This window comes from Chiloscyllium plagiosum, unplaced genomic scaffold (assembly GCF_037043375.1).
Source record: "Chiloscyllium plagiosum isolate Xiang-an unplaced genomic scaffold, Cpla_swu_hap1 HiC_scaffold_1, whole genome shotgun sequence".
Lineage (NCBI taxonomy): Eukaryota > Metazoa > Chordata > Chondrichthyes > Orectolobiformes > Hemiscylliidae > Chiloscyllium > Chiloscyllium plagiosum.
In genome coordinates, this window is record NW_028270139.1 from 46,391,393 (window position 1) to 46,657,387 (window position 265,995).

The following is a 265,995-nucleotide window of genomic DNA, read 5'->3' on the forward strand; positions in this document are numbered from 1 at the left end:
TTTCATTTGTTTTTATTTGTCTGTATTTTCACTCCAGTGTAAAAATAAAGTGTGTGTTGCTTAAAGTCGAGTAGTTTGACCAATCAAATTGCAACTGGAATACAACGCCTTACATTTGCCTTTAAAATAAGAAAAAGTTAGGGTCTAGTCTATCTATATTTTGAAGGGGTTTGGTCTGGTCCAAGACATCAGCAATAAGGTCAATACAAATAATATTGGTCAGACAATGAAAATAAAATTAAAGGCTCTTTACCAGGATACACAAACCATCCTGAATAAAGTAGAAACAATGGCACGAATAGAGAGATAAATGGTTTGGACCTAATCACCATTACAGAAACATAGGGCTAGATTTTATGGCCAGGAGTGGAGTTGGCAGTCACCCATACAATTGTGAAACATGACATGACAATTTTGTGTTGGCATAATAACACCAATCATGCTAGTCTAAGAACACGGACGGCGAGCAGGCATTAAAATTGAAAACTTGCTGTCATTTAGAACTTGACAAGCTATTGAGCAAACCTGTTGATGAGTTCCATACAGTTTTTCATTGATCACTGAATTTATGCTTTGGATGGGGAAGACCAAACTTTGGGAGTGTTTTATAACAAGTGTGAGGAGGCGGCATAATGGCAGACAGAAAATCCTGTCACCAGGACCATGGAGCCTTGCAGCAGCATTTTGCTGGTCAAGGTGATGGCATCTGAACAATTTTTGACTTAATTTGTTGTTTTCCTTTGAGCCTGTCAAAACAGATTTAAAAAAAAAATCAGAAATGATGGGTCCTTTTAATTTGTGGCTTGGGAGATTAGTTTGTAGAATGCTTTTGTAATTGTATCCAGGAACAATACTTTGAAAAACCAGTTGTGGATAAAGCTATTTTGTAAATCTTTATGCAATGCGGCAGGGATTAATTAGTAATTTTATCGCAATAAATCCACTGGGACATAGTGGGTACAATAAAATGTGTTGCCTGGAAAATGGAATGCACTGTCTCGAAATGCAATGGAGGCAGATTCAGTTGGGACAGTTAAGATGACACTGGAGGATTATTTAGATAGAAATGTGTGGGGGAATATCAGGAAAAAGCAGAGGATTGACATTAAGTACTGGAACTGATGCAAGCACATTGGACTGAATAACTTCCTTCTGCACCATAACAATTCTGGAAGTGTTCAGTACATTTCTTCCATATTAAATTTGAAAACAATATACTTCACTCAGAAAATCATACTATATAGGTACTAGAGGAGAGCCGGCAAAGATAAATAGAGCCAAAGGGATGGCAGTCATTATACAATGGAAAATGTTTAGAAAAAACAATTCAAAAAGTTCAACAAAAATTAAAAAAACAAAACATAAATAGCAAAGATCCATCTGTGGCTTACAAAGGAAGTTGAAGAGGATATTAATTTGACAGTAGAGGTTTGTAATAATGCAAAGAATAGTTGAAAGAGTGGGGATTGGAAGTGCTTAGGAAATTACAATGGGACACCAAAAGGTTGATTTAAAAGGGGAAAAAAATACAATGACTGAATTAGCCAGGAATATAAAATAGAATTTTAAAACATTCACAAGTATATAAAAAGCATGCCAGTTAAAATAAGGCTGTAATTTTCTATTTTAAAGTTAAAGTATGGAAACAAGTGAAGTAAAATGCTGTTATTTCTATCTAGCCCAGGATAAGTTATTGTGCATGATGCCATGCTCTGACCTTATTATCTATACAAACAAGATGCAGCAGTGAAGTGCAAGCGATTGGAGATGTGTCCTGAGGGTGCACTGAGGCTGGTACATGTCTGATGCTAATGGATTGGGGTTGTGTGTGGTTGCTGCCTATGAAGTTTTCTCTGAGTTGCTGGTTGATGTCCAAGCTGGAGGTATGGAGAAGCAAGAGGTGGGCTGGAATTGTGAGGTAACCACTTGACTTTCATGTCAGAAACTGTTACTATCTAGTTTCTATCTGCAGTATGGGAATCTGCATATCAGTGAGGAAAGAGTAACGGATAAGGAGATAATAATGCATGCAAATGGTTGCAAATAGGCCTGTTGCTAGTGAGACTCTCATCTCCCTGTTCAACTCTTGGAAAATGTGATTTTTTTTTGCTGCTGACACCAAGGATATCCTGATCTGTGGGAGATTTATTAGATCCAAAGCAGCCATTTTGTCACATATTAAAAGCCTAGAAATCATCTTGAATCTTATGTTAGTGTCTGCTTGCTGAGCTCATACATTCCCAGGCTCAGTGAGGTGGTTGACCTTGCAGCTGTACTGATACCTGATAGTGAACTCTTTCCCAACGTGGGAATGTTCTTCTTTTACAAGAACCTATTGTATTGTGGGCGGCATGGTGGCACAGTGGTTAGCACTGCTGCCTCACAGCGCCAGAGACCCGGGTTCAATTCCCGCCTCAGGCGACTGACTGTGTGGAGTTTACACGTTCTCCCCGTATCTGCATGGGTTTCCTCCCAGGTGCTCCGGTTTCCTCCCACAGTCCAAAGATGTGCAGGTCAGGTGAATTGGCCATGCTAAATTGCCCGGAGTGTTAGATAAGGGGTAAATGTAGGGGTATGGGTGGGTTGCGCTTCGGCGGGTCGGTGTGGACTTGTTGGGCCGAAGGGCCTGTTTCCACACTGTAAGTAATCTAATCTAATCTAATCTATTCTAACACATGCTTATCAACTACTAACTAGTACTGTCCAGATACTATGTCACTGAGACTAGTGACTGGGCAAAGTGCCTAAACTTGCCTTATCTGCAATTAAAAGTTTGCTAATTGTTAAATGATTGTAACCTATATAATCACGCAACCCTCTGTATTTCGTCTGAGTGACTTGTGCCCATTTGGTCGACTTGTAAGGGGAGGTCATGCCTGACCAACCTGTTGGAGTTCTTTGAAGAGGTGACAAGTAGGTTAGACCGGGGAAACCCAGTGGATGTGGTCTACCTAGACTTCCAAAAGGCCTTTGATAAGGTGCCACAAGGGAGGCTGCTGAGCAAAGTGAGGGCCCATGGTGTTCGAGGTGAGCTACTGGTATGGATTGAGGATTGGCTGTCTGACAGAAGGCAGAGAGTTAGGATAAAAGGTTCATTTTCGGAATGGCAGCCGGTGACAAGTGGTGTCCCGCAGGGTTCAGTGTTGGGGCCGCAGCTGTTCACATTATATATTAATGATCTGGATGAAGTGACTGGGGGCATTCTAGCGAAGTTTGCCGATGATACAAAGTTAGGTGGACAGGCAGGTAGTACTGAGGAAGTGGGGATGCTGCAGAAGGATCTAGACAGTTTGGAGGAGTGGTCCAGGAAATGGTTGATGGAATTCAATGTGGGCAAATGCGAGGTCTTGCACTTTGGGAAAAAGAATAGAAGCATGGATTACTTCCTAAATGGTGAGAAAATTCGTAAAGCCAAAGTACAGAGGGATCTGGGAGTGCTAGTTGAGGATTCTCTAAAGGTAAACATGCAGGTTGAGTCCGTGATTAAGAAAGCGAATGCAATGTTGTCAATTATCTCAAGAGGGTTGGAATATAAAAGCACTGTTGTGCTACTGAGACTTTATAAAGCTCTGGTTAGGCCCCATTTGGAGTACTGTGTCCAGTTTTGGTCCCCACACCTCAGGAAGGACATACTGGCACTGGAGCGTGTCCAGCGGAGATTCACAAGGATGATCCCTGGAATGGTAGGTCTAACATATGAGGAACGGCTGAGGATCCTGGGATTGTATTCATTGGAGTTTAGAAGATTAAGGGGAGATCTAATAGAAACTTACAAGATAATACATGGCTTGGAGAGGGACGCTAGGAAATTGTTTCCGTTAGGCGAGGAGACTAGGACCCATGGACACAGCCTTAGAATTAGAGGGGGTAAATTCAGAACAGAAATGCGGAGACTTTTCTTCAGCCAGAGAGTGGTGGGCCTGTGGAATTCATTGCCGTGGAGTGCAGTGGAGGCTGAGACGCTAAATGTCTTCAAGGCAGAAATTGATAAATTCTTGATGTCACAAGGAATTAAGGGCTACGGGGAGAATGCGGGTAAGTGGAGTTGAAATGCCCATCAGCCATGATTGAATGGTGGAGTGGACTCGATGGGCCGAATGGCCTTACTTCCGCTCCTATGTCTTATGGTCTTATGGTCTTGTCTCTCCCTGTGAGCTCATGAATAAACAGTCAATAACCCAGGGTTTATTTTGTGCGATTCATTGTTCCTTTAAATTGGACCGCTACAGGCCAGTCACCCTCTGCATAAACTGTCCATCCCCAACATGATCTCAACCTATTGTCCCAACTTTCTTGCCAATGCTCACAAAGTTCATTGGCTTGGAAGATTCTGCCCAGCATTAAATAATCATCCAACTCCCTCTCGAATACCTCAATTCAACCTACCTCCATCACACCTCCAGCCGGTGCATTCCAGACCCTAACTATGCAATGTGTGAATAAGGTTTTTTCTCATCTTACATTTATTTTATTAGCAAAACATTTTAATGTTCTTAATCCCCTTTTGAGTATGAACCCTTTCCCTGTAGAGTCGGTGTAATGCCCTCATGATTTTGAAAACTACTATCACACTACATCAATGACCTTTTCCTCATTAACCTTCACTTTTACCTCTTCAAGAAACTCGAGCAAGTTCGTTAAACATGATTTCCTTTTAAATAATCTACACATAGCCAAATTAATCCAGATGCAGCATTTCCCCTAAATGGGACAGTTGAGAGTGAGTGCGGCCACTTCAAGATTCCACATGTGGTGACCAGCGTTGGCACGCCAACTGAGCCATCCACTTACGGTTCCAGAAGTCACTGCCAAGCACAGAGGAATGGAAGGGAGGAGTCAGAGACGGTGAAAGTGAGAGTGAGCTGGAAATTGGAAACAAAATTTATAAATATTTCCAAATCCGGACAAGAAAGGGAAGCAGCACCGATGATGCCATTGATATCTGGAGAAAGTGTTGTGGGGGAGAAGGGCCAGAGTAGGATTGGAATGAGGAATGTTCCAAGTACCCCACAAAAGAGACAGGCACAATTGGGACCCATGAAGGAATCAGGGCTATACCTTTGACCTGAAAGAAGTGAGAGGACTTTAAGGAGAAGTTGTTCAAAGTGAGGATGGGCTTAGGTGGGTGGAGGAGGGTGATTTTGGATTGAGACAGTTCAGGCCTTTATTCCAGGAAACATTGGAGAGCCATGAGACCATCTTGATGGGCAATAGATGTGTAAAAGGGATTGGACATCCACGGTGAAGAGGAGTTCGCAAACTAGAAATTCTGAAACTGACGTCAAGCATCAGAAGAATCATGGATGTAAGTGGGAAGGGACTGGAGAAAGGGAGAACAAAATAGACTTAAGGTTGGAAGAAGAAAGTTCCATTGGGCAGGAACAGACAGAACCAATGGATCTTCAGTTCCATTTATGGATTTTGGGGAGAAGGTAGATGAGATGAGATTGGTGACAGTCCTGGACACAATGGCCTGGCATTTGACGGTGTGGTCTCGGTCTAAGAGGAGAAAGGAGAAGGTATCTGAGTGCTGGTGCTCAGCTTCCACAATGTAGAAGTCAGTATGTCAGACAACACAGCACCAGCCTTGTCAGCAGGCTTGACTACAGAGTCAGGATTGGATCTGAGAGCATAGAGATAGGTTCAAATGGGTGAGGGACTGGGGCAGAGAAATTAATGTGACCGATGTCATGTTGACAGTTTTCATTGAACAGGTTGGGAACAGGTAAAAGATTAGAGAGAGGGGTCCAGGTGGAGGAAGAGTATAAGAGATGGGCGAAGGGGTGTGTGTGATGAGGAGAGGACTCTATCCAAAGAAATGGACACAGATGCGGAGGTGACAGAAGAAGAGTTCAACTTCATGTCTTGCCCAAAATTCATTAAGGTGGGGCATTGAGGAATAAAACTCAGACCTTTGTTGAGTACAATCAGCATCAGAACTGAAGGCTTGTATTTCAGAACTAGGTGCAACTCAGCCAAGCTGTTTCAGTAGAACTATAACACTGACATCTATATGACTGTGTGAAATACTGTCCAATTTGTCCTGTTCAAGAATTGACTAGATTGGATTTGTTCTTTTCTTGTGTAAAATGCATACTTGTACCATTTTTCACATTGTTAGATAGACACAGTGATACTGCAATATTGGAACAGCTTCCTTTTAAGTGTGATTTCTCACTGAACATGAGGGATTGGGAAATATGCTCAGAAGTACTATCTTAGAACATTGATTACCATGTGTCTGTAATTTTTCTTTCGGTGAAACTTGAGAGCATGCTGATTTTCACAATATGAAACATGATAAAAATTGCATAGTATACAATGTTGAAGCTTTAATCTAAGGGAATATACCCTATGTACATGTGTTGGTACAAGTGCCTTAGTATAAATTGTGGGTAATGACGTGCAGGAAACTTATTCATGAGCAACCACAGTGTAATCAGGAATCTGTATTGCCACCATTAATATTTCATAGGAAACTGCTAATAGAGATTAACCTCTAGTGAAATACTGATACTGTATAGGTTCTAGAACATAGAACATAGAACAGTACAGCACAGAACACGCCCTTCAGCCCACGATGTTGTGCCGACCACTGATCCTCATGTATGCACCCTCAAATTTCTGTGACCATATGCACGTCCAGTAGTCTCTTAGATGTCCCCAATGACCTTGCTTCCACAACTGCTGCTGGCAACACATTCCATGCTCTCACAACTCTCTGTGTAAAGAACCCGCCTCTGACATCCCCTCTATACTTTCCTCCAACCAGCTTAAAACGATGACCCCTCATGTTAGTCATTACTGCCCTGAGAAATAGTCTCTGGCTATTGACTCTATCTATGCCTCTCATTATCTTGTATACCTCAATTAGGTCCCCTCTCCTCCTCCCTTTCTCCAATGAGAAAAGCCCAAGCTCAGTCAACCTCTCTTCATAAGATAAGCCCTCCAGTCCAGGCAGCATCCTGGTAAATCTCCTCTGAACCCTCTCCAAAGCATCCACATCTTTCCTATAATAGGGCGACCAGAACTGGACGCAGTATTCCAAGTGCGGTCTAACCAAAGTTTTATAGAGCTGCAACAAGATCTTACGACTCTTAAACTCAATTCCCCCTGTTAATGAAAGCCAAAACACCATATGCTTTCTTAACAACCCTGTCTACTTGGGTGGCCATTTTAAGGGATCTATGTACCTGCACACCAAGATCCCTCTGTTCCTCCACACTGCCAAGAATTCTATCCTTAATCCTGTACTTAGCTTTCAAATTCGACCTTCCAAAATGCATCACCTCGCATTTATCCAGTTTGAACTCCATCTGCCACCTCTCAGCCCATCTCTTCATCCTGTCAATGTCCCGCTGCAGCCTACAACAGCCCTCTATACTGTCAACGACACCTCCAACCTTTGTGTCATCCGCAAACTTGCTGACCCATCCTTCAATCTCCTCACCCAAGTCATTAATAAAAATTACAAACAGTAGAGGCCCAAGGACAGAGCCCTGTGGAACACCACTCATCACAGACTTCCAGGCAGAATATTTTCCTTCTACTACCACTCACTGTTTTCTGTTGGCCAGCCAATTCTGTATCCAGAGAGCTAAGTTCCCCTGTATCCCATTCCTCCTGACCTTCTGAATGAGTCTACCATGGGGAACCTTATCAAATGCCTTGCTGAAGTCTATATACACCACATCCACAGCTCGACCCTCATCAACTTTTCTAGTCACATCCTCAAAGAACTCGATAAGGTTTGTGAGGCATGACTTGCCCCTCACAAAGCCGTGTTGACTGCATTTAATCAAGCCATGCTCTTCCAGATGGTCATAAATCCTATCCCTCAGAATCCTTTCTAACACCTTGCAGACGACAGACGTGAGACTTACTGGTCTGTAATTGCCAGGGATTTCCCTATTTCCTTTCTTGAAGAGAGGAATTACATTTGCCGCTCTCAATTCCTCAGGTTCGACTCCAGTGGAGAGTGAGGATGCAAAGATCTTCGCAAATGGCGAAGCAATTGCATTTCTCGTTTCCCAAAGCAGCCGAGGACAAATCTGGTCCGGGCCTGGCGACTTGTCAATCTTAATGTTTGACAAAATTTTCAGCACATCAGCTTCCTCTATCTCTATCCATTCCAGCATGCACACCTGCTCTTCAAAGGTTTCATTCACTATAAAGTTCGTTTCTTTCGTAACGACAGAAGCAAAAAACTCATTTAGGGCTTCCCCTACCTCCTCAGACTCCACACACAAGTTCCCTATGCTATCCCTGATCGACCCTACTCTTTCTTTGACCATTCTCTTATTCCAGTGTAAAATGCCTTTGTGTTCTCCCTAATCCATCCTGCCAAGCCTTTCTTGTGCCCCCTCCTGGCTCTCCTAAGACCATTTTTGAGCTCTTTCCTCACCTGCCTGTAATCCTCTAAAGCTGAGCTTGATCCTAGCTTCCTCCACCTTATGTAAGCTACCTTTTTCCTTTTGACGAGAAGCTCCACCACTCTCGTCATCCAAGGTTTTTTTATCTTACCCCTTCTCGCCTGTCTCAGAGGGACATATTTATTCATCACTTGCAACAACTGTTCCTTAAACAGTCTCCACATGTCTATAGTGCCTTTACCATGGAACAATTGCTCCCAATCCATGCTTCCTAACTCATGTCTAATCGCATCATAGTTTCCTCTTCCCCAATTAAATATCCCCCCATTTTGCCTAATCCTCTCCTTCTCCATAGCTATGTAGAATGTGAGGCAGTTGTGGTCACTATCACCAAAATGCTCTCCCACCACAAGATCTGATACCTGCCCCGGCTCGTTTCCGAGCACCAAGTCTAGAATGGCCTCTCCCCTCATGGCCTGTCAACGTACTGAGTTAGGAAACCCTCCTGAACACACCTTACAAAAACAGCTCCATTCAAATCATCTGCTCGAAGGAGGTTCCAAGCAATATTGGGAAAGTTAAAGTCACCCATTACAACAACGTCCACACTTTTCCAAAATTTGCCGACCTATGCTTTCTTCCATCTCCCTGCTGCTATTGGGGGGCCTGTATTAAACCCATATCGAGGTGACTGCTCCCTTGCTGTTCCTAATTTACATCCATACTGACTCGGTAGGCAGATCTTCCTTGACAATGGAAGCTTCTGTAGCTGTGATACCCTCTCTGATTAGTAGTGCTACACCCTCCTCTTTTTCCCCCCTCTCTATTCTTTTTAAATGCTCTAAACCCTGGAACATCCAGCAACCATTCCTGCCCCTGAGAAACCCATCTCTCTGTTATGGCCACAACATCATAGCATTCTGTACAATGCTATTCTTTAGATAGATTAGATTCCATACAGTTTGGAAACAGGTCCTTCGGCCCAACAAGTCCACACTGACCCGCTGAAGACCAACCCATCCAGAACCATTCCCCTACATTTACCCCTGACTAATACACCTAACACTACGGGCAATTTAGCTATGCTAAATCTTTGGACTGTGGAAGGAAACTGGAGCCACGCAGACTTGGGGAGAATGTGCAAACTCCACACAGACAGTTGCCAAGGCGGGAATTGAACCCAGGTCCCTGGCGTTGTGAGGCAGCAGTGCTAACCACTGTGCCACCATGCTGCCCCTGTGGCTCAGTGATCAGCAAAGGCAAAGTTAAAAATCACCCAACACCAGGTTATAGCCCAACAGGTTTCTTTGGAAGTACTAGCTTTCTGAGCACTGCTATTTCATCAGGTAGCTGTGGAGCAGGATCATAAGACCCAGAATTTATAGCAAAAGATCACAGTGTCATGTAATTAAAACGAAATATTGAACAAACCTAGAATGCTGTTAAATCTTTCGTATTTTAGAATGGGTTGCAGGTTTTGGTTCATTAATATGTAAATCCCAGAACTTCTTTTAAATCACATTCTCAAAATATCTTAAGGTTTTACACAAAAAAGTGACATGTCAGCTCAGACAATGTATTAAGGATGTGAGTTTAGACCCATGTTTGAGTCAGATTGTTTTTATGTTCAAAGTAGAAATTTACAAAATGTTATGTGGATTGACTGCCTGCAGGTTTTGGGTTTTTGAGCAAAGATAGAATGTATCTGCAAATACAATTCTGAAAATACAAATTCACTGCATAGATGTGTGTGTGTGTTGGTAGAGTGTGTGTGTGAGTGTGACAGAGTATAAGCTGGTGAAAGGGTATTTGCGTGGGTCTGAGTGTGGGTCTGAGAGAGATTGTGTGTATGAGAGATGGCCTGCATGATTGTGTGAGTAAGTAAGAGTGTGTGTGTATATGTGCCTGTGTGTGAAGTGTAGTGGGGTCACCTCTGGTGTGACATGAACCCAAGGTTTCAGTTGAGGCCATCCTCATAGATGCTGAACTTGGCTATCAGCATTGGCTCTGGGCAGCAGGTCAGGCAGCATCAAAGGAGCAGGAGAATCGACGTTTCGGGCATAAGCCCTTTTTCAGGATTCCTGAAGAAGGGCTTATGCCCGAAACGTCGATTCTTCTGCTCCTTTGATGCTGCCTGACTTGTTGCGCTTTTCAAGCAACACATTTTTCAGCTCTGATCTCCGGCATCTGCAGTCCCCACTTTCTCCTATCAACATTGGCTCGGCCACTCTGTGATAGTCCGCCTTAGAGGATGGTCGCCTGAAGATCCGAGGCTGAAGTGGTCAGGGACATTCAGTCTCGGATCTCTGGATGAACGTCCTCATGGCCTCAACCAGGACCTTGGGTTCATGTCACATTAAAGGTGACCCCACTACACTCTACACTCTCACACACATGTACACAAGCACACACACACACACATTCTTACTTGCTCACGCACTCACGCAGAACATCTCTCATACACATGCTCTCTCTCAGACACACACACATACACCCCCCACACTCACACCCACACACACAGCTTCTCACAGGCTTATACTCTGTCACACTCACCCACACACTCGACCAACCACACACACACACGACCAACCACACACACACAAATACATACTCTCACACTCACACTCAAATGCACACTCTCACTCTCCCTCACATGCACACACACACACACACATAAGTCTATGAGGTGAATTTGCATTTTCGGAATTGCATTTGCAGATACATTCTATTTTTGCTCAAAAAGGCCACAACCTGCAGGCAGTCAACAATCCACATAAGATTCACTTAAAAGGCCTTGAGCTGTAATATCAGATAGTATGGGTCACTAAAGATGAGATTAGATTACTTACATGTGGAAACATGCCCTCCGGCCCAACAAGTCCACACCGACCCTCCGAAGAGCAACCCACCCAGACCCATCCCCCTACACCTAACACTATGGACAATTTAGCATGGCCAATTCACCTAACCTGCACATTTTTGGACTTGCGGGAAGAAACCGGAGCACCCGGAGGAAACCCACGCAGACAGGGGGAGAATGTGCAAACTCCACACAGACAGTTGCCTGAGGCAGGAATTGAATCCAGGTCTCTGGTGCTGTGAGGCAGCAGTGCTAACCACTGTGCCACCGTCCCTCTATACGATAGGTCCTAATATAGTGTCAAAGATTGCACTCTTCATCTTCTAATATATATTGTCCCTCCAAAGTTATTATTCTCATAATTTACTTTATTATAATAAACCATTCCAACAGATTTTTGTCTAAACCAACTGTTGAATCAAACATTCTCAACGAAGGCCTAAAGACCTCGAGAAATTGATCTTGGAGTCTTATTTATGGGATTCCCAAGTAGCCCACCCAACATTTAGCACAATTCCAGGATGTCAAAATCAAAGGATGTCTGCCCCACTGGCAGAGGTCCTCAGGCGAGGTCTAAGAGAGTGGTTGGAGTATACAATGGGAGGGCAGAGGATGAGGGCATGATGATGGGTGTGAATATGGGAACTGGATGAGGAGACATCACTGTCCCTTCTAGTTCCACAGAAAACTATTTTTCCTTAAGACACTGCACAAAACAAAATATTCTGATGAATTTTGTAGTGTGCTCTATGCTTGTACAGCTTGGGTGCAGAATATTTCACTATTTTGTCTGTTTTAAACTCTGTAATAATCCAAACTATGAAATTGTACTCCTGGGCATGAATCCCACTGTACTCTGCCAGATCATTCACATTGAGAGATCTGTCCTATTACATCCTAAATGGCAATCCAAATCTGTTTCCAAAGCTTAGATCCTTCAGGGATTTTAAAGCAAACAAGGAATTAAATCATCTACAAAACGAGTATCCAGTTCAAAACTTTCACACACTAAAACTAAAGTTTGCTTTCTGTAATCATTCAGAAAATGATTAGAAGACCAGGATGGTGAGTGAAACACGAACAAATTCCATTTTATCTCTTTCTATCTCTGTGATGAAATGGAAGGCATTAGAAAAGTTAAGATACTACAAGGCAATTTAATACATTACTGAAGAATTATTGTGGAATCACACTGAGTAACAATAGTGTAATTTATCAGAGAATTGAACAAAAGCAAAATTAGACTAAAATAATGATATTTCAGTCATCCATTAATTGGATCTCTTTTTTAAAAGCTTTTTAAAGTAATAAATTCCAAACACATCTTACCATTTGATCTGTTATACTTTGAACATTTCTTTCTTTATGCCAACATTTTGCCAACTTGGCTCAGACATGAGTAATGAACGCCCCTTTGTTACTAATATATTGATGCAATGATTGGTCAATATCAGCATATTGTGCAAGATGCTGTTTTAAGTGGACTACCTTTAAAATCATTAAACGTAAAATGTCATGTTCTTATTAGCTGGGATCAATTATCATTTGTTCACTATTTAAACGTAAAGAGAGAATGCGAATAGTACATGTTACACGCAAAATAAATATGGCTTTCCCTTCAAAACAGATATACTACTGCTTTCATTTCTGATGAAATGCTTGCTTTACAATCAGAATATATCCCACTGGAATATGTAATTGAAAACATCAGTGTGTTACAAAATTTTGAAGCACCGGATGCATAACTGTTCAAATAAATTTAAAACAACAAGAATGGTCAGTTAAATATTTAAACATCTGTTTGAACAAGTAACTTAAGAGCAATGTTATTTCTTTTTTGAACTTGCAACTATAATTATAGAGCATGCTGGAGCATGGAGGACTGCAGATACTGGAGATCAGAGTCAAGATTAGAGTGGTGCTGGAGATCACCAGATAAATCATGGCAGCCTCCTAGCTAATACGTGGCAAATGCCCTTTCTCAATTATTGATGACCCATGGAGGTAACATTGGTGGTTATGGCTATTCCCAAGGCTCCAAAGACTCCTAGTGGAGGTTTCAACTATCTGTTCCCTTAAGCTTACCTGCCTGACCCAAGCACAGTGAAAAACAGCATACCTGACCTTTGGGAGAGTCTCAATATGCAAACACCCTGGTCACTGCTAAGCTGCTGCCACCACTGATTGAGCTGACACCTCTGATAAAGACCTCCAAATGAATTGGATGGCAGTCTAAATGGAAGCCTCTCAAGCAGCCACTTCTAATAAAATCCCATCCAGAATCATGGTGTCCATCACCATGGACGCAGGAGCCACCTTTGGTTGCAATGGCAGGATATCCCAGCTTTTGATAAAAATTCCAGTTACTAACTCAATTTCTTCATCTGCATATATTTCCAGAGTATTTCTAGCATGTTTAAAAAAAAATTCAAGATTTCAAGCAACCACTGTATCTTCTTTTTGTCCTCGTTTTTCTTCCCCTTGACTAAGGCTTTGAAGGCAATAGTGATTTCCGTAGGAAGTAAGGGTTCAAAACATTCCAATCTGTGCAGCTCAAATAGATGCCCCTTTCACAAATGAAACTTCTATGAAGCAGAATTTGAGAAAAAAATTGAACTAAGAGACTTCTCACGCTGTGATATTTTTGGAAACAGTTGGACACGAGGGTAAGTCTTCTATGTCAATCACAACTCTCACCCACCGACAGCAGTTTTGGAGAATCAGTTACATGTTAGATATGATCAGAAAAGTATGTAACATAACTGTCTGAACTGCTACATGTCATTGCCAGGAGGCAAAACTCCCTGCTGGTAGCAGAAAATTCTAGCATTTTATCTGTTTTTTGTTACTATAGAATTGGGGAATTCTAAGTTAATATAACAACTTACATTTTATAACACTTTTAATATAATAAACATCCTAAGGCCGTATACAAGAGTGTTATAAAGCAAAATTTGACACCAATACACATTAAAGAGATGTTAAGACTACAGGCCTGCAAGCTTGACAAAGAGATACATTTTAAGGAAGAAGTGAAGTTGAGGGAGAGGATTCCAGAACTTATGGTGTTGGCAGTTGAAAGCATGACTACTAATGGTATATAAGAATGTGAGAAATAGAAGTAAGTGGCACGGTGGCTCAGTGGTTAGCACTGCTGCCTCACAGCACTAGGGTCCCAGGTTCAATCCCAGCCTTGGGCAACTGCCATTGTGGAGTTTGCATATTCTCTTTGTGTCTGCATGGGGTCCCTCTGGGTGCTCCAGTTTCCTCCCACAGTCCAAAGATGTGCAGGTCAGGTGAATACGCCATTCTATGGGTGGCACAGTGGCACAGTGGTTAGCACTGCTGCCTCACAGCGCCAGAGACCCGGGTTTAATTCCCGCCTCGGGTGACTGACTGTGTGGAGTTTGCATGTTCTCCCCGTGTCTGCATGGGTTTCCTCCGGGTGCTCCGGTTTCCTCCCACAGTCCAAAGATGTGCAGGTCAGGTGAATTGGCCATGCTAAATTGCCCCTAGTGTTAGGTAAGGGGTAAATGTAGGGGTATGGGTGGGTTGCGCTTTGGCGGGGCGGTGTGGACTTGTTGGGCCGAAGGGCCTGTTTCCACGCTGTAAGTAATCTAATCTAAATTGTCCATAGTGTTAGGTGCATTAGGCAGAGGGGTGGGTTACTCTTCAGAGGTTGGGTGTGGACTTGCTGGGCTGAGGGGCCTGTTTCTACACTGTAGGGAATCTAATCTAATCTATCGAGAACACAACTTGATCGCTCGAGCCTGCACCACTATTCAACAAGATCGTACCTCATCCAACCTTTCATGTTCTGTTACGACAAAGGGTTTTAATGCCCGCACATTAACTTACAATGATTCATGTACAAAGACCCCACATGAAGTATCAAGGTCAGTGAAGGTTTTTTAAATTCTTTGTCCCATCATCTCCAAGACAAGCCTCAAAGAATTACACATTCACCATCTGCTCCTCCTCCCCCTTTGTCAATAGAATAAAAACCATAATTTTCTAGCCCTCTTCAGTTCTGCACTTGTCATTATTGGAATTCAAATGCTAACTCTGTTTCTCACCACAGATACAGCCAGACCTACTGCGCTTCCCTAGAATTTTTGATTTTATTTCACATCTCCAGCATCTGCAGAACTTTCCTTTTTGCCAGTAGAGGGGGATTTTATTTTGAGGCAGAGATTACATTATGAAACATAACCTGGTTACAGGGATAGGAGCCTTCAGTCATTAGAAATAGATTGAAGAAGTTGGGGCTGTTGTCTTTGGAGAGAGGTCTGAGAGGAAATTTGATATAATTTTTCAAAATTATGAGTTGGCTTGTTAGGCAGAAGCTGTCTCCAGTCAAAAAAGTAAAAGAACGAGAGGGCATAGATTTAAAGTAATGTGTGAAAGAAGCTCCAGGGATGTGAGGAAAGACATAGAGTCATAGAGTCATAGAGATTAACAGCATGGAATCAGACCCTTTGGTCCAACCCGTCCATGCTGACCAGATATCCCAACCCTATCTAGTTTCATCTGCCACCACCCGGCCCATATCCCTCCAAACCCTTCCTATTCATATACCCATCCAAATGCCTCTTAAATGTTGCAATTGTACCAGCCTCCACCACTTCCTCTGACAGTTCATTCCATACATGTGCCACCCTCTGTGTGAAAACGTTGCCACTTAGGTCTCTTTTATATCTTTCCCCTCTCACGCTAAACCTATGTCCTCTAGTTCTGGGCCTCCCCCCACACCAGGGAAACGACTTTGTCTATATATCCTATCCATGCCCCTCATGATTTTGTAAACCTCTATAAGGTCACCCCTCAGCCTCCGACACTCCAGGGAAAACAGCCCCAGCCTGTTCAAACTCTCTCTATAGCTCAAATCCTCCAACCCTGGTTACATCCTTGTAAATCTTTTCTGAACTCTTTCCGATAGAAAGGAGACCAGAATTGCACGCAATATTCCAAAAGTGGCCTAACCGATGTTCTGTCCAGCCGCAACATGACCTCCAAACACCTGTACTCAATACTCTGACTAAGAAAGGAAAGCATGCAAAATGCCTTCTTCACTATCCTATCTACCTGCGACTCCACTTTCAAGGAGCTATGAACCTGCACTCCAAGGTCTCTTTGTTCAGCAACACTTCCTAGGACCTTACCATTAAATGTATAAGTCCTGCTAAGAGTTGCTTTCCCAAAATGCAGCACCTCGCATTTATCTGAATTAAACCCCATCTGCCACTTCTCGGCCCATTGGCCCATCTGATCAAGATCCCGTTGTAATCTGAGGTAACCTTCTTAGCTGTCAATTAAACCTCCATATTTAGTGTCATCTGTAAACGTTTCTCACAGTAAGTAGTTAGGATGTGGAGTGCACTGCCAGAAAACATAATGAAAGCAGGTTCATCTGAGACATTCAAGAGGGCATTAAATAATTAGTTTGATAGAAGTGTGAGTGTGGGGAAAAGGCAGGGGAAAGGATATTGGGAAAATAAGATTGACAGTCGGTAATAGCACCGGCGCATGCAGGAATGGCCTCCTTCTGGGCCGTAACAAATCTGGGATGCTGTGACACATTCCGGAACATGCAGTACCAGAGTCAGAATGCCTAATTTACTACCACATGTGGATGTGAGAAATATACAGGAAAAGGGATGCTTAACATAAAACTTTACAGTTTCCTTCATGGTAACCAGAAAATGGAATTATTGTTGCAAAATTCTTTACATTGAAACAATGTAAAGGAATAATATTTAGATGTTTTCTGAGATATTACTCGACAGAATAAAGAATGTGGACAGCTGAAAGACATTGTTTATTTACAACCTTAACCATAGGATTTGGTAAGGGGTCAGGATTGGGACATTTTGGTGGGCAGAAGTCTTGTCTACCATATTTTTGGCAATGTAGTGATGGAGCAGGAATTTTGGCCCATGAAAACTGCACTGTGGTTTCAAATAATTGAGTCAAAATGTGTGTGCACAGTCTTACTTGGCTTTAAATACACAGGACTTTTCAAACTTGGCAGGAGGAGTCAAAAACAAAGGAATTATGAGGATTATCATAATTTAAAATTTTGATGATGAGACATACCAAAGTCCTTTGGAAATGAGATGTTAGAGACACTTAGCATTCCAGAAAAGAGGAACTTTTCCTGTTTTGAGATACTTAGTAACTACAGGGGGATGCTATTTCTATTTTGTCTGAAGCAGGGGCACAACCAAAAACATTTAAAAACTTAACTTTAATTGAGTCCAATGACTGTGAGTGGATTGCTCTGACTCATGCCATAGCCTTTGAGTAGCATAAAATAGTTTTTAAAAAATCATAAACAAGGAGAATCAGGTAGGCATCAGTGCAAAAATTGATACATATTTGGTTTCTTGTGTTTGCACTCAAATGTTTAACAGCCAATCCTATTCTTAATGCAAACTGATTTTGAAGTTGATAATGAGAAAAAATAGGATAGAAGGAAAGGTTGAATTTGAAATATATGAATAGGCCAAAGGGTGGGGATGAAAATTAATACTGACTAGATCAAAGTTTTAGATAAAAACGGAAAATGCTGGTGAAAACTGAGCAGCTGCAGAGAGAGAGAAAAACAGAGCAAACCTATTTTGCCCTGTGGCTTCTTTGGCATCTTTGGAAAATGTGTCATGGGACTTGAAAGGTGATCTATATCTCTGTCCAGGGATGCTGTCAGACCTGTGGACTTTCTCCAGTGCTCTCTGTTTTTATTTTGGATCTCCAGCGTCCACAATACTTTGCTTTTCATCCCTACAGTGTGGAAGCAGGCTATTTGGCCCATAGAGCCCACACGGACCCTACAAATAGCTCCCAGGTGCATTCCCTTGCTCTATCTCAATAACCCTGTATTTGCCATTGCTAATCCACTTAGACTGCACATCCCTGGACACTACGGGCAATTTAGCTTGGCCAATCTATCTGATCTGCACATCTTTGGACTGTGGAAGGAAACGGAAGTTTCCAGAGGAAACCCACGGAAACACCGGGTGGATGTGCAAACTCCTCCCAAGGGTGAAATCGAACCTGGGTGTCTGGTGCTGTGAAGCAGCAATTACGACAAAACCTGAAAGAGACTCCAGAATGTAAGCCAATTTTATGCTCAACATGTTCATCATGAGCATAAATCAAAGTCCGTATGATCAGAACTGCACAGTGTACATGATTGAATATATGTCTAAAGAAGTTGAAATGTACAATAGTCTGATCTGCTGTACGTTTCTGTTGCTAAGCAACAAATGTTGATGTTAAGCATAGAATCAGTTTTCTGAAAGATAATTTAATGTAGATCACAAAAGTAGTGTGGAACCCTTAAAATAAAATTGTTTAAAGTAAACTGTTGGGAGACAAGGGACACTCATTAGTAAAAAAGATAACTTTAGATTCCATACATGAAATCCTTCTTTGGGCAGCATAATTAATACTTGGAATGGACTTTTGACCAGTTTATTGGAGATGTAAACTCTGGAACCAATGAGGAACCAACAACATACAAAATGGAACAATACAAAGAACTGCAGATGTTGGAAATTTGATGCAAAAACTGAATTTGCTGGAGAAACTCAGCAGTTTATGTCGAGAGAAAGCACAGTTAACATTTTGATCCAGTGACCCTTCTTCTGAACTAATTGATGCTGATCGACTTGCTGAATTTCTTATAAGGCATCTGGATGGGTATATGAAAGAAAGAACTGCAATTCTAGTAATCTGAAACAGAAGAATAAATTGCTGGAGAAACTCAGCACTATCTGTGGAGAGAAAGCACAAGTAACATTTCAATCCAGTGACCCTTCTTCTGAACTAATTGATGCTGATCGACTTGCTGAATTTCTCCAGCAATTTATTCTTCTGTTTCAGATTACCAGAATTGCAGTTCTTTCTTTCATAGAGTAAGAGTCATAGAGATGTACAGCACAGAAACTGACCCTTTGGTCCATCTCGTCTATGCCAAACAGATATCCCAACCCAATCCAGTCCCACCTGCCAGCACCCGGCCCATATCCTTCCAAACCCTTCCCATTCATATACCCATCCAGATGCCTTTTAAATGTTGTAATTGTACTAGCCTCCACCATTTCCTCTGGCAGCTCATTCCATGTACGTACCACCCTCTGCATGAAAAAGTTGCCCCTTAAGTTTCTTTTAACCTTTCCCCTCTCACCCTAAACCTATGCCCGCCAGTTCTGGACTCCCCCACCCTAGGGAAAAGATTTTGTCTATTTACCCTTTCCATGCCCCTCATGATTTTATAAACCTCTATAAGGTCACCCCAGGGAAAACAGCCCCATGCTATTCAACCACTCCCTATAGCTCAAATCCTCCAACCCTGGCAACATCCTTGTAAATCTTTTCTGAACCCTTTCAAGTTTCACAACATCCTTCCAATAGGAAGAAGACCAGAATTGCACACAATATTCCAACAGTGGCCTAAACAATGTCCTGTACAGCCGCAACATGACGTCCCAACTCCTGTACTCAATACTCTGACCAATAAAGAAAAACATACCAAACGCCGCCTTCACTATCCTATCTACCTGTGACTCTACTTTAAAGGAGCCATGAATCTGCACTCCAAGGTCTCTTTGTTCAGCAACACTCCCTAGGACCTTACCATTAAGTGTATAAGTCCTGTTAACATTTGCTTTCCCAAAATGCAGCACCTTTCATTTACCTATATTAAACCCCATCTGCCACTCCTCAGCCCATTGGTCCATCTGATCAAGATCTGTTGTAATCTGAGGTAACCTTCTTCGCTGTCCACTACACCTCCAATTTTAGTGTCATCTGCAAATTTACAGCTATACCTCCTATGCACACATCCAAATCATTTATATCATGTCAAAAAGTAGTGGACCCAGCACCGATCCTTGTGACACTCCACTGGTCACAGGCCTCCAGTCTGAAACAGAACCCTCCACCAAGCCCTTAGTCTTGAGCCGGTTTTATTCATGAAAAGATGCCTGAAATTTTAGAACCATTGGCACTCCATTAAATCCCTTTGATAGGAACAATTTCTTGCATTTACTATATGATAACCTAGAGAATCTACAGCAATAATTGAGAACCATTTTTGCTGAGGTATTGGCTGAGTTTAGTGCTTCCTGCATTTTGTAATGCATGTTTTTTGGCATGCTATGATTTTGGAGATCTACCAAAGATACTTTTTTTTCTGGAGAAAACAACAGAACCGTCCGTCTCTGGAACCTTTTTCCCTGGAGTATTGGAGGCTGAATGGTGACCTTATAAAGGTTTATAAAATCATGATAGGCATAGATAAAGTGAGTAACAAAGGTCTTTTCCCTAAAACGGGGGAAATTCAAAACTAAGGGGCATTTTTTTAAAATGAAGGAGAAAGATTTAAAGGGTCCTAGGGCCAATTTCTTTCACACAGAGGGTGGTTTGTATGTGGAATGCACTGCCACAGGAAGAGGTAAATACAGGTACAGTTACAACATTTAAAAGACATTTGGACATGTTACATGAATAGGAATAAGAGGGATATGGGCCAAACACAGCAAGTGGGAATAGTATAGTTTGGCATGGACGAGTTAGACCCAAAGATCTGTTTCAGTGTTGTACGACATATAATTCTTTACAAAATGCACGTATCCACGTTTATGAATGGTATAGTGGAACTGGAATTTGGAATAGGCAACCGGAAATGACATTGAGATTTCCTTTTTCCCCTTCCAGGCCACCATAGCCGAAAGTTAATCTAACATTGCTGCATGATTGACAGGGAAGCACTCCAGCAGATTCGTGTTCTCCCAGGTACCAGCTCCGCAGTGGAGATCGCGGGCTCCTTTCTTGTGCACGAGCCTGAGACGTCAGCTCCGCGCTGACGCTCCCGGTCTCCAGCTCCGCACTGGTGCTCCCGGACCCGTTGTTTTGCCCGCTCCCGAGGCGCCCTCTCTACGCTGGGACTCCCAGGCTGCAGCTCCGCGCTGGGGCTCTCGAGGCCGGTTAATGAGTGGTTACTAAGCGAGTGGTTTCCTAGACGCAATCGGCGTCATTGCAGAGTCAGCGTCACGTTATTGGAGGAGAAGGTAAATCAGAAAGATAGACAATGTAAGTGTGTTAACTGAAGTGTCACCACGGCTTATTTTCAGTGCTTTTCCTTCAGCTGTTTAAAATTATGCCAACTGCTGCAGGAGCTTTGATTTCCTGGAATCTGTTCTTATTTTGATTATTTCGTGGTTGCAGGAATATGTTTTCTGTCCATTCTCCAGCTTTGATAAATAATTCTCCTTATTCCTGTACCCATTGTCCTAAATTACATTATATATTTGCTGTTAGGTTACCTGTGCTAATACCTCACTTAAAATAGCTCATGCTCCTGTGAAGCATTTTGTAACTTTTCTCTAAGCTAAATCTTTATGCAAATGCACGTAGTTGTTTTGTTCTGTATCAAGTTTGTTTTATTTTCTTCAAGTCTTTGTTAACACAAGTGCACATGTTCATTCCTAATTCATCCTGATCATTTTAAATGTTAATATGACCCAGGTTTAAAATCGTAATGCTTCAAGGTGGTTCAGTACCCTGCACCATCTCGTTGAGCTTCCTTGTAAGATTAATTTTTAACCAATACTACATATACTGCCTTATTGAACTTGCGAATACTTTGGTATATTTGCAATGATGTTTTTCAACTACTTGCATAAAATCAGCTTGTCCCCAAATAAATGCCTTTTACTTTCCCTGAGTCAACTTGTTTATAATACCTGTTCTGTTAATCTTGCTATTATCATTTGGTAATAGAGAACTTCAGTACTGATGAAAGAAGAGACATGCTGTTGAAACTTTTAATTTTGCACTCATCAAGAATACCAAATTTGAAAGGGAACAATAGTTTTTACTGCATTGGAAACAGGGTACCAGTTTGCTAGCAAGTGGATTCAGATCAGTCCAGATCTTGACATCAAGAATATAACAACGAAGTAGTTACCTTAAAGCTTTCATATAAATTCAAAAAAGGCAAAATTGATTTTCACTATGATGTACCATCAGGAGTGCACTAGGGAATAGTGATACCCAAAGTTTTGTTTAATGGAAAAGGCTCAATGCCTTGACAAATTCCTTCTGCCTCCATCGAGTATGTCCCTATGCATGAAAATACCAGTCCTTTAAGCACCTTGTTTCTCATGCAGTGTAAATTTTTGTTCCATTTGAAGTTTGTTTTAGTTTGCTTGTCCTGAAGCGAATACTTCAAAAAGCTTTGACAAGATTTCTCATTTCTTTCAGCAAACTTGGCAATTTCTGCTGTGGTAATCTGCTTTGATTCCTCGTGATTTATAGAATTTGCTGATAGAAATAATTTCTTAAGATCACAAGTTTGCATGGTATTGCAGTTGAACAAAGAACAAAGTAAAGAAAATTTACAGCCCAGGAACAGGCCCTTCGGCCCTCCAAGCCTGAGCTGACCTTTGAAGAATTTAGAATAATCCGATAATACTTGTATGATAATTCAATTTTTAAACTCTGATAGTTTCATTCCTCAAAGTTTTTAACACAAAACATAGGTAAAAACAACGGCTGCAGATGCTGGAAACCAGATTCTAGATTAGAGTGGTGCTGGAAAAGCACATCAGTTCAGGCCGCATCCGAGGAGCAGGAAAATCAATGTTTCAGGCAAAAGCCCTTCATCAGAAATAGAGCAATAGTTTACTATTCCTTTGTTATTGTTTAGATATTAAGAATACTATGTTTGGGACAGCAAAATATTTATTTTTAAGCCAAATAGAGTTTCAAGAACAGAGTACAGCATAATTAATGCAAAATTCTAGCAGTAGTTTTTGCATTATTATTGTGCTTTATGAATTTGTATTTTTGTTTATATTGTTCACTTGTAATTCTCCACTAAGATACTTAATTGATTATATTAATACTGAATTAGTGATTTAATTTGCACTATCTTTTAACAGGCATTAAAAGTTACATAATGGAATCCATTATCTTCACAGCAATATGCATATAAAACACCATCAATGGATTTAGGCTATACCTAGTTTGTGTGCCGTAAGCGAAGACTGTATGAAAATCAAAGGCATTTCATAACTGAATTAATTAAAATGGCTTCCACAGAGTAAGTGAAATAGTTTTTTTAAACTTTTCTGTCTTTTCCCCAATGAGAATTGATTGTAGTATAATGCAAGAGTTTCAAATTTTCCATCTAATAGTACCTGTAATAGTGTTGTCTAGATGGATTTGACTTTTAGAGGATGTGATTGATGGTTTCTTGGCCAGCATTAATGTTTGTCTCTTGAAAAGGTAGTAGTGAATTGTCTTCTTGAACCACTGTAGTTTATGTAGTGCAGACAAACTCATGGTGCAGTTTGTTAGGGATTTCTAGGATGTTCAGCTACAACAATGACTTCCCATGGATATATATATTGTAGATTTTCATTTGTCTGATTTGGATGTGTGATTTATTCCTGCTGTACTCTTGTTGCTGTAGCCATGAAAAAGAAAAACTGACAAAACATCCTTCCCATTTAAAACTAGACAAGACAAATGATACAAGCATGGTTCAGAGAAGACAAATGAATCACCTTTGCTTCTTATCACAGTGTCATAGAGCCATAGAGATGTACAGCACGGAAACAGACCCTTCGGTCCAACTCATCCATGCTGGCCAGATACTCCAGCCCAATCTAGTACCACCTGCCACCATCTGGCCCATATCCCTCCAAACCCTTCCTATTCATATACCCATCCAGATGTCTTTTAAATGTTGCAATTGTACTAGCCTCCACCACTTCCTCTGGCAGCTCATTCCATACACATACCACCTTCTGTGTGAAAAAGTTGCCTCGTAGGTCTCTTTTATATCTTTCCCCTCTCGCCCTAAACCTATGTCCTCTAGTTCAGGGCTCCCCCACCCCAGGGAAAAGACTTTGTCTATTTATCCTACCTATGCCTCTCATGATTTTGTAAACCTCTGTAAGGTCACCCCTCAGCCTCCGACGCTCCAGGGAAAACAGTCCTAGCCCGTTCAACCTCTCCCTATAGCTCAAATCCTCCAAGACCTCTTTGTTCAGCAACACTTCGTAGGACCTTACCATTAAGTGCATAAGCTGAAAATGTGTTGCTGGAAAAGCGCAGCAGGTCAGGCAGCATCCAGGGATCAGGAGAATCGACGTTTCGGGCATAAGCCCTTCTTTAGGAATGAGGAAGGTTTGTCCAGCAGGCTAAGATAAAAGGTAGGGAGGAGGGACTTGGGGGAGGGGAGTCGGAAATGCGATAGGTGGAAAGAAGTCAAGGTGAGGGTGATAGGTCAGACTGGGGTGGGGTCAGAGAGGTCAGGAAGAAGATTGCAGATGAGGAAGGCGGTGCTGAGTTCGATGGATTTGACTGAGACAAGGTGGGGGGGAGGGGAAATGAGGAAACTGGTGAAATCCGAGTTCATCCCTTGTGGTTGGAGGGTTCCTAGGCGGAAGATGAGGCGCTCTTCCTCCAACCGTCGTGTTGTTGTGGTCTGGCGATGGAGGAGTCCAAAGACCTGCATATCCTTGGTGGAGTGGGAGGGGGAGTTGAAATGTTGAGCCACAGGGTGGTTGGGTTGGTTGGTCCGGGTGTCCCAGAGGTGTTTTCTGAAACGCTCTGCAAGTAGGCGACCTGTCTCCCCAATATAGAGGAGGCCACATCGGGTGCAGCGGATGCAATAGATGATGTGTGTGGAGGTGCAGGTGAATCTGTGGTGGATATGGAAGTTTCCTTTGGGGCCTTGGAGGGAGGTGAGGGGGGAGGTGTGGGCGCAAGTCTTGCACCTCCTGCGATTGCCGGGGAAGGTGCAGGGAGTGGAGGTTGGGTTGGTGGGGGGTGTGGATCTGACGAGGGAGTCACGGAGGGAGTGGTCTTTACGGAATGCTGATAGGGGAGGGGAGGGAAATATATCCTTGGTGGTCGGGTCCGTTTGGAGGTGGCGTAAATGACGGCGGGTGATGCGCTGTACATGGAGATTGGTGGGGTGGTAGGTGAGGACCACTGGGTTTCTGTCCTGGTGGCGGTTGGAGGGTGGGGCTCAAGGGCGGAGGAGCGGGAAGTGGAAGAGATGCGGTGGAGGGCATCGTCGACCACATCGGGGGGGAAATTGCGGTCCTTGAAGAAGGAGGCCATCTGGGTTGTACGTTTTTAGAACTGGTCCTCCTGGGAGCAGATGCGGTGGAGACAAAGGAATTGGGAGAATGGGATAGCGTTTTTACAGGGGGGAGGGTGGGAGGAGGTGTAGTCCAGGTAGCTGTGGGAGTCGGTCGGTTTGTAGTAGATGTCCGTGTTGATTCGGTCGCCTGAGATAGAAATAGAAAGGTCGAGGAAGGGAAGGGAGGAATCTGAGACTGTCCAGGTGAATTTGAGGTCGGGGTGGAAGGTGTTGGTGAAGTGGATGAACTGTTCAACCTCCTCGTGGGAGCACGAGGCGGCGCCGATACAGTCATCGATGTAGCGGAGGAAAAGGTGGGGGTTGGGGCCAGTGTAGTTGCGGAAGATGGACTGTTCCACATATCCTACGAAGAGGCAGGCATAGCTGGGGCCCATGCGGGTGCCCATGGCTACTCCTTTCGTTTGGAGGAAGTGGGAGGATTGGAAAGAGAAGTTGTTCAGGGTGAGGACTAGTTCAGTCAGTCGAAGGAGGGTGTCAGTGGAAGGGTACTGGTTGGTACGGCGGGAAAGGAAGAAGCAGAGGGCTTTGAGTCCTTCGTGATGGGGGAATGGAAGTGTACAGGGACTGGATGTCCATGGTTAAGATAAGGCGTTGGGGACCAGGGAAGCAAAAATCATGGAGGAGGTGGAAGGCATGGGTGGTGTCCCGAACGTAGGTGGGGAGTTCTTGGACTAAGGGGGACAGGACCGTGTCAAGGTATGCGGAGATGAGTTCGGTGGGGCAGGAGCAGGCGGAGACAATGGGTCGGCCGGGGCAGTCAGGTTTGTGGATTTTGGGCAGGAGGTAGAAGCGGGCGGTGCGATGATTGTTTCATCTTAGTCCTATTTGTCATTCTCTTTAAAACAGTAGGAGGTATTTTCTTTAAACCATCACCTTCATTGGAAAGAAACAAAGCCAATTTTATTATTAGGTTTGAGGGCAAATCAGTGACTAGGAGAATGGTCAGCATTATAGCATGCCCTGTCTGGAAATGCAGAGGGAATGGTGAAAGGGCACCTCAGTCAAATTTTGTATTAAGATATGGTTCCTTGTCTGGATATGAAGCTAAAACATTGATGATCAACTTTTTACAGTCAGAATTTGGCTGAAAACATAGTTAAGGTCAAGAACAGATAATGCCCATAAAAGACACAGGGCATGTGGCTGATTGTTTATTATTTTTATGTTTCTTCAAATGAGATTAATACAAGTAAGTAGAATTTGTTTTAATTGTTACTTGAAAATAGCTTAAAAATTCATTTGGGTCTTATTTCAACAAGAGTTTCAATCTATCTTCTGAAAATCAGAAGTATTATGGCTCCACCCAGTTATTTTTTGTGTTAGCCGCCATGGGTTTGGAAGTTAATTCCCAGGAATTTCAATCTTCCCTCGTTAGCCTCCAGGTTCTGGTGGTTCCATGCTCACTCTTTAAAGTAATAAGTTAGCATTACCTGGTAAGTAGCATGAGCTCATAAGAGCGTGCAAAGTAGGAGTAGAGGCAGGTCAACCGCCTGATGAGTCTGCTTCATTATTCCATAGGATCACGGCTGAATCATGTGTCTATTTTCCTACCCTATTCCCAAAGCAATTGATTCATTTGATGCCTTAGTCTATTGATCTCAATCTTAAATGTACTTAATGGTGAGCATTCACAAGCATCTGTACAGTGTTCAATGTCATAATCCTCTGATGCATTTAATCTCGGTTCTAAATGGCCACCCGCCATTTTTTAAACTATGGTCAATACTTTTAGATACTCCACCCATGGGAAACCACCCCATTACATCCTGTCAAATCTTCTCAGAACTGTATATGTTTCAGTGAGATCACTTTTCATTCTTTCTAAACACTGGAGAAGATAAACTCATTGTATTCAATTTCTTCTCAGGACAGCCTTCCTATCCCTGGAATCAAGGAAGTATGGCCAGTTATACAGTGATGTTGATTTTAAATAGTTTGACTTGCTACTTTTATCTAATCATTATGAGTGAAACACAAGAGCAAATGATTGCTTATTTGCTATATAAATCAAAGTTAGTATTTTGAATGTTGTTTGGAACTCAGTTCAATTGCTTTAATCAATTATAAGGGTCAAACACAAAATGATAAGTGTGATATGTACTTCACAATTTTTGGATGTTAACAGTCTATCAATCATTTCAGTAATCTTCGTGAGAAGATTAAAAGTAAACGAAAGGCACTACAAGCATCTCTTGGTGGAAGCAGACAAGTTGATGATAACCGGGTGAGTATGTAAGCATCTATCGGAATATTTTCTTGAAGATGCATGGTTAGTATGGTAGAAGTGTGGAACATTGAAATGCGAGAAATAGGTCAAAATTAAAAATCACACAACACCAGATTATAGTCCAACAGGTTTATTTGGAAGCTCTAGCTTTCAGAGAGCTACCTGATGAAGGAGCAGCGCTCTGAAAGCTAGTGCTTCCAAATAAACCTATTGGACTATAACCTGGTGTTGTGTGATTTTTAACTTTGCCCACCCCAATCCAACACCGGCTCCTCCAAATCAAGAAATAGGTCAGAGTTCAACATAAGAGCCACTGAGAGAAAAGAGTAGTTTATAGCCAGTTTTTGATCTTTACTGAAAAGTGATGCACACCACTTGCGAGACTTAGTTTACATCTTAATCGACAGGCACAACCTTTATTTTATCCTTCTCTGATTTTCTTCAAACACAGTGAGGTTAAGAATCTTGTAGCATGTAACTCATCTTCTGAATCCCCAAAGTGTATTCACCACCTACAAGTCAGGAGTGTGATGGAATATTTCCCACTTGCCTGGATGAGTGCAGGTCCAACTACACTCAAGAAGCTTGACACCATCCAGGACAAAGCATCACATAAACAAATATCCACTCCGACCAAGATCACTACACAGTAGCAGCAGTGTATACAATTTCCAAGATGCACTGCAGAAATTCAGCAGGATTCCTTAGAGAGCACTGTGAATACAACCATCTGGAAGGACAAGTGTAGCAGGTGCGTGGGAAGGTCACCACTTGCAAGTTCCCATCTAGGTCATTCATGGTCAGACTTGGAAGTACACTACTATTCCTTCGGTGTTGCTGAATCAAATTCCTGGATCATTTTCCTTTACGGTATTGTAGGTCAACCTGGAAAAAATTGATAAGGCGGCTTACTCGCACCTTGTCAAGGGCAGTTAGAGATGGGCAATGAGTGCTGGCCCAGCTAGTGATACCGACATCTGCATGAAGGAAGAAAAAAATAAGTAATGTTGATTGATAAGAGTCATAGACTTGTGAGTTGGGTGAAAATTCTAGGAGAAAGTGAGAACTGCAGATGCTGGAGATCAGAGCTGTAAATGTGTTGCTGGAAAAGCGCAGCAGGTCAGGCAGCATCCAAGGAGCAGGAGAATCGACGTTTCGGGCATGAGCCCTTCTTCAGGAATGAGGAAAGTGTGCCAAGCAGGCTAAGATAAAAGGTAGGGAGGAGGGACTTGGGGGAGGGGCGTTGGAAATGCGATAGGTGGAAGGAGGTTAAGGTGAGGGTGATAACGTGAGGGTGATAGGCCGGAGTGAGGGTGGGGGCGGAAAGGTCAGGAAGAAGATTGCAGGTTAGGAAGGTAGTGCTGAGTTCGAGGGTTGGAACTGAGACAAGGTGGGGGGAGGGGAAATGAGGAAACTGGAGAAATCTGCATTCATCCCTTGTAGTTGGAGGGTTCCTAGGCAGAAGATGAGGCGCTCTTCCTCCAACCGTCGTGTTGCTATGGTTTGGCGATGGAGGAGTCCAAGGACCTGCATGTCCTTGGTGGAGTGGGAGGGGGAGTTGAAGTGTTGAGTCACGGGGTGGTTGGGTTGGTTGGTCCGGGTGTCCCAGAGGTGTTCTCTGAAATGTTCCGCAAGTAGGCGGCCTGTCTCCCCAATATAGAGGAGGCCACATCGGGTGCAGCGGATGCAGCAAATGATGTGTGTGGAGGTGCAGGTGAATTTGTGGCGGATATGGAAGTATCCCTTGGGGCCTTGGAGGGAAGTAAGGAGGGAGGTGTGGGCGCAAGTTTTGCATTTCTTGCGGTTGCAGGGGAAGGTGCCAGGAGTGGAGGTTGGGTTGGTGGGAGGTGTGGACCTGACGAGGGAGTCACGGAAGGAGTGGTCTTTTCGGAACGCTGATAGGGGAGGGGAGGGAAATATATCCCTGGTGGTGGTCTGTTTGGAGGTGGCGGAAATGACGACGGATGATACGATGTATATGGAGGTTGGTGGGGTGGTAGGGTGAGGACCAGTGGGGTTCTGTCCTGGTGGTGATTGGAGGGGTGGGGCTCAAGGACGGAGGAGCGGGAAGTGGAGGAGATGTAGTGGAGAGCATCGTCGATCACGTCTGGGGGGAAATTGCGGTCTTTGAAGAAAGAGGCCATCTGGGTTGTTCGGTATTGGAACTTGTCCTCCTGGGAGCAGATGCGGCGGAGACGAAGGAATTGGGAATATGGGATGGCGTTTTTACAGGGGGCAGGGTGGGAGGAGGTGTAGTCTAGGTAGCTGTGGGAGTTGGTCCATTTATAGTAAATGTCCGTGTTGATTCGTTCGCCCGAGACAGAAATAGAGAGGTCTAGGAAGGGGAGGTACCTGAGATGGTCCAGGTAAATTTGAGGTCAGGATGGAAGGTGTTAGTAAAGTGGATGAACTGTTCAACCTCCTTGTGAAAATTCTAATTGACCTTTTAATTCCCCTTGTTTCCAAACCTAGCTAAGTAGCTCAATATAGTAACCCAATCTCCACTACAGTACTGAATGTGTGATCTAAACTGAAAGTTTCCTGTCACAGCTTTATACTGGCCAATGGATCTACGGCTGAACCGTTAGAGTGTTCTTACGTGCCATTCCCTCATATTGATTTTAATTTCATGTTTTAAAAAATAGCCACACTTCTGAAAGGTAAATGAACAAATAGATTGGCATTCTGCAAGGTGGAAACTATTCCACTTATTAGAGATTAACAATAGGGCCACCAGCGGTAGGCACTACATGCAACTTCCATAATTATAGTTGTATGGTAAAAGATTATCTGGTGCTTGCCTTGGACAAATCACTTGCAAAAAATCAGGTCTTCTGCTGAAAATGGCCAGGCTTTAGACCTGGCAGTGTTCTATAGGAAGTTTGTGGCCATTTTGGGGACAATGTCTATCCACACCAAGCAAACCTTCAGGTAAAGAATTGTACTTACAGTATGCCATAATTTTTAGGATTTATTGTACTTAGTTACAGATTATGATCAGCTGACGTGGCCTTAGGACCATCTTGAATTAATTCATTGAATGTGAACTGTTTTGAGATGTTTGGCAGATAGAACACAATATAATCACAAGTATTCTTTTTAATTAGAAGATTGTTGCCTTTTTATCTAGAGAGGAAGTCATGGCACTGTCATCCCATTTCTCATTGCACCAGTCATTTTCTTTAGAAGGTGATTCCTATCCATCAAGAATATCCAGAAAGCTTGTGTCGTTACAAGAGTGTTCAAAACCTTTCAGGATACAATTCTCTGCAAACCAACCTGAGTCAGTCTAGAAAATTCAACAGGTGGCCAGTTTAAAAAAAGGTGTCAGGTAAGAATTAACTGAGGAAAACCTGAAGACAGTTAGAATGAAAAGCCTGTGATTCTTGCATTTTCAAATGGAGTGATGAAATTTTTTTCAGTAACAAGTTTGTATGATTTGGAATATATTGCCTGAAAAATAAATTCAATAGTACATTCAAATTGGAATTGGATATAGATTTATTGGAAAGTTTACAGAGTTACAGGGAGAGTAGTAAAATGGAACTAATAGGAGGATTGTTTTGAAGAATTAACATAGACATGATGAGCTGAATAATTCCCTCCCAGCCACCCTGCTGTAAAAACCTACAGTTCTTGTCTCATTCAACCTTTTTTTATATAGCAATATTTTTTGTTCATAATAGAATAAGAGCCCTCAATGAAAACTTATAATCATAGCTTAGCAAACCCTTCTCCACCTAGGCCACTATTACACTTGCACACTCAGCAGCTTTCATAATTCCTTTGGGTTGGAAGACTCCTATAAAAAGGCAGAAACATGGCTGATCAATAGATACCTTAAAGATTGGTTTGTTTTTGCATTCTAAGTATCATCATGATCACAGCCCATAGTACTACTGGACAAGTCAGATTCCAGAATGAAATCTGTGAAATAATTCACTGAAATGTAGTGTAGAGCTTCTTTAATAACAGAACGGAAGTTTATTATACAAAAGGCGAAAATAAAAAAGCAGATCAAACTATCTCTGGATAGAAGGCAATTTTAAAATATCTTAAAACACATAGCAAAACAAAGTTTTCAATCTATTTCCCAATTACATCAATTTACAAAGATCAAGTGAAGAAATGGGTGGCACGGTGGCACAGTGGTTAGCAGTGCTGCCTCACAGTGCCAGAGACCCGGGTTCCCGCCTCGGGCAACCGTCTGTGTGGAGTTTGCACATTTTCCCAGTGTCTGCTTCTGTTTCCTCCCACAGTCCAAAGATGTGCAGGTTAGGTGAATTAGTCATGCTGAATTGCCCGTAGTGAAGGAGTAAATGTAGGGGAATGGGTCTGGGTGGGTTGCTTTTTGGAGGGTTGGTCTTGTTGGGCCGAAGGGCCTGTTTCCACACTATAAGTAATCTAATCTAAAACAAAGAACTTCTACTTCAGTACTACCTAACTGATTCTCACAAGTTCCTTTCCCGAACCATGGAGTTGTGTTGTATGAATACTCACAAAATTGAGAACTTAAAATTTCTCAGCTTTTATTGAATTGTAAAATTCTAATCAAACTCTCTTGGTTTGGAAACTGCATAACCAAAACCTTTTTTCTGAAGTGACTGTTTTTCCTGAACTGTTATGAACTCCTATAAGGAGTGAAACTAAACTCCCTTCTGAGTCCAGCCAGGTCTCCTCATAACTACCTTAAAAAGTGTTTATAAACTGAAATCAATCCTTGATTAGCCTGCACTAAAAACAAGGGATTAACCTTCATTGTTTACCCAGTTGTCATGAACAACTGCAGTACAATTTTCTGTTAATGTACCATAGGATTTACAGACATTTGCTTTCTGAGCAATATGGAAAAAGTTAACTGTTTCAGACAGATTCTGATTGTGTGATTTTATTTTGAAGAAACCTTAATAAAAATAAGCCACATTTATTTGCCTTTAGGGAAAAATTCATGTTCCAAAAATCATATTGATGACAATAAATTGTATATTTTTCGTCACATTATTGTTAAATTTCCTTCAGACAGTGAGAATGATACCAATTGACTGCAACAGGACACATGCTAACAAAATGGTTAGAGAAGTGAGTCACGGAATGTAATGCAGAGAAATTTGGAGTGTTGCATTTTGTAGAAAGAATAAGCAGAAGCAATAGAGACTAAGTACCACCATTCTAAAAAAAAATGTACAGGACAGGATGATTTGGCGATTTGTGCAAATAGATTTTTGAAGTTGTTAGGATATATTGAGAGAGTAATTAGTAAAACAAATGGGATTTTTATAAATAGAGATATTGAAACAAGAATATATTTCTGAAGTTTTATAAATGTCTGGGTAGGTCAAAATTAGAATATTATGTCCAGTCCTGGGAATTGCACTTTGAGAAGAATGTGACAGATTGAGAGGATGCAAAGGAGATTTACCAGAATAGGGATTTTAGCAATGCGGCTAGGTTGGGGAAGCTGGGGTTGTTCTCTGCAGAACGAAGAAAATTGTATGGAGATTTGATAGGACTGTGTAAGGTTATGTTAGAGTTAGAAAGGGTAGAAAAGAAAAGCTTAATTCATGGTACAAATCCGAGAGGGTATAGAATTAAATTTATGGACAAATGATGGGGGGATAGAAGGAAGAACTTTATTTTAAAGGCCTGATTGACAATGATCTGGAACTCAACCTGCCTGAATTCCAGGACCGGAGGTGACAAATTATTTCAAAAGGAAATTGGATCAAAACTTGAGGAAAATAAACTGCAGAGCTTTGGGAATGGTGTAGGGTAATGAGACTGATTAGATTGCTCTGCAGAGAGCTGGCATGGATTTACTGGCTGAATGGTCTCCTCAGCTGTATTAACTGTTGGCTCTAATATGGAGAACATAGTCAAAGGAAACATATGGCCTGGTAAATCTAGCAATTCTTGCAATATGTCTTGGATTTGAATACCTACATTCAATGTGTTTTATAAGCAAATTTCCACCATTGCAATCTGGCATGTCTCATGATAATATTCTCTCTCTAGCTAGAAGAGAAAATGAAATATTCTCCTCATCCAAATGCTTCTAACGTTGGTGCTTTTAGAATGATTTAGTAGAATACAGTTTGGACTCTAGTGCAGAAATATCCAAAAGCAGACAAGCTATAAATTTTTGAATAGAGTCATACAGCATGGAAACAGACCCTTTGGTCCAACTCATCCACACCAAGCAAGTTTCCCAAACTAAATTAGTCCCATTTGCCTGAACTTGGCTCATATCCTTCTAAATATTTCCTATACATAGATGCAGTAATAATAAATAACAGTGCATTGAATCTTTAACAAATTCAATCAGCTTATTGAACTACAATACAAAAGACTGAAAAATGAAACTATCAGCAAGAAAGAATTGGGAGTAGTTAAAGAAAGTTAATTAGGTTTGCAAAGAAGAGCAATCTTAACTTTTTTTTAAACTTACTAGGCATCGGTTGCTGTAGAAATAGAAAATGGTGCAAGAAACGAAAATGCAAGAAAAGTGGAGGTTTGTTGCTCAACAGTTCTTTGATATTTTCTGAAGCCCATGAAAATGACTAAACTACATGCATTATTTTCTTCACAGTTGATTATGTTTGATTGTTTTTGCGATATCAAAATGCATGCCGTATGTTTGCTTTGCAGTTGGTGTCTGTGATAGACTTGGATCCATCATAATCCCTTCATTTTGTACTTCATCTGAATGTATGCTTTCTGAAAGTTTTAAAATGTTACCCGATAATGCAGAACTTGAATATTGCTGGAAAAAGACCATGCCATTGAAGATCTTTGTCTTGGACTCATCAAGACAGAATTTCAAGAACACCAAATTTCAAAAGTAGAAGCAATTTGTATTATATGAGAAAAGTTGCTTATTGTCTGCACGTTAATTCTGATTGGTAGAGGCTATACCACAGAAAATATACTGGGTGCTGTTGCCCTCCAACGGCTTTCACTGAATTAAAACAAAAGGTGCAATGTCTGGCTATTTTCCTTTTTAGATTTAGATTATTGGTTGAACTTTCAATGTAGTGTGTCTCTTTCAAGCAATTCTCAAATTATAAAATGTCTTCTGATTTCTTAGAATAGCTGATTGTCCAATTAATTTGTAAAGCTGTGATATATATAACTATTCATAAAAACTCATTTCGGTAGAGTTGCATGCTCTGTTCAAGAGGATTGATGAAGGCAGAGAGGTGGATGTGACCTACATGGACTTCAATAAGGTGTTTGACGAGGTTCCTCATAGTAGGTTGGTTAGCAAGGTTAGATCACATGGAATACAGGAAGAACTAGCCATTTGGATACAGAACTGGCTTGAAGGTAGGAGAAGGGGTGGTGGTGGAGGGTTGCTTTTCAGACTGGAGGCCTATGACTAGCGGTGTGCCAAGGATCAATGTTGAGTCCACAGATTTTTGTCATTTATATAAATGATTTGGATGTAAACATAGGAGGTATAGTTAATAAGTTTGCAGGTGACACCAAAATTAGAGGTGTAGTGAAGAAGGTTACCTCAGAATACAACGGGACTTTGATCAGATGGGCCAATAGGCTGAGGAGTGGCAGATGAAGTTTAATTTGGATAAATGTGAGGTGCTGCATTTTGGAATGGCAGATCAGGGCAGGACTTATACACTTAATGATAATGTCCTGGGGAATATTGCTGAGCAAAGAAGCCTTGGAGTGCAGGTTCATAGTTTCTTGAAAGTGGAGTCCCAAGTAGATAGGATAGTGAAGAAGGCGTTTGGTTTGTTTGCCTTATTGGTTAGTGCATTGAGTATAGGAGTGGGAGGTCATGCTGCGTCTGTACAGGACATTGGTTAGGCCATTGTTGGAGTGCTGCCATAGGAAGGATATTGTGAAACTTGAAAGGGTTCGGAAAAGATTTACAAAGATGTTGCCAGGCTTGGAAAGATTGAACTACAAGGAGAAGTTGAATAGGCTGGGACTGGAGCGTCAGTGGTTGAGGGGTAACCTTACAGAGGTTTATAAAATCATGAGGGGCATAGATAGGATGAAGAGTCAAGCTCTTTTTCCCAGGGTAGGGGAGTCCAAAACTAGAGGGCATAGGTTTCAGGTGAGAGGGGAAATCTTTTCATGCAGAGGATGGTGAGTGTATGAAATGAGTTGCCAGAGGAAGTGGTGGAGGCTGGTACAATTCCAACATTTTAAAAGGCATCTGGACGGGTACACGAATAGGAAGGGTTTAGAGGGATATGGGCCAAATGCTGGCAAATGGGACTAGATTAGTTTAGGATATCTCATTGGCATGGATGAGTTTGACGGTAGGCTCTGTTTCCACACTGTATATCTCTATGACTGCATGAGATTATAGAAGTACAAAGTCCATTCCCAGTGATTATTGTCTATGCTTTAATCTGTTATTCCATCTGGGATCCAGTGAGCAAGAGCCTAGCTAATTTTTGTAGAGGTACAGATTGCTTCCATATGTGCCACACTATTGTCTGTGACTATCTAACTGGATTGATACATTTTTCAAATTTTCAGAAGTTGCTAACAGTGGCAGAAAGAACAAACTGGAAATTAGGTGCTGGCATAAATGTTTTTATTTCATTCAGGGGTACAAAACTACCAGTAAAGGATAGGAGTTATGGGTAGATGAAATGACTGCAAAATGACAAGACCTTGTAGTGTAAAGACTGTATCATTTTAATTTTTCTGTATTTTTGATTGTGGACCAAAATAGGAAAATAGCTGCTTTAAAAACAAAGATTATGGAAGGAGTGCTGCATTAAAAAAACAACCAAATTACACCATTCTCTGTAAGTGTTATTTACACTGCTTTTTGTTTAACATTGCGGGTAAGTTAATTGCAGATGGGCTAGCACCAGGGTGTGTGTACAAAGTGAGATTCGGCTGGCAATAAGTAGTTGGTTGGTCTGGGGAGTTGTGGATGACGAAACCCATCTATCTGCCAACTATGTGGTTGGTTCCTGGGTAGCTTAACAGCTTATAGGCATGAATGATGCCAGAAGCCTTCAGAATTTCAAAAGGGGAGACGGTGGCAAGGAAGTTTGTGTTTCCTAACATTAGTAATCAACAGATGCAAACTTCAGTGAACCGTCAAAGTTTGGTTATTTTCTTTTATTACCTTTTATTGCACTGGACGATAGTGAAGTCTTTTGAAAAAAAATCTAACTAACCTTGCTGCTTTTATTTAGTTTTATTTCTCTTATTCTTATTACGAGATAAAACTGATTTAGCTTTTTTAGCTTTTACCGTCTTGTGCATCAATGTGATGTTTTCTTTTGGAGAAATCAGAAAAAAGGGGTGAAATTCAGTACTTTTTTTATTTTGGTAGAAAAGCTGTCTTAGGTTACACAAAACTTTGATGTATTGGAACTGATGACCTCTTCTCTAATGTTTTAATAATATTCTAGAAAATGAATTATAATATTGCTTTGCAAAATGCCTTCACTCTCAGGCATCCTCAATATGCTTACCTTACAATGAGTATCCTATATGATGATTCAAGCATAATCTTGCATATTTTCTATATTTGTGTTTTTTTTGTATGTCTCCTCCCAAATTTCATCTTTTTAATATCACCACCATTTCACACAGGATATTTTGCTTCCGACAGATATGGAAATATTTCAGATTTAAGTAATTATAATTTAATTAGTCAATAAAGAAAACTTACTAGAAATAGAAGTGTACTAAAATATTAAAACTTATGTGGAAAGGCACACCTAGTTGGGCGAAGTGAAATGGGAATGAGAATGACAATAGAATATACAGAATCCACCACCTGGGTTATTTCCACTGCATTAATCAAAATAATCCCAAGACTATTATTTCTACATACACTCCACACCTGGACTGAAACAAACACTGTGCGCTTTATGTGCCAAACCACAAAAATATACAGGCAATGGAACAAAACATTTCTTGTACAAGTTGTGTTTTTTTTCACAACCAAACTCAAGTTTATTTGTTTTTCCTATTTCTCAAAGTGCCCAAGCTTGAAACTAATTTATGACTTAGTAAGTTTCAATCTGTTTAATAAGTGTATCCAATTTTCCCTTTGAGGCTGCATATTTATTGATAAATAATTATTGATTAAGTGGGCCATTCTAAAACTGTTGAATGTTTAGCATCATTAAAAATAGTCCTACTTTTCTTTAATGGTAAATTATTTAATGTGTCCTCAATCCCCTGTAGTTCAACAGAGACAAAAAACATTGCCAGAGTGAATTTTTTTGAAGATCTTTGGTTTGGCAGTACTAAGTAAAACTGTTGCACACAGTCAATTCTGTTTTAGTAACTTCTGTCTCCTGGGAATGGCTGCTGGATAAATCAAGCAATATCTTTGTTTTGTTGGAAATTTTCATGAGGTTTATAACTCTATTTTAAAACTGTGGTCTTATATGTACTGTTCATGAACTGACCTGATTTTAATCCATCACATAACTCTAGTCCGTTTATTGCGTGACCTCGTTTCAGTTTTCCAAGTATAAAAACCTTCACAATGAACACCAAACGTTTAAATGTTATTGTATGATACACATTATATATTATTGTAATCACATTTTACTTTAGTTTTTTTGATTAATTTTCGTAAGATTTGTAAACAAAGCACCACGAATAGCCCATTGAGCTATCATGGCTGATCAAACTTTACCCAAACTAACCCGAACTCTCTATACGCCTTTTGTAATCAGAAATTAATTGATCTCTCCTTTAAATATACTCAAAGGCTGAGATTCCAAGGCCCTCTGTGGTAGGGAATTCCAAAGATTTGCAATTCATTGAGCAAACAAAAAAATCTCCTTATCTCTGTACTAAATGGTTTCTCTTCTCATTTTAGATTGTGCCCCCTTCTTCTGGATGCACCAACCAAGAGAAACATCTTACCTGCATCTATCCTGCCTATCCTTCTAAGTAATTTGCAGGTTTCAATGAGATCAACATCATTCTTTGGAACTCGAGACAATACAGACCTTGTTTGCCGTCTTCTGTTTCTCTTCATAGGATAGTCCTGTTATCAGGACTAGTCTGGTGAACCTTTGTTGCACTCTCTCTATGGCAATAACATTCTTTGTCAGATAAGGAGACCAAAACTGCATATAGTATGCCATGTATAGGCTAACCAAACTCTGATACAGTCAAAACAAAACTTCACTATTCCTGCACTCTCATCCTCTTACGAGAAGGCTAACATTCCATTAATCTTCCTAATGACTTGCTGAACCTGCATGTTTGTCTTCATTGATTTATTGACAAGGACACCAAAGTTCCTTTGTGCACCTGCACTTTCCAACATCTTAACTTTTAAAAAAACTCTGCAGATCTGTTCTCACCAAAGTAGATAACCTTACATTTTTCCCACATATTCCATCAGCATATCCCCATCCACTCACTAAACCTGTTTAAAACCTCCTGAAGTCTCTCTACATCTCCGTCACAACACCCATTCCAGCTTAGCTTTGTATCGTTTGAAAATTTGGAAATATCACATATGGTCCTCAAATACAAATCATTGATGTATATTGTGAACAACTGGGGCCCCAAGTAACTGATCCTTTCAGTGACCCACTGCTCACAGTCTTCCAAAGTGAGAATGATGCATTCATTCCTACTGTTCATTAGTTAAGTTAACCAGTACATTAACTCCAACGCCATGTGCTTTAATTTTGTGAACTAACCTGTTGAGGGGGAACTTTATCAAAAGCTTCCTGGAAATCCAGATATAGTACATAATTGACTCCTCTTCACCAGTTTTGTAAGTAATGTCTTCAAAAAGCTCCAAGTTCATAAGACATGATTATTCAAAATTTTTCATTTGCAAATCTATGCAGATTGTACCATATCACGTTATTATTCAACTGTCTGTTTGTCACATCCTTTGTAATAGATTCTAGTATTTCTTCTGTTATGTTATAAGGCTAGCAGGACTGTAGTACCCTGTTTTCTATTTCACTCACTCCTTAAATAATGGGGTGATGTACTTGCTTCCAATCTGAAGGAATCATTCCAGAATCTTTGGCAGAGCAGACTCGAAGGGCCGGACGGCCTACTCCTGCTCCTCGTTCGTATGTTCTTATGTTCTATTGAATTTTTAGAACCCGATCACCAGTATATTAACCAACTCTATAGACATTTCTTTCAATGTTGTGATGTAGAAAGTAAAGGATGTTATCTGCCTTCAGACCCATTAAGTTCTCTAGAAAAACCTTCTTACTGATACTAATTTTCTTTAACTCCTCATTCCTGTTGATTATTCGTAACTCTAATTCTGGGAGATTCTTTGCATCTTCCCCAGTGAGAACAGACATACAGTAATCATTTAGCGCCTCTGCTATTTCTCTATTCTCCATAATAAAGTGTCCTGATCCTCAGGTTGTAAGTTTGCTCGCTTAGCTGGCAGGTTTGTTTTCGGATGTTTCATCACCATGCTAGGCAACATCATCAGTGAGCCTCCGGATGAAGCGCTGGTATTTTGTCCTGCTTTCTATTCACGTGTCTTAATGATTGGTCACTGATGATGTTATCTAACATGAAAACTGAACCTCAACCTGACCTACAAATGTCCAGATCCTGCCTGTAAAGGTCCCACTTTTGTCTTAGCTAAACATTTCCGTTTTGTGTACCAAAAGATGCTTATATAGTTTTATTTTGAAAGCATTTTGCTAGATTGCATCTGTACTTTCTTCTCTCTTTCCTGAACAGTTTCTTGATCTTCCTTTGCTTTATTCTTAAAACCACCCAATCCTCAGATTTACTACTATTTCTGGTAACTTTTGTAAGTCTTCTACAATCGGTTCTGGTACAACGCAGTAGTTCCGTTGTATTATAGAAAATGGCACAATAGAAATAACGGGGTTTATGGGAAAAACAGGGTTAGGGCAGATCACCCATAATATCAGTAAAAACTGAAACAAATATAGTAGTTAAACAAACACGATGGTAGCACAGTCTAAGTAAATTTTTAAATCTTACATTTTAATTAAATAATATAGTAAGTTTGACACTTAAAAGGGTTTCTGAATTTGTTGAGTTATAGTACTGTATTAAGACAGGGGCTGAGAATCATCATCAGCATCATCATTACCTTCAAATGCAGTTCTTGGTGCAGGGTTGCAATGAAAGAAAATATTTAGTCCAGAAGTGGATGGCTGTGTTTCATTGTCCTCAGACTGTTTCTTGGGAGATGGCTTAAAAAAGGCCTCTAGTTTTTGCTGCTTTACTATCTTTCATGAAGAAGCTGTCCATAAGGTGCCTGATAAGACGTTATGCCACGAACTGCTATCCTGCTGCATTCTGCATTGTAGTCATTATCTTCTAAGAGCTGCAACTGCTTCTCAACTTCCCTCAGGATAGAAAACAGAAGAGAAGTGAAAAGTTCTCGTGGTGCTACATCTTGGACTTAATCGTCTTCATCTCAAGCTTCAATTTCCCCCGCAGCAACGAGTTGTTGTAGATTAGCTGTGGAGAGGCTTTCACAATGGCACTCGAGCACCTCTTCAAATCCAACTTGCTTTGTAAGAGCGACACAATGTTCTTTGATCACTGGAAGCTCCTCTGACAGTTCAACACTTTTAAAATCATGATGAAAATCTGGGAGGGAAGCTTCTGCCAAACTGCATGCAAGCAGTCCTTGCTGACATCACCTCAGGCCTCCACAATGATGTCAATAGCATTCTTGATGTTAAAGCTCTTCCAAAATTGAAGAACCCTGTCTTCATTATCCCTCTCAGTAGCTGCAATCAGTTTCCTGAGGGTGCACCTTAAATTATAAGCTTTTAAAAACTGCTGTTGGACCCTGGTCCATGGGTTGAATGAGAGAGGTTGTGTTCGGAGGTAGAAATAGCACTGCGATGTTTTCAGAAAGCTCACCAATGGTCGGAGGATGTCTTGGTGCATTGTCCAGAATGAGGAGAATCTTGAAATCCAAATGTTTTCTCCTGCAATAATTTCTAAAAACATCCTCAAACGTCAACAGTATGGTCAGAAAAAATTCGCCCCGTCATTCAAGCCCTTCTGCTTGACTTGAAGTAAACACCCAGAGTGGACTTAAGGTATTCCTTCACGGCTCTCAGATTGGTATGCCACCACAGGCTTAAGCTTCAAGTCTCTACTGGCATTGGCACCCACAACACAGTCGTATGACCCTTTGCAACCTTAAAACCTAGAGCGTATGTTTCATTCTTTGAAATGTCAGTTCTTGCTGGCATTCGCTTCCAGTATAAACCTGTCTCATCCAAATTGAAGATTTGATCTAATGTGTAGCCTTCTTCCTCAATTAATTTTTTCACCACAGGTGGAAATGACATCGCATGTTCCTCGTCTACACTGGCAGCTTCACCACATAACTTCACGTGATGAAAAGCACAGCAGTTCTTACATCCATCAAACCAGCCACTACTGGCACTGAAGGCAGGTGCATCTGCAGGATTTTCAGCTTTTTTCCTTTGATGCTCATAAATTGATAAGGCTTATTTTATGGTGAGAAAGGTGGTCCCACATTGCTTTTTCATTTGATCTTCTATCCACACTGTCCAGGACAAAGCAGCTCACTTGATTGGCACCACATCCACAAACATCTACTCCCTTCACCACCAACTCTCACTGGCAGCATTGTGTAATATTTACAGGATTCACTGCAGAAATCCACCAAAGATCCTTAGGCAGTACTTTCCAAAACCACGACCACTTCCATCTAAAAGAACATAGGCAGCAAATACATGAGAAGACTACCGCTTACAGGTTTCCCTCCAATCTACTCACCATCCCAACTTGGAAATGTACCACTGTACCTTCATTGTCAGTAGGGTCAGAATCCTGGAACTCCTTCCCTAATGGCATCATGTGTCTACCTATAGCATATGGACTGCAGTAGTTCAATAAAGCAGCTCACCACCACCTTTTCAAAAACAATTGGGTGTGGGCAAAAAATGTTGGCCAGCCAACAATGCCCTCTTCCCACAAGGGAATAAAGAAAACATCTGTCACTCAGAGCTGTTCCGGCTGTGGACACTTTTTATATCTAGGTTTTTGTAATATGAGTTTTCCCAGTGCCTGTGCTTGGGCATCAGTGATGGGCAGTAGAAGCTCATGCATTCATCTATTTCTGTTCTCGTCTCTTGAAAACTGTTACATTTGTCAACTGCAATCTTCCTCTCTGAATTTCATACTGGCTGTCTCTCATTTGCTATTTGTCTAGTTATTTGGTATTTCCATCTTTAATTAAAGACTGGAATTTTTTTTCTCAGAACATGAACTTAAATTCTGATTTACCTTTTGGTGCTGCAGTGACCACTCTAGAAGTGGGAACAGGAGTAGGTCATTCAGCCTCTCGAGCCTGTTCCTCCATTCATTGAGATCATGGTTGTCCTGTGGCCTCTCCCATTTATCTGTCTGTGGCCATTAGTTAAGAAAAACACTTTAACTACCAATCTAGCATCTCCTGCTGTTGTGGAAAAGAATTCCAAACCTCTACCACCTTTTGTGCATAGAGTTCTTCCTAACATCTCTCCTCAATGGTCTGACCCTAATTTTTAAGACTGTGCCCTCTAGTTCCATAATCCCCAATCAGTGGAAATAATTTCTTTATTTATCCTGTGTTTTCCTGTTAATATCTTGAAGACCTTGATTCAGAAAACCCCTTAACCTTCTAAATTCTAGTGAAAACAGGCCTAGTTTGAATAATCTTCCCTTATAATATAACTCAAGTCCAGGCATCATTCTTGTAAACCAATATAGTACTTCCTGCAAGGCCAGTATATCCTTTCTAAGGTGTGGTGTCCAGAAATGCTCTCGCTACTCCAAGTGGGGTCTAACTAAGGTTTTGAATAATTGCAGCTTTACTTCTTTACTACTTATATTCCATTCCTCTGGAAGTAAAGGCCAGCATTCCATTTGCTTCCTTGAATATTGTCTGCACCTGTTTGCAGCTTTTTAAAGGTCTCAAAGAGATCCCAAATCTCTTGGAACATATGGTGCTTTAACTTCATACCATCTGGAAATTATCTTTTTCAGTCCAGACTTGATAACCTCACACTTGCTTACACTGAACTTCATCTGTCACTGTTTTGCCCATTCACCTAGTCTGTCAATATCCCTTTGTAATTTTGTGCTATCATTTACACATCTACAGTGCTGCTTTATTTTGTGACATCAGCAAATTTGGACATATGACTTTCTATACCATTATCCAAGTCATTAATAATTTTTGTGAATAATTGAGGCCCTAACACAGATTCCTGTGGGACACCACTGGTGACATCCCGCCAATTTGTGTCCAATCCATTATCTCTGATTTCTGTTACTTGCTACTCAACCAATTTTGCTGTCATGTCAGTAATTTGTCGTCAATTTCTTGGGCTTCTATAGTAATTGGAATGAGGCCCAGCTGGAGCTCATTGACTATGAGACCCTTGATTGGGGTTGTTAACCTGGGCTAATCAAGCAGCCCTGGGTAGCACATATAGATAGGAGACTCAGAGTGTCTCCTCATTCTAGGGACTGGCACCAAGCTGGCTGCTCAGAACCCGTGTACCGTGCACTTGTAAATAAAGAGTGACTTGTTGACAGGGTACCGCCCTCTCTACAGGAATTTCAGCTCTATCTTAGTTAACAGTGTCTTACATGGAATTTTACAAAATGCCTTCTGGAAGACCATGTAAACAACATCCATAGTAATTCCCTGTCCACTACCTCAGTCACCTCTTCAAAGTTTCAGTGAAGTTTTCCAAGCATGACCTACTGTCATGAATCCATGCTGGTGTTCCCTAAATAACTGAAAATTTTCAAGGTGTTTTTGTTACCTCATCCGTGAACATAGACTCCAACAATTTCCCCACCAGGCATGTTATGTTAACTGGTCTATAATATCCTAGCTTTCCTCTTTTTCTCTTCTTAAAAAATAGTATGACGTGCAATTTTCCAATCCAGAGGGATGATTCCTGTGTCTACAGAACTTTGAAAGATTATAGTGAGGATGTCTACAATGTGCTCCCCTATTTCCTTTGACACCTTTGGATGGAAAACATCAGGTCCTGAGGATTTGTCACTCTTTTATTTCCTTGGACCTCCAGCAAACTGGTCTCCTCTTCACCTGCAAATACTACTTATCCTCCTTTTCTATTGTAAATACTGAGGCGAAGTAATTATTCAATATCTCTGCAATTTTCCCATAGTTATTGACAATGTTCCCACTTTAGTAGGCCAGCATTGCTTTTATGTAACTATAACATTTATTGTTGATTTTGATGTCCTTTGCAAATTTCCTTTCATAATCCCTTTTAGGGGTAGCTCTCATAAGCTGCTTTGTGGCGCTTTGCTAGTCTTTGTCTATTCCCTATGTCTGAGCTGTTCTTTGTGTCTTTGCAAGCCCTTTCTTGTAGTTTTCTGCTGTCCATTATCTCTTTAGTTGTACACGACTGCTTTTTCTTTGAAATGGAGCCTTTCATTCTCGGGTGTAAACTTGTTCTGTATTACTGCATTAGGGTGGCATGGTGGCTTAGTGGTTAGCACTGCTGCCTCACAGTGCCAGGGATCCAGATTCGATTCCTGTCTGTGTGGAGTTTGCACATTCTCCCCATGTCTGCGTAAGATTCCTCCGGGTGTTCCGGTTTCCTCCCACAATCAAAAAGATGTGCAGGTTAGGTGAGTTGGCCATGCTAAATTGCCCATAATGTTCAGGGATGTGTAGGTTAGGTGCATTAGTCAGAGGTAAATGTAGAATACTAGGGAATGGGTTGGGTGGGATACTCTTCGGAGGTTCAATGTGGAGGTTGTTTTTCAGACTGAAGGCCTGTGACCAGTGGAGTGCCACAAGAATCGGTGCTGGGTCCACTAATTTTCATTATTTATCTAAATGATTTGGATGTGAGCATAGGAGGTATAGTTAGTAAGTTTGCAGAGGACACCAAAATTGGAGGTGGAGTGAACAGTGAAGAAAGTTACCTCAGATTAAACGGGATCTTGATCAGATGACAAATAGGCTGAGAAGTGGCAGTTGGAGTTTAATTTAGATAAATACGAGGTGCTGCGTTTTGGGAAAGCAAATCTTAGCAGGATTTGTACACTTAATGGTAAGGTCCTAGGGAGTGTTGCTGAACAAAGAGACCTTGGAGTGCAGGTTCATAGCTCCTGGAAAGTGGAGTCGCAAGTGGATAGGATAGTGAAGAAGGCGTTTGGTATGCTTTCCTTTATTGGTCAGAGTATTGAGTACAGGAGTTGGGAGGTCATGTTGCAGCTGTACAGGACATTGGTTAGACCACTGTTGGAATATTGCATGCAATTCTGGTCTCCATCCTATCGAAAGGATGTTGTGAAACTTGAAAGGGTTCAGAAAAGATTTACAAGGATGTTGCCAGGGTTGGAGGGTTTGAATTACAGGGAGAGGTTGAATAGGCTGGGGCTGTTGTCCCTGGAGCATCAGAGACTGAGGGGGTGACCTCATAGTGGTTTATAAAATCATGAGGGGCATGGATAGGAATTGAATTGAATTTATTTATTGTGTACCGAGGTACAGTGAAAAGCTTTGTCTTGCAAGCAATACAGGAAGATCGCATTGTTAAGTAGCATAGATAAGTAAATAATAGGTAAACAGTGGCAAAAACAAAAACAAATAGACAAAGTCTCTTCCCTGGGGTGGAGGAGTCCAGAACTAGGGGGCATAGGGTTAGGGTGAGAGGGGAAAGATATAAAAGAAGCCTAAGAGGCAACATTTTACATGCAGAGGGTGGTACGTGTATGGAATGAGCTGCCAGGGTAAGTGGCGGAGGCTAGTAGAATTGCAACATTTAAAAAGGCATCTGGATGGGTATATAAATAGGAAGGGTTAGGAGGGATATGGGCCGGGTGCTGGCAGGTGGGACTAGATTGGGTTGGGTTATCTGGTCGGCGTGGATGAGTTGGACCGAAGGGTCTGTTTCCATGCTGTACATCTCTATGACTGTATGGCTGTATGACTTGTTGGGCTGAAGGACCTGTTTCCACACTGTACGGGTTTTAAGATACATTAAATGTTTCTTTTAAATTGAATTCTCTAATATAATCTGTCTGATTTCATATCCTATTTTCTTCAGGATCCTTGGATGTAACCACTGAATTAAATCATGGCTGTTGTTCCAAATTGATGCCATTTCCTGCATTATCCTCATATCCCTTGATGTTTTAACATCTAGAAATCTGTTGACCTCTGTCTTGAACATACACTTATGATTGAGCTTCCATGACATCTGGGATAGAGAATTTGATTATCTACCTCAATGCCATTACAAATATTAAATAATCAAAAGTCCAAAAGTAGAGAGAAATAAATCACTAACTACCGCTACAGAAAAATTGGCAGGAAAACTAGCAGGGCTAAACACCAAAAGTCCTTTGGACCTGATGTGATATGTTCTTAGATTATTAGAGAAAGTAGCAACAGAGATAGTGGGTGCATTTGGGGGGCACAGTGGCTCAGTGGTTAGCACTGCTGCCTCACAGTGCCAGGGACCCGGGTTTGATTCCCATCTTGGGCAACTGTGTGCAGTTTGCACATTCTCCCCATGTCTGCATGGGTTTCCTCTGGGTGCTCCGGTTTCCTCCTGCAATCTAAACATGTGCAGGTCAGGTGAATTGGCCATGCTAAATTGCCCATAGTTAGGTGCATTAGTCATGGATAAATATAGGGTAGGGAAAGGGTCTGGGTGGTTTACTCTTCAGAAGGTCAGTGTGGACTTGTTGGCTGAAGGGCCTGTTTCCATACTGTAGGGAATCTAATCTAATCTAATCTGAGTGAATAAATTCTTGCTCACTTCAGTCCGAAACAGCCTAATCTTTATTCTGAGATTCTGACTGTTGATTCTTGGCCTCCAAGCCAGGGAAAATCCCCTTCCTACATTTTCCCCATTGAGCCCTGTGAGAATTATGTGTGACATTAATAGGGCAGGTTCTGCAACAGATGCATGTTCCCTTTCTGAAAAATTACCATCCGTACAGTGATGACAGACATTTCCCCCTATGTTGGCAAGTTGTTATCCCGATTTAAATTTTTGCCTTTGACCTTTTCCATTTGCGTTGTGATTTATGCAGGAAATTCAGAATGAGGATGAACAGGTAGAGAATCTGAAACGGACCATGAAAGCCCAAAGACAAAGAAGGAAGAAAATGGTATGATATGATATATGTGTATGGGCATGCGTGTTATTTAACCTTTACTTCTGATATTTCTGTTCTGGAGATTTATAGGTAAAATTATGCCTACCTGGGTTTTAAGCAGATATTAAATAAATGGTCTGCAATTTCTGCATTGGTTCTGACAAAAGATTGGGAGAATCCCATAGAAAAATGGAATTTATTTACATACTTAGCAAAATTCTAACCAATTGTGGTGCAACTTCTTCTATTGGTGTGCTTGACATTGACCAGCTCACCATTATCGCCCAATCCTGGCTGCCATCAGAAGTTAATGCTGAGCCTCTTTCTGAGTTGCTGTAACCCTGGTGTTGGGTGGAGATTTCTGGGATATTAACTCAAGTGGCCACGAAGGTTAGCATTGTGATTAGATTAGGAGGTAATAGAATTCCCAAAATACTGTTGCTCCTGCCCGTGGATTTGGAGGTCAGGAAAAAGAGGAAGTTGTCATCAGAAGTTTAGTTGGTTACTGGTGCCCATTCTTTTCTTGGTAGATATGGTAGCTGCAGTGTGATGATGCGAGAGAAGATGAATATGGATTTTTAAACTTCAAACAAAACCATTGTGCCCATTCTAGATGTAGGAAAACACCTTTCCAGACTTTGGTATTGTTCTTAAATATACTTTTTGAACCACTAAACTTTTCAAAGCAATAATTACAAGAGTGTATTAATTTTCTGACCCCAGCTCTTATAATTTAGACAAAAGTTGATCTTCTTTGCTTTCCTCTTCTTCCCAAGTCTTGCAGTATTTGCAGCAGAGTTCAGGAGAGAGACTTGCTCTAAGACCTTCTGCTTGATATGTGCAGTAGGAAGTACCACAAGTAGCTCAGCGATTTAATGTTTTTTTTCTTCCACCTGTTTCAAACTGAGAGATGTCAGTGGTCATTGTTAACACTAACTGTATTCTTCTTTGCAGCTTATTGATGACATTGATGATGTACATTCTGAAGAATCCACACAAGAAGTGAACATAATTACTCATCAACAAAGAAGTAAGCTGTTTCTAACTAAAAAGAGCAATGCTGCATTCTTTCTTATGTTGCAAGTACTCACTGATATGTTTTCATGTATACGAATGCTGTGTATTCCACCAATTTGTTTTGTCTTCTCAACTTCATAAATAACTAGTTTGAATAAAATATAGTAAGATCATAATATTTTAAAGCAAACTATAGTCATAATCTCACTACTTCAGTCTATTTCAGTAGAAAATTGTTAAATATTGTGACTAGCTTTATATGTATATATGGCATAACAAAATATTGTGGGTAGTTTGCTCTTGTTGCTGTTATGTACATTACAGTGAAAGGATTTTAATTTAAGTATCTCAAATTCTGTGCTTTCCATGTGCATCACAGATGGTGTGAGTGGGAGAGAAAGGTGGCTGTGTGCAAGAGAAGGAGAGAGGTGCTAATGCAAGTGAGAGAGAAAGAAAGAGGTGGCTGTGTGATGTTTGCCAGTGTTGAAGCTGTAGTGGAACAGCCTGGTTAGGGCTGTGGCTAGTTCTGGAGCAAAATTCTTCTGTTCTGTTACTGGAATGTTATAATCCATAATCTCTGCAGTATCCAATTTCCTTCAGCCATTTATTGATATCATGTGGTGAGAATCAGAGTGGCTGTGATGCCAGGGACCTTTGGAGGAGTCCGAGATGCACTGTCTACTTTGCACTTCTAACTGAAGATTGTTGCAAATGTATCAGCCTTATCGTTTGCAGTGTTTCGGAGCCTCCGCCCCCAGTGAGTTGTGTTATCCACCACAATTCATGACTGGATGTGGTAGAACTGCAGAGTTTTGATCTGATCCATTTATTGTGGAGTTGTTTAGCTGTATTATTTGCTGCGTATGCTGTTTGGCATGCAAGTAATTCTGTTTAGTAGCTTCATCAGGTCGACAACGGTGTTGGTCCTGGCATGTCCTCCTGCACTCTTCATTGAACTGGCATTGATCCCTCTGACTTACTGGTATTGAATAGTGCACACTGGCTTAATGTGGGGCTTTCCTGGAGCAGGCTGCTACTTTTTTTTTAAAGTTTTCTTATTGCTGGTTGTGAGACTGATATATGGAGTTTCAGCAGCTCATGCACAGTTCTAGGTTGCCTGGAAGTAAAGAAGAATGTCCTTGGAGAACTTTGGTTTTGTCTGGAGTCACCTGAGATTGAGCAGATTTCCTCCTAAGCGACATTTAACTGAAGTCAGGATCACAATCATGAAGAGGAGAAAGTGAGGACTGCAGATGCTGGAGATCAGAACTGAAAATGTGTTGCTAGAAAAACGCAGCAGGTCAGACAGCATCCAAGGAGCAGGAGAATCGACGTTTCGGGCATGATCCTGAAGAAGGGCTCATGCCCGAAACGTCGATTCTCCTGCTCCTTGGAGCTGCCTGACCTGCTGCGCTTTTCCAGCAACACATTTTCAGCTCACAATCATGAAGGCAATCCTTCTCAGTTTCTAAAAAAGGTCCTTCTCCCATTTCTGTCCACAACTGAAAATACAGAAAAATAAAATGAAAAATATATAGTCTACATCATTCAGGGCAAGTACGAGCATGTCATTGTGCAACTATTGAACTATTGTGATATATTTCTGATAAAGTTTGTTTTTTTTTCCATTACTTTCCAAATGCCCTCAGGGCTGACTGTGTCAAAGGTCTTGCCAGGTTAATAAACATGGGTTAGAGGTCCATGTTCTTGACATCTTTCCTGGAGATGTCTGACTGTAAACATCATATTAGTAGTTCCTTGATCAACTTTGGAACTACACTGACTCTCTGGCAGTGAGAAATTGCACAAAGCAGTTCTGGAGGATTCTAGCAAATAGTATTTTGCTGGTGGGAGGAGTGAGATTCTTTTATGCTTTGTCACAAGACTGGCAATGCTCCTGCAGAGGAATTGTTTTACTCATTCGGGCAATATGTAATTCACTGGCTGGGCCAGCATGTATTGCATATCCCTAGATGCCTTTGAGAAGGTGGTGACCAGCTGCCTTCTTGAAACACTACAGATCATTTGTTATAGGTAGGTGTTAGTTCCAGGATTGCAATTCCAGGATTTTGACCCAGAGACAGTGAAGGAACAATGGTGTATTTCCAAGTCAGGATGCTGAGTGTTCCCATGTATCAGCTGCCCTTGTCCTGTCGATGGAAGTGGTCATGGGATTGGAAGCTGCTGTCTAAGGTGCCTTGCTGAAATGCTACAGTATGTATTGTAGATAGTACATAGTGTGAGCAGTGGGACAGTGATGGAGGAAATGTCTGTTGATGTGATGCCAATCAAGAGGATTGTTTTGTCCTGGATGGTGTCAAGCTTTTTGAGTGTTACCAGAGCGACACTCACCCAGTTAAGTGGGCAGTACTCCATCACATTCTTGACTTGTACATTGTAGATGAGTGACAAGTTGTGTGGAGTCAGGAAGTGAGTTACTCGCTGCAAGACCCTTCCCTCTTGTAGCCATAATATTTATATGGCTAATCCAGATGAGCTTCTGTTCAATGGCAATGGTTAGGATATTGCTGGCAGGAGATTCGGCAATTGTAGTGCCATTCAATGTCAAAGGACAATAGTTCGATTCTCTTTTTTTAATTGGTGATGGTCATTATCTGGCACTTGTGTGGTGCAATTGTTGCTTACCAGTGTTACTTATCCTGCCAATATTTATCCTTCATCTAATCTCCTGTGGGATTGTGCTGTTTGCCGCTTTGTTTCAAATTACTTCATTATCTATAAAGTGCTTTGAGATATCCTGAGGAAATGAAAGATCAATACAAGCCATAGTTTTTATCGACTGAATTAATAGAATTAATGAGACATTATAATTCAGATTTATGGCAAAGAAATCGCTAAATTCCTATTTGCTCAAATGACACTTGGAGGAACAATCCAGTGTTATCCAGGAAAATGTTAAAATCGGTTTGGCTGTTCATGAGGAAACATTGCAAGCCAGAAAAACTACAGAATCTGTCGACAACATTTTTAAGAAGTATTCCTGGATAAGATGAGGTAATAGTCATAAATGTGATGCACCCAATGAAAAAAAAACTGGCCAACTGAGGTAACGGTAATTTTTCCCAGACCAGATGGTGTTCCAGTAACCAGTGGTGCACAGAACATGTTTCCATGCTGTATTGGAGTGTGTCCTGATAACTCAAAGATGTACTACAACCAAAACAACTGCTTTTCACAGAAATCTTTTATTTTGCTCAGGGTTTTGTGTTTTACTTTAAAAGCATATATGGAACAATAAGTCATCATTTTACTTTGAGTAATAATTATACACAGAATTCATGTTAGGAGTAAATTTGAATCAGGTGTAACAAATTCCTTTGGCTTCTTTGGGTGGAATTTCCTGCTCCAGCCCAGAACTTCTAGAAGAGTGAGTGGGTGAACCTAATTTGGTGGGAGGCAGAAAATTCCGTGGCTGGTTTTCTGATGGTCAGACATTCATTACTGCATTGTAGGTGGGAGTTGTGCATAGGAACCTTGCAAAATCTCCATTGTAACAGACTCTGAAGGAATTGCTTCGGAAATTGAGCTCTCCGCCGGGCAATTCCAATGTGTCTGAAACCTTCTGAAGTGCCAGAAAATCAGAGATTTTGGGTGGTTCCAATAAAATTAAACAAAATAGTTAACACAGGAAATGTTAGAATATTAAATATTCCTGAGTAACTAAATGTAATTCATTCACAACCCCCAGACCCTTTGCACCCTGGACCCTGACCTATCACCCCCTAGAATCTCACAATCACACTGCACTAAGAACCCTCAACCCATCCCTCACATCCACCCCAGGATCCAACCACCCCCACCCACCCAACCATCCATTCCCCTCTGCCCAGAGCAACTATCCGACCTCTCCCACTGCCAGATCTGAACCCCCACCCCACGGAGTGCTGACACCTACCCTTCTCAATCCTACTGGACGGCGATTTCTCCACCCAGCCTAACCTATCGTCAACACTTAACTGTCACCTTGCACCCTAACTCCTCCCTAGCTGGCATCTTTTCCAGGTGGCACCTAACCTATTCCAAGCTGATGCCCAACTTTCCTGACACCCTAACATGACACTTCCTTCATGTATTTGTGGTTTTACAGTGGCTATGATCTGGACCTTTTACATTTTAGAGTACGATAGCTGACAGCATGGTTTTGCCTTCCTCTGACAGCTCCGCATTGATGGGCATACGGCTTTGGTTTTCTGAGAGAGACCTGATTGCAATCTCCTCTGAGAAATAATCTCCTCTTTCATTAAAAAAAGAAATAGAGGAGTGGCAATCTGCATAGGATTGTCACTCACTGAAAAATCTGGCCCTATTCAGTTTCTCGCTGGATTGAACAAGGGAAAGTTGTAATGCTAAGGGGGCTTGGGGATCCGATGGTAGTATTCCCATGCGTGTCTCTGTTGAGCTGTCCTAGAATGGATGTGTTGTCTTAGTCAAAGTGGTATAGCCCACAAACCTACCAACACACTGAAATAGCTACTGATGAACCTAAAGGGCCCTGTACCAACAACCAACAAAATTAATGAAATTTACAAAATACATTGCAAGGACTGCAGCAAATACTACATCGGACGGGCAGGAAACTAGCCACCAGGATACACAAGCATCAACTCGCCATCAAAAGACATGACCCACTATCACTGGTATCCTTACATACAGACGAAGAAGGACACTACTTTGACTAGGACAACACATCCATCCTAGGACATGCTCAGCAAAGGGACGCATGGGAATTCCTAGAGGCCTGACATTCAAACTGGAACTCCATCAATAAATACCATTGGACCCCATTTACCAACCTCTGAGAAAAAGATACTTTGTTTGTGATAATTATAAGTTAATTTGTTCCTTTTGCACCAATAACCTCCTGTGAAGTATCAATATGGAATTATGCAGGGTTACATAAGGGCTGTACTTGAAGGATATCCTTCAATTGCAGCGCTTATAGAAGGGTTATACCATTCTGCTTAACTGCAAAGAGCATACATTGAGCTAAAGTTCCTTTTTCCCCAAAGGTTATGTTTCTCCCAGGAGGAGGTAAAGGAGAGGCCCAGTGCTTTTGCCACAACTCCACATGCTGTACATGTGAGCCAGCATCCCTTATTATAGTCAACAAGCAAAACATAATTAATGAGAAGCCTGAATAGATAGAAAGAAGCCTGAGGTCTGTTGTACAAAGTGTTGTATTTGTACCAAGTTGTAGAGGAGGTCGATGTCCATGCACATCAAGTATGTTAAATGTTTCATCTTCTCCTATCACTGCGTCTTGGGGCAGTTATTATCTCTGGTTTGTTACACCATGTCATGTGCTAGAGAGGCGAGGCAATAGGGAGAAAGAGAGAGAGGAGTTGAACACATGGCTGCAGGGATGGTGCAAGAGGGAGAGATTCAGATACCTGGATAATTGGGGCTCATTCTGAGGTAGGTGGGGCCTCTAAGAATGGAATGGTCTACATCTGACCCAGAGGAGTACCAATATCCTGCGGCGGGGGGGCAATTTGCGAATGCTGTTCGGGAGGGTTTGAACTGATTTAGGTCTGGTGTACAGGAGGTTGAGAGTAGAGAGGTCATAAATAAGGTTTCAAGGTCGCAAGAGTGTACCAGAGGTAGGAAGGTGGTTTGAAGAGTGTCTACTTCACCGCCAGTAGTATCCGGAATAAGGTGGGTGAACTTGCTGCAGGTTGGTACCTGGGATTTTGATGTCGTGACCATTTCAGAGACATGGATAGAGCAGGGGCAGGAATGGTTGTTGCAGGTTCCAGGATTTAGATGTTTCAGTAAGAACAGTGAAGGTGGTAAAAGAGGGGGAGGTGTGGCATTGTTAGTCAAGGACAGTATTACAGTGGCAGAAAGGCCTTTTGATGAGGACATGTCTACTGAGGTAGTATGGGCTGAGGTTAGATTAGATTAGATTAGATTACTTACAGTGTGGAAACAGGCCTTCGGCCCAACAAGTCCACACCGACCCGCCGAAGCGCAACCCACCCAAACCCATTCCCCTACATTTTACCCCTTCACCTAACACAACGGGCAATTTAGCATGGCCAAATCACCTGACCTGCACATCTTTGGACTGTGGGAGGAAACCGGAGCACCCGGAGGAAACCCATGCAGACACGGGGAGAATGTGCAAACTCCACACAGTCGCCCGAGGCGGGAATTGAATCTTGGTCTCTGGCGTTGTGAGGCAACAGTGCTAACCACTATGCCACCGTGCCGCAGAAACAGGAAAGGAGAAGTTACCCTGTTGGGAGTTTTCTAGGCCTCCGAATAGTTCCAGAGATGTAGAGGAGAGGTTTGTAAATATGATTCTGGATAGGAGCGAGAGTTACAGCGGAGTTATACTGGAGTCTTTATATTTCCAAACATTGACAGGAAATACTATAGTTTGAGTACTTTAGATGGGTTGGTTTTTGTCCAATGTGTGCAGGATGGATGGATTCCTGACACAGTTAGATTTGGAGGTCGGTGAGCACTGTGGTGATAGTGACCACAATTTGGCTATGTTTACTTTAGCGATGGAAATGGATAGATATATACCACAGGGCAAGAGTTATTGCTGGGGGAAAGGCAATTAAGATGCAATTAGACAAGATTTATGATGTATAGGATGAGGATGAAAATTGAAAGGAATGGGCACAATTGAATTGTGGAGCTTTTTCAAGGAACAGCAACTGCGGGTCCTTGATAAGTATGTACTTGTCAGGCAGAGAGGAAGTGGTCGAGCGAGAGAGCTGTGGTTTACTAAATACGTTGAATCTTTTGTCATGAGGAAGAAGGCTTATGTGAAGATGAGATGTAAAGTTCAGCTAGGGTGCTTGAGAGTTACAAGTTAGTCAGGAAAGACCTAAAGAGAGAGCTAAGAAGATCCAGGAGGTGCATGAGAAGTCTTTAGCAGTTAGGGTCAAGGAAAACCATAAAGCTTTTTATTGTTGTGTTAGGAATAAAAGAATGACTAGAATAAGATTAGGGTCAGTCAAGGACAGTACCGGGAAGTTGTGCGTGGAGTCTGATGAGAAAGAAGAGGTGGTAAATGAATATTTTCCGTCAGTATTCACACTGGAAAAAGACAGTGGTGTCAAGGAGAATACTGAGATACACGTAATCAGACTAGATGAGATTGAGGTTCATAAGGAGGAAAGTGTGAAAATTGGTAAATCACCTGAGCCGGATGGGATTTATGCTAGGATTCTCTGGGAAGCTAGGGAGGAGATTGCTGAATCTTTGGCTTTGATCTTTATGTCGTCATTGTCTACAGGAATAGTGCCAGAAGACTGGAGAATAGCAAATGTTGTTCCCTTCTTCAAGAAGGGGAGTAGAGAAAACCCTGGTAATTATAGACCAGTGAGCCTTAACTTCGGTTGTGGGTAAAGTGTTGGAAAGGATTATAAGAGATGAGATTTATAATAATCTGGAAAGGAATAATTTGATGAGGGATAGTCAACACGCTTTTGTAAGGGTAGGTCGTGCCTCACAAACCTTAGAGTTCTTCGAGAAGGTAACCAAACCAAACCCCTTTGAGGGTTAAACAGTTGATGTGGTGTATATGGATTTCAGTGAGGCGTTTGATAAGGCCCCTCATGGTAGGCTTTTGCAGAAAATACAGAGGCATGGGATTGAGGGTGATTTAGCGGTTTGGATCAGAAATTGACAAGCTGAAAGAAGTCAGAGGGTGGTGGTTGATGGGAAACGTTCATCCAGGAGTTCAGTTACTGCAAGGATCTGTTTTGAGTCCACTGCTGTTTGTCATTTTATAAATGACCTGGATGACGGCATAGAAGGATGGGTTAGTAAATTTGTGGATGACACTGAGGTCGGTGGAGTTGTGGACATTGCGGAAGGATGTTGCAGATTACAGAAGGACATATATAAGCTGCAGAAGTGAGCTGAGGGGTGGCAAATGGAGTTTAATGTGGAAAAGTATGAGTTGATTCACTTTGAAAGGAGTAACAGGAATACAGAGTATTGAGGTAATGGGAAGATTCTTGGTAGTGTAGATGAGCAGAGAGATCTCGGTGTCCATGTACATAGATCCTTGAAAGTTGCCACTGAGTTTGACAGGGTTGTTAAGAAGGTAGGAGAAAGTGAGGACTGCAGATGCTGGAGACCAGAGTTGAAAAATGTGGTGCTGGAAAAACACAGCAGGCCAAGCAGCATCCGAGGAGCAGGAGAATCGACGTTTCGGGCATAAGCCCTTCTTCAGGAATGAGGCTGATGTGCCAAGGGGGCTAAGCTAAAGGGTAGGGGGGAGGCAATTTGGGGGAGGGGCGCTGGGAATACGATAGGTGGAAGGAGGTGAGGGTGAGGGTGATAGGCCGGAGAGGGGGTGGGGGCGGAGAGGTTGGGAAGAAGATTGCAGGTCAAGAGGGCAGTGCTGAATCCGGGGGGTTGGGACTGAGATCAGGTGGGGGGAGGGGAAATGAGGAAGCTGGAGAAATCTACATCATCCCATGTGGTTGGAGGGTTCCTAGGCGGAAGATGAGGCGCACTTCCTCCAGGCGTTGTGTGGTCAGGGTCTGGCGATGGAGGAGGTCAAGGACCTGCATGTCCTTTGCGGAGTGGGAGGGGGAGTTAAAGTGTTCTGCCACGGGGCGGTTGGGTTGGTTGGTGCAGGTGTCCCAGAGGTGTTCCCTGGACTGTCTCAGACTCCTCTTTCCCCTTCCTAGACCTCTCCATGTCTATCTCGGGTGACCAACTCAACACAGACATTTACTACAAACCGACTGACTCCCACAGCTACCTAGATTACATCTCCTCCCACCCTGCCCACTGTAAAAACACCATCCCATATTCCCAATTCCTTCGCCTCCGCCGTGTCTGCTCCCAGGAGGATCAGTTCCACTACCGGACAGCCCAAATGGCCTCCTTCTTCAAAGACTGCAATTTCCCTCCGACGTGATCGACGATGCTCTCCACCGCATCTCCTCCACTTCCCGCACCTCTGCCCTTGAACCCCGTCCCTCCAATCGCCACCAGGACAGAACCCCACTAGTCCTCAAGTTCCACCACACCAACCTCCAGATACATCGTATCATCCTCCGTCATTTCCGCCACCTTCAAAACTCCCTCATCAGGTCCACACCCCCCACCAACCCAACCTCCACTCCCGGCACCTTCCCCTGCAACTGCAAGAAATGCAAAACTTGCGCCCACACCTCCCCCCTCACCTCCCTCCAAGGCCCCAATGGATCCTTCCATATCCATCGCAAATTCACCTGCACCTCCACACACATCATTTACTGTATCCGTTGCACCCGATGTGCTCTCCTCTACATTGGGGAGACAGGCCGCCTACTTGCGGAACGTTTCAGGGAACACCTCTGGGACACCCGCACCAACCAACCCAACCGCCCCATGGCTGAACACTTTAACTATCCCTCCCACTCCGCCAAGGACATGCAGGTCCTTGGCCTCCTCCATTGCCAGACCCTGACCACAGAACGCCTGGAGGAAGAGCGCCTCATCTTCCGCCTAGGAACCCTCCAGCCACACGGGATGTATGTAGATTTCTCCAGCTTCCTCATTTCCCCTCCCCCCACCTTATCTCAGTCCCAACCCCCGGATTCAGCACTGCCCTCTTGACCTGCAATCTTCTGCCCAACCTCTCCGCCTCCACCCCCTCTCCGGCCTATCACCCTCACCCTCACCTCCTCCCACCTATCGTATTCCCAGCGCCCCTCCCCAAAATTCCCTCCCCCTGACCCTTTATCTCAGCCCACTTGGCACACCAGCCTCATTCCTGAAGAAGGGCTTATGCCCGAAACGTCGATTCTCCTGCTCCTCGGATGCTGCCTGGCCTGCTGTGTTTTTCCAGCACCACATTGTTAATAAGGTGTATGGTGTGTTAGCTTTTATTAGTAGAGGGATTGAGTTTTGCAGCCATGAGATCACGCTGCACTGTACAAAACTTTGGTGCGGCCACACTTGGAACATTGTGTACAGTTCTGGTCGCCACATTATAAAAAGGATGTGGAAGCATTGCAAAAGGTGCAGAGGAGATTTACCAGGATGTTGCCTGGTATGAAGGGAAGGTCTTATAAGGAAAGGCTGAGGGACTTGATGCTGTTTTTGTTGGAGAGAAGAAGATTGAGAGGTGACTTAATAGAGACGTACAAGATGATTACAGGATTAGTTAGGGTGGACGGTGAGAGCTTTTTTCCTTGGACAGTGATGGCTATCACAAGGGGACATAGCTTTAAATTGAGGCGTGATGATATAGATCAGATGTCAGAGGTAGGGTCTTTTTTCAGAACAGTAAGGATATGGAATGCCCTGCCTGCAACAGTAGTAGACTTGCCAACTTTAAGGGCACTTAAATGGTTATTGGATAAACATATGGGTGATAACGGAATAGTGTAGGTTAGATTGGCTTCAGATTGGTTTCATAGGTCGATGCAACATCGAGAGCCAAAGGGCCTATACTGCGATTTTTCCATCGCAAAATCTGAGGCAGTCTTGCAGCTTGTTGCAGATGATTTTGCAGAGCAGACTGCTGGGCGGGCGATGGGCCTCCTCTACTGGGCAAGTTCACCCTCTTTGGCCTGACCTGATAACAGGCATTTGAATCCCTGGCAGAGAGGGCAGGTGGTGTGGCAAGAGCCTGAGATGATGTCCTTGGGTGCCTGTCTGTCACACCACCTCCTTGCCGGTGTTTAATGGCACTACTTCAGCCCTTGAGGGCTTGGGCGCACCTAAAGGGAGGTCAAGGTTCCTTAGCCCCCTCTCACTGAGCTGGTGAATAAATGTATTGATGGCACAAGTGACGGATTGGCAGTCCCCCTGCAGATACTGATTGCTCTGCTGGACTTGATAGCTCACTGTCTGGACCATGGGGGCAGCTACATGCTCACATACCAGAGCCATGATATTAGATAGAGCCTGCACAGAGTTTTCTGCCCTTTGCTGTCTGTAGATGATCTCTGTCAGTTCTGCTAGACGTTCTCCAGTTGTCCAGGCTTCTCCATCAGCTCATTAATGGTCAAGTCTGGATGTTCCTCGGTCAATCAGATTCCTTCGCCATTTTGTGCTGCTGTAGCTGCAGGTCCCTGTCAATGCTGTGCTCACTGGAGCAGGATGTTAAGATTTAGAGATTTGGTTCCATGGTTGATACAGATGGGCGGGACAGCTGGGCTCTTCTATAAATCATGAAAGTGGGATGCTATTTGGAAAAATACAAAGATTGTTAGCATCATGAACCCCCATCCTCACCCAGAGCTTCATTCGGATGTTGGTGCTTAATGTGCAGCTGGGAGCAGCAGCTGGGAGAGTTTCTCATTTGTTGGATGGACCTATCGAATTCCTCTTTAACACAGCACATTCCCTTAGCTGTCCTGCTGCTCGAAGAGTGTCAGGAGCTTCAGGCCAGCTCCTACAACCCCACCCCACCCATATCAACCACCCACCCCCTCTCTGCCAGCCCCACCCACACCCACACCCCAGGTCTGGTTGGGTTTGTGCTTATTGAGCGTATGGGAAGATAAAACATGAGGAGAAATTAGCATGATTACATGAGATATCAATCCCCAGTGCTGCGATTGTTCCCATGTATTATGAGTAAGAAGGATGCAGCATGGTGGAAGTTAGATGCTGAAAAAGGTCCTGAATTATATCATAGAGCACAGAAATAGACCCTTTGCACCTCCATGTCTACTGAACTAATCCCATTTACCTGCAGTTAGTCTTTAGCTTACTATGCCCTGGAATTTTAAGTGCTCATCTGGCTGATACTTGAATATCAAGCTCCTCACCCAATCACACCCCACCTTCTCTTTACGTGCAGCCTTCCCCACCCTCACCCCCACCCCCATTCCTGATGAAGGGTTATACTCAAAACGTTGACTTCTCCATCCCCTGATGCTGCCTGGCTTGCTGTGTTCTTCCAGCTTCCTGCTTTTCTACTTAGAATATAAATAGAGATAAAAAAAAAACTACAGATGCTGGTATTCAATGTCTCATTCTTGTGGTTCTGAGCTGGGAATTTGTTTTGCAGACGTTTCGTCCCCTGTCTAGGTGACATCCTCAGTGTTTGGGAGCCTCCTGTGAAGCACTTCTGTGATGTTTCCTCCGGCATTTATAATGATTTGTATCTGCCGCTTCCGGTTGTCAGTTCCAGCTGTCCGCTGCAGTGGCCGGTATATTGGGTCCAGGTCGATGTGTTTATTGATTGAATCTGTGGATGAGTGCCATGCCTCTAGGAATTCCCTGGCTGTTCTCTGTTTGGCTTGTCCTATAATAGTAGTGTTGTCCCAGTTGAACTCATGTTACTTGTCATCTGAGTGTGTGGCTACTAAGGATAGCTGGTCATGTCGTTTCCTGGCTAGTTGGTGTTCATGGATGCGGATCGTTAGCTGTCTTCCTGTTTGTCCTGTGTAGTGTTTTGTGCAGTCCTTGCATTGGATTTTGTACACTATATTGGTTTTGCTCATGCTGGGTATTGGGTCCTTCGTCCTGGTGAGTTGTTGTCTGAGAGTGGCTGTTGGTTTGTGTGCTGTTATGGGTCCTAGTGGTCGCAGTAGTCTGGCTGTCAGTTCAGAAATGTCTTTAATGTATGGCAGTGTGGCTAGTCCTTTGGGTTGTGGCATGTCCTCATTCCGTTGTCTTTCCCTTAGGCATCTGTTGATGAAATTGCGGGGCTATCTGTTTTTGGCGAATACATTGTATAGGTGTTCTTCTCCCAGACTTAGAATTCTATGTCTCAGCTAATGACAGCAAGCATTCATAAGCTGTCTTCACCACCCTGTCCATCTGTGCTGATACCTTCAGGGATCTTTGGACTTGAACACTGAGTCCCTTTGTTCCTCAGTATTCTTAGGGATCTACCATTCATTGTTTAAATCCCTCTGTTATTAGACCTTCCAAAACGCATCACCGTGCAGTTGTCGGGATTAAATTCCATTTGCCATTGCTCCACCCAATTTGCCAACTGACCAATATCAGACTGAAGCCTGAGACCATGCTCCTCACTGTCAGCCAAACCACCAATTTTTGTGTCATGTGTAAACTTACTAATTATAACGACTACATTGACATCCTCGCCATCAGTGTGCATAACAAGTAGCAAGAACCCCAGCACGAACATTATTGTCCACTACAGGTCACAGGCTTCCAATTACAAAAAACAACCCTGCACCATCACCCTATGCCTCTTATTTGTAAGCCATTTTTGGATCCAGTTTGTCAACTTGCCTTGTATTTTACTTTTTGGACCAGCCTTCACATTGGACCTTGTTAAAGGCCTTACTGAAGTCCATGTAAATTACATCAACTGCACTACCCTCATCAATACATTTAGTCACCTTTTCAAAAAACTAATCTAAATTAGTCAGACATGATCTCCCCCGGCCAAATCCATACTGACTATCACTGAGCAATGGGAGAAAGTGAGGACTGCAGATGCTGGAGATCAGAGCTGAAAAATGTGTTGCTGGAAAAGCGCAGCGGGTCAGGCAGCATCCAAGGAGCAGAAGAATCGACGTTTCAGGCTTAAGTCCTTCTTCAGCCCTTTATCACAGAGCAATCCCTGACTATCTAAGTGTTGATTAATCCTGTCCTTCAGAATTTTTTTCCCATAATTCCCTACTACTGACATCAGACTAACTCAGTCGATAAGATGTGGAGCTGGGAAGGTACAGCAGGTCAGGCAGCATCGGAGGAGCAGGAAAGTTGACAATTCAGGTCAGGATCCTTCATTAGGATTGGGGAGGGGGAAAGGAGCTGACACGAACTGATCTGTAATGATCAGGCTTATCTCTCCTGCCCTTCTTGAACAAAGGAACCACATTAGCTATTCTCCTGGCATTTTACCTGTGGCCAAGGACATATTTAATATCTGTCAGGGCCCCAGCAATCTCCTCCCTTGCCTCCCACAGCTGATTCATCTCAGTATGGGAATTTATGCACTTTTCTGCCCACGAAAGCATCTAATACGTCCTCCTTATTAATTTCATCATGTTCAAGAACCTTACCAACCCAACTGACATCCCCAGTTACAATGTGAGTACAAATGAGAAGTATTCATTTAGGACCTCACCCCCATCCACTGGCCCCACGCACAGGTTACCCCTTTGGTCATGAATAAATCCCACTCTCTCCCTGGTAATCCTCTTACTCTTAACATAAATATAAAAAGCTATGGAGTTTTCCTTGGCTCCATCTGCCAAAGATATTCTATGGCCCCTCTTTGCCCTCCTAATTTTGTTTTTAAGCGACCTCCTACACTTTTGAAGGACCTTTCCCATTTTTAATGTTCTGTAACTGTCTCTTGGTGACGGCTTTATGGGTCCGAGCCCTAGCAGTGGCGGAGAAGTGGTGGCTTTGTTTGTGGCGAGGTCTTGGGTCCGTATCAGGACTCTGGCGAAGGCAAAGTAGTGTCTGCAGCTGTTGGTGATGTGTGGTCGCTGAGCAGCCCTCTGGCAGCAAGGTTGTGGTTGCGATGGTAGAACGGGGAATCCTGTCAGTGGGTCAACGAGGCAGCAACAGCGGTGGATTTATGGGCCTACAGAGACATTCCTGTAGGCGATGGTGATGGATCAGGGGATGAACAACAAAGTTAGTGTCTCTTCCAGTTATATCTTTTTATTTTTACAATATTCAAAATAGCACCAGAACATGGCGACAGTTAAAGCTTTTCACTGTATTTTCTCTTAAATATAAGTGACAATAATTCAAAAACAAAAAGAAATGCTGCTTTTTCTTTATCAAACTCTCGACATCTTGTCATACAGTGTTGCTTGGACTTTATGCCCTTGCCCTTTAGAGGAACACATTGGCCCTAAAATTTCACGGTACTACTTTTAAATGACTATTTCTTTCCAAATTTAACTGTAAGTAGTTGTTCCCAGTCTATGTTTGCCAGATTCTGTATGATGATGATGTTGAAATCAGCCTTCCCCCAGTTTGGACACAACTTCTGCACTACCCTTATCCCTTTCTGTATTGACTGAAACTTAACTGTTATGGTCACTGCCCCCAGAGGCTCACCTACTGACCAGCTTCCTTCACTTGGGAATGTGTGCTGATACTCGGAGTCCCACTACTCTGCCAGGGTTGTCACACAAGTTAAATATTTAATCAAATTACACAAAATCCCTAATCTTCCTATGTGATAAACTCATTCAGTATGTTACATTTATGTTAAATTTTTATTGATGGCTATTGTTAATTACTCCTCTCAGCTCTGCCTCCACTTCCTGTACCCACTCCAAGAACAAGTTTTGCTGAATACTCCATGCGAGAGAAAATGAGGGAGAAACTTAAAGCTGCCAGGGTATGTATTGTTTCTGAGGTATCATCATGTTTTCAGTTTTCCCCAGTATTGGCTGTTGGACTTGTACTTTCTTTGTTAGACCCATAGAGTCATAGAGATGTACAGCACGGAAACAGACCCTTCGGTCCAACCTGTCCATGCCGACCAGATATCCCAACCCAGTCTAATCCCACCTGCCAGCACCCAGCCCATATCCCTCCATACCTTTCCTATTCATGTACCCATCCAAATGCCTCTTAAATGTTGTAATTGTACCAGCCAACACCACATCATCTGGCAGCTCATTCCATACATGTACCACCCTCTGCATGAAAAAGTTGCCCCTTAGGTCTCTTTTATATCTTTCCCCTCACCCTAAACCTATGCCCTCTAGTTCTGGACTCCCCGACCCCAGGGAAAAGACTTTGTCTATTTATCCTATCCATGCCCCTCATAATTTTGTAAACCTCTATAAGATAACCCCTCAGCCTCCGACGCTCCAGGGAAAACAGCCTGTTCAACCTCTCCCTATAGCTCAAATCCACCAACCCCGGCAACATCCTTGTAAATCTTTTCGGAACCCTTTCAAGTTTCATAACATCTTTCTGATGTTCTGGAAGGAGACCAGAATTGCACGCAATATTCCAACAGTGGCCTAACCAATGTCCTGTACAGCCGCAACATGACCTCCCAACTCCTGTACTCAATTGATAGTTTTGTTATTAAAATCTTAAACCTTTGAAATTTGTATTTGTTGCAATCAACATTGCAATATCATTACTTAATGCATTTGACCATGCTAAATAACTTTGAAAATATTTTTGTATTAGTTCGATCCTTAATTATTGTAAGTCACAGAGTGTACATCATTGAAATGTACTATGAATAGATGGTATCCTGATAATCTACTGCTGTTTCTTTTTAAAAAAATATAAATCATTCTAATGCTGTTTCTTGAAATTGTAAATCACATGCAACTTTTTGAAAGTTCTGCATTCACTCAGGGAATCCACCATGTAAAAGTCAAAGTGAATGCCTCTGGAAGAAAGTGAACTCAACAGTTCAGTATTTGGATTTTGCAGTAATGAAGCACAAGTTCACTGTTGTGCTTGGCTGTCAGAACAACTCAATTGAATTGCACCATGGCACTAAATATCTGCTGTGCTATTTTACATCATTTGTGTGCTTTGATCAGCCACCCTTTCTCCAGCCATCCAAATTACATGACATTCCAGACTCCACCCTTCAAATCATAGTAGCAGCTGTCTTACGCAAAATGCTGTTAGCTGAGGCAGAGGTTGGAAAAGGCACATCTGGTTTTAAGTGGGGAGGTAGTTGTCCTGTCACTGGACTAGCAGTCCAGACGCTTAGGTCAGGAAAGCTGCATTCATATTCCACGATGTCAATAAAATGTGGAATAAGACGCTACCCTTAATAGTGACCACAAATCCATTGTCGATTGTCGTGAAAACTCATCTGGCTCACCACTGTCCTTAGGGAAAAAAATGGACATTCTTACCTGTCTGGTTTACAGACCCAGAGAAATGTGGTTAACTCTTCTTGGCCCTCTGGCAATTAGGGATGGGCAATAAATGCTGACAATACGCATATCACATGTAAGAAAATAAGTATAAAAAAAAGGACTTTCATACCTTTATTTCAGGTTATACTTGGTGCACTCAGTCCCTGAATGTTACAATAAAGTTTTAAAATCTTTAATTCATCAATTGACAGCCTCTAGGTATATAACGATAAGGCTTGATGCACTCCTTAAAATGACCAATCAAATCATTTCACATAGGCTAAATTGTTTTTACTGTTAAATGTTCTGCATTATGATCTGCTTATTAAAGGTTTTACATGGGGAAAAAACATGAGGTGTTCTAAGTGCATTTGCTGAAATGTGCAAAAAGGTAAATGTGAAATTAATTAAAGTAAAGTTCTAGTAATTTTATTTATCTTCAAATGTATATTTATGGCAGGAGAGAAATGGGATGTAACATTCAATATTAAAACAATTGTTATAAAATAATTACCCTACTTTGATAATTTGTTTTGGACTTTTTAGAGCAGACTGCTTAACTTTTCAGTACACATTTTCATAGAATCCCTACAGTGCTGAAAGAGCCATTCAGCCCATCTAGTTTGCATCGGCCCTCTGGAGAGCATCTTCCCCTATCCCTGTAACCCCACACGGTATTTGTTTTACCAGGATTAATCCACCAAACATACAATTCCCTGGACACCACAGGGCAAATTTTAGCCTGGCCGATCCGCCTAACCTGCACATCTTTGGATTGTGGGACGAAAACTAAGCACCCGGAGGAAACCCACACAGACACAGGGAGAATATGCACACTCTGCACAGCCAGTCTCCCAAGGCTGGCATTGAACTCAGGTCCCTAGCACTGTGAAGCAGTAGTGCTAACCACTGTGCTACCTTTGTGGACAATCTTCTACAAATGATCGGCTTAGTGAAACTTTTGCTCTACCTTGGAGTCAGGAAGTATGTTATTTAAGTGGGGATGTGATGTACTTCAATCCTATTGCCTTCCTGCCTCCCCCAGAATTAGTTTCAGGAGGGTCTTTTGAAAATCTTGCAGCAGCCATAACTTATCCAGTAACACTGCTCAGCACAAGAGCTTCCGTCCCTTCGTTGGCTGGCCATTCTTAGTTGGCAAGACCTCCTGTCTTGGGGTCTTGAATCCATGGGAAGGCCCACTGTTGGCTTAGTGGCCCTTCCCAAAATGAAGCCGTGTAGGTCTCTTGCTGACTCGCCAGCTGGTAGGCAAGGGCCCTGATGTACCAGCAAGATACCACTCTCTATTTGTTTGCATCCCACAACTAGACGAGTCAATTTCTTTAGATTTCTTTGTACATGAACTCTTTTGTACATTTCCCAATCAGTTGACCACATGTGCTTAGAGTTTGCAATATTGTATTTCTAGTTCTAACAAAAGGATATCTTGACTAAGGATCAGCTAATGTTTCAAAACGTAGAGTTGAAGTAGATTGATGAGAGCTGGTTCCATTGAATTTGAGGGTATTTTATCTAATTGCATGCACAATGGTGAATTCTTGTGAACATCTGATTAAGCCCTATTGCCTCCTTAACTCAGTAAAACTGCCTTCAGTTTAACCAAGCAATGGAGGATAACTACTTTCCAATGTGGAGTTGATGCATTGTGGGATTGCTGAATGACACAAAAGCCATTGGATTGGTCGTTGAACTTAGAGTTGAAGACAGGTGGCTTGGTTTTATCAGACAGTAATTTTATTGCAGTTGAGTAATACATTCAAAGATACATGTGATACATATGCTGTGGTTCTGTTTGCCGAGCTGAGAATTTGTGTTGCAGACGTTTCGTCCCCTGTCTAGGTGACATCCTCAGTGCTTGGGAGCCTCCTGTAAAGCGTTTCTGTGTTGTTTCCTTCGGCATTTATAGTGGTTTGTCTCTGCCGCTTCCGGTTGTCAGTTCCAGCTGTCCGCTGCAGTGGTCGGTATATTGGGTCCAGGTCAATGTGTTTGTTGATAGGGGACGAAACATCTGCAACACAAATTCCCAGCTCGGCAAACAGAACCACAACAACGAGCACCTGAGTTACAAATCTTCTCACAAATGTGATACATGTATTTTAAGCATTTTGAATTAATATTTATATCATTAAATATATTATTTAGTCTAAAGCACAGAGTGCCATCCAACAAGAGGAAGCAAGTGCACCACCTCAACATCTGACACCTTTCAAAGACCAAACATCAGTCACTCAATTTGACACTGAGGTGAGAAAAGACTGTTAAAAATATTAATAGTTCATATTAATATCCACTTCATATTCATTTTGTTGCTTCATAATTCTGGGATTTCTGTTCACTTCCTATTTGTCAGTTTTTATGTTCCATTTCTTTATGTTGTGCTACTGGATGATATTCTGAACTGAATTTTATGTTTGAATAAAATCTGAATTGGGGTAAAGTTAATAACTTAAGGCAAATCTGAATTGTATATTGATGTTGTGGACTGTTTCTTTAAAACAAAAAGGTTCATTTAAGAGTAAGTTTTCCTTCATAAAGGTAATCTTTTATTCCATCTGTGGTCCACTGCTGGGACTGAGTTTTATACTCCCCCAGGAATGTGTGGCAGGTGACAGGGAGACATTGTGCCAGACGTGCTGTTTTGGTGCCACCCTGCCTCACCCAATGGTACGTGTATTGGGAGAGGTATTGGGAAGCTCAACCAACCTTGGGCTATTTGAGTCCCTTATTAGCCAATTAAAGGCTGCTCTTCACATCGCTCTGCAATTTTGCCACAGCAAGCAGAGTCCGGATTCAGGTTTGAAGCCTACCAGGTCTCACTTCTCAGGTTATTGCTGGGAAATGTGTATGTTCTGCCTTTATATTCCTCCTTTAACACCAGGGAGTTGCTTGGATCATTGAAGTGTATTTCCTGCCGAGATGGGAGCAGGCGTATTGTCTCGAGTTAATTAACACCCCTCAGAAAATTTCAGCAGGTCTGGCAGCATCTGTAAGGAGAGAAAAGAGCTGATGTTTCCAGTCTAACTGACCCTTTGTCAAAGCTCAACTGGCTTAATTGACAGTTTGAGAAGGAGAGGCAAGTGTGCTGGTCTGCACTGTACCTCATTGTTCATCCCTGGGAGAGTGAAAGCAGAGCATCTGGTTGCACACCATTGCCTTGTGTCCCACCTCCAATCTTTTCTCATTAGAACAATGAAGATCTGGCCTTGTGTGAAATATTGGTGATCTCTCCTTGTAGTTATAGTTACAGCTATAGCAAAATTGTTGCAGTGTGCATGACCAGGCTGTGTATGCGAAGTGATGAATCTCATTTGGCAGTCCAGCAGGGCACATATTTATTTGTTTCCCTTTGGAATCGTATAATGGAAATCAGAAGGCCACAGCTGCACTGAAGTAATAAATGATGTTCTGACTGCCAGATCAGAGTTGTTTGCAGAAGATGTGGAAGATATTTCATTAAGATAATTGTCAGCTGGGTATGGAACAAAAAAAATATACAGAGCTATAAAGTGGGACATTGTGCATTCTACTGTAATTGTTATTTACTTTAGAAATCTGGGCCTTATAAACTGATTAACATCTTAACTCTGTAATTTTCTTAGTGCCTCAGCACTTCCCTATTGATGTAAAGCATAAACAGCTTATTTTGAAATTTGTAAATAGAACATTTATACAATGGACAACATGGAATTTTTTATTAGGCAGTACTTTAAACAATCTTCTTAAATGCTTTGAGGTTAGAGTTTACTTTTACTGCCCAATATTTGGTGATCTCATTACAATACTCAGGATTGTAATAATAGAAACTATAGTTTCATGAGTTGGACACTGCAGTGTCTCATAAGCTGTCACGTGCTCCTGAAATGTTGTGATACATGGTATGATGAGCACTCTCGTGAGATATCAAATCATAGACTTCCTACAGTGTGAAAGTAGACCATTCGGCCCATTTGAGCCCATACCAACTTTCCAAAGCACATCCTACCCAGATGTATCCCTCTACCCTGTCCCTGTAACCCCGCATTTCTCATGGCCAATCTACCTAACCTGCATATCTATGGACTGTGGGAGGAAACTGAAGGACCTGGAGGAAACCCACATCGGTACAGGGAGAATGTGGAAACTCCACACAGACAGCTGCTGGAGGCTGGAATGGAACCCGGGTCCCTGGCACTGTGAGGCAGCAGTGTTAATCACTGAGCCACCATGCTGTCCGTCATAGATCATCTGCTTATAAAACACCTGATAGATTTATATTTCCAACTAAAAGGAATAACACTTCAAATGTTAACCAATATTTCATAGCTGTCTTCACACCTTTTTTTTTCTTTTTAGAAAACTATATTTACGTTTTCTTGCCAATAAATTCTCAGAATCTAATCCATTTTGCCTTAAGGAGAGCATGTTTATTCACTATGTCTTCCCTCCAGGTCCTCTCTCCTGCCTTAGACTATGGTTTGAAGTTTTTAGTTAAAATAATAATGAGGCTATCAGTGCTCACCTTTATTAAGAAGTAAATGAGGCAATGTTTGGCATCTACTTATGCACTGTACAGCCTGGAAATGGGGAGATTGCTGTCCGATTCATTTTGATACTCCATAGGCTTGATGACCTCAGTTACTTGTTGAAAGATTCCATGTCATACAATCGTTTTAATGGTTTTTGTAATAGATACTCAGTAAGCACTGTCGAAAATATAGAGTTTGCTTATTCAAAGCAGTTGAATTTTTAACAAGTGATAAGTCTCAGTTGCAGAAAACCTGCACAGCAGTAGAAATTCACTTTTACCAGTGTGGAATCATATTCCTTTTGACAATAACTATTGCAAGAGATTTTAATTTCTTTTTCTTTTGGAATAATTCTTCCTTCTCAATCTCATCTTGTGTTCCTTCCTCTATTCTTTGCATAATGTTACATTAAGGAAAATATTCTAAATTATTGCACCCGGATTCAGTTCGCAGTAATAGGTGATTAGTTGGTGACATACAAAATTGACTGCCCTGTCATAAAGGTTTCTCATCTACAGAGTTGAGAAGTGTGGTGCTGGAAAAACACAGCAGGCCAGGCAGCATCCGAGGAGCAGGAGAATCGACGTTTCGGGCATAAGCCCTTTTTCAGGAGGCCGGAAGAAGGGCTTATGCCCGAAACGTCGATTCTCCTGCTCCTCGGATGCTGTCTGGCCAGCTGTGTTTTTCCAGCACCACACTTCTTAACTCTGGTCTCCAGCATCTGCAGTCCTCACTTTCTTCTTCTCATCTACAGAGTAAGGCCGTGCTGGAATGGTACTTTGTTTTTTGTAAATTGCCATGCAAAAGCCTACATGATGTTTTTAAGCATTATGACTAGTGAGTGGTTTTATTTTTACCATGAACTGTAAAATTCAATTTGAACGCTATTTGTCTTTTATTATTAAGCTAGATTGGAAAAGCTGTGCTTTCTTTGGTGAGGAATCGGCTATTTGAACTGAGAGCGTTCTGCTAATTTGTTAACCTTTGAGTTCATCCTAACAACAATAGGTGTTAGTGACAAGTAGAATGTCCAAAAAAATGTCAATGTGTCACTTGCAGTAAAGAACTTGAGTTCCACTAAAATAAGACCCATTTTGTTGAAGCTATTTGGCTAACACTTATTAGGACAATTTTCAAGAAATCATTTCAGGGGAAAACCAACATTTGAACTGTATGAGGGAAGACTGCTGATTGCTTGGCATGTGGACCTTGATTACCTATGGCAATGCCTCTACCAACGTATCCATTAATGTTGTTTGTTCGCCATTAACAGGAGCTTAACTGTTATTCCAAAATAACATTTTACCCATCAGACAAATGACATAAGCGTATTAAAGAAAGTAGCTACAGAGATTGTGGATGCATTGATAGTAATATTCCAAGAATCCTTGTCTGGAAAAGTCCCATGGGATTGGAAAACTGTCAATGTAAAAGGAAGAGAGACAAAAAACAGGTCAGTTAGCTTAATATCTGTAATTGAGAACAGTTATAAAGGATGTAACAGCAGAGCATTTAGAAATACATCTTTTTAGTTTACTCGGATGTGGGCATTGCTGGCTTGCTTAAGTAGATAAAGGGGAAGCAATGGGTGTAATATATTTGGATTTTCAGAAGGCATTTGATAAGGTACCACACAATGGGCAATTTATTAAGGTATAAGCCATGGTTTTGAAGTTAGTCTATTAGTATGGATAGAGGATCGGCTAACTTAAAAAACAGAATTGGGATAAGGGGAGCATTTTTAAGATGGCAGACTGTAACTAGTGGAATGCCAAAGTGATCAGTGCCGAGACCACAATTATTTACAATATGTATTGATGACTTGGATGAGGAATATCTACGCACTAATGGCCAAGTTTGCAAATGACAAAAATAGGTCGGAAGGCATATGGTGAGGATGACACAAAGACTCTGCGGAGGAACATAGGCAGATTCAGCAAGTGGATAAAATCTTGGCAAATGTAATGCAGGGAAATGTGAGATTGTGTGTTTGAGCAAGAGAATAGAGGAGCTAAATATTACTTAAGTGGAGAAAGACAGCAGGAAAATACAGGAGAGAGAGAGAGCTGGGCGTTCTCATCCATGAATAAAAACGCTAACATTCAAGTTTAGTAGTAATAGGGGAGGCAAATGAAGTGTTGGTATGAAAGTAGTGACGCTTTTTAAAACTACAGAGGGCACTTGTCAGACCACAGATAGAATATTGTGAACTATTTTAGGCCCTTTATTTATGGCAAGATAGACTGGCATTGGAGGCAATCTAGAGAAAGTTCACTAGGTTGATGTTGCGAGATGTTGAGCAGGTTAGGCCTGTCCTCACTGCAATTTGCAAGTATGATCTATTGAAACATAATAGATTCTTGGGTGACTTTGCAAGATAAATGTGGAAAGGTTTCCCTTTGTGGGTGAGTCTAAGACCAGAGGGCATAACCTTGAAATAACAGATTGCACATCTTTAAGAAATTAGAAGGAAATCTTTTCTGAAGGTAGTGAACCTGTGAAATTCTTTATTGCGGATAACTGTTCAGGCTGGGTTGTTAAAATACATTCAAGGCTGTGACAAATGGATTTTTAATCAGTAAGGAAATGGAGGATTTTCGGGAGAAGGCAGAAAAGTGAATTGAGGATTCTCTGATCAGCCATGACCTCATTGAATGGCAGAGCAGTATTGATGGGCTGAATGGTCTACTTCCTGTTGCTACATCTGATGGTCTTATTATGATCTTATGAATCTTGTTGTAGATATGATGTCAAATATGTAAGCTATGTTCTTCAATGACTGGTGGATCATCTCTAATAATACATTTTCACACTTTTGCGTCAAGCAAGTTCCAATGATACCCAAAAATGCACCCTTTCAATGTAATATTCAACATTAGAAGTGATTGTACAATTGGATGAAATTTACTGGATAGTTCTGAGGATGTGTAGAAATACACTGACAACCAATTTAGGAATGTCAGTCAGTCCCTCAGTGTGGTGCATTTGCATGTACTGGATATGTTAACACACAGGACTCCTCTTTGCAGACAGCAAGACCACGTACATGCACTGAGCCTATTTCAACTCAACAAGATCGATGACAGCTATTTGCTGCTTTATTTCTCAGACGGTGCCCTGACCAATCAAAGTCGGCCTGGCATTGATTTAAAATTTAGCAAAGTTTGGTTTATATCATTAAGAAGCACCTTTCCAACATTTCTACCAATCAGTGTCCACTTTCAAACGAATCAACATTCTCTTTTTCTGCAGTATAGATATGGGTTTTCTACTTGAATGGTATTCATGCCAATTCTCAATGAGTGCAAGACAAAAACTTTAACAAAGTGTGTTTTCTTCAAGCAAAACTCAAATGTCTGTGTTGCAAGCAATTTGAATTAATACTTTGTCTGACTTTAACCTGCATTTTCCAGAATCTGTGGATTAGATTCTCCATTTTTTGGTGGGGTGAAGGATGTGGAATGGAAACTGAGTGTTTTCCTCACTGCTGCTTACATCACCTGAGTTCGTCCAATCAGCTACCAGATTGTCAATCGGTGGCAGTCCAGTGGAAAAGAAGCCAGTCAGAGCTCCACAAAGGAGCTCCACCTCCAATTGAGGCACTGGTTTGAGAGGTTATGGGTTAGAACAGTAAGGTTGCAAACAAGGAGGCAGTCGTGACTGCAGGTTTTAAAAGTTTCCTGCTCTATTAATCTCTCTTTACACCAATAAAGTATAAAGAAAGCTAAGAAAAGAGTTTAACAATCATGCAGGTGCAGCTAGCTTCATGTTGCATTTAGGCATGGTCCCAGTGGCAAGTCTTTTCATCGGCTCATGTGCTGCCTTAGTGTAGCTGCTGGCAAATACTCCCAAATGTTTTCAACCTCTAATGCTCAGAAAATGCTGTGGACAGTGTAAAAATCGGACATGATTGGTCCTTTGGCAATAGCTTGCTAATGAATGGTTTCAGCATGGCAGGCAGGTTACTGACTTAAACGCCTGCCTGTCTTCTGTAACTTCAGAGATTGGCATAATGATGTTGTATTGCTAACCTGATTTCATTGCATCTTATTTTACCTTTTGTGGAGGGTTTGGAGGAACGCAGTCTGCATAGTTTGTAGTGTTAAATCCAGTGCAAGGTACATCTAACTCCTTGTTAGCCAAATTTTAGTTGATTTTATTTTACCAGAAGTCATATAAGGATCCTGCTGTGACCCCAAATCACATTGCTAGCAGTTAGGAACTAAATGTTATGTGATAATGGAGTCGATGTAATGTTATTGTTATATGTTCAGGTGGATGAAGAGGACATGAAGACAGCAGGAGTTGATGAATTACCCCATCCGTCTTCAAAAGTGAGGTTTCGTGAAATAGCAAATAAAATAAAGCAGAAATCTAAGGCAAGTTTTCCATATTAAATCATACAAGTTTTCTTTCATGTTTTAAATTATATGCATGCTTTGCAGTTAAATTAACTCAAATTAACATTTGCAGTATTTAATATAATTGGAGCTTGGAAGCCAGCACACATTTTTGAGTTGATCACTGCCTTCTGCATGATTATTCCAAATTTTTTGGAGTTTGGCGAGGATGGAGCAAGAGGTTTTTTTGCCTTTAGGCATACAGTGAGCAGGAAATTGAAATAAAACACAATCTGCCCCACCAAGACTCTTTGCTAAATCAAGTTGAGATCTTCTGCTTTTCCTCCTGTCCCAGCCCCACCAAACCACCCTTTTGTCCCTATATAGCATCAGAAATCTCATGCACAGAGTTAGTATGAGTTGTTAAGGGAATTGCAGAAGATCTTATTTGTTAATTTTATAAACATATCACGGATTTTCAACAATCCTGGGTGTACTAATAGCTACATAAACAATCAATTTAAGATAATCAGTTGAACTTGTAATGTGGATCATTGACATTTGTTAGAAGTGACATACTTTCATAAATAGGGACCTGTTCTCTGTGAACAAAAGAAATTTGTTCAAGTTGCTCCTTTTTGAAATACCACTAAGCTTGAGAAACCTACTGATTCCTGTTTTCTCCATGATAAGCTCTGTTGACTAGTCAATTCTTCAGCATCCTTTTCTCCTCTATTGTAAACTTGAATGATTGTTTGAAATTTGGCATTATTAAATTTGTCCTAAGAGTACAAAATGAAAAAAAAAGGCAACATATTTTTCTTTTCAGCAATATTCAAGATCTATACCACTAAACAACTGCTTTAAATGATTATGGTTAACAATATTGCTTTAAATGGGGTGGCATAGTGGCTCAGTGGTTCGTACTACTGCCTCACAGCACCAGGGTCCCAGGTTCGATTCCAGCCTCGGGCAACTGTCTGTGTGGAGTTTTCACATTCTCCCCGTGTCTGCGTGGATTTCCTCCAGGTGCTCCGGTTTCCTCCCACAGCCCAAGGACCTGCAGGTCAGGTGAATTGGCCATGCTAAATTGCCCATCGTGTGAGGTAGTAGTCAGAGGGAAATGGGTCTGGCTGGGTTATTCTTCAGAGGGTCGGTATGGACTTGTTGGGCCACACTGTAGGGAATCTAATCTAAAGGATGTCAGAATTCTGTGTAATCAGCATTTTGGAACCATGATTCTATCCAGTTTCTAGCAAATATCATTACTTTCCCCCTTTAACCTGATCCCTTATTTTTTTCAAAATTTTAAAATTGTCAGCAATTTTGTGTCAGATTGCTTTAATATTCTTCTCCATGCCTTGTTTCACAGCTCTTTAAACTGATAATGTTAGGCCCAATTTCTTTCCTTACTGTCATTCCTTTTATTTGTTTCCTGTTACTTAATGCTTTGGTCTGTGAACAATTTGTTTGGATCACTTTTATCAGTTTTATCATAACCTGTTTAACTTCCATGATTTGAGTACAAAAAACTCTTGCATTTCAATGCAATACTGAAGGAATGCTGTTTTGGCAGAAGGGCTGATTTTCAGATGAGATGTTAAACAGAGGTTTACTCATCTTTCTCAAGTTGATATGATCCTGGAATACTATTTCAACAAAGAATAAGGGTATTATCCCAGCACTCTGCCCGAGATTTATTCCTCAATCAACATCGCACAGAAAGAGATTATTCGCTCATTATTACATTGTGGGCAGCACGGTGGCACAGTGGTTAGCACTGCTGCCTCGCAGCGCCAGAGACCCGGGTTCAATTCCCGCCTCAGGCGACTGACTGTGTGGAGTTTGCACATTCTCCCCGTGTCTGCGTGGGTTTCCTCCGGGTGCTCCGGTTTCCTCCCACAGTCCAAAGATGTGCAGGTCAGGTGAATTGGCCATGCTAAATTGTCCGTAATGTTAGGTAAGGGGTAAATGTAGGGGTATGGGTGGTTTGCGCTTCGGCGGGTCGGTGTGGACTTGTTGGGCCGAAGGGCCTGTTTCCACACTGTAAAGTAATCTAAAGAGTGGGAGCTTGTATGTGCTGTCACATTTTATATTTTATAATGTGAATATAGTTCAGCTGTTACAAAATATTTTGGAAAATCTGTATGTCATGAATCTCACTCTGCAAGTACAAATCTACCTTTCTTTATCTTCCTTTCAAACTGAATTTCCCAGTAACTGGTTGTCTCTTTGTTGTTTGTACCTTCTTGAGGTATCTTTCCTGTAATCAGATGATCTGTTATCCAAGTGGATTTTGAAATCTGGGTGTATTATTCATTTGTTTTTGCTATAACTTCTGTTGCTTTATCATCATCAGAGTTTAATGTTTGTTTTCTTGTGTGAGCCATTTATCTATCCGAGTTGCATCGAAGGGTCTGTTTCCATGCTGTATATCACTATGACTCTAGTTCTATACTAAAAGCTTGACTTTGAAATTCTTGGGCCACAGTCCTGGCAGGACCAGAGGGCCAAAGTGTAACCCTCTATGCCCAAGCTAAAAGGTGTGGTCTGTGTACTGAACTATCAAGGTAAGTGTTGCCTGCAATCCTGCACTAAGTGTTTTTCTCCAGTAAGGTGCTTCATGTCTAGTTGGAATGGTGCCACCCATTAAAATAACAGAGCAGGCACTGGATGGAGCCAACAAAAATCCTTCCCTTGAATATCTGCTCCCAGTGGGAAAGTCATCGATGTTGGGCAATATAATACAAGTATTCACCATTCTGAGAGGGTGCAGTAGAGTGGCCAGAAGTCATTTGTTTCTCTAGTGTTCAGGAGGTCTAAAAAAAGACATCTTAGAATCAAAGTTAAATGCAATAAGTTTAGAACATAGAGCATCAGAAACATGAATGTCGAATTCAATTTCAAGCTTGGTGGTGAAAACAGAAACTGCACAATTTAAGTTGAATATGGTAGGTGAAGGGTTATAGGTCCAAGGTGAATGAATAGATTGGGACTCTTTTCTCCAATTGAGGATAAATGTCCTAGTTGTCAGGGTTGTAACTGATGTATTTATAAAGTTAACAAATAAGATCTTCTGCAATTCCCTTAACAACTCATACTAACTCTGTGCATGAGATTCCTGATGCATTATCGGGACAAAAAGGTGGTTTGGTGGGGCTGGGGCAGGAGGAAAAGTGGAAGATCTCAACTTGATTTTGCAGAGAGTCTTGGTTGGGGCAGATTGTGTTTTATTTCAATTTCCTGCTCACTGTATGCCTAAAGGCAAAAAAAAACCTCCTGTTCAATCCTCGTCAAGCTTCAGAAAATTTGGAAGCTTCTGCTCATTTGTTTAGAGTTTATTTACACAAATCAGATTAGACCAGGGAAACCCACTCCTTGCAATCAGTCAGGTCCCAGAATTATATCATTTTTAAGAGCCAGGCATGTTCTAGCGATTGGGTACATAAAGAACAGGGGTCTGATTTCTCTTCACAGATGCTCCCAGACCTGCTGAGTTTTTGCAGCAATTTCTGTTTGTCTTTGGTTCTGATTTCCAGCATTCAATTTTTGTTGTCTTAATTGAGGAATGAATGCCTGCTACTGAGAATCTTTAGATAATGCTATTTTGCTGAGATTCTGAAATATCTAAATCATTTGTTTATTATTCCATCCTCACGCCACCCACCATGCATTCCCTTTCTTGCAAGGTTTACTGAGTGGGGTATTCACATAAGAGGCAGACAATTTCCTTGTTTAAAGTTCAATGTTTTGATTTTGTACAGATCCTTATGGATGGAAAACATTACAAAATTGAACAGTGTCATTTCTGATAGCATATATGATTTATAATTGTTGATGCTTTGACAGTTACACAGCAGACCTAGGCATATGAAAAATAATTACTGCACATACTGAAATCTGTAGTGAAAACAACAAATGCTGAGGATCACCATGCGTCAAGCAGCATCCATGGAGAGCGAGCAAGCTAACATTTCGAGTCTGCATGACTCTTCATCAGAGCTGAAGTGATGTGTGGAAGGGACAGCATTTATATGATACGGGTGGTGGTAGTGGGTGCTCACCATACCTCCAGACGTTCCCCTCTCTGAGGCTGAACATACTGTCCTCAGCAAAAGACTCAACTTCATACCCTTATGCCCCCACCTTAATGAATTTCAGGCTGGTCATGCTGTGGAACTGTTTTTCCGCTGCCTCTGTCTCCGCGCTCACCTCTTCTCACAGGACTCCACTTGTCCAGACCTTGCTCACCTACAAGAATTCTCTGATGCCTTCCACCATTTTGACAATTTCCAGTTCTCTGGCCCTACCTGCCTCCTGTTCACCATGCATGTCCAATCCCTCTATCCCTCCACTCCACACCAGGATGGTCTGAGAGCTCTTGGCTTCTTCCTGGACCAGGGGCCTGAACAATCTCCATCACCCACCACTCTCCTCTGCCTGGCTGAACTTGTTCTCTCACTGAACAATTTCTGCTTTAATTCAATTCACGTCTGCCAAGTCAAAGGAGTGGCAATGGGCAGCCGCATGGGTCCCAACCATATTTCAGAGGAGGAGGTGCTAGATGTCTTGAAACACACAAAAGTCGATAAATTCCCAGCACCTGATCAGGTGTACCCTAGAACTCTGTGGGAAGCTAGGGAAGTGATTGCTGGTCCCCTGCTGAGATATTTGTATCGTTGATAGTCACAGGTGAGGTGCCAAAAGACTGGAGGTTGTTTAACATGATTCCACTACTTAAGAAAGCTGGTAAGGAAAAACTAGGAAACTATAGACCGGTGAGCCTGACATCGGTGGTGGGCAAGTTGTTGGAGGGAATCCTGAGAGACAGGATTTACATGCATTTGGAAAGGCAAGGACTGATTAGGGATAGTCAACATGGCTTTGTGTGGGGGAAATCATGTCTCACAAACTTGATTGAGTGTTTTGAAGAAGTAACAAAGAGGATTGATGAATGCAGAGTGGTGGACTTGATCTATATGGACTTCCTTAAGGCGTTCGACAAGTTTCCCCATGGGAGACTGGTTAGCCAGGTTAGATCTGTGGAATACAGGGAGAACTAGCCATTTGGATACAGAACTGACTCGAAGGTAGAAGACAGGGGGTGGTGGTGGAAGGTTCCTTTTCAGACTGGAGGCCTGTGACCAGTGGAGTGCCACAAGGATCGGTGCTGGATCTGTTAGTTTCTTTTTCCTAGGTTTCACACACCAACTTCTGCAAACAGTTAAAGTTTGTTAAAGCCTGATACGCTTCGCAGGCATGCAAAGTCAAGTCAAAAGAGGACCCCGAACAAAGAAAGCACATCCCCTTTACACAGGAGAGTTGGTAATGCTCACAGATCACTGTGGCCACTCCGCCTCTCTCACCCCCAGGTACAATGGTAGGTTATGATCATTCTCAGAGATAATGTAGGACCTTGAAAACTTCGCTCATTTTGCCTCCCGTTTCCATCCCCAGTTACTTTCACATTATCCATTTCTGACATTTCCCTTCCTTTCTTTGACCTCTCTGTCTGCATTTTGGGGAACAAACTGTCCACTGCCATCCACTACAAAGTCACGGACTCCCTTAGCTACCTTCAGTGCGGCTTTTCACACCCCATGTCTGGCAAGAACTCCATCCCATTCTCCCAGTTCCTTTGCCTACGTCACATCTGTTTGGATGATGATGCCTTCCAAAACAGCTCTGTTGACACATCTTCCTTCTGCCATGACTGTGGTTTCCCACCCACAGTGATTGACAGGACCCTCAAATGCCTCCAACCTTTCACCCGTGATTCTGCCCTTCCTATTCCCATCACTCACAACGGCGTGAACAGGCTCCCCTTGTCCCACCATTCTCCACATTTAAAGGATCATTTTCCTCCATGTCAGACAACTCCAGGAAAACGCCAGTACCAAACACATCTTCTCCTTCCTCCCTGTCCGCCTTTTGCAGGGATCATTCCTCCGGGACACCCTAGTCGAATCCATAAGCAACCCCCCCACAAAGAGACACACAGAGCACCTTCCCATATAACAGCAGAAGGTGCAACACTTACACCTCCTCCCTGCTCACCCTCCAAGGACTGAAAGAGTCTTTCCAGATGAACCAGCATTTCACCTGTACCTCCTTTAATCTTATGTATTGTATTCGCTGCACCCAGTTTGGCTAAGTCTACATTGGAGAAACCAAATGCAGATTGGATGAGTGCTTCGCAGAACCCCCCACCCCCACAATCTGTATGCAAGCAGGACACCAGCCTTCCCGCATCCTGTCATTTTAACACAATGTCCTGCTCACGTGCCCACATTGTCTTCGGCATGCTGCAGTGTTCCAGTGAATCACAGCACAAACTGGAGGAATAACATCTCCTCTTCAAACTAGGCACTTTACAACCTCCTGGGCTTAATATTGAGTTTAACACCTTAAAATTGTGAACCATTTCTTTCCTTCCTTTTCGCTTGAATTATGTCCTTCCCCTCCCCTATCCCACTTATTGTCCTTTCAAGTCTGCCAGGAGGTACACCATTGTTCTGAGATTCTCACATTCCTATCACTTAACGTAAACTACAGAGGAACCTCCATTATAGGAGGGACACGGGTGGGGAGTATTTCGTTCGGTTAATCGAATTCTGGATAATTGAATGCCGGACAACATAGTTTAATCAAACCCCTGGACATTGCGATCTTGTCGGATAATCTGAGATTCAGATAGTCGAGTCCTGGATAATTGAGATTCTTCTGTATTAACATCTTTTCTCCATTAGCACCCTACACCCACTAGCCCCATCACCTGCCTGAACTATAGCATACATGCATACCCTCCACGCTTCGCTTCAGCTCTGAGGAAGAGCTATCTAGACTCAAAAAGTTAACTTGCTCTCTCTCCATGGATGCTGTCTGACCCATTATGATCTCCAGCATTTGTTTTCAGAACTAGATGTATGACTGTCAGTAACAATATTTTTTCAGTTCTCAGTACTGTGAACTAGAAATGTTTGTATTATGTCAGTATATTGTCAAAGCAGATATTGTTGTGAGATTGTCAGGGTACCATGTGTAACAGTAATTATATAAATTAAGAGAATATCAGTGACACACAGGGCTCAATTTTCATCTGGTGCAGAGGCTTTCGGTGGTGTATGAATGACCATATTTAGTCTCTTTTTGGAGGAAATTCAGTTTTGCTCTGCATTCCCAACTCTGCACCAATTTCCTCTGGCCACTTTATGGGTAGGTTCCCCATTTAAATGGTGGACAAAAAGTGGATTTTCTCCACTTTTGTTTGGTGGGGTGGGTCCTTGGGAGCCCATTTAAAACATGTCAGGCTTGAGAATTCATGAAGAAAATGGAAATCAGTTCAGGATATCTGAAGCATGCTTAAAGGTATGTGAAATGGGGGTCATGTTGCGGCTGTACAAGACATTGATTGGGCCACTTTTGGAATACTGTGTGCAGTTCTGGTCTCCCTCCTATCGTAAAGGTGTTGTGAAACTTGAAAGGGTTCAGAAACTATTTACAAGGATGTTGCCAGGATTGGGGGGTTTGAGCTATAAGGAGAGGCTGAACAGGCTGGGGCTGTTTTCCCTGGAGCTTCGGAGGCTGAGGGGTGATCTTATCGAGGTTTATAAAATCATGAGGAGCCTGGATAGCATAAATAGACAAAGTATTTTCCCTGGGGTGGGGAGTCCAGAACTAGAAGGCATAGGTTTAGGGTGAGAGGGAAAAGATATAATAGGGACCTAAGGGGCAACTTCTCCACCCAGAGGTACATGTACGGAATGAGCTGCCAGAGGAAGTAGTGGAGGTGGGTACAATTGCAACATTTAAAAGGCATTTGGATGGGTATATGAATAGGAAGGGTTTGGAAGAATCTGGGCAAAATGCTGGCAAAACAGACCAGATTAGGTTAGGACATCTGTTTGGCATGGACGAGTTGGACGAAAGGGCCCGTTTCCAAGCTATTCATCTCTATTTCTCTATGACTCAATGACTTCAAAAACTTTTAAATGTCACTTTTACGTACTGTATTACAATGTAGATATGTTGCTAATGCTAGTGATTCATCATGGGGATTTATCCTTTTAAGATGAGTTTACTCTTACATTGATCAGTGTTATGCATTTGTTCTCATGCATTACAGTGTTCTTCCAATGACAGGGGGAGAGAGAGAGAGAGCAGGCACTGGAATGCCCTATCAACTCGTGCTATCATCTTTTCTGGTGTGGCTGAATTTTTCTGACTGATTCTAAATGCAAATGGTTTAGATACTTTGAAAAAAGATCTACTCTTGTAAAAATCTAACCACATTTGATTGACAGACAATCTGCTTTGATATTGAAATGAGCATGTTCCACCCTTTTCTTTGTAGTGAGCAGCCTATTGTTTTAACAGCAATAGTCATGATCAGTTATTTAGTTGAGTTTGAAGTACTATGAACTTCTGTACAGTCGGTGTTATAGAGTCACGGAGTCATAGAGATGTACAGTACAGAAACAGACTCTTCGATCCAACTTGTCCATGCTGACCAGATGTTCTAATCTAATCTAGTTCCATTTTCCAGCACTTGACCCATATCCCTCCAAACCCTTCCTATTCATATACCCATCCAGATGCCTTCTAAATGTTGCAATTGTACCAGCCTTAACCACTTCCTGTGGCAGCTCATTCCATACACGCACCACCCTCTCCATGAAAAAGTTGCCCCTTAGGTGCCTTTTATATCTTTCCCCTCTCACTCTAAACCTATGCCCTCTAGTTCTGGACCCCCCCACCCCAGGGAAAAGACCTTGTCTATTTATCCTACCCATGCCACTCACAATTTTATAAACTTCTATGAGGTCACCAATCTGCTTTCAGCACTTTAGGGAAAACAGCCCTGGCCTGTTCAGCCTCTCCCTGTAGCTCAAATCCTCTAACCCAAGCAATATCCTTGTAAATCTTTTCTGAACCCTATCAAGTTTCACAACATCTTTCAACAGGAAGGAGACCAGAACTGCATGCAATATTCCAAATGTGGCCTAACTTATCATCCTGTACAGCCGCAACATGACCTCCTAACTCCTACACTCAATACTCTGACCAATAAAGGAAAGTATACCAAACGCCTTCTTCACTATCCTATCCACCTGCGACTCTACTTTCAAGGAGCTATGAACCTGCATTCCAAGGTCTCTTTGTTCAGCAACACTCCCTAGGATCTTATCATTAAATGCACCTTGCATTTATCTAAATTAAACTTTTGCCACTCCTCAGCCCATTGGCCCATCTGATCAAGATTCCATTGTACTCTGAGGTAACCTTCTTCACTGTCCACTGCACCTCCAATTTTGGTGTTATCTGTAAACTTACAACTATACCTCTTATGTTCACGTCCAAATCATTTATATAGGTGACGAAAAGTAGTGGACCCAGCACTGATCCTTGTGGTACTCCACTGGTCACAGGCCTCCAGTCTAAAAAACAACCCTTCAGTTTTCTACCTTCGAGCCGTTCTGTATCCTAATAGCTAGTTTTCCCTAGTTAACCTTGCTAACCAGTGTCCCAGAGAGCGACGATCGTAGCTGAACATGCCCAAACAATGCAGAATTGTATTCAGCAGAATCAATGAAATGATGAACTACAAATCAGGTGCAGTAATGGCCAAAATGTACATTGTTCTTATCAGAATATATCTTCAATGTAGTGTTCATATTCAAGTACTGGAGGCAATGCCATGAACAGCCTAAGGCTAATTCCTAATCCAGAGGTCTGAGTCAAGATGAACTTGGAAAGTAGGCACATGAAATGTGATTTTATGAAGAAACTGTTATAGCTATGGAAAAAATAAATCTGAAAACATACTTTAAACTTGAGAGCAAGACAATGTGCCACAAATTAAAATAAATAAAAGATATATTTGGGATAGTGAGCAGGACATCGTTCACATTAGTAGTGATCTGTGTGTGGATATATCCAGTTGAAATAGTGGAGGGAATTACCCTGGAAACATCCACCACTCGCTTAAATGGCAGGTAGCTGAACGAAAGAGAGCCAAATGACCTTCCCCAGCTGTAAGTGTCTCAAGAAAAGGAGATGGGGAATGTACAGTAGGGAGTATTTAAAAGAGAGGTCAACATTTCTGAAATAAAGATGTAAAATTTGTCAGAGTTGGTCGGCCCTAATAAAGGGCCCCACTTAAAATGTGAACCTATTTTCTGTAAAGGACGTTGAATGATTTTCTGCACATTGACAGAATTTAATTTTATTTCATATTTTCAGCATGTGTTTGAATTTAATAGTGTGCTTCCAAAGAAGGAAAATTGAAAGTCTCTTTTAAGATAATTATAACTGCATAATTTTGTACAATGAAAAATTTGGTATTTTTCAACAGATTTCTCAACTTTGAATTTGCCAGCACAGTCATTGAGATATTCCAGTTTGCCTGTTTAACTGAACTGGCCATTTGCTTAATTTGTTTTCCCTTGGATAGCTTACACTTTGTCCAGAATAAAATAGTGTTGAAGAGAGAGTTTTCCTTTTGTATATACTAGTAAGAGATTCCAGATGCTCAGACATTAATGTTTGTGCTTAGTTGCCAAATACCATGTTTAATAATGAAACAGGATATTTGCTTATAACCAAGTTTAACAGGAATGATGTAATGTAATTATAATTAATACTGTTTATTAGCACCTAATTTGCCCTGAATATCTGTAACTGACTTAAGAAATATTGCTTAATAACCGTTATTTCACATTGCTGGTTAGACAATGAAACATAGGCACAAGGATACTGTTGCAGACACTGTTAAATTCCAGCAATAGTAATGTGCTCCGGAATTAGCTACGTCTTTAGCCAAGCTGTTCCAGTGCAGCTACAATGCTGGCATCCACGTGGCAATGTGAAACATTGCCCAGGTATTTCCAGTCCACAAAAAGCAGGACAAATCCAACCTGACCAACTCTTGCCCACTAGTCTACTCTTGATCATCAGCAAAGTGATACAAGGGGTCATTAACATTGCTATCAAATGTGGTACACACTCAAGAATAATCTGCTTACTGATGCCCGGCTTGGGTTTCCCTAGGCCCACACACTCAGTTCCTAACCTCGTTACATGGTTCAACATGGACAAGGGTGCTGATTTCCAGTGTTATGCCGTGAGTGATTACCATTGACATCAAAGCAACATTGACTGAATGTGGCCTCAAGTAGCCCGAGAAAAACTGGAGTCAACAGGAATTGAGGAAAAGCTGTCCACAGTAATCCAAGATGGAGGATGGGAAAAAATTGTGGCAGTAGGAGCTGCTCCTTTTGTTTTTGAGGTATTTTTGGTATTGGAGGTGGTTTCCTCGAATTCCAGGAGCAGGAATTACTGTTTATATGCTGTTGTGTTGTTTTGGAACTTGGGAGAAAAAAAATCAAAACAGCAGTACTTTTAAAATGGAGAAGGACAGACAAAAGGCAGTGACCACATGGTCACTGAAGGAGAGAGAGAAAGAAATCTACATTGCTAAACTGACGCAACAGTGAATCTGTGCAGTTACTGTCTTTGCTGTTTGAATTTACGTATCTCTAGACATTGAAGTGCATTTAGGAAAACTTAACAAACAGCGAAATTCACAGTTGACCTTGGCGGAACCTGTGTGGGAGACCTCACAGCACAGGAACAGATAAGTGCATAGTTTTGAAGTGTTGCCTTGCTGTAAATCTACAATAGTAAGTAAAATGAGTCCTTTCTTGATTATATGTTTTATTGAGATCTGTCTCTTGATTAAATTTTAAAAATATAAGCTATAAGTAGTAAGTTAGCCTGGAACAGTAATTTTAGAGCAATAAGACAATGCTATTTTCTGGGTCTGCAGATTGTGAAGGAGCAAAGATGGCCTTTAGTAGAGTGATATGCTCTTTTCAGATGTGGGAGTTTAGGGAGTGTTTACATGTTGCTGAGGATTATGTCTGCAGGAAATGTCTTTGGTTGCGAATCCTCTCAGATTGAATAAATCTGTTAGAGTGACAGTTAGAGACAATGAAGAATTTACAAGAGCAAGGGGGTGTGATGGATGGCAGTTATAGGAAGGGAGAAAAGCTGCTGATGTAGTCAGGTAGATGGGCTAACTCCAGCAAAAGGTAGGAGGGGTAGGCAGGTAGTGCAGGGGTCTTCTGTGGCTATCCCCATTTCAAACAAGTATGCTGTTTTGGAAAATGTAGGGGGTGATGGGCTCTCAGGGGAATGTAGCACGAACAGCCAAGTTTCTGCTATCGAGACAGGCCTTAATATAATGAGGGGTGCGTGGGGTTCCAAGCAATCGATTGTGATAGGGGCCTTTCTAGTCAGTGGCACAGACAGACGTTTCTGTGACTATCAGCGAAACATCAGAATGGTATGTCGCCTCCCTGATGCCAGGATCAAGAATATCTCAGAGAGAGTGCAGAACGTTCTCAAAGGGGAGACTGACCAGCAGGATGTCATTGTACGCATTGAAGCCAATGACGTAGGAAGCGAAAAGGATAAGATTCTGAAGGGAGAGTATAGAAAATTAGGCAGGAATTTAAAAAGGAGGTCTTCAAGTTTAGTAATTTTTGGATTATTCCCGGTGCTACAAGGTAGTGAGGGTAGGAATAGGAGGATAGAGCAGATGAATGTGTGGCTGAAGAGCTGGTGCATGGAAGATGGGTTCACATTTTTGGATCATTGGAATCATTGTACAGAAATGACCTGTACAAGAAGGATGAATTGCACCTGAAGGGGTCTAATATACTGGTTGGGAGATTTGCTAGAGCTGGCCGGAAGGATTTAAACTAGTAAGATGGTGGGGTGGGACCCAGGGAAATAGTGAGGAAAGAAATCAATCTGAGACTGGTACAGTTGAGAAAAGGAGCGAGTCAAACAGTCAGGGCAGGTAGGGACAAAGCAGAGAACAAAGTAGGACTGATAAACTGCATATACAGGAAGTCCTCGGTCTACAAACGAGTTCCGTTCTTAAGGCTGTATGTAAGTCGAATTTATATGTAAGTTGGAACAGTTACGTACGGTTCATATCTGACGTCAAATGTCTTAGTATATTTTACCTAAAACAGTAAAGAAACATTCTTAAACTGTTTAGATAGAAAAGAAAAGATAATGATGAAAGGTTAACACTTACCCTTGTTCCGATCGATGTCTTGCATACTGGAATTACAATTAACAATTAAGATGACTTTATGAATTGAATGATGGTCATGGTGTTGGAGAGGATGGGCCAGGTGCTGAAGTCAATTCCTTAAAGCAAACATCAAGGGTGGCTTGAACAGACCTTTCCTTTTTCTCATTATAAATGGTCTTGTAGCAGCTGAGTCCATCGGTAACTATCCAGTAAACTTTGGTGAATCTCTCTGTATTATGATCTTACTGCTCTAACTTTGTCATCCCTGTTTCAATGAGATGAAAGGCTTCAACTAACTCCTTTAAAAACCTCTTGGGTTCTAGGGTTTCTAGGTCCGAGCCTCCTTCCTCAAATGTTATCATCTGCTGCTCCAGCGCCATAAGGTCCTCAGTGGTCAGTTCTTCAGCGTGGGATTCAAGCAAGGCCAAGACATCATCTTCATTGATGTCTAACTGCAATAGATTGTTAGCAATGTCGACCACAGCTTGCCTGGCTTCAGCGATGTCCTCACCTCTAAACTCTGTACAACTGTCTGTGAATTGAGGGCACAATTTATTCCAGACTCCTTTCATGTTGGTATTCTTCACTTCCTCCCATGAATCTGCAAAGTTTTTGATGCCATTGTGGATATTGTAATTCCTCCAGGACTCCTTTAAGGTCATTGCATCATCTTGGGTAGCCCTGACTGCTTGTGAGAAGGTCTGGCGTAAATAGTAAGCCTTAAAGGAAGCTATGATTCCCTGACCCATTGGCTGAAGTAGTGATGTGGTATTGGGCAGTAAAAAGCTGACCTTTATATTTGGGGTGAAGGTTATCTAAAGTGCTTGGATGTCTGGGGGCATTGTCAAGCACAAGGAGAATTTTGAAAGGAATCTGCTTGGCCAAGCAATTACATTCAGCAGCAGGAACAAAAAAAAATCAGGACCCAGTCATCAAAGAGAGCTTTTGTTACCCAAGCCTTTGTGTTTGCCTTCCAAATAACAGGAAGAGATGCCTTGCTGATTCGCCTAAATGTCTTCGGATTTAAGGAGCGATACACAAGCATTGGCTTAAACTTGCAATCCCTGGATGCGTTACCACCAAGCAATAACGCTAGCCTATCCTTGGATGCCTTTTGCCCTGGAGCAGCTTTCTCCTCTTTTGAAATGTATGTTCTTTTTAGGCATTTTTTTCCAAAATAAGCCGGTCTCGTCTACGTTAAGTGTTTGCTCAGGCACATCATAACCTCCCTCCTCAATAATTTTATGAAACATTTCGGGAAACTCTCTTGCAGCACTTACTGCTTCACCTTGTACTTTAATATTGTGTAAATTTACCCTCCCTTTGAAATGGGTGAACCAACCCCTACTCGCAACAAGTTCTTCATCACAATCACCTTCACCTGCTGCAAGTGCAGCTTTTAAATCTCTGAAAAGGCTTTGACCCTTTTCTTGCACTAAACCAAGGATAATAGTTAGAGGATCCTCTAACCAAATTACCAATAGCTTTTCCATTTTGATAATTAAACCACTGCATTGCTTAGTGATAATAGTCTCTTTCATTGGGACAGAAATGCTCCATTCCTCTCCCCTTGTCCTTTATAATTATCCCAATGGTTGACCAACTGTAGCCTAACGCTTTTTCGATGTTTGTTGATGCTTCACCTGTCTCTGATTGCTTATTATTTCCACTTTCCTTTCGATTGTGATCGTTTTCCTTTTCTTCGATGCATCACCGCTTGCATCAGATTTGAGCTTTGAAACCATGGTCACCAGGGAAAACACACAACTTAAACTGGTGAAGACAGAAGGCCAACGACCTGCTAAAAACGTGTAGTCTTTTGCGGACTACTGTACAGACAGGTACTGTACAGTAGTCTGCCCGTTCGTTAGCACGAACCATTGTTTGTAACTCGGATAATAGGTTTCAGTGGGGTCAGTTCGTAAGTATGGGCGTTCATAAGTCAGGCATTCATAACCTGAGGACTTCCTGTACTTCAATACAAGAGGTCTAACAGGTAAGGCAGGTGAACTCAGGGCATGGTTGGGAACGTGACTCGGATGTCATAGCAGTTACAGAAATGTGGCTCAGGGATGGACAAGACTGGCAGCTTAATGTTCCAGGATACAAATGCTATAGGAAGGACACAAAGTGTGGGGGGTGGGGGGGGCGGGGGGTGCAAGAGAGGAGGGGGAGTGGTGTTTTTGATAAGGGATAGCATTACAGCTGTATTTAGGGAGGATATTCCTGGGAATATATCCAGGGAAATTATTTGGATGGAACTGAGAAATAAGAAAGGGTTGATCACTTTATTGAGATTGTGTTACAGACCCCCTAATAATCAGTGGGAAATTGAGAAACCGATTTCTAGGGAGATTTCAGTTATCTGTAAGAATAATAGGGTTGTTATGTTAGGGGATTTTAACTTGCTAAACACAGACTGGAATTGCCATAGTGTTAAGGGTTTAAATGGAGAGGAATTTGTTAAGTGTACACAAGAAATGTTTCTGATTCAGTATGTGGATGTACCAACTAGAGAAGGTGCAAAACATGATCTACTGTTGGAAAATAAGGCAGGGCAAGTGACTGAGATGTCGCTTTGGGGCCAGCAATCATAATTCTATTAATTTTAAAATAGTGATGGAAAAAGATAGAGCGGATCTAATAGTTGAAGTTCTAAATTGGAGGAAGGCTAATTTTGACTGCATTAGGCAAGAACTTTCAAAAACCATTTGGGTTCAGATGTCGAAGGTAAAGGGACAGCTGGAAAATGGGAATCCTTCAGAAATTAGATAACAAGAGTCCAGAGACAGTAAATTCCTGTTAGGATGTAGGGAATGCTGGACGACTTGAGAAACTGAGGTTTTGGTTCAGAAAGAGAAGGAAGCATATGTCAGGTATAGACAGGAGAGATCGAGAGAATCCTTAGAAGAGTGTAACGGCAGTATGAGTATACTTAAGAGTGAAATCAGGAGGGCAAAAAGGGGATGTGTGATAGCTATGGCAAAAAGGCTTAAGGATAATCCAAAAGGTTTTTATAAATACATTAAGGACAAAAGGGTATCTAGGGACAGAACAGGGCACCTGAAAGATCAGCAAGGCCACCTGTTCTTGGAGCTGCAGGAGATGGGAAGATATTAAATGTGTATGTTGCATCAGTGTTTACTGTGGAGGATATAGAAAGGTGACATTTTGAAAAAATGTCCATATTACAGAGGAGGACGTGCTGGATGTCTTGAAGTGCATCAAAATGAATAAATTTCCAGGACCTGATAAGGTGTACCTTAGAACTCTGTGGAAAGCTAGGGAAGTGTTTGTTGGCCCCCTTACTGAGATATTTGCATCATTAATAGTCACAGGATTTACATGTATGTGGAAAGGCAAGGACTTTTCAGGGATAGTCAGCATGGCTTTGTGTATGGAAAATCATATCTCATGAACTTGATTGAGTTTTTTGAAGAAGTAACAAAGAGGATTGATGAGGGAAGAGCAGTGGACGTGATCTATATGGACTTCAGTAAGGCATTTGACAAGGTTCCTTATGGGAGACTGGTTAGCAAAGTTAGATCTCTTGGAATACAAGGAGAACCATGTAGCCATTTGGATACAGAACTGTCTCGTAGGTAGAAGACAGAGAGTGGTGGTGGAGGGTTGTTTTTAAGACTGGAGGCCTCTGACCAGTGGAGTTCCACAAGGATCGATACTGGGTCCACTACCTTTTGTCAATTATATAATGATTTGAATGTGAACATAGGAGGTATAATTAATAAGTTTGCAGATGATACCAAAATTGGAGGTGAAATGGACAGCGAAGAAGGTTACCTAAGATTACAATGGGGAGATCTTGATCAGATGGGCCAGTGGAGTGAGGAGTGGCAGATGGAGTTTAATTTAGATAAATGCGAGGTGCTGCATTTTGGAAAAGCAAATCATAACAGAACTTATACACTTAGTGGTCCTAGGGAGTGTTGCTGAATAAAGAGATCTTGAAAGTAGAGTTGCAGGTAGATAGGATAATGAAGGAGGCGTTTGGTATGCTTTCCTTTATTAGTCAGAGTATTGAGTATAGGAGTACAGAATGTTAGTTAGGCCACTTTTGGAATATTATGTGCAATTCTGGTCTTCTTCGTTTTGGAAGGATGTTGTGAAACTTGAAAGGGTTTAGAAAAGATTTACAAGGATGTTGCCAGTGTTGGAAGATTTGAGCTATAGGGAGAGGCTGAATAGGGTGGGACTGTTTTCCCTACAGCATTGGAGGCTGAGGGGTGACCTTGTGGAGGTTTATAAAATCATGATGGGTATGGATGGGCTAAATAGACAAAGTATTTTCCCTGGGGTGGGGGGGGGGGAGGGGAGAGTCCAAAGCTAGAGGGCATAGGTTTAGAGTGAGAGTGGAAAGACATAAAAGGGACCTAAGGGGCAACCTTTTCACACAGTGTGTGGTGCATGTATGGAATGAGCTGCCAGAGGATGTGATGGAGCGTGGTACAATTGCAGCATCTAAAAGGATCTGGATGGATACATGAATAGAAGGGGTTTAGACGGAAATTGGTCAAATGCTGGCAGGTGGGACTAGATTAGGTTAGGACCCCTGGTTGACATGGACGATTTGGACCGAAGGGTCTATTTCCGTGCTGTACATCTCTATGACTCTATGACACTGGTTGGAGTTATATCTAGCTAACAGGAAGGTGATTGCAGTTGCTGGACGTCAGTCATCTCAGTCCATGGACATTACTGCAGGAGTTTCTCAGTGGTAGCATCTTGGAGCCAACCATCTTCTTGCTGCCGCACTCAAGACCTTCAATCTACAATAAGGTCAGAAGTGGAGAGGTTTGGTGATGATACCACAATATTCAATACAGTCGTAACTTCTCAGTTACTGAAACAGACAATATCTTCATACAGCAGGATCTGAACAATAGTTAGCTTTGAGTGGAAGTAACATGCATGAGACAAATGCAAGACAATGACCATCTTCAGCAAAAGAGAATCTAACCATCTCTGTTTGACATTGAATGACAATGCCATGGCTGAATACCCAGCTGTTACCATCTTGCGATTATTGTTCGCCAGGAACTGAAATGGACCAACCATACAAACACCATTGCTTCAGAGGCCTAGAATTTTGTCACACATAATTCAATGTCTGATTCCCCGAGGCCTGTCCAACATCTACAAGGGCAAAAGACAGGAGTGTGGTGGAATACTTTCCACTTAAATGGATGAGAGCAGCTCTCCAAAAACAATCAAAAGTCTTGCGGCTGTCCAAGACAAAACAATTCACTTGTTTAGTATCTACCCTATGTAGGCTTTCAATAGTGCCAATAATGTATGCCGTCTATGAGATGTGCAACAGTAGCTCACAAAGATGCCATCGATAGGGCCTTCCAAACTAGTGACCTTCACTGCCCAGACCTCAAGAGAAGTAGTTGCTTTGGGTTAAAATTGTGGGTGTGAATAGCACTCCCTTCACTCCCCACCCCATGTGCTGCAGTAGTTCAAGAAAGCAGCTCACCATCAATTAGGGATGAGAATAAATACCTGCCTAGATAGTAGTGCACTCAATTTAAAGTTTTTATCAAAAAATTACTTATGCTCAGGCAAAGTACATCTGATTAAATCAGAGCAATCTAGTTATACTTTGCTTCTGAACATGTATTTGTGATGTAACTTATTTGGGAATGTATTTTAAATATTATCCGGTCTGTATACAAATAGGTAAATTATAATTTCAAGTCAATAACATTTTTGTGCAATGACTAAATCTCCCAAATTCCACAAAGTAGAAAATAGGAATTTTAAATAGCCAGGAGATTAATTGTTTGTTTAATTGTATAATTCCAATTGGCATCTGCATATTAAAGGGATTTTGCAATTGTTCTTTTCCGTGAAATTCAGGAGTCATCATAATGTGCCAGCATGGGTATACACGTAATTAGAAAAGGGAATGGAAATGTGCTATCACATTTTCATCATAACACACAGTGATGTTTCAGTGCAAATATTTAACTATTAAATGTTAGACTGAATTCAGTACATCAGCCTAATGTACATACTTTTATTGTGGTTTTAATAATTGATAGGTTAGTTTTATTGTCAAAAAAGCAAAGAACTACAGATGCTGGAAATCAGAAACAATAACAAACCAATGGAAAAAACACGGCAGGTCTAGCAGCAGATATAGAGAGAAAGCTGAATAACTTTTAGGGAACGCTCCTATTTTCAGATGGCTAACAGAACTACTGTAATGCTGTGTTCAGATCATATTTAGCTGTTGTTAAATGAAGAGGAACTGAATTTATAGAAAGTTTTCACTATCGATGCTGGAAATGATGAAGTAGTGTAGATCATAATGACAAGATTTGTGGTTTTAGGGATTGATGGACATGTACACATGCCAATCATACCTGATTTTTATTATTTCATATTTAGTTTCTCTTTGCAGAAGAAAGACATATTTAGATTTTGCAAAGAAATGAGTTCTAGCATTTATAGCAAATTCACAGCAGCATTACTCCTTGTCTTTTCAGCTGAAAAATATGCACATTTCTCAGTGTAGCATTGTTTACATTGATATATTCATGTAATTTATAGGATGGGTTTCCTGCTGCTGAAGAGGCATATAACTTCTTCACCTTCAATTTTGATCCTGAACCTGAAGAGGCAGAAGAAAAGTCAAAAAAGCAAAAACGACTTGGAGCACCTAAAAAGATCGACCATGAAGAAGAATCGGAGGGTGACTGGGATGAAGAGGAGTCAACTATCAGAACAGAAGCGGAGGAAGAAGAAGAGGGAGAGGTAAACAAAGTACAGTAGCATCTCAAAGGGAGTATTAGTTGTCCATCCTTTCTGCAATCTAAATCTATGATTGTACCAAGACAAGTTTTATGCAGCTTCATGGTAATACTGTATCTTTTATTCTGCTTCCAACATTTACTGTAATTTTTTTTTCCCAAGTACGTTTTCCAATAGCTAAACATGCCAAGAAATGAATAGGCTGCACAAGATGAAGTTTGCTGACAATGATCTTTTTTCTCTTACTTTTACGTGACAACTTAAAAGGGGAGGAAGAGATTGTAAAATAGCAATTAGAACGGTCTCTATTTGTACCTTGTTAACTGTTCTCAATTGGAGCAACTATTGGGTGACAACAAACTGGCCAGGGCTATGATGTATGAGGTAATGATTGTGAAAGGGTTAATGTGGGAGACGGAATTAAGCCCCATGCAATCTGGTGACAAATGGTTTTGGGTGGGGAAGAAAGGAGTTTTGTAGGAGATCCTGATGGATTCAGATGAAAAATCATTATCTGCTGATTGTCTTAGTTTTTTTTTATGTTGAATTAGACAATGTAACATGTCAAAATTGCTATCATGCAATAAACAACATAATGTTAAGACAATTTCCTCTTCTCATTAAGACTCACTCGTGGTTCATCTTCGACCACTGATAAAGCATAGCAGGTCAGGTAGCATCCAAGGAGCAGGCAAATCGATGTTTTAGGCATAAACCCTTCATCAGGAATGAGCCTATGCTCGAAAGGTCGACTCTCCTGCTCCTCGGATGCTGCCTGACCGGCTGTGCTTTTCCAATGCTGCAGTTTTCGACTCTGATCTCCAACATCTGCAGTCCTCACTTTCTTCCACCAATGATAATCAATTTAGCACTTAGACTCACTCTACTGATTTAGAATATTTTGATAAGCTTCTGTTGCAGTTATGCATGTTTCCTTTGACCGTTTAGCTATTCCTCCTTGTTACAGTGCCCCATCACAGGCTGACCAACTTGTTTCCAATTTATTTCACAAGAGTAGAAAGGAGGATTGGGCTTTTGTGGGCCAGGAGGTGTGTGTTCAAGTTGTCTGGAGGTGTGCCAATATATGCCCAAAAAGTCTAGTTGGGTGGATGACACCAGAATGACACCAACAGCGTGGGTTCACTTGCTGCCCTGGCTGAGTTGGCTTAAAGGACTCTCCTTTGCAACCTCTCCTCTTGCCTGAGCCATGGTGAACCTTCAGATTAAATCACCACCAGTCATCTGTCTAATGAGGGAGCAGTCCTACCTTTAACTTCTATCAAAGGTATCATGTAACTGTATTTTAGGACTACAAGTTGCTTTTATCAAGGAAGTCATGCAAGTTGAAAATTTGTTTTCCAGCTGATGCGTACAATGGCAGAACTAGAATCAGCTTATGAATCAGGATAGCACAGGAAGCAAAGGTAGTTGATTCCATGTAAGTCAGTAACATTTTTTTTTAATCACTGCAAAGAATGACTTTATTTTGATCCAGAGATGAGAAACAACTGGGATGCAAAATTATTCAAAAAGAATTTTAGGAAGCAACATAGCGGTTTTAATTATAGATGATAACTATCAAATATGTAGCTTGATTAAAATATTTTGTTGCTGCTGTGTAGCTAAGTTAACTTCAATAATGTAGTTCTGACACTGTGAATTCTATCACGACCAGATACATAGAGCACAGAAAGTACAGCAAATGAACAGACCCTTCAGCCAACCATAACTGCACTAACCAAGATGCTATGTTAAACTAATCACATCTACCTGCACATAGTCTGCATATCTCTACTCCCTGTTTGTGTCTGTCAAAATACCTCCTAAACATTGCTATCTCCTCCTTCAGCAGTGTGTTACGGGCACCTACCTCTGTGTGAAAAAAAAATTGCCTCACACATCTCCTTTAAACTCCCCCTCTCACTTTAAAACTGTGCCCACTAGTATTTGACATTTCCAACCTCGGAAAAAAACTCCAAGTAATCCACCCTGCCATGTCTCGCATAATTTTATGTAGTTATATCAGGTTATTCCTCAGCATCCAAAGCTCTAGCAAAAACAATCCAGGTTTGGCAAACCTCTTCTTGTAGCTACTACACTCCAATCCAGGTAACATCTGGTAAAGCTCTCCAAAGCCACACCCTTTCTATAGTATGGCAACCAGAGCTGCACACAGTACTCCAAATATAGACCAACTAAAATTTATAAGTTAATGTTACGTAAATGATAATGTAATATGGATGAATGAATTAGTTTTATTGTCACGTGCGCTGAGTACAGTGAAAAGTTTGCAGTGTTGCCACTTATGGCGCCATCTTAGGTAGAAGATACCTAGGTACAAATTCTTAAGTGTTTGGTACAAAATTGAAAGAGTAATGAATAAAAGTCCATAAGAGTAGAAGTTTCTTTAAAGAAAGTACTGAAATTACAGTCCTTTTCACCAAGTCTGTGCCAGCAGTGAGTGTCCAGACCATACTGGGCTTCAAAACTCGAGGCCTTGCCTCCCTGCGATGGTCTCTGATCGGGGACTCTCCTCCGTGTGATTGTCTCCGATCGGGAATCCCCTCCCTGCGATGGTCCCCGTTCGGGGACTCTCCTCCCTGCGATAGCCTCCAGTTTGGGACTCGCCTCCCACACTAACCTCCATTTCCCTCTGAGTAAGCTTTATTTAAAAAGTACAAGAAAAAAGAATGTGATAAAATTGTTTTTCTACTTTTTGGTATTTTATTTTTTAATTTTATTCTGATGAAATATGACAAGTGCTGTCATGAACAGGGTAACTGTCAAAAATGTAGATGTACTTTGTGTATGGATTTCCAAATACTTAAATGACTGATCAGAAAGTGGTTTCTGAATTTCTGAAAATGTTCTGTGACTAAACTGAGATCCTTGTCAACAACAGTAAAGGAAAAAATTACCTTGTGATTGTCACCCTTGTGAAGAAAGTACAGGGAACCTCAATTATCTGAACGTGATGGGCGGGCACTATTTCGTTCGGATAATTGATTATTCTGTTAATTAATTAATTGCCTTTCCTCTGGGGCTTGGAGTTTTTAAAGTCTGCTCCCTATTCAGGAGACTGCAGCAGCAAACAGCATGCGAGACCCCACCCCCAACCCCGTGCAACACCATCTCCCCCGCCCCTTGCCCCCAGCCCCATGCAACACTGCCCACAACCCCGTCCAACACCACCCCGCTCCCAACTCTGCTCCCCTGCCCCCAACCCCGTGCAACAGCGCTGCCACCCCTAACCCTGTCCAACACTGTCCCCCCACCCTCCACCCCCACTCCCCAATATCGTCCAGCACTGCCCGCCCCCTGACCCTGTACACACCTGCTTCCTCTCTGGGGCAGCTGGACTGGATACCAGCAACAAGACTGCTGCAGTTTCCTCTATGGGGTCATTCTCCAAATAGCGCGCACACTCTCGCTCTCTGTCTCGCGCTCTCTCTCTCTCTCGCTCTCTCTCGCTCTCTCTCTCACACACACACACACACACACAGACTCTCTCTCTCTCTCTCACACACACACACACACACACACACACACACACACACACACACACACACACACACACACCCCTTTCTACTGCAACGTTTGACAGGTTCCACATTTGCCCTGTACAGGACAATGACACACCTCTGAAGAACTCCAGGGAAAGTATGGTGAGAGAGAGAGAGGGCGGGAGGTCAGTCATTTGGAGATGATGCCCTTTTAATCACTGTAGACAAAAGATGCGATCTCTGTTGGAAACAGGTCTTTAATGTAATGTTTCCATCACGACCTCGAGGTCTCCTTTGGATAATCCAATCTTTGGATAATTGGTATTCGGATAATCGAGGTTCCTCTGTATGTCCCAGTCTTTAGATTTGATTTGCACTTCACTAAATCTCATCTACTGTATCTGCTGCTCACAATGTGGTCTCTTCTACATTGAGGAGACGAAATACAGACTGGGTGACTGTTTTGCAGGACACTTACATTCTGTCTGCAGAAATGAACCCAAACCTCCTGTTGCCTGTCACTTCCATTATGTTCCTTGGCCAACATCTCTGTCTCAGGTTTGCTGCAGTGATCCAGTGAAGCTCAGTGTAAGCTGGAAGAGCTGAATCTTGTTTTCTGCTTGGGAATCCTGCAGCCTTCTGGACTCAACATTGAGTTCAATAATCTTAGGGCCTGGACACCTTCTCACATGTCCTTCCCCTAACCCCCAAACACCAGAACCTGTCATCACACGGGCTGCTACGACAAACTACCCGTTGTCAGCCGCTAATAGTCCCCATTAGCAACTGTTGATTCTCCCAGGCTGATCATTACATGTTCCTTTTTTTTGGACCTGACTGTGTTTCTCCCTCCCTGAGCTCCACCTCCACCTATTGCTTACTCTCATTCGCCGCCTGCCCTCTAACCCATCTTCAGCATGTATACCAACCTTTGCCTTGTTAAAATCAGTTCTGAAGAAGGGTCACTGGACCCAAAGCATTAATTTGGCTTTCCGTCCACAGATGCTGACAGTTTTTTCAGCAATTTCTGTTTTTGCTTCTGATTTCCAGCATCTGCAGTTCTTTTTCTTTTTGTGAAATCACCCATTTTTACACACAGGCCACAATTCGTATTTCACTTGTAAAAAATAGGAATTCTGTATTTTATGGTAAAAGTGAGGGAAACTGTCTAAAGCTGCAGTAAAACCATTGCTATAGTTCAGAACTAAACAAATGGAAACAAATGAGCATATAAGGAAGACATGGCAACAGAACTAATGAAGTTTGGAACATTTAGTTTCAGAGATGGGTCAGGTAGAATGCAAAGTTGGACTTATTGGAGAAAACACTTTTTAAGATACAGATTTGCTTTCAACCCTGAACATTTTTCACTGCTATCAATATTACAGAGACTTCAGGTTGCAAAAATCAGCAAGATTTATGAGACAACCCAAGCAATCAATCAGCAAATTTAATAGTATGCCCAGATAAAAACTCATTGACAACTAATGTAACTCAGGGTACAGCACAGATTGCTGAACAAATAGCCCTGAAACATTTAAGACTGTTATAGATGGCAAAGTAATTCAGAAGATGAAAGTTCAAAAAGCAAACTTTATTTTCTTGTGTTCCCAAGAAGAATTCGTGCCAATGAGAGAGATCATGCCAAACAAGAAATAATCCTCAAATTGCTGATTGGGGAAGCGAGCATAGCTGTTTCACTAGTGATAAAATCACAGAGAGATAATCGTAACAAATTAATCAACAGATTGAAGTTAAAAGTTAAAAATTTACTGATACCGTTTGAATACTTGGTACATACAACTCCAATGAAGCTACCACTGAAAAGGGATAACTAACATAAAAAGATTCAGAACCTAGTCAAAAAGAAATTACTTGATCTGGTGATCCAGGATATTGCCAAAAAAAAGGGTTTGTTTCACAGAGCAGCCATCCTCCACAATGGAAATTCATGGGATTACAGATGCTCCAATTATTGCAATAAAGCAGTTGTCTGTTTTAGTTCAAACTACATCCTCCGTGAAGGAAATCAAAGGGATTAAATAAGCACAGTTATACACCTCACATTTTCAAGAATAGAATCCTAATCAACTGTTTTGAACCTGGAGACGTGCCACTCTTAGTATGTTTACAGGGACCTAATTTTGGGAGAACAGCGAGTCCTTCAACCATCACAGTTTATGAAGTCAGACACTTGGGGCTAGATGGCTAAAATAGAAATGGAAACAAGCTTGGGGAAAACGTATCCAAAGTTTAACGGTCTATGCTAAGGGGTACCTTAAGCATCATGTACTACAATGCTGTCATATGGACTTGGTGGGAAGACCGTTCAGGATCTTGAGGACAAAGAAATTCTGCCTAAGTCTTCATCATAGTCTCTGTAATAATGTTTATATGACCAGCTTAAATTGGACATAAAAACTATCATGCAATACGATATATTTTAATACCTCTTCTCATTAGATGACCTTTCTTTGTGTGTGGGCATTACCAGACCAAGCAGGCCCTGTAGCTCTCTGAGGAAATGCAGCAAATCTACCAGGCAACTTTCATAGCACAATGAGCAGTGGGTGAGGTTTCATTTATCAAAATATTCCAAAGAGTTTACAACATTTATTGATATGTTTCTAGATTGTTCACTGGAGAAAGAGAGAGATACTTTTAGAAGTCAGTTTTTGGAGTTTCTTTGTTTCATTGTTGTTATCTCTCCTATTTCACTTGTTACTTTCTTCCTTACTGAAGGCAGTGGCTCATCACTGAGTACAATTAATCGATAGCCTTTTAATACCACATCTAACTAAACATCCACTTTATATAAGCACTGTGGTTCTTATCAGTCTAAACCTTTCCAATAACAGTCAATAGGTGACAATAAGATAACTGAAGAACTTGTTCTTAGTCTATTACTACTCCTTTGGACTTCTTCAGATTGACTTCCTCAGTGCTGTATTAAGCAGAGTGATTACTTTTGATTAATTATGGGAGTTAGGACATTGATTTGCTCACCTTATCCTGCATTCTTCACAACATGATCTCAATTATTTGAAAATCAATGCTCTTGTAATGAAAGAAAGCATATCCAAGGCACTTCAGGCATTTCTCCAGTTGACCAGTCCAGAATGCACTTGGTAAAACAATGTCACACTGTCTCTTGCCAGCATTCTTTAAATGCATGCGTGGCATCGAAGGACCTAAGGAGAGAGGAAAAACAAAAGATGTTTGGAGATAGATTTTGTTTCAAGTAAAAATAACATTTTCTACTATTTTCAAGGTTATATAGCATTAAGTTTTTTGAGCCAGATTAAGATGTACTTAGAACCCCATTTCAGTGTATTTTCTTTGAAAGAGACAGCTATTTATGCACAGTCTTGATAAAGTATTATTACAAAAAACGTCCTAAAGTTGTTTCAGAGGGAGTGTCTTATATATAACTAAGAAGTGTTTGTTGCGTCCTGTTTTGTGAATAAATTATGAAACTATTAATGTATTTGGCAAGAATAATGCAACATATGTGTAAATGAATATTGAATTCAAAACAGTGAAAAATAACGTACAAATTTGTGGTAACTAAGCAAGATAGAAGTATATTAAACATTCAGTATTTAGGAATTGTTACTTTTTTTGCAAATATTTCTTGGAATGTAAAATAATACTTTGTCTCTTGGTTGTTGTAGGAAGAGGATCAACCACTTGTAAAAGATAACATGGATAATGAGGATGACTATCTCTTCATAATTGACCAGACTGCTCGTGATTTTCTTGTAATAAAGGCTCCTGATTATGAAAGCTACTATAGTCGACAACAGAAGGATAAAAAGGTTCTTTTTACCCCCAGCATTCTTACAGGTAATATATTTTGAAGTATAGCTTCTGGCATGTATTGATGATGTTCTACAGAAAGCATGACTGATTAAATTTTGGAGCTTATTTTGAGGTTAGAAAGACTCATGGTAGAAGTTGCATTTTGTGATATTCGCAATGTCTGAACAGTATTTGAAATTCCTTTTTTTTCTTGTTAATGAATTAACTTAATTATATATTTTTAAAAAGCTGATGTCTTTATTGAAACGCAAGGCAGGTGAAGCTATATTCATTAATAATTTTGAACAGTGATTTAGCCAAAGCAAGTGAATACCTGATCTGTAGATTGAATAGTTACGCATTGGTGTGGAGTTTGCTTGTTCATTTAAACACTTTCTATTAATTGATGTTCGTGGTTTGTATTAATCCTTTACACCACACTGTGTTAATTATCAGATTACATAATCAGTGATGTCAGATGTTAACACATTGCATGGAACCTGAACCTGAATGTGTAGAGAGCTGTCCTGTTGTGATCCCTCTTATGTATATTGTGCATATTTAACAATAAGGTTGATGTTTACTAACAAACAATTAATTAACTTTTATCAACAAACTCAGTGTGTTCTCACTACAAGGTGGCAAGCCATTTACAAATTTCTTTGGTAAGAATCCTGGATGACACCATGAAAGGTGAAGTCATCAGCTATGTAGCATGAATTCTCAGGGAATACTCAAAGCAGTAAGAAGATGATCAATCATCTGGTGCTATGGAGAGAGAGACACTCCAGAATCAATCTGAAGTGCCTTTCTTTTGGGTACACATTCCTTCATCTCAATAGCCTTGGCTTACAAATATTTGAGATCCTGTGGAATATCTAACTCTTATAATCAGTGAAAAGTAACAGCACTGAACATATCAATCTGAAGAATCCAAGGTGTCAGAGATAAAGTATAAAACAGACCTTCAGCATCTTTCAACAGTCTGCTACTAACCTCCTTCTACACTCACATAAAGAGAGTGAAGGCATCAGAAAAGCCTGTAGCAAGAGACACATCGACATCTCACTGTCTAGGCTGCAGAAGGTAGCAAACTAGAGTATCAGTCTCAAAAAGAAACAGAAATTGCTTCTGAAACTCAGCGGGTCTGGCAGTATCTGTGCAGAGAAAACAAAGTTAACGTCTCAGTTTCAATGATCTTTCTTCAGAACGATGCATCAGTGAATTGAAGAGTGAGTACCTGGCAAATCATTACAACACAGAACAGATGAATGCATTGCTAACAGCACTGTAAGACTGACAATTACAGGTATACATATGAAGGGCATACAGAAAATTCATGGGCAGAAAGTTTGGAACAAAAGTGGGGAACATTCACCACCATGACTTAAGGCATACATTGTGGTGGGAAAAGAACATATTGATGAGACCTTTGCTTAACCAGTACGACTGTAGGTCATGAGCACACAGAGCGGCCACTTCAGAATATTAACAGTTGGTAAAAAGCTAAAAACAAGCCCCAACAATGTGCAAGTGTCCAAGTATTTGACGATATTATGGAGCAAGATGTGTGTTCTTCAGGTATATAACAGACCCACTGGATTATTTCTACTACCCTGACTTCACAGATCCTGGTCACATTCGGGTTTGCTGACATCATAATTATGTCTTGGAAACTAATTTTATTTTGAATATAGGAGCTATAGTGCCCATTCTTTTGGATTCCACATCATGACTGTATCAACCATCTGAGGGTCCAGAAGCTTTTCCAATAAGAGTATGCAGGCAGGTGACTGCTACTCTTATCAGATCTGTGATACTTTGTCATTTTTGATCATATCTACTCATTATTCTTAAACTCTTGCATATCTTGAGTACTGTTTAAGATTATTTGATATCACAATAGAGCTGACCCACGCAAACCTCATGAAGTTGTGTAGGATTTATTCCTTATTCAGGGAAGCTGGGATCTTTGGCTCTTATTGTTGTTCCGTGAGCTGGTTGTCTTTATTAAATTATTCTTGATGTTCAGTGGCCACATCAGAGAAGATTCCTGAAGACATGCAGCCACGGTTTCTTGAAGATGAAGGCATTTATGTTGGCGAAAGACCAAAAGTTTCCAAATCTAACCAGAACATCATTGAGCATCGTCTACTTAAAAACAAAGAGGTAGGTTGAACAAATAATAAGTGGTGTGGACCCCACTTTCATAAAATAAGTAATCATTGTATTTTGCGCAAAATGTTTGTTTAAGAACTTCGGCAAAAAATATTCTCATTCATAATCCTAGGGGAAGAAATGGTTTGGAAGTGATGGCAGAATTATAGCGTTACCTAACCCTATTAAACAGACCTACACCAGACCGCCAATTTTCTCACTCCATGAAAAAGTGGATCCTGCAATAGAAACATTCTATAAAAAAGTAAGTAAAACCATTATAATAAAATAATAAATGTCTTTATAGTTCTATAAATGATTTATAACATATTAAATAGTAGAATTGACTGTTTATTATTCTTTATAACTGCAATTTTATTTACATATCACAAGAATAATGTATTGATAAGGAAAAAATTGAATGTCTGTAGATTGCAAGTAAATAAAGTCATATGTGGATTTATCACCTCTTATGAGATTACTGAAGTAAGGGAAAAAGAAACATAGAATATAGCAGCAAGAGCAGGCCATTCAGACTTTCAAGCCTCTACACCATTCAGTATGATCATGACTAATCATCTCAGTACCTTGTTTCTGCTTTTATCCCTTGTCCGATGATTCCCTTGATTAGTAAGAGTTATATCTACGTCTTTCTTGAAAGTCTTTGATCTTTTGGTCTGAACGTTTTCACACGGCAGAGAACTCCACAAGCACATCACTTTGAGTGAAATAATTTCTCCTCAACTCCGTCCTAAAAGACCTGCTGCTTACATTTGGAGTTTCAAGTTGTAGTTTGTTCCGTCAATTCATGGGTATCAAAATGGTATGTCGATTCTAAATCTACACTTCCGGTCTTGACTTGGCTTTCCTCTTCCTGCACTATGATTTATTGGTCTACCAATGTTTCATGGCACGCCAAAGCTGCTCATCTGTAATACTCCAGTACTATTTTCCGATACAATTAATTTGCTAAGTAGATCGATAATCTGTGACTATCATTTAATTCTGTACCATTGGGTACACTTGCAGTCATTTCAAATCTCTCTCAATTTCTGAGCCAAAAGTTTTCCAAAATAACCTGTTGTTGACGTGTCAGTATTAGACAGGGGTGGACAAAGTTAAGAATCACACAACACCAACTGGTGTTGTGTGATTTTTAACTTTGATAATATGTAACAGGGCTATGACTTGGAAGCAGGATTTGGTCTTTCGAGAGGAGTCTTGATCAAATGGGTCAATGGATTGAAAAATGGCAATTGGGATTCAGTCTGGATAATTGCAAAGTATTGCATTTTGCACAACAAAGAAGGGTTTATACAATTCATGATAGGGCCCTGGGTGGTGTTGTAGGAAGAGGGACCAAGGGGTGCAGGTACATAATTCTTTGAAATTTGCCTTGCATATAGACAAGGGGCTTAAAAGGCGTTTGGCACATCTGTCTTCATTGCTCAGTGCTTTGTGTATAGGAGTTAGCAAATCATGTTGAATTTGTACAGGACGTTGGTGAGGCCTGTTCTGGAATATTGTGTCCAGTTCTGGTCGCTCAGTTATAGGAAGGATATTATCAAGCTGGACAGGGTTCAGAAGGCATCTGTCAGGATGTTGCCGGATATGGAAGCTTTGAGTTATGAAGAAAAGCTGGATAGTCTGGGACTTTTTTCATTGGATCGTAAGAGGTTGAGAGGCAGCTTTATAGAAGTTTATATAGATAGAGTTAGTGGTAGTTGACTTTTTTTTCAAGGATGGGGGATTTCAAGCCTAAGGGGCACATTTTTAAGGTGAGAAGAGAGAGATTTTAAAAAAGATGCGATAGGCAAATATTTTACACAGAGGGTGGTTCACGTGTAGAATGATCTTTCTGAGGAAGTGCTGATGCAGGTACAGTTACAACCTTTAAAATACATTTGGATAGAAATATGAATAGGAAAGGTTTGGAGGGATATGGGCCAGAAGCAGGAAGGTGGAACTAATTTAGTTTGGAATTAATTTCAACATCGATTGGACTGAAAAGGGTCTGTTTCCGTGCTGTATGACGCTCACTCTAAGATAATGGCTGATCTGTTTGTGGTCTCAACCTCACTTTCCTATTTGCTCCCCATGGTCCCTGACTCCTTTGTCTGTTGAAAATTTATTTAATTCTGCCTTGATTAAGTTCAGTATTACCTGATATTACTTTCTGGGGAAAAGAATAACACTTCTAAGGGAAAAAAAAACATTTCTGCACATCTCCACCCAAAAGAAAGACCTCTTATTCTTAAACTGTGTCCCCTAGTTCTAGCCTCCTCCGCAAAAGGAAACTTCCTCCCAGCATCCACCTTAGGAAATCTTTTCAGATCTTATATGTTCAATAAGATCACCCCTCCTTTTTCTAAGATACATTGGATACAAGCCCAGCTTGTGAAATGTTCCATCAAAACATAAACCCCTTATCCTAGGAACAAGTCAGAAGAACATTTTCTGAACTGCTTCTAATGTAATTATAGCTTTATGAAATAAGGAGTTCGGCATTGCACACAGTATTCCAAATGTCTTCCCGAGGTTCTGTACGGCTGCAGTAAAACTTCCCTGATTTTATATTCTGTGCTTCTTCCGATAAATGCCAACATTACATTTTCCTCCCTAATCACTTGCTGTACCTGCATACTACCCTTTTGTGATTTACATAACAGCACATCCAGATCCTTCTCTACTTCAGAGTTCTACAATCCCTTTCTGTGTAAACAATACACTGCTTTTTCATTCTTCTTGTCAAAGTTTACAAGTTCAGAATCTCCCAAATTACATTTCCCCTGTCAATTTTTTTTACTCTGTTACTTAACCTATCTACATCCCTTTGCAGATTCTCTACCTCTAGATTGCTAAACTTTCCTATTATAGTGTCGTTGGCAAATATAATTATTCACCTCGCATCCATAACATTGACATAGACTGTAAACAGTTGATGCCCATCACTGATTCCAGTGACCCTCCACTAGTTGCAGAATCACAGAAGAATCATAGAATCCCAAAATGTGGAAGCAGGCCATTGAGTTCATGATCCTCTGAAGAGCATCTCACCCAGATCCACCCCCTACCCTATCCCTGTAATCCTGTATTTAATATAGAAATCCACCTAACCAACACATCTCTGGACACTATGGGCAATTTAGCATGGCCTGTCCATCCAACCTGCATGTCGTTGGACTGTGGGAGGAAACCAGAGCACCTGGAGGAAACTCATGCAGACATGTGAAAAACGTGCAAACTCCATACAGTCAGTCACCTGAATCGAACCCATATCCCTGGTGCTGTGAGACGATAGTGCTAATCACTGAGCCATTGTACCACCCCAGCCACTCCAGTTGCAGCCTGCTAACCTTAAATAAACCTTTATTCCTATGCTCTGCTTCCTGTTAGTTAATCCTTTGTATATGCTAACATGTTACCCTCTACACCTTGTGATCTTATTCTGTGTAAAAACTTTTTATGTGACATCCTATTGATTGCATTTTGGTAATTGATGTATACCACATGTATTGGTTTTCCTATATCTACCTTCCATGATTTCACTTTCACCAATTCATGTTGATTCTGCCTGATTATCTCATATTGAAGTGAACCTTTACTGATATGTTTGAGTATTTCGCATTCAGAGCAGTTCCTTGAATATCTTGATGCAAGTTCCTAATGGAAATATTTGCATTTGGGCTATGATATCACTGGAAAACGATACATCAATAAAGAGAGTAATTTTCTGAAGTAACTGCTGAGGATTTGAATTCCAAGGCTGTATCAATAATGAAGTTTCTGTGTTAAATCTACCCGCCTATATAAAAGAAACTAGATTTGAAAGGCATGTAATTTTATACATCAGCTGCGGTTACAATGAAGGACTCTCCATTCAACCTCTCCCCTCACCTGAGGCATGGTGATTCTCAGGATAAACCCACCACCAGTTATTTCTCGCTAATGAGAGAGCAGCCCTATGCTCTGGTAAGATTATGGCAACTTTACCTTTTTTTTGAAATTTTATACGTACTGAATTAAAGTATGTATCTTAAATCAACAATATATAAGCTCCCAAGGCAATGATTTTACCCCAACTAAACCCTTGCTAAAAGTATAGACTTTGGATTTCAATTAAGATGTAATGTGTGACTTTGTCAAGGTGAAATTATTTTGTGCGTCCTCAGTTATACAGTCTTCAATTTCATGAATCCACAAATTGAGCAAATATCATTGATTATCGACAGGAATTTGATCAATGAGCTTTTTATTATTTACTGAATTTTACAAACTGAAATTGAAAAGTTATTTGAAAAATTGATGCAAATGAAGATATAGGCATGGTTGATTTCAATTAACTGCTGGTTACTATGTTCTGTTCCAATGGCAAATTAATTGGCTGAATGCCAACTCATTTAAACGAATTTAAACAATTTACAAGTATTTTGTCACGCCAGTTTGAGATATCTCCTACATTACTAATCTTACAGCAAATCTTTGTTTTTTCTTTAATCTATCTAATCTTGTAAGCCATTCACCTTTGCACTAGTATTTCTTTTTCCTCAAGTTTGATACTGTGTTTAACATTTTTAGTTAACCATGGAAAATGGTCCTCACTTTTGATATATATACTTACTGACTTTACCGCTTATTTTAAACCATAGGAATTGAATGGATTCTAACCACTCAGCAATAGTTAGTTCTTTCCCCATACAAAGGAAGAACCAATTCCTACAGAGTGAAAAAGTTAGAAAGAACAGAGGAGTACCTGTACTTCCTTCCTCTCCTCATCTAACTCCCAGGCAATCTGCTCAAACTTGCAAAGTCACATTGAGATGTCGCTATTCATGTGCTTGTGTGCTCAGTCCCAGGTACAGTAAAACAGTTTCACTGGTTACCTTAATTAACCATTTGTAATTGATCTCAAGTAGAGAGAGGTTTAAACCTAATGAAATTAGAATTTAGCAGAAAATTGCCATAAAATATTAACTGTGAAATAAAAATGTAATTCAATTTTTGGACTTTGTTCACAAACTGCTAGCACTCGGTTCAAACTTGTGTGCTATTCAGTTCTGGACATTTCAACGGTGATAATTCACTTTGACCATCACCTCAGAACATATTATTCATGACTTCAGCTAAAGTTAGGTTTGGTGATGTTGGAAGGAGGGAAATCTGATCGTAAACATTTAGAAGTGCCACTGATTATGTGCAGACATGAATTTCTGTTCTGCACAAGGTCCCTCACCCCCATACCAATTATGCCATTAGTCGGACATTTATTATCCAACAGATGGCAGTGAATAGCCAACACAGCTGGACAGGAAATTCTGTGAAAATCGCAATAGTACTGCACAACAATCCTCCAGTGATGAATTCCAATGCAACTAAGTTGAATCAAGTTTGTAAATAGTGGGAAATAAAATATTTTTACTTTTGGTGTCCACTGTCAAAACCAATGATTCTGAGGTTAGGCAAAGTACAGTGTAGACACCAATACAATATCCCAACAGATTTGGAATACTTTGGGGTGTGTTTAGGCAGAATACTCTCACATTCAGTTTAATCAACAAGTTTTCTTGTTACAGTTCTTAATGGCTTCTTCATCCCATGTCCCACAATTAAAAATTATTCAAATTAAATCATAGTGCAATGCAGGAACAAACCCTTCAGCTCACCATGTCTGTGCCAACCATGATGCCATTCTAAACTAATCCCATCTGCCTGCACATGGTCCATATCTCTCTGTTCCCTGCCTGTTTATCTGTCTGTCTGAATGCCTCTTCAACACTGCTGTCATATTTGCTTCTATTACCTTCCCCAGTTGCATGTTCCAGGCAACTACTTCTGTTTAAAAAAACCTTGCTTAGCAGATCTCCTTTAAACTTTCCCCTTCTCACCTTAAACCTGTGCCCCCATTTGACATTTCCATCGTGAGACAATAACTTCGACTATCCATCCTATCCATGTCTCTCATAATTTTATATACTTCTATGAGGTCGTCCCTCAGCCTCTGACGTTCTAGTGAAAGCAATCCAAGTTTGTCAGCCTCTCCTTACAGTTAATGCACTCCAACCCAGGCAACATCCTGGTAAGCCTTTTCTGCACTCTCTCCAAAGTCTCCACATCCTAACCAATAATGCAGCGACCACAACCTCACACTCTTGTGGCCTGACCAAACTCGTATGCAGATGCAAAATGACTTGTCAACTTTTATTATCATTGCTCTGACTGATGAAAGCAAGACACTCGCTTTACCACCTTTTCCACTTAAAAATGTGTTGCTGGAAAAGCGCAGCAGGTCAGGCAGCATCCAAGGAGAAGGAGAATCAACGTTTCGGGCATAAGCCTCTTGTGTTGTCACTTTCAGGGAGATCCCTCTGGGTATCTGTGCTCCTCAGGGTCTGGACATTTACAGTATACTTTCCTCTTGCAATTGACTTCCCAAAGTATATCACCTCATACTTGTACAGATTAAACTACATTTGCTATTTCTCCTCCCAGCTTTCCAGCTGATCTGTATCTTACTGCTTCCTTTGATATCCTTACCCACTATCCACAACTCCATGAAGTTTCATATCATCTGCAAATCAGACCACCGACATTTTAATCCAAATCATTTATATATTTTACAAATGACATTGGTCCCAGCACTGATCCTTACAGAACATCACTGGTGGTGATATCGTGATACATATTGGTAACAATGATATAACAAGGAAAGGGATTGAGGATCTGAAAAGTGACTACAGAGAGCTAGGTTGCAAGCTGAAGAGCAGGATGATCTCAGGTTTGCTACCTGTGCCACAAAACAGTGAGGTGAGGAACAGTCAGTGAGTGCAATTTAACATTTGGCTGTGAGGCTGGTGCAGGCAGGAGGGCTTCAGATACCTAGACCATTGGGATACCTTCTGGGGAAGGTGGGACTTAATCAAGAAGGATGGATTGCACCTGAACTGGAAGGGCACAAATGTCCTGGGTGGGAGATTTGCTCGTGTGGTTCGGGAGGGTTTAAACTAGTTTGGCAAGGGGGTGGGAACCAGAGCTACGTGTCTGAGAGGGGGATAGTTGTAGATGGGGCAGTGACAGGATGTAGTGAATCTATCGGGATGGCTTTTCACGTGATAAAACAAAGGGATCAGTTAAAGTGTGTCTGCTTTAATGCAAGGAGTGTCAGAAATAAAAGTGATGGATGAACTTAGAGCAAAGATCAGTACTTGGGACTCTGATGTTGTGGCCATAACAGAGACATGGGTTTCACAAGAGCAGGAATGGTTGCTATATGTTTTAGGGTTTAGAATGTTTAAAAAGAACAGGGAGGCTGGAAAAGAGGAGGGGGTGGAGCATTGCTAATTAGAGAGTGCATCACAACTATAGAAACGAAGGTTGTTGAGGAAGGTTTGTCTACTGAGTCAGTATGGGTGCAAGTTAGGAACAACAAAAGAGCAGACACCTCATTGGGAGTTTCTACAGACCCCCTAATAGCAGTAGGGAGATTGAAGAACTCATATAGGCTGGCAGAGTTTGGAAAAATGCAGATGTAGCAGGGTTGTTGTTATGGGTGACTTAAATTTTCTCAATATTGACTGGAACCTCGTTAGTGCAAATGGTTTGGATGGAGCTATTTTTGTCAGGTGTGTTCAGGAGGGTTTCCTTACTCAGTATGTAGACAGGCTGACGAGGGGAGAGGCTATTTTGGAATTGGTGCTCGGCAATAAGCCTGGACAGGTATCACATCTCACAATGGGTGAACAGTTTGGGGACAGTGACCACAATTGCCTCACATTTACCATTTCCTTGGAGAGGGAAAGGAGCAGTTACCAAGGGAAGATATTTATTTGAGGAAGAAGAAATTATGACGCTATCAAACAGAAGTTGGGAAGTACAGATTGGGAGCAATTGTTCCACAGAAATGTCACAACAGACATGTGGAGACTGTTTAAGGAGCATTTGTTGCAAGTGATGTACAAATTTGTGCCTCTGAGACAGGCAAGAAGGGGTAAGATTAAGGAGCCTTGGATGACAAGAACAGAGGAGGTTCTCTTGAAAAGGAAGAAGACAGCTTACATAAGGTGGAGGAAGCAAGGATCTAGCACAGCTTTAGAGGATTACAGGCTTACTAGAAAGGAGCTCAGAATTGGATTGAGGAGAGCCAGGAGGGGGCATGAAAAAGAGACAGGAAGAATTAGGGAGAACCCAAAGGCATTTTACGCCTATGTGAAGAATAAGAGAATGATCAAGGGGAAGGTAGGGCCTGTCAGGGATCGCGTAGGGAACTTGTGCGTGTAGTCTGAGCGGATAGGAGAAGCCCTAAATAAGTTTTTTTTTTGCTTTGGTTTTCACTAAGGAAAGGGACCTTATTGTGAATGAGAACTTTGAAGAGCTGGGAAACAGGCTTGAACAGATCAAGATTGATGAAGTTGATGTGCTGGAAATTTTGGCAAACGTTAAGATTGATAAGTCTCCAGGACCAGACCAGATGTATCCTAGGTTGCTTTGGGAAGCAAGAAAGGAGGTTGCTAAGCTGCTGATGAAGGTCTTTGCTTCCTTATTCTCCATGGGAGTCGTATGGGAGGATTGGGGGGAGGCGAATGTTGTTCCTCTTTTCAAGAAGGGTAATAGGGAAATCCCTGGCAATTACAGACCAGTCAGTTTTATGCCTGTGGTCAGTAAGGTTTTTGGAAAGAATTCTGAGGGATAGGATCTATGATTATTTGGAAAAGCATAGAGTGATTAAAGGCAGTCAGCATGGTTTTGTGAGGGGCAGGTCGTGCCTCACAAATCTTAATGAGTTCTTTGAGGAGGTGACGAGACAGGTTGACAAAGGTCTAGCAGTGGATGTGGTGTATATGGACTTCAGCAAGGCATTTGATAAGGTTCCCCATAGTAGGCGCATTCATAATGTCAGGAGGTATGGGATAAAGGGAGATTTGGCTGTCTGAATTCAGAATTGGTTGGCTGACAGAAGGCAGAAAGTAACTGGAGTTGGAAAGTATTCTGCCTGGTGGGTGGTGTCCCACAAGACTCTGTTCTTGGGCCTCTGCTCTTTATAGTTTTTATAAATGACTTGGATGAGGAGGTTGAGGGGTGGGTTAGTAAATTTGCCGATGACGCAAAGGTTGGAGGTGCCAGTGATAGTATGGAGGGCTATTGCAGCCTGCAGTGCAACATAGACAGGATGCAGAGCTGGGCTGAGAAATGGCAGATGGAGTTCAACCTGGATAAATGCGAATTGATGCATTTTGGAAGGTCGAACTGGAATGCTGAATATGGGATTAAAGATAGGATTCTTAGCAGTGTGGAGGAACAGAAGGATTTTGGTGTTCAAGTGCATAGATACCCCAAAATTGCCTCCCAAGTGGATAAGGTTGTTAAGAAAGCATATGGTGTTTTGGCCTTCCTTAACAGGGGAATTGAGTTTAAGAGCCGTGAGGTTTTGTTGCAGCTCTACAAGTCCCTGGCGAGACCACACTTGGAATATTGTGTCCAGTTCTGGTCGCCCTATTAGAGGGAAGATATGGATGCTTTGGAGAGGGTGCAATGGAGGTTTACCAGGGTGCTGCCTGGACTGGAGGGCTTATTATTACGACGAGAGGTTGACTAAGATCGGATCTTTCTCGCTGGAGAGAAGGAGGAAGAGAGGTGATTTGATCGAGGTGTACAAGGTAATGAGAGGCTTGGATAGAATCAATTGCCAGAGACTTTTACCCAGCACCGGATTGACTGGTGTGAGGGTGGTCATAGCTTTAGGATATTAGGAGGAAGATATAGATAAGACGGCAGAGGTAGGTTCTTTGCACAGAGTTGTGAACACGTGGAATGCATTGCCAGCTGTGGTGGTGGAAGCAGAGTCATTAGAGACATTCAATCGACTGCTGGACATGCACATGGACAGCACTGAATTGAGGGGGGCGTAGGTTAGGTCAATTTATTTTAGAATAGGAATAATCCTCAGCTCAACATTGTGGGCCAAAGGGCCTGTTCTGTACGTTTCTATGTTCTATGTTCTATCACTGGTCACAGAACTCCAGTCAAATAAACACCCATCACAGCTACCTTCTGTCTTTTATGGTCAAGTCAGTTTTGTATCCAACTTGCCTACTCACCATGGATTCCATACGATTTGGTCTTATGGACAAGCCTATCATGAGGGACCTTGTCAAATACTTCAGTAAATTCCATGTGGACAACACCCACTGTCTTACCCTCATAAATCATTTTCGTCACTTACTCAAAAAAAACTCAATCAAGTTTGTGACACAAGACCCCCTGCATAAGCCATGCTGACTCCCTCTAATAAATCCCATTCTTTTCCAAATGCAAATAAATTCTGTTCATCACATCCAAAATAAAGAATCTAACAGCACTATGCTTGTACGTGGCTCTATATAAAACTATGTTTAAATATTTTGTTAGAGTGAAAATATAAGATTAAGCAAACTTAAGATTTCTCCATACTCATGGTGACACCACTGTCTCATTCTCATCAACATACATGATTATTTTATTACATTATTTCCCTGATTCTTTGTCTGGGGCAGAGCTGCTTGTAGTTATAATTAGAGTGATCTAATAGCATTGTCTAAAATAATCGTGTATGTTAGTGAGAATGAGACAGTATTGAGACCATGTGTATGAAGAAATCTTAAGTCTGCAGTATGAATCTTTCACTCTGACAAAGTGTTTAAACATAGTTTTATATAGGGCCATGTACAAGCACAGTGCTGTTAGCTTCTCCATTTTGGATGAGATGGATATTAGTTAATCATTTGCTATAGTACTAGAGGTATTTATTATTGCGAAGTGTTGGACAATTGAAAGAACATCAGCTTGCCTCTGAAATTTTCCTTTTTCCTGGCTCCTTCAAGCTATTAATGCTGAAGGATATCAGATTTATTTTCAGAAAGCCAAATCCTTCACTCTAAAGTAGGGAAAAGCAGAGATGGCACCAGTTACTCTTGGAAATCTCTGATTGTTTAAGAGGCCCATCTGCATTAGGGTCAAGTTACAGTTATGCATGAAATTTCTTGGCCATGAATTTACACTAAGGTTTGTCAGGTCTCTTGCCATAACTTTGGCCGGAAATTGGCAGAACTCCCAGAGAAGCGACACAAATTGCTCAGAATGAATGCTCACATTGTTTCTCTGGAGGTTTTCTCAGTTTCCCAACAAAGTTATCATATTATTTATAAGTAACTGATATATCTGTTTTGTGATTAAGCAGCAATGCTGAGTGGAGTTGACTAAGACATTGATTTTCAAATGTTTTTGTGAAAAAGCCCCTTTTCCATGCTACTTTGGGCAAGTAGAATTCTCCTTGTAAGCCACCATTACAGCATCCATCCCAAAGAAAATGCTCCCTTTCATATCACTGGTCATATTCTTGCAAGGTTACAGTTCACTGTGCGAATGTGGAAGCTGTGGACTATTGTCTTCCAATGCTAGGTATGCATTGAGTTTCTGGTATGAAACTTCATGTTTATGTATCTTATATATATATATATATATATATATATATACATATATTATATAAATTTGTGTGCACAGCGTAATGCCTGAGTCAATAATTCTTGGACTTGGTCAAAAGTCATAATAAGTCAGCTGTTCCAGGATTAGATAACTTTCAGGTTGAGTGTTATGGTTCTTTGTGCTTCATTGGACAATTGACATCTCTGCCTGAAAGTGGAGTCTGCTTGGTCAGCCAGTTCAAAAATAGCTTAGCTTACCCACAAGCTCAGGAATCATAATAGTGACTTCAATGTTAATATGAATCTTCTCTCCTTGTCCCTCCAATTTTCAGTTCCCAAATTGTTCCTGGCCTCTAGTCTTCTTTATTTATGAATCACAGGTGTGCAGAATTGTTCAAGCAGTGAAGAAGGCCATTCAAGTCATCATGCCTGCATCGGCTGACCTAATGAGCAATTCAGCAGAGACATTCCCTTGGCTACTCCCCATAGCACTGCTCAGTCTTCCTTTTCCGATAATATCCTGACTGAATCTGCCTCACCCACATGTCTGGCAGCATGCCCTAGATCTTAACCACTCGTGCATGAAATGTTTCTCTTTCTGTGACTATCGCTTCTTTTGCTAATTACTATCAATCAGTGCTTCCTCACATTCAGTCAGAAAATGTTTGTTTTGCACTATTAACGTTGTGTTGTTGCAAAGGAAAGTTCCCCTCCTTTCCCACTTTTATATATTCATGTTTGTTGGGGTAGAGTGTACCAACACCAGAAGCCTTCTGTGGTGCCAGCAAAATTATTATTTTTCACGTCTGAGCCTAGGCTTTGAGTGTTATAGCAGTGTGTGGAAATGGAGACATTTGACCTCTTATCCTGTCACCATCTGCTGAAACATATTTTCCAATGGCCCAAAGATCACAATTAAAGCGAAGAATACGGACTGGTATTTCCTCATACCTCCTTCATTCACTAAGGTATGCGGGTGTTGATTGTAGTCTCGCCATTCTGTTCCTCTTGTTGCAGTGAACTCGCTTGTCTGAATTAGCTCACGGCTTAAAGTCACATTAAATAGTGAATTGATCCGTAAAACCATCAAGGAAACTGTTAAATTTGCTTTGACAATTTTGCTAGTGTGCACTTTCTCTCTGAAAAATGGTAATGTGAAAAGGCAGTGATATGATAAGAGAGTTGCTGGCAAGGCTGCCATTTACTGCCCAGATGATTAATAAAAGTCATTAATATTGATTTGGTGAAAAGCTGAGACTTCAGTCTAGATCCCTTTGTGGCATCAATTACCACATTCCAGGAACAAGAGAACATACCCTTTTATCTATTTTGTGTCCCATCCAATTTTCTCTCCCATCCACTTAGTTACTTGTATTGTAAAGTCAGCGCTAATTTGTTGTGCCCTCAGTTTTGTTAATCATACTTTGTTCAGATCTTTACAAGTCCCTGTGAATGGAATTGAATAAATAAACTGTTTTTGGGTCACCTCATTTCCTGTCAACAACAACTGAGCGGTCATTTAATTGCACGAATTAACATTGATGCAGCTAAAACACTTCAGCTTTAAGTGCAATCTGACTGTTATAATTTCTGGGAGTGTGAGTTTGTATATTTGTGGCAGACTCCCTAATTTTTACAAGTTCTGTTTGTGTTGTAATTGCAGGCTGAGAAGTCCATTGATGATAATCGATACATTGCTGGTTCAATGGAACTACAGGGACGTTTTCAACTGGACATCGATATTTCTGGCATAGTATTCACACACCACCCCATGTTTAGCCGTGAGCATGTGTTGGCAGCCAAGTTAGTCCAGCTGTATGATCAGTACCTGTGTCGACAGCAACATAATCTTGCTGGCCTTTACTCTGACAAGGTATGAGACTGAGGTATGATGGAATGACCATTATAACCTCAAATGTCACATCAGCTGTAAGAGCTATAAGTGAAAGTGCCTCGCAGCTGAAGATTTTAAATGTCCTTCCTAACTTGCAGGTAGCACTATAACTTCAATTCAGATGTTCCAACAGGGCAAGTGAAGACCCAATACTATAGCTCAATATCAAATGGTATTGACAAAGCAATTTCTTTTCTAACACTGCATTCATTCATCAAATGCTGAAGTTTCAGTCACTGCTTTTGGTATAATGGACACAAAGTACTGTTATTTGACAGTGGGTTTGCAGGCAAGGCTTGCAAAGTGCCTCAAGTGGCTTTTCTGCAGCATGCAGCATTACCCAGATAGATGAAGCTGAGCCTTTAACTGGCCAACCATTTTATTTTTTTCTCTTTTTTTTTAAGGAGAAATTTCCTTAATCTTCTGTTTTTTTTTTCTTTTCTTTATTTAAATCCCTCAGTGCTGCCAAACACCAGTAGTGCTTCTTTCTGCCCAGCACCCTGTTGTGTGTGTGTGTGGATGTAGGACACAATGAAAAAACAAGTGCATAAAACTTTATTCATATTCCACTACCAGGAAGCAAAAAACACCTGAGTGGCCAGTGACAAGCACTGCCCTTCACTTCAAGGACAATGCCTTTGTGATCGACAAAGTGAAGTGAAGAGGAGAGGAGGGAGTAAATCAAAATACAATTGGAGGGGTAGCCAACACATTTTATTCCTTCATGGCAGATGGCAAGGCCAGCATTTATTGATCATTCCAAATTGCCTTTGAACTGACATTGATAGGCAATTGGAAGGGAAGTTGGATGTTAACCACCTTACTGAGAGTCTGGGGTTACATTGTAAACTATACCATGTAAGGATGGCAAATTTCCTTCCCTACAAGACGCTGTCATACAAATGGGTTTTCCAACAATCAATGTGAGTTTCATCCAAACATACAAATTTGATTACCCAGCCGCTCAAGTAACCTTTACCATTTAATAAGATCATGCTGATGTGATTATTCTATTTCTTCAATAGAAGAAATAACCCTTGCTTATTGAGAATCTGTCTACTGCTGCCTTTAAAATGTTCAAAGCTTCTGCTTCCACCACCATTTCGGGAGGAGAATTCCAAAGGTACACAATCCTCTGTGAAAACAAAGTCTCCTTGTCTCTGTCTTAAATGGATGACATCTTAATTCTAAACAATTGCCTCTATTAATAGATTTGCTCACAAGAGGAAACATCTTTTTTCCACATCTACCATGTAAAGATCTATCAGGGCCTTATATCTTTCAGTCAAGTCACCTCTTACTTTTCTAACCTCAGTTGATAAAAAAACTAGTCTGTCCAACCTTTCCTCACAAGACAGCCTGCCTTTCCATGTATTAGTCTGTTAAACTTCCTCTCAACTGCTTCTAGCTTATTTAATCCATTCCTTAAATAAGAGCATCCATGCAGTACATAGTTCTCCAGATGTGGGATAATCAAGGTACTTTATAACCAGAGCATAACCTTTTTACTTTGCATTCAATTTCTGTCACAACAAATGACATCATTCTATTACATTTCATAATTATTTGCTGCATCTCCATGTGATTCAGGCAGTAGGACATCCAGATCCTTCTCGATCTCCGAGCTCTGGAGTAATTCATTATTTAGATTATATGCTTCTTTATATTCTTGCTGGCAAAATGGATAGTTTCACATTTTCCTACATGATACTCCATTTGGTAGACCTTTCTCCACATGAATAATCTATCAATTTCCCTTTGTAACATAGAACATAGAATGTTACAGCACAGCACAGGGCCTTTGGCCCTCAATGTTGCGCCAACCTGTGAAATTAATCTGATGCCCATCTAACCTATATCATTCCATTATTATCCATACCCAATGCCCATTTAAATGCCCTTAACATCGGCAAGTCTACTACTGTTGCAGTCAGGCTGTTCCACGCCCTTACTACTTTCTGAGTAAAGAAACTACCCTGATATCTGTCCTAAAGTTAGCACCCTTCAATTTAAAGCTGTGTCCCCTCATGCTAGCCTTCACCATCCACTGTCCACCCTATCTAACCCTCTGATTATCTTATATGTCTCGATTAAGTCACCTCTCAACCTTCTTCTCTCCAATGAAAACGGCCTCAGTTCCCTCAGCCTTTCCTCATCAGACCTTCCTTCCTTACCAGGCAACATCCTAGTAAATCTCCTCTGAACCCTTTCCAAATCTTCCATATTCTTTCTATAATACGGTAACGAGAACTGTACACAATACTCCAGGTGCAACCTTACCAGTGTCTTGTATAGCTGAAGCATGACCTCATGGCTCCAAAACTCAGTCCCTTTACCAATAAATTCCGACACACCATATGCCTTTTTAACAACCTTATCAACTTGGGTGGCAACTGTCAAAGATTTATGCACCTGGACACCAAGATCTCTCTGTTCATCTACACTGCCAAGAATTTTACCATTAGCCTAGTACACTGCCTTCCTGTTATTTCTTCTGAGGTGAACTACCTCACACTTTTCCGCATTAAACTCTGTTTGTCACTTCTGTGCTCAGCTCTGCACCTTATCTATGTCCCTCTGTAACCCACAACATTCTTTGGCACTATCCACAACTCTGCCTACCTTCGTGTCATCTGCAAATTTACTAACCCATCCTTCTACGCCCACATTCAGATCAATTATAAAAATGACCAACAGCAGTGGACCCAAAACAGATCCTGTGGCACACCACTGGTAACTGAGCTCCGGGATGAATATTTCCTATCAACCACCATCCTCTGTCTTCTTTCAGCTAGCCAATTTCTGATCTAATTCACTAAATCACTTTCAATCCCGAAACTCCGTATTTTGTGCAATAGCCTACGTGTGGAACCTTATCAAACACCATGCTGAAATCCACATACACCATATCAACCGCTTTACTTTCATCCACCTGTTTTGTCACCTTCCTGAAGAACTCTAAGGTTAGTGAGGCATGCCCTACCCTTCACAAACCGTGTTGACTGTCCCTAATCAAGTTATTCCTTTCCAGATGATTATAGATCCTATCTCTTATAACCTTTTCCAACACCTTACCCACAACCGAAGTAAGGCTCACTGGCCTATAGTTACCAGGGTTGGCCGAACTCCCCTTCTTAAACAAGGGAACAACATTTGCAATTCTCCAGTCTTCTGGCAACACTCCTGTTGACAATGATGACAAAAAGATCAAAGCTAAAGATCTGCAATCTCCTCCCTGGCTTCCCAAAGAATCCGAGCATAAATCCCATCCGGCCCAGGGGTCTGATCTATTTTCAGATTTTCCAAAATTGCTAAAACCTCTTCGTTGTCAACCTCAATCCCATCTAATCTAGTAGCCTGTATCTCTGTATTCTCACTAACATTGCCCTTTGAAGCGCCTCCTCGTGTCCTCAAATTCCGCACACAACTTTCCACTACTGTCTTTGATTGGCCCTAATCTTATTCTAGTCATTCTTTTATTCCTGATATACCTATAGAAGGCCTTAGTGTTTCCTTGATCATATCCACAAACAACTTCTCATGTCCCCTCCTGGCTCTCCATAGCTCTCTCTTTAGATCTTATTACTAACTTATAACTCTCAATTCCCCTAACTGAGCCCTCACACCTCATCCTCACTAAGCCATCTTCTTTGTCTTGACAAGAGCTTCAACGTCTTTAGTAAATCATTGCTTCCTCTCTTGACTACTACCTTGCTGCCTCATTGGTATAGACTTATCAAGGACCCGCAGTAGCTGTTCCTTGAATAAGCTCCACATTTTAAGTGTGTCCATTCCCTGCAGTTTCCTTTCCCATCCCATGCATCCTAAATCGTGCCTAATTGCATAATAATTGCCTTTCCCCCAGTTATACCTTTTTCCTTGCGGTATATGCCTATCCCTGCCCATTGCTATTGTAAACATAACCGAATTGTGGTCACTATCGCCAAAGTGCTCACCTACCTCCAAATCTAACACCTGGCTGGGTTCATTCCCCAGTACCAAATCCAATATGGCATCGCCTCTTGTTGGCCTGTCTACATACTGTGTCAGTAAACCCTGCTGCACACATTTGAGCAAAAACTGACCCATCCATACTATACATGAACTATAGTATTCTCAGTCAATATTGGGGAAGTTAAAGTCCCCCATAACAATGATCCTGTTACTCGCTCCTAACAAGAATCACCTTTGCTATCCTTTCCTCTACATCCCAGGAACAATTCAGAGGCCTACAGAAAACTCCCAACAAGGTGACCTCCTTTCCTGTTTCTGATTTTAGCCAGAACTACCTTAGTGGATGAGTCCTCACATGTTATCTCAGCTACTGCAATACTACCCTTGATTAACAATGCCACACCCACAATGCCCTCATAATTGTCCTATTTAAAATTTGTAATACTAGTCTTGGATTCACTCCTCTCCACTCAAACTGAATGTAATATTTAATCAAATGGTTGCTACTTAAAGGTGCTTTCACTATGAAATCATTTATTAATCCTGCCTAATTGAATAAAACATGTTGTAATATAGTCTTCTCACTGACTTGCTCCAGAACATACCGTTCTCAGACACTCTCCGAAAACTTGCTGTAAACTCTTCTAGGTTACCTTTGTCCATCTGATTTTGTTTTCATTTTCACGAAAATTAAAGTCCCCCATGGTTATTGCTGAAAGGTTTCCATTATTTATTTCTTTATTCTCCATGTTGCCACTTTAGGCGGTCTGGACTTTTTTCCCCGAGTGTCTTCTTGACTTTATAATTTCTCATCTTTACCCAAATCACTTCTGCATCCTGATCGTAGGTCATCTCTCTCTTATACTGAACAAGAATTACTGTTTATTACAAGTAATTAGATGTCCGCTATAGGTAAACCATTCTAAACTATTGGCATATGACATTACTAATTGAAATTCTAATTCCCCTTATGAACGCCCCCTTCCACGCAGACAGACAAACGGACAGGAAAAGTAGGCCATGGGCAGGAGGAACAAACAAGAAAGACAGATCATTAGTCGTTTTTTCCCAGGTTCTGTTGCTGATTTATGACTTCTACTGGCCAGCACATTGCCTCAGTCATCTTTCTCCTGATGCTTTTGCTGGTTGTTAAGAGATACAAGGTGACAGTCAGTTATAGGAAGTCTGTGACTTATCAGTTGCAGGAAAGATAAAAAACAGGTTTCTCATTTCATTTCATTTTTATTAGTTTCTTGTTCTTGGAGTGTGAAACCAATCAACTCTACTTAGTGTCAAACTGGTGTTAAATGTTTCTTCAAGTGACTACTCTGCAATGGTTTCTGTTTTCAGCTGTGTGCTCTAAGGAATGCAGTGAAGAGCATTACTGATTATCATCATGTGCACATCTCAGTGACACAGCGAAGACTTGTGGAATATAAATGTGAGATCAGGTAGGCAAATGTGATGGTGCTCAAAGTTAATCAATTTTAGCTCACTAATAACGCCAGACTCACTGTCTGGCGAAGATCTTTGCTTCCTCACTCTTCACGGGAGTCGTACAGGAGAATTGGAGGGAAGCGAATGTTGTTCCTCTTTTCAAGAAGGGCAAATGAGAAATCCCTGGCAATTACAGACCAATCAGTCTTGCGTCTGTGGTCAGCAAGGTTTTGGAAATAATTCTGAGGGATAGGATTTATGACTATTTAGAAACGCATAGCATGATTAAACGCAGTCAGCATGGCTTTGTGAGGGGCAGGTCATGCCTCACAAATCTTATTGAGTTCTTTGAGGAGGTGACGGGATAGGTCGACGAAGGTTGAGCAGTGGATGTGGTGTATATGGACTTCAGCAAGGCATTTGGTAAGGTTCCCCATAGTAGGCTCATTCGTAAAGTCATGAGGTATGGGATACAGGGAGATTTGGCTATCTGGATTCAGAATTGGTTGGCTGACAGAAGGCAGAGAGTGGTTGTAGTTGGAAAGTATTCTGCCTGGCGGTCAGTGGTGAGTGGTGTCCCGCAGGGCTCTATTCTTGGGCTTCTGCTCTTTGTAGTTTTTATAAATGACTTGGATGAGAAGGTTGAGGGGTGGGTTAGTAAATTTGCCGATGACACAAAGGTTGGAGGTGCCGTTGATAGTATGGAGGGCTATTGCAGCCTGCAGCACAACATAGACAGGATGCAGAGCTGGGCTGAGAAATGGCAGATGGCGTTCAACCTGAATAAATGCGAAGTGATGCATTTTGGAAGGTCGAACTGGAATGCTGAATATAGAATTAAAGACAGGTTTCTTGGCAGTGTGGAGGAACAGAGGGATCTTGGTATTCACATGCATAGATCTTAAAAGTTGCCACCCAAGTGGATAGGGTTGTGAAGAAAACATATGGTGTTTTGGCCTTCATTAACAGGAGGATCGAGTTTAAGAGCCGCGAGGTTTTGCTGCAGCTCTACAAGACCCTGATGAGACCACGTTTGGAATATTGTGTCCAGTTCTGGTCGCCCTATTGTAGGAAAGATACGGAGGCTTTGGTGAGGTTGCAAAGAAGGTTTACCAGGATGCTGCCTGGGCTTGAAGACTTGTCTTACGAAAAGAGATTGACTATGTTTGGACTTTTCTCACTGGACGGCAGGAGGAAGAAAGGTGACCTGATCAAGGTATACAGGGTAATGAGAGGCATGGATAGAGTCAATAGCCAGAGACTTTTCCTCAGAGCAGGATTGACTGGCATGAGGAGTCATAGTTTTAAGATATTAGGAGGAAGGTTTAGAGATGTCAGAGGTAGGTTCTTTACGTAGAGAGTTGTGAATGCATGGAATGCGTTGGCCAGCGGTGGTGGTGGAAACAGAGTCATTAGGGACATTTAAGCGACTGCTGGACATGCACATGGACAGCAGTGAATTGAGGGGTTCGTAGGTTAGATTATTTTATTTTCGATTAGGAATAATCCTCTGCATAACATTGCGAGCCAAAGGGCCTGTTCTGTGTTCTAATAAGTCATCATTCTCATATGGTCTCATTCTTTTAAGTTCTGAAGAAATGTCACTGGACTCCAAATGTTAACTTTGCTCTATCCACAGATGCTGCCAGACCTGCTGAATCTTTCCAGCAATTTCTGATTTTGATTCTCATATTCTGTCGATTTTAATGACATATATAGATCTGAAGAGTATTCTTATTCACTAGTCATAACAATAAAATGTCAATATGATCATAAAGCAGATGTTAGAATTGTGTTAAAAGAAGGAAATTAGACCCTTTGTATCTGATCTGACCTTTATTCTTGACAATGCACATCCTGTATTGATACACAGCCTTCACTTGTTGCAACGTGTATTGTCATTTACCATTATATTTTTGGAGGTCTGACATTTCCAACACTTCAGAGTTTATATCTATGTCAAAGTTACTTTTAACTAAAAGGGCAGGAGCTGGGTGGGGAGATTCCTTTCTCCATAACTTTTCTTTGTGCAAGCTGTTGACTGGTTGCTCATTCTAGTGGAGCATTAAACCAGTAATGCATAGGATTGGAAATGAGCAACATTGCGAAGTTACTGCAGTGAAGTGCAGCACCAGGTCAGCAGAGCTTGTGCTGTGGCACATGTAGAAGTAATGGCTCAATTTTCCAAGCTATGATATGGATCAGGTGAAACAGCTTCATCTAAAATTAATGACCAGATGCAGGGAAAAAAAACATCAGTAACTGGTCATCGGTGCCAGATTTGGAAGTGATTACCATTCATGAATCATTCTCTACAACCAGAACAATGTTCAGTTCAGAAATAACATACAGCTCAGCTGAATGAGGTACAGCATTTCCTGAGACAGATAGATGCCACCAGATATTTGTTCTTGCACAGTGTTATTCCAGCTTCCCATATCAAATGACATGGCTCATTCTGGTTGGTATCATCCACTTGGTGGTGCTATGTACAATAACCGTGTTTAGTTTTGCTCATGAATAGTGCAGATAAATTAGTGGAATCCATCACAACAACAACCACGTTTATTAAGAGCTGAGATTTATGGTAGTAATTGTGAAATTGTCAGGCTTTGCTGTCATTTTCTTCTCAAGTGTGCGCATGAAGTTAAACAGGAAACTGAGGATTGTCAGAGATTCTAGGGGTGCAGTGAAATCAATTATAATAGTAGGTTGAAATTTATGGATCAGAGACCAAAAGTCTGAAGGCACAGTCCTTAAACAAACTGTACAGACAGGATCCTATTTAGATCAAACACCTTTTGGAACATTCATGAGCAATAAAGACATCCTAACGTTATTAAAAGCCAAAATAACACAAGCGCTGGGATGATAACAGAAAGACTGTATCAATCATCTCATTAAATGAGGATTGAGTCAATGAACTGATTAAAGATCATCATCTTTGATAAACAATGAAAAGATCAAGATCGGGGAGAGTTTTAAAGCTAATGCAAAGTTTAACTTTTTAATTTATTATTTTTGGGAGGCAGTGATGAGAATGTAAATAAAAGGTTAAACATGTTAATGAAAAAGTTGAAATTATACTTAAAGGGAGATATAGAGTAATGAGAAAGTGATGTATGTGATAATGTAAAATTTATATCCACAGCCATGGGCAAGAATCTGAAAATAAACATAGAATAATCTGTACACGAGAAATGTAAGTGATGTACTTACTTAGAAGTGTAGAAGGGGCTATAATATATATAAAAAAAAGAGATTTATACAAATCTGTCAGAGTCTGATGTTAGGGTGGCATGATGATTCAGTGGTCAGCACTGCTGGCTCGTATTACCTGGGACCCAGGTTCAATTCCCAGGCCTTGGGTGACTCTCTGTGTGGAGTCAGCACATTCTCCCCATGCCTGTGTGGGTTTCCATGGAGTACTCCAGTTTCCTCCCACAGTCCAAAGACGTGCAGTTTAGGTGGATTGGCCATACTAAATTCCCCATAATGTCCAGGATGTGCAAGTCAGGTGGATTGGCCATGGAGATAAGATGGGGAACTGAGTCAGGGTGGGATGCTGTTTGGTGGGTCAGTGCAGGCTCAATGGGCTTAATGGCCATTTTCTGCATTGTGAAGATTCTATGAATTAACAATGTTTATTATTTTTGTCTCACTGTAGAAACCCTTGAAAAATGTTGCATAGAGTGTAATTGGATATTTAACTGCATACTAAATGTTGCTGAGAAACCTATTCCTGCTGTGGAATATTTATGGCCCTGACAAATTGTTTCTGGAGTGTCATGTTTCCAACTTTTTAAGATATTATTTTATAAGTTAGTTTATAATAAAGACACAAAGGTAGCAAGTGGGAGTAAAACAGTAGTAAAAGCAGACATGTAGCTGAGTAGGTGCTAAAAGTGTGCATGGAAACAGGGGACAGGGCTCAGATATTAAATAAATACTTTGGATCTTATCTAGAAGTGGAGAGAGCATGAGCTGGAAAATGTTGGCTATAACCAGTGATGCCCATAGGTGTCATTGAAGGATTAAGAAGGAATTACCCCAGTGGATTGTATCTTTTTCAGTGGTGACAATCTGACCCACTCCACCCCATTGAGGGTATTGTCAAGTTCCTAACTGTATACTGAAGTTACAGGCGTGTTTGAGATCTGGACCAGCAAAAGGCAAGTCGAGGTAACTCGGAAGGTAAATCAAAATGGAGTGATCCTCCGTCCAGTTGCATTGCTACCAGGTCTTTTATGAGCAGCTCAAAGTCTATCACTCTTGTTGCAGACCTGTCTTTTACAAAAGAATCTCCAGCAGCATGCAGCAAAAAATAAGGAGCAACATGTGCATTGGAATGTAAATGTGACCAGGACTAAGCAGACCTGCAACTATCCACCCACAAAGCCCTCTGCCAAAGCAATTGGATCAAAGGAGGACCCCACAACAGGGAAGCAGTCTAAATCCTGCCCTTGGCAAGAAACCACTGATAACATCCAGGGACTCTTTAGTTCAAATGGGTCAGACCAAAGCAGTTTCTTTAATCTATTACAGGTGAAATAATTTTTAATCACTACAGAGGTGCAGGAACAGCCCTAAGTACTGTAAAAGACAAATGGTGAGGACAATTGGGGGAAAAAAATGGACTTTAAAATGAGTGTAAAGATCACTCCATTAATGTGCATAGTGTTAAATCCACTATACGATGTTTGAACCTTTGATTACCTGGCCAATATTAAAGCAGTTGTGTGTGATACTGCACCTTGCCTCTTAGCTCACAATAGTAGACCAGGGACCATCGATCTGGTGAACTCTGGCCTGGATATTCTCTGTGAGCAGATGACTTCACTACCTCTAACATTCAGGAGTTGATGAATGAGCATTTCATCATAGCAGATGCAATGTACAAAAATGCCCTGCTCTGGTTAATTAACATGTTCTCCTTGTCTCCAAACCACGGGCAACTGGATGTCCTTCAGCAGCACCTGGGGCTGCTGCCATCTAGGCAGTGATTACAACAGCATCGCTGCTGTAGCTAGACAATCTGGCGCTCCTAGAAATGGTAAAAGATGTCAGACTGCACAACATTTTCAGCAATCCTGTAAGAAGCATCACTGTTTAGACTAGACTATATTAGATTAGATTTTACGCTGCTTAGATACACCTGGTCAAGGCCAGACTGGTCTTTCTGTTCCAGGATAGACTTCCTATTTGTGTACGGTGTGCTCACGGTCAGATCTAACAAGGTCCAGTTGGTATTCTCTGACCCTTGCCGTCTGCTCCCTGACTGGTCTTCCTGGAGGAGACAAAGGGCTCCCAGAAGAACAAGGAAACCTACCTCAGGAAATATCAAGGAACTTAAGAGCGTCGAAAGGTTGGATAACGGTGACAAGTCTCTTTGACTCTCCAGGACTCTAGTGGGAGGCAATCAGGGTGAGCATCAAGAGGTTCTTCATCTTCAAAAGTGTTCAGAAAGTGACAGAGGAGCGGAAGGAAACGTGCTGACTCCAGGAAAGTACGCACTATCTTCTCCAGCTGCAGTCAGTGGGGATTGATATCAATGAGGATCTCAGAGACATGAATGAACATGCCTTATTCATGGTCTCAGAACCTCTGAGATCATCTCTGGTCAGAGTTTGTGGAGTGGGATGAGACATGCTTACATTTCTACTTCCAGAAGATACAGAGAGAACTCTGGGACTAACAGCCTGAAGGAAAAGGATGACTTGGTGAAGTCATTGCAGTCTAACATTTTGAGAATCATTAAATCCTTTAATATAGACTATGATATGAAATCCACGGATTACTGACCTCCCAGTAATTCCTGCCCTCTGTCACAAATCTGTACCAAGGTCTAGACAAACCACCAATATTGGGGGAACTATTAAGGCCCTTTGAGAAGAGTAAAATGATAAGTTATATTCATTTTTGTAGGACTTGATCAAGCAGAACCTGTTTGGAGGTGTTCAGAGTATGTTTCTGGCTGACGGCTTATCCGATTCCATAAAGAAAGGCTTTATTACCCACTTCCACAAGTGGGAAGGAGAAGAGGGAAGAATTTAAAAACCCATCTCACTGCTGAATGTGGATTACCAACTTCTGGTCCAAAGCCAGCTGATGGGGTCAGGTGTTCTGTGGAGTTGGTGATTCACCCTGACCAGATTGTGTTGTATTTGGCAGGAAGATCTCTGAGAGACTTGTGCTGCTCAGGGATACGATCTCCTATTGTGGGACGGGGAGGTTGAAAGGTGACCTTGCCTCATCGGTCTGCACCAGGAGGACAGAATATTGGTTGTGCTGCCTAAAATTGGGTTTAGGGAGGGAATCTGTAACTGGATTTGATTATACGCAAACATCAGTTGCACAGTTACCATCAACATGTATGGAAACAGAAAGCTTTTTGATCAAATCTGTAGTCAGACAATGCTGCCCTCTTTCCCCTATTCATATGTTGTATAGAGCTTTTGCCAGTCTGTCAGGAAGGCTGCAAGTGTGAAAGGATGACTATTCCAGGTTTTTGGAGGCTCTCCAATTCCTGTACATAGATGATGGCACCATTTTCTGTTCGGGACAGCTGTCAGTGTGCAGATGCGTAAGCATCTGTGACCAGAACAAACTGATCGCCAAAGCCCACATAAATCAAGGCATGAGCAAGGCCATGCTGTTTGAAAATTGATCCTCTGTCCCCATCACCATGAGCTCAGATTAAATGAAGGTACTGAGGAATATGGATCAGAGAGGCTGCGACATTAAAAACGGAAAGGAATAATTAGCCATGGTCTGACATCTGAACACATGGGAGGGATGCTTTGTCTCCATTCTGGGTAAGAACCTGGTCATTAGTACAAGGCCCTTCCCATGTTGCTATGCATGGTGCAGGTCAGACCCATTTCCCACAATACATTGTGGCAATCACCCAGTCCACCTCCCCTTTATCTGGGGGATGAAAATGGACCCTGTTCACATTGACACAATGTACAGCCCTCTAGATAAAGGGGGAGAAAAAGAACCAACACCACCCTCATCCTGGTAACCACTTCTGGAGCAGCTTCTTCAAGCCTAGTCCTTCAATATGCAAACACCAAGTTTGCTACCTGTCTCCAGTGTTTATAAGGATGGGTTTGACCACGTTATCATGGAAAGCTCCAGACAGTTAAATTATGCCATATCACCTGACCCCCATGAGTAAGGTAATGCAGAAAGTCTCTGTGACTACACCTTTATCAAGCGGTGATCAGCACGTAATGTCTCCTGAGGCCCAGAAGCAGAGGAGACAGTAGATCCTGTCAGTTCCTTCTCCAGTCTACCAGAGTCATTTGGGCTGTGCCTCATCACCTCATCAGATCCTTTCTGCAAACCCAAAATCACACTCCTTCAGCATGCTTCCCTAAAGGTGACACTGGTAGAGAAGAAACTGTTATCTATCTCCTCATGGAATGTCCATTGCAGAGAAAGTCTGAAAATAAATGCAATGGTTTTTATTGAGGTTCATCCTGAGCAGCTTTGGAATGCTCAATGGGCTCTTCCCAGGACACACTCTGAGACAAATATTATCTCCGCATGGTGGACCAGCCACTTCCTGCAAGATAATCCTTAATCTGCCTGAAGCTCGCTGCCAGAGTGAGGATTGTCCTTGACGGAATGTTGCGGACCTACACATTCCAAAATACAGGACTGCACATTGTGGGATGTAGTAAAGTTTGGTGCAGCTTCTGTAAAGGCTTAATGGGAAAAGTTTGTGTCTAAGGCCTTTTAGCCATAGTATACCTTGGAGCTGGAATTTTTTAAAACCTTGGGCTGTGTACATCAGAGAATTCTGTTGTAGATTAAGAGTATTGAAATGGTAATAGCGTATGTCAGAGTGAAATGCTGTGTGGAGAACTGTCCATTGATTGCATGAATTATAATTTGTAATGTCTTGCACTTAGCCTGCATATGTTATATGGGATGTATTCACATTGCTAAGTGTGAAGATTATAAAAATTGTACAAGTTGAATTTTCTTGAAAGTTGTCTAGTGTTTAAGTTGAAATGACTTTGTTGCAAATTTAATGAGTAAAGTTTTTTGGGGGGAAAAAGTGCTTGATATCTGACTACACCAAAGAAGTTGATGACCTCATCATAATGAGAGAGAGGAGATTGTTTTAAAGTTGAGGGTTTATAATTGATGAATAGAAGATGTAGTTGTGCTGTCTTGCTGAAGTGCTGGAATAGACTGGGGAATAGATCAATGGAGAAACAGAGGCAGACATTTAAAGGGCTACTTAATAATGTTCAGAATAAGAACATTACTGCTGTAAAGAAAAATTCTAAAGGGAAGTCCCACAATCTGTGGTCGACTAAAGAAGTTAAGGAAACATCAAACTGAAGTAAAAGTAATTTAACTACTTAAAGACAAGTGGCAGGTCAGATGATTGGACAGAATATGTAGGATGATTAAATGGTTAAGCAGAAGGACAAAATTACAGAATGGAAAGAAGCTAATTAAGAATGTAAAACAGAAAGCGAGAATTTGTACAAGTACTTAAAAATGTAAAGGGTAAGAATTGTGAGCATTGGTCCTCTGGAGAATGGGAATGAAGAGTTGATTGTAGATATGAAGGAAATGGGCAAAAGGAGAAAGGAACTTAATGAAATTACAATCAAGAGGGAAGCAGCATAAATCAAACTGATGGAGCTGCTGTCTGACAAATCTCAGGGTACAGATGGATTTCATCCAAGGATCTTAAAAGAAGTGACTAATGAGCTAGTAAATGCATTGTTGTTAATTCTTCAAGTCTGTAGTTTCAGAAAAGGTTCAATTAAACTGAGAAAACAAATCTAACCCCTCTAATTCAAGCAGAGAGGAAGGTTGAAAACAAGAACCTGTTGGAGAGTTAACTTGATGTCTGTTGTGGAGAAAGTGGTTGAATCAATATTAAGGAAGTTATAGTGGGCACTTGGAAAGACTCGTATAGCATTTTGAAGTTTCTATTTTTATAACCTGCATTTTTCTCATTCTGTTAAGGATTTAGCTTTCTGTTGGTCCAATATCTTCACCTTCATGTCCTGTTCAACTCTTCAAAGGTTTTAGTTTTGTTTCTATTTTCTTTGAAACCTGGACTTCTTCCACATGCTGCTTTCATAGTTGTTTGGCTTCTTGTGTATGTCTTGCTTGGGTTGTTCATTGGAACATCGTTGTTGGCATTTATTCCCGAAAGGTCAGTTTCATGAATGATTTGCAGTTCCTTTATATGTGCTGTGCATCTCCACCTGTCCTTGTAGATATAAAGTCATAGAGATGTACAGCATGGAAACAGACCCTTCGGTCCCATCCGTCCATGCCGACCAGATATCCCAACCCAATCTCGTCCCACCTGCCAGCACCCGGCCCATATCCCTCCAAACCTTTCTTATTCATATACCCATCCAAATGCCTCTTAAATGTTGCAATTGTGCCAGCCTCCACCACTTCCTCTGGCAGCTCATTCCATACACGTACCACTCCCTGTGTGAAAAAGTTGCCCCTTAGGTCTCTTTTATATCTTTCCCCTCTCACCATAAACCTATGCCCTCTAGTTCTGGACTCTTCAGCGTTATTTTGAGCTCAAGTCAGTTTCTCAATAGCTGCCACTGCTCAGCTTGATCTACTTTATGTTTGAGTCGCGTCAGATCTTCCTAGAAACTGGCAGTCATTTAAATCAGATTGATACAAAGTTTGTAGTTCATCGAGCTTCCTGTTCCTTGCAGCTCTTTATTCATCTTTGCAAGCTGAGCAAAGGCATCTCCTCAAGACTTCTTCATCTCAGTCGATACTTTCAAATTTGTATTTATCCCCAACCTGTAGTTCAGGCTTTTCCTCTTGGGATTTCATTTTTCTCTTCACGACAGAAGCTGAGATTTTAGTTTCACTAATTGAGAAGAATGTGAAATGGGAACATTGGAACTTGAGTCAGCTATTCAGCCCATTGAGCCTGCCCTGCCTTTTAATATAATTGTGGTTGATTGAATACTCAATCCTTTTATCCACATCACCCCCTTACCCCTGTGTACCATTGGCAATCAGAAACTTATCTATCTCTGTACATACACAAAGCCTAAGATTCCACAGCCATCTGTGGTTGAGAATTCCAAAGGTTCACAAACCTCTGAATTTAAAAAAAAATCTTCTCCTCTCTGATCAAAGTGGTATTTCTCTTATTTTGAGCCCCGGGTTCTAAACCTGCATCTACTCTGTCTATGTCATTAAGTATATTGTAAGTTTCAGTGAGGTCACCTCATTACTCAAAAATCTAGAGAATACAGACACTGTTTGGCCAACTCTCCTCACAGGAAAGTCCTGCCACCATGGTGAACCTTTGTCCCTCAGTGGCAGTAATATCTTTCCTGGGACAAGAAGACCAAAACTTCATACACTACTCCAAATCTGGCCTAATCAAGCTCCGATACAATTGAAGCAAGGCTTTATTACTCCAGTAGTTTTATTTTTTCCATTCTTCTTTCTTTTCAGTTATGCCAGTGTTTCTTGAATAAGTAACTGTAGTCTATGTTATGTCTCTGCAATTCAACTGATTCGTGAATTGTGACTGGTGTGAGATGGTGGCATTCTTGTGGGGTCTACCTGCACTTGCTGGTCCAGCAGCAATCTACAGAGGACAATCTAAAACATCCAAGTGAATCGATTGCTTTTGCATTTGAAAGTGATAGTTCACCAGTCCCATGTTTAGAAACAATCATATGCTGACAGTTTGCTTTCGTAAGGTTGACTTTGTGCGTGAATGCATGTGGTTTGAAATTTTCAGGAACACTATAGTAGTACTAAACCTTATGTCCATCCTAGCAAAGAATAATGAGTCTCCAGTTTTCAGAAGACAGATATGTTGAAGTTTTGCAAACGTTTTAGATCATGTGATTGTCAGGCAGAGTCTCAACAATGTGTATATGCAACAGATAGAAAGCTTAAAGGTGAACTCTGTTAAGGCCGTTGGCAAGATACTCGTACAACAGAAAATTCTGCCAATACTCAGGAAGTCTGGCAGTATCTATGGAAAGTGAAACTTAACATTTCAGTTCTCTTAGTTCTGATAAAAGGCTACAAATCTGAAATGTTAACTCTATGCATCCCTCCATGGATACTCCCAGACCTGCTGAGTATTAGTATCATTTTCTGTTTTTATTTTATTCCAGTCTTTTACTAGAAAAATTTAGGCATCTAGTGTTGGAAGTTGATTGTATAGTAAATTAATGTGCCTTCAATTTTAAAATATTTACTAGTGTTTGAATTCAATCGTCAGATCAAATAGGTTACATTTAAACTCACAAAGCGACTCTTGGCATAGGTTCTGTCATTTTTCTAGGTCAGATGTTACTGCAGAATTCTTAACAATATGATGGTGTCATTTGGAAACCAGCAATGCAAAGGGATGGAAGGTCTCACTAAAATCTAGACATTAACACTACTACACCAAACTAATGTGCAATCAATGGTTGCAAGAGTGGAAATTTTTTCATTCAGTTCAAGTTAGTTGTGACCATAAGCTAATGATCAGTCCAAATGTCATTTCACAGAACAACCCGACGAATGTGTCACATGGAACAGGAGAAAGATTGGACTCTGCTGAAGAACCTTGTCAAAGTGTGGAAAGACGTCAAGTCACTCAGAGAATTCCAGAAATTTACTAATACACCTGTAAAACTGTGTCTTAGAAGGTAAACGTCTGACAATCTTTACAATTCTTGTATGTTAGTTCTAATTTGCTTCATTGGGCACTTTGGCATAGAGCTTATCTTACAATGTTGTAAAAAGCATGACCATCCCAGACACCCTTCTTTACCTCAGTTCCTGCCTTCCATCAAGAAGAAAAGTCAGACAGTCCCCAGGTTGTGAACGTGGTCCATTCTCTAGTCTGTTTGCAAATCGATTGGTATGCAAGTCAGAGCATAATGCAGGGCAATATAAAATAGTTGTTTGTAAGTACAAGGAAACACTTGTATGTCAGGTCTTTACAATTGCACCACTGACGAGATGGCACTTCTAAATACAAGCATCCTTAAGTCAGATGTTTGTAAATTGGAGACCCCTAGATAGTGAGCAGAAAGTTGAGGAAACTCAACAAAATATTAAATCAGTTAAATTTCTATTTTGATTAAATTGAAGTTACTGAGGAGGAAAAATAGCAAATGGAAAGAAGTTATAACGCAGGGACCAGATGGTGCAAATCGATGATTGACAAAACCCATGATGAATGTGAACATTAGGATTTATAATGGAAGAGCTTAACACAAACGTCTGCCAAAAATTTGATGGAAATAGTACGTAAATGTTAGATATATAGAATGATTCCGATATTGAAATGTGTACATGCATCTGCTGATCCCTGTGATGAAATTACAACATCACAATCATTTCCAGATACTATCTGTAATAAATTATTACAACATTTTGGGTAGTGGGGCAGGGAAAAATTATTGAACCAGGTCATTGGTATTCAGTTTAAGGTTTCCATTATGAATCAAGGTCTGGAAAACAAATCAAACGACTTGTCACATCTGTTTGAATTTGTCTAGCTTGCAACCCATTACTATGTCCAATAGTGTAGCAATTGCTTCCAACACATGGCAGTATTCAGAGGATGTACAGTTTCTCTTCCCAGTTATATCAATAACGTAGGTCTTCTCTGAAGTCTGACCTCTGGCAGCTGGAAAAATTCTGCAAAGCTAGCCAGTGCCACAGACTGAGTATAACCAGACTATGGATGGGCTGGCTGAATACAATACATAATCCTTCAACAGAATTTTCCAGTATCTCTGTAAGATGAGTAGTGTTTATAAAATGTTTTCTGAAGTGGGTGGCACACTGGGATCACAAGCTCAGATAACCGTGTGGTAGATTGTTATATTTACCATGATTCTTGGGTAGGTCTGGATCCAGATTATTTGCAGCCTATAAGACCATGTCGAACATCACATTTGATTTCAACCTCCTTTTCCTAATGTGCTCATATGTTCAGCTACCAGCTGGGATTGCTGAATATAAATCAGGAGTGAATTCCTATCAGATATTCCCTGCCTTGCTGCACGATTACACTTACGCTGAGAATAAATCACCATAGATTCTGAAGATTTTTGGATTTTTAAAAATTTAATTTGGACTTTGTTTTGAAGAGCGTAATAGTAAGTCCATTTCAGTAGTTAGGTCAATTTTCCAGTGGGGGAGAAAAGGACAAAACAAATGACCTTTGAAGCACATATCCTGCATTCACTCTACGCTTGAGTCATGGATTATGCTGTGTGGGTATAGAGGCTTTGCAACTGTCCCAAGCAATCACTTGGAACAGACACTAAGCTACATGTTTTTTCCCTTTCGGGGTATGTTTTGCAATTGAGCTGAGCAGACATGAGACCTTAAATGCTGAGTACAGCGAATGCTGGAAATCTGAAACATACACAGAATGCTGGAGAAACTCAAGGAAGTTCTGAATAAGAATCATACTGGACTTGAAAGGTTAACTGTGTTTCTCTCCCTACAAATTCTGCCAGACCTGCTGAGTTTTTCCACCATTCTCTGTGTTTGTTTCAGACATGACACTTGCCTCAATCAATCTTTTAGTTGTATGGCCTGCTTACCCAGCATTCCTTAAAGGAACCTTACAGGCCATTCCTGAGGGAAATGGCCAGCCTTTGCTTGCCCCACTCCACCCAGCAGTTTTCCAACAGGCACCCTATGGCAGTATGGTAGGTGTCAGAAGTTCACTGCTTTTTAAAGTGAGGACCAAGAATCAATATCAACCAGGTCTTGGGACTTGATTGTTCAAATATGTGGACTACTTTCTGTGTCTGGTTAAGAACGTAGGAGCAGAAAAAGACCATTTGGCCCATCGATTCTGCTGCGCCATTCAGTAAGATCATGGCTAATCATAACCCTTAATTCCTTTACTGTTCAAAAATCTACCTTTGTTGTAGAAAATTCAACAAGGTAGCCTCAACTGCTTCACTGGGCAGGGAATTCCACAGATTCACAACTCTGTGGGTGAAGAAGTTCCTTCTCAACTCAGTCCTAAGTCTGCTCCCCCTTATTTTGAGATTATGCCCCCTAGTTCTACTTTCACTTGCCAGTGGAAACAATTTCTCTGATTCTATCTTACCTATTCCCTTCATAAGTTTATACGTTTCCTTAAGATCATCCTTCCTTCTTCTAAATTCCAATGAATATAGACCTAGTCTACTGAATGATTCTAACAGGGTTTCGCCCCAAAATTTTTTTTTTAAATCGAGTATGTGCCAATATTGCAGGCAAGAGGTTAACCGGAAAGCTGATGAAATAAATTATGAACGTGAAATCCAAACTGAGGTTGCGGAACTTTTGGAAGACTACCAAGAAGAATATGAGAATAAACTAGCAGAATATAAAAAGAAGTATGAAGAATGGAAGGCCTGGAGAAAGGCGAAGGTTTGTGTTTCTGCTTTTGTCTTGCCTGCAAATTATGATTATTATAAATATGGTTAACTACAGTTAGATGCATGTCTGATTAAAAGGCATATTTCATTCCAGGTTACTGGTTCACAAGGCTATTTTGGCTTTCTGTCTATCTGCTACATGTTTAGTTCATTCTCTTTAAACAGAATGCATTTGTTTATGACCAACATGCTTACTGCCTGAGGGAAGAATGAAATGCCTCTGTTTCATTAAGGCATTGATTGCCCCTCCACCACACCCATTATGAAATTGGCCAGGCGACAAGAAGCAATCACCTGCGTTTTATGAACTGATAATCAGCTAATTGAAGTTCAACAAAAATCTAAGAGAATCGCAGCCTGTAAATTCCCCTTTCTCCAATTTACACAAAGCCTAGATTCTTGTTCCCATCTGCAGTTTTAGGAACTTCAGACAGAAATCCAAACATGTATTTAGAAGAATAAGTAGAATCTATCTTTTGTTTTTACTTTTCACTTGTCATGCTTGAGATTATGTTTGATTGATATTGCTGTCTATAGATAGTAATTGAGATGTTACCCAGTGTCACGATATTGATTAGGGGTATGGTTAGCCCAGTTGGCTATGCAGAGTAACAGCAACAGCATGGGTTCAGTTCTCGCACTGGCTGATGTTAGCATGAAGGTCTCTCCCTCTCAACCTCTCCTTTGCCTGAGGAATGGTGACCTTCAGGTTTAACCACACCAATCACCTCTCTCTAATTTAGAGAGCAGCCCTATGGTCTTGTAGGACTAAGATGTCTTAATACTGAGGATGGTGAGTTTTAGTTATGAAGGGAGATTGGACAGACTGGGGTTGTTTTACTGAGCGCAGGAGACTGAGAGGGGGCATGATTGAGATGTATAACATTATGAGGGCAGAGATCAGGTAGGTGGGAAGAAACATTTCCCCTTAATGGAGGTATCAGTGACCGGGGGGTACAGTTTTAAGTGACCGGGGGGGTACAGTTTTAAGGGATAAGGGGCAGAAATTTTGGAGGAGATGTGAGGAATAACTTTTTCATCCCGAATATGGTGTGAATCTGGAACTCACTGTCTGTATGGTAGAGTCAGAAATCCTCATAACATTTGAGGAGTAAACAGATGTTAGCTTGCGATGTCAGCAATACAGACAATGGACCAAGTGCTGGAAATGACAGAAGAATAGTTAGCTGGCTGTTATTGATTGGCAGGGATACAATGAATCAAAGGACCTCTGTTCTGTGCTGTAGATCTCTATGATTCTGATGGGCAGAGTGCACTGGAAATCAAGCTTCACTATTCCACAAGTAATCACAAACTTATATAAATGACCAGTTTAATCACTGAAAAGTTTAATATGTCTAACTGTAACCATTATCACAAATTTAAAAAAACTCACATCAGCTTTAATCAATAAACAAGAAAACATACCATTTATTCAAACAAATATCCTTTAATAAGTGGCAAAACAGATTATTATTTACTAATGCGTAAAATAAATTATATTCCCTTTAAAATACTAACACACTCATATTCATTCACAAATTGGATGGAAAGGCTGTTTTGCAGAAATATTATGGCTAGAAAATGCAGAAGCACCAGACTGGGAGGAGGTGCCCTTCTCACAGTTCCTTTGGTTGCCGGGGATGACACCACGTTGCTGTCGACCACATTGACTGTCAGGTTGCCCCAGATTTTCACTTACATTAGAAATTCTTCCTTTTCAGAGTCATTTAGTGTTGGTTTCCTTCCACATACACAGGGAGATCGAGACTCTTTGTAGAGATTGGAAGATGGGAGTGCAGCTGCTTTCCCCTCAACCCTGTGACAAACTGCAACGTAACCAATCAAAAGCTGCTTTTAGGAAATTTTTAACCCGAAGAAACGTGGTACCAGCATGCCTCTCCAAAGTATCAAATCTAGTTAAGAACTCATCAGTAAACATTACGCTATTTCATTTTTCCTTCAAGTTATTTTTTTGAAATTCTCTATATCACAGCAGTCCAAATGTCCATTGTCCAAATTTATATTTCTTTAAAAAAAATTAATCCTGACACTAGACTCCTGTCATTTGATAGAAGGCAAAGAAGAAAAAGAAGAAAAGTTCTGATGAGCAGGAGACTGATGATACAGAAGAGAGTTCAATGTTTGAGGAATTTCCAAAGCCTGATCCTCCAGAGCAAGTGGATGTTTCACTTGTTGAGCAGCAAGTTCGAACAACAGCAGCTAGAATTCGTCGTAAACCAGGAGAACCGGTTCTGACTCCTGAACTGAGTATGACAGCCACCGTCACACCTACCAACCAGTGTCCAAGGTAATAGCATGTTCCTGGTTTTCTGACATACAGCTAGAAAGAGAGAAGTAAAAGGGCTTATTCCAGAACGTTGCGCCTTTTGAATTATCAAATTTATTGAATGCAGGATAGCTGTGCTGAGATGATTCACTTCAGAGTAATCTCTGCGTATTAAAAAAATTCCCTATGCACACTTTCTACAGAACATTGCTCTTGATTTGTCACGGCTTTTCACACTTTTAGAACTCTTTACCCCATCATAAATTTTTAGATTTGCAGTTGTAAAAGTTTTATTTTCTTCAAACATATCGGAGATTGTATGACCTGACTACTGAGATCCAACAGCTTGTTCAAAACTAATTTTCCTGACGAACTGACATTTTTCACGTTGAAGGAAAAGATTCAGAGCAGGCCTGCATCAACAACTGCCTTTTATCATCAGAGGTTCCTATAAGTTGTTGATGCACTTTGTTCTATTTTTCCTTCATTCAGTTCTAGTCTGAGAAAGTCTGCAGCTCAGCTGAGGTGATTTATAGAACCATAGAATCCCTATAGTGCGGAAACAGGCTCTTCGGCCCAACAAGTCCACACCGACCCTCCAAAGAGTATCCCACCCAAACCCATTCCTCTATCTTATTACTCTACATTTACCCCTGACTAATGCACCTAACCTACATATCCCTGAACATTACAGGCAATTTAGAATGACCAATTCACCTAACATGCACATCTTTGGATTGTTGGAGGAAACCAGAGCACCCGGAGGAAACCCACACAGACACGGGGAGAATGTGCAAACTCCACACAGACAGTCACCCAAGGCTGGAGTCAAACCCAGGTCCCTGGCACTGTGAGGCAGCAGTGCTAACCACTGAACCACCATGCCACCCCACTTAAAAATGATAAGCTCTTTCTGGAGCTGCAGGTGGCTTGCCATCCAGATAAGATTATTAGGAACCGATTTTGTTTGGTAAGTTATGGCCACAAGTTAGTGTCCTTCCATTCAATGTACAATAAATGCTCTGTACATTGTGATTGTACTTGTGAATTTGCCTATCCACTCCAAAGAATAAGTAGCAACAAAATTCAACATCAACTGGCAAACTCTTGATTTTTATACAATATTTTAACGGGCCCCACAGAATCTGAACTCTTGCACATATGAAGAGATAACTTTCCCTACTTTATAGGAATGCTGCAAATGTATTGGGGAGAGCAATTCACAAGGATGGTTCAGTGATGAGAAACTTCAGTAATGAGGATAAATTGAATAGATTGGACTGTTCTCCTTGGAGAGAAGTTGTCTAAGAGGAGATTTGATCGAGGTTTTCGTAATCATGAGCAGCTGGATAGACTGGGTGGGGAGAAGCTGGTACCTGTTGTAAAAGGAATGAGAGGTCACAGATTTACAATGATGTGCAAAAGAGACAAGAATAACGTGAGAAAATAAAATTCATTCATTCAGCATGCTGTGGAGTGAGAAGAGCATTAGATTAGAAATGGAACATCGGATTTAACTTTATGATGAAGTGATGCAGATCGTAATAGATTATAAACTATCTTCAATTTGGTGAAGAGATCAGGATATTACAAAAATGAAAAAACTGACATGGATGTGGTGGGCCGAAAGGCATCAAACTCTATGCTCTCATCCTCAGTCGTTCTTTTGTAATTTGGAGCAAATAATGTGAATGTCTAACTTTTTTTTATTCATTCACAGGATGAGGGTGTCACTGGTTAGACCAGTGTTTATTGCCCATCTAATTGCTGAGATCAGTAGAGTTGAAAATTTCTGAAAATGCATAATGGTTTTTTAATTTTCTGTTATGTTAAAACATTTTCTGTTCTAGACTCTTGTAGAAAATGGAGTAGTATTTGAAAAGATTACTTTGGTTTTACCTTGCTGTTTTTAAATTGAAGATTGTGTAACTTTCCTTCAAGTATAATGGTTTTTTAAAAATGTGCATTTGTTGTACACTTTGCTTACCTCTAGTATATTCCCATCCAGTTTTTGTTTGCTCTACTTTGTAGAGCAAAGTAAGTCAAAATTTAGTAAAAATCTATGAAAATATGTTTTCTTCTCAGAGGAGAACAGCTGCGAAGGCAAGATGTACAGAGGTCCACCCTGTATGCCAAAATTATTTTTAACAACAAAGAGGTCTCCAGAACCAGCAGCCAAACATTATCTGCTGACTTCAGGATTCATTTTGGACAAATATTCAATGTGCAAATAATCAACTGGCCCGAAAGCATAAAGATCCAGGTATTTGTACAGGAGCAGTTCTCTGAGTTGAATGGGTGCCTCTTAATACATTGAGCAGAATCTTTTTATAGGGGTCTGAGTGATGTGGACTATGCGGGGATGTATGGCAAAATCGGGAACAAGTGCACTGAGGCACATCTCAATATCTAGCTCCATATTTTGCAATCGGTGTGATGTGATTCTCGCTAGACAATGGTGAGGTGTCAGTTGATGGTTATTATTGTTTGTGAGACCTGTTTTAATGTTGTATGTTTGCCTCATTAATATTCAGACTCCCATCTCACCAAACTCACCAAGTAAGCTAGACATCAGAAAAACTCAACAAGGAAACCAGAGTTAGCCTCTGGTGGATTCAACTTGCTAATTCTTCCAAACAACCTCCATGTTGGACACAGAGCGTCCAACGTCTGTCCACATACTCCCGCATCCACAGATATTGGTATCCAGCACGTGCCAGCATTTAAGAACCCTTATGGCACACCTCCAATCCACTTGCAAGTCGCTACTGCACTTCAGTGCTGAATTGCAAGCTTCACCAGCAACTATTATTGTAATGCGGCTGCAAGGACACTGTGCTCAGGGACACGTACCCAGCTCATGGACTTGGCCTGTGCATCTCTGGGCTCTTCACAGTGAGTGAGAGAAGATGTTCCAGGCATTAGTGAGAGTGCTATGGCATGAACCTTGCTGGGTGAAGGGTACTGTAGCAGCAATAGCGTGAATATGAGGTTTAAGGACGAAGATGTGGGACTTACCTTGTCAGACATTGACCTTCTTCCTATAATGGTGTGAAATCCTCTTGAGCACCGAGACTGCCATATTCTAGGGAGCACTCGCGGACCAGGCTGACACGATCTGGTGTTGTAGGCTCCACTAGTCTTGGGGGATGAAGAAGGTCCCTCCAGTGCACTACCCTATCCAGCAGGACCTCTAGAGACCCTACCAGCAAAGTTAGGCCTGCTGTGTCTGGAGAAAATATTCAGAACTCTGGACTGACAGAGGGCTCTTAAAGATTCTGCAGGCTTAAGGGATGGGAGTGAATTCTGGACTGTCCACTGAGTAGCGAGTTGTTCCAGGAATAGTGTGTGGTCAGGTGGGGCAAGGATTGGACTTGAGAGATGTAACAGGGTGGGGCAGTAATTAATGAGGAGAGATTGATAAGACACAGTGAGAGAACCTGTTAATCCTTGCAGCACAAATCTCTACAAAATATCCAACACAACTCAAACTTTGCCAAAGCAACTGTAACATTCAGCCATTAGTGTTTTTTTCTTTTGTTTCACTTATGTTAATGCATATTGCTCTTGATTATTTGTCATGTGCCAGCTTTAATCTTGATCCATGGCTCAATCCTGTTCTGTTCTCATCTCACGATCATCAATCTACATTTTCTAAGGAGAGTCTTTGGGAGGTAAACAGCAGCTGATTTTATCTCTGAGTCCTGTGACTAGAGCTTACATCATTATTGCCTCCCAGCAGAGACCAGTGATGAGATTTGGCATCCTGATGGTTAGAATTGCTCAAAGACACAAAAGGATTGTTTCAGAAAGGTAGCAAAAGAAAATGCTCAATGTTTGGAGAAAGTAAATTCTATACCAACGAATAGTGTATTGGCATAAAACTAAATAAATCCAGTTTCCTTGCTTTGAGCAATAATTTCACATAAGCAGTTCGTTCAGCTCCTAAGGGGCATTCTGTTGGGCCATGGCTGATGTTCACAACTCCATCTATCCCTGACAGTTGAGGACCGAATGAGTCATGGAATGAGGGAAACGGACAAGAAATCAGCCACTATTGAATGGATTGTTGGAATGGGCTTGTTTAGTCTACTTCATCTTCAGTTTCCCCACTGGTGGTCTGTAAAACTTCCTTTCCAGACCCTTTGACCAGTTTATTGCTCAAAAATGCATTTACCCAATTTTAATTTATGAGAAAAATGAAGAACTGGGGTTCAAGTTCAATTTTATTAAAACAATTGCAAGTTAAATAAACCCTTGAGCAACAAATTAAGTTAAACCTTGTCCCAAAGCTGACTGCCTACACATATACTGCCCACTCAGGTGAACTTGGTTAGGTTGCGGGATTTAATTCACTGAATTCAATCAATGGGTGCACTCAGAGTTGATTTGGTACGAAGGTGAGTTTGTGATGGAATCTTTGCTGGCGGAGTTTTCACTGAGGGGATAGCTGCCATGTGTCCTTTCTTATTCTCCCCCCTCACCTTTCTAAGCCCTTCTGGAATGTTCACTAACTTCACCCAATGGGGTCACAGCATCCAGTGAGTTTAAACCATGTCAGGCTCGGTGTACTTATCCCTTTCCAAGATACACAAACATAACGCCTCATCCTATTGTTCTGGCTGAGTACATCTCAATGCGTTTCTGGATATAACAACTGTCCTATTGTTCAATATGTCCACCAGGTCTGGGCTGATTCCTTTTGGCTTTTGACCTCTGTGAACCATGACTTTCCATCAGGCCTTGCTTGCAGAAACTGTTCAGCCAATTTTATGATGGGCCTAGTTGCTTCAGCCGTTGGCCACTTTGCCACACCATATTTCATATTTCTTACCCTTACCTAAGAAAATACATTAGGATAGGACTTGCAACCACATTGACTTGTCATTCATATTCTTCTGAGGAAGACCCTTTCAGATTTTATCCCATGTTCTTGATTCTCTCATGAGAGGAAATACCTTCTATCAACTTGATTTGCCATATTTCCCAGTTCACCTCTCAAAGCCAGCATTCAAAAGGAAGCAAAATTTATGCATTTAATCTGACAATGAAACCTGTAAAGGAGAGCATCGTTCTTGTCAAACTATGCCTAAAACCCTCCCTAAACCACTATGGCATAGATTTTGTAGTCAACAGTGAAGCGAGATTGCTCACCACTGATTTCAAATAAAACTTTAGATTAGATTACTTACAGTGTGGAAACAGGCCCTTCAGCCCAACAAGTCCACACCGACCCGCCGAAGCGCAACCCACCCATACCCCTACATTTAACCCTTACATAACACTACGGGCAATTTAGCATGGCCAATTCACCTGACCTGCACATCTTTGGACTGTGGGAGGAAACCGGAGCACCCGGAGGAAACCCACGCAGACACGGGGAGAACGTGCAAACTCCACACAGTCAGTCGCCTGAAGCGGGAATTGAACCCGGGTCTCTGGCGCTGCGAGGCAGCAGTGCTAACCACTGTGCCACCGTGCCGCCCACTTTGTTGATCAAGCATGGTTTGTGCCCAGTATAGTCTGTCAAGGGTAGTAAACTGTGACTTCAGGATTTCTGCTTGAATCTGCTGTTAACCAAAACCCTAATGTGCTCAGATTTAGAAAGGTTAGAGCAGCAAATGCTGCAAAATTGTGCAGAAAACTTGAGAGTTCCAGTCCATTATTATTATTGCTGTGGTGCATGCACAAAGCCGAATGCAATACTGCGATGGGGTCTGACCAAGGCTGTGTACAGTTGAGGGATGCTGTTACTTTCCTAAACTACGTATTGAATTTAAGTGTGCACCATGTCATCACAGCTAAAGAAATTTATCTCTATAATTTGCTAGGTTTTAATGCAATGAAGTTTGCAGAACCTTAATAGATTTCTGTTAAATCAGGTGGTCCTTTGGACTGACCAATGTATTGTAGTTTTGTTATTTTGGTGTGAATAGTGGAGTTCAGTGCTATCTGTCACAGTGTGGTTATCAACATGTACAATGCTACAAATAAATGCAATAATTACAGATTTTCCACACTGTTGATTGAAAACATTGTGCCTAGATAATTTTATGTAATTCTTGTAATCTACCAATCACAATTGCATCCAATTATTTTTCTTAAGAAAAGTAACTATCTATTCATAAATTTAGTAAATAATAGCTTTAAAAGAGCTATCTTCCATTTCGAATGGAAGTATTCATCAAAAAAAGTCCCAAATTTAGCTATTTTTATGGGTTGAGGTCAAGGACTATACAATTCCTAGCATGCACTAGAGTTCCAGCACATGCGCAAAGTGGGACCAACCACACATTTTAAACTTATAATTTCCGATTTTTGTCAGGATCTGCCAAGATCAGGCACAGCTCAGCCGTCCTCAGATGCATGCATTGTGGTGGCAGTGGTGCGAAAATTTGACCCAAAATGAAATCCGGACTGGCCAAAAAAAGGGAGAGTTTCATGACCGATTACTGAGTCAGATGGAGAGGAACAGGGGGATAGATTCCATGCAGGGCAAGTACTGCTGTTCGCTGTGTTGCTGAGAAGGTCTCTGAAAACTAGCTTTGTGCAAATGGAGTTCAGTATGAAGTCCCAGGAACCATGTGGTAACTCCATGCACTTAGGACTCAGGAGAGGTCTGGGAAGTTGAGATAATGGTGGGAAGTAGTTTGTTATATTTTGAAGAGAGTTAGAGCTCATGAATAGCCCTGGAGTACCACTGATGATTCTGTGCATCTGAGAATGAGGAGGGCAAGAAGACTACAAGCAGTATTTGAGACTCTGAGAAACGTAGTAGCAGTGTCAGCTTAGTGAAGCTACCTGTCTGAAAAGGAGCTGTAACTGTACCCATGTACTGCCTCAGGAATCCAGTAGAATGCAGTCTCAAGGAGAGAACAAATGTCAAGATATGAGCAGCATTTGAGGCAGTTCATGACGGTACAATTTCTGAGGGAGGTCCACAGCTAGATCATTGAAAGTGAACAATTGGAAGCCCTCGTAAATAAAGTTTTTATCAGATTTGGTGATAGATCCTGTCATTGACGTCTTGGTGAGCTGCTGAGAAATCTGTGTACTTTATCTTGAACACATCTGCAACTTGATGTGCTCTGTATAGTTTGTCTGTCAATCCATATTTACCTAACGATAATTGTGAATGTTAAAATGTAAATTGCAATATATATGTTCTAACTTCATAAAACTTTGGTATAAGGTTTAGTTTGAACTAACTAGAATAAACTGTTCTGTTCTGAAAGTAACTACTCCCCTAGTCCAGATAGTGACATGAATTTGGCGATCTTGTGGTCTGGAATTGTAGCAGCATTAATTAAAATAATTAGTACTACATATAAAGACCTGGCAAAATGTGTGTTATTCAGTTGGAAAGGATGGCTTGCATAAATTAAAAGTGATCGGTTTGGAGTTATCACCTGGCTAATGCTATCTGATTGGTTTCTACCATAGTCAAATGTTAACTGGTGAGTTTTTGATTCTAAATTATGAATGATAATTAGATTGCTTGAAAAACTACTTTATATACTAATTGTACCACTGTATGTTGCACTTAAATTTCTTCTAAAAGTTCACCCTATGTGTCAGAGAATCCTGGGGCAAAGAAAGCCATCGCCTTTCGCATTTTGGCAAGAATCAACACATTCAGCAATAATCAATTTGTTTGCATGACGTTATTGTGTTTTATTTTCTTTCTTGTTTTTAGATATTTGAAACCATGGGAATGAGCAGCACGAAGACAGAAGTCTTTATTCCCATCCCAGAAACCACTGTCCTCACAGGGAGTGCCCTAATTGATGAAATAGAGTTTAGCAATGCTCACCGTATAACGTTTGACCATGAGGGAGTTGGAAGTGGTAGGTTTCAAGAACAAAGTTTTCAAAGCTTTGGTAATTTTACTCAATGAGAAAGCAACTGATCGTTTGGGTATATTTGTCCTTCAATTTAAAGTGATCAGATTATTAATTTAGGAAAACAAAAGAACATTAGCATTCTGCTTGCATCAGTTGTTGTTTTGCATTAAAATTTGGGAACTAAAACATCCAACACTCCCAACATTTATTAAATTTAATGTTGAAGTATAAAATGTACAAGTTATCATTGACTTTGGGTATTTGATGTTGAAAATGTTTCTGAAAATTCCTTTTTGTTTATTATTTTCTGCATGCTAATGAATATCACAAGAAGAGATCTATGACATGTAGACTACACTTGATATACAGCTTTGCCCATCCTGATGTTGAAACAGAGTAGTGCTCTTTGTCATCTGGTTTATAAAAGATCCACTAAAGCAGCATGAAATATTAGAGATGCTGTACATTGTACATCATGCCACTCAAATTGTCTCACCAGCAACAATGAGACTTCCTCTTTTGAGCAATAGCTGCAAGCTTTAACTAATGGGTGGTATTTCCTGCTTTTCACTGAGGGTCAATTCTCAATTGGACTGAAAATGCTTTGCATCTTTATTATGAAGTTGAGCTTTACAACCAGAAGGAACAGCAGTTCCTGAATTATTTGCTGAATCCTCAGAGATCATGGAGGTTTGACCACCAGGATTTTCCTCTTCTTGACCTATGGTAGCTGTATATTTTTAAAAATATTATTATACAGGCAGTTCTTTCTGCTTCTTCAGCTGATTTACATAGCTTGTTGTTGAGCCAATCCTTCTGTGGTTGCAAGGGTAAGGTTTGTTGTCTAGGAGAAAGTGAGGACTGCAGATGCTGGAGATCAGAGTCGAGAGTGTCACGCTGGAAAAGCACAGCAGGTCAGGCAGCATCCGAGGAGCAGGAGAATCGACGTAAACCCTTAATCAATATTAAGGCTCATTCCTGATAAAAGGCTTATGCCCGAAACATTGATTCTCCTGCTCCTCAGATGCTGCCTGACCTGCTGTGCTTCTCCTGCTTCACACACTCAACTAAGGTTTGTTGCCGCCATTTTTAAAAATCTGTCTGCTATGATGACTTGTTTCTAAGTCTTGTTTGCCCTCCCCAGTATCTGATTGTCCTTTTGTACTGATTTTAGCCGGTACATTACCAATTGTGTTTCTTTTTCTCTATGATTGATAAAATTTAGTTTCAGAGGATAAGTTGGTTATCAGTTCCTACATTTGATCAAGTATCTTCCTTATATTAATCTGAAAGCCCTGTAAAAAGTTCATCATTGTATAGTCACTATTGAGTTAGTACTTCCTCATGTGGTAGACACCAGAAATAATCCTTCTTATATTTTTTATCTTTTAATTTTTCATTATTCTTTCCCATTCATACATCCTAAATTATACTGAAGAAAAGAATAGTAGCTCTGAACATTATTTGCTATATTCCTCTCCCATGTTCATTTTGCATCATTACTGTCTATTTCGAGTTTGTCCTTTCTATCCAATGTTATCGTCTTCCTTATTCTCTCTAAACCTTTGTTAACGTTTAATATATCGATCTCAGCTAAAAGAACAAAGTGATGATTGCACTTATTGATGCTGTGGTAAAATTGCTCAATTATCTTAAGGATAACAGGGAACAAGAGTAGGTGTGTTGGTCCTTTGAGCCTGTTCTGCCATTCAATAAGATCATGGCTGATCCGATTCCTGTATACTCATGATAATCTTTCATCCTCTTAATAATCAAACCCCAAATACTCTGCAATAAAAACATTAAAAAGATTCTACATCCACAGCCTTTTGAAGGGGCTAACTCCAAAGTCACTCAACCCTTTGAGAGAAAAAAAAAAGTTTTGTTAATGTTTTCTTAATCCATCAACTGTTGTAGTATTGTCAGTCGATTTTCAGAAGAGTAATTCTGAGTTGTTTTTGTCGTAGGTGTGCCATTTTCCTTTGAAGCAGATGGAAGTAATCAGATGATCCTGCTGACTTCTGGCAAGTTAGCCTGTAGTGTCTCCTGGGCTGTCAGAGAGGACGGTGTGCCATTGATACCACCAGTGCTTCATGAAAATGTTGGGGTTCAAAGGTAAAATTAGTCACCTTGCTTTGAAACATTGCCAAGATTTTACAAAATAACAATACTGCTACTAACCTCCAAGAGAACTGCCCACAATGATCAGATGATCTAAGTGGCAAGCGTTTTCCCTTTCCCGACAATAGTTTGAATCAGCTACTGAGTCCAGGGAATCTCCAGCCATCCAGATTTGGCGAGGTCATCGAGCAACCAAGCACATTGAAGTATTTTCACTGCAACAAAATGGAAAATAATATTTTCTCATTGTTTTTCACATTTAACCACATGTTACAGAGAGCAAAATAAACAATTGTGACATTCGTATGGATTTAAGATCAAATCTGAAATCCCCAGAACAGGCATTGAAAAGTCAATAACTGTCACTTTCATAACTTGTTCCTCATATCCACAAGTATAGAACTACGTTTTCAAGCCTGGAAGCTTTTTGGCAATGATTATAAAGTTAGTGCATTGTTAAAAACCTAATTACGCCTACATTCAAGACGTTTCATTTCCAAGAATTTACACGGAAGGATTAGTAGTTAAAAGGGCAAGTTCTTATCAGTTTGGTGAGCACCCCCTGGACCTTCATTAGTCCCTGTGCAAAATTGATGCCAACTCTGTTGTCCACTCATCAGTCTTTGCTGTTCCCTCTCTATGCACACATAGGCACCAGGATGTATCCTGACAGAAAATAAAGTTGCCAGTCTATTGATACCACATTGAAAAAGATATGCAGTACACTCATTGGTACAAAAAATCTATCCAATAAGTTGCAGTTGTTTTGGCTAATCCTGTAGGAAATAAACGTTTTGCTTAAATGCACATTTGTTTATGTACCAAGAATTTCCATTTGGAGCTGTCCATCCACCAGCACCCCATTGTTAAAATGATAGTTATGGAAATCATCCATTCAGTACAAATGACATAATTACTGTGTGAACAGGCACTCTAAAATGTAGCACTTTATTTTTAACTCCACAAGTTTTTGAACAGCTTCTTCACAGTTTGGCCAGTCCCAGTGAGCTTATGTATTTTCACATAGAACTGTACAGCAGAGGAACAGGCCCTTTGGCCTGTCTTTTCACAATCCCAACGATTCTCTTACCTCTGCAAAAAGGTACCTTACCTTGCAGAAAGGTGACTTACCTTCATCAACAGTGTCTCAAAATCAGATAAAAACCGGACCGTATCACTTCAAAAGGGGAGAAATACAAGGTGTTCCTCCAACCTTAATCTTCCAAGCCCAACATCTCCACACACTCCACACTCCTCATTCCCGACCCATGCCAATGCATAAAGCACTCTCTACTTATTCCCTATGATCCTTTTACCTAGATGTCAACTTAATGCTACTTTCACCCGCCAAATATGTTTTCTTCATCTACCATGCCAACTCAATGAATATCCATAAGTCCCATGTAACCAGGATAAAATCATAGATCTATTACTTGTATTTTTATAATTCAGATTTCACATTATTGAGAAAAGCACTCTCATTCATAAATACACATTTTGACATTTCTTGACACTGCTTGATAGGTCGACACGTGGTGATAGGCCTCGACAAATTGGACAGTTCCACGGGGTATGTATATCTTTTATGCACAACCTTATCCACAGTCCCAAGGGCACCTCCCCATTACATTGCTAAGCCCCACCTCCAGAATGTGCTGGGCCAGTATCACAGGAGTATCTTAGCTGTCCAAGGCGATATCCTGTCTATCCAAAAGAAATGCACTGAGACCTATTTTACCTGATCAAACCGCCACACTCTTGATTCCAGACACCAGGGACTCTGAATTCATTTTCCAGTGGAAGAAGCTGAAACATTCCTGTGAATGTTCAGGTGCAGGGCTTGGGATTCCCAAAGTGTTCTAGCATTTTCACCTTGGCAAACTCTGGAGCCATTATGACTCTGTATTTTTTTTCTCTTTTAAAGAACTGAATGCTAATATGACATTAGCACTTGTGTATATTTATTTTCATTTTAGATCTTTGAAACACATGGATGCCATATTGTCTATTGGAACATCTGGATTAACAGACATGAAAAAGTTGGTTAGGTGGGCAGCAGAGTCCAGACTTGATCCAAATGACCCCAGTAATGCGTCTCTGATGCAGTTAATAATGGTAAGGGCGTGTAGGGTAAATCAAGAAAAATATATTTTTCTATTGTATTATGAACCAAGATGAGTGCTATAAAGATTTACATGGTCTAGCTGCTGTAAATTACAGTTGTCCACCTTACATTGTTTTAATAATTATATTACAGCAATAATCATTGCTTGTTTAAAGGGCTTCATTTTCCAAACACCATAGTGGTTTGGTTTAACATGAGGTAAAACACGCGCAATGAGTAAGTAATGTTGTGGATTCTTGGTAGTCATGTTTTGGATTTGTTATTACGTTGATTAATACCTGCGATGCTGGTAATGATCAGATGGTACCTCAGAAGATTATTGAATACAGAATTCTGAGATTAATCCATGTATGGTATGCCTAGTCCTTCTCAATGCAGCTCTTCAATACAGTTGAAGCATCTTCTTACAATGTGTCCACCGTGCACTATGCTCTCAGATATCCTGTTAAAAGAGGTGCCTTACCAAAACCTAGCTGTAGTTCTTAATTTGTACTCCACACATTGGCCACTGTTTGGAAATGTTACTTCAGCAGATCCTTTATTGTGGTTCTAGCATCTTTAATTTTGGAGCCTGTAGCATTCCTGGAATATCACTTGCTGGGTGCACCATTATAGCATGGATGTTTGAGCTGACTTCTCATTGTGGGTCAGGTTCAGTGCAGATGTAGGCCTCTGAATAATTTTCTCACTGCTTCGCAGCAGTCGTACTTGATCCATTAGACATTAATTACTTTGCATACTGAAGCAATGACATGCAGATCTGTGAGCATATCTGGGGAACACCGTGTGAATTGATCCTGGTCTCCACAGCGATCACCAGCCTGCCTGTAGAGACAACCAGATTCAAACATGCCAGCATGGTGCTAATAATGTTGATGGAGTCCTCCAACATGTCTGACTGCCTGCCGTTCCTGTGCCTGCCTATGCAGTTTGATGATATCATTAATGGTTGAGGCCATGGGATTGTCTTTTACCTGAGACTGAGCAGGGTGCCTCGTCTGCAACATTCTTTTGAGTGTCAGTGACCTCGGGTATTTCTTCCTTGGTCTCGTGCATAGACCCGTCAGTGACATGCTCACCAGATTGTGCATCTAGATTGTAACTATATAAAATACTCACTCGGGTGAGTATCTCAACATTGATGGGACTTGCAGAAGTGCAGGTAAAAGCTTTGATGTTGCGTTGCTTGAGGGTTCATTGACTACTTCCTCAGAGATGGAGTTGGAGCTGACGCTCTCCAGTGCTGGCTTCTTCTTAACAGAGGTTCGCTGCTTGCCTTTAGTGCCTGCATTGAAGAGAGGGATTAGTTATGTAGAACGGATCAATGAAAAAGCTGCAGGTCGGTTAGCCATTGAGATCTCACCATCCCCACATGAGCGGCAATGTTCTTCTCCAGCTAATTGTAGAATTTTTTCTCCTTTTGTAGGCAGTGAGCAGCCTGATATGACTATTTCCAGGCACCCCGCCCCCCAAAACCAACCCAATCTGATTGTGGTCCATTGATTCTCACAATGAGATGAAGGAAGGGACTAAGTATGTTGGAGGCCGATGGAAGAGCCCTTAGTGATGGTACAGGAGTAGTGGAGGTGTGCCCAGTGAGTGAGTAGGAAACACAGTGGGTAGAAAGGGTTGGTACTTTTACAGGATGAGGTTGGCAGGAAGGGTTAATCCTCTGGGAGGACGAGGTGGGTGAGAACCACTGTGTGGACATGATGCATGCAATAGTAAGGGAGAACTGTGGGCTTTGGATCTTGATGATATGTGGTACACTGGCAGAGTTTAGAGTGCATGGTGGCCTGTGAGGGTGAGATAGTAGAAAGAACATTACCCTTGCAGAATGTAAAAAAGTTGTTGACTTTGTTGCTGTAGTTCTGGGCTTCCGACTTCACTTGGGAAACAACACTGGCTCGTGCTGCTACCTGGGTTCAGTCTGGCTCGGTTTGCTGATGCAGTTTCTTGTGGCAGTTCACAGGGAAAAGGATGGCCCCATTCTCCACAACCACATGCACCAGCACCTCCCTGTCTGCAAGGTGGGGAGGGAGGGTTTTCCCGTCAGTGCCTCAGTGGTGGAGCAACAGGGTGTAAGGGGCATTCCCTGCTTTATAATGTCTGAGGTGGTGTGCGTTGAGCTTGAAATATATTGCCAGATGTGTACCAGCAGAGGGCCACAATACTGATAAGTGTTTTCACCTCTCTTACTGCACGGTTTCCCGAGAAGGCTGCCAGAGAGCTTGGTGGTATAATTAGTGATGAAGAGCATGGGAAAAATCACTGAGAGCCATACAGAGTTAGTTAATTATGGATATTATTGAGCAAAACACTTGAACTACTATATCAGTAAAGGATTGACAGGCTGGGTTTCATTTTGCTCAGAAGGAAAAGGTTAGGTGGCAATCTCATTGTGGCCTTTAAAATGATCAAAGGTTTTGATAATCCGTGTACAGAAGGAATGTTTCCTCTTAACATCAGAGCAAAGCTGAAGCCATTATTAAAGAGCAAGTGATCTATCAGGTGACCTACAGATCACAGAGGGCCGCCCTTACTGAAACATCCCATTGTGCATCCAAAACTAAATATTATTACCTGACAGGATTAAGTCAACAAGGGCAAGTAAACCTCCTGCTGGATAGCACATACCACCCTCTCCTGGCTTTTAAATCGTTACTCCCCTCCATATTGTCAGTAAAGTGACGGAAGGTGTCATCAACAGTGCTGTCAAACAGCACCTACTCAGCAACAACCTGCTCAGTGATGCCCAGTTTGGGTTCCACCAGGTCCTGACATTATTACAGTCTTGGTTCAAACATGGACAAAAGAGTGATTACCAGAGGTAGGGTGAGAATGACAGCCATTGACATCAAGGTCAGGCAGCATCCAAGCAGCAGGAGAATCGATGTTTCGGGCATAAGCCCTTCTTCCTGAAGAAGGGCTTATGCCCGAAACGTCGATTCTCCTGCTGCTTGGATGCTGCCTGACATGCTGCGCTTTTCCAGCAACACATTTTTCAGCTCTGATCTCCAGCATCTACAGTCCTCACTTTCTCCTAGCCCTTGACATCAACGCCACATTCAACAGAGTGTAGCATCAAGGAGCCTTAGCAAAACGTAAAATCAATGGGAATCAGGGGGCAAAATCTCTGCTGGTTGGAGTCATACCTAGCACATAAGAAGATAGTTTGACATGTTTGGTACCACTTGTGATTCTTCAGATACTAAAGCAGTCCGTGTTCACACACAAGATGTGGACAATATCCAGGCTTGGACTGACAAGTGTCAAGTAACATTTGCACTACACATATGCCAGGCAATGTTCATCACAATAAGGTATAACCAAACCACCACCCCTTGACATTAAATGGTGTTACCATTACTGAAACCTACGCTGTCACCTTCCTGGGATTTATCATTGATCAGAAATTCAACTGGACTCACCACATAAATACAGTGGCTATAAAAGGAGATCAAGAGGCTAGGAATACTGCAGTGAGTAACTCCCCAAAGCCTGTTCACCATACACTTGACTTGTGCTTTGTATATGATGGAATGTGTCCCACTTGCATGGATGGGTGCTGCTCCAACAACACTCAAACTTGACAACATCCAGGACAAAGCAGCTCCTGATTAGCACCACATCCACAAGCACCCATTCCCTCTACCACCGACGTGCAATAGCAGCAGTGTGTATGACTACAACATGCATGGCAGAAATTCACTAAAGATCCTTAGATAGCTCCTTCCAAACTCAACAACTTCCATCTAGAAGTACAAGGGCAGTAGATACATTGGAACACCACCAACTGCAAGTTCCCTCCAAGCCACTCACCATCCTGACTTGAAAATATGTTGCTTTTCCTTCTCTGTTGCTGGGTCAAAATCCTGGAATTCGCTCTCTGAGAGCACTGTGGAACAGCCTATAGCCTATGATCTTTAGCAGCTCAAGAAGGCAGCTCACAATCACGTTCTCAAATACAATTTGAGGCAGACAATAAATGCTGGCCATCTAGTGACACCCACATGCCACAAGTGTGAACATAGGTATAGTTAGTAAAAAATAAATAAAAGCAAATTGCTGCGGATGCTGGAGTCTGAAACCAAAAGAGAAAATGCTGGAAAATCTCAGCATCTGTAAGGAGAGAAAAGTGCTGATGTTTCGAGTCTATATGACCCTTTGTCAAAGCTTAAAAAAAAGGGAGAAATAGGGAGGTATTTATACTAGGCTGAGAGAAGGTGAGTCATGGCTGCAGAAGCAAAGGTAGCAGTAAAGAGGTGATAATGACAGTGCATAGAGAGATTATAGGGAGATTAGGAGCTGTGAATGACCAAGGCTGAAGCCGGAGGTGCTGTGTGACAAAATATGTGGGGGATGGGTGAAGCAGAGACAAAATGGAAAACGGGAGAAGGGTAGCAAAGGGGAAGAAGAGAGGAAAAAGGTGATGAGAGAGTGGGGAGTGAGAGAAAGACAATCAATAAATAAGAGGTACTGAACAGTGAAAATAATATATATAAAAAAAGGAAAACAAAATAAAATTACTGAGCAGAATGAAAACAGGGGTTGAGATGGGATTGGAGGAACAGCATCTCATCTTCCGACTAAGCACATTACAGCCTGCTGGTCTCAACATTGAATTTAACAACTTCAGATGATTATCCCATCTCGACCCCTCTGTTTTCATTCTGCTCAGTAATTTTATTTATTTTATTTTCCTTTTTTTAAATTATTTTTCACTATTCTGTACCTCTTATTTATTGATTGTCTCTCTTTCTCTCACTCCTCACTCTCATCACCTTTTTCCTCTCCTCTTCCCCCCTTTGCTACCCTTCCCCCCTGTTTTCCATTTTGTCTCTGCTTCACCCATCCCCCACATATTTTGTCACACAGCACCCCCGATTTCAGCCTTGGTCATTCACAGCTCCTAATCTCCCTATAATCTCTCTATGCACTGTCATTATCACCTCTTTATTGCTACCTTTGCTTCTGCAGCCATGACTCACCTTCTCTCAGCCTAGTATAAATACCTTCCTATTTCTCCCTTTTTTTAGCTTTGACAAAGGGTCAGTCAGACTCGAAATGTCAGCTCTTTTCTCTCCTTACAGATGCTGCCAGACATGCTGAGATTTTCCAGCATTTTCTCTTTTGGTATAGTTAGTAAGTTTGCAGACGACACCAAAATTGGAGGTGTAATGGACAGCGAAGTAAGTTACTTCAGAGTACAATGGGATCTTGATCAGATGGACAAATGGGCTGAGGAGAGGCAGATGGAGTTTAATTTAGATAAATGTGAGGTGCTGCATTTTGGAAAAACAAATCAGAGCAGAACTTATCCACTTAATAGTAAGGTCCTGGGGTGTGTTGCTGAACAAAGAGACCTAGGAGTGCAGGTTCATAGTTCCTTGAAAGTAAAGTTGTAGGTAGATAGGATAGTGAAGAAAGCATTTGGTATGATTTTCTTTATTGGATAGGGCATTGAGTGTAGGAGTTGGGAGGTCACACTGCGGCTGTACAGGACATTGGTTAGACCACTTTTGCAATACTGTGTGCAGTTCTGGTCTCCATCCTATCAGAAGGATGTTGTGAAACTTGAAAGGGTTCCGAAAAGATTTACAAGGCTGTTGCCAGGGTTGGAGGATTTGAGTTATTGGGAGAGGTTGAATAGGCTAAGGATATTTCCCCTGAAGCATCGGAGGCTGAGGGATGACCTTATAAAATCATGAGGGGTATGGATAGGATAAATAGACAAGGTCTTCCCTGTGGTGGAGGAGTCCAGAACTAGTGCTGTACATCTCTATGACCCTAAGTGAATACAATAGCTAACCCGTCCCCACGTCAACCTCCTACAACCTGTTTGACTGGGTTGCACTTGGTTTTCCACCTGGTGGATGGGTTCCATTGATGTGTTCATTCAGTTCAGGCCCATAATTACAATAAAGCAATGACTATTATTTTAATGTTCAAATTGAAGTAGGATTACATGTCATTCATTGCTGAAGTTCATCCAAAGTAGTGCTTTCCTAAATTATGAAATGACCCAGTATCAGTCCTGTGCCCACTGACCCATATTAGCTCCAGGTCTAACAAAATCTCAATTAAGAAAGTCCAAACCTTGTTTCAGATTTGTTCATAACCCCTCCCCTTTCCCTAGTCTCTTGTAACCTTCCAAACTCATTAGAGTCCCTAAATTTTGGCCTCCTGCAAATCCCAAGTAAATATTTTCCAAATGAACCTGTTCAGAGATTTTATGATACACCTCTGGAGCTGGTTAGGGGGAGGGTTGGGTGTGAATGTTTGAACCTGGGACTCCTCACTCAAAGGAAGGTACACTACCACCACACATTTCTTACACTTCCTATGAGTTTTGAAAAGCAACTGTGTTGTGATTTGAAAGAGACAATGTTTTCTGTTGAATAAAGAATATTTTTGAATCAACCTATTCAGTGATGTTATTGGATCAAGCAGATGGGATTTGAACCCAGGTCTCCTGGTTCAGAGGTAGGGACAACACCATACGAAAATAAGAACGTAAGAAGTAGGAGCAGGAGTAGGCCATTTGACCCCTCAAGCCTGCTCCATCATTCAATAAGATCATGACTGATCTTTTATGGCCTCAGCTCCACTTACCTGCCAAATCACCATCTACCACTGTGTGCTCAAGAGCACTTGTTCCTGCACATCCTATTTTTAATGAATCCATCATTGACAGTTGTGGATTCCATTGCCCAGTTACTAACCACCATATGGAATTTCCACCACAAACCCATCTGTCCCTTTCCTTTCTTTCTTAAAATGTGCTTCTTCAAACCTATCTCAGCCAAGATTTTGGTCAACAGCCCTGAGGAATTATGTGGTTTGATGTTAAGTCTGATGATGACCCTGTGACGTCCATTGGGAAGTTTCACTACATTAAAATGCTATGAAAATGCAAGTTAGTTATTCTTGTTCACTTTCCCACAGTCTTTTGCTGCCACCATTATACAGATATAACCCTGTGAAGACCAACATGACTGACCCTGCAAGCCAGTTGTTAGAGATGGGTTAACTACTTTACGTTTTGGGTGTTCATACCAGCAGTGGGTAATGAAGTTTCACAGTTCTGATTTCTGAGGCTTTTCAAGAGATCCATTTGTTCAGGCAACCTTCTCCAAATTTCTCCAATTCCTGCTTTTGGTATAGTTTTCCTTTACGGTGAAACATTATACAGTATCTCATTGTACTAAAGGAGCTACAAAGTCATACTTCAGGGAAGGAGGCTAGGTGAGAAAAGCGAGTCCAAGTTGCTTTTTGTTTTCCCAAACACAATGTTTTTGTTTTGACAGAGCGCAACAAGTGGTGAGGCTCTTGACCATGATTACTTCAGGCTCGAGCAGCTGCAAGAAGAATTTAACTTTGTTTCAGATGAAGTGTTTAATAAATCCAAGAGATTCCGCCTTCTACAGCTTCGAAATGAGGAGGTGGCAGAGTTCCATAATTTTAAACAAGTTCCGATTTTAGATCGTGAGATTTCTGAGAAGATTTTCCAGGTATGACCCATAGTATTTAAAACGTTTGTTCTTGAAGATCAGTCTGTTTACAATCTAGTATGTTACTCTATAGAGTCATAGAGATGTACAACATGGAAACAGACCTTTAGTCTGACTCATCCATGCCGACCATATATCCTAACCTAATCTAGTCCCATTTGCCTCTCCTTATTGCTCAAACCTTCCAACCCTGGGAACATCCTTGTAAATCTTTACTAAACCTTTTCAAGTTTCATAACATCCTTCCGATAGGAGGGAGACCAGAATTGCACACAATATTCCAAAAGTGGCCTTACCAATGTCCTGTACAGCTGCAACATGACCTCCCAACTCGTATACTCGATGCTCTGACCAATAAAAGCAAGCATACGAAATACCTTCTTCGCTATCCTATCAATCTGCGACTCCACTTTCAAAGAACTATGAAACTGCACACCAAATTCTCTTTTATTCAGCAAAACTTCCCCGGAGCATATCATTAGGTGGATAAGTTGTGCTCGTAATTTGCCTTTCCAAAATGTAGCACCTCCCGTTTATCTGAATTAAACTCCATCTGCCACCCCTCAGCCCATTAGCCCATCTGATCAAGATCTCATTGTACTCTGAGATAATCTGCTTGGCTGTCTACTACACCTCCAATTTTGGTGTCATCTGCAAACTTATTAACTATACTTCCTATGTTTATATGCAAATCATTTATATGGTAGTGGTACTGGAATAGTGACCCAGAGTTAACGAGGGAAATCCTTCCAGGTTCCTAAGTATCATCAGACAATTATTTCACCATTTTCCTATCTCCTCCTGTCTTTCCCCAGGCAGCTTCAGAAAAAAAAGTCTGGAATTCTCACAGCTGAGGTGGGATGATCATTGAATTTGTTAAAGGGGCAATAAAGAGAGATTATCTGAGAGAAGTCCCTCATAACCAAAATGGGAGCAGTCTCAGGCTGTCTCCAAACCAGAGGTGAACAGAAGCGATCAATAAACCAGGAACTGTCTCAGTGTAACTGACAAACTGTGATTTGATTATTCCAAGTAATAAACGGATAAGCTGAAAAGCTGCTCTTGCAAGCACACGTACTGTTAAAAAATGCATAATGGGAAATTATAACATGGTTGGAAGGCACTTTACCCACTTTCAGCTGCCCATCTTCCTAACAGCATTCACAGCACCATAGAGACAGACTATGCAGCTTTTCCTTCAACAATGCTGAGGCTCTAATGCAAGGTGCTTCCCATGGCAGTATACATGTCTGTGACTCTATGACTATGACTCTATAACACTGACAGCTGCACCAGCTGCCTTCTCATGTCCTTCCACAGACTAGAAGTAATGGCCACTGAGATACAGATAGAAGGAAATGAGAACCCAGCTGATGGTCAAAAAACAATGGATCAGTGAACACAACATCTACAGATACCATTGCCTCAGGAAGCTCAGGCTCTGTCAGTAGCTCCCTCCTAACATCTGCACCCACATGGCACTTGACCTTCTGCCCAGTATGGGAAGCTGGTCATGCATTGGGTTTTGGTCATTGAGGATCCTGCCGCCACACCCCTGGCTCTCTTGCAAAGTTAGAAAGCAAAGAGGTTATGACTTCCTCGAAATGTTAGCTTATAAATTCTTCATTGTCTGCTCCTTTGGGAATGAGGTTTGTTGTACTTGCGGACCACCTGCCTGAATGAGCATTGGCCAAATCCTGGGTTGGGCTTATTAGCATCAAAGAGCTGGTGACAATATTTCCTGGATGCCTATGAAATGGGGGAGTGGCAAATGGTTTCAACTGTGAACTTTTTTTTGTTTAAGTCTGGTCCAAATATATTTGTCATTGGCTTGGCAAGCAAGCTGCCATGCTTTCTATTGAGGTCAAAGGAGATGAACTGCTGAGATTTCTGCTGGACAATGTCAGTGGTTCCTTTTCTGATAAGAGCATGAAGTTGTACCATTTAAGACTTCCCTCTGGAAGTTGCAGGGGAGAGACGGAGAGCTGTGAAACTGGTCACAAATTCACTCATCACTCCTGATTATAAAGGTAGCTTTCAGGCAAGAATTTTCTAATCCAGTATTCCTCCAAAGCTGTTGTCGCCTGTTCACCTATGTTAGCTTGAAAACCCATATCACTTTGGTAAATTGTCTAGCAGTAAAGGTTAAACTCATAACTTTTGATTAATAAAAGTGAGTTCTGTCCATCTCACATTGCAGTAAAATATTACTAAAATTTAAACAAAATCTGCTTTAAATCAAACTTTGTGATTATTTGATGTCACTACACTTCTATAAGCATTGATTACTCAGAACGAGGGCAAAAACACTCCTGCCTCTGCCATTGCTCCAACAAAATCAAGTAATTAGACACCTAGTGAAGGCTTCTAAGCTTAATATATATGGAAGTGACACAAAGTTTCCACCACCCATTTTAATTTAACAAAGGTTCTTCATAAGATTTTCAGAAGTGGATGTGTGATGCACTTGATAGTCTGCAACATGTCTATTTGCTCAGGAAGAGGTGCATTCAGCCTCATTGTAGGGATACACCATACTCATTTAGTTTTAATTCAGAAAACTTTGTGTCAGTTGGAAGACCAAAGTTTCACAGATTCTTTTTTTGTGCAAGCAACAAAATCTTGCTCACTAATCAGGAGAGGGAACTGGGAGGATTCGATCAGCTTCTCCAGTTTGGAATACCCTGTCATGGCTTCTTCATGGCTGGCTGTGGAGCTTTGAGAACTGAGTCAATTCTACATGATAATAAAAGCAAAATAGTGCGGATGCTGAAATCTGAAACAAACAAAATGCTGGAGAAACTCAGCAGGTCTGGTAACATCTGTGGAGAGAGAAACAAAGTTAAATGTTTTGAATCCAATATGATGAATCTTCAGAACTGACATGATAGACTTGCTAGCTCTCAAATCTTCAAAGAATTAGAATGTGCTTTTACATGCTCAATATCAAAGTAAATATAGTGAGTCCCAGGGTTAGACAGATTGCCTTCTTACTTCATGGTTACTTACTGTAATACTACGTGTGCTGCAGAGTAATCTTGTCTTCAAAACACATAAAGTTAAAAATCTCACAACACCAGATTTATTTGGAAGCACTAGCTTTCGGACCGTTGCTCCTTCTTCAGGTAGCTGTGGAGCATGATCATAAGACACAATTTATAGCAAAAGATTACAGTGTCATGCAACTGAAATGATATGTTGAACAAATACATAGTATTCAATAGCAAGTTTTGAAAAGATTTGAAGCTCAGGTTGAGGTTTTGGATGTAGGTTTGCTCGCTGAGCTGAAAGGTTCATTTCCAGATGCTTCATTACATTACTAGGTTATATCTTCAGTGGACCTCATGCGAAGCAATGCTAAAACTTCCTGCTTTCTATTTATATGTTTGGGTTTCTTTTGGTTGGTGTTGTCATTTCCTTTGGTGATGTTATTTCCTGTGGTGAAGTCACTTCCTGTTCCTTTTCTCAGGGTGTGGTAGATGGGGTCTAACTCGAAGTGTTTGTTGATAGAGTTCCGGTTGGAAAGCCATGCTTCTAGGAATTCTCGTGCATGTCTTTGTTTGGCTTGTCCTAGGATGATGTATTGTCCCAGTCGAAGTGGTGTCCTTCCTCATCCGTATGTGAGGATATTAGTGAGAGAGGATCATGTCTTTTTATGGCTAGTTGGTGTTCATGTATCCTGGTAGCTAGTTTTCTGCCTGTTTGTCCAATGTATTGTTTGTTACAGTCCTTGTTGGTAAGTGTTGGTATCTGTAAGTAGTGAGTTTGCTTTTTCAATGTAGCCTCTTCGATTTAGAATGACTGTCAAGCATCCTTTGTCTGCAGGTAGGATAACAATGTTTTTTTTTAGTCTTTCCAGTGTTTTCCTTTCTTGTGTATGGAGTGTGTTTCCTTCCTTTTTTCTGCTTAATGTTGGTGCAACTACTTGTCTGATGGATTGTTGGGTTTCTCCTGTGAGTTGGTTGTCTTTTAGTGTTGTTTCTAATGCTGCTAAGAAATCTTTCTTGTCCGCATCCTGGCAGTTGTAATTTAATCCTATTACTAAGACGGCTTATTCAGTGTCTGTTAAGGGTCGGTCAGATAAGTTTTTTTTATCCATGCTTCTGTGTTGTCAGTGTTGTTACTTTGTGTAAGTTTATCTAGTTTTTTCTGCAGGCCTAGTTTTTTCATTTTCTGTGTTTGTCGTTGTCTAATATCTATGGCTTATTGTACTGTCTGTCCATTTATGGTCTGTTGCATGACTAAGTAAAGATTTTTGATGCAAAATTTCTCTGTTGTATTTACGGAGTCTGTTGTGGGCATCATTATTCATTTTCCTAAATATTCTGCGGCCATTTTGCTCTGCTATTCTTATGGCTGGTGGGATGTTAAGGGGAGGTTTGTATTGAAGATATTTAGGTAGTATCTGTTTCTGGGTACCCAATGAACACAGTCGTCCAATTTCTCAGCAACAAACCCAAACAAGCAGACAAAACACGTCCAGAAACCCTAGCCACACTCCCCTACATCAAAGACATCTCGAAAATGACGGCCAGACTACTCAGAGCCCTTGGCATCATGGTAGCCCACAAACACACTAAAACAGCAGCTAATGAACTTGAAAGACGCTATACAGACAATGAGCAAAACTAATGTCATTTACAAAATACCATGCAAGGACTGTAACAAACAATACATTGGACAACAGATGGAAAACTAGCCACCAGGATACATGAACACCAACTAGCCACAAAAAGACATGACCCTCTCTCACTAGTATCCTCACATAGTGATGAGGAAGGACACCACTTCGACTGGGACAATACATCATCCTAGGACAAGCCAAACAAAGACATGCACGAGAATTCCTAGAAGCATGGCATTCCAACCGGAACTCTATCAACAAACACATCGAGTTAGACCCCATCTACCACACCCTGAGAAAAGGAATCGGAAGTGACTTCACCACAGGAAATAACATCACCAAAGGAAATGACATCACCAACCCAAAGAAACCCAAAAATATAAATAGAAAGCAGGAAGTTTCAGATTGCTTCGCATGAAGTCCACTGAAGATGTTACCTAGTAAGGTAATGAAACCTCTGGAAATGAACCTTTCAGCTCAGCAAGCAAACCTACATCCCATATTATTCAATATATTGTTTCAGTTATTTGCTATAAATTCTGTGTCTTATGATCCTGCTCCACAGCTTCCTGATGAAGGAGCAGCGCTCCAAAAGCTGGTGCTTCCAACTAAACCTGTTGGACCATAACCTAGTGTTGTGTGATTTTTAACTTTGCCCACCCCAGTCTAACACTGATACCTCCACTTCAAAAAACATGTGATTGCAAATTCTATATGAAGCTTCAGCTATGAACCAACAGATTAATTTGCAAAGAACAGTATTCCATACAAATAATATATTGCTATTGTTAACATTGCTAGGTTCCTCAGTATGAAAATCGGAAGATTGTTCTTCGCGTCAATATCGAAGTTATCATGAAAAAAATTGCTCACTTACAATAAGGAAGCACTGCCATGAGCCCTGATTAACTTTTTTATGAGCTCCCCAACAAAAACATCTGAGCACATATTCACAAGGTCTTGCTGCAAAGCTTTTACCCTGCACACCTTTCAGATCCAATCTACTTGTGTGCACCAATCCCATAAACGTACAAAGCACACTGCTGCCTCAAAGCACCGGTAACCCAGGTTCAATTCCAGCCTCAGGCGACTGTTTGTGTGGAGTTTGCATGTTCTGTCCGTGTCTGTGTGGGTTTCCTCCGGGTGCTCCAGTTTCTTCCCACAGTCCATAGATGTGCAGGTTAGGTGAATTGAACATGCTAAATTGCCCATTGTGTCCAGGGATATGCAGGCTGGGTGGGTTGGCCATGGGAAATGCAGCGTTTTGGAGATAGGGTAGGAGGGGTAGATCTGGGTGAGATGCCCTTATGAAAATTGATGTTGATTCAATGGGCCAAACTGCCTCCTTCCACATTTTAGGGATGTTTGGTCATCATTCTTCACATTGAGTTTATGAGCTCAGTCACACTGCACACTGGCATAATAAGACACAGGGGTTTCCTGAGAGAAAGGAAGAAACTGGGTGAATGAGCTAATCAACAAAAGACTGAGGAAGAAATTTGCTAAGTTTGGAATCCATTTGTAAACCAATCTAACTTTGTGTACCATGCTTTGTTTTATTTTCTTTTTTACATTAGGAATATGAGAAGAAATGTCATGAAAAAGATACAGTTGATATCACAAGCCATCTTGATCCACACAGAGCACTAGTAGCTAGATTCCTCCAGAAGGTAATCTATATACAACCAGCATAGGTTTAGGATTTGGCGCTACTTTCAAAGTCTAAGTATACAGCTGCAGTTCAGCACTGCATAATTCCAACTGTCAAACTAAGTGACTTAGTGTTATAGGAACAATTTACAAAAGAGTTTTTTTTCAGTGCTTTTCATTGAATGCATATTTGTGAATTATTTACACTGAAATTCTTACTGATCTTATTGTACATCCGGTGAGTGAAATCTCATTTTATCTGGTATTTATTTATTATGCAGAACATGTACGATATAGAATTTATGCCACCTGAGGAGTAATGACAACAGAATGATCAACATGATAAGAAGGTTCTGGCCCAGATTAATGAGAATTATATCAATTAAAAGCAGTGTGTAGCTAAAGCAGATGAATTGAGAAATTTTTTCTTTACATTCCTAGATGTTAAGTGTGCATTTAATAGTAGGCTGAGCATACAAAAGAGGTTGATTGTAATTATAGAAATATAATTATTAGGTCATTAAAGGGAATTTGCACTCTTAATCACCAGCTTAACTAGTTTAATGGCCAATTATGAGCAATTGCAGTAAATTCTTAAACTGGAATATTGTGTGAAGCAGTTAGAAAGTTGTGGATTTTATAAACTCTTGCCATATATTCTAATTTCATGAAATTGTTGACTAATTTTCTCATTAATGCTTTCATTCCTTTAATCACCATTATTTTTCCAGCAAGATTCAGCCCTATATTATGCAGAAACAAAAGTATGATCAGAGGGATAAAGAAAGATTTAGAATAGACATGTTGTTAAGGTAAACATTAAAAAAAATTAGTTCCACACTGTAACCAGTAGTCAAAAGGGGTGAGAGCCATGCAAGTATACTGATGGCAAATATTCTGAAAAAAATGACTTCAACATAAATGTAATGGAATGTTTGAATAGACTAAAATCATCAAGGAAAACGTTAGTCTTTGGGGAAGAAGGCTGAAGAGCCTGGCAAGTAGTTGGCAAATTTTGACCATCATAATGAAGGAATTAAGCTGTGAGCCTTTTAGCTCTAAGAATTATGTCTATCTCCTTGAAAACATTAAATGTTTTGACATCAAGCATTTTCTGTGGCAGAGAATTCCACAGGTTCACCGTCCTGTGGAAGAAGGTCCTCCTCAGTCCTTAAAGACAAATGATCCCTGGTGCTGGACTGCCTGGTCATTGGGTACATCTTTCATGTACTTACGCTGTTTGAATTCTAAAGTTTCTAAAAGATCCCTCTCATTCTTCTAAATTCCAGTGAAAATAAACCTAACCTATCCAGTCTGCCTTCATACATCAGTCCTGCCATCCCAGGAATCAGTTCGACACTGTGTTGTGGTCCCTACACAGATGGAACATGCTTCTTCAGAACAAGACCAGAACTGCATGCAATACCCTGGGTGTGCTTTCAACAGGTCCCTGTATAATTGCAGCATTCCTGCTTCTGTACTTGAATTGTCTTGCCACGAAGCCCATCATACCATTTGCCTTCTTCGCAGCTGCTGGACCTGCATGCTTACTTTCAGCGATTGTGTACAAGGATACCCACGTCTTGCTTATTGCCATTGAATAATAATATGCCTGCCTGTTTTTGCTACAAAAGTGAATAACCTCACTTTTCTCCACAGTATACTTCATCAGCCATATGTTTGCCCACTTAGTTAATTTGTCTAAACCATACTGGAGCTTCTCTGCATCCTCCTCACACCTCACCCTCCCACACAACTTTGTGTCGGGATCTTATATTTAGTTCATTCATCTCAATCATTAATATTTATTGTGAATAGCTGGGGTTCAAACACTGATCCCTGAGATACTTGATTGGTCACTGGCTGCCACTCTAAATTACCCATTTATTTCTAATCTTTGTTTCCTGTCTGTCAGCCAGTTCTCTATCCATGTCAGTTGACTACCTCAATCCCATGTGCTTCAGTTTTACATGCTAATCTCTGGGTAGAATCATAGAATCCCTACAGTATGGAACCATGCCATTCGGCCCATTGAGTCTACAGCAACCCACCAGAGAACATCCCACCCAGATCCACCCTAACCTTGTAATGCTGCATTTCCATGGCTATTCCTCCTATCCTGCATTTTGTGGACTCTTTGGGCAATTTAACATGGCCAGTTCACCTAATCTGCAGGTGGAAACCCATGCAGACATGGGGAGAATGTGCAAACTCCACGCAGACAGTTACCGGAGGTTGGCATGGAACATGGGTCTTTGGCGCTGAGAGGCAGCAATGCTAGCCAGTGAACCACCATGCTGTTCTTGCGCGAGGCCTTATCAAACACTTTCTGATACTTCAAGTGAACCACATCCACTGGTTCCCCCTTATCAACTCCAGTAGTTATATCCTCAAAAGCCTCCAATAGATTTATCAAGCATGATTTCCCTCTTTTAAGTCAGTATTGCCTCTGCACAATTGTGTCTCTCTTTTCCAAGTATTGTGCTACTAATTCTTTTATAATAGTCTATAACATTTTCACAATACCAATAACCGGCTAACCAGTCTACAATTCCCTGTTTTGACTTAACCTTTTTTAAAATAGTGAAGTTATGTTATTTATCCTTCAATCTGTATGAACTATTCCAAAGTCTAGAGAATCTTGAAAGATGACCATCAATATATCCACCATTTCGAGGGCAATTTTCTTAAGTACTCTGAGATGTAGATTATCAGGCCATGAGGATTTGTTGACCTTTATCCTTTTAATTTCTCCAACACCATTTCTCCCTACTAATACTGCTTTCCTTCAATTCCTGTCTGTCATAAGACCATGATGTTATTTGTGTTCTCCTTTATGAAGATAGATCCAAAAAATATATTTAATTGATCAACCATCTCTTTAGTTTTCCCTTTGATAAATTCCCCTTCTGATTGTAAGGAGCCTATATTTGTTTTTTTACTAATTCTTGCTTTCTTCACATACTGACAGAAGCTTGTACAGTTGGTTTCTATGTGCCCTGAAAACTAATTCTTCTCTTATTTTTCCCTATTTGTTTTTTAAAATTATTTTTGCTTTTGATTCCCTCTATACTGTCTCCTTGTATAGCCTCCCATCCCCCTGCTATTTTAGTTTAATCCCTCCCCAACCACATTAGCTCAAAGGAATTGTAAATCACTTTGAAGATATGTCAGATCAAACAGGGAGATGTTTTGAATGGTGGGATATATTTAAAAATTAACTGATTAAGATGCAGTTTAAATGTGTTTGAACCAGACATAAAGGGTTTTCATGAAAGTCTTGGGTGCTGTGGGATAATAGAGCCAAAGCTAGGTTTGAGGTGGGGGTGGGGGGTTGGAGGGAGAAAGAAAGGACATCATAAATAGAGTTCATATGTTGTAAAAAAATCTCAGAGTCAAAGTGTTACAGCACAGAAGGAAACCATTTGGGCCATTGTGTCTTTACTCACTCTCCAAATGAGCGTTGGGAATCAGTATCATTCTCCTGCTTCTCCCCGTCCCTTGTACATTGTTTCTATACAGTTAATTGTCCAGCAGCCCTTTTAATGCCTCAGTTGACTCTACCTCCACTACACTTCCCAATCAGTGCATTCCAAACCCAAACCACTCATTGTGTGGAAAAAGTTTTTTTTTGTTTGCATGACATTTGCTTCTCTTACAAATCACATTAATCTGTGCCCTCCAGTTCTTGATTTGTTCACAAGTGGGAACAGTTCTCCCGATCAACTCTATCCAACCCTCATGATTTTGAAAACTTCTGCCAAATCTCCTCTTTGCTGTCTTCTCTCCAGTTATCTCCTTTCCAATTTATCTTCCTAACTAAAGTTTCTCATCTTTCAAACAGTTTTTGTAAATCTCTTCTAATGCAATTGCACCTTTTCTATAGAGCGGCATCCAGAGCTCTAACACAAGTGTGTTGTACAAGTTCAGCAACTCCTCCTTGTTCTTGTACTCTGTGCATTTATTAATACAATCCCCAATTCTGTATGCTTTATTAGCTGCTCTCTCCACACCACATGCCCCATCCAATGACTTATATGTACACCCAGCTAGCTCAGCTCCAAAACACCCTTTAGAATTGTATGTCTTATTTTTTATTGGGTATTGATGTACTTTGTAGCATAATGCATCACCTCAGTCTTCTCGGAGGGAGGTAATAGCCTAGTGGTATTGTCGCTGGACTGTTAATCCAGCGACCCAGATAATGTTCTGGGGACCCGAGTTCGAATCCAGCCACGGTAGATGGTGGACTTTGAATTTAATTTAAAAAAATCTGGAATTAACGATATAATGATGACCATGAATATGACCATGAATCCATTGTCGATTGTTGTAAAAACTCATCTGGTTCACTAATATCCTTTAGGGAAGGAAACTGCCATCCTTACCTGGTCAGGCCTACATGTAACACGAGACCCACAGGAATGTGGTTGACTGTCAACTGCTCTCTGGACAATTAAGGAAGAACAATAAATGCTGCACCAGACAGTGATGCCCTCATTCTGTGAATGAATAAAAAAAACTTCTCTGCATAGAACTTCATCTGCCACATATCGACCCACTGTACCAATCTTTCTATGTCATTTTGGAGGATTACACTGTCCTTCTCACAGTTTAAATACTTCCACGTTTTGGATTATCTACAAATTCTGAAAATATTCCCTGCAGAGCAAGAGCTAGACTATTTATCAGGAAAACCAAGGCTCCCAATAGCAGCCTCTAGAGAGCTCCATTAAAAAGCTTCTTCCAGCTCAAAGCAAAATTAACTGTTATTGATTCCTTCCTATCACTCAGACAATTTTGTATCCATGTTGCTACTGTACCTTTCAGTCCAAAAGCTAAAACTTTTGTCACAAATCTATGACAATGTTTCAATGCTTAGGAGAAGTCCACGTAAACCGCATGATCTTTTCGAAATACCCAACAAGTTCGTAAAATATGATTTTCCCTTTAGAAATCCATGCCAGTTCTTCCTAAACAATACACCTTTTCTCTATGTGTCTACTAATTCTATCCTGAATTGGCTCTAGAAGCTTCCCCACCACTGAAATTAATCTGACTGGTCTGTAATTGCTAATCCATAGAAATATTTTTGAATAAGGGCATGATTTGCAATTATCTACTCTACTGGCACCTTCTCTCAAATCTAGGGATGACTGAAAGATTGGTGCTAATGCCCTAGCAAATTTCTACTCTCAGTTCCATCAAAATCCTTCCAGTGTTTTGTCAACTTTTAAGTACTAGCAATTCAATCCAACAATTCCTCCTTGTCTATTTTGAAATCTTCTAACAACATTTTGCTCTTCTGGCACCATTGCCTGAATGCCATTACACTCTTGGTAAAATTCTGTATAAAGATAGATGTGAAGTACTGAATTGATATCTCAGCTATACAGTTAGCTCCTGTGTAAATCGCTATTTGGGTCCCTAATCAGCTTTACACCTCCTACTACTCTGTTGATATGACAAGAGAAGATTTTCCGACATGTTGACTATCAGTCTTTCCCTTTGCTTCTCTAATATGCTTCTCACCTCCCTTCAAAACTTCTGTATTCCTCTTGGAATTCTTCAGAAACTTCTAAACCCATGACCACTTCCACCTAGATGGACAAGGGGAGCAGGTACATGGGAACACCCACCATCTGCAAGTTCTCTTCCAAGCAACTTGCCATCTTAACTTTGAAATATATCACCATTCCTTCACTGTCGCTGGTTCAACATCTTGGAATTCCCTTCCTAATAGCATTGTGGGCTTACCTAAGCACATGGACTGCAGCAGTTCAAGAGGGCAGCTCACTGCCATCTTCTCGAGAGCAACTATGGGCAGATTGCTGGCGTGTCAGTGATGTCCACAACAAGAGTGATTAAAAGGAAAGACCTCTCAGTTGGACTTTCTACAGGGCACCTTCAGAAACACACAAATTTTTCTTTGTCTTGATTTCTAACTCCTTTGTCACCCGGGGATCTCTGCATTTGTGTGCCTTATCTTTTAAGGAAATACACTTGACTATATCTGATCCATTCTCTTACAAAGGTAGCCCATTAATTGGTTATAGGTTTTCCAGTCAACGTTTCACTCCAGTCCATCCTATGTAGCTTTGTTCTTGTCCTGTTAAAGTCAGCCCTTTGCCATTTGATTTTTGTCACTTTGGATTGACAATTGGCATTCTCCACTTACAATACAATGATCACAGTTCCCACTGACAATTGATCGACTCGGCTTGACTCATTTCCAAGAACTGCATTCAACAGTGCATCCCTTTTGTTGGGCTGGGCATGTATTGCTGTTGGAAATTCTCCTAAACTCACTCTAGGAACACTTGCCCCTTTTTGTCCCTTACACTACCACTATGCCAGTCTTTATTGAAGTCCTCTATTATAAATGCTCATGTTGGCCACTGAACAATATAATTGTGTCCATTTTGTTCCTTAGTTCTAGTCAAATTGATTCTGTCTTTGTTCCAGTACTCAATTGACTGCTTAACCAATACTGCCAACTCTTATCCCTTCGATCCTTTTCAATCTTTACTGAGCATTTGTATCCAGGAATATTTAATACCCAGCCTTTGGGTCACCTCTCTGTGACTGCCACAACATCACATTCCACATAGCAATCTGTAACTACCCAATCTTATTTACTAAGATCTGTGCATTCATATTTATGGACAGTCATCATGCTTTGGACCTCATTACCATCTCCATTACGACAACTTCACACATTAACTTACTATTCACTACACTAGTGCCATCTGTCTCTCCAGGTTTTTTGCGCACCATCATATTCTTCTCGAATATTATCTCTTGAGTTAGTGCACCTCCCAACAGCACTAGCAAAATAGCTGTCAATGAAATTAGTCTACAAATATAAAATGTAACAAAATATACATTTCTTTCCTCTCAAGTGCAGTCAAAGAACGGGCTAAAAACCCAGAAGGTTAGGCTAATGCTTTAGGGATACCCTCTCATATCTTACCATAGCAGCTGTTAGAACTTAAATTCAGTTAATAAAAAGGCTGGAACATAAAATTGTCTCCGTAAATCCCAAGAGACTATTATCAATTATTATAAGAATCCACCTAGTTTACTAATTTCCTTTAGAGAAGGAATCTGCCATTCTTTCTTAGTTTGACCCAAAAATGATTCCAAATCGAAGGATGAGCAATAAATGTCGGCCTTGCCAGTGATATCCAAATCTCATGAAAGAATTTTTTTAAAGCTCAAGGAGATAACCTGTACTTTATAAAGAAGGAATGATAGAAATGTTTAAGTATATCATTTACCTTTTACAAAGGAAGGTAAATGAAGAACTGCAGAACTATCAGAAGATATGTCAGAGCTACTCTTGGAGATAATTATTGAGGAGAAAACTCAAATCAAAAACATAAAGTTTCACTTTGAGTCATGTGTGAGTCATGTAGTAATAAGTTAGATTGGGGCAATATACTGTCAACTACAATTTTCCAAGCAAATTTTGCAAAATGACTTTGGTGTGCCAAATTCTTGTTCAGGCAAGAGCAAAAGGACCATCCAAGGACTGTAAGCCTACAGGTTTTGCCGAACATCTGGTATGTTTTCTGAAAATGATAAAGTAATTGTTAAATCAGAGTCTACTAAATCAAAAGGCCCTGATTCATTTATTTTAACTGTTTGTGAAAATCAGAGTTCTGGGATAGCAAAATGGAGCTGATTGACTTGGGAAAGTAGGGAGTAAATATTGAATTTGAATTGATGAATTATTGAATTGATATCATGTGAGTAGTGTATTGGAATGGTTTATTTTCCATATTTACAAATTATTTGGATATAGTTACAAAAGGAATAATACCATTCCTTGCTGAAAATATTGATTTTAGGGACATGGTAACTTGTATCACAGAATTCATTTATTGCTAGAGTCCAGATGGTGTGTAGAGAGTTTGCATAATGTTCAATGTAAGTTTAAAACACCATGATAATGGGAATGGAATTAAGAAGTAAAAAATGTAAAAGTGAGGAAGTGATATGGAATTTGAACAAGGTATCGGTTAGACCAGTGTGAAAGGAATTTTAAAAAATATATTTAAATTGTTTTCAATGGTAATTGAGACAATGGTAAGGATGGCTTAATATAACATAGAATGACTACTGTAGCAATTGCACAAATATTTCTGATAGTAAGGAATAATTGTCATATTTTTAATTTCTTAGGTTCGGGACTCTGTAAAAAATAGATTTCTGTTGGCAAAGCATCATTACATCTTGTCAGATATGGTTGTTGAGGAAGCAGTCCCCAGCATAAGGTGTGTATTGTACTTTGCATTATTTTCAAACTTCTTACTGTCTGCTTATTAATGGGGTTAATTTTTTTAAAAAATCAGAATTGAATGTCAAAATGTGTTTTATTATTTATTCTTCTTGTGCCATACGATGGCAATCATTTTACTTTGGAAGACAAGGAGGGAATCAGGATACAGCTGTCTGGGAACCTCTGGCTCTCCAATAATTGAAAATCAGATTTTGAGTTACTTTATGATGTTTTCCAACACAGTAGGTTTACTCTGGTCTAGACAAGCCCTCAGCCATCTTTGGCAGTGCTTTGCCATCGCACTTCCAGAGAGAACATACACACATGAAACCAAATGGAATAACAAGGCATGTTAATGAAGAGGTATATGGATGAGAACTTGGCTGGGTGTCTATATATCTGCAAGACAACTGCTCAGTGTGATGGGAACTGGTGGGGTGCAAGTAAAATTCTGACTAGAAAAATATATGTCTGGATTCTGGCTAACCAGCAATTGATCTCTGGTATTTGACTTGTAAAAAGAAATGTTACGATTGCTGGAGCATTTGCTTTCTTCAAAGCAAAATGTGCTTCAGGAAGTATGTTCACTGTGGACCCCAGAGTATTTCTGATGTTTCTACTAAGAAGCTGTTCCAGTAGCTCGTGATCTATTTTTGCTCATGGACATATGTGAATTATCATTTCACTGTTTCGGCCAGTGCATGACTACTTGGCTTTTTTTTATCCCAGCTTCATTGAGATTCCAGCCATCAACTGGGTATGTGAACTTCCAGCTACAACAGGCAATTTTCATCATTTTCCAACAGCAACATTTTGAATTCAACTGCACAGATAGGTTTTTTCATATCTAGAACTGCTAATCAGTCAAACATTGACTCCAAATGTTGAAGAACTAGCAAAAACTTATTTTTTCTGTTTTGCTTTTCTTTTTGTACATTCTGGCATCCATTTTATAAATACTTGAATGGAATGAGCATGGATATGTCTTGACCTGCTTGGTTTTGTGATTAACTGATTTCAGATTATAAGAGTGTCTCCACATTTTTGTAGTTCTCTTTATTTATTTTCTTTTTTAAATCAAGTTGCTGAGTAAGTCAGTCTGCCTGAACAGTGAATATCAGTCTCAGGTGAACTCAAATAAAGGTGTAAGATGCTGGAAGCATTCAGGCAGTATCTGTACAGAGAGAAACTGATTTACAAGAGGGCATTTAATGGTGACAATAACCTGGTAATATTCAGTGAAGTAGATGTAGTATGAAGGATTTTGTTTAGGCCACTAGGGTCACAACATGGTCAGGTATTTACAGTATTTGATAGACCATGATCTGGACTGTAGACTTTAATGGGAGTATCTTTGCAATATATCACCAAGTTGAGAAAAATGTCTAAGTATAAGCAAAAGTGTAGCATAAAGGGCACGTTTCTTTTCAATTTTCTTTCTAATATTTCTGTTATAAAACTGCTTGCATTTCATTATAAAAGGTATTTTTATTTTAAAGTATTAGATCTGCCACTACTTTGCTTCCTTTCATGTATCTTCATCTCTCTTTATTCTTCCATTTTCTGTGCAGTTCTGGTGACTCACGGTATGTTGTACTATTCTCATCATTTCCTTTCCATGTTGATCACTAAGATATCTTACTATCAATGCTTGCTTTTTAACTTAATTTATTGAATAGAATTTAATTCACATTGCAATTATCATTTGCTACTTTTAAGAAGTGATGGTGAATGGTATAGAACCTGTACTGAGCAAAATTTAATATTTTGTGCCCAATAGTATGTTAGGTATCAGCCTGTTCAAACTGGCTGAACCAAGGAGACCACTTAGACCACGAAGAAAAGAAAGAAAAAAAGTTACAGCCCAGAACCTTTCTGATGGAGACATCAAACTTTTGGTCAACATTATCCGAGCCTATGATGTACCTATTCGTAAATCCATTGGAGGGTAAGCAATACTTGTCTGTGCTGCCACCCATATCATCTTGGTATGTAGGTTCTTTAGGCGTTTACATGTTCTAATGTGTACGGGCACAGGAACTTTCTGTCTGAATAAGAGAAGAGTCTCTGCTCTATTTCGAAGTTATAAAATTAGGCTCTGTATTACTGCAGAAACTGATAGGAAAACCTAGCCTTAGGTCTAACTTACACAATATCCTACCTTACTCTCCCACAAAGTCACAGCATGTGGGCCTTATTACATTCAATCAAGTATTGATGCTTGCAGACCCTTGCAAGCTCATGTACAGCAAGTAAGTAAAGTCGCCATAGTTCCAGAGGTCCAGAAGGCTGCTCTGTTTGGAGAGAGATGACTGGTGTTGAGTTTAACCTGAGGATTACCATGTCATAGTTGCAAGCCAGCCGTCCAACTAACTGAACTGACCGATCTCTCCAGGCTCATATACAATGTGAATGCCATTGAGAGACTTTTTGTACATCTCTGAGAATTTAGATATTGCTTTGTAACAATTAGTGTGATTAAATAATCATCAGTGAAGTGATTTGCAGAAAATTTGATCTTTAAAATTACGTTACTTGTAAACTAGCAAAATACTTGATTTTTTTTCTTTGCTTTGAAATTATTACTATCCTACTCCCCACAGCCTGCCCCCATTCACAAGGCACAAATCAGGAGTGTGATGGAATATTCCCCACTTGTCTGGATGCTGCAGCTCCAATAACACTAAGAAGTTAAGCGCCATTCAGGACAAAGAAGCCCACTTGATTGGCATAACATCAGTAAACATTCAGAGCCTTTATTACAGAAGCACAGTAGCAGCAGTGTAGACCAACTACAAGATGCACTGCAGAAATGTGCTCCTGAAAGAGCAACTTCCAACCCACGATCTTTACCATCTTGAAGGATAAGGAAATGCTTGTGAACACCACCACCTGCAAATTCCCCTGCAAGCTACTCACTATCCTGAATTGGAAATACATCCCCTCTCCTTCACTGTTGCAAGGCCAATTTCCTGGAACTCTTTCCGGAGCGGTGTTATGAGTCTACCCACAATACATAAACAGCACTGGTTGGAGAAGGCAGCTCGCCACCACCTTCTCAAGAGCAGCTTGTGATGGACAATAAATGCTGGCTCAGCCAATGGCATCCTAACTCCTTAAATGATTTTTTGAAAGCTAAAACTTACTTATCCTTTGATCAGTTTGCCTTTGAATGAATGCATAGCATATTCTTGGATATTGTTTGTAACATAGACTCTAACGTTCTCCTTTTGCAGGTTTATTTAATAGAACATCATTTGAAGATAAAAGTTTTCTTTGTTTTCTTCCAGCAAACCAGCGCTGACATCCAGATCAGCAAGATCCATAAATGAAACATTTTCAACCTCTCAGATACCTCAGAGTCCTACTCAAAGCCATGAATGGTTTACTAACCAGGTATGGAACAATCAGGTAACTCAGAGGCTTGGGGACTAGATGTATAAAGGGGGAATATAGAACTCTGTTTAATTTATTGTTGTCACCAACATCTTTTTTTTTGTTATTCATGGAATTTCAAGCGCCTTTATGCAGATCGAAATATAAGCCTGTTTCTGCAATACAATTTTACAAATCCAAATACAGTATTTTCATGAAATCTTTAAATAATAAATGAGAGGTACAAATTATCATTTGAACATTTATGTTGCATTATTAAATGTCCTAATGTCCTTCAAAGGAATGACACCAAGCTGGTTTGTTGCACGAATTCAATTTTATCTCTGATCTTTTCAGCCAGTTATAGAGTCATAAAACACGGAAACAGACCCTTCGATTCAACCAGTCCATGCCAAACGTAATCCCAAACTAAGCTAGTCCCACCTGCCTACTCCTGTTGTGTCATTTTGGGAGATCAGGACTGGTTTGGGATTGTGAGCAATGTGGAGGAGGCTTTTGTCCTTGTCCTCTTCTACTACTTTGGTCAGTCAATCTTGTCTGCTGTACTGTACATGTATCTCGCTGTACATCTACTCTACTATTCCCACGGCTAGATTATTAGTAATGTAATTCCTACTCTTTATTCACAGTATATACCATCTCCAGTTCAGACTCTTCAGTTTTTGTAATGCTAACATCATCAGTTACGTCACTGACTGATTTACATTAATTCCTTCCTCCACATTCTCTTACCAGTTTAACTTCCAAGAAGTTATTAAACTACTTACATTCCTACTACCTCCCTCCCACCAAGAAGTTGTATTTTCATATGCTGAGTTCCTGGTGGTTTCACCGTTCTTTCTGATCTGGTTCTCAGTGCTGTTGGTCTGGGTCGATGGACTGTTCTCAACTCTTGGACTCTGGTTACATTCTGTGAGGAATTTGCTGTGGGATGTGTTTCGGTTACCCAATTTCAGTAGTATTCCTGTGAATCACTCTTTATGTTTTATAAAAGTATCAAAGCTCTTTGGTTTCTCCTGGAAAATCCAGTTGTTGTTTGGACAAGACATGATTGTAGCTGTTCCACTTTTTGATAACTGTAACTTCAGCATGTTGATTGTTTACTCACACGTTCTGCCCTGGCAGAATATGATTTTTGTCCATTGTCTGTGGTTGTACCACTTCAGGTGCTTGCTTGCTTTGGCTTATTTTGTGTAATTTTAATATGGTCATGGTCTTGTAATGCAACATTAGGTCTGAGCTTCTGTTGCTGAATATTTAGCCCATTGAAGACCAGTGTTACTCTCAGTGTTATTCAGTCATTCTGTAAACCTTGTGCTCCAACTTCATTTTTTTTGTCATCAGCATTTTTATCGTTTTTGCACCTCTCTCTCTTTCATTGTTAGCTTGTGGATGGTGTAGTGAACTGGCTACTTAGTGAAAACTGTATTTTTCTGCAAACAAAGTTTTCATGTACAAGGTGTGGACCATTATCAGGTATAATTTCATCAGCAATACCATTGTTTCAGTACATTGTCTCAAAGTAGCATGAGTGCAGTTTATAGCATTCTGCATCGGGGGCAGCAAACAGTGCTGGAGAATCCCACTGCCCAAGCTGCTTAACTCTCCTCCTCAGAGGGAAAAGATATCAATAACTGCGATATGGAGAGAATGGCACCTGTGACTTTCCGCATTCATTTGAGGACCGAGGAATAGGAGATGCTACACAGGTCTCACTTGTTCCTTGGAACAAGCCATTGAATAAAATTCAGGGCAGCTATGACATGGCAGCCACCAACAGCAGTCACCCAGTCCTTCTGAGTTCAAGTCCTGCTCCAGATGACAAGGTTCATTGATAATGGCTCGCAATATTTTTAATCTCTGCCTGCATTGTTCTCTGACAGCCGTAGATAGTGACAATGATGCTGGGAGATTCAGGCTCTTGGCTTCCCACTTTTGCCAGTTCTGTACAGAATGCCACTGATGAGCGCACTCACCATTAATACCCAGACTCCTGACTGACTATGGCTAGTGCCTGGACTGTGTTGGGAGGACAGCACAATCTTCAAATGGATTCCCCACACTGACCGATGTACCTGTGATACCCAGATGACTCTTCCTAACCTTCAGGACTGACCATGGCCCAATGCCTGGACTGCAAAGGCACTGTTCACCAACTCTAGTAGAACCAATTGCCTGAGTAACCATAGCTAAAACACTGGTCTGCCATTAGATGATCCCATTACCAATAACTAGCCGTAGTTATTTTTCTTAGCTATATCTAGTTTTTTTAGGTCATAGTTATTTTTCCCCAGTTTTTTTAATGCTAAGCCAGGGTTTTTTGCCCATCCCTAATTGTTCTTGACCTGAGTAATTTGTTAGGCCATTTCGGAGGACAGACATTGCTGTGGTTCTGGATTCAAATGCAGACCAGACCAGGTAAGGACAGTAATTTCCTTCCCTTAAGGACATTAGTGAATCAGAAGGGTTGTTCTAATAGTGTTTACTTGGTCATCATTAGGATTTTAATTCTAGATTTTATTGAATTCAGATGTTACCATCTGCCATGGTGGGATTTAAGCCCCAATCACAAAGGTTTGGATTACTAATCCAGTGTCGTTACCACCGTGCTGCCACCACCTCCTTCACTTCACTCAGGGCTGGTCTCCTTTGACTGCCAGCAATGATTGAATTTGGTTGAAACACAGACGCTGTGTTGTTACATAACCTGTTGTAGCTGTGACATTGATGTGGGCTGGTGCTGTACAGTGATATATCTACCCCCTTAAACTGTTCAGGACTCTGAATCGTAACAAGCTGTTGCCTGTTCCTCTGCACAAAACAGCAATACAAACCAGAGAAGTTGGCAGCCTGTAAGTTATGGCTGAAGAACCTATTGCATTAAAAAGCAGTGCGAGTGACAGAGGCTGTCAGTCTGTAATTTAGGACTGAAGAGCCTATTTGGTGAGAAGCAGTGCAAGCCAGAGAGGCTGGCAGCCTCCAAACCAGTGCAAAATTTGTGAGCACCAAGAAAGTAATTCAAGTGACATAAGATGCACCATGTGCAGATGCGTGAGATCTGTGTGTACTCCTGTGGCCAAACAAACCAGGCAGAAATGTACAAACCATAACCGTGCCCTGAGCTGCAGGTGAACTCCTGAAGGGCTAAAATGCTGAGTGGGTTGCATAGCTGTGATGATGTGGTGAAGCTGATGCCCACTTGAATAGAGAGAAGGTGGAAGAGGACAGTGTTCGCAGAGCATGCAAGGAAATGATGGAGAAGTGAGCAGTGAGCTGTGCTGCCATGTAACTAAGTTCTGGATCAGTGGTGCTGGAAGAGCACAGCAATTCAGGCAGCATCTGAGGACAGGCAAAATCAACGTTTCGGGCAAAAGCCCTTCATCAGGAATAAAGGCAGAGAGCCTGAAGTGTGGAGAGATAAGCTAGAGGAGGGTGGGGGTGGGGAGAGAGTAGCATAGAGTACAATAGGTCAGTGGGGAAGGAGATGAAGGTGATAGGTCAGGGAGGAGAGGGTGGAGTGGATAGGTGGAAAAGGAGCTGGGCAGGTCGGACAAGTCAGGGGATCGAGTTGCTGGAGGTTAGAAACTAGGATGAGGTGGGGGAAGGGGAAATGAGGAAACTGTTGAAATCCACATTGATGCCCTGGGGTTGAAGTGTTCCGAGGCGGAAGATGAGGCGTTTTTCCTCCAGGCGTCTGGTGGTGAGGGAGCGGCGGTGGAGGAGGCCCAGCACCTCCATATCCTCGGCAGAGTGGGAGGGGGAGTTGAAATGTTGAGCCACGGGGCGATTTGGTTGATTGGTGCGGGTGTCTCGGAGATGTTCCCTAAAGCGCTCTGCTAGGAGGCGCCCAGTCTCCCCAATGTAGAGGAGACCGCATCGGGAGCAACGGATACAATAGATGATATTAGTGGATGTGCAGGTAAAACTTTGATGGATGTGGAAGGCTCCTTTAGGGCCTTGGATGGAGGTGAGGGAGGAGGTGTGGGCACAGGTTTTACAGTTCCTGCGGTGGCAGGGGAAAGTGCCAGGATGGGAGGGTGGGTCGTAGGGGGGCGTGGACCTGACCAGGTAGTCACGGAGGGAACGGTCTTTGCGGAAGGCGGAGAGGGGTGGGGAGGGAAATATATCCCTGGTGGTGGGGTCTGTTTGGAGGTGGCGGAAATGTCGGCGGATGATTTGGTTTATGCGAAGGTTGGTAGGGTGGAAGGTGAGCACCAGGGGCGTTCTGTCCTTGTTGCGGTTGGAGGGGTTGGGTCTGAGGGCGGAGGTGCGGGATGTGGATGTTTTTACCTTGCCATGTAACTAATCTGACTTTATTGTCGGGAACTGGCACTGCCTCATTTCTCAGGAAGATGTGAGTCATACAAAAATGAGATAAGATTAGCTGTTAATGAGATACAGATACCTGGAAATAAGATAATTACTGCTTATTAACAAGATTCAGAACTTGCCATGTAAACTTTATGGGAAAGTAGGAATTTATTTTTCAACATTGGGGAGTTGATTTTATTTTCATTCTTGTTGCGCTTTTCCCAACTTTCTCGCCATTGCTATTGCTGCTGCAGGCAACCAAAATAAACACCTTCTATTTCAAACTTCATCAGACCCATAGTAATACTAGATTTAAGAGCTGAATGGCAAACAGTTGATGAGAATACCTCCTCTCAACATAATGCTGCATCCAACAGAGAATAGCAACAGGGATCTGTACTGAAACTCATTTACTGAACAACATCAGCTCGATTCTCCAGTGACTGTAATTTTGCCTGACAGAAACAAAGATGGTTGTGATGGCTGGATTCTGTCATCGAACTTCCAGCATATTGCTGCAGGGGTTTCTGAGGGAAAGGATCATCAAACCAATGATCCTTAGCTGCTGCATCAATAACTTTTGCTCCTATGGAACATCAGATGCGACATGTTCACTTACTTTTCCATAGTGTTAGACTCTGATGACAGCTGCTTATAACTGCAGACAGTACATGCGGCCTTGTGAATCTTACCATCTTGAGAACACATTCTTATTTTAAAAAAAACACTCGTCTACATTGGGACAGCAAAAAAACATTTGAACCCTGGGCTTTAGGAGGATAAGTGGTTAAACACAGTCTTGAGTGTAATATGCTAGTTTTCACAAGGTGAAATAATAGTTTCAGAATGTTTGGAAAACCTATCAATCCTTTTAATTGTCATGAATACTTCAAATTAAATCATTCACTTTACTCGAAAACATAAGCATCAACAGGAAGACATTGATTTCGACTGGAACAACTTCAGTGGAATCAGCACCATATCAACTAGAAACTGAGCTGCTTTGTGCCCTAATTGAACTATCCTTCCATATTTCCTGTCTCCAATCTGACCCATGAAGATTTTTGGAGCCATTATTTTTAAGCTTGTTTCAGGTTCCTCCACTGCCATGTGCTTATCTATCTCTAATCTCTCCAACCCTAGAAACCTCTAAGATACCTTGACTCCTCCAATTTTGAACTTTTGTATACCTCAGTTTGAATTATTGCACCTTTGGCAGTTGTGCAGTCAAATTAGACCCTAAGTTCTGGACTGCTCTCCGTAAGTTTCTCCAACTTCTGCTCAAAACCGATCTCTTTAACCAATCTATTGGTCATCTGCCATAATGTTGCATTATACAGTTTAGTGTCAGATTTTATTAAATAATATCACTGTGAATTGCTTTGGGACATTTTTACTACACTAGCAGTGAACACTACAGAAATGCAAGTTTTTGTTTTGGTTTTACAGGGTGTTTAGTACATGGTGTCTGTTTTGGCCTATGCGTATGCTACTCTTCTTTAAAGAGCTTTGTCGCAAGCACAATGATAATTTATGAACTGACTTGTTGTTTAACTCGATGACTTAATGCAAAGTTGAAATATCTTGAAGTGACACTGTTCCCTGGTTTTCCCAATTTAGGATGGTAGTTTTTCATCTGTATGAAAAATGAGCTGTGCAAAAACTGAGAAAAGCCATATCCAGAATAAGCAAACTAACATTGGGATTTCTTTTTGTCAAAGACCTCAGTGCGTCCTTTTGTGGAGGTTTCATTCCAACGTACAGTCCGTCAAACCAGTACTGCAGAAGGTCAAAACCCTAACTGGAATGAAGAATTGGAAATACCATTCAGGTAATCTTTTTAAAAAAGTAGTTATTTAGATTAAAGTGGCCTTTGATCCTTTTGATCTATTCCTTCCAAATCAATTTTTAAAATTCTTTTTATGGGATGTGTGTGTTGTTGACTAGGGCAGCATTTGTTTTCCATCCCTAATTACCCTTCAACAATGTAGTTTGCTCGGCATTTCAAAGGGCAGTTAAGAGCCAACCACGTTGCTGTGAGTCACATGTATATGAGTCACACCAGCTATGGACAGCAGATTTCCGTCAATGGTACAATCGACACTGGTTGCCTGTTTAATAGAGGGTCTCTCTCCATGAGCCCCAGTGAGTTTTCTCTCTCAATTGTCTGCTGCTAACTTTATGATCTATGCATCATGCCTCCATGTGCCTTTCTTGCTTTATCTTGCACTCACCAGCAGCAGAAGAGACCACCTGAGATTTGCACTATCAGCCAGGAACTGCCCTACACAGTAAATATAATGGGAAGGAAGCAAAAAAAAAGTTTCACATAAAAATGGGATTGGAGAGACTTCGTTGGAATTAGAATCTCACATCTATAAAAGTGTTCTGCTTTACATCACCTGTCTGATCAACTGTCTTAGTAACAGGAGAAGTGACCTCCTGCTTAAGTGACCTCCTGTACTTCCTCTGTATCCTGAGGGGACCTGTAGACATTGAATAGTACAGCACAGGAATAGGCCCTTCGGCCCACCATGTCTGTGCTGACCATGATTCCATTATAAACTAATCCCATCTGCCTGCACATGGACGGTATCCCTCTATTCTCTGCCTATTCATATGTCTGTCTAAAAGCCTATTAATCATTCCTGTCATATCTGCTTCTACCATCTACCCCAGCGACGTGTTCCAGGCACCCACCACACTATGCATTAAAAGAAAAAGTGCTTTGCAAATCTCCTTAAAACATTTCCCCCCATTACCTTAAATCTATGCCCTCTAGAGTTTGACATTTTCACTTTGGGGATTATTCACCCTATCCTTGCCGATATAATTTTATGTACTTCTTTCAACTCACCCTCAGCCTCTGACGCTCCAGTGAAAGCAATCCAGGTTTGTCCAAACTCTCTTGATAGCTAATGTACTCCAATCCAGGCACCATCCTGGTAAACCTCTTTTACACATCTTATAGCAACGACTTCTTCATGTGGATGCAATTTGGCAGCCATTGGAGGTTTTTGCTGGTCTTGGGCTGTCTTGTGCAACTGTCCCTCCTCAATCTCTCTGCATCTTTGTTGTACTGCAGCCAGTGATGATAATCCCTGCTGTGGATGAATTCATCAGTCCTGATTTTAAAAGATATATATGAGGACCATCATGCCCTAACAATGTGAGCAGTCAGTATTTGCACATACGATGATTTGGGACATGGAGGACTTTGACAAAGAGGGCGATGGAATGCTTGTGTGTGGACCTTTGACATAGTGGAACTTAATTCAATCTATGTAGTACCAGCGTGGGAGGATTTCTGAAACTTTATACACCTACCCTAATCTGAACCCTTACATTGTTCAAGAAAGGTAACATTGCATAGAAAAACAGGTTGTTAAGTACCTGCAGTCTAAGATGAGAGAAAATCAGCTTCCCCTTTCCTGACAGACTTTGAGACATGCCCGTTTGTTTGAAACACATGCAGTGTCTTTGCCACTTAAGCAGCTGGTACTGTGACATTGATGTAGCACAGCACCATGCAACAACATGTCCATCTCCTGCTAGGAAATGTGAATAGACAGAAACATTGTCAGCCTGTAAGTTTTGGAATTAGCTTTATTGTCACATGTACTCACATGAGTACAGTGAAAAGTTTACAAGTCACCACTTACTGCACCATCTTTGGTCCCTAGGTACAAATTCTTAAGGGGGAAAAGTTAGAAAAATAAAGAAATAAAAAGTCCAGCAATAAATTAGAAAAATACAGAAATAATAGTTCAGAATAACAGTCCTTCCAACTCTTGAGGCAGGAGTACCAGACATCTGACTCCACATGGAGGCCGAGAGTCCACATGGTGCTGGCTTTCAACTTGGACTTCGCCTGTGCCACCCGAGAATGGGAGTTAAAATGAAAAAGCTAAAAAATGCGAAAGGAGAGAAAGAGAAAAGAAAAGCAATGGACGAGATGAGCTCCAGCTCAGGAGACCTGCTCCACCGCCACTTGGAAGAATGGTGGCCACATAAAAAAAGACAAAGCAAGGCAGGGATGTTGTAAGTGCAAAATGAGCGCTAAAAACTCAAGTTTCAATGCATGAGATATGTGTCTGTCCCTCCATTTAAATCAGGAGAAAATGAGAACTGCAGATCCTGGAGGATCAGACTTGAAAAGTGTGGCACTGGAAAAGCACAGCAGGTCAAGCAGCATCCGAGGAGCAGGAGAATCGGCATTTCAGGCATAAGCTCGTAATTGCCATTCAAATCAGCCTGACATCAGCGTACTGACGAAAGGGGTCAGTTTGGTCCAAGGTGCTGGATTGAAGGGATGAACTGTATTCGAAGGGGTTGAGAGATGTACTGTGGTTTTATGAAGAGACTGGTGTGCGTCTGATGCCAATCTCCATTTCCTGGCGATGGAGTGGGAGATACAGTCACTGTCTGTGGAGCATGCCCTGATATGTTGGAGATCACTGGCTGTGCTGGAGCAGCAGGTGACGCGGTTTGACTTTCCCATCGGGAATGGTTATCGTCTGATTTCTCTCCACCATGAGGGAGAACAGGCAATTGTGCATGAGTGAGGTGAGAATAGGTAATAACATGATGTTAATTAGTGCAAATAGGCCACTTGCCGATCACCACTCTGATTCTCCCCTCACCACTTGGTTGCACAATTAAACTATTTTTTTTCGCTGTAGAGAATCTCATTTTCACCTCCCCATATCTTCCCAACTGATTTGGCATTGCCTATGGCATTCTGAGGCTGGGAAAGTTAGATTACACTAACTGCACTTTATCTAAAACTAAAAGAAAAGTCAAACACTAATTTTGTCAATTTACAAGTTTCCTTGAGGCTGTTTTTAAGATCGTGAAATGTTAATTTGTGTGGGAAGTAAATGCAATTATTTGCTGTACCTGCAAATTAGCCTACACAGTTTGTATTTCATAAGATTTAATTTTGTTATGTGCAAGTTTCAACGCATTGCCATTAATTGCTTTGGCAAATTTGTGGTGCTTACGTATGTAAGTTTATTGTTTGTTTCTAGTAGCTCTGTGGCTTCTAACCTTTAGAAGTAATTGCGTGCATCTGGAAGTTATTATAGTTCCCCAGTAATTCTGAGTTGAGTCACAGATATTGTTATCTGATAAATGACCTTTGAATAGTCTACCAATAAATGTTATTGTCCCTTTTGGTTTAACATTTTTAATTTCAGTTTCACGTTTCTTTGGTTCTTCTCTGTCAGTGTTTAATACTGTTTAAAAACAATTTCCACTGTGACAATGTAGTACAGGGAGAAAGTGACGACTGCAGATGCTGGAGATCAGAGCTGAAAAATGTGTTGCTGGAAAAGTGCAGCAGGTCAGGCAGCACTCAAGGAGCAGGAGAATCGACGTTTCGGGCATAAGCCCTTCTTCGGGAATGCCATTCCTGAATGTAGTACAGGATCCATTTCACAAGTGTGAAGAATGTGTGCCAACACATGATACCATTTGCTGTCTATAAAATAAGTGCTTCTTTTTCTACTTTAGAGGGTATAAACTAAATGTAACATTTATACCATTAAAATGCCAAGCATTGACCATCTCCAATAGGAAGCTATCTAACAACCGCCCCTTGACATTCCCTAGATCTCCCATACTCACCATATCAATATTGCAGCAAGAGGAGGTCAGAGGCTAGGAATGGTGCGGCAAATAACTCGCCTGACTCTCCAAAGCCTAGCCATCATCTACAAAGCACAAGTCAGGAGTGTGATGGAATACTTCTCATTTGCCTGGATAGGTGCAACTCCAACAAGATTCAAGAAGCTTGACACCATCCAGGATAAAGCAGCCCACTTGATTAGCAACACATCCTCAAGCATCCACTCCCTCCGCCGTCAACGCTTAAAGCAGCAGTGTGTACTACTACAAGATGCACTGCAGAAATTCACCAAGGCTCTTCAAACAGTATCTTCCAAACCCTTGACCACTTTGATCTAGAAGGGCAACGATAGGAGATATACGGGAACACCACCACCTGCAAGATCCCCTCCAAGCCACTCACCATCTTGACTTGGAAATATATCGCTGTTCCTTCACAGTCACTAGGACAAAATTCTGGAATTCTCTCCCTAAGGGCATTGTGGGTCAACCTAACAGTAGATGGACTGCAGCGGTTCAAGAAGTTCGCTCATCACCACCTTCTGAATGGTAGCTAGGGGCAGACAATAAATGCTGGCCAGAGATTGACATCCACATCCCATAGATGAGCTAAATAAATGTTATCTAGTGATTACCATATTGCAACTTAGTATGTTTTTATTTTCTCAGTATTTTCTGGTTATTTTATGAATCATTTTAATTTTCTCTTCTGGCCTTTCTTTAAGGTTTGTAATTCAGTGCAGACAGCGCATCGCTAGAGTGACTGTCCTTCGTCCCATGAGCGACTTCATGTTGTGAGCATAGGCACCTCGGAGGAGCTAGGAGTCAGGATGGGGTAACCTTTGAATAGCTGAGAGCTGCACAATGTAACCTTACGTTTTGTTTTTAAGCTTGAAGGCAGCTAGGCATAAGCAATGTAACGGACCTTTGTTCCCAGACTGTTAGGAAAAGCTGGAGAGCTATGGAGTGGTGGGGAGGAGCAGGGGAATGGCTGGGTGAAGAGTGCACAGTGTGATTTACCCTGGATCCAGTACTCCCAAGGGGCAACATTGAGTGGATATGTACTTTAAAAAGGCAAGATTTTCAGTCAGTTGGTGAAGGAGCAAGAGAGTGGGATTGATTGATTGCCCTTTCAAAATTGATACAAGTACAATGGTAGACTACTCCTAATTTGTTCAGCGTGATTTTTATATAGCGATACAAAGCAGTGGAATTATTTACTAATTCTTAAGAATTTGTTATTAAATAGTAATAACTGCAAAGATAAGTTGGTGTGTGAGTGCTGTAACAGTTAGTGCCTGTTTTGTTTGATTTAGAGCACCAAATGGCGATTACAGCACAGCAAGTCTGCAGTCTGTTTCTGATGACGTGTTCATCAATGTCTTCGACGAAGTTGTTTATGACATTCTCGAGGTAACCCTAAATGATTGTCATATTTCGCAAAATCAACCCCATTACTAAAATAATCATATGAACTCTTGAAAAATAATTCTCGGTTTTTAGGATGACAGAGAAAGAGGAAGTGATGTTCATACCCGTGTTGAGCGACACTGGCTAGGGGCTGTGCAGGTTCCATTCAGTACCATCTACTCCCAGTCCAGGGTAAGGAGTCTTGCTTGTCTGTAGTGGAGAGTATTTTCATAATGGGTAAAATGTAAATTTATGTGAGAAATATATGTATCCAAAAGCTAGCCTATGTCATTTGTTTTTGTTTTATGCAAGTTTCACTACTTTGCAACTCAGTTGCTTTGCGAACTTTGTGTGATTACACTTGCATGTTTATTTTTTCCATAATTAATAGCTCTGCAGCTCAAGATCTTGAGAATTTATTGTTTGTATCTGTGAGCTGCAAATGACTGCTTTTAACACCAAGGCCTCATTTATTCATTCATGGGATGAGGGCATCACTGGCTAGGCCAGCACTTATTACCCATTCCTCTTACCCAGTGGGCAGTTAAGAGTCAGCCACATTGTTGTCGGTCTGGAGTCACATATAAGCCAGACCAGGTAAGGATTGCAGTTTCCTGTCCTAACGGACATCAGTGAATCAGATGGGTTTTTCAGAAAATCGACAAGGATCGATGGTCATCATTAGACTCTTCATTCCTGATTTTTATAAAAATATTGAGTTCAAGTTCCACCAAATGCAGTGGTGAGAACATTACTTGAGTCCCTGAAAGGACAGTACAGCCATAATACCACTAGGCCATCAACTCCCCCTGAGGTGAGGTGATGCTGTGATGCATCAAGAAACCCTTACAAAACTGGAGTCAATGGAAATCAGAGAGAATGATCTTCTGGCTTGAGTCCTTCGTAGCTCAATGGGAGACAGCCCAATGGAAGTCAATCTCCTCAGCCCCTGCGATATAGTTCCAAGTCATGACAGTGGAAGCCTTCAGTTGATTGAAGAGGGTTGGAGCACTTAAGCTTGATGCTTTCATCTGCAGTCATGAAATTTCTGAATAAAGAGAAAACAAAAAAGCAAATCCAGGGTTAATCAAGCAAAAATATGTTATCTCTTGATCCATTTGTCTTTGAGATGATGCAATTTATGGTCAGCCAGAAACTCATCCAGTTCTCTTTGGAAGGCATGTAGAGTGTCAGCAACTAGACAGAGATTTTAGATTAGATTAGATTAGATTAGAATAGATTACTTACAGTGTGGAAACAGGCCCTTCGGCCCAACAAGTCCACACCGACCCGCCGAAACGCAACCCACCCATACCCCTACATTTACCCCTTTAACCTAACACTACGGGCATTTTAGCATGGCCAATTCACCTGACCCGCACATCTTTGTGACTGTGGGAGGAAACCGGAGCACCCGGAGGAAACCCACGCAGACACGGGGAGAATGTGCAAACTCCACACAGTCAGTCGCCTGAGTCGGGAATTGAACCCGGGTCTCTGGCAGTGTGAGGCAGCAGTGCTAACCACTGTGCCACCGTGCCGCCCACTTGTGGTTTGTGGTATGAGATTTGTGGTCTCATACTTTGCTTAAAGAACATCCTACTTCTCTGACTTTTTAATGATGTATTCGTTAAATGAATGACACCTGGCTGTTCCCACTCAAACTGGTATGCTCTTTCAAAAGAAAGAAAAAAAATCTATCAAAAGGCTTCCTGTCCAGCTCTTTCATTACGATGTAAACCTCTATCTGGTTACCCTGAAGTTGGTACACTGCTCTGCAATAAGTAAGCCCAGCTGCTTAAGCATATCTAACTAGCAAATAATCATTCTCGTAGATTTTGATCCTTTTCCACAGCCACGATGGCATCTCATATGAGGGAACTAAAACTGGGTTCACTGGTCCAGATGCATCCATTGAACAAACTGTATGGCAAAATGGTGCCCTTGCATTTGTACTCAGAGTCCAATCTCTGAAGACTTGACGTATCCCTACAGAACCTGACTAACTTCTCTGATAACTTTGTGATTTTAAAGAAAAATATTTATGTCTACTGATACTCAGAAAGCGATGGCATTCAAGTGAAAGGCCACAAGCAGTAGCCAGTTTGGGGAGACATAGACAATAAGACCAAAAGAAATGGGAATGGGAGTAGCATGTTCAGCCCCTTGAGCTTACCTCCCCAGTCACCAGGATCATGGCTGATTTGACACTTCTCTCGCCCACTTTCCTTTTCCCAATGACCCTTGATACCCCTACAGATCAAGAATCTATCTATGTTGGTCTTAAATTGGCAACCCTTAATCCTGGTGTTATATCTTCTGGTTCTGGACTCTCCGGTAAGAGGAAACATCCTCTCAGCATTTACGCTGTCAAGCCCTTTAAGAATCCTATATGATCGGATCACGTCTCATTTCTCCAAATTCCAATGAGTAGAGTCCCAACTTGTTCAACTTATGCTCAGAAGACAATCCCTCCACACCAGGGATCATCCTTGTGAACCTTCTCTGAACTGCCTCCAGTGAAATTTCAGCAAGAGATTCCAAGCAAGCAAAAAGGGTGCAAATTAAAAACTGACAAATGCTGCAACTTATAAATTGTTATGGTTGATTGTAAAATTTTGAAAAGAGTGTTTTGATTTTGTTTCCTTTCGATGTATGCTAGGCCTGAAATGAATACTGAACTTCTGCTTTTGGTGCTGAGAATTAATTTATAATTATATTTTCCAACGATTCAATCTCTTTTAGCTCAAAACATTTTTACCAACAATGTTATTGACAAGTATGAGCTGATGCAACAATCTGAGAGAAACAAATCTGAGGGACCTTTGTGAACAGAACACAGAATGAAAGAATTGAGAAGGAGAATGAATTAAGCAAAGTCAATTCGATCAAATCACATAGAAAAAGAGAAAACAAAAGTTGGATTAAAAAACAGATACTGACAGGATTTTTTTTTTAATTTGCCATTTGAAAATCTCCGACGACTTATTTATACTTAATGAGGCTCCATACTGTACAACTGGCAAAGCCCAGCTTTGTGAAAACAATCTTTTTCCTGAGGCCACACCCAGGGCAGAGAAAATACGGGAATTGAGAGGCCATTCTTAGCTTGACCCCAAAGAATAGGATCAGAAAGAGTTTTGTACAGGACCTGAGTCCATTGCTGAGTTTGAAGGTTTGTCTCCCCACCTGGCCCTCCCTAATCCCCAGACACAAAGCTGCCTCTTCCATTTGTGCAAACACTGCACTTACAATTGCAACATTCTCAGCTGCTTTCAGGGGAGAGGATCAGAAATCAGTTGTTTCTCTCTATCTCTGAGAAATTTATTGTTAATCCATACTTGAGAAAAATTTGAAATCCAACACTGTCACTGTCCTGAAAGTTTTAGACTTTCTATATTGTGCATCTGATTAATTTTTAGTGTAAAAAATTTGCAGTAATCAATTATAATCATGCTTTTAGTAACTGTTTTTTGCACTGGTAATCACAACACTTGTCAATTATAGAACATTATTATTTTCAATACACATTTGTGCTGAAACAGTCAATGAAAATGCCATTTTCATAAATCATGTTGTAAAGTGTGAGACTTGGACAACTTTTGTGTGTTGTCATTTAACAACTAGTTATTCATCACCTTTGTTAGATGTTGCTGTGCAACTTGCTGCAGAATCACTCCCACTTTAGACTCCAGCTTTTAATTTGAACCAACCTAACTCTGTAACTTGACACATTTTAATGTTCAGATTTGACAACAATGGAGAAATGTTGTCATGACATTAGTTTCACAAATCACTTTTTGAATTGTCTGTTTTATAGATTGATGGCACCTTCAGGATTAATACACCACCAGTTCTTCTGGGCTACAGCAAAGAGCGTAACCTATCAAGTGAAAGGGGTTGGGAGGCAGTTCGAAGCTTAAGTGAAGGCTCTTATTTGTCCCTCTTTATTACTGTTGAGCCTCACCTTGTACCTGGAGAAGCTGTAAATGAAAAGGTAATATAAATTCTCAATGTTAAAAATGCTTTCATGGGAAATGCCTCCTAAAATTCACTTCAAGCTGTCAGAGTCAGATCCTTTTCATGTGTCCAAACAGGATTATGAAATGTTTCACCAAAGCAAATCATTAATATTTATATACTCATACTTTAAATAGAAATCAGCTTAATTCAAGAATGGAATTATTTTATACTTGCAATTGGTATGTTTTGTAGTATTTCATTGTGACCATTTGGACACTTAGATGAACCGTGTGAGGCTGCTTACTGTCTGTTCTCCCATCTGCTCTGTTCTGCAAGGCCATTAGAAATCCAATTATGGTAATGGCCTACAATTGAGAAACGCCCTCTAGAGTCAGGTCTCGATTCTAGGCGACTAATTTGGTGCCAAGCTCCCCTCTGCCCCAATTAGATGATATGCATATGAAAATAGTGTTGTGATGCAGACATGACATAGTGATGCAACCCTGGGTTCCCTTTCTCCTAGCTATTTCCCCATGCCCTGTTTAATTATTTTTCAAATAATTACATGCATCTCTTTCATAAATTATGGATTCTGCTCCCATTGTTATTTCTGATATGGAATTGAATGTTTCAATGACGTTGCTGGAAAGGAAAGTTGAGGAATCTATTTGAGATGTACTTCAGCACATGTTGAGTGAGAGTCTAACTGAATTAACTTTTCCCCAGATCTTAGGAATAGTTACAGTGCTTGGTGGAGCCAGAGTCTGAGGAATATAATGCTGACAGAAGAGCAGAGCAGGAGAGTCAGCTGAAACAGGAGCTTTTGACTGCACAGCTAGCATTGTGGAACAGTTATTTTCCAGTATTGCAGAGTAGGTTTTGTGCTTAAATATTAGAATGAAATTTACCAAACAATGTAATGTCATAACAAAAGGGTATTTATGTTAACTACTAACAAAAGGGTATTTATGTTAATTAATTATTTTTTTTTCAATCTGGAAAAGGTTTCTGCTTTCAGTGAGAGAACACACAATCAAACCTTCATTATCATACAGGATAATGCCACCAGGAAAAAATATCAAATTTCAGAGTGCATAAGACCACCATAGACTTGAATTTGAAATTACATATAGTGTGTTTTGTGCAAATGTTAACCAGTGACACATTTCTAATGCTGGATGATATAACATAACTCAGTAGGGATAGTTTTACTTTGTGATACATAATACTGGTGATAATATATTGGCTGTTTTACACCTCTCATGATTTTTAATTTCCATTGTAAAGATGTAAAACAGGCTGAAAATTCACTTTTTCCCATTTACTCTATTGCACAATGTTAAAATTGCTGCCACTGTATTTAGTGAGGGATCTGGCTCCAGCAATGTCAACATCCTTTAACTGATATAATTTTCTACAGTTTTCATTTGTTATGTTTATTATGTATCTACACACACATTCTTTTTCTTATAGGTGCTAATGGACAGAATGTATTTTTACAAAAGTCAGACTTGTAGTTTTAAAGATGTATTAAGGTGTTTCCTCCGTTCCCACTATTTCTACAATAGACAGTACTGAACAATTGCTCCATATTTTTGTAGGTTGTCTTTTTATTTGTTTATCCACAGGATGTGGGCTTCACTCGCTAGATCAAAATTTATTCCCCATCCCTAACTGCCCTTGAAAACCTGGTGGTAAAGTTTTCTTAAACTGCTGCTGTTGATATTTAAAATTACCACCTCCTCCGATAGAGTATCTGCTGAGGTACAGAGGGAGCGTTTCACTGGTGTAGATGCTGTCTTTCTGATGTGGCACACAGGGACAGTAGAGCCATGGGAACACTGCCACGTGCAAGTTTCCCTTCAAGCCATAAACTATGCTGAGTTGGAAATATATTGCCACTCCTTTACTCTCACTGTGCCAAAACCCTTCCTAACATCACTGTAGGTTCATCAAATGAACTGCAGCAATTTTAGAAGAGCACCACCTTCTCCAGCATAATTAGGGATGGGCAATAAATGTGGCTGAGCCCTGTGATACCCACATTCCGTGAATGAGTGAAAATGGAAGTGAGCACAATGCTCCAACTGTAATTGGATCAGTGCCTTATAAAGGTTCTTCAGCTGTTAAAACCAAACAGCTGGAGCCAGATCCCTCACTAAATACAGTGGCAGCCTGCTCAGGTATACATAAAAGATCCATCTGTGTTTCTTAAAATAGAGTAAAGGGTTTCTCCCAGCATTATCATCAACATGAATCTCTTAACTTAAACATAAAAATGGATGATCTGGTCATTTAGAACATAGAACATAGAAGAATACAGCGCAGTACAGGCCCTTTGGCCCTCGATGTTGCGCCGATCCAAGCCCACCTAACCTATACTAACCCACTATCCTCCATATACCTATCCAATGCCCGCTTAAATGCCCATAAAGAGGGAGAGTCCACCACTGCTACTGGCAGGGCATTCCATGAACTTACGACTCGCTGAGTGAAGAACCTACCCCTAACTTCAGTCCTATATCTAGCCCCCCTTAATTTAAAGCTATGCCCCCTTGTAATACCCGACTCCATACGCGGGAAAAGGTTCACACTGTCAACCCTATCTAACCCCCTAATCATCTTGTACACCTCAATCAAGTCACCCCTAAACCTTCTTTTCTCTAATGAAAACAGCCCCAAGTGTCTCAATCATTCCTCATACGATCTTCCTTCCATACCAGGCAACATCCTGGTAAACCTCCTCTGCACCCGTTCCAGTGCCTCCACATCCTTCCTATAGTATGGCGACCAAAACTGCACACAATATTCCAGATGCGGCCGCACCAGAATCTTATACAACTGCATCATGACCTCAGGACTCCGGAACTCAATTCCTCTACCAATAAAAGCCAGTACTCCATATGCCTTCCTCACCGCACTATTTACCTGGGTGGCAACTTTCAGAGATCTGTGTACATGGACACCAAGATCCCTCTGCTCATCCACACTACCAAGTATCCGACCATTAGCCCAGTACCCCATCTTTTTGTTATTCTTCCCAAAGTGAATCACCTCACACTTAGCTACATTGAATTCCATTTGCCACCTTTCTGCCCAGCTCTGCAGCTTCTCTATATCCTGCTGTAACCTGCCACATCCTTCCTCACTGTCAACAACTCCTCCGACTTTCGTATCATCCGCAAACTTGCTCACCCAACCTTCTAACCCCTCTTCCAGGTCATTTATAAAAATGACAAACAGCAATGGTCCCAAAACAGATCCTTGCGGAACACCGCTAGTGACGGCACTCCATGAAGAAACTTTGCCATCAACTACTACCCTCTGTCTTCTTCCATCCAGCCAATTCCTAATCCAAACCTCCAACTCACCCTCAATGCCATATCTCCGTATTTTCTGCAGTAGCCTACCATGGGGAACCTTATCAAACGCCTTACTAAAATCCATATATACCACATCTACCGCTTTCCCCTCATCAACCTCCTTCGTCACCTTTTCAAAGAATTCAATAAGGTTTGTGAGGCACGACCTGCCCTTCACAAAACCATGCTGACTATCCTTGATCACATTATTCCTATCCAGATGTGCATAAATCCTATCCCTTACAATTCTCTCTAAGACTTTGCCCACAACAGAAGTGAGACTCACCGGCCTGTAGTTACTAGGGTTATCCCTACTCCCCTTTTTGAACAAGGGAACCACATTTGCTATCCTCCAGTCTTCTGGCACTACTCCAGTAGACAAAGAGGACATAAAAATCAAGGCCAATGGCTCTGCAATCTCCTCCCTTGCTTCCCAGAGAATCCTAGGATAAATGCCATCAGGCCCAGGGGACTTATCTATTTTCACCTTTTCCAGGATTTCCAACACCTCTTCTCTACATACCTCAAAGCCATCCATTCTACTTATTTGTGACTCAGTATTCACATCGACGACAATGCCCTGTTCCTGAGTAAATACTGAAGAAAAGTATTCATTCAGTGTCTCCCCAATCTCTTCCGCCTCCACACGCAACTTCCCACTACTATCCTTGACTGGACCTATTCCTACCCTAGTCATTCTTTTATTCCTAACATACCTATAGAAAGCCTTAGGGTTTTCCCTAATCCTACCGACTAAGGACCTTTCATGTCCCCTCCTTGCTGCTCTTAGCTCTAGCTATAGCTTTCCCAATCAATATCAGGAAAGTTAAAGTCCCCCATAACAACCACCCTATTACTGTCACTCATCTCCTGAGTCACCTTCCCTATCCTTTCTTCAATGATTCTAGGACTATTAGGAGGCCTGTAAAAGACTCCTAACAGGGTGACCTCACCTTTCCTATTCCTAACCTCAGCCCAAACTACCTCAGATGGCAAGTCCTCATCCATCGTCCTTTCCACCACTGTAATACTATCTTTGACAAGCAATGCCACACCTCCCTCTCTTTTACCCCCACCTCTGACCCTACTAAAACATTTAAATCCTGGAACCTGCAACAGCCAATCCTGTCCCTGTTCTAGCCATGTCTCCGTAATAGCCACAACATCGAAGTCCCAGGTACCAACCCACGCTGCAAGTTCACCTACCTTATTTCGTATACTTCTTGCATTGAAGTATACACACTTCAAGCCACACAATTTTGTTATTGTTTGTGGGAATTTGCTCTGCAGTTTCTTTTAACCGCATTTTCTATATTACAACAGAGACTACATTTCATTAACCATTAACCATTTTGGTATTAATGTTTTAAGTTATCCAACAACATGTGTGTTATCAGAATTCACCAAACAAATGGACATCTCCTTAGAAAATGGTCACATGTAGTGAAAATGAAGAAGAAAACACAGCTGAATCTTTCTCAAAGAAAAGAATACTGGATGTAGCCAGAGCAACATTGTTTTTCCTTTACATTATTATGGGTGGTTTTATCTTGTGGTACACATGTGGCAACAGTTATCACACGCTTCACTTACTTTTTACGCAATTAAAATAAATGGTTAACAAATGTTGAGTCGTAATATTTTCTAATGTGAACTTCCAATTGACAAGGCTCATCAAAGGGAACAATATATTGCAAAATTTCTGAGAAAATATGTAGATATATTACCTAAGCAAACCAATCTGCATTGTGAAATGTTGTTCTGTGCTCTTTAGATTTTGAAGTTTTGCTTTATTCAACTTTCGTATCTGTAATCAGCTTCTACACCTATAAAGTTGTTCACCTCCTGCTCTTTATATCTGTCTCTATTTTCTCTCTCATTTTTGCTGCTCTTTTGTAGATGATTGAGATGCTGAAAAAGGTAAATTATCCCTCACCTTGCAGGTTTAATGCTTTGAGCTTATAATATGAACAGTTAAAATATTCGTGCAAATAATTTAAATGTTTCAATAGCTTAAGATTATTTTAAATTTAGTTTTTCTCAGAACATTGTACATTTTAAAAACAGCTAAGTTTTGTTTAATTATCACAAAATAACATCTTTCTGTCTGCTGATGAGTGTAATATGTGTGTTAATTTACTTGTGGTTTGTTTTGATGATTTATATTAGTGTTTAGTGTCATATCAGAGATTTTTGCTGGATTTTAAAATAAACTTTTCCTGGTACTTAATGTTTTGATTTGATTTTTAGCTTGAGACTCAGGAGGATGAGAAACTACTTCAAAAAGCAGAAAAGTTCCAGAAGGAAGTGAAACAGAAGTTTCCAAATCGTAGGTGTGTTACTTTGGTCACAGATCTCACTGGCAAACTGGTTTTCATTACAAGATTCATTAAAGCACTTGCTCCACCTCAGGAGCTCCTTGATGCCTTCCCTCAGGATTATGAGGCCACAACAGTGAGTTCTTTTTACATGACAACTATAAATGAAACTTGATTTGATATATTCTGTATCATTTGCAAACATTACCCAACTAGTTAACTAAATTTATACTTAAGAAACTGTTATAAAATGAACTGTTGGATAGACAGAGAATCCAGACCAATTACCAGTGGCTCTCAGGAAGCAAACCATTCTATGACATTGACCCCAAAACTCCTTTGCCTCACTAATCTAATTCACTTCCGATTATCATCCACCACAGAATGTCTGTGCTGTTTTTTTTGCGAGAATCACTTAAGACAAATTGTACTGTGAGAAAGTGAGGACTGCAAATGCTGGAGATCAGAGTCAAAAAGTGTGGCATTGGGAAAGCACAGCAGGTCAGGCAGCATCCAAGGAGCAGGAGAATTGATGTTTCGAGCATAAGCCCATCATCAGGAATGTTGGAGAGTGTTGGTGTTGTGGGCAAAGAGATAAATTGGAGGCATAATCCTGTATCTGTCTCTGATCCAAATATTTACCTGAACATCTCCTTTAACAGCTATTATTGCTTCTTCTTTCACTGTCCCCAGCAAAGGATTCTGTTTTTTAACAACTTATTTGTATAAATGACATGTTCACAACAGCTTCTCACTTGCTGACCATTATTTTTTTTAGCGATTCCTCTTTGTTGACTCCTTAATCAGACAAAGTGGTTTTCCATATGAACATGTGAAATAGAAGTAGATTACTCAGCCCCATTAAACTTGTGTCACCATTCAATAATTTCATAGCTAATCCAATGGTGTTTCAAATTCCACATTCCCATGTAATCTTCAAACCCCCCTTAATATCCTTTGATTTCCTCGACTAACAAAAACCTATCGACGTCCACCTTAAAATCTTCAGTAACCCTGCTTTCACTATCTTTTGAGACAGAGTGTTTCAAAGTCACAAAACCTTCAGAGTGAAATAACAACACAGTGAGATACAGGGAAGACATTTCACAGCGTGGGGCAGTGATGCAGCTTGTATACTGGGCATGCTCAAACACCAGAATTAGATAGGTACAGATATCTCAGAGGGTTGTAGGATTGCAGGTGATTCCAGGGTTAGAGAAGGGTGACACCATAAAGGAATGTGAGATCAAGAATGGGAATTTTAATATCAACATATTGTTTGATGAGGAGTCACATAGGTTGGCAAACACAGGAGTTGATAGATAAATAGGATATGCTGCAATTTAAGATACAGAGAGCAGACTTATGGATGACTTCAAGTTTATAGAGTAGAATGGGTAAGGCAACCAAGAGTACATTGCAATTGACCATTTTAGAGATAATAAAGCATGGTTGAAAGCTTTAGCAATAGCTGACCAGTGACAAGGCAAAGTCACTTGCCACATAGGTGGTGAAAGTCGGCAATCTCAGTGATAACGTGAATAGATTGTCAGAAACATTTGATTGGGATCAAATGTGGTGTTGGTTATGTGAGCAGTCTGCTATAATTTCAGACTGTGACCAGAGAGTGCGATGGGTTTGGTAGCTAGGGAGCAGGGCTTGGTCTTCCCAATATTTAATTGAAGGAAATTCCTAAAAATCCAGTATTGAATGACAGATCAGCTTTCTGACCATAGTTGTGGAGGAGTCAAGAGATGTGTTAAAGAGGTGCAGTTGGGTGCCCTCAGTGGAAATAAGTATGACCCTCTGGATGATGCCACCAAAGGACAGCATGATATGAGAATTAGAGGGAACTAAAGATGAGATACAGGCGAGATATCAGAGACAACAGTGCAAGAGCAGAAAAAGAAGCCATTGCATGTGATATTCTGTCTTTTCTTCTTCAGTCAGGGAACATGGGCTTCACTGGCTGAGCCAGCATTTATTTCCCATTCCAAATTGTCTTTGAGAAGATAGCAGTCAGATGCATTCTTGAACCACAGTAGTGGTGTAGGATGACCCACAGTGCAATTGATTCTGGTTGTGATTACTTCGATAAGAATAGAACCAGCTGCAAGTCCTCCCTGGTTGACAGCGAGGAGACATTGGTCAACCATGTCGAAGACTAGGAGAGAAATAGCTCAACTTTGTCACCGTCGCAGAAGGTGTCATTTGTGATTCTGTTAAGAACCGTTTCACTACTCTAGCATGTGCAGAAACTGGAGGGATTCAAATGTAGAGTTTGAGTAAAGGTGGGAGTGAATTTGGAAGGCAGCAACAAGGATATTCACAGACTTTGAGGAGGAAAGGGAGAGAGTTAGAAATAGGCAGTAGTTTGCGAGGAGGGACGAGAGGGATGTTGACCGCATGTTTACAGGAAAAAGGGACAACATCTGAAGAAGAGAACTGTTAACAGTATCAGCAAACAGCAAACCAAGAGTGGAAATTTAATAGTAGGCACTTTAGTGGGAATAGGCTCAAGCGAGTACAATGTAAGTCTCATATATCAGCAAGTAAAAACTTGGGGAGGACATGATGGGAGATAGAGGAGAAACTGAAGAAAGTTGCAAGTTCAGGATTTGGACAATAGGAACACTAAAGGAAGTGTGGCCTACTATACAGACTTGTGAGGGCAGCTAATTGAGTTTTATTGATCGAGTTGATAAAAATATCCAGGACTTTCTCTCACCCTGTTTGAAGTGAGCATGAAGGAGACAAGGGTGGTGGGGTTACAGGGGAGAGCAAAGCCGAGGTTTATTTTTGCATACCGGGATGGAAGTGGAGTGGTGAGCAGTTTGAACAGATGAAAGCAAGACCCAAATACTTTTTGTATTAATTCCTTCCCCCCCCCCAAAAAAAATTTATCACTATAAATAAAAAGTGAAAACTGATTACCACCCTTGCTTTCCTCTTTCACACTTTTAAAAAGTCATTCATTTTGTAATGTGTTGCAGTGACAAGAATGTTTGATAAACTTATGCACATTTTAAAATGCATTTTGGCTTCACCAAAATAGTTTAATTTGTAGAGTGGTAATTACTGTGAGACAACTTTTTAAAAAACCTTTATGTTGTTAATACAATGTACATAAAAAAAATTCATCAGTTGTATGTTGTTTGATGTCCATGACAGGTGCAATTATGATGCTAATTTACTCTAATTAAAACATTTGTGTCGATGTGAATAGATTATTTCATCAATTTGTATTGATACATGTTAAGAAATAAATATTTCTTGCTCTTGTATGTTTTAGGAGCTGGTGGCTCGTTACGTTTCTCTGATTCCCTTTCTTCCAGACAGTATTTCTTTTGCTGGTATTTGTGACTTATGGTGCACTTCAGATGTAAGTTGTTGTATACCTGTGTTACCCTCCTCCTGGAATTTTGTGTTCTTCGCTATAATGAGAAATTACATTGTGTTTTAGAGAAAATAACATACAGATGAGCATAGCTTTAAAGCTAGAATTATACTGCCCTTGGTGTGACTGGAGTTGGACAGCCTTTCAGAGAAGGTTCCCATTTCATTTCAGCCCATTCAACAGATTCACTTCAACAGATTTTGAAATTCTGATGTACCCACAAAACTTATTTTCATGGGACGGCATGGTGGCTCAGTGGTTAGCACTGCTGCCTCACAGCGCTAGGGACCTGGGTTCGAATCCAGCCTCGCGCGACTGTCTGTGTGGAGTTTGCACATTCTCCCCGTGTCTCCATGGGTTTCCTCTGGATGCTCCAGTTTCCTCCCACAGTCCAAAGATGTGCAGGTTAGGTGAATTGGCCATGCTAAATTGCCCGTAGTGTTAGGTGTATTAGTCAGGGGTAAATGTAGGGAAATTAGTCTGGGTGTGTTACTCTTCGGAGGCTCAATGTGGACTTGTCAGGCCAAAGGGCCTGTTTCCACACTGTAAGGAATCTAATCTAACCTAATCTAAACATAATGTTACAATTGTACTTGATTGTTCACTATTTATTTTGTAGGTATTTTTTGACATGGCAAGATGTTAACCTTGGATGACTTGACGGTTCTGCCTGTGAAGCATGAATGTCCCCCATTCCTTTGTTACCTTTTGCGTTGCCGCCTCTGTAGGCCTTTATTGTCTTCCAGCCAAAATCCCTCTCATCACCACCATCACGTTTCCATTAGACCACCTTAACACAACTCCTAATATCCCCAGTTTGCCCCTGAGATCTCATGTCACTACTTCCTAAGCCCTTGTTAACCCTATAGCCTTCCCTTGCAAAGGGCCAGAGTTAACATGACTTGTTTGAATTCTTTCCCAATTTCCAGAGCTCCCAGACCTCTGCTATTCCCTGAGATCTCAGCCTACTCTCTTCGCTTGTTCCCTCAGTGATCCAGTGAGGCTCATCTCCACACTTTTTGCCCATTTGCCCCATCAGTCCATTGACTGCTCTTTCCTTTGAAGAGCTTCTTGAATATTATTGATCAATCTCCCAGGATTAACCAGGACCTGCCCAGCCCCAGACCGACTTGATGGGGAAGCCAGGACTGACCATAGGCTATTCCCCAGGCTGATGTCTCAGGCTCATGTCACGTCGGCCTTTGTCAGCCCTGGACTTCTTGCACTTGGCATGCAGGACTGACTGTGGCTCAGTCCCCAGATTCTGATTGAACTAAATGCCTGATCAACCCTATGGCCTAGAATAGGACAAGCCCCTTGACTGACTACAACTGTAGCCCCTGATTGACAGTAGTGTCCTGTCAACCCTGCAAGGACAGCTTGCCTTTGGCTTTTGCAAATGGCTGTTGGCTTGAAGCACATGCAGTGTGTTTGCTACAGTTCTAACTTTGATGTAACATGGTGTTGCAGAGTGACATGTCCACCCCTATTTGACTGACGGGTTTACTTTCTCAATGCTTCCCATTGTCACAATCTGTCTGCCTCTTTCTGTGCACTGAAGACGTGGTGAAAGTCTCACAGGGTCCGGTAACCTATAAGTCATCTTTGCGTTAAGAAAGCAATGTGAAATAGACAGTGGCTGGGAGCCTACAAGTAAGAATTGAAGTGAGTAAGTCTGAAGAAAGCAAGCTAAGAGACATCAGGTTCACAAATCCTTGCGAACATAAAAGTGTCCTTTGTAAATGCACAAGTAACATGTCTGTCCCGCCATATAAAATGACCTGCCTGAAGGTTTTCTGAACTCCAGTGTAAACCATTGAAGGGCTGAAGTAGTTTTTATGTTATTCTGTGAAGGGTGACAATGACATGGTGAGACAAGTGAATTGTCGATGTTGACTTAATGATTAGATTACTTACAGCGTGGAAACAGGCCCTTCGGCCCAACAAGTCCACACCGACCCGCCGAAGCGCAACCCACCCATTCCCCTACATTTACCCCTTTACCTAATACTAAGGGCAATTTAGCATGGCCAATTCACCTGATCTGCACATCTTTGGACTGTGGGAGGAAACCGGAGCACCCGGAAGAAACCCATGCAGACACGGGGAGAACGTGCAAACTCCACACAGTCAGTCACCTGAGTTGGGAATTGAACCCGGGTCTCTGGCGCTGTGAGGCAGCAGTGCTAACCACTGTGCCACCGTGCCACCCACCTTGTTTGGATGAGGGTTCAAGAATGATGTTGACTGTGGAGTATGTAGGAATATTATTGTGAAGAAGGAGTTGCATGATAAGAGGGACAAGCATTTGGTGAGCTGAAGCCACCACTCTGATTAACACGTCAGGAATGTGAACCATTTACTTGCTCAGAAGGAGCAGAGAATTGGAAATGCCGTCCAAATAAAGTGAATTGGGACTTTAATGAGTTGCAATTGTATGGGAACAAGGTTGTCACCTCTTAATGACAAAATTTGAACTCACCATTTGGGGGAAACTTGGGAAAGCTTTCCTTGATGTTGAGGATCTGATTTTGTTTTTTGTTCCTGCTGTATTTTCACTTTTCTCACTATTACTCCTGCCGCAGCAGAAAGGAGAAGGTTCCACCTTAGATTTCATTTCTATCCTCCATAGTCTAGCTATCTGAGTTACAGTACCCTGACAGGATGAAACTTCCATTAACGTTTCTCAGAACGGAAAAGTAAATTGTACTTCACTCACCAGTACAGCAACAAAATACTACATCTTAATTCAGCTCTAAACTGAAATCTGACTGAAAGACCAAACAGGTGACAGATGTGACAGATATAATGATGTCACACCAGTGTGTTAAGAGTGTTTTTTGAGGCTGAGGGCATAATCAAAAGAGAGAAGGGCTTTTAGTCTGCAGCTGCCTCTATTTTGACCCATATGTATTTTTTCTATGCTTTAAAACCTCAACGCTCACTTTACATATATCTAACAATGGTCACCTGTGTCTGTGAAGACATACCGTCTTCATCAACAACATTTTCAGCTGCCAAGTCCTTTATGCTTGGGGATCAGGGTTACTATAGTGATTATGTAGATTTCTTTTCAAATCAACATTTTTCTTTCTGTCTTCCTTTCAATGCAGCAATTCCTGAATTTGTTAGCAGGTGATGAAGAGGAACATGCAGTTCTGCTCTGTAACTATTTCCTAGCAATGGGAAAGAAAGCTTGGCTAGTGATAGGAACTGCCATCCCTGAGGTGAGAGATTGTGTATTCTTAATTACTATGTTGGCAGAGTTTCCATAGAGAAATTAATTCTTTAGACAACCCTTCTCATAAAATGACGATTCCTATAATTTTATGTGATAAATTGGTGATCGATCTAATTGAAGATGATGGGTCAGATGGAAGGAAATGATTTCCTCTATTAAGGACGTCCAGATCAATTGTCATAATGTTAAGATTAGAGCTAGATCTTTCTGGACATATTGCAGGAAGCTGCTCTTCATGTAACTAATCTGGAACCTGGAAACAGTTGAGGGTCATTCAGTTGAAAATCCCACAACTGAGAGATATTTGTTCCTTTGTTGAGTAAAGGTATCAAGAGTTACAGAAACAAGGATGAGATGAAAATCAGCCAGAATTTTCTATATTTTTAATATATGATTTGTAGGATTTAGGCAATGTTGACCACGCCATCATTTGATGACCACCCTAGTTGGTCAACCCGAGAGAAGGTGTTTGTGAGCTACTTTCTTGAATTGCTGCAGGGTACAGAGATGCCTACCATGCTGTCAGGAAAGAAATTGCAGGATTTCCACTCAGTGACAGCGAGTGAACAATGATATATTTCCAAGTCAGATTGGCGTGCACCTTGGAGGGGAACTTGCAGGTGATAGTGCTCCCATACATCTACTGTCCTTTTCTTTGAAAGTAGTAGATGTCATGGGTTTGAAAGGTGCAAGGAGCCTCGGTGAGTTCCATCAGTGGATTTTGTAGATGATAAATATTGCTGACACAGAAGCGAAGAGATTGAATGTTGAAAGTGCTTGATGGTGTGCCAATGGAGCAGGCTGCTTTGTACTGAATGATGTTGAACTCCTTACTTGTGCCTTGTAGATGGTGGGGAGTCAGAGGGTGAGTTCTTCTCCATAGAATTCCTAGCCTCTGTCCTGTGCTTAGATTTTTATGGCTAGTCCAGTTCAGTCTCTCATTAGTGGTAATGCCCAACACATTCAAAGTGGGGATTTCATTGATGGCAATGCCATTGAACACCAGGTGGCAATGGTAGGATACTTGTTGGCGATGATCTTTGACTGGCACTTATGTGATTCAAATGTTACTTGCCAATTTTCAGCTCAAGCCTGTGTATTGGCTTGGTCTTGCAGCATTTGGACACAGGTTGTCTTGGTATCTGAGGAGTTGTTAATAGTGCTAAACATCATGAAGTCATCAGTGTGAACATCTCCACTTTTGACCTTATAATGGAGGCAACGTCGTGAATGAAGCAGCTGAAGATGGTTGGACCCAGAATGAGGAACCCCTGCAGAGAGGTCCTGGAGCTGAGAAGACTCCAGCAACCATCTTCCCTTGCACCAGGTATAACTCCAATCAGCGGAAAATTTCCCCAGTTCCCATTGATTCCAGTTTTGCCCGGGTTCCTTGATGCCCCAATCCGTTAAATGCAGCATTGATGTCAAGAGCTGTCACTGTTAATTCACCTCTGGAGTTCATCCCTGTCATCCATGCTCGAACCATCATTGTAATGAGATTAGGAGCCGAGTGGGCCTGCCAGAGTGCAAACTAAGGAGCAGTGAGGAGGTTATTCCTTAGTAAGTGGAGCTTGCTGGCACTATGGATGACACCTGCCATCATTTTGCTGCTGATCAATTATAGTCTGGTTGAGCAGTAATTGGCAGGGTTAAATTTGTCTGCTTTTTGTGGTCAGGACAAAACTGGGCAATTTTCTACAATGTCGGGTGGGAAGGGTCTGATTGCACTGGAGAGGGTACAGAGGAAGTTATTGCCTGGGCTGGAGAGTTTTAGTTATGAAACGAAGTTGGATAGACTAGGGTTGTTTTCCTTGGAGCTGAGGAGATTAAGAGGTGACAAAATTGAGATGTATAAAATGTTGTTGGGCGCAGATAGGATAGATCTTGGTGGAGATATCAGCGACTGTGTGGCATGGATTTAAGGCAAGGAAATGTGAGGAAAATGTTTTTCACCCAGAGTTGAAAATCTGGAATTCACTGCCTGAAAGGGTGATAGAGACAGAAACTCTCAAAACATTTAATAAGTATTTAGGTGTGCACTTGCGATATCAATGTATACAGGGCTATGGGCCAAGTGCTGGAAAATGGGGTTAGAATAGTTTGGTCCTTGTTTTTGAAAGGTGGAATGCTGATAGGCCGAGAAAACAATGCTTTTGACCTTTATAACTCCAGGATTGTGTTATAACTGTACTGGTCTAGGGTTGTAGCTAGTTCTGGAACACAAGTCTTCAGTATGATTGCAGAATATTGCTAGGGCCCATTGCCTTGCCTTCAGCCATTTCTTGAAATCACATGGAGTGAATCAAATTGTTTGAAGACTGATATCTTTGATGCTGGGGACTTCCCGAAGAGGCAATGATGCAGCATACACTTCTGGTTGAAGTTGGATGCAAATGATTCAGTCTTACCTTGTGCCGTGATGTGCTGTCCTCCCCAGACATTCAAGATGAGGATATTTGTGGATCCTCCACCTGTTAGTTATTGTTAGTTATTTTATTTGCCCACTGTCATTCATAACTGTATGTTGCAAGACTACAGATTGTAGATCAGATTCACTGTTTGAGGATCACTCTGCCTTGTCTTTGCATGCTGCTTCTGTTATTTGGCTTGGAAATAGTCCTGTGTTGCACCTTCATCAGACTGACACCTCACTCTTACGTTTGCCTGTTGCTGGTCTTGGGATGCTCTCCTACCCTCGTCACTGAATCTGAGTTCATGTCCTGGCTTGATGGTAATGGTACAACTGCCCTGTTGTGGTGTGGTGGTAGTGTCCCTACTCCTGGACTGGGAGGGCCAAGTTCAAGTCCCATCTCCTCTAGAAGTGTGTAATTACATCTCTGAAGAGGTTAATTAGGATAAATTAGTAACATAGGAGTAGCCAAGACAAGAGATTTTGATTTTAGTTGAATACTGGCATCTCATGGATGCTCAGTCTTGAGTTACTCGATCTATTCAAAATGCGGCCCATGGAGGAGAGTATTCTCAATGAGAAAACAAGACTTTGATGATCATTGCTACTGACATGATCACAGAAAGACATATCTATTACAGGTAGATTAGTGAGGATGAGGTCAAATAGATTTTTCCCTCCCGTGTCACTTGCGGCAGGTACAGTCCAGCAGCTTGAGGATTTGCGCAGCTAAGTCAGCAATGGTGCTATTGTTGGTGATGGGTATTGAAGTCTCCCTCCAGAGTCTATTCTTTGCTCTTGTCATCCTCAGACTTTTCTCCAGGTGATAGTCAACATCTTCATCAGGTGAAGGGGCAGACAGTAAGCAGTAATCAGCAGGGTGTTTCCTTGTCTATGTTTGCCCTAATCCATGTGGCTTCATGCAGTCCAAAATCAATGTTAACCAGGCAACTCCTTCCCAGTGGTATATCACTGAGCAGCCACCTCTGGCAGTTATGTCAGGCGAATGGAACAATCCGCACTGTTTGAGCAGTTCTGTCCAGGCCATTTGGTGACAGACCCAACTGCGACTTGGTTATTCTCAGTGTCCATTAGATGTGGCCCTTTAATGGTCTTTAATTGTCCTTCAAGGGCCTCAACTGGGTCGTCTTGCCTAGAATTTAATTCTGGCTGAGGTGGGACAGTGATGGGGTTCAGTTACCTACCAGTGAACTGATTTAATGCCTTCAAATTCACCACTAGCAAGAGCAAAAAATTTTGATCTAGAAGCGTGAAACCTCCATATAAACAACATTGACCTTGTAGTTACCTTCTCAGATTTTTCTAATGTAATCTTTTTATGAGTTGATATAAAAATGTTCATAATAAAACAATGCTCAAATTTGTTTTCAGGGCCCAACAGCATATGTACTGACCTATGAACAGAACCAGTATGTGATCTGGAACTCCACCACTGGACAGTACTATGGACAGTTTGATGCGTTCTGTCCATTGCAGAGCATCAGCTGCTTGGTTAGTGCTGATAATGTAAGTCTCACTTAAGCATTCTTCTTGAAATGACAGTGAAATCCAGCAAAGGATCTGAATCCTGAAAGGTGATTAAATTAAAACCAGTCTCTGATGATGAAGCTCTGATGAATTACTTTGATGAATTGTTTCATACATAGAAATTTCAGATTCTAAACAAAGAAATATTATATAAACATTACATCCTTACCATGTACTTTTGTAAAGTGTGATTAATCAATTAGTGTTTTATATTGTTGCTGTTTTCTCACATCAATGTGATATATGAAAAGGCTCCATTACAATTTTTTTTCTCTTGGGCTAATCTCTGTGGGATTTATTTTCTAGGTCTGGTTCAATGTACAGAAATATGAAACTGTCATGCGCGTACATTTTGATACCAGCAAACCCAACCTTTGGAAGCCATTTTTTTCACGAAACTTTCCTTTTCCTGGCTTGTCAAGTGTGCAGGTACAGTTGTACAGAGATTCTGTTTATAAGGTGACCATAATATGAATAAAATATTGGCAAAAATGTTAGTAATGCTGCAAATATTTGTCAGAAAAGTACAGTGATGTTTTATTGCACAGTGAATAAAATGACAAGTGTGTGCTTGTGCATACTACAACAATGTAGGTGCGTAGCTAGGTAGAGGCAGTCATCAAAAGTTGGAATGCAAACCAGCAACTAATGACTGATCATGGCAAAGCTGTTGTGGTATAAACAGAAGTAGCTACTTAAGGAAGAGTCAATTAAGCAAGAACTAATTCACTCAGTAGAAAATGTACCATGCAAGCTGATTGTTCAACAATAGAAAATATTCCAACAGTTTAGATAAATTTGGATAGAGTACAAATAAATATTCTGATAGGACAGTTAAAAGACATTAATGTGAATGCATGTGATGTAATATATTTTTGAAGAATAAACAGAAACCGGAAATATTTGACACTGTAAATGGGGTAGTGGTTGTCAAATTAATACTGTATGTACTAATGTAAACATTGAATTTTATAGAAGTGTTTTAGGTCAAAAGTAGTAGTGTCAACTTTTATACAGAAAGAATATGCATTCTTCATTGGGCCCAAATAAAATCCAAAAAAGAGCATCATAATGGAAAAAAGATTGACTCATCTATGAGTATATAGCAATTCTCTCTGCTCAAATACAGACAGTCAAATATAAAAAGATTATTGCCATTTTTGTCATCATAGATAAGAGGATGAAAGTAAACAAAGAATAAAGATTTCCAAAGGAATGTTTGACCACAGAGGACTTATTTAGTTTTAGGTATCCCATTATGAAAAGGATATTATACCTGTAGAACAGCTATAAAGTTTGTACAGTATATATCAAATAGGAAAATGCGAGAAGGGAGAAATTCTGTTGAGAAGGATAACCTTGTTACACAGGGACATGTTCACTGGATTGACAAAAGTTAACAGGAGATTTAAGTTACTTTTTTGTAAACTGTAACTGGCTTTGTAAGAGAGAAAAGAAACAAAGATAATGGTTACACTGAGTGAGGAGAGGGACTAAAAATGATACTGATGTGGTGGGGGAGGGGGGTGTTAGTTGGAGCTTTGAGCTTTACCACAGCAGGTGGTTGATTATCATTGCTATCTTCTGAAGAAAAATGTTTAAAAATATTGATACAGTTATCAAAAGGAGTATGGAAGTGAGGTTAGTTGTAGGTTGGTTTAACAAAGTGCTCCCAGAAACACAGTGGGCTGAATGGTCTCTTTCCATGATGTATACGTTCATGCCACTATCATTTCCTTCTATGCTTAGCAAACATCTATGAGGTAAGGCACCTTTGTGGTTAATGCCATAAATTGATTAAGTTAGTTTTGTCTTTGAAAATGTACCAGTATTGTCTGTTTTGTGTGAGATTCTTTGACACTGTGTTCTACATGTTCATGTGTTTTTGCTGCTTTTGTTTTAGCCAGAAGAGCTGGTTTATCGCCGTACAGACAAGGCTGCTGCAGTAGAACTTCAGGACAAGTAATACTGATTTACTCTCAATTGAATTTGTGATTTTTAGTATCATTTGTTATGGGTCCCCTACGTAAGGGTTTTCTAGGTTCCATTAACCAATTAGCTACTATATTTAATTCCATTCCGTGAAAGGATATCAAAAGTAATTGATCCTTTCCTTGTTTAAATGGAAAATGACACTGTAGTGCTCTCCATTATTGTTTGCTATTGGTCACTTGTGTTGTCATCGAGCCATTCAGCACGGAAACAGATCCTTTGGTCCAACTCATCTGACCAGCCATCCCAATCTGACTGAGTGCCATTTACCAGCATTTGACCCATGTTCCTTTTAAACCCTTCCTATTAATATACCCATCCAGATTCCTTTTATATGATGTAATTGTACTCACTTCCACCACTTCCTCTTACAGCTCATTACATACACGCACCACCATTTCACTTTGAATCTCGCTTTCTATCATTCCAATATGTGAAATACCTTCCACATTTAGGTCCCTGTCTTGGTCACCAACCATGATGTCTCTGTAGTGCCTATCAGATAATACATACGTATCTCCATCTGTATGAAGAATTCATCTACCTTGTTACTAATGCAGGGTCTTAAACTTCTTTTTTGACCATTTTTACAATTTCTGGTCATGTCTGCCATGCCAGTATTAGATTTCTATGTTCTGTCCCTTCCTATCACACTCTGATAATCATTACCCAAAAGTCCCCATATTCATTTTTGTTGTTGTTACCTTTTACTTCACTTTATCACCCTTCACTTGATCCCTTCACACGCCCAATTTAGTGTAAAACCCTGTTTACCATCCTAGTTGTACAATTTGCCTGATCCCAGCACAGTTCAGGTGTGGGCCATCCCAACAGTACAGCTCCCACACTAAAGCCAATGTCGTGTGAACTGAAACATGTTCCTCCCAACCCAATTTTTAAGGCACACATTCATTTCTCTAATTTTGCTTGCCCTATGTCACTTAGTATGTGGCTCTTGCAATAATCTAGAGCTATTGGTTTTTGAGGTTCTGCTTTTTAATCTAGCCCTGAGCTGCTCAGGCTCTCTCAGCAGAAACGTTTTCCTCAGCCTACCTAAGTCATTGATGCCCATGTGGATCACATCATCTGTATCCCTCCCCTCCCAGTGTATTTCCTCTCATTATCAATGGGCAGGAAGCACAGCCTGGACAGAGAGCTGACAGTCCTCCTGAATATACTGTCCCCTGTGATCGCTACATTTCTATTCATGCCCTCTGCTTTATTAACTTTCTGTAATACAATAGTATGGGGTTTAGTTCATCCACTGTGCAGTCCACACTCTCATCAAACAGGATGAGAGATCCTCAAAATGATCAGGCGCGTACAAAGGCTGGGCTCCTGCCATCCTGCCTTGTGAGTGCCTTCATCTGTCTCACTCGGACACACCCTGCTGGCCCTGACCATTGACCCAGTCAGAAGACCCTATCCTAAGAAGTGTTATCAGTACCTGAAACAAGCTGTTCATGTGCCCACTTCTCTTCATATCTGTTCTTTAAAAAAACAGTTCAGTATGGTCCCTTGCTTGGTGTCCTCATTGGTATTGTGATGTACAAACTGTGAAGTATTGACCTACTGACTGTCACATACTTCAACCAGGATGGACCAGTGGTCACATTGTCAGCCGGTTAGAGGGTCATCCTTGCCCTGTTTTGAAGTTGCAGGTCTATATGGAGGTGTCTTAGTTACATTACCACTTCCTCAGTGAAGCACAGTTGCCAAACACACTGTTTCTGGTTGTGTCGGAGGTAGGAGAAGAAACCCTGGAAAACTTACCTGGGAAAGGTCTCTGCTGAGAGTCCTCCTCCTTCCCACCTCCTACTCCATCTCCCTCTAAACTGTGAACCTCCTGATTGCGGCCATTCTCAAGCCTTCAAAAGCACAAAACTACATCCAAACCTTTGGCAACACGTCTTGTCAAAGATGACTTCTGATAACTCAACTGCTGCAAGTCAGATAGTGAAGGTACCTCATCTCGAAGGAGAGTGGTGTAGCCTGACTTTAAATATCACTCGAGAGAATCCCTGTTGTATATGTTTCAGAGAAAGGGTCAAGTTCCAAAATCAAGTTGTGACTATAACTGACTGAGCTCACAATGTGCGCTTGCTGCATTTTTCTGGTCCATATATAGGAAGCCTGCACACACACACAGTGTACAACATGGCATTTACCGCAGACCGTTCCAGAACAGTGTTTCAGAACTAAAGAAATCTATTAAACTGTTCTCCATTGTACATAATCAGTCCTCTAAAGGAATTAAGGTACTTGATAGAATTTTTTTTTTTTAAATAAATTATCCTTTATGTCATCTCATGCAGGATTGAAAAGATCTTGAAAGAGAAGGTTATGGAATGGAGACCAAGGCATCCAACTCGATGGAACAGATACTGTACCGCTACCCTTCGCCAGTTCCTACCAAAGCTGGAGTTCAGCCGTGGTGGGGAAGTTGGAGATGACCATAGCGCAGAACTGCAAAATCAGCTTGGAGACTACAGGGTAATAACCAATTCCAAACTCAACAACAGTACAGGAAGTTGGGATAGGGATCAAAATTTGCTATGCTAGAATTTTACTGGTTTATACAGTTATTTAAAACCCAAATACATTTTCCTAAGATTGAATGAAATGTAGAAATTCGATTATTATTTGTTCTAAATAATTTGCAAGTGTAGTGGTGATCTCCCACAACTTTGCTCATTCCTCCACACCTCAGTGCTTTCCTCTTTGCTGCTCAAAAGCCTCCGTCCCATTTTCACCCTCAACAACAAGTGAGCATCATGGCTGAGGCACTGAGTTCATGAGTTGATTTCTTGTTTCCTTCCTCATTTGTGCTTAACAGATACACAGTTCCTCTTCCTGAAATACCTTAGACCTGCTGTCCCACAAGGTTCAAACTCTGTCTCAACTTTGCCATCACCACCTAAAATTTACTGATTCAATTGTCTGGCATCACTCACAACCCTGACCATTGGACCTGTAACTGCAGTGATTCACAACAGGAGCAGTATTTCTGAGGACTGATTATCCTGCAAATATGGCATTTGAGTATGTTTGTACATTTAAATGATTTTTCACCATCTCCTTCACAAGGGTACTTAAAGGTGGGCACTATCCACATGCTGTGAAGGAATAAATGAATCAAAGCAGATTTTTTGAAATAGGACTAAGCATAAGTCATAGGGCCCTTGAGTCTCCTTCAACATTAATTGCAATAACAGTCAATCTAATTCACTCCACATTCCTACGTATCTTTTGATTCTCTCAGAGATAGAAATTCTGTCCATCCCAATATTGAATATGTTCACTGGAGTATCCACAATGCTCTGGGGGAAAGAATTTCAAAGATTCACCACTATCTGAGTGAAGAAATTTCTCCTCATCTCAGTCCTGAATGATTGACCATTCTCTAGAGTCTGTACCACCATGTTCTTGTTCACGGCAGCCAAAGGAAACAGCTTCCATATCACCTTCCATTTTGTAGAAGGGTTTCTGGACCCAAAATGTGAATTCTGTTTCTCTCGTTAGTTGCTACCAGACTTGCAGAATTTTCCCAGAAGTTTCTGATTTTGGTTCCGATTTCTAGCACCCACAGGTCTTTGGGGTTTTTTCGTTCCATATCTATGCTGTCAAACCCCTATAGCACAGTCTCCCAATGTGTGAAATTAACATAAATGTCTGAAATAGAGCAGGAGCTGTCAGTTTCATGACCCTGACTCACTTGATTTTAAAGTCTTTCAACAACATAATGATCTCAATGCATGTCATTTTATTTATTCCATTTGTTATGTCATTATTCCACTTCCAGGGTCTTACAAAGACTTACCTCAGTCTGTGATTAAGTGACCACTACAGTCATTTTAGTCCCATGTTTCTTTTTGAAAACCATTTTAGTCCATGAAAGGTCTCAAGTATAATAATCAAATGAGTATGTTAAAATTCCATTATCCATATTCACCACAATTATAAAAACTCAGATAAATTTATTAAATTTTTCTACAGCAAAACTGTGTTAACTTTGTCTGATCATGGCATGATTTTCCATGTGCGTTGTTAAGTGGTTGTTAAGACTTCCTTAATAATAGATTCTAGCATTTTCTTGATGTCTTTCTGGCTAATTGGCATGTAATTCTGTGTTTTCTCTCTCCCTCCTTTTGAATATCAGAGTTACATTTGCTAACGCCCAATCTACCCAGATTATTCTAGAACCCAGTTAATTTTGAAAAAATCTTCACCATTGCATCCAGTCTCTCTGCAACAACCTCTTTTAGAGTGTTTTGATTGTGAGATTAGGGATTTATTGTCTTTTAGTCCCTTAAGTTCCTTCAGTACATTTCTCTGCTGATGTTAAGTATGAGATCCTAACCTATTTTAGAAAGTATGAAATGTAATTTTGAGATGGTATTAAAAAGCCTTATTCATACTGGGAACTTGCTGTATGGTCCATACCAATTCCATGTATGTATGCATTATCCAATTGTGCAGCATAACTTGACTGAATTAACCAATGTTATTTAAACAACTTCTGTTCTAGTCTTGACATAAAAGAGTTCCACGCTTCAAATCAAAGAAAACATCTTTTTTTCTTCTTCTTCTCTTCCATTATTAGAAAGACAATATTAAAAATTCTCAAACAAGCAGAAATTCCTGAAGAAATTCAGGTTTGTCAGCATTAGTGCAGAGAGAGAAACAGTGTTAATGTTTTGAGTCCAATATGACTGTTCTTCAGAACTGCTTCAGAATTTGGCTTTTGTAATATTCAGAATTCACCATTTAGTTTAGGTTGCCTTAAAAGTGTTGTTTAAGTATTAGAGAGTCGTTGCCCCATTTAATTAATGTACTAGTTATTGAACAGGCTGTTGTTGCTCAATGAAGAAGTTGGTCTTCATTCACTTTCTGTCACTTTTTTTTCTCTGCAGATTTCTGGCTTTCCCATTAATATGTCTTTCTCTGAATTGAGTCCCATTATTGAAGCTGTACATAGCACTGGCGTCCATAACACAATGATTCCTCAGGTGGAGTTCGCTTTGGCTGTATATGTTCATCCGTATCCCAACAACATTTTGTCTGTTTGGATTTATGTGGCATCCTTGGTGCGCAGCAGATAACAAAAATATAACTATAATCCTTACCATTTTTGATTTCAGCAGAAAAGCGAGCATTGCTTATATCCTGTGTACTTGAGATGGTGTGTGTCTTTATTGCACTAAATTTTGAATCCAATAGTAGTTTTATTTGCTTTAAACATAACACAGAATGAAGTTAATGCCAAGTGGAAGTAATTTACAACCAACCTTTTTTTTAAAGTTTGATTTCAAAAAATATCCTATCAATGTTCTTTATTTAAAAGAACTATGTGTGACATCATGGTAGCGGGTGATGCCTGAAACAAATTAACAAACGTTCCTTTGAAAGTTAATGGCTTCTTTTATTCTCTAAAAGAGAAGTATGCCACATTAATAAGAATTGTTCATTATCACAGAACTAAAATAACAAAGTAACACAGTGAGATACAACAACATGCAAAAAGCTCAAAATTATCATATAGATATACAAAGACCTATTACTTACATTAAGTTACAAAATTGAACTATTTCAAATGTCCCTTGACTAAAAGCTTTTTATACCAAACTACGTTCATATTTCTTTGCTTGAATTTGCATTAGTCTGGACCATAAAAATTGTTATAAAAATATAAACCCATGATGCAACTTTTCACCTAGACCATATAGCTATTCTTCCTCACAGGAAGTGTTTTACATCTATAGTAATTAAACAATGTAATTTGATTCCTCCTTTGCTTAATCAGGTCATAATAATTGAAAATAAGTTAATCCTACAATATTTTATGTTATTTCATTCCATTCACATTCTGTTACTTTAATGAAAACCATGTTGGGACCTCTAAAGTCCATGTTTAATCGATTTACTCATCACAGTAAATACTGTTTTAATATATTAGGTATGATTGTAGTTTTTAAGACAAGATCTTTTACTCAAAAACAATACTTGTAAAATGATTTGATTTGTCTGCTGAGAACCACAGGAATAGCATTTTACATGTGCCATCATATTTTGTAAATCTTACAACTGTATGAATATATTTGTTCAAATAACTTGCAAGATAAGAGTGATGGAATTTGTGACAGTCCATTCTTCCGGGGATCATGTAAGATATATGGAACACAATTGTTTCATAGAAATGAGTTTAATTGTGTGTTACAAGTATTTATTTACATTGAATTACAACAAAAAAAGTGTAATGTTTTTAATATTGGAAAACATCAGCAGAGATTGTGATATAAATTACAACTCATAAACCAGGAGTCATCCATGTTTATATTCTGTCTGAGCAGTGGTCAAGTATGTGTCTACTGTGTTCTTTGCTAAAAAGAAACAGATGTTAAAGTTTTTGTTATGCACTCACCAAAACGAGAATGGAAGAAATAGATTTGGAAAAAAGACAAGCCATTTTATACAGAATGTATCTTTTATATAATTTTCATTCTCTTTCATTCAAGTCTTTTTCTTGCATCCTGGATTTGATGAGTACAAGATGAAAAGCCTCCTTTTAGCAATGTTTAAATTCTGTACGACCAAGCATTTTTCTACTCTGTTCCCATATCCCTTTTATTCTCTTCCCTTCAATCTAACCAAGTTCTTAAATATTGAAATTGACTGCTTAAGTCATTAATTCTGGTAATACAGTTCATAGCCTTACATCTTTATAGATAAATCAAAATCTACTGCTGTCTTCCCCTAAATCACCTGCATTATAATTATGTGGCTTTGTTCTAGTTGTATTAAATCACTAGAATGAATGGTTCTATCTTTTACCATCTCATATCTAATTTTAAACACCTCTAACAAATCATCCCAAAATTTCTTGTTGAATGAAAATACCTTAAATTTGTATAAGTCTTAATATTTACTTTTCCTGATAGAATGCAAATTAGATGCTATGCTTCCTATACTGTGCAGCCAAACATGGTACACACTGCTCCAACAGCATTATAAGTAAGATTTTATATGGAATTAGTTGACATTTTACATCTTTTGCATAAAATATGGTGTGCCATAAGTTTTTTTTGTAAACCCTAATCCATTTGTGATTCTATTGAGGATTTGCAGATGTTTTATATCATGCCGATGTACTTAAGAATTTTATATGTTTTTATCCACATTTGTATTTTTATTGAGAAACGTACTTGCCAGGTATTGAAATATTAAATTATGCATTGTTAAATTTATGAATATGTGACTTTTTATTTAAAAACTAGAATCTCATTGCAGCTTACACTCACACCCTCATTTTATGCTGTATCAGTGGACTGTGCAGAAGGGCATGGTCGAAGCAACACCAGACAACACTGTGGGTGGCACGGTGGCACAGTGGTTAGCACTGCTGCCTCACAGCGCCAGAGACCCGGGTTCAGTTCCCGCCTCAGGTGACTGTCTGTGTGGAGTTTGCACATTCTCCCCGTGTCTGCCTGGGTTTCCTCCGGGTGCTCCGGTTTCCTCCCACAGTCCAAAGATGTGCAGGTCAGGTGAATTGGCCATGCTAAATTGCCCGTAGTGTTAGGTAAGGGGTAAATGGAGGGGTGTGGGTGGGTTGCGCTTCGGCGGGTCGGTGTGGACTTGTTGGGCCGAAGGGCCTGTTTCCACACTGTAAGTAATCTAAAGTAATCTAATCTAATGTTACTTAAAAATGAAGTGTCAGCTTGATGAAGCTACAAGACAGGACTGCTCACCAAACAGTATAAGCAGCATGCCATAAAAGGAGCTAAGTCATTACATAACAAGTAGATCGGTTCTAATTCCAGTCGTACGTTATAATGGACGAATTAAACAATTCACTGGAGGAGAAGGCTGCACAAATACCCCCATCTCCAGTGATGGTGAGCCCAGCACATCAGTGCAAAAGGTCAGGCTGAAGATTTCACAGCAATCTTCAGCTAGAAGTGTCAAATGGACAATCCATTTCAGATTCCTCAAGTGGTCCCCTGCATCATAGATGGCAGTCTTCAGCCAATTCAGTTCACTCCATGTGATATCAAGGAACACTTAGAGGCATTGGATATTGCAAAGGTCATTGGCTGTGACAGCATTCCATCAATAATGCTAAATACTCATTCTCTAGAACTTGCCACATCCCTAGCCAAGCTGTCCTGGAACAGTGACAGCACTAGCTTTTCCCTCACAATGAGGAAAATTGCCCAGGTATGTCCTATCCACAAAAAGCAGGATAATCGCAATTCAGCCAAATTTGGCCCCATGTGGCCACTCTTGATCATCGAAAAAGTGATGGAAGGTATCATCAACAGTGCTATCAAGCAGCACCTGCTCAGTGATGCCCAGTTTGGGTTCCATCAGAGCCTCTCAGCTCCTGATCTCATTGAAGGCTTGGTTCAAACATGGAAAACTCTCTGTTGGTTGGAGTCATGTCTGGCACAAAGAAAGACGGTTGTTGAAGTAATTCTAGAGAGGCTGGTATGCAGTCACCAAGTCACCCTTTGTTTACATCTGAACAGTCATAGCATCATAGGCACAGAAACAGATTCTTTGGTCCAGTCAGTCCATGCCAAACATAATCCCAAAGTAAAGAAGTCCCACCTGCCTGCTCCTGGCCCATATCCCCCCAAACCTTTTCTATTCATGGACTTATCCAAATGTCTTTTAAACATTGAAATTGCACCCCACATCCATCATTCCTTGACTATAGTACTGCCTTATACAGAGTCAGCCACCAAACTGTCAGTATCCCTGACACTCAACGTTTTATGTCAACCGGGGCTCCATGATTGGGCCAGATTAACAGCCCCAATTAGGGCACTCCTATTCTGTGAGGTTCAGCTCGCTGACATTGTTACGATCATTACAGATGTGGTGTTTGGTGGGCTGTAAGCTCCATGGTATCTCTGCAGGAGTTCCTCAGGATAGTGTCTTTGGCCAAACCATTTTCAGCTGCTACATTTATGACCTCGCGTCCGTCAAAAGGTCAGAAATGGGGATGTTTGCTGATGATTGCTCAATGTTCAGCACCATTTATGATTTTTCCAATACTGAAGCAGTTTATGTTCAAATGCAACAATTTCCAGGTTTGAGCTGACAAGTGGCAAGTAACATTCATGCCACACAAATGCCATGCAATGATCATCTCCAGTAAGGCAAATCAAGCCAACATTCCATCACTGAAACCCCACTGTAAACATCCTGGCAATTACCATTGACCAAAATCTGAACTAGACTGCCAATTTAAATGCTGTGACAACAAGAGCAGCTCAGACACTAGGAATATTGTAGCAATTAAAGCAACTCCTGACTCTCCGAAGCCTGCCCACCATCTAACTGGCACAAGTCAGGATGCTCCCCACTGGCCTGGATGAATGCAGGAACTCAAAGCTTGACACCATAAAGAGCAAAGCAGCCCATTTGATTAGTACTATAATATCCATTGCCTCTATCATCAACGTTCACTGGCAGCAATGAGTATTGTATTGCAGAAAAATACCAAAGCTCCTTACACTGCACCTTTCAAACTCGTTACCATGATAATTGAGAAAGACAAGGACAGGGAATAAGTGGGAACTGCAAATTCACCTGCACGCTGCTCTCAATCCTGAGTTGGAAGTATATCGCCACTCCTTCTGTGTTGCTAGGTTATAAACCTGGAACTCTTTCTTGAAAGCATTGATGGAGGTATCTCCAGTGATTCAAAAAGGCAGTTCATCATCCTCTTCTCGAGGGCAACTAGGGATGGATAATAAAAGCCAGCGATGTCCACTTCCCATGAGTGACTATTTTAAAAATCTCATTCTACTGAAAGATTTTAAATGTAGGTAACTGTTTACCCCAAGTATTTCTTTAGGATAGGATACTTGGTGTGCTATTTTAAATTGTGTTATGTAAACCTTGAAGAAGTTTCCACTACAGTTTACTAAAAGTATAATATAACTAATTCATACAAAGGTGATGAATATTGAATCATTGGTCTGTGCTACATTAGGTAGTTTTCATCATGAAAATGGAATTGGCCAAGCCAGAGGTGAAAGTTGGACAATGTTTCCATTCCTGATTGCTCCATATGGATTAAAGAGTGACCTGAAACTATCTCGTGTTAATGTTGCTATGTAATGTGGTCAGTTTCACAAAGCTACAAAACCTGGGATTGCAGTTAGTGAACAAAAGGGATCTATCAGGGGAGTCAAGATTAGGAGCTAGACCAGGGCTTCCAAAACTGGTAGAGTCGCAGGATGAGCCATTGTGGTCATGAATTCTGAAGGAGTGGTGACTGTGGTGCAAAAGATCAGGATAAAAAGTCTTGATGTTGAGGCCCCTTTAAGTGTGCACTTTTTTCTGTCTGTGGACATGTCCTAATCTAATGAGCCCTGAAGGCCAAACAGCAAAATGTAGCGCTGCCATTATTTTGTTGTGCCTAGTACATGTTTGAATTCCCGATCTAACTCTAACCTTCTCATCAACTCTTCCTCCTCCATCCACCCATAGCTCCTTCTCCCCTTCCTTCCTCTCCCAGTTTTCACTCTGGATTCTCACCAAAAGTGAAGCATTAAAATGGGCTCTTGGAAACAAGTTTGGAAAGCATTAATGTAGGTCATATTGAATAGATGGAATTGAATAGATCTAAAAACGAAATTGTACATAGCAAGAACATAAAACTAGAAGAAGAGAGATTTTGAAAGAGGTTATCTGCACAACCATGTATAAAATTACTGAGCATTTGTCAAAAAGCTGAATTTAACACCAGCAAGGGAAGCAATGGTGTAATGGTAATGTCATTGACCTTGTAATCTACTTCCTAATGTTCCTGGGACATGGGTTTGAATCCCACCATAGTGGAACTTGAATCTGATTTTTTCAAAAGTCTAAGATTGAAATTGCTTAATGGTAACCATGTGACCATTATTGTAAAAACAAAATCTGATGCACTTTAGGGAAGGAAAGCTACCATCCTTCCTTGGTCTGACCTACGTGTGATTCTGGACTCTCAATTTCCAAGTCAGTGGTGTGTGATTTGGAGGGGCATTTGAAGATATTCCCATGCCTCTAATGCCCTTGTCTGCTGAATGGTAGAGGTTACATCTTATGACTATGATGTCAAAAGAAGCTTGGCAAATTGTTGCAGTACAACTTGTCGATGCAGTCAGTTCTGCTATATTAATCGTTTCTTCAATGTGAATTGGCTATAATGCCATTGAAGAATGTACACTATTATTTGTAGAATGTGAACTTTCCTTACTCGTATTAGCTAAAACGCGATTTCAGTCCCATTGGTTTAAATGGTGCTGCTATTACGTGATTTTCTTATATCGTGGGTTCACATGAGTTTTCGCGTCATATCGGAACAGACAGTGGTACATTCTGCAATCATTGTGTGTTCATGCTGTAAGGATTGAATGTTTATGATGTATGATTGAATACTTATAATTTAAATGGGATGCTTTATCCTAGATGGTGTCGAGCTTCTTGAATATTGTTGGAACTGCATTCATCCAGGCAAGTGGACAGCATTCCATTATGTGCCTAATTTATACCTCGTAGATGATGGACAGGCTTTGGAGTGCCAAGAGATGATTCGGCACTGAATTTTCAGCTTCTGACCTGCTCTAGTAAGTACTTATGTGCTTTGTCCAGTTAAATTGTAGGGCAATGATAATCCCCTGGATGTTGGTGATGGGAAATGAAACTTAATTTTTACATATGGTAATTAGTTGTCACCTGTGTAAAACAAATGTTACTTACCACTTAGCAGCCCAGAAACAAATATTGCCCAAGTCTTGTAGCACAGGGGCGCACAGCATGTAATTTTTCCTGAAGGTGGCATAAAGGGCAAATAATTGAGTGTGTTGACACAAGGGAAAGACTTAACACCTTCCTGCCACCTCAGCAATTAAGTTCTAGGTAAGCATTCCCATGGGCAACATTCACAACCCACCACCAAGCCTTCCTGGCCAATGGGAGTAAGAGGCTGCTATCCAACAGGGTCTCCCTGCTGGGATGGGGCGTCCTTCCATTACCACAGTTTGGGGCAGGGTTAGTGGGACAGGCAGATGGCTGTTAACCTTGCATTTATGCTGACTCACTCTCCACACAACCCACTTCATGATCCCACCACTCCTTGGGCCTCCAGTGATGTTCTTCAGGTCCAGTCAGGACTGCTGCCTGATGAATATTTGCAAGTGTTTTAACCTTTTCTTTTGCACTGATGTGCTGGACTTCACCATTGTTGGGGATGTGGGTGTTAATGGAGCAGACTCTTCCCTTTAACTGATTCATTATCCCACCATTATTCACAATGGGATGTGGTAGGGTTGCAGCAATATGAACTGATCCATTTTTGATATCGCCTAGCTCTGTCCCTATAGCACACTTCCCTCTGCGGTTTAGCATGCTTGCAGTCTTATTGTTTCACAGGCATGACATCCATTTGTCGATATGCTTGGTGTTGCTTCTGGCATGCTTTTCTACATACCTCAGTGAGCTAGCATTGGTTTTTGGCTGGGTTGGAATGGTAGTATGTATATGTAGTCTATCATGAGATTAAAGGTTGTATTTCAGATAATGGCCCAAAGCAGTTCATGGGTTCACAATTTTGAGTTGCTAACTCACTTCTGAATCTGTAGTATTTTGCACGATGCTATTGACTAACAAAATGACTGAGCCTAGTGTATCCTTAGTGTGAAAGTGGGACTTTCCCCTTTGAGGAAAGATCATCTTCCTGAACCTTTGTCCTAGATTTTCACGGAATCTTGGGGACTCTGCAGTCTATTGAAAATGATGCATGCTGCCCAGATTTGAACTCCTCACTCACCAACTGCCATGTTCTATAAGCCACAAGCTCTGTCAGGGAGAGCTAAAGAGAAAATGCTGGACAATCTCAGCAGGTCTGGCAACATCTGTAAGGAGAGAAAAGAGCTGATGTTTTGAGTCTAACTGACCCTTTGTCAAAGCTGTCGGAGAGAAGAGCAGTACTTCTTCAGGGTAGGCATACCTGGAAGAGAGGTGGCAGTGGACTAAACACTGGATAAAAGCAAGTTACTGCGGATGCTGGAATCTGAAACCAAAAGAGAAAATGCTGGAAAATCTCAGCAGGTCTGGCAGCATCTGTAAGGAGAGAAGAGAGCTGACGTTTTGAGTCTAACTGACCCTTTGTTTCAGATTCCAGCATCCGCAGTAATTTGCTTTTATCTGTCAGGGAGAGGTTTGGAAAGGGGGCAAGACATTGTTCAAGTCAGTTTCTATAAATCCTGAGGAACATTTAAAACTCTATCTGAGTTAAACTAAAACTGAGTTAAATTAGAACTGATTTACGTCAGTGCCAAATGCTGCTCACAACTTTGTGACAAATTTGGAAACCAATTGGAAGGCCTTTGGAAACATTGATGATATTTTTGGAGAACACAGAAAATGTAAAGATATGCTACAGAATGTCCACCAGTATAATTACAGGATTTGTGGCTGCCATGACTCATTTATACTCAGAAATTCACAGCTACCTCAACTATTTCAGAGTACAACATGGGTCTCTTGTTCTTTTTGGAGGATCAGAAGATGGGGCTGATGACCTCCTGTAGGGGGCTGCAGATGCCTGAAAGGTAGTGCAGTAGCAGACATGTGCAAACCCATAGCACTGTGACACTACACTTCAGATGATTTGACCACTTGAAGAAGGATTGATATTCCCCTGCAAGGGTCTCCAGCACAATAGTATGCTGAATTTAGTGGCACCTACAGACAGAGGGTTTGGTATGTGCTGCTACAGTAGGTAGTGAGGAAGTGGTGCAAGGTAGAGAAACTAGCGTGGAAACAGAGGGTAGTAATGGGAGACCATCTGATGGCCAGACCCACGTACCACTGCTGGCTCATACAAAAGGGGATAATAGCCAAATATCTCTGAATAGAAAATTCTCCAAATTGCACAACTGGATAGGTAACCAAGTCTGTTAGCCACTTCTTACTGAGCAGCATCCACATTATTGTCCTTTTTCATGGAAACTGCACATGTTTAGGGAAATGTTCACTCCCAACAAGGTTGAAAACCACTAGGACATACTGAAAGTCTGAGTCGTCAGTGGGGCTGAAACCATGGCTGCCATTTGCCTTGACCTCAAGATAATCAATAGATACACCTTGAGAAACACTTCATAGCCTGGACTGTAGTTATTTACATTAAAGGCTATCAATGAGTCATAGCTTTATATTGCTCTGCCAAAAGTGCCAGCTGGAAATATGACTTAAAATGTATGTCCTACTGATGTGGTGGTATGTGCCAAAGGTAATGCAGCGACTGTACATAGAGTATGATGAAGTTACACTTGTATTCACCAGACCTCCTCCTAATTTCCACGTTGTCCATTTGGTACCAGTAACCATCGTCACTGTTTTATTACATCTGCAACATGTGATGCTGCCAACTACATCAGCTTCCTATGAACCCACAGCCTATACCATGTGGAAGTTATTAGCTTCAGTTGTAGGGGAGATATCATATAAACGTGTTTCCTTGGCGTATATACGTGGCATTCTGACATCAGGGAAATAAACTGGAGTTACCCTCACTATCAATAGCCTCCTCGATGATATGATAATGAAGTATATCATCTCTATAGTTTCTGGCTTTGATTGGTCTCTCAAACAACATCTATCTACACATATGTGGAAATATTCTCTTACTCAGCAATGCCTGATATTAAGGGATGGGGCTCATGAAATCAAGAAGCCTAAAATCTCTTTATGTCATACATCCTGAGCACACACCACCCTGCTGGCCTGCTGTCACTGAGCAACAGTTTTATTCTGCTATGACAGTGTGTGACTCTCAATGCTATACTGTTCTTTGTTCTTGAGACTCCTGGGCAAGACTCAGTTGCATGAGAGATAGGTGCAAGGGTAGATTCAGCATGTGGGGCCTAGCAATCACCTCCCTGAACAACTCTGCTCATGAAAGTGACTGCAATGTGTTACAAGCTGCTGTTGACAAGATGCTACCATCTCTACACGAGGGTCTTGTGAAGCTTCACAAGCCTGAACATTAGACAATGTAGCCCTTCATTACAAGTGGAGTGTTGCATTTTCCTCTGAAAAGCTCTTGATGGCCATCACTTCCATTGTCAGCAACCAGATGGACAACTATTTCAGTTACTCCCCTGACTCCATTTCATTTGCTTAGCAAGACGTCTCCTCCCAGTAGCACTTTACGTTGCAGGAGGAATGTTCCGCAGGCTTGCCTTCACCTGCTGTCTAATGTCCTTTAACCAACTTGTATTTTCCATTTAAATACTTTACACCTCAGTATGTCTTCTTTTGTGTGTGCATGTGCTTTCCGAGCTGTCCCTTTCCACTCTTTGTTTCTTTTAAAATGTTAGTTTCTTCCAGTTCTGGCAAAAGGATGAAATCAATTAGTGTGAGGCCTGAGTGCAAAACACAATTGGAGTGTCACCTGAAAACATCAAAGGCCATTGGGATCCAGCAAAATTCTCTGTTGGATATTATTTGAGTTGCATCAGTGAGTTGCAGTGGCTAGAACACTTGCCTTCGACCTATAAATCATCCCATGGAGCTTCAGGATGGTGTATAGGGCAAAATGTGGGACTGAGCCAGGTGAACAGATTAGATTCCCTACAGTATGGAAACTGGCCCTTCAGGCCAACAAGTCCACACCAATCTCTGAAGAATAATCCACCCAGACCCATTCCTCCACCCTATATTTACCCCTGACTAATGCACCCAACGCAATGGGCAATTTAACATGGCCAATTCACATCTTTGAATTTTGGGAGGAAACCCACGCAGACATAGGGCAAACATGCAAACTCCACACAGTCACCAGAGGTGGGAATTGAACTCAGGGCCCTGGTGCCATGAGGCAGCAGCACTAACACTGTGGCACCCATGCTGACGGGTGTTTAAAAGTATATCCAAGGAGCTTAGTTTGAAGAAGTGTTTTCTAGAAAGAAAGAGAAAGGTTTAGGAATTGCATTCTGGAATTGAGAGCCTTGTCTTTTGATGGCAAGGCCACCAATGCTACTGCAATTAAAAATATGGATGTTCAAGAGGCCAGTTAGATGAGTGTAGATTTCCAACAGGGTTGTGAGGCTGGTGGTGATCCCAGAGATAGAGAGGGACAAGATTTAAAAACAAAAACAAGAACTTTAAAACCATGGCATCTCCTGACCGGTAGTCAATGTGAATCAATGGACATGTAGATGATTGAATGGGCCTGGTACAAGCAAATAGAGTTTTGGATGACCTCAAACCTAGAGTTAACTCAGGAATGAATGAGGGTTTGAGCAGCTGATGAGCTGAGGCAGCAGGTGGGTCAAAATTATGGATAAAGAAATAAGCAAGTTTAGTTCTGGATGTAGGTTTGCTCGCTGAGCTGCAAGGTTCTTTTTCGTCAATATACTAGGTAATATCTTCAGTGGGCCTCTGGACAAAGAGCCTCAACCTGAGCTACAAATCTTCTCAAAACCCGTTAAGCAAGCTCAGTGATTGCACACATATTTAATGGAAAGAGTCCAATTTAAGTTGAGGTTGTGGACAATGTGTTTCAAATTCTCAAAGTTGTTAGGGAAAGGTTGAGGTAATAGCAAGCAAATTGCATTTGGAGTGGGAACTGAAGAAAACAGATTCATTCTTTGTAAGGATGAATTGGAAGAGTTTTCTGGTTATCCAGTCCTATTTGTCAAACTACAAATCCAATCAGTTAACAACAATGGAAGAGTCATGAGTGGAGATAGTGAGGTGGAGCAGTGAGCAGTTAGTTTGCAGTGAAACCCATTGCTGTGTCTCCAGCTAATGAGGTGAATGGACAGTATTTAGGCAAGAAATATGCGATAGATTGTTGGGGGGGCACCAGAAGGAGCAGGAAGAGAAGTCATTCCAAGTGTTAATCTGACTATAATTTAGTTGCTCAGATTGGAAAGAGCTGAGTTTGTCTCACCCAGCTGGATGGTATTGGAGGTTTGTTGGAGGACGAAGATGTGATTAATAAGACAAAGACTGCAGACAGATCAGGGAGATGAGGAGAGTTAGTTCACCGTGGTCACAGACTCTTAGGGTATTGTTTGTGACTTTAGTATGACCCATTTCAATACAAGTATCAGGTGGAGAAATTTAAAGATGGAGGCCCAGCGAACAGGAGGATCTAGAAGGGGAATAAAAACTGAAAATGCTGGACAAACTCAGCAGTGGGGTTTTGAATAAGAATGAAATTCAACTCAAAATTTTATCTCTGTGTCTCTCCACAGATAATGCCAGAGCTGCTGAGTTTCTCCAGCAATTTCTGTTTCTGTTTCAGATTTCCCACATTTGCAGCATTGTGCCTTTGCTTTGAACTAAAAAGAGAATAGGTTGACTAGCAGTTTCATGGAAATAGAACTGACGATCAGGAGGTGTACCTCTTGGACAAGATGAGTACAAAGAGGTCATGAGGAAAGATGTGAGAAAAACAAGTGAATGATTTGGGTTCAGTGCTAGGACAGAAGGGGTCTTTGACAGACACAGTTGTCAGATAGCTTCAGACTTGATGAGGAAGCAGTCCATGAGTTCCTTGGATTTACTATTGGAAATGAAGGGGAAGTACGTGAAAGAAGGTGTCCAGAAGATAGATTGCAATAAAGCAAAGGAGTGGGGGATTATCTTTGCATTCCATGTTGAGACATTTTATTGGATGAAGTGAGGACCTGATGGTGTGTTATGCGATCCAGCCAGATCTAATAGCTAATACAATCACTCCCCCATCATCAGAATCTCTGTATAAATTCCTTTCTTTTCATGGTTCTGAATGAACTGCTGATGGTTTTCAGCATTTTCTGTTGACAACTGCTATCAGACCTGTTTGTTTTAGTAGTTCTTCAACGAGTTAATTATTACATATATTTTGCCATATTTTCCATATAATTGTGATATGCTCAAGGACGAGTGAAGACGTGGAACTTATGCTGCAACACTCTAATTGAAATTGAGACTCAACTTCGCAAAATGGCGAAATGCAGCGTGTTACTGCTTGGAATCCTGCTGATGGATTTCTCAGCATTGGTAAAGTCACATCATGGAAATGGTACAGTTCGCAACTTGGAGGAGATCATAATTGGCAGATGTTATAATTACATCAGAGTAGTGAATCCTACAGTAGGGTAAGACAATGGTTTCTTTATTAAGTGTACATGGTGGTACAAATCAGAACCACTGGGCATTAACTTTCTTCTTCTATGCGCGGTCATTAACCCTCATTGGCAAGAAGCATGACGCCAACTGCAAAACCTACTGGTGATGGTCAGCTGTGCTACAAGTGGTTTGACTAAAAGGATGCAACCAGAAAAACATTACAAATTGCATGAGAGGAAAAACATTACAAAATGCACAGAGGATGGTTTGTGAGTGGAATGAACAGTTTAAAAGACATTTGGATAAATACATGAACAGGAAATGTTTGGAGGGGTATGGGCTTGGAACAGGCAGGTGGGGCTAGTTTAGTTTGCGATTATGTTCAGCATGGACTGGTTGGACTATATGACTCTATAATACCGTGAATCATTTTACACTAATTGGAACATAACCATTACCCTTAATTTATTTTGTACCTCCTTTGTCAAAAGGCTACCTTTGTTCCATGTGTTTTCAGTTTTGTTAACAGCCCCTTTAGTGGGACCTTCCTAAGTTACTTCCAGAAATCCATATAAAGAACATTCATCGAATTTCCGGATAAACTTCATTGGTGACCTCCCCAATAATCTATCTAGATTAATTACAAAAACTTGCCCTTTACAAATCTATACTCTCTGTCCCAATTCACATTTATGCAAGTGCTCAATCACTCTAAATCTTAACAATAGATTGCTAAAATTATAAGCCTTATACGGTTGTCATGTTTGAAGACTCTTTAAATACGAAGTAAAATGCAAGAAATTTTATTACCTGCTCTGAAGTCTTCATGAAAACAAGGTTTAATTGTTGGACAACAAAAGAGGGCTTGGTTTATTTTACTGGGAAGATGGTACAACGTATTTACACTTGGAGACAATAGCAGCAGCTGTGTGTTAAAAGTAGAGAAACTGAGAGTCTCTAAAGTCACAGAAAAGTGGTTGGAGTGTTGGTTGTAAATAGTTGTGTTTTGAACTGAGTGTTTAGCTCCAAGATGAAAAAGAGTGGGCTGTCAAGGATATTTAGATTGTATATTTACTAACACAAGACACATGGCTGATCTGAAGACACTCCTCATGTTCACTTTCCTGTCCTTCCCCTCTTCATCTCAGATTGAAATTGATGCCCCCTCATTCTGAGACAATGGTCCAAGACTCTCCCATGAGGGGAAACATCCTTTCAGCATTGACCTATCAAGTTCCTTTAGAATCTAAATGTTTCAATGCAATCACCTCTCATGCTTCTAAATTCCATTGGGTAGAGTCCCAACCTGTTTAACCTTTGCTCATAAGACATTCCCTCCATATAAAGGATGATTCTAGAGAACCATTTCTGAACTGCCTCCAATGAAATGACATCTTTCCTTAAATAAAAGGACCAAAACTGTTCACAGTATTCCAGATGTGGCTTACCAGCTCCTTGTACAGGCACAATAAGACTGCCCACTCTTGTACTCTAACCCTCTTGAAATAAGGGCAACATACCTTTTAGTCTTACTGGTTACCTGACAGCTGATTACCTGTGTGTTAGTTTTATGGGGTATCTAAATATGGACACCCTGCAGTGTTCTTTTTTAAGATTAAGTTAGAAATTAGGAAGATATTCTATTCTGTGGTGAAAAGTATAAATTGCATATAAAAGATAGTTCTTAGTTAATTGTGCTTTAGTTACTTGTTACAATAAATGTCCTAAAATATGAAAACTTATCATTCTTTCAGCTTTTAACTGGAAATGTATTTTAACTGTGATTAGTATCTATAATAATCATAACATAGTTCAAAACAAACAGAATATCAGAAACCATAATAATTTATTTTCATAATGTTTATTTAAGGCACGTGCATTGTTAAAAAGCCTTGCCCATATCCTTAGTGTTCTAGCGCATAGCTTTACTATTTGTTCACAAGAGGCACAGGATCATAATGAGACTGAAATTTTTCTGCTACCATGATAATTATGTCAGATGCTCTGACGTATGTTGATTAATTTAACAGGTACAGGCCACATCGTTCTCTCAAATAATGTTAGTAATTTTATTTAAAATTTTAACGTGTAGTAAAATGAAGGAAAGCAATTTACATGAGTGTTCTCAATTTTTAAACAATTGCCTATTGCTTTGTATGGTCCTCATAGATTTGTTGAATACTTTGGCCACTCTGTGCTCAGTTTCTGTGAATTTGTTCATGTTGATGTATTGCTGTTGGAATCAAACTCACTTTTGGTATTTGCCAAATAATCGACTCATGTGGATTTCTCAACAGTTTGATTTGGAGAATTTTAAAATATGTCTATTGGGTTTCTGACCTTTCTGAAAGATTGACAAGAGGAAATTTGAATGTCAAAAGCTTTGTTAAAGTCACGACAAATTCAAAGTTTGTTTTGACTTTCAAAGTTTCGCAGCTAGACTCGTAGGAAAATTAAAATTTTGATGTTACGTTTTGCAATTGTAACTTTTAGAATAATACTGTCAGTCTTTAACTTAGTTTCTGAATGAAGAGATACAATGTTCGAAGTCTTGACATTTTTCTCTTATTTTTAAACACTTTGGTTACCATGAAGTTCAAATCTTTAGAAAGAGATCGTCTGACATCTCTGCTAAAGTACCAGTGATCAGAATCTGCAATTGCGTTTTTAATAGTAATATGAGAATTAATAGTGAGTGGAAAGTGGCCTATTTCCATGCCATTCATACTGAATCCCACCTAATTGATATGCGGTTTCCTATTATCGCACAAGCAGGGGAGAAACTACACAGTTACAAATCCCAGTGTGAAAGTCAGAGTGGGTACCTGGTAGCTGCTTGCTCCTCTGGCCCTCCATCATGGAACAGCAGTCCCCAGCATCTCAGGTTTTACTCCATGGGCAGCAACTGTCTGTAACCCACCCGCTGTTCACAAAGTTTGGCGATGGGCACATGCCAGCCTCACTACAACATCATGGCACATCTCCCACCCATTTAGAATAAATGTCTCTTCTTCAGTGCTACACTATAAAGTGCACCTCCATCTGTTATTAAATTGCAGCTGCACACAGGGGTCAGGCACCCACCTCACAGAGTGAACCAGGCTGCATCAGAGCACTCTTCATTTACTCTGCTTGTACTCATTCACTTCACACCTTCTTGGATGTTCACAGTATCTCTGTTTCTCCTGGGTTTTTTTTTAGCATTTTACCTTTTCATTCAGTCTTTAAGGGCTGACAATCTTTCTGCCTTGCCTCATTGTTTGGTGCAGTAAAGGTCAGCAGCGATCAGTTAAGGGGATGGATTTGTTGTTGTGTGCACCGTGCTATGTCAGTATCACACTGACGCTCTATGGCAGTAGCTTAGGTAGAAAGCACACTGAATATGCTTCAACCAAATGGTCTTTTCTCCACGTTGAAGGGAAGTAGACCTCAGTTAAGTCAAGGGGCAGTCAGTCAAGGAGAAGTCTGTTCTCAATCCAGAGGCTTGGGCATAATCAACAGCCACTTGGAGGGGTATCAGGGTCAGGGGTGCAGTGTCACTGCAGTGTGAAAAGTGGGCCACTCTCCATCCCCCAATTCCAGTGTAAACAGTCCAGGAATTTGTGATAAATCAGTTAGGGTCTAGTTGCACGCAGATCAGTCAGGGTCCAATTGAAGGGAGGGAGGTGGGTCACCCATGGTCTGTGGTTAACTCTGTCAGATGTGACCTGCTTTGCTTCCCATTTTCATGTGATTATTGAATGCATAACAGAAATGGGAAATGGCTTTGACCACACCCAGAATGGGTGGAGTAAGAGTTTGTTTATTCTTATCTGAGCAAATGGGCTCTATGATGTGAGGTCCTTGTGTGAAATGGATGCTGTGTGCACCTGTATGGCATAAATAACCTGGTCACAAGCAATCCTGGCTATGTCATTGGTCACTGATCATCTGTATGAAGCAAAAGTAATCCCAGGCTCACAAAGACTATCCAAGATCTGACAAGTTAAATAGGACACAAACTAATTTCCTCTCACCTTGATCTATAAGCATTCATCAAATGCTTTTATATCTAAGACTGCCTTTCTTGGGTGATGTGGAGGGGAAGCAGAGAGGACTAGCATTCAGTAATACTCCCATGCTTACAATCTCCTATTGTCAGTCAAGCCTTTTTTCCCATCACCTGTATTCTTCTAACCAAAAATAAAAGTATTCAAAGAAAATAATGAAAACAACTTGTTTTAAAATTTTCTCCAGTTGTTCTCAACGGTGTCTTGAATTGGTTTTCTGTATTACACACTGGCTGCAATCAGAAAGTACTTATTGGCTGGAAATCATTTTGGCCAATCGAGCAGCCATGAAAATGCTACATAAATGCAAGTTCTTGTTTTTTTTTATTCCAGGATAATCCAGCAATATCTAGTTGTATCTTTTTGGCCATGCTGACTGAAAGCAAATGTTCATAATTATTTAAACACTTGTGGAAAAAAAATGGATCTTCATGAAAAAGGTGGAAATAGTTTGGATTTGCTATACCTCAGGGTAAAATTAATATGTTCAAGTGTTATTGAATTTGTCTCCACATTATTATTATTTATTTTATCAATTAACACCTAGTCTGATTGCACATAATATACTATGGTTGTTTTGTTCATGTTCAATAGTATTATCTATTTATACAGAAATGCATTTGAAAATGATTGTTTCATTTTAGAGAAAAGGACTGTTCAGCAATCTGGGAAACGTTTCGAAATGCCTTTGCTTATAAGGAGCCCTGCAATGTCCTTCCAACTGACTATAAGGATTTTATCAATCTGGCACGGCATGCTATCCCTCGGGATAAGGTAAACTTACTTGAAAATGCGGAAACACTTTTTTAGTATGTGGTTCAAGTTGAATGGTGATTTGTTACTTTGTAAAATGTTACTTTGTCATATGTTGCTGTAATGCATGCAGCAATCTGATGTAAAGAAAAACATTTGTTTCCTTCTATTGAACCATTTGTTACATATAAGAGGGAGAGGGTGAATCGGATGAATTTTTATTTTGCTCCTCTTTCGTCTCTACCCAGAGGTGTTTTTTACCTTCCTCTTTTTTGAGGTAAGGTGTGGTGAACCACAAAACCCTTTATTTGCTAAATCCAATTTTTAAATGATCTGCAACAAACTATAATTAAAGATGAAGCCATGGTTTATTCATGCATTCAAACCCGATGGATGATTGTTAGAACATGTGCACACACACACACAAGCATACAATGAAGCAAGACAGCAAGGTAAGGAAAGTACTTGAACTTTCAATTATTCCAAAGTTATAACATTAATCAGATAATGTTTGACTGAGCTTAAACCGTTCAAGATCCGTGAAGGTTCTTTTTAACAGGCAGATCTTACAGAATCTCTTCTTCAAATGGTTACAGTTGTTGCAGTGTTTTTGACTCAGGTGAACTGAGAATTTTTTCTGGAATTTTTTCTGGAGAGGTTGAACGAGCCTTACTGTGAAGCTAATAGAATGTCATAATTTGTCACAAGGCAAATTGAATACAAAAGTAAAGAGATTGTGCATCATTTACACAGAGCATCAGGTGAAAATGGGAACTGCAGATGCTGGAGATCAGGATCAAGATTAGAGTAGTGCAGGAAAAGCACAGCAGGTCCGGCAGCATCCGAGGAACAGGAAAATTGATGTTATGGGCAAAAGTCATTCCTGATGACGGACCTTTGCCCGAAACATCGCTTTTCCTGCTCCTCGGATGCTGCCTGACCTGCTGTGCTTTTCCAACACCACTCTACACGGAGAATTAGTCAGACCAGATCTGCAGTACCACGTATAGTATTGGATTTTGTATTTAAGGATGGATGTAAAGACATTGGGAGCAGTACACAAAAGCCTTACCAGACTATTGCCTGTAGTAGGGGAGTGGATTGGAGAGGTTTGTCGTATGAGGAAAGGTTGGATGGTTTAAGCTTTTATCTGCTGGAGTTCCTGAGAATGAGAGGGAACTTGATTGAGCCATCTAAAATTGTGGGCAGGCTTGATAAGTTGAATGCAGAGATAATTTTTTTTTCTTGTGGAAACTGCTAGAATTAGAGGTCATTATTTAATAATAAGGGCTCACCATCTCAGTCACAAATGAGGTGGTTTTCATTTTCTCAGATTAAGGCTTTGGCATTAATTTACAAAATGCAGTAGAAGTAGAGTATTTGAATTGTTTAAGGCAGAGATGGAAAGATTCTCGGTAAGCATGGAGTTGAAACTTTTCAGGAGAAGGTGGGAATATGGAGTACAGGTTACAATTGCATGAGCCATATTGAGTAGTCTCAACGGGCCAAATGGTCTCTTTCTGCTCATAACTCATCTGTTCCCATGTTAACAATAACTCTTCACATACGAAAATAAGTCAGATAAGAAGTTACAATTAAATGTCCTTTTCAGAGACATGGAACTTTGGTCATGTTATTGGGTTCCCAGATGAACAAGAGTGTTTCTATGTTCCTAGTCCAAACTACTCTTCATTGTGTGGGCTAGGTGTCCAACTCATAATAAGTGGAGGTAGGTACTGCAGATGCTGGAGATTAGAGTCAAGATTAGAGTGGTGCTGAAAAACCACAGCAGGTCAGGCAGCATCCGAGGAGCAGGAAAATCGATTTTTCAGGCAAAAGTCCTTCATTAGGATCTCAGTGAGTATCTCTTTCACTGCATCGTCCAAGTCATTATGACCATCTCAGAGTGATCCAATAGTGCATCCTGAGGGTAATGCAGCCCCATTTCTTGGTCCTTCAAATAAGTACATTGTGTATTATCAGGAGAAGCTTTGATTCAAACTGAACAAGGTGGAACAAAAGTACTGTAACTCAGAAGGTCGAAGACCATTTAGATTGGTGTATGTTGATCATGTGTGCCTTCAAGAAGGATGGCACCATAAGAGTAAGCCTGTTTGCACGGTGCTTCAAGTTTTCTCTTAGAAGGTGTCAATATAAAATACCAATGTTGGTAAATTAAATCCTAAATGTTCAAGGAGGAAGTTCTTTCCCAAACTCCTTGCAAAACACAACTTATTCCATGTATTTGTTGGAATAATCCCAAGAGCTCACTACATCCAGCCTACAATTTGGATGGTATTTTTTTCTGTTGGTTACCATTTGGACTATCCGTTAGACAAAACCTATTCAGCAGCATGTGAATAGGATGACTGAGAATCTCCCTGGCTTGTTTTGCATAACTGATGATATTACAGTCATGGATAAGACAAAGGTAGAGCATGACCATGATCTTCCCCCTTTTTGGAGTCTGAAGAATAACATAGTGACTGCTGCGCCAGGTAAAGAAACTGGGTTGTAGACACAGCAAGCATCAAGTTCCCAAATCAATTTTAGGCTCTGATTCTTCTTCTGGATGTGAATTGAGGTTTAAATGCTCAAGGTTTCTGGAGTAACTTGATCTCTTGGCTTCACTTGGTAGTGTTATCTACATCTCAAGCTATAAATCTCCATTGACCAAGACTTAGAGTGGCTAAAGTTTTATTAGGTAAGTCTTCCTTTTCTACACACATCTTTGGACTGCAACGTAACATTTTGTTCTAATGTTATGATTAGGATAATTCACAGAGTTATGTGTATTTGTTTTAAATTTTGATTTCTTTCCTGGCTTTCAGCTGGTTTCTTTGAACATCCAATTCAGGCTGGTTTCTTAGGTGTGGACTCTGGCCAGACTTTTCTGCCCTTCGGTCTCGCATTAAACTATTTGAAACAAGCCTGAAAATTTGACCAGAGTCTCCAATTTCTGTTACTTGATAAAAGGGAGGGATGAACTGAATGACTTAGTATTTCTCCTTTTCTGTTCATTGGCCAAAGTATTTTTATTTTTTTCTACTATTTCTTTTCCCTTTGATGTGGAGATGCCGGTGTTGGACTGGGGTGGACAAAGTCAGAATTCACACAACACCAGGTTATAATCCAACAGGTTTATTTGAAATCACAAACTTTCAGAGCGCTGCTTCATCGTCAGGTGCCTTTTGATAAAGACTGTGGTGTGTTCCCTCCAAATCTTCTGCTGGGAAGTCCAATTTTTAAATAAGCCACAACAATCTCTTTCGGGTTAAAACAGAGGTTTGGTTCAGTTGTGCTTACAAACCCAGGGCAGAGTGGCCGCAACATGCACATACACACACACACACACACACACACACACACACACACACACACACACACACACACACACACACACACACACACACACACACACACACACACACACACAACTATACACACCTACACATCCACATATACAGACACACATATACACACACACACCCACAGACTCACATTTACACATGTACATGCACCCACACACCCACACGCACATGCACCCACAAATCCACATATACACACACACATGCAGCCACACACCCACATATACACACACACACGTACATGCGGCCACACACTCTCTCACCCACATACACACACACACACACGCACATGCACCCATACACACACACGTGCACATGCGCCCACATACACACACACACATGCAGCCTCACACCCACATATACACACACACACATACATGCGCCACACACTCACACACCCACATATACACAATACACATGCACCCATACACCCACACATCCGCATATACACACACACACACACACACACACAACTGTACACACCTACACTTCCACATATACAGACACACATATACACACACACACCCACAGACTCACATTTACACATGTACATGCACCCACACACCCACACGCACATGCACCCACAAATCCACATATACACACACACATGCAGCCACACACCCACATATACACACACACACATACATGCGCCACACACTCACACACCCACATATACACAATACACATGCAGCCACACACCCACGTATACACATGCAGTCACACATGCACCCACACACCCACATATACACACACACGTGCACCCCACACCCACACATACAGGTTCATGCAGCCACACATGCACGCATCCACATATATACACACAGATATACATACACATATATTGATACACACCCCCACACACTCGCACATACACACACATGACCATGCATCCACATACCTACGCACACACACACATACACATGCACCTACTCACCCACGTATACACATGCACATGCACCCCCCCCCCCCCACACACACACACACATCCACATACCCATACGCCCACATATACCCACACGCACACACATGCAGCCAGGCACCCACATACATGCACACGACATGCACATCCAGCCACACACTCACACACCCACATATACATAACCACACACACACATCCAGCCACACACTCTCACACCCACATATACACATGCAAGTGCAGCCACACACCCACATATACACACCCAAATATACACATCCACGCACACATATACACACCTACACATCCACATTTACAAGCACACATATATACATCCACACATCTACATATATACACACGCACGCATATACACACACCCACACACCCACACATATCCACATACACACACCCATACACCGACATAAACACACACATGTACACACCCACACAGCCATATACGCACACATTCACATGCACCCACATGTCCACATACATACACACCTGCACATGCACATATACACACCCACATATATACACACCCACACATCCACATACACACACCTACATAAACACACATGTACACACCCACACAGCCATATACGCACACATTCACATGCACCCACATGTCCACATACATACACACCCGCACATGCACATATACACACACACATACCCACATATATACACACCCACACATCCACATATACACACCTACATCAACACACACATGTACACACCCACGCACCCACAACCACATACGCACACACTCACATGCACCCACATGTCCACATATATACACCCACACATCCACTTTTTCGTACCCACACACCCATATATATACCCACATATACGCGCCCACACACCTGCATACCCATATATACGCACACACATACATGCACCCACACACCCACATATACACACATGCAGCCACACAATTTCACACCCACATATACACACATGCAGCCACACACCTACACACCCACATAAACACACACGCACACACATGCGGCCACGCACCCACATATACACACACACCCACTTATACACACACACATGCATCCACACACGCACCCACACACCCACATATACATACATGCGCACACATGCCCTCAGACATCCACACATCCACATACACGCATACACATGCAGCCACAACTCACACACCCACATATACACACACGCACATATAAACACTCACACACACGCACACATATTCTCCCTGGGTCACCGTCGTCGTCATCGTCGTCTATGATTTTTCCTTTCTACTGCAAGTGTCTTTGTATAAAATTCCTCGGTACCTTTAATAGATGAGATGCCTTCTGAGAGATTTTTTTGAGAGTGTGGAGATGTTTATTTCTTTGGTGGTTGGTTCTCATGTTCGATGGGCAGTTAGCTCTGACTAATTTTCAAAATGCCCTTCCTTTTTTAGAACCCAAGACTCGTATCCTCTCATTGGTCTGATGTTGTCAGTACAATTAAATTCAAATTCAATTGTTTTTTTTGGTATCCTGGGCATAATTTAAATTAATTGGTTGCCTTATCATCAAAACACAATCCCAAGCTGATGGTGACACACATATATATATAGTTGTGCTGTCAGAATGTCTCAGCTCAGAGAAGGCACTTCTCTTTTAAAGTGACTGTGCACTCTTTCAACTTCATAACATCTACTAAGGGAGAAAGTGTCTTCCTAACTAACCTATCTGTGCCCCATCAAATCTGTCAGCATTCTTTTCAACTTTCACTGCTCCAAGGAAAACAATGCCCATCTGTCCAATTTTTCCTCATGAATTAGACACTCCAGACCAATTCTGGTAAATCCCTCTCATGCAATCTAAGAACATGCTTTCCCTTGTGCAATTGCATTTTTCCCATAATATGCTCTTCTGTAGAGAGAATCTTGCAGACAATGTTAATATTGGACTAAAATGATGTACACCAGAAGTCTTCATCATGTAATCGGGTTCCTGTTTTGCTAATTAGATAGTTTCTATGTTCCTGGTCAAAACTATTAAGCATTGTGTGAGCTAAATGATTAAGCTATTTTCAGATACAATGAGTTTCAGTGGGTTTTTATTAAACCAGAGTTGGCTGGGGAGACAATCGCCCAGAAATCCTAGTTACCATTAGAACCGATTCACTGGCCATAATCTTTACGATTACCTAATTTGAGGGACAGTGTGCCAGGGAGCCAGATAAATCGGTATGTGCTGAGGATAGCTCAAGGTTTGGATCAGGTATCAGGTATCAGGTCTTGGCCAGTGGCAGAGTGCAAGGCTATTGAGAGTCAGGGCACGGGCGGGTGTCGGGTCAGGGAGAGTCTGGGTGGAAGGAGGGGTTTGGTGAGTGTGAGTCTGGGTGTGGGGAGGGGTTTGGTGGGTGTGGGGAGGGGTTTGGTGCGTGTGGGGAAGGGTTTGGTGGGTGTGAGTCTGGGTGTGGGGAGGGGTTTGGTGGGCGTGAGTCTGGGTGTGGGGAGGGGATGGTGGGTGTGGTCTGGGTGTGGGGAGGGGTTTGGTGGGTGTGAGTCTGGGTGTGGGGAAGGGATGGCAGGTGTGAGTCTGGGTGTGGGGAGGGGATGGCGGGTGTGAGTCTGGGTGTGAGGTGGGGATGGTGGATGTTAGTCTGGGTGTGGGGAGGGGATGGCGGGTGTGAGTCTGGGTGTGGGGAGGGGTTTGGCGGGTGTGAGTCTGGGTGTGGGCAGGGTGTCAGCTCAGAAGTTGTTGAATTTGACAGGTTGGGGAGTTTTTGGGGTGGGGTGAGGTAGGAGGTGGTCAGGATGGGAGGGGCTAGGATCAGTTTGGATGTGATTGGATCATAGCAGAGACACGGCTGGGTGTGCTCTTGTTGGCTCTGGCTTGGATGTTTACGCCTCCTACAGGTGATGTTTATTACAGCCTTAAAATAAACAAAAAAGTCGTAGTGCTTTTAGTTTGTAAAAGGTGACCTTCATGCCTTGTGATATCACGCTCAAAGGAGTACGTTTTCACATTTTTTGCTATTTTGTTTGTGCCTGAAAAATGTGATTACAGGAACTGTAAATATTTAATCTGAGAACTTTTAGCTCTTTCACAGGTGGTTTCAGTTTGAACTCATTGATTCCCAAAATGATCCAGGAAAACATTTCTTTGTTTATTAAATATGAGTGACACAGTGAGATAAACTTTAATTTTGCTATTACCAATAGAAACATAAAGTATGCGAGAAAATCTGGAATTTCATTAGAAGTAGTAATAAAAAACTATCTGTTCCTACATTAACACATAACAGACTCAAAGTCTTTTCACATGATTTGGGACAGTGGCAGCATAATTGTAATGTCACTAATATTCTTTGGTTAGAAGTTCAACAACCCCCATAATAGATGGTCAAATTCAAGTAAAAAGGTTTGGAGTAGGGCCTGTGCCCGAAACGTCGAATCTCCTGTTCCCTGGATGCTGCCTGACCTGCTGTGCTGTTCCAGCAATAAAGTTTCAACTTTGATCTCCAGCATCTGCAGACCTCACTTTCTCCTTGGAGTTCACCCTAGTCTGATGGTGACCATCTGGTTCACAAATGTCCTTCAGAGAAGCAAATCCGCCTTCATTACCTGGTCCAGCTTACATGTGACTCCAGACCCACAGCAATTTGATTGACTCCTAACTGCCCTTTGAAATGGCTTAGTGATCCAATCAGTTCAAAGGCAGTTAAGCATGAGGAATAAACGCTGTCCCAACCAACGATGCCTACATCCCATGAATGAGGTTAAATATAGCCACAGTAGTTGCTCTATGTCCTGAACTGTCAAAAAGCTGTACTTATTTAAATAGAATAACTGATGCTATTAACTTAATTACAGGCATTATTCTGGGAAAATACCAAGCTTCTGGTGCACAGATATTCAGATAAAGCCAGACGGATGATGCCTCTTGGTGACTCTCTGATTGGTTTTCTGGCAGATGACTTGGACTGGTGTGGACAACATGAACCCCCTGGTGAGATGCATGATTACCACAACTATTTAATATTCTCACTCATAATGTTCAGGAAAGATTATAGTGTATTACAAAGGCATGTCAAAAATAAATGGGGCTAAATTGTGTTGTGAATGTGATACCTTTGGCCAGGTATCTAATGAGCACAAAACCCATTACTGACTGCATAGACCTTGCACAGTCTAGCTATCTGATACTAGATACAGCGTTATAGATGAATATTGGGACCACTTGGTATTCCCGATGCAGTGATTACACAGACTGCCCTGGAAGTTTAAACTTCTATTGGGAGATTCCCCTGAACATGGAAACTTCTGAAAACCCTTTGTTGTAATTAGAGACTTTAGAGAGTTCATACTTACGTATTTGGAGGGTTACCTAGGCTACATGACAGGATTAAAGCCTGCTCCAAGCTTGGGTAAGTATATATCTGATCTCCAATGATTTGCATTGATATTGACCAGCCCCTCCCCCACCTTCAACAGCCCAGAATCTGTACATTCTTTCATTAGGTCACAACCCAATTTACCTTGACTCTCAGAACATAAGTGTGAAGGATAAAGTTTTGTTGTACAAAATTGCACGTGGTACTATCCCACTAGCTTGCTGAGGAGACAAAGAGAAAGAATAACTGATCCCAGAGGCTGACTTGCCTTTCTAAGTCTCTCTGCTGTAGCGGTATGTCAGCATCCACATGTGTACTGTTCATGGAATGGAACTGAAACCACATCCTGCTGATTTGAGAAGGAATGCTAGCACTGATCCACATTTGTTACCTGGATATTGTCCCTTACCTAAATGACTCTCAAGTGCAATCATTCCAGCAAGGCTGAAACTTGAAGTCACAGATTGCCTAAAGTGCCGAAGGTTCATGGAGACCAAATAGAAAGAGCAAGGCAGACTACAAAATACAGACAAGAGCTTCTGTACTAAGTGAGGTTGTAAGAGAGGTTAAAGAAAACAATAAATACAATAAAATCAAAACTATTTCAAAACTATAGTTGCCTCATACCAAACTAGCATGCATTCAATGCATGCATTCAACTTAAGCATTCAAACATAGACAGTGCCTTTAATGGTGACTATTATGTTACATTTACCTTTTATTGATCACATTCTTATTTTTTCAGGCATAAACTATGAAACCTGCCCCACAAATAACCCAGTGAATTCCTTTTGGAAAATAGCATCTGAATCAGTAAGTTGTGTCAGGACCGTGTCCTTTTATTTTTGTGTTTTTAAAAACGAGGGACTGAAATGAACAACAGCTGTTTTAAAATTCAGTGTTTGAAATAGTGGTGGCAGTTTTGAAAACAGATAACGATATGCATGCCAGTCATCTTGTGAGCAACTGTTTGAACAAACTGTAATTAAAGTTCAGATTGTAGATGGTCTGGAGCCAAGGGTGTGCATTGATATAGTTATTGTAGGCAGCAAATAATTGATTGGTCTGTGAACTAGTGGCAGTTACTAATGACAGGGATGTTCTGTGGATTGGCTCTTAGATGGCTGAGCAGCTTGATGCTGAAAACAAGTTACAAATACAAAGAGAGAGGAAAAAGAAGTGTGCAGATCTTCTTCCAATCCAGAAGCTGCCTGTTCTCTGCAGTCAAAAAACTCAGTTTAAGGCTGAAGAAAATCAGTCACTTTTCCTGTAACAACTGCTGGAAGCTGTAACTCTTAAATTGGTAAATCAGAGACCCAGTTCAAGGGAATCAGCCACTCTGTACTCCTTGCATCCGGGTAGACATTTGAACAACAAGGCATTTGGCCAAGCAGTCATTTATCATCAACTGAGAAGCAAAACCCACTGAGCTAACTTTTCAGTTTATTCTACTTTGCCAATAATCTACTTTGCCTATTTGTGTGTGTGTGTGTATAAGGGGGATTAGAGTTGTAGTTAATAGTGTTATACGCCAATCATTTCTATCTGTTTATCTGTAGCTATAATCCAATTACCTATCATAAATAATAATGATTGGTTACTAGAGAAACTTGGTCCATGCTTTCTATCAACCTTGGTCTGAAAACCAAAGTCATTTGACCTTCTTGCATACTTTAAAAGCATTTTAACATTTGATCCAACTGGGGATAGCAGACCTTGCTTTATGGCTCACTACCCTAGTTGTTTCCAGAGAAAATGACTTCTTCAAATTGACCACATAATTTTCCAATCTGCTTCAAACAAAAAGGTATTTTTCAGCTTTAGCTCTTGTCAAATTCCCATCAACATTTTTCTCACCTCCACTCCTAGCACGTATAGTCTGCTGGCCTAAGTAGAACTTGTAGTGACCTATGAACCGCCTCTGGAGATATGACTAATTTGGCCATTTGCTACAAGCATTATGAGGAAACCTGAAGCTAAATTTTGAAAGATGTTTGAATCAGGCATGCACTCTGTAGAGTCCAATTAATTCAAGTTCAGAAATGACCTGGTGACCAATTTTGAATCCTATGGGTTTGGCATCCTTTGTTCACTTACACCCCTCTATCTCTTTCCTTTACATGTATACTCTGATTAATGTGTTGTTTTCAATCAAAATGTATTTCCTTACAGTGGGCCAAGCAGATTGAATCTTCATCATGGCAGGGGAAATAAAATCACTTGTGTCGGCAATAGTCAAACAGAGCTTGGAGATAAATATTAGACAGTAAGCTTGAGGTGGACCCTAGGGAGGGTTATACACCAGGAAAAGCACATTGAGATAAATCCATTGATTACTGGGAATTCAGTGGCGGTCGATGTGGAGGTGGCGTAATAGTTTAAAGTTGCAGTTTTCAGGTTGTTATGCAACAAAGAAAGCATTCCAGAAGTTGAGCCGGAATAATCAGATAACAACTCTTTGGCTGCTATTTTGTTGAAGTAAGGCAATATTGCAGAGGTGGAACGGTTGTCATGGCAACAAACTGTAAATAAGCTTGAAGTTGAATTCTAAGTTATGATTCTACAATGTCAGATTTAATGATAGGGAGTGATCAACAAAGCAGGTACAATTGTTCATTTGGCATCAATGTTTCAGACAAGGACTGGCAACAAGTATTTCTCTGTTGACAATATCATATTTAATTGAGCGTTGCATTCAAAAAGTCAAAATGAAGGTGTGTTACCTTAATAACTTCCAGCTATTTTTTCTTTGATTCTGCTATTTTTGAACTACAGTATTTCATAACTTTTAATCAAAATGAGTTTTGCAGCAATTGATTTATATTTCTTTTAACGTTTTATGCATCTCATAAAATACCTCTTTTAATTGGCAGACAGTAAAAATTCTCATCTGTTTGATTCAGTGTGAGAGGTCAATGCTTTTTAAGAGAACAAAAGAACATACGAACTAAATTCCTCCTCATCTTAATTAATTACCCTATTATCCTGAGACTCTGCACCTTACAATAAGATCACCTCTCAATTTTACAAATAACAATTTATTCAACTCCTCATGAAAGGACAATGCTCTCATCGCATGAACTAATCACCTTTGATATACTGCCTCTAAGCTAAGTATATCTTCTTAAATAGAGAGGTCAAACAGTGTATAGTAGTCTGGATGTGTCTTGGCCAAACCCCTACTCAATTTTAACAAAGAATCCTTACCTCTGGAGTCTAACACACCTGCTAAAAAGGCCCAAACTATTTTCCTTCCTAATTGCATGCTGCGATTGTATAAGAAAGCTTCAGGGTGTGTTTGAAGAGCTTTCTTTGTCCTTTTCAGTTTGTTTAATATCCAAATGCAGTCTCTGCCTTATCAAAGGAAACCATACTTTGTCAAGTGTGGCTTACATATCCAATGTTAAGCAGGCAATTTCATTACACTCACCTACAAACTGTAGATTATATAGGTCAGCAGTAGTCAGTTTAGTTTGAGCATTGAGACAACTGAATTTAGAGTTTTCCACTTCAATGGGCTACAGCCACTGCTGCAGTTTGTAAATAGTATGGGGTTATCACACAACCTTGCTTGACAACAATCCAAATCTTGGACTGTCTGTTTTAGATCTTCCACTCAAGAGAGTTGCAGGTAAATCACCATGAAGCAATTATAGCTCTGCAGTCTGACTGTGAGTTACATTTCTTGAACTCCACTACTTTGAGACCAATCCCCTGAACGTCATCATTTACTGAGTTACATGCTTTGGTCAAGTCAAAGAATTAAATCAGGTGTTCCTTGAGTTGTTGTCGACAGTTATCTTGTATTTGTTCTAACAAGGACCATGTCAGAGGTTCTACCAAAAGTTATAAAGCCAGAGAAAGTCAGGACTGCAGATGCTGGAGATCAGAGTCGAGAGTGTAGTGCTAGAAAAGCACAGTCTGTCAGGTAGCATCCGAGGAGCAGGAGAATCGACATTTTGAGCATAAGCCCTTCACCAGGAATGAGGCTTGTGGGCCAAGGGGGCTGAGAGATAAATGGGAGGGGGTGGGGCTGGGGGGAAGGTAGCTGGGAGTGCGATAGGTAGATGAAGGTGGGGGTGAAAATGGTGGGTCGGAGTGAAGAGTGGAGCGGAGAGGTAGGAAGGAAGATGGACAGTTCAAGAAGGTGATGCAGAGTTGGGAAGTGGGGACTGGGATAAGGTGGAGGGAAGGTAAGTGGGGAAATTGGTGAAATCCACATTGATCCTGTCTGGTTGAAGTGTACCAAGTCAGAAGATGAGGCGTTCTTCCTCCAGGTGTCGGGTGGTTAGGGTTTGGTGATGTGGGAGGCCCAGGACTTGCGTGTCCTTGGTGGAGTGGGAGGGGGAGTTGAAGTGTTCAGCCACAGGGCAGTGGGATTGGTTTGTGCAAGTGTCCCAGAGGTGTTCTCTAAAACAATCCGCAAGTTGGCGTTCTGTCTCCCCAGCGTAGAGGAGACCACATTGTTTCCCTGGGAGGATTTCCTCACTGACAGAAAGTGAGTAATTCTGAAGAATGTGTATGAAGATTTTCTCACCAAGGACAGAAGCAAATATCTCCAATGTTTCCACAGTAGGACTTGCCTTCCTTCTTGAACATAGATGCAATTGTTGCATTCCTGAAGTTAAGCGGGGGAGTTCCTTTTCCTCCTAAATCTGGAGAATGAGTACACAGAGCTTTGTTTTGGGCAAATGCCTCCAGCTTTGATGATCAGAGTTGGAATACCACATTGACTGTGTTGTTTCACAGTGATTTGATGGCTTATTGCAATTCTCTCATCAACAGTAGTTCACTCAATGGTACTGAATGACTGATCGAAAGTATCAGCTAGCATGATGGATTTGTAGTTGAGGAATTGTTGAAAATATTCATTCCAAATTTCATTAAGTAATATACAGTTATACAGTTTAATATACAGTTAATATTCAATTTATTGAATGATGAGCGAAGGGTATTATTTACATTTCTGTAGTGATGTCTATTTTCAGCTTCATTTCTAAGTTCATACAATTATAAATGGTAACATATTAAATAATGATCACAAACACGGGTTCTAAAAATGAATTCGTGCACAGATCAGACAATGCAATTTAAAATTTGCCATTTGCTTTCAGTATGCAAAGGAAGCCTCAGGAGTCGTGACAGTGATGCTGAATGGTTCGGTTTCAGATGGAACTTTTCCAAAAGAAGGGTAAGAGAAAGTCTGTTCTAATTCATTTCGAAATCTTCTGTGAAAACTTCTTTTTCTTTTGATTTGCCCATTGAATGAGTTTGATGCATTAGGTTAGAATGTTCCCTTTTGGGGCATTTATCAAACATTTCAGTAACTGAGGACCACGGCCAAAATTAGGAACCAAAACTTAGATTTTTCTGGTTTAATTGCTGCATATTGTTTTTGACAGAGATAATCCTGAGCATTTTCTACCTAACAAGATCAGATTTGATTGTGTATCAGGGTGAGGTAGATGATGAAGGTTCCTGGCCTAATCCTAGAATCCTACTAGGAATGGTCAGTTATAGATTTACCAGCACAGAACAGGCTTTTGTGCCAGACTAGGCTGTCAGTATGTAGGCAGAATCGAAACAGGAGTCAGTGGGCACGGATTGAATGTTGTTTGAACCTGGGGTCCACTGTACAGGGAACAGATAATGAGTCCCACAGCCACATCTCCAGATTAGCTTGTCTTGTCCTTCTAAAGGTCCCTTTTCTGAAATCCATCTCTGTCCCATAGGTGGTCTTCCACAGAGCACTTTACTGCTGCCACCTTCTCATCATCAATAGCAACAGCTTACACTGCATCATTGACATAATGAAACATGAAATTGAGATGAGGAGAAATTTCTTCACCTTGAGAATAGCGAGCTTGTGGAATTCTCTGCCACAGAAAGCAATTGAGGCCAAACACTGAATATTTTCAAGAAGTTGTTAGATATAGTTCTTAGAGTGAAAAGGATCAAAGGGTAGGGAACAGAGTACTGTTTTGGATGATCAACAACCATCCATGAATGGTAGAGCAGGCTCGAAGGTCAAGCAACCTACTCCTGCTCCTATTTTCTATATTTCTACCACAAGGTGCTTCATAGGAGCATTATATAATGAAGTATGGCACCCCAACATCGACTGTACTCAGTGCCCCTCCCAATTCACCATTCTCCTTTCTCTGTCCTACTTCAGTCCCATCTGGAGTGATTCACAAAATCAGGGGATTAGTGTTTTGAATCCTTCTTCTCACAGAGAGTAGCTTCCTAAGTTCAGCTCAGCACAAACATTTCTAAACTACATCTTGATGTTTGACTCAATAAGGAGAGTTGTAATGCAATGAAATTACAATATATGAGGAGGCCTGTCAGCCCTCTGTGCTGGTGTATGTGCTGGCATTTTCTTCTGTAACCCCATTTCCTTCCACAACATTCCTTTCCAAATATTATCTCATCCATTTATGCTGAAAATTCTCTGAATCAAATGGCCCAAAATCTGAGAATCTTCTTCCATCGTCTCCCTTGGTCCTCCCAATGAGTATATTGGAGTTCCAATATCTCCGAATTCCTCATCCTCCATTAATAGAAACAATCTATTCTGCAGTGAAAGGTTGTTTCCATTTAATTTCTGCCAAGTAATGAATTATCCACTTGAAGGAGGAAAAAGGTTTGTGGCTGTCTTTGCGTCTGGCCTCCTTCAGAAATACCACACAAAGCTGAGTAAAGCTTAGTTTCCAAATTGCTACAAAATGTTGATTATTTTTTGTCATCACTGACTGTCTTTCTTTCCTGCGTCAGCATTTAAACCATGGTTTCAACCAGGGCAGCACAGTCGCTCAGTGGTTAGCACTGCTGCCTCACAGCACCAGGGACTTGGGTTCGATTCCCGCCTCGGGGGACTGTCTGTGTGGAATTTGCACATTCTCCCTGTGTCTGCATGGGTTTCCTCCAGTTGCTCCAGTTCCCTGCCACAATCCAAGGATGTGCAGGTCAGGTAAATTGGCCATGCTCAATTGCCCATAGTGTTAGGTGCATGAGTCAGGGATAAATATAGAGTAGGGTAATAGGTCTGGGTGAGTTACTGTTCGGAGGGTTGGTCTGGACTTGTTGGGCCAAAGGGCCAGTTTCCATACTGTTGGGAATCTAATCTCAGCAAAATTGCTTGATTTGCCCACCCATATAAATGTTGTTTTGAGACCCAATGTAGATGATGTAGTTACACAAGACCAATTTATTAGATTGGTTCTGTCTTGTTTGTAATATGCAAATACAGATAGCATCAGATAAAACAAAATAAATCAGCAAACACAAACTGTGCCAACAACAAAATGTTTCTTTCACCTTTTCTTCTTTGCAGGTTTTTCGCTAAACATGAGCTTCCGAATTTAAGAAATGACAAAATCTCTGAAATACAGATTTGGGTCATGAACAATATTGATGGACCTGTTAGGTAAAGATGATGTGTTGTTTCTTATATTTGACAATAGCAATATATTTTCCACCCATAAATGAAAACAAACATCATATTCTCTCCTGCTGGGAGCCATTTGTTAATTCCAGCCAGTCACTTGTCAGGATAGAAGGGGACCAGACCTCAACCAGGCAACATACAAATGTCAACATGAAGCCTATACCTGGAAACCACAAATGAGAGTCCTGAGAGCACCATTCTCTTTGAATATTATCTTTGATTCCCTTTGTCCCTGACTATTAAGAATTGCTTCCTATTGAATAGACAATGTGAAAAGGACTAATCAACTGTCAGGCAATCACAATATATTGCCAACTCATTCCATATTACTCTTTAAGATATTAAGATATTAATCTTGCTCTCCCTGTTTTAATGCAGGTGGTTAAATATTACAACCCATAATGAAAGGAGAGAAAGGTGTCGGGTTACATATATGTTTTAATCAATAATGCCAGAAAGACAATAGTTAATAAAAGGCCATAACTGAACAAAATCCAAGTGATTGTGGCAATGGATGTGAGGGATTGGTTACAGTATTACAATTTACTATAGAGTGGAGAATAAATGAGAGAAATACTATTTAGAAAATGAGTGAATAGAATATATAACATAAGGTTACAATAACAGAGCTCCAAAGTAAAGGAGCAAAATACTGCATGTGCTGGTATCTGTACTGAAAACAAAAAAAAGCTAGAAATCAAAGCGGGTCAGGCAGCATCTGTGAAGCAAGCGCAAGCTAATGATTCGAGTCTAGATGACTCTTTAGAGCTCTGATGAGAACCATCTGGACGTGAAACGTTAGCTTGCTCTCTTTCCACGGATGCTGCCTGACCTGCTGTGATTTTCGACACTTTTTGCTTTCAGTGCTGCGCAAAGTAAATTTATGCAGAAAGATAGTGGAAGGTGAAAAAGAAATGCAGTATATATTGTGTGTATAACAATCCTTTCTGATTCTCCTTTCCTAATGAAACATTGCTTGACAATAATGGGAAATAAACTGGAAAAGATATGGACAGTAAGTTTTAAAAGTCACTAAAGAAGCAGTGGAGACCATCTAAGAAGGTGACAGTATAAATTGTTTTAATGGGACAAAATAAACATGAATTGCTAACTTATAACTTTATAACTTAAACTCTACACCTTTTTTAAAAAGTTCCTGGATTCAGTCAAAAAAGACACATATGGGTGGGAAAGAAATAAATAAGTAAGTGAAAGAGTTATGGCATCAGTCCAGATTACAGGTATCAATGGGTTGTTTCTCCTTCCATTTAATTCCAATTCCTTTCAATTCTTTGATGAGGCCACAATGTCATGGATGCACTAGTTCTAAATCTTTCATTCACTTTTTGAAGATATTCCCTTTCAATGTCTCTCAAGGATATTTTTTGCAGAGAGCGAGTAGCTAGCTGCTCGAAATCTCTTTCAAATCTCCATTCACAGAAGAGGGAGTGCTCACAAAAATGGATTAAAATGTTTTCTCTTTCACCAGCTGGCTCTTTCTGCTATTTGTCCAAATACAAAGCAGTAGCCACTCACCCTGAGAACCAATCAAAAAATTGTTATGGTGCTGAGTATTTCTGAACACACACACACAGACACACACAAACAAACAAACTGGTCCTGGTTGAAAAACCAGTCAAAAGTCTGTCACTGGCCAGACTTTTGCCCTGAACACACACACACCAAGAAGCTATGGTGTCTAGTTTCCTCCCCACAGCCTGAATAATAAACATTACAGATGTAACTCTCAATAAGTTCCAGTAAATTATTTTTTTAAAGCAGCAACATCTTTTTCCAGTTTCTTAGTTTGACAAATTATCTTTTTCCCACTGTTGTCCACAGTTCAAAGCTAAAAGTGTCTTTAGAACAGGATTAGGATTTGATTCTGATAGCAGTAGGAAGAGTTGACCATTATTCAACCTCTACCTTCAGTTTCATTTGTGGGTATTCCCTGATCAGCCTGCTCAGAGATGTTGCTGCATATCCCTGGAGCAGGTGGTACTTGAACCCAGGCCACCTGACTCAGAGTTAAGGACACCACCACTGCACCACAAGAACCTTGTAGCTTTATTTGTACTAATCTAGACAGATATAACACCAGAATTTGCCTTTATTAGACTCTTAAATATCTTACTAAATTACCTAAGCGGGTTGCCATCACCCTGATCTGCCCTCTGGAGAATGGCTGGAAGATGGCATGATGCCAGGAAGCCAGCATGGCAGCTGATGGTGTGAACTTATCCCCATTCCTGCCTCATGTTGTGAACTATATGGTGATCAAAATCTTGTACACAGTAGCTGTTCATTTCATTTGCTTTACTTGTTTTGTTAGGGGGATAGAATTTTCTGGAAAGATATCTTCCACACCCAAATGCACATCAGAAAATTAATACACACAGCATGTTTTTCAGTGCACCCTTAGGGCAAACAAAGTAGTGATAAGTACTGAGAGTAATCTCTACCATTGGTTTGCAATGGTAATGTCTCTTATATGAGACAACACTCAAGCTTTTTCTATTAAGTTTGTGCTCATCTTTACTCATTCTGTTAGGGAGACTTGTGGGACAGGCACTGTGAAAGATCTTGAAGACATCATAAAAGGACGTCATTTCAGCTACTCTTGCACAGACAATTACAGGTACACATGTTATTTTATTATAGTGAACAGTGGCACTTTTAAGCAATAAACTCCCTATTATAAAACTATGATTTAGTTAGTTTGAAGCTACTCCTCTTCATCAAAATGCTCTTTACAAGATGGCAGAAGAGGTGCTTGAAGCATGACAGGAAAGAAATTAAATAAACGACTTAGGCCTCACCTGACACCCTGCCCAAATCTTGACATGGGGCTAATTCAAAGAAATGTGGTGAATGATCCATGCCAATGAGCAGAGACACCCATACTGTCATAGTCTCATTCGAATTAGATCACCTGTAGTGGTTATTGGATAATTACAGACACTAACTTCCATACTCTCTGTTTGGAAGTCCACATGAAGCAAGACTTCAAGAAGACAAAGGGAGACATAAATCAGTAACTGGCCATCAGGCAGAAATGTTCTTATTAGTTCTATTGATTCCCTTCAATTTTGAGTAAATATCAATTAAGAACCAATTCATTTGTTATTTTTGGCTCCAATGCAGAAACTTTTACACAGCAAGTTCTTGTTGATGGCAGCCATTCAATGTGTAGTGGTGCTGCTAGATAATATTGTTAGTTTAATTTTGACACTGCATGTCCATAATGAAAGGAATTGCTCACCACAACATCTGTCAGCTGAATGACCATGCAAATTCTCTTTTTTTTATCTGCTCTGAAAAAAAGTAATCCATGTTTGTGAGCTGTTGTTGTATGGTTGATCGGCACCAGTTAACTTTTGATGTGGTGATTTTTCCTGTTTATCAGAAATGATATAACAAGGTGTCCTTGGGCTTCACAACCAAAGAATCTGAACTAATAAATTAAATGTTTGTCTAATTGATAAAACTATCTCTTTATCTCATTGTTCATTTGTATTTTAAGCAAACACTAGAATATAAAGGGAATTAACTAAAACTTCAATAGCTGTTGAACTCTTTCACGCTTTTAGTCACCAATTTCCGAAGAAAATGTAATTACATTGCATGTGAGGGAGAGCCTATCATGAGTTACTTCACACACTGAGTGACGTGGAGTGGTATGCCTATCGTATTGCCACCACCAGGGCATTTTGCCAACTGTGGGAGGGTGGAGCCAGCTTTTCGTTCCAGTACTATTTACTATTTAAATGCCTCTTCCCATCCCTCGTCAGATCCACACCCCCTACCATCCCAACCTCCACTCCCGGCACCTTCCCCTGCAACCGCAGGAGGTGCAAGACTTGCGCCCACACCTCCCCCCTCACCTCCCTCCAAGGCCCCAAAGGAAACTTCCATATCCGCCACAGATTCACCTGTACCTCCACACATATCATCTATTGCATCCTTTGCACCCGATGTGGCCTCCTCTATATTGGGGAGACAGGCCGCCTACTTGCGGAGCGTTTCAGAGAACACCTCTGGGACACCCGGACCAACCAACCCAACCACCCTGTAGCTCAACATTTCAATTCCCCCTCCCACTCCACCAAGGATATGCAGGTCTTTGGACTCCTCCATCGTCAGACCACAGCGAAACGACGGTTGGAGGAAGAACACCTCATCTTCCGGCTAGAAACCCTCCAACCACAAGGGATGAACTCGGATTTCACCAGTTTCCTCATTTCCCCTCCCCCCAGCCTGTCTCAGTCAAATCCATCAAATTCAGCACCGCCTTCCTAACCTGCAATCTTCTTCCCGACCTCTCCGCCCCCACCCCAGTCTGACCTATCACCCTCACCTTGACCTCTTTCCACCTATCACATTTCCGACGACCCTCCCCAAAGTCCCTCCTCCCTATCTTTTATCTTAGCCTGCTGGACCAACTTTCCTCATTCCTGAAGAAGGGCTAATGCCCGAAACGTCGATTCTCCTGTTCCCTAGATGCTGCCTGACCTGCTGCGCTTTTCCAGCAACACATTTCCATCACATAACTCTATTCCTGAGTCTGATGATTAGCTCCCAGGCTCAACAATCCAGTGCAAATTGGTAAAACCTGTTAAAGAAAGTTGGGAACAGAGATGGTAAATGTGTTTAGAAATATTCACCTCCATGGAAGAATACTCACTGATATAAACTGTTTGGACATTTGTTTGAATCTATTTTTAAAAAATAAACAGTTGCCTTTCTGATACCATGGTAGGATAATCCAGGCTTGTGTGCACCATGGATTGAATTTTAGAATCACATCTATTTTTTCTTCCATAAAATAGATAAAACTGCATGAAAAGATTGGGAAGTTTATTCCATTCTACCTGATTCACTGCAGGTGTTTCCAGAAGGTAGCCACTAGAAAGAGCCATATTCTGAATGGACACTCCAGATGAGAAGAGGCACTTGAAGGCAAAGTTTGTAATACTGTCTCACTGTCTGAGTTGTCCCAGTTTGTGTAATGAATAGAAGATTAAGGTTTGCGTGCCCAAATTTTCCTAACCTGCCACCCTATGAAATGCCCCAGCTCACTGTTAAACACATGATCTGGGAATCACTAACCAGGGAATTTTCTAAGAAACACTTTTGCTTTCTCATTCTTGTGCAGAGTTATTCGCCTGCTGCAATGTGTGGACCTGCCAAACCATCCAGCCTGCAAATGTATTTAATCAGAAGATGACGCTGGGGTCCGAGCTTTGTCTTATATAATGACTGGGAGCTTGCGCTGAATCATTTTGCATTTGTAGGATTGTACACGTTTGCTTGGCTTTAGTAAAATTCTGAAAAAAAACAACAAGAGTTGCCAAATTCCTTTCAGAACAAAGTACATTTTATTTATATGGATTTGAATTCTACATTCTCAGTAAGGAGTTATGCTTACAACAGGATCATGGCACTTTTGAAATTTTGCTAGGACTGTAAGATGCTGGTTATCTTTTTAGGTCGTTGTAGACTCTGCTCCAGCAATTGTTTTTGTCCAATCTTCTCCAATAATTATTCAGTTGACTTCTAGGAACTTCTGAGTCAACTAAATGTATTCTCCTAAAGCCTTTTAAAGCCCCCTACCTCATTTACCAAACCTCACTCTTTGGTTTGAATAAATTATGTCCCTGTGTTGTATCCTTAAGGAGAGCTGTCTTAAAGTGTAGAGCATTGGGAGTCAACAAGTCAGAAAGGTGAAGCTGTCAGTCTGTGCCCATGTGTGACTGATACCTTCTGAATCCAAGAAGTTACCTAAATCAAACCCAAGGTGGTAACAAAACACACAAAAGTGCTGAAGTGGATCATTGTTCCAGGTACATCTGTGGGAAAATGCTGGCTGGTTTGCTCTTTCCAGGTTTTTATTTCCAATCTCCATTTCTGTAGCATTTCCTGTCCCCACAACACCTTTCCAAAAATATTGTAATCACTGCACTTCTTATGCAACCAGCTATATTGGAGTTCAAAAAGAAAATAGGTATGTTTGCCTCATATTTGAAGGAAATGTTACTTCAGCACTGCTATCAACTTTCCAATGGAAACTATTTTTCAAAATTCAACCCTTTAAATATGAACTCTATGAGCCATACAATTGCATTTCAAGGCAGTAAAGTTTCAGAAAGCATCAGAAATTTAAATGTTTTTGTAAAGTTGACCTCTACTTTTAAATATTTAAAATGGAAGAGCTGGATATTAATATTCCTGATTTAATTGTTCAAGGATTGCTGGCTGTTGTTCAGCTGCTAGGAGCCTAATGTCTGAAATTCTTTTCCTAAATCTCTCCACCTCTCTTTTCAACTTTACAATACTCCTTTAAATCAATTTTTTTGACCCAGCTTCTGCCCTCATAACCCTAATGTGACTTTCATTCCTGATGAAGAGCTTATGCCGGAAATGTCGATTCTCCTGCTTCTTGGATGCTGCCTGACCTGCTGTGCTTTTCCAGCACCATACTCTCAACTAGTGTCAAATTCCGTTTGACAAAATGTATGATTGGAAGGAGAGAGAAAGAAAGACTGGCATTTTCCTGAGATTGAGCTACAACCTGAGCATAATACAGGAAAGGATGGAGGTTGTCGTCAAAACGTGTGTGCTGGAAAAGCACAGTCAGTCAGGCAGCATCCGAGGAGCAGGAGAGTTGACATTTTGAGCATAAGCCCTTCATCAGGAATCACCAGCATCTGCAATCCTCACTTTCTCCTAAAAGATGGAGGTTGAAGTGTACCCAGATGTGAGGGGAAAGGAGGAAACTCTTAGTTGAAATTCTTCTGTTCTTCACACAAGTTCAAGCCAGATTTCCAGCTTTCTTCTTAACAGTGTTGAGTAATGTTCTTTTCAAGCAGTAACGCTTCAGAACACATCAGAGACTCATACTTTTAAATGTTTAAAATGGAAGAGGCGGACATTAACAATATTGAGTAATATTTATATAAGAGGTCAAGAGAGCTCCCACTCTGTACTGGTTCTAACCAGCTAGCAAAGTCAGTGACTACTGTGGTCATAGTTACATGACAGCATACATCAGAAACTCATCTGCAAAATCATTAAAACTGACCTTGAAAGAAACCTCAGAAGAGTGTCATTTGGGGTTTTGGGTGAGGATGTAGAGTCAACATACAACAAGAATATTGCAGATGCTGGACATTTGAGATGAAGACAGACAGTGCTGGAAAAGATTTGAGCAAGTCAGGCAGCATTTGTGCAGAAAGAACCAGGACAGGGAGAAGTTAGCAATGTGACAGCTGTGCAGCAAGAGATCAAAGGATTGAATGACAGCGCCAGGCCTAGAAGAAATGGAGTTGCAGGAAGAAACAAAAGGTGTGCCTAGAGCAGGTGTGCTGCTGACTGGAAGAAAAGTGTAACAGGCAAAGAAAATGAAACAGAACAGGGGATAGAGTTTACAATTTGAAATTGTTCAGCTCAATGCTGAGTTCAGACGGCTGTAGAGTGCCTAATTGTAAAGTCAGAGGTGGAGATGGGAATGGGAATGGGGAATGATTATGGGCCTCCAGTGACAGGCATCTTATTGGGCACAGGGTTGTGTGTATCTACATGGTTACATGGTTCACTAAGAAGGAGGTCTTCCACCATCTGCAGCCATCTGGGAGTGACTTGCCATAAGAATCTGAGCCTCCTGAGTTATTGATACTCAGGCACATCAAGTGAGTATATCCTGTGTTAGGGCTGACTCATCCTTGCAGTTGGATTGTAGTTTCCATCCATTTAGCTTGTAGAAGGGCATGCAACTGAGGGAAGAGATAAGCAAATAATTCCAAGTAAAGTCATAGAGATGCACAGCACAGAAACAGATCCTTCGGTCCATCTTTTACATGCTGTCAAGACATTAATCCAGTCCCATTTGCCAGCATTTGACCTATATCCCTTCAAACCCTTAACATTCCAGATGTGGGCATGTTTAAACAGTTGGTGCAAAATTCTAAAAGCCAGAAGCAAAGAAACAATTTCCCACTAATTGACTTCTGTAGAAAATTGTTCCTTTGCTTCAGGCTTTTCAAATTTGGCACTAGCATGTTTAAACATGCCCACAACTGGAAGGTCTCAGTCATGTTCTGTTTGTGGCTGTAAACCTACATACAAATATTAACTCATGACATTCTGGAAGAAGAGCATAATGGCAGTGATCTTTTTAGTTGCAGTGATCTTTTTAGTTGGTATCGGTATATATAAGCATGGAGGACAGACAATCAGGACTTTTGAACCTACGTTCCTATAAAAAGTTTCAGGAGGATTTTTTTTAAAATTCGGTTTAGGTAGTTCATTGTCACCATAGTTTAGATCAGAGTGGTGCTGGAAAAGCAGGTCAGGCAGCATCCGAGGAGCAGGAAAATCGATGTTTCGGGCAAATGCCCTTCATCTGGAATAGAGGCAGGGAGTCTCCAGGGTGGAGAGATAAATGGGCAGGGGGTCGGGGTGGGGAAGGTAGCATAGAGTACAATATGTGAATGGGGGTGGGGATGAAGGTGATAGGTCAGAGAGGAGGGTGGAGTGGATAGGTGGAAAGGAAGATAGGCAGGTAGGACAGGTCATGGAGACGGTGCTGAGCTGGAAGTTTGGAACAGGGGTGAGGTGGGGGGAGGGGAAATGAGGAAACTGGTGAAGTCCACATTGATGCCCTGGGGTTGAAGTGTTCTGAGGCGGAAGATGAGGCGTTCTTCCTCCAGGCGTTGGGTGGTGAGGGAGTGGCTGTGGAAGAGGCTCAGGACCTGCATGTCCTCGGCTGAGTGGGAGGAGGAGTTGAAATGTTGGGGCACAGGGCGGTGTGGTTGATTGGTGTGGGTGTCCAGGAGATGTTCCCTAAAGTGCTCTGCGAGGAGGCGTCCAATCTCCCCAATGTAGAGGAGACTGTATCGGGAGCAACAGATACAATAAATGATATTGGTGGATGTGCAGGTAAAACTTTGATGGATGTGGAAGGCTCCTTTGGGGCCTTGGATGGAGGTGAGGGAGGAGGTGTGAGCACAGGTCTTACAACTCCTGCAGTGGCAGGGGAGGGTGCCAGGACGGGAGGGTGGGTTGTAGGGATGCGAGGACCTGACCAGATGGTCATTGGAGGGAGCGGTCTTTGCGGAAAGGAGAAAGGGGTGGGGAGGGAAATATATCCCTGGTGGTGGGGTCTCTTTGGAGGTGGTGGGAATGTCATCAGATGATGTGGTTTATGCGAAGGTTGGTAGGGTGGAAGGTGAGGACCGGGTGGGTTCTGCCCTTGTTACGGTTGGAGGGGTGGGGTTTGTTCCACCACAGAACACACCATGGCCTCCTTCTTTGGAGACCGCAATTTCCCTTCCCATGTGGTTGAAGATGCCCTGCAACGCATCTCATCCACATCCCGCACCTCCAGCCTCACACCCCACCGCTATGTTATGTTCACCCCCATAAACGTCACACTTTCCCAATGTGTCTTCGGCATTTAGATTGCTCCTTAAAACCACACATTTTGATCCAAGTATTTGATCATCTGTCCTAATATTTCATTCTTTGGCTCAGTGCTCATCATTTGATTTTTTTCTGACTCTACACTGATATTGTTAATAGTTCTCACTTCTTTGGGAATTCCTCTTCATTCAGATCTGCTGTGTTTCTCCTCCAAATGCAGTCATTGAAACCTTGGTCTTGCCAACCTACTGTCTGATCTCCAACATCCTTTTCCCCTCCAATGGGATCGGTGTGACATTGCCTCCCAAACCTATCCTGGAATACTGCGCTTTAATCCCTCCAATCAGATGTCCACCTTATCTTAAAGCGGCTCTTATCAAAATCACAAATTATATCTTATGTGACTGTGACAAAGGTGAACTACCCTTCTTCATCTTCCTGCACCTTTGAAGCAGTTGATCACATCAACCTCCTCTCTCACTCTCTACTACCATCTAACAGGGTGGGATTACACTTAGGTAATTATATTTTTATCTTTCACTCCACTCACACACTTAGCTCTGCAATTTGACAATAACCCTGGCTTCTTACCTACACACTCCCAATCACGGAAGTACAGAACCTGTTTGCAGATGGTACTGACAACAACAACTCTATACCTCAGATTCTATTTGAACAACCTTCAGTTGTCAGACTACTTGTCTGTTGTTAAGTGCTAGATGAAGAACACTTGGCAGAATGCAATTGTACCATTCATGTACTGGCTGATTCACCTCATTCATGTGACATCTTCCTCTGCTGTCAGGGTGCAGTCTTTGGGAGCCTTTAAGCACACATCACTTGGAGCATAACATAGAGGAGAGTAGTCAAAAATGTGTGGGCTTGCTGTAAGCAAATCAGCTATACAAAGAAAGAAAAACAAAACAGTCTACAACTTTAAATCAGTAGGTAAGTCAAATGGTGGTGCATTATCAATCCCCTTTTGCTGTGGATATTAAGGGAGATATCAGTCAAAACTGAATTTTTTCAACTCCATGTGTAACATTATCAAATAACCATATATTTAAATAAAAGACTGTGCAAATTTGAGAGGCAGCCTTGCTATTAGTACTGACAAAGAATACTACAAGGTGTCTAGCACTCTGGATTTCACTGGGGAGCAGAAAAGCCAAACGGGAGAGATTCTGAAAGCTTTGAAGACAAACATTTAACCCCACATTAAAGTTATTTATCAATGGTATGCATTCAACATCAGAAATATTGATCAGTGTGCGACCACATTGATATTTCTAGCTGAATTATGAGATTCTGGGCAACTGAAAGAGATCGGATTTTCTTAGCCACGAGGGGATCCTGCTGTGCGAGCACACCTGCTGAGAAAGATTGTACTAACTCTTAAGGAAGCTATCAATACACACACAAGCTCTGAGATTGTCAATCAGCAGCAACAGCAAATTAATGCATGAACAGATGAAGAGATACTCAGAGATATTCCAGCCCAAAGACAAACAGACTGGATAAAAAGAAGAAATATCTGCAGAAAGAAAGATCTAGGCAAGAGGACAGGATACAAATATTGCTAAGAACATCACGTAACAGAAAAGAAAGCTTCTCCAGCATGACAAAAGCAGTGATTTAACTGCAAAACGCTGAATTACTTTGCATATAAGTATTTGGCTAGAAAGAAAGAAATCAACTTGAAAGAAATGGCTGCTGGAGAGGAACAACCAAAGATTATGATGAAGCACTCTAGGCCATACAATAAGTTGGCATTGCCAGGTCTAAAAGTAGTTTGGGACTGTTAGAATGACCACTTCATACAACAGCACGTGTTTCACAGTTCGGATGCAATCGCTTCAGGTGGAGACCAAAGAAAGAAGTCCTGGAAAAGTAAAACTGAGACCAAAAGGATGCATGCAACTTAGATTCTGTAGTAGCTGGTGAGGTAGGTCATAATCAAGAAAGTGACAACTCCTGCAGACTGGATTAATGGCATGGTAGCAGTGAAAAAAGCCTGGAAAACTAAGGGTGTGCATACATCCAAGGATGTCAATGAAGATTTAAAGAGATGCGACCAATCTGTATCAACCATTGATAAAAGTTTAACACAAAATGCTAATGCAAAGGTCTTTAATACCGCCAATGCTAAGAGAGTTACAGGCAAGTGAGCTGGATAAAATAAGTTTCTAAGTATGTTCCAGATATCACTTGGGAGATATAGACGGGAATATATGTCTCTCCCCTCTCTTGTCAGCATTTAGCAGGGACCATTGTTTTGAGGACAGCCTGGTCCATACCTGCTCCATGCTCAGCATCTCCCCACACTCTAACAGCACCTCCCCATGCCATCGCAGAATGTGCAACACCTGCCTGTTTAATTTCTCCTTCCTCAAAGAAAGTGAGGACTGCAGATGCTGGAGATCAGAGTCAAGCAGTGTCGTGCTGGAAAAGCACAGTCGGTCAGGCAGTATCTGAGGAGCAGGAGATTCAAAGTTTTGAGCCTAAGCTCTTCAGGCATTCCTGATGAAGGGCTTATGCTTGAAACTTCGACTCTCCTGCTCCTCGGATGCTGCCTGACAGGCTGTGTTTTTCCAGCACCACACTTTTTGACACTAATTTATCCCTCCCCACTATCCACCTTCCAGATAAGGCAGTGATTTACCTTTACTTCACTCAGTCCAGTCTACTGTATACACTGCTCACAATGTGGTCTCATTTATAATGGGAAGATGAAATGCAGGCTGGACACTCCTAGTCTTCAGCATTTACACCAAACTTGTCCTAGCTGCTATCAGTTTGAAGAGTTCAAAAGGATGTTGTGAAACTTGAAAAGGTTCTGAAAAGATTTACAACGATGTTACCAGGGTTGGAGGATTTGAGCTATAGGGAGAGGCTGAACAGGCTGGAGCATTGGAGGCTGAGGGGTGACCTTATAGAAGTTTACAAAATTATGAGGGGCATGGATAGGGTAAATAGGCAAAGTCTTTTCCCTGGGGTCGGGGAGTCCAGAACTAGAGGGCATAGATTTAGGGTGAGAGGGGAAAGATATAAAAGAGTCCTAAGGGGCAACTTTTTCATGTAGAGGTGGTAAGTGTATGGAATGAACTGCCAGAGGAAGTGGTGGAGGCCAGTACAATTGGAACATATAAAAGGCATTTGGCTGGGTATAAGAATAGGAAGGGTTTGGAGGAATATGGGCCAGGTGCTGTCTGGTGGGATTAGATTTGGGTTGGGATATCTGGTTGGCATTGGACCGAAGGGTCTGTTTCCGGGGTGTACATCTCTATGACTCTATGACTCTGCTTTTTCTCCAGAGATGCTGACAGACCAAATGAGTCTCTCCTGCAATTTCTGTTTTTATTTCAAACTTCAGCATTTGCAGTTCTTTGTTTTATTCAAGAATTAAATGCAATTGAAAATGCCTGAGATCAAGTACATCAAGCCATTTACCGACAGTGAAAGGGTTTTGCCCAGTTCATGACGAGGTCATAGATGTAGCAGTTGTGAACGCAGTACAATTATTTGTGAACTGTTTAGCAAAGTTCTTTCCTAATTATTTATAAGAATGTGAACCTCAATGCTAAGGATGTGATATTGGGACATAGAGCAAGTTGCAGTTTTCACTAGAATCAAATGACTAGTAATGTTGATACCATAACTAGGGTACTGTGATTTCACAGAGAGTCAAATCCGGCAAACGCTGCTTAAAGATGTAACTCTCCAATACTGCAGGAAGAATTCAGCTGCATCTTTAAAAATTTGGGATATTCCACACCACACCCTATCTCCACACTAACCTCATGCAAATGAAAATGCAGAGGTGGCAGTAAAAATCGCCAAAGAGATCATAACGAAATCAAATAAATTCAGGCATGTCAGCTCAATTGTATGAGGTGAACAAGAATAACTAGACATATCAGCACAATCACAGGGATCTATGCACAGCTAGATAAACCTTTCCTTCACAGATCAGGAAGATGTGATCTCACTATTGCCACAGAGTATAGCTGATCAGTCCCAAAGGCCCACTGTTGCTCAGTAATGGAAATGAATCAGCCAAAATAGATACCATGAAAACAGCACGCACCAAAGGAATGGCATTCCCTAAAGAAGGAACATCAGCCTTGGAATGACCAGATACCAGATGAAAAAATCAGTGGGAAAGTGCACACATGCCACTGGGAGATCTACATGTTTTAATGACCATGTATGCAGTGCATGTATACTGACTGATGAAAGTGGAAATAATGAGACTTAGCACATGTTTCTGTCAACTTCTGGTAATTTTCATTGTGACCATATAAATTGGGCAACTTATAATTTTAAATGATATTTTCTTGATGTTTTTAGGAAAAGGGGAATGTTTGAAGAAATGTAATTGTACCCTTCGAGTACTGGCTGGCTTTCCATAGTTACACGATCTTTATCTCTGCTGTAAGACCTTGGCTTGCAATCTGTGACAGCCATAAAGCACACATTCCTTCAAACAGATAGAAATTTTCTCCAAGTACAGAAGATTGAAGAAGGGAAGACCAAAGCCACTGTCTTTTGTACCTCACACATTTTAGTCTATTTCATCGTCACCAACTCCATTCCTTTTGATGACAATTTTCGAAGTTGGAACCTGTTTGCTTGTAATCTTATTATTTTTAATCTAGAAATGCATTTCCAGAATATTTCCATAACATTAGTTAAGGTCACTTATTTTCATGTCTCAATTTTTCATGTCTCAATTTTTCATGTAACAATGCTCCCTACCTCCTGTCTCAGCCCATTTGCTGATGATTATTTCATCCATGTCATTGCTACTTCTAGATTGAATATTACAACATATTCCTGGCCCAGCTACCTGCATTTTATCCTCAATGACTTGAGATTGTTAGAAACCCTGTGGCCCCTTTCCCAACTCATATTAAGCCACATTCAACCATTGTCCTCTGCTCACTGACCTATCGTGTCTTTGATTAATTATTGTCTGTATTTTAAAATTCTCACCTTTATTTTCAAATCCCTCCACACCCTCATCTCTCTCTAACTCCATAATGTCTTCCAACTCTCTGCAACATTGGCACTCATCTAATTCTGGCTCTTGAGCATCTCAAATTATAATTGTTTCACAATGGTGATTGCGTGGTTAGTAATGTTTAGAATTCCCTCCCTAAATCTGTCCATCTTTCTACATCTCTTTCTTCCTTCAGGTGACTTCCTAAAATCTATCTGTTTCATCAATATTTGGGTCATTTGCAAGCATTTTTCTTTATGTGGCTCAGTGTCAATGTGGAAAGGGGTGGTGCTGGAAAAGCACAGCAGGTCAGGCAGCATCCGAGGTGCAGGAAAGTCGATGTTTCGAGCATGAGCTCTTCACAGTTGAAACGCCGACTCTCCTGCTCTTCAGATGCCGCCTGACCAGCTGTGCTTTTCCAGCACCACACTTTTCGACTCTATCTCCAGCATCTTCAGTCCTTACTTTCTCCTCAGTGTCAAATGTGCTCATGTGTGAGTTTTTGCTGTCTTTTCAAGAAGTCTGAAAGCTAAGTAGCAAAAATAAAAGCTGATGATAGGGCGGCACGGTGGCATAGTGGTTAGCACTGTGCCAGAGACCTGGGTTCAATTCCCGCCTCAGGCGACTGACTGTGTGGAGTTTGCACATTCTCCCCGTGTCTGCATGGGTTTCCTCCGGGTGCTCTGGTTTCCTCCCACAGTCCAAAGATGTGCAGGTCAGGTGAATTGGCCATGCTAAATTGCCCGTAGTGTTAGGTAAGGGGTAAATGTAGGGGAATGGGTGAGTTGCGCTTCGGCGGGTTGGTGTGGACTTGTTGGGCCGAAGGGCCTGTTTCCACACTGTAAGTAATCTAATCTAAAAAAAAGCAAGAAAAACAACAAAATGGGGCAGCAGCAAACCAAGAGGGAAAGAAAAAAGTTGAAAACAGAGAAAAGAAATGGACCTGCGTAGAGATAATGGTGAGGAGAGAGCAGGAAACTCGAGGGTCTAAAGTCAAGGTTAGAACTAGACTGGTGCACAGCATTACCTGTTGGCATCAGTGGAACAACGAGAGCTCCAGATTGACAGTAAGACTGAGGTCTGCAGTTTCAGACTGAAATTAAAATTGAGTTTGGATATTATCAGAGCACCTGAGTACAGGGTACAGCAGATGTCCTTTCTGAGTGCTCTGAACGCAAGTTGGACGACACTTGCAAAGAATGTTAATCCAGGATAGAGTGTGACCAAAATGTCTGAACCATTGTAGTGGTGTTTCAGAGAAGCTTTAAAAATATGAGGGGTTTTGATAGAGCAGATAACGAAAAGGAATTGCTAGCTGGGCCACATGGAAGGGGAATGAGGTACATTAGGCAGGTTTTTCCTGAAGAAGGGCTCATGCCCGAAACGTCGATTCTCCTGCTCCTTGGATGCTGCCTGACCTGCTGCGCTTTTCCAGCAACACATTTTCAGGTTTTACAAAGAGTCAGCATATGTGCAACAAGTTAACTTCTTCATTGTTTTATTCAAAGATAATCTTTATTTGAGAAAAAGCAAAGAAAACTGAAAGCTGGAATTAATTTCCTTTATTGATGCCACTGCAATTAAAAAGGAACAAAGAACAGGGCGTAGTCTGATTACAGTAGGGCCAGTCAGACCATATTCAAGGTAAAGGTTGCTGAGCGATATATAACTCAGCAAGGCATCAACTTTGACAACCAACTCTGCAGAATGTGCCAGCCATGCACCTGGTTTGGGGGTGAAACGCCAAATTTTGAAGCCTCAGCCTTGTTTAAATAAGATTGCCAAGTACTGTGGGTCATGCAGCTATCCTGATGCACAACTCTAGATTCTAGCAAAATCTCAAATCAGGCAGCGTGGAAGCTGTCAATCTGGCAGCAAAGTTAAAAATCACACAACACCAGGTTATAGTCCAACAAGTTTAATTGGAAGCACACTAGCTTTCGGATCAATCTGGCAGCAAGTATAGTCTGGGGGTCGGGCAGGGGAGCAGGAGCTGGATAAGTTGTGATTGTGGACTGAAGATATTCAGAATTGCACTGGTCCTAAATGTTTTTGTGTGCCTGCAGAATCGTTAATGTTGTGGTAAGTTTACTGCTGCAATTTTGAGGCTGTTAATCCGTTTAATGCTGAGCCAAGTTTAAAACCAATCCCTAAGAATGTACGATATGAAAATAAACTATGCTGAGAGTTGCTGTGTAAT

The 265,995-nt window shown here is 41.0% G+C and overlaps 2 protein-coding genes across 4 annotated transcripts; both read left to right on the forward strand.

The window, feature by feature from the left end:
* Positions 1-20,986: 20,986 nt before the first annotated feature.
* cc2d2a (coiled-coil and C2 domain containing 2A) lies at positions 20,987-217,450 on the forward strand. Its single transcript, XM_087986613.1, has 40 exons — positions 20,987-21,305; positions 23,181-23,341; positions 27,560-27,641; positions 34,093-34,152; positions 47,697-47,774; positions 48,717-48,792; positions 63,968-64,059; positions 67,721-67,822; positions 74,358-74,462; positions 94,108-94,311; positions 101,486-101,657; positions 103,645-103,781; positions 103,903-104,034; positions 116,886-117,095; positions 122,421-122,521; positions 134,045-134,185; positions 136,769-136,925; positions 139,009-139,244; positions 141,309-141,486; positions 146,920-147,070; positions 149,035-149,182; positions 151,165-151,303; positions 158,624-158,827; positions 165,029-165,121; positions 173,289-173,380; positions 175,166-175,333; positions 176,676-176,781; positions 182,814-182,923; positions 188,037-188,133; positions 188,224-188,322; positions 191,951-192,127; positions 197,355-197,375; positions 197,706-197,909; positions 201,066-201,155; positions 204,284-204,397; positions 208,214-208,348; positions 208,676-208,798; positions 210,273-210,331; positions 212,677-212,854; positions 215,275-217,450. The coding sequence occupies exons 2-40, from the start codon at positions 23,328-23,330 to the stop codon at positions 215,461-215,463; spliced, it is 4,974 nt and encodes a 1,657-aa protein (XP_087842739.1). The 5' UTR covers positions 20,987-21,305; positions 23,181-23,327; the 3' UTR covers positions 215,464-217,450.
* A 10,866-nt stretch (positions 217,451-228,316) lies between these two features.
* LOC122555026 (ADP-ribosyl cyclase/cyclic ADP-ribose hydrolase 2-like) lies at positions 228,317-254,711 on the forward strand. Of its 3 annotated transcripts, none has more exons than XM_043700627.2 (8): positions 228,317-228,510; positions 233,175-233,304; positions 241,403-241,538; positions 242,669-242,736; positions 247,038-247,114; positions 249,260-249,352; positions 251,925-252,011; positions 254,529-254,711. In XM_043700627.2, the coding sequence occupies exons 1-8, from the start codon at positions 228,356-228,358 to the stop codon at positions 254,587-254,589; spliced, it is 807 nt and encodes a 268-aa protein (XP_043556562.2). In that variant the 5' UTR covers positions 228,317-228,355; the 3' UTR covers positions 254,590-254,711. The 3 variants fall into 3 exon arrangements, with proteins under 3 accessions (XP_043556562.2, XP_087845787.1, XP_087845753.1); XM_087989661.1 differs by lacking the exon at positions 254,529-254,711 and adding an exon at positions 254,203-254,519; XM_087989627.1 differs by lacking the exon at positions 254,529-254,711 and adding an exon at positions 254,259-254,519.
* The last annotated feature ends 11,284 nt before the right edge of the window (positions 254,712-265,995 follow it).

Bases quoted from the DNA above. Each gene is read 5' to 3' on its own strand.
- cc2d2a (XM_087986613.1), top strand. The intron at 47,775-48,716 runs GTATGATATGAT...TCTTCTTTGCAG, and splicing joins GACAAAGAAGGAAGAAAATG to CTTATTGATGACATTGATGA. The intron at 101,658-103,644 runs GTAATATATTTT...CTTGATGTTCAG, and splicing joins TACCCCCAGCATTCTTACAG to TGGCCACATCAGAGAAGATT.
- LOC122555026 (XM_043700627.2), top strand. From the start codon at position 228,356: ATGGCGAAATGCAGCGTGTTACTGCTTGGAATCCTGCTGATGGATTTC. The intron at 233,305-241,402 runs GTAAACTTACTT...ACTTAATTACAG, and splicing joins ATGCTATCCCTCGGGATAAG to GCATTATTCTGGGAAAATAC. The intron at 242,737-247,037 runs GTAAGTTGTGTC...ATTTGCTTTCAG, and splicing joins GGAAAATAGCATCTGAATCA to TATGCAAAGGAAGCCTCAGG.